This window comes from Colletotrichum fioriniae (assembly GCF_027942845.1).
Source record: "Colletotrichum fioriniae strain IMI 355084 chromosome Unknown scaffold_8, whole genome shotgun sequence".
NCBI lineage: Eukaryota > Fungi > Ascomycota > Sordariomycetes > Glomerellales > Glomerellaceae > Colletotrichum > Colletotrichum fioriniae.
In genome coordinates, this window is record NW_027076844.1 from 1,463,709 (window position 1) to 1,707,501 (window position 243,793).

The 243,793-nt window shown below is 51.2% G+C and overlaps 58 protein-coding genes and 1 non-coding gene across 59 annotated transcripts; 30 read left to right on the forward strand and 29 right to left on the reverse strand.

The window, feature by feature from the left end:
• Positions 1 to 14,100: 14,100 nt before the first annotated feature.
• Positions 14,101 to 14,816, reverse strand: AQY1_1 (Aquaporin-1; the record flags this gene model as incomplete). The annotated part of the gene is made up of 2 exons (XM_053198157.2): positions 14,101 to 14,448; positions 14,508 to 14,816. 2 exons carry the CDS (start codon positions 14,814 to 14,816, stop codon positions 14,101 to 14,103), a joined length of 657 nt encoding a protein of 218 aa, XP_053044355.2.
• Positions 14,817 to 19,368: 4,552 nt separating this feature from the next.
• Positions 19,369 to 20,175, reverse strand: N0V96_007190 (uncharacterized protein; the record flags this gene model as incomplete). Its single annotated transcript, XM_053198159.1, has 2 exons — positions 19,369 to 19,997; positions 20,073 to 20,175. The coding sequence occupies 2 exons, from the start codon at positions 20,173 to 20,175 to the stop codon at positions 19,369 to 19,371; spliced, it is 732 nt and encodes a 243-aa protein (XP_053044357.1).
• Positions 20,176 to 22,730: 2,555 nt separating this feature from the next.
• N0V96_007191 (uncharacterized protein) lies at positions 22,731 to 23,356 on the forward strand (the record flags this gene model as incomplete). Its single annotated transcript, XM_053198160.1, has 2 exons — positions 22,731 to 23,147; positions 23,207 to 23,356. 2 exons carry the CDS (start codon positions 22,731 to 22,733, stop codon positions 23,354 to 23,356), a joined length of 567 nt encoding a protein of 188 aa, XP_053044358.1.
• Positions 23,357 to 26,402: 3,046 nt separating this feature from the next.
• Positions 26,403 to 27,995, forward strand: N0V96_007192 (uncharacterized protein; the record flags this gene model as incomplete). Its single annotated transcript, XM_053198161.1, has 3 exons — positions 26,403 to 26,506; positions 26,564 to 26,871; positions 26,929 to 27,995. The coding sequence occupies 3 exons, from the start codon at positions 26,403 to 26,405 to the stop codon at positions 27,993 to 27,995; spliced, it is 1,479 nt and encodes a 492-aa protein (XP_053044359.1).
• A 4,698-nt stretch (positions 27,996 to 32,693) lies between these two features.
• Positions 32,694 to 33,194, forward strand: N0V96_007193 (uncharacterized protein; the record flags this gene model as incomplete). The annotated part of the gene is made up of 1 exon (XM_053198162.2): positions 32,694 to 33,194. One exon carries the CDS (start codon positions 32,694 to 32,696, stop codon positions 33,192 to 33,194), a length of 501 nt encoding a protein of 166 aa, XP_053044360.1.
• A 602-nt stretch (positions 33,195 to 33,796) lies between these two features.
• N0V96_007194 (uncharacterized protein) lies at positions 33,797 to 35,073 on the reverse strand (the record flags this gene model as incomplete). Its single annotated transcript, XM_065757951.1, has 4 exons — positions 33,797 to 33,963; positions 34,023 to 34,397; positions 34,457 to 34,801; positions 34,863 to 35,073. 4 exons carry the CDS (start codon positions 35,071 to 35,073, stop codon positions 33,797 to 33,799), a joined length of 1,098 nt encoding a protein of 365 aa, XP_065613474.1.
• A 1,716-nt stretch (positions 35,074 to 36,789) lies between these two features.
• N0V96_007195 (uncharacterized protein) lies at positions 36,790 to 37,199 on the forward strand (the record flags this gene model as incomplete). Its single annotated transcript, XM_053198164.2, has 3 exons — positions 36,790 to 36,948; positions 37,008 to 37,063; positions 37,130 to 37,199. The coding sequence occupies 3 exons, from the start codon at positions 36,790 to 36,792 to the stop codon at positions 37,197 to 37,199; spliced, it is 285 nt and encodes a 94-aa protein (XP_053044362.2).
• A 1,248-nt stretch (positions 37,200 to 38,447) lies between these two features.
• N0V96_007196 (uncharacterized protein) lies at positions 38,448 to 39,173 on the forward strand (the record flags this gene model as incomplete). The annotated part of the gene is made up of 4 exons (XM_065757952.1): positions 38,448 to 38,619; positions 38,685 to 38,698; positions 38,784 to 38,898; positions 38,959 to 39,173. The coding sequence occupies 4 exons, from the start codon at positions 38,448 to 38,450 to the stop codon at positions 39,171 to 39,173; spliced, it is 516 nt and encodes a 171-aa protein (XP_065613475.1).
• A 4,520-nt stretch (positions 39,174 to 43,693) lies between these two features.
• On the forward strand, positions 43,694 to 44,397 carry N0V96_007197 (uncharacterized protein; the record flags this gene model as incomplete). The annotated part of the gene is made up of 2 exons (XM_053198165.1): positions 43,694 to 43,766; positions 43,898 to 44,397. 2 exons carry the CDS (start codon positions 43,694 to 43,696, stop codon positions 44,395 to 44,397), a joined length of 573 nt encoding a protein of 190 aa, XP_053044363.1.
• A 2,485-nt stretch (positions 44,398 to 46,882) lies between these two features.
• Positions 46,883 to 49,598, forward strand: N0V96_007198 (uncharacterized protein; the record flags this gene model as incomplete). Its single annotated transcript, XM_053198166.2, has 6 exons — positions 46,883 to 47,174; positions 47,230 to 47,315; positions 47,643 to 47,726; positions 47,785 to 47,940; positions 48,023 to 48,052; positions 48,678 to 49,598. The coding sequence occupies 6 exons, from the start codon at positions 46,883 to 46,885 to the stop codon at positions 49,596 to 49,598; spliced, it is 1,569 nt and encodes a 522-aa protein (XP_053044364.2).
• Positions 49,599 to 53,815: 4,217 nt separating this feature from the next.
• On the forward strand, positions 53,816 to 55,534 carry N0V96_007199 (uncharacterized protein; the record flags this gene model as incomplete). Its single annotated transcript, XM_065757953.1, has 5 exons — positions 53,816 to 53,914; positions 54,072 to 54,500; positions 54,623 to 54,775; positions 54,841 to 55,396; positions 55,485 to 55,534. The coding sequence occupies 5 exons, from the start codon at positions 53,816 to 53,818 to the stop codon at positions 55,532 to 55,534; spliced, it is 1,287 nt and encodes a 428-aa protein (XP_065613476.1).
• Positions 55,535 to 60,108: 4,574 nt separating this feature from the next.
• PSF2 (DNA replication protein psf2) lies at positions 60,109 to 60,941 on the forward strand (the record flags this gene model as incomplete). The annotated part of the gene is made up of 2 exons (XM_053198169.1): positions 60,109 to 60,222; positions 60,306 to 60,941. The coding sequence occupies 2 exons, from the start codon at positions 60,109 to 60,111 to the stop codon at positions 60,939 to 60,941; spliced, it is 750 nt and encodes a 249-aa protein (XP_053044367.1).
• Positions 60,942 to 61,345: 404 nt separating this feature from the next.
• N0V96_007201 (uncharacterized protein) lies at positions 61,346 to 63,044 on the reverse strand (the record flags this gene model as incomplete). Its single annotated transcript, XM_065757954.1, has 2 exons — positions 61,346 to 61,396; positions 61,488 to 63,044. The coding sequence occupies 2 exons, from the start codon at positions 63,042 to 63,044 to the stop codon at positions 61,346 to 61,348; spliced, it is 1,608 nt and encodes a 535-aa protein (XP_065613477.1).
• A 1,058-nt stretch (positions 63,045 to 64,102) lies between these two features.
• On the reverse strand, positions 64,103 to 64,996 carry N0V96_007202 (uncharacterized protein; the record flags this gene model as incomplete). Its single annotated transcript, XM_053198171.1, has 1 exon — positions 64,103 to 64,996. The coding sequence occupies one exon, from the start codon at positions 64,994 to 64,996 to the stop codon at positions 64,103 to 64,105; it is 894 nt and encodes a 297-aa protein (XP_053044369.1).
• Positions 64,997 to 65,563: 567 nt separating this feature from the next.
• On the reverse strand, positions 65,564 to 66,765 carry N0V96_007203 (uncharacterized protein; the record flags this gene model as incomplete). Its single annotated transcript, XM_053198172.1, has 3 exons — positions 65,564 to 66,140; positions 66,234 to 66,587; positions 66,656 to 66,765. The coding sequence occupies 3 exons, from the start codon at positions 66,763 to 66,765 to the stop codon at positions 65,564 to 65,566; spliced, it is 1,041 nt and encodes a 346-aa protein (XP_053044370.1).
• A 1,024-nt stretch (positions 66,766 to 67,789) lies between these two features.
• On the forward strand, positions 67,790 to 68,227 carry N0V96_007204 (uncharacterized protein; the record flags this gene model as incomplete). Its single annotated transcript, XM_053198173.2, has 1 exon — positions 67,790 to 68,227. The coding sequence occupies one exon, from the start codon at positions 67,790 to 67,792 to the stop codon at positions 68,225 to 68,227; it is 438 nt and encodes a 145-aa protein (XP_053044371.2).
• Positions 68,228 to 69,141: 914 nt separating this feature from the next.
• Positions 69,142 to 71,986, reverse strand: IRC5 (putative ATPase; the record flags this gene model as incomplete). Its single annotated transcript, XM_053198174.1, has 4 exons — positions 69,142 to 69,253; positions 69,309 to 71,008; positions 71,065 to 71,378; positions 71,479 to 71,986. 4 exons carry the CDS (start codon positions 71,984 to 71,986, stop codon positions 69,142 to 69,144), a joined length of 2,634 nt encoding a protein of 877 aa, XP_053044372.1.
• Positions 71,987 to 73,120: 1,134 nt separating this feature from the next.
• ARC1 (G4 quadruplex nucleic acid binding protein) lies at positions 73,121 to 75,027 on the forward strand (the record flags this gene model as incomplete). The annotated part of the gene is made up of 2 exons (XM_065757955.1): positions 73,121 to 74,340; positions 74,766 to 75,027. The coding sequence occupies 2 exons, from the start codon at positions 73,121 to 73,123 to the stop codon at positions 75,025 to 75,027; spliced, it is 1,482 nt and encodes a 493-aa protein (XP_065613478.1).
• A 380-nt stretch (positions 75,028 to 75,407) lies between these two features.
• ESF1 (pre-rRNA-processing protein esf1) lies at positions 75,408 to 77,561 on the reverse strand (the record flags this gene model as incomplete). Its single annotated transcript, XM_053198176.1, has 1 exon — positions 75,408 to 77,561. The coding sequence occupies one exon, from the start codon at positions 77,559 to 77,561 to the stop codon at positions 75,408 to 75,410; it is 2,154 nt and encodes a 717-aa protein (XP_053044374.1).
• Positions 77,562 to 78,355: 794 nt separating this feature from the next.
• On the forward strand, positions 78,356 to 81,942 carry N0V96_007208 (uncharacterized protein; the record flags this gene model as incomplete). The annotated part of the gene is made up of 9 exons (XM_065757956.1): positions 78,356 to 79,446; positions 79,498 to 79,688; positions 79,910 to 79,989; positions 80,059 to 80,081; positions 80,158 to 80,265; positions 80,329 to 80,662; positions 80,772 to 81,249; positions 81,326 to 81,477; positions 81,565 to 81,942. The coding sequence occupies 9 exons, from the start codon at positions 78,356 to 78,358 to the stop codon at positions 81,940 to 81,942; spliced, it is 2,835 nt and encodes a 944-aa protein (XP_065613479.1).
• A 10,302-nt stretch (positions 81,943 to 92,244) lies between these two features.
• N0V96_007209 (uncharacterized protein) lies at positions 92,245 to 96,115 on the reverse strand (the record flags this gene model as incomplete). Its single annotated transcript, XM_065757957.1, has 8 exons — positions 92,245 to 92,909; positions 92,973 to 93,279; positions 93,337 to 93,387; positions 93,451 to 94,062; positions 94,479 to 94,558; positions 94,613 to 94,690; positions 94,747 to 94,937; positions 94,992 to 96,115. The coding sequence occupies 8 exons, from the start codon at positions 96,113 to 96,115 to the stop codon at positions 92,245 to 92,247; spliced, it is 3,108 nt and encodes a 1,035-aa protein (XP_065613480.1).
• Positions 96,116 to 97,482: 1,367 nt separating this feature from the next.
• Positions 97,483 to 98,332, reverse strand: N0V96_007210 (uncharacterized protein; the record flags this gene model as incomplete). Its single annotated transcript, XM_053198180.1, has 2 exons — positions 97,483 to 97,770; positions 97,859 to 98,332. The coding sequence occupies 2 exons, from the start codon at positions 98,330 to 98,332 to the stop codon at positions 97,483 to 97,485; spliced, it is 762 nt and encodes a 253-aa protein (XP_053044378.1).
• Positions 98,333 to 98,968: 636 nt separating this feature from the next.
• Positions 98,969 to 100,249, forward strand: PPX1 (Exopolyphosphatase; the record flags this gene model as incomplete). Its single annotated transcript, XM_053198181.2, has 2 exons — positions 98,969 to 99,077; positions 99,159 to 100,249. The coding sequence occupies 2 exons, from the start codon at positions 98,969 to 98,971 to the stop codon at positions 100,247 to 100,249; spliced, it is 1,200 nt and encodes a 399-aa protein (XP_053044379.2).
• A 536-nt stretch (positions 100,250 to 100,785) lies between these two features.
• N0V96_007212 (uncharacterized protein) lies at positions 100,786 to 102,127 on the reverse strand (the record flags this gene model as incomplete). Its single annotated transcript, XM_053198182.2, has 3 exons — positions 100,786 to 100,828; positions 100,882 to 101,720; positions 102,086 to 102,127. 3 exons carry the CDS (start codon positions 102,125 to 102,127, stop codon positions 100,786 to 100,788), a joined length of 924 nt encoding a protein of 307 aa, XP_053044380.2.
• Positions 102,128 to 103,074: 947 nt separating this feature from the next.
• Positions 103,075 to 104,910, reverse strand: ATP25 (ATPase synthesis protein 25 mitochondrial; the record flags this gene model as incomplete). The annotated part of the gene is made up of 1 exon (XM_053198183.2): positions 103,075 to 104,910. The coding sequence occupies one exon, from the start codon at positions 104,908 to 104,910 to the stop codon at positions 103,075 to 103,077; it is 1,836 nt and encodes a 611-aa protein (XP_053044381.2).
• A 1,036-nt stretch (positions 104,911 to 105,946) lies between these two features.
• Positions 105,947 to 110,111, forward strand: RPO41 (DNA-directed RNA polymerase; the record flags this gene model as incomplete). The annotated part of the gene is made up of 2 exons (XM_065757958.1): positions 105,947 to 108,736; positions 108,789 to 110,111. 2 exons carry the CDS (start codon positions 105,947 to 105,949, stop codon positions 110,109 to 110,111), a joined length of 4,113 nt encoding a protein of 1,370 aa, XP_065613481.1.
• Positions 110,112 to 110,950: 839 nt separating this feature from the next.
• On the forward strand, positions 110,951 to 112,455 carry N0V96_007215 (uncharacterized protein; the record flags this gene model as incomplete). The annotated part of the gene is made up of 8 exons (XM_053198185.2): positions 110,951 to 111,130; positions 111,185 to 111,219; positions 111,276 to 111,361; positions 111,423 to 111,445; positions 111,497 to 111,626; positions 111,692 to 111,729; positions 111,786 to 111,823; positions 111,888 to 112,455. 8 exons carry the CDS (start codon positions 110,951 to 110,953, stop codon positions 112,453 to 112,455), a joined length of 1,098 nt encoding a protein of 365 aa, XP_053044383.2.
• Positions 112,456 to 116,429: 3,974 nt separating this feature from the next.
• On the reverse strand, positions 116,430 to 118,300 carry N0V96_007216 (uncharacterized protein; the record flags this gene model as incomplete). The annotated part of the gene is made up of 6 exons (XM_065757959.1): positions 116,430 to 116,567; positions 116,644 to 117,133; positions 117,188 to 117,313; positions 117,413 to 117,759; positions 117,824 to 118,020; positions 118,099 to 118,300. 6 exons carry the CDS (start codon positions 118,298 to 118,300, stop codon positions 116,430 to 116,432), a joined length of 1,500 nt encoding a protein of 499 aa, XP_065613482.1.
• A 2,877-nt stretch (positions 118,301 to 121,177) lies between these two features.
• N0V96_007217 (uncharacterized protein) lies at positions 121,178 to 123,393 on the reverse strand (the record flags this gene model as incomplete). Its single annotated transcript, XM_053198188.2, has 7 exons — positions 121,178 to 121,181; positions 121,244 to 121,266; positions 121,319 to 122,082; positions 122,139 to 122,594; positions 122,647 to 122,773; positions 122,836 to 123,122; positions 123,192 to 123,393. 7 exons carry the CDS (start codon positions 123,391 to 123,393, stop codon positions 121,178 to 121,180), a joined length of 1,863 nt encoding a protein of 620 aa, XP_053044386.2.
• Positions 123,394 to 124,121: 728 nt separating this feature from the next.
• On the reverse strand, positions 124,122 to 125,957 carry SIT1_2 (ferrioxamine B transporter; the record flags this gene model as incomplete). Its single annotated transcript, XM_053198189.1, has 1 exon — positions 124,122 to 125,957. One exon carries the CDS (start codon positions 125,955 to 125,957, stop codon positions 124,122 to 124,124), a length of 1,836 nt encoding a protein of 611 aa, XP_053044387.1.
• Positions 125,958 to 128,588: 2,631 nt separating this feature from the next.
• N0V96_007219 (uncharacterized protein) lies at positions 128,589 to 130,409 on the reverse strand (the record flags this gene model as incomplete). Its single annotated transcript, XM_053198190.1, has 2 exons — positions 128,589 to 129,852; positions 129,982 to 130,409. The coding sequence occupies 2 exons, from the start codon at positions 130,407 to 130,409 to the stop codon at positions 128,589 to 128,591; spliced, it is 1,692 nt and encodes a 563-aa protein (XP_053044388.1).
• Positions 130,410 to 132,117: 1,708 nt separating this feature from the next.
• Positions 132,118 to 132,626, forward strand: N0V96_007220 (uncharacterized protein; the record flags this gene model as incomplete). Its single annotated transcript, XM_053198191.1, has 2 exons — positions 132,118 to 132,159; positions 132,300 to 132,626. The coding sequence occupies 2 exons, from the start codon at positions 132,118 to 132,120 to the stop codon at positions 132,624 to 132,626; spliced, it is 369 nt and encodes a 122-aa protein (XP_053044389.1).
• A 191-nt stretch (positions 132,627 to 132,817) lies between these two features.
• On the reverse strand, positions 132,818 to 134,644 carry N0V96_007221 (uncharacterized protein; the record flags this gene model as incomplete). Its single annotated transcript, XM_053198192.2, has 1 exon — positions 132,818 to 134,644. One exon carries the CDS (start codon positions 134,642 to 134,644, stop codon positions 132,818 to 132,820), a length of 1,827 nt encoding a protein of 608 aa, XP_053044390.2.
• Positions 134,645 to 137,737: 3,093 nt separating this feature from the next.
• Positions 137,738 to 138,841, forward strand: N0V96_007222 (uncharacterized protein; the record flags this gene model as incomplete). The annotated part of the gene is made up of 2 exons (XM_053198193.2): positions 137,738 to 138,499; positions 138,566 to 138,841. 2 exons carry the CDS (start codon positions 137,738 to 137,740, stop codon positions 138,839 to 138,841), a joined length of 1,038 nt encoding a protein of 345 aa, XP_053044391.2.
• A 1,467-nt stretch (positions 138,842 to 140,308) lies between these two features.
• Positions 140,309 to 142,410, forward strand: N0V96_007223 (uncharacterized protein; the record flags this gene model as incomplete). Its single annotated transcript, XM_053198194.1, has 6 exons — positions 140,309 to 140,586; positions 140,643 to 141,007; positions 141,064 to 141,170; positions 141,225 to 141,576; positions 141,631 to 141,951; positions 142,010 to 142,410. 6 exons carry the CDS (start codon positions 140,309 to 140,311, stop codon positions 142,408 to 142,410), a joined length of 1,824 nt encoding a protein of 607 aa, XP_053044392.1.
• Positions 142,411 to 142,605: 195 nt separating this feature from the next.
• N0V96_007224 (uncharacterized protein) lies at positions 142,606 to 144,658 on the forward strand (the record flags this gene model as incomplete). The annotated part of the gene is made up of 2 exons (XM_065757960.1): positions 142,606 to 142,611; positions 143,303 to 144,658. The coding sequence occupies 2 exons, from the start codon at positions 142,606 to 142,608 to the stop codon at positions 144,656 to 144,658; spliced, it is 1,362 nt and encodes a 453-aa protein (XP_065613483.1).
• A 1,182-nt stretch (positions 144,659 to 145,840) lies between these two features.
• N0V96_007225 (uncharacterized protein) lies at positions 145,841 to 146,461 on the forward strand (the record flags this gene model as incomplete). Its single annotated transcript, XM_053198196.1, has 2 exons — positions 145,841 to 146,199; positions 146,341 to 146,461. 2 exons carry the CDS (start codon positions 145,841 to 145,843, stop codon positions 146,459 to 146,461), a joined length of 480 nt encoding a protein of 159 aa, XP_053044394.1.
• A 1,677-nt stretch (positions 146,462 to 148,138) lies between these two features.
• Positions 148,139 to 149,131, forward strand: N0V96_007226 (uncharacterized protein; the record flags this gene model as incomplete). The annotated part of the gene is made up of 2 exons (XM_053198197.2): positions 148,139 to 148,776; positions 148,873 to 149,131. 2 exons carry the CDS (start codon positions 148,139 to 148,141, stop codon positions 149,129 to 149,131), a joined length of 897 nt encoding a protein of 298 aa, XP_053044395.2.
• A 1,311-nt stretch (positions 149,132 to 150,442) lies between these two features.
• On the forward strand, positions 150,443 to 152,302 carry N0V96_007227 (uncharacterized protein; the record flags this gene model as incomplete). Its single annotated transcript, XM_053198198.2, has 4 exons — positions 150,443 to 150,787; positions 150,857 to 151,312; positions 151,371 to 152,132; positions 152,186 to 152,302. The coding sequence occupies 4 exons, from the start codon at positions 150,443 to 150,445 to the stop codon at positions 152,300 to 152,302; spliced, it is 1,680 nt and encodes a 559-aa protein (XP_053044396.2).
• Positions 152,303 to 152,753: 451 nt separating this feature from the next.
• N0V96_007228 (uncharacterized protein) lies at positions 152,754 to 154,631 on the reverse strand (the record flags this gene model as incomplete). The annotated part of the gene is made up of 1 exon (XM_053198199.2): positions 152,754 to 154,631. One exon carries the CDS (start codon positions 154,629 to 154,631, stop codon positions 152,754 to 152,756), a length of 1,878 nt encoding a protein of 625 aa, XP_053044397.2.
• A 4,251-nt stretch (positions 154,632 to 158,882) lies between these two features.
• N0V96_007229 (uncharacterized protein) lies at positions 158,883 to 162,471 on the reverse strand (the record flags this gene model as incomplete). Its single annotated transcript, XM_065757961.1, has 6 exons — positions 158,883 to 159,565; positions 159,709 to 161,272; positions 161,338 to 162,021; positions 162,073 to 162,108; positions 162,163 to 162,281; positions 162,351 to 162,471. 6 exons carry the CDS (start codon positions 162,469 to 162,471, stop codon positions 158,883 to 158,885), a joined length of 3,207 nt encoding a protein of 1,068 aa, XP_065613484.1.
• Positions 162,472 to 164,909: 2,438 nt separating this feature from the next.
• On the forward strand, positions 164,910 to 165,864 carry N0V96_007230 (uncharacterized protein; the record flags this gene model as incomplete). The annotated part of the gene is made up of 3 exons (XM_065757962.1): positions 164,910 to 164,979; positions 165,040 to 165,785; positions 165,832 to 165,864. 3 exons carry the CDS (start codon positions 164,910 to 164,912, stop codon positions 165,862 to 165,864), a joined length of 849 nt encoding a protein of 282 aa, XP_065613485.1.
• Positions 165,865 to 165,924: 60 nt separating this feature from the next.
• Positions 165,925 to 166,908, reverse strand: N0V96_007231 (uncharacterized protein; the record flags this gene model as incomplete). The annotated part of the gene is made up of 5 exons (XM_053198202.2): positions 165,925 to 166,068; positions 166,124 to 166,359; positions 166,422 to 166,468; positions 166,539 to 166,618; positions 166,690 to 166,908. 5 exons carry the CDS (start codon positions 166,906 to 166,908, stop codon positions 165,925 to 165,927), a joined length of 726 nt encoding a protein of 241 aa, XP_053044400.2.
• Positions 166,909 to 168,408: 1,500 nt separating this feature from the next.
• N0V96_007232 (uncharacterized protein) lies at positions 168,409 to 170,482 on the forward strand (the record flags this gene model as incomplete). Its single annotated transcript, XM_065757963.1, has 3 exons — positions 168,409 to 168,596; positions 168,781 to 168,798; positions 168,916 to 170,482. The coding sequence occupies 3 exons, from the start codon at positions 168,409 to 168,411 to the stop codon at positions 170,480 to 170,482; spliced, it is 1,773 nt and encodes a 590-aa protein (XP_065613486.1).
• A 763-nt stretch (positions 170,483 to 171,245) lies between these two features.
• On the reverse strand, positions 171,246 to 172,517 carry N0V96_007233 (uncharacterized protein; the record flags this gene model as incomplete). The annotated part of the gene is made up of 1 exon (XM_053198204.1): positions 171,246 to 172,517. The coding sequence occupies one exon, from the start codon at positions 172,515 to 172,517 to the stop codon at positions 171,246 to 171,248; it is 1,272 nt and encodes a 423-aa protein (XP_053044402.1).
• A 10,839-nt stretch (positions 172,518 to 183,356) lies between these two features.
• N0V96_007234 (uncharacterized protein) lies at positions 183,357 to 184,268 on the reverse strand (the record flags this gene model as incomplete). Its single annotated transcript, XM_053198205.1, has 1 exon — positions 183,357 to 184,268. One exon carries the CDS (start codon positions 184,266 to 184,268, stop codon positions 183,357 to 183,359), a length of 912 nt encoding a protein of 303 aa, XP_053044403.1.
• A 9,173-nt stretch (positions 184,269 to 193,441) lies between these two features.
• Positions 193,442 to 194,566, forward strand: N0V96_007235 (uncharacterized protein; the record flags this gene model as incomplete). Its single annotated transcript, XM_053198206.2, has 2 exons — positions 193,442 to 193,447; positions 193,583 to 194,566. The coding sequence occupies 2 exons, from the start codon at positions 193,442 to 193,444 to the stop codon at positions 194,564 to 194,566; spliced, it is 990 nt and encodes a 329-aa protein (XP_053044404.2).
• A 2,168-nt stretch (positions 194,567 to 196,734) lies between these two features.
• On the reverse strand, positions 196,735 to 199,520 carry NIT4 (Nitrogen assimilation transcription factor nit-4; the record flags this gene model as incomplete). The annotated part of the gene is made up of 2 exons (XM_053198207.1): positions 196,735 to 197,857; positions 197,911 to 199,520. The coding sequence occupies 2 exons, from the start codon at positions 199,518 to 199,520 to the stop codon at positions 196,735 to 196,737; spliced, it is 2,733 nt and encodes a 910-aa protein (XP_053044405.1).
• Positions 199,521 to 201,863: 2,343 nt separating this feature from the next.
• On the forward strand, positions 201,864 to 204,393 carry N0V96_007237 (uncharacterized protein; the record flags this gene model as incomplete). Its single annotated transcript, XM_053198208.2, has 4 exons — positions 201,864 to 202,527; positions 202,586 to 202,610; positions 202,663 to 203,241; positions 203,292 to 204,393. The coding sequence occupies 4 exons, from the start codon at positions 201,864 to 201,866 to the stop codon at positions 204,391 to 204,393; spliced, it is 2,370 nt and encodes a 789-aa protein (XP_053044406.1).
• A 1,443-nt stretch (positions 204,394 to 205,836) lies between these two features.
• On the forward strand, positions 205,837 to 207,617 carry N0V96_007238 (uncharacterized protein; the record flags this gene model as incomplete). The annotated part of the gene is made up of 2 exons (XM_065757964.1): positions 205,837 to 205,896; positions 205,995 to 207,617. The coding sequence occupies 2 exons, from the start codon at positions 205,837 to 205,839 to the stop codon at positions 207,615 to 207,617; spliced, it is 1,683 nt and encodes a 560-aa protein (XP_065613487.1).
• A 900-nt stretch (positions 207,618 to 208,517) lies between these two features.
• Positions 208,518 to 209,287, reverse strand: FIS1 (mitochondrial membrane protein; the record flags this gene model as incomplete). Its single annotated transcript, XM_053198210.1, has 4 exons — positions 208,518 to 208,847; positions 208,957 to 209,050; positions 209,162 to 209,180; positions 209,272 to 209,287. The coding sequence occupies 4 exons, from the start codon at positions 209,285 to 209,287 to the stop codon at positions 208,518 to 208,520; spliced, it is 459 nt and encodes a 152-aa protein (XP_053044408.1).
• Positions 209,288 to 210,056: 769 nt separating this feature from the next.
• Positions 210,057 to 210,953, forward strand: spc24 (putative kinetochore protein spc24; the record flags this gene model as incomplete). Its single annotated transcript, XM_065757965.1, has 3 exons — positions 210,057 to 210,083; positions 210,187 to 210,319; positions 210,496 to 210,953. 3 exons carry the CDS (start codon positions 210,057 to 210,059, stop codon positions 210,951 to 210,953), a joined length of 618 nt encoding a protein of 205 aa, XP_065613488.1.
• A 624-nt stretch (positions 210,954 to 211,577) lies between these two features.
• On the reverse strand, positions 211,578 to 212,306 carry N0V96_007241 (uncharacterized protein; the record flags this gene model as incomplete). Its single annotated transcript, XM_053198212.1, has 1 exon — positions 211,578 to 212,306. The coding sequence occupies one exon, from the start codon at positions 212,304 to 212,306 to the stop codon at positions 211,578 to 211,580; it is 729 nt and encodes a 242-aa protein (XP_053044410.1).
• Positions 212,307 to 216,176: 3,870 nt separating this feature from the next.
• scn1 (Cut9-interacting protein scn1) lies at positions 216,177 to 217,397 on the forward strand (the record flags this gene model as incomplete). The annotated part of the gene is made up of 1 exon (XM_053198213.1): positions 216,177 to 217,397. One exon carries the CDS (start codon positions 216,177 to 216,179, stop codon positions 217,395 to 217,397), a length of 1,221 nt encoding a protein of 406 aa, XP_053044411.1.
• A 663-nt stretch (positions 217,398 to 218,060) lies between these two features.
• N0V96_007243 (uncharacterized protein) lies at positions 218,061 to 219,914 on the reverse strand (the record flags this gene model as incomplete). Its single annotated transcript, XM_065757966.1, has 3 exons — positions 218,061 to 218,856; positions 218,942 to 219,297; positions 219,555 to 219,914. 3 exons carry the CDS (start codon positions 219,912 to 219,914, stop codon positions 218,061 to 218,063), a joined length of 1,512 nt encoding a protein of 503 aa, XP_065613489.1.
• A 38-nt stretch (positions 219,915 to 219,952) lies between these two features.
• Positions 219,953 to 220,570, reverse strand: N0V96_007244 (uncharacterized protein; the record flags this gene model as incomplete). The annotated part of the gene is made up of 3 exons (XM_053191377.2): positions 219,953 to 220,294; positions 220,346 to 220,416; positions 220,486 to 220,570. The coding sequence occupies 3 exons, from the start codon at positions 220,568 to 220,570 to the stop codon at positions 219,953 to 219,955; spliced, it is 498 nt and encodes a 165-aa protein (XP_053050939.2).
• A 2,432-nt stretch (positions 220,571 to 223,002) lies between these two features.
• On the reverse strand, positions 223,003 to 225,766 carry N0V96_007245 (uncharacterized protein; the record flags this gene model as incomplete). The annotated part of the gene is made up of 6 exons (XM_053191378.1): positions 223,003 to 223,106; positions 223,239 to 223,940; positions 223,997 to 224,106; positions 224,179 to 224,796; positions 224,865 to 224,947; positions 225,338 to 225,766. The coding sequence occupies 6 exons, from the start codon at positions 225,764 to 225,766 to the stop codon at positions 223,003 to 223,005; spliced, it is 2,046 nt and encodes a 681-aa protein (XP_053050940.1).
• Positions 225,767 to 228,342: 2,576 nt separating this feature from the next.
• Positions 228,343 to 228,423, forward strand: N0V96_007246. Its single transcript has one exon. It is a non-coding gene; the product is annotated as a tRNA-Gly (tRNA).
• An 857-nt stretch (positions 228,424 to 229,280) lies between these two features.
• Positions 229,281 to 231,925, reverse strand: XLR1 (Xylanolytic transcriptional activator xlnR; the record flags this gene model as incomplete). The annotated part of the gene is made up of 2 exons (XM_053191379.1): positions 229,281 to 229,424; positions 229,499 to 231,925. The coding sequence occupies 2 exons, from the start codon at positions 231,923 to 231,925 to the stop codon at positions 229,281 to 229,283; spliced, it is 2,571 nt and encodes an 856-aa protein (XP_053050941.1).
• Between the last annotated feature and the right edge of the window lie 11,868 nt (positions 231,926 to 243,793).

The following is a 243,793-nucleotide window of genomic DNA, read 5'->3' on the forward strand; positions in this document are numbered from 1 at the left end:
GCTGAGGTCACTGGCATCGATCTCAGCCCTATTCAACCTCCATACGTCCCAGCCAATGTTGCTTTCATCGTTGACGATGCTGAAGCCGAATGGTTGTACCCAGAAGACTCTCTTGATTACGTTCACGTGCGAAACATGGGAGCGGCGATCAAAGACTGGGAGAAGCTCCTTGCGCAAGCTTTCCGGTACGTTAAATCATTATCAAAACTTCATTCTAATATCATCTGACGTTGTTCAGCGTCTTGAAGCCGGGAGGCTGGATTGAACTCCAGGAGATGAAGTGGAACTTCAATTGCGACGATGACACAATGCCCTCGGACTATGCCCTTACCAAAATGATGAAGCTTGTTTGGGAAGGCCTTGGAAAGTTTGGCATCGAAGCAGATGTCGCCGACATCAACCCCAAACGTCTTGATGACGCGGGCTTTATCAATCAAGTTCAAGATGTTCAAAAGGTTCCCGTGGGCGAGTGGCCAAAGAGAGAAGATCTGAAGATGATTGGAGCCTACTGCAAAGCTGTTCTCTACGACGGCATACATGGAGTCACAATGGGTCCGCTCACCCGAGGTCTGGGTTGGTCTGCCCCTGAGGTCGAGATTTTCCTGATTGATGTACGAAAGGATCTACTCAATACCGGTATTCACTCGTATGTGTTCTATCACTCTGTTGCAGGCCAGAAAGCAAAGGAAACTGCCGTTGGAGTTGAGCATGAAGGGCACATTAACAGATTCACTTGGAACCTTGACATAGATGGTACCATAACCAACATCTTACGCTCAGCTAGCGGCGTCTAAACATGATTTGGGAGCAATTGTGAAAAAGAATTTTGATCATGACCTTACTCCCTGAAACCTGTTGTAGAGTTTCTAGTCTCGGCCATCGCGATGCTCTATGGTTCGACCTTAGAGAATATTAATCCACTTGCTTCTGTTCCAAGTCAAGTGCCCTTTAGTAAGGTTTGAGAGCAAGAGCTCTTTAGAACTTCAGTCACTATCTTCAATCATCAATGTCGCCTCCTTTTGGAACCGGGTAGTACAGCGTTGTTTGGCCCAGTCCGAAGATGACGGCTGTGATCAGTGCAAATGATGTAAATATCACAGCAACCTAGTAAGTGTTAGTCTCGTCAAAAAGTACGACGAACCTAATGTTGCTTACCTTGCCGTTGTCATCGAAACCCTTTCCTCTGCCAACATCTTCGGCAACAGCACTCCAAACCAAGAAGATCATCCCTGAGATCATGCAGAGAACCGCGCCTGCCAAGAACAAAATTGACAACTGCCAGGCGTAGACTTGCATTTTGCGAGGGCGGTACTTCCACTCAGTGCCAATCAAAACCCGCTCTCGGGTGCGCAGGGACTGCCTGATGAGAACCAAGCCATCCCTATGCCCGGCCATTCTATGAAGCCGAATGGTCTGGTCTGCTGCTGTCAACACGCTGGCAAGGGCGAAAGCGATGCCGCAGAACCAGCAGGTCCGCACAGGCCAAGGAGTGGTCGTTTCAGGGGCAGCAGATTCGGCCATGAACCGGTCGACGTGAGGACATTTGCGAGTAGAGCGGACTTTCTTTGTATTAGTCCGGCACAGGTTATGTGGCAACAAGTCACAACAGCCAGGGAATATGTAAGGCCGTGGATTGGACTGTGTAGGAGAACTCAACTTACCACCACACCTACGAAGTTGAGCTCTTGAAGCTTGTTGTCCTTCCATTTCTCAGTGAGCCTGTTTCTTTCGTCCTGTTCGTCATGATTCAGCAGCAGGAGTAATGGGTCATATGTCAAGGTCGGTGGGGAGAAGAGACCCCCGCGGAAAATGTGGACGATGAATGATACGGCCTTGCTGCTCTTATCTTTGACACTGCGTGAAGTTGATCGCTTTTGTCATTATCAGCTCAATTGCAATCTGGATAATGACGCTACCCTCGAGCGGGCATGTCAGAGACTATGAAGACGCACTATTCTTGCTGCTGCCTCTGACTGGCTATTATTACCCAATAAAGGGGTTCTTGTCTGGGGAAGCTCGTCTGAAAAAGGCATCGTGGTATCGAAATAGAGTTTGATGCAATATAGCGAGATGGCAGGCTACCTTAATAATGAATAAAGTACTTCGATTCTTTACATGGGCTCAGGAACGCCGTCTATGTGTAGTCAAGTCTGCTGCTTCAACCCCGCAATCGACTTCGAGGTCATGCGACACGCCTTCAGGCAGATCATACGTCATCGTGAACGATTCGTTAATCGGAAAGGGGTTGGATCGGAGTTTGCACTGCTTACATAACACACTTTTGAGCTTTCCACTGTTTGTGACAACATGTTCATCTCATCCTCCTTTCATCCCAAGCTCTCTTTCTTGTTGCTTGCAATATACTGCTACTAAAACAAGACATTATACTCATAGGTATTTCAAGAATTCTAGATATACCGAATGGCTCGTGACTTAGACTCAAGGCACTGATCAAGTAAGTCAATCGCATTCAACTCAATCTCCGGTTCAAGTCCAGACTAGATCAATCATGTTCCTTTTTGGCGATTCTGCAGATTGAATGGGGATTTGAGATGGGCAGATCTATTAAATATTGCAAGTTTGGTCTTGAGCTGTAAGCTTTGTTGACATTGAGCCAACATGGAGAGTACGTCGATCGATGTAAGTCAAATTGCGGTGAGCAGTGTGCGCATAACAAAGTAAGTAAGTAGATCCATTAGCCAGAGACCAATGTCCCTCTCAATTTATTCCATTATTTACAAAAGAAAGAGGCACATAGCGATCTTGGGTAACTAGACTGCCTAGAGGTAACTTGATCTTAAACACAATCATGCCGAGAGAAGTGACGCCCACACACGTCCCCATCACACATGCCAATACAACACCTCTGACACCAGTCGTCATTCTTCGCTGTGGTTTGGTTTCCACACCAGAAACACCAAGTTGGCTTAGATCCTCGTTTCACCAGCATATTTGACAGCTCCTCACGAGACGATCTGCTGCTTCTGCCAATAACTTCATCGAGAACCTCGCTTCTCGTCATATCTTTCTCAAGCCTGGGGAGCCACTTAACCCAAGGTATCCACGTACCAGCCGTCTTCGCGCCCATAACTAACATCTCTCCAGCAATATCCTTCCTTACAAAGATTAGGCTCTCTAGCCCTCCAAGGACGTCCGGGGAAGTCACCTCATGTGTTACGGGCTAGACCCGATTAGTGGATCCGAGCTTTAGCCCGGATACTACTACGGCTCACTACGCCGTTTCTATAGAGGTCCTACTTAAATACTTTTTTTCTATAAAATCCTATTTTAAAAAATCTTTACTCTTTAGTTTAAATTTTATATATTAAAATTACTTTTATATAAACTTATAAAAGCTAAATTCTTAATATATTTAAACTTATTTTTTTATTTATTTTATTATTAATTATATTATATAATAAAAAATAAATATAACTATTAATATATTATTAAGTACTTAATTAATAAAAGCCGTAATATAAATTAAAAAAAACGGATTATTTAAAGTTTATAAAAGTTAATAAAAGCTTAAAAAATAAGTTAAAGTAAGAAAAGTAAAAGATATAGCGGAGTAAAAATATAAATATAAAAAATTTAATAAAATTTTATAATTATTATAAAAATAATTTTAATAAATAAATAGGCCCCACTATGTTTTTTAATAAAAAATTTAATAATTATAAAACTTTTATAAGCTTAGAGGCGCTTTTTAATAATAGAGCCCTTTATAAAAAGCCCTTATTTAATTTAATAAAGTTTTTAAGTAATAAGGATAAATATAATATTTAAAAAGCCTAAATATATAATAAACTCGTTATTAATATACTTTTTTATTATATTAATAAAAAAATAAAAATATTTTATTTTTTTATATTTTACCCCCAGGGTTTAAAAAAATAATAAATTAGTTTTATTATAAAAAAAAATTAAAAAAAAATTTAATAAACTTTTTATATATTTTTTTATAAAGCTTATAATAACCCTTACTAAGTTAAAAACGCCCTTAATAAATTATTAATAATAATTATAAAAAAAAGTAAAAAAGTTTATAACGTTTTTATTTTAATTTAAAAAAACCTTAGTTAATATTAGAGATTAAAAATAGCCCGTGGATATTATAATTTAATATTTTATTTACGTTTTAATTCCGTAACTAAGGGAATATATAATTATTACTTTTTTAAAATAAATTGTTATATATTAATTTTTTTTATAATATTTAAGTAGTAACTAGTAATATAAAAGGTTATAACTTTAATTAGTACTACCCCTAAATCCTAGTATAAAAAAAATATTATATAATAAAAAAAATACGTTAATAATAATAAGAATATAACTATAACTAGTATTATAAGGGCTATAAAACCTAAATAAAAAGTAAAACTGTTAATAAGACTAAAAACTCGTTATTATTTTAATTATAATAAAATTAAATATATTATAAAAAAATTATAAATAAAAGCGGGGAGCTTATATAGTTTAAGTAATATTTATAAAAAAAACGAACTTAGATAATAATAAATATTATTTAAAAAAGAATAACTCTAATATAAAATCGAGTATTAAAAGCTTATAGATAAAGAATGGATAAAATAAGAATTATTTAATTAATAATAAATTATAAATAGGCCCTTAGCGCTACTTATTATAAAAATTAATAAAATATATAAGATTTTAATATTAATAGATTATAATTATAATATATATTTTATAATAAATTCCTAACTAGCCCGTTATTTTCGCTTCTTATATATAAATAAAATAAAATATAAACTTTATAAATTTATAAATAAGTTTACCTAAATTATAATTAAAGGGGTCGTTATTTTTAATTTTAAAATTAGTAATTACGTAAAAAAAAATATATACGTATATTATTAACGGCCTAAATATAAATATATTTTTTAAAAAACTTTAAATAAAATAGAACTACGTTATATATAACGTAGCTAAATAATGAATTTAATATAAAAAAGGTAGTATAAGAGCGTACTTTAATAAATAAATAAAAAGCGTTATAATTTAAGAAATTTATAAAATACGAAGCTTAAGAGCCCCCTTTTTATTACCTTATATTATAAAATTATTATAAAAAAAACGCTAGTTAAGTAAATATATTATAAGGATTTAGGTAATTAGCCTTACTAATATTAATAAAGCTTTAAAACTAAAAAGTAAGATAAATAACTTTTTATAGCTATTATAATAAATAAAAAAGAATACGGCGACTTTTTTTAAACTATTTAAAATATACTCCTTTTTACTACCTTAACTAAGAATTAATTTTATAATTAATTTTAAGTAGTAACTTAATAAATAGAAGCGCCCCTCCCTTAAGGCCCCTTTTATTTTATATTATATAAAGAGCTATTAATATTACGTAATACTTTTTAAAACCCTATTTAATAAGGGCTTTATTTAAATTAATAACTTTTTTATTAAAGCCCCCGTTCTTTTTATTAAAAAAACTAGGGAGTAAATTACGTTTTTATTATAATTATAAAATATTAAATATAATTATATAAAAATATTATTACCTCTTATTGTTAATTAATAAAACTTTTTTAAAAAAGTTAGTTTAGTAAAATAGTTTATAAAGTTAAATATTATTATAATATTTTATAAGATCTAAATAATTAAAAAGTATTAAAAAAAGACTATTTTTTTAAATATAATATAGCTTTTTTAAATAAATAGTTTATTTATTCGGCCTAACTAAAGCCCCTATAATATTTTAAAAAATATATAAACTAAACTTTAAATAAATTCCTTAATAACTTCGTTTTTATTTATATAAATAATATATTAGTATACTTAAATAAATTAAAAAATAGATTATAAAAAAAAGTATAATAAATATTATACGCCCTCTTAATAATAAGACTTAATCTTAACCTAGTTAAGAATAAGTTCTTTATTTAAATTATAAAATATATTAAGTTTATTTTTTAAAGCGAGGTAAAGGATTATATATAATATAAAAAAAATATATACTATTTATAAATAGCTCATATTTAAAATAATAAAAAAGGTTAAAAACTTCTTTAGTTTTATAAACTACTATTATATATTTATATATAACTATTTTACTATTATTAAGCCCCTTAATACTTTAATTAAAAAAGGGGTACTATTTAAATAAATTATTAAATAAAACGCCGCTTTTAAAATATTAAAAAAGCGTTTTATATTTACGCCCCTATTCTAAAGCTTTAACTTTAACTTAATAATAATTATTAAAATTAATTATTTTAGATTTATATTTAAAAGCTCCCTTTTTATAAAAAGATTTATTAAGCGTATACTAACTTATTATTTTTTATTTATAAAAGCTTATACTTATTTAATATAATTACTTAATTTATAATAAAAAAGCTTTTTATTATAATATCCTATTTAAGTATATAAAACGCGGAGTTACGAAGCTCTTATAAATTTAAAATTATTATTAACTATAAAAAAATTAAAATATTTTATAAAAAAAATAAAAACTAATTAAGTATTAAAGCTATTAAACTAAATAACTTTTATAATACTACTTTAAAAATTAAATACTACTTAAGTCGTTTATTAGCTACCCTAAATATGCTCTCTAAATATAAATAAAATACCCTAACTAATTAGGATAATAAAAAAAAATAAGATTATTTAAATAATTCTTAACTTTACTTAATTAATAGCTTATATAATTTAATAAACCGAGGTTATAAATATACCTAAGCTACTTAAGGTTAATGTTTTAATAAATAATATAGAGCTTTAATAATAATAAAATAAAATAAAAATAAAAAAATAAATAATATTTTTAAAATATATAAAGTAATATTTAATAAAACTAGAGCGCTCTTCCCTAAATTAGGCCTTAAGCTATAAATTATAAAATATAATATTAACGTATTTTTAAAACTAACTTAGTAAGAGAGATTAAAGGTCCTAAAATATAAGGACCCGGATTATAATAATAACGTATTTAAAATAGAAATAATTTAATATTATTATAGATCTCTAGTAATAAATTATTTTAATAAAACGTAATTATAGTAGTCCTAGCTAGATAATTTTACTAACTAAATTAATTTAGTATTATAAAGAGATTTATTTAAAATTATAATATTTATAAAAAGAATATAATATAATAATAAGCTAAGCGCGGCTTTTTATAACTTTTTATAATATTAGAATAAATAAAAAGCGACTTTACGATAGACTTTATTACTAACCTCCCTTTATTATTAAAAAGTAGTACTTAATTTTTTATAAATAATAATTAATTACCTCGTAAAGTTAATTATTCTTAAATTAATAATATTTATAAAAGTAAAAACTTATATAAATTACTTTTTTAATTATTATTTTTAATTTTATAAAATACTACGGATTATTATAAATAATTATAATAATAACTAAATTAATAAGTTTTAGTACTAATTTTATATAAAAAATAGGGATAAAATAATACCTAAGTACTACTTTTTATTTATAAACTAATAAAATAACTAAATAATTTAACTAAAAAAATTAAAATAATCTTATAATATATAGTTATATACGTTTAGAATAATTAAAAAAACTAGCTCTTAGCTACCTAACTTAGTTTTAATAATTATATAATTTTAATAATAAAACTCTCCCTTTATTTTATAAAATATAAGTATAATATTAAACCCCTATAAATTTATAATAGTATATTAAAAAATAATAAATAAACGAGAAATAAAAGCTAATTTTATAATACGTAAACTTATAAAAATAATAAAATTTACTTAGGCCGCTATAGCTATTTTATAAAAATAAATAGAGTATATTATTAATAAGTAAAAAGTATTAATAAAACGTTTCGAAGTTAATAATAAAATATAGTTATATATAAGTAATTACTAATCCCCTAAGCTTAATAAAAAGTTAAACTAGTTATATTATAAATATAAAATAATTAAAATTATAAAACTTATAATAATACGGCTCGACGTTCTTAATAATATTTACCCTTATTTTTATATTAATATATTATAATACGTAATAAACGATCTTTTACTAAGCTAATAATAGATTAATAAAAGGCCCCTTTTAATTAAAAAAAGATAATAAAGATTATTAATTAGTTAAAAAAGTATTCGTAATATAATAAAAGCGTATTAATTATAAATAATAAAAAAAAGTACTTATAAAATAAAAAGGTTATTAAGAGCTAATATAAGAGCCCTTATTCTCGCTTTATTTAATAAACGTTTTAAAAGAGTTTAAGTAATATTATAAACTTATTAATAAATTTAATAATAACTTAAATTATTAAAATAAAATTAAAAAAGTATTATAAACCCGTAATAATTATATAAATTATAATAATAAAAAAAAACGAATATTAATTAGAAGGTAAAGAAATAACTAAGTTAAGGCTTATAAATTAAAAAAACTATTTAGCTCCATGAGTATAATATAATAAAATTAATAATAATATTATAAATATAAAAAGGGGCTACTTAAAGTTTAAAAATTAAAAAATTAGCTACCCTTCTTAGCCTAAATAAAAAGAAATAAGCTATTATAAGTTATAACTTAAAAATATATTAATTATAAATATAAAAAAATATATAAAAATTATTTATAATAATAAAAAGGGAAATAAGGGCTTAATAATACTTATTAAGAATATAAGCCTCTTTTATAATAAAAAGAATTATACCCTTAGTAATAATAATAAGCGCGGGGGGTTATATAAATAATAAATAACTTAATAATAAGAGAAATAGTAATAATATAAATATTATAATAAATATAAATTTTTTTATTTTTTAGCCTTAGTTTAAGTAGTAATAATAATATATAAACGGCTAAAAAATATTTAAGAGCTTATTAAATTAATTATAAAAAATAAAATAAGTTAATAATATATAAAAAAACGGACGAGAAGTGGATTTATAATAAATTAAAACTTAGGGATAGTTATAGGGACTAGGGGGAGCTTATAATAATTTTAAGAAACCTAAGTATACTCTATTTAAATAGCTTTAATATAGTTAAAAAAACTATAAATAATAATTAATAATTATAAAATAAATAAGGAATAATAATAATAAACTTATAAAGTTATAATAATAATTAGCTTTAAAATTAATATAAATAGCGTAGTATATAATACTTCTAGTTTTATAATAAATTAATAATTAAAAAAATAAATAAATAATAATAGCTTAATATATAAAAAATAATTATAATAACTAATACTAGCTAGGGTATTATTATTTTTTAACTAGTACTTATAAATAAGGGAGGTAGGGTTCTTTATATAAAGTACTAAGTATAATAAGCTTTTTAAGCTTATACTCTTTTTTTTTCCCCTTTTTTTTTCTTTTTATCTTTTTTTATTAAATATCTCTTAAGCTTAAATTAATAATATTTATAAATAATAAATAAATATATTATAGAGGTTTAATATATTATCTTAATATTTAACTCGTTTTTTAGAAGGGGGCTTAGATAAATTAAAGTTAAAATTAAATTCTAACTCTTTATTATCCTTACCCTCTTTATTATTAAATAGTATAGGGGGCTCAGTAAGCTTAGTAATAGTAATAGGGGGTATAATAATAATAATAATAATAAGAGTAGTAATAGTAATAGGTATATTTATAAGGACGAATTACTAAAATATTAATAATAAAAAAAAAGCTAAAAAAATAATAAAATAATAATATAAAAAAAATATAATAATAGCGGTATATAAAATATTTATTTAATTATTTTTTAAATTAAAAAAGGGTTTTTAAATATATATAAACGCATCGGGTATAAAAAAAAAGTTATATATATAAAAAATAATAATAAAAATAATAAGCTAATTAAAAATTAAACTTTTATAATAAATTAATAAAAAATTAAGTAGTAAAAAAAGTAAAAAAAATAAATAAAATAAAGTATTTATAAATTGTTATATAAAGGGTTAAAAAAGAAGTTTTTAATAAAAGGGGGGTTAATAAAAATTAATAAAAAAAAGTAATAAGAGGCTAAGTTAGTAAATTAAAATAAAATAGTTAATTATTTAAAATATTTATAATTAAAAAAACGGATTAATAATAGATTTATTTTAAAAAATAAAATAAAGGGTATATATTATAAACTAAACTTAATTAGTAAATCTGAGTTTTAACCCGGATATTATTATAGCTTATTATATTATTTTTATAAAAGTCTTATTTAAATACTTTTTTTTTATAAAATCCCCGCTCTAAAAGTCTTTATTCCTTAGTTTAGATTCTATATACTAAAATTACCCCTACGTAAACTTACGAGGGCTGGACTCTTAACATCATGTCCTCGTTCTGCCGCCTGTTCAAGGACAAAGTCGCGAATGGCCTGTCCAATGATTCTACTCAGCATCGCAAAGTTGCCTTGTACTGCGATATCGATTGTGGCCATGGCCTGGATGAGGTCTGCAGTCGGCAGTGGCTTCTGAAAGTTGTTCTGCCACTTACGAACAGCCTGGCCGCGTAGACTCCGTGAGAGCCCAAATCTTTTGACAAATTGCCCGTCAAAGCTAATGGCAATTCCCTGAGAACCAGTAGCCTTACCAAAGAAGACGAGGTCGGGGGATGTAACATCAAAGTACTCTTCGCGCTGAAAACAAAAGGGCGCACCGCAGCGTACGGCAGTCAGAGTCTCATCCACTGCTAACAGTAATTGGTACTCCGCACACATGGCGCTCAGCCGACTAAGCAGACTGGGTTCCAAGACTCTCCCATTGAATTGGGTTTCCACAAGCTCGATAACAATGCCGATGCACCCCGCTTGTTTGGCAATGAATAGTTGATCACTAAGTTCGTCATCAGAGACACCATCGATGTGAAGCAGGATAGGGTTGCTCCCGTAGGGCTTCGGAGAGCCTGGGAATTGGAATGAAGCTTTGTGCTAGGCAACTGCATTAATGATTGAAGGGCAGGTAGGGTTGGATCAGTTCTTACCCCTGACGTTCTATTAGAGGCGGCTGTTTCTGCGGCGTAGTACGTGCCAGACAAAAGTGCCCAGCAAGGCTTCTTTGCATGTGCATCCTCCCAACCCATCCTCTTCAACGTATCGTCCTCATCTGTAAAGGGGCTCTCAGATGACTCTGAAGATTCAGACATTGAATGTTCTGCAACTGTCAGAATTATTCTGACTACAGTTTCAGGATCCATGGTGCTGCTGGTTGAGGTCCCATAGTGAATTGGCATGAAGCCACCGAAATAGTTTCTGCAATGGTTTACGTCAGAGCAACGCAAATTTCTTGACGAGCCACAACTTACGAAAACTTTTCTTCGTACAAGTGCAGAAGCTTCCCATAACGACGCTCAAGGGCTAAACGATTATCGATGAACTCTCGCCAGAGAGGATTTGCCATGGTCAGGCTCCGCATTTGATCAAAAGATAAGACACTGCCTTCGCCATTGTTGAAGTTGTGGTCTAATTTTCGGAGTGGTAGTCCCGCGGGGAAAGCCATATCGTGAATTGGCCCCGAAAGAACCAACTCTATCAGCCAGTGTGGCAGCCAGCAAGAATCTTTATCTGAGCTTGAGATCGGTTTTTGGATGGATCTAAAGGCTAACGAAGTTGGCTAGAATACTTGAGAGCGGGCTGTACTAGCTTGAGTTCCTGCGTATGCTTTGCGGGGACTTACGAAGATGTTCCCTAACACTGGTATATATAGTTATGTGGTGTTTATGTAGTACGGATCGAGAGACGTTGGAAATCAATGGGCTGTTTGATTCGACATTAAATAGTTTGAGATATAGGTGCCTGGCTGATGTGAGCCTGGCTTCAAGTGCACGATTATTATGCGGCTCAAACGGTGGCCTCAAAGCTGGACTTAAAGTGAATATTAGCGCTTGGTCATGAGCCTCCGTATACGCCCGAGGGCTGTCGTCTTCATCTTGGGTGCAGTGAAGTTCTTTGGCGAAGACCGAGGTGCCCTTGAAAGTAGCTGACGGCTTTGGACCAGGGGCTGCATCTCTTTAAACAACCAATGGTGTGTCGGAAGGGTTGCGGCAGAGGCGGCGTGGAATCTGTGATGGATGCCCTCAGCATAGCTTTCAGGTCAAATGGCTACAAGCATCCATTCCTAGAAATGAGAGGACGCCCGACTGGTAGTTGAAGACCTCAGCTTCGGTGCCTAAAGCATGGACCACCAAATGTGATGCAGTCGAGACCCATAATGGCACATGATCGTGTGGTCTAGACAACTAGCTCAAGGTTGAGCAGTGCAAACGACGTTGAATGTCAATGGCAGGTAAACGACTATCGCCTCTCTCTCAGTCTTTCATTCTAACAGCGTACGAGAGGATCGGGCTTGGCCATCTTTCGCCACTGCACCGCTTCGACAGTCCACGATACCGGTATGGTTAAGCGTAATCTAAGTGATGCAGCCATGTATGCTTTGGTAAGACCGTCGCATGTTCAGAATGCAGTGCATCTGGCTCGTGAGATGGCTTAGAAGTCAGGTGCCACAAGACCCCAGCTCTGCGGACTTGACCGACCGAATCAGAGTCAGAACGTTGACCATCCAATGGGGCTGTCAGAAGGAGACGACAAAAGTAAAGCAAGCTACCAAAAGCCAAGCAAAGAAAGGATTTTTGCAGTGAAAGTCGAGAGTAATTTCCTCGATTCGGGATACCACTGACAGTAAGCCTTGTTGACAGCAGCATCGGGGCGAAGGATTCGGCTGACCCCTGTGCTTCAAGACACCATCCCGTTGACCCTGGTATGCCAACCCTATCTGATCGGCATCCTGCAGGGTCGTCCTCCAATCTGCGCCACGGAATCTGACATCGATTTCCCCGATCGCCGTCCGACTCCGCCAATTCCTTCTGGAACAGGACCCTGAGTTGTGGTTTGACACCTGTCTAGGTTCGTGAGTGGCTGCACTCATGTTGCTGCATGACATAGAGCTTCTGAAAACTGTTGAGATCGACAAGACCAGTCGTCTTTCATCGAGTGATTCTGATTTAATCCACTTCAATGCTGATATTCGCCACAGAAATGAGCCTTGCCATGGTCATCGATGGACGATTGGTTCGGGACCGAATTACGCCACAAATTGGGCATAGTTGAGGCATTTGAATAGTGGCTGGTGATGTGGCTTCAGGATCGCTTTCCAGGCGACAGCTTTAATTTGCAGTAGGCTTTCCGAGGCGCACGTCTTGCTGCTTCGGGTCCTGGAGAAGGGTCCGTTCCTCGACTTCTCCCTTTTGTTAATTCTAAGCAGAGTTCTCATCTCGATACACTAGGATATTGTAGGCTACTCGTGACCAGAACCTCGAGCTGTTGATGGTGACACTCTCCTGATAGACTTTTGTCGATGAAGACAGCATGTATCTTGCAATTGAGCCACCGCAGCAGCGTGTATGCAATAGCTTAAAGTTCGGTACCCAGATGTGTTATCTGTTCTGAAGCGCAGTTCCCCTAAGTGCACACCTTTTTTTCGATGGTTCAGAGTATCATGACTTTGGGAAGTATAAATCTAATCCACTGAAGGCATTTCTTCAGCATAAACGTATGCGGGGAAACACTCAGCGAGTTCCTACGAGTTTGTGGCATCATTGCCATTCCGAATCCGGTCATTTCCACTGGACTGAAAACATTAAGAGAAGCTCAGATATCCATATTCTCACCACAAGACTTGAGGCTTGGGTTTTTTGAAACTTCAATGCTGTGGAAACACCTTTTCTTCCATTAAAAACTAAATTCCCCTCAATAACATTAGAGAACGACTAACGCCTAACACCTTTCGCGCCTGTTTTCGATTTGATATCAGCCACTTCTAGCAGATGCGGAGGTCTGTAGCACGTATTTTTCTTTGCTGGAAGTCTTCTTTCTTATCTCAAGGTTTGAAACTGCGCTCACTTCTCGTTTCGTGGCCATCATCGTCCTGGCCGGGGTTGCACTCATAGTATCGGAGGTTGCGCAACAAAAGGTAGAATCCACAAGCAACTAGGGAGCCAGCGACTGGACCAAGCCAGTATATCCAGTGATAGCTGGGAAATACCCCGTTGACAGCAGCGGGTCCAAAGGATCGAGCTGGGTTGAGCGAACCACCAGTGAAGTAGACGCCTGAGGGACGCGATGTTAGTACTACCATTTACCATGCTTAGGCCAAAGACAGGATATGTCGTGCTTACCAGTAAGTTCGGCGAGGAAGAATGACAGACCAATGCCCACGGGGGCAAGGAATGTAGAGCGGTGCTTCTCAACGGCCAGCATCAGAATGACAAACACCAGCTGAGCGGTCAAGATGACCTCGATGAAGAAGCCCTGGGCCGTGTTTGCGCCACCACCAAGTCCTGTGGTCACGGATAGGGGACCAGGAAACATTGCAGAAGCAACACCGGCTGCACATAGTCCGGCTATGATTTGAGTGGGCATGATGAGAAGAGCCCTTAGTGGCGGCAGACCACCACAAATGGTGAGGGCGAGGGTCACCTGTGAAGATCTCGTGTAAGTAACACAAACAAGGCAAGCTGGGACAGCTCAACGCTTACCACAGGGTTGAACATCCCGCCCGTGACTCGGTAGAATGCCCACACATTCGCTGTAAGGGATACTCCGAATGAAAGCGCGATGAAGATAATGGATGGGAGGTTAGGGTCAGACCCTGGGGCTCCAAGAGGCGTATTGGCAACTTGCGTGCCGGCGAATGAGAAGAAGAGGAAGAGGAACGTTCCAACAAACTCCCCGAGCACAGCTACAATGTTGTTCCTCGTAGTGTTGGCAATGTTGAGCATGGGTAACGTACCAGCAGCATTTGAGCTATCGCCTGAAAGCTGACGACCGACATTTGTGTTCGCCATTGTGAGAAGATGATGTGTAAGCCAGGGGAAATGGTTTTCGATAGCGAAATTTGTGATTGCAAGCTTCCAAGCTCAAGGTGAAGAATCTGTTTCTTTAAGACACTCGTGTCCTTATAACGAGAGATGAATGTCGATCTTTTCTGTGACATCCTTTATAAGTTCTCGATTCTCGGAGGCTTCCCTCCTTACAAGAGGGTGTGCAACTGATACATCGCTCTTGGAAGCGTGCCCCATTTGCTACGCAGACACTCAAATCCGCATTCGTCGCATGGGGGTCGCGACAGGAAAGTCCAGCCTAAAGCGGTTATGTCTCCAAGACCTGGTCGTCGCCGGTGACGCCACGCGACCCATGGCGCTGGGTGAGTATGCCAAGCTACGAGGCCTGGACTCCTATCCGGAACGAGGTCGATGGACCTAACGGCAATTAGCGTACACACACCCGCACATGGCTGTTAGTCTTCCCCAGCCACAGAGAGCATCCAGGAGGAACTTGTCTCGGTTGCGGCATCAGTCATGGTCATTGATGGGCATTAGGCTGCGTACTATGAGGTGAGGACGTCACCCTCGACGTAGTTTGAGTAGACGGGACGCTCATTCATGATGAGGTCAAGGAAATAATCGACGACGATCTGATATTGCAGGTCGCAAGCTCCTAGCTAGTTACAATTTTCTTCGTGTGTACACCCGGATTATGGTTGCATTTCAACCCTTGAAAAGCAAAGTCAGATATTATGCCGCATACAGTCTCAAGGTTTCTGATAACCTTCATGGCTGGCCTGACAGCTCCCAAACGGGACGAAACGTTGAGACATTGTGGACATTTTGACACCTGTCACTTCCCCTTGTCATTGGACGGAGTGCGCAGGAGTGTAGTTCGTGAAGGTGAAACCTCTCCGTGGCAGTCCGCAGCCTCGCGCATCGCTCCCGTGCGGTCTGATCTAGAGGCATCCAGCTCTCAAAAGCGTGCGCACCGGGTGAATCTCATCCTCGTGGGCTTAGCGCCGTCACAGGGGCTTACCCTGTTCTCGTCGACATCATCACGGAAGCTAAGGTGTGGAGTCAGCTGGGATGGGAATGCGAACATGGCGTCTGAGACACTCTCTCAGCTGGCAATTTTGTCTTCCACCAACGGGGCTAGTCCATCTTCGAGGAACACCAGTTCGGGGCGTGTGGTGTTGTGGCAATCCGACTACGCAAGGCCTCGATTCCCAAAAGAGTGATTCGTAAGAGAGTCGGAATTTCCTAATCTAACGGTGTTACGTTCGCGATTCCCTGCATTCCTCCCCCAGAAAAACACCGTTAGAAAGCAATAACAAGAAGCTCAAATTTGCGACGGTTGGTCATTGGAGTAAATGAGGTCCCGTCTGGCCTTTCTTCCACATTCATTCACCCCATGTACTTACACCACCTATCTCGACATCGAGCTAACAACGCCTTGTCCCCATTTCTTAAGCTTTCCGGATGTTACCCTCGCTTCAGCCCCAGCCTCTCGGGTTGTCCGCTTTTGTTGATCTCGAACTCACCCCCGCACAGACATGAGACCTGTCACAGTATTATCAACGTTTATCATAAGTGTCTTTTTTATTCAACAAAACATCACAGCCCAAATCTCTGCTGGGCATTTGACCGATCAGCCAGCCATCGGGACGCCGCCATCTGAGAGTATGTCAGCTAAGGGTGCCTTTGAAGGCCGAAAGCATCGCGGCACGATCTCAGATTGCCGATTTCAGATGGTTCCCGCGAGGGTTCAGGAAGGTCAAAGGAGCTGAATCTTTCAGGCAGCCTGAAAAATGTCTGTGTTGTTCAAACCCCCGAAGAATTGTTTCAGCATCTTGTCTCCCACTCGGGATGCGAAAGTACATCTCTGGTAGTTCGAAGTCCGAACCTAAAGCACTGACGTTAATGCGAAGCACGCGTGGCGTCAACGGAGAATCGTGAAGTTTGACAGGCCGAGGTAGCAGATACGACCCGGTACTGTGACGCGGCCGGATAAGACGCACCGCGGGTACGATTGGCGCTGATGCCACTGTTTGCAGCCGTTATGATCACTGACGTGTGGAGGCTCGACAAAGACGTGTTCTTCTGCATTTGAGATAATAAACCATTGTATCGTAAGCGACGTATACGTGTAGTCTTGCTATAGCTGGCGATACTGGGGGCCTTACAAACACACTTTCATGAGCTTGAAGTGATCGGCCCAGTTCTCTGAGAGATACGGTCACGTACGCTTGGTGGGCTAATGGTCAAGTCATCAAATAAAGTATTCAGCGATATTTGCCTTTGTCATTGACGTCGTGATCGACGCCTCCACGCAGAGGCCTTATGTCTCAGCTATCTACATACCCAAACCTGTCACTTTGCAAGAGTCGCACATCCCATCTACGTAGGTAAGTTAAGCACCACTCCAGATGCCATCTTGTACCCACACAAAGCTTCACAGTCTTGTGGAAGAGAAGGTTGATAGTCATCTTGGACCAAGATGTTGACAACACATGTAACAATAAGTAAGCTAAAAGAAGCCTCCTCTCTGTTCCGGTCGCATCATTCGTCCGTCGGCTCATCCCGCCTCATTGGCCCCATTTCGTGAGAATAAGAACCATCGATTACCTTGGTGTAGAAGTTGGGCGGGTCACCGCCGTTCCAAGTACGCATCAGGTATCTCTTGATCAGGTATGGCAAATGCTCTCTGAGCTGGAAACGTACGAAATTCTTCTTTGGAACCGCATAGATGAGGCTCAGCTCTTCAAGGCTTACCTGTTTGGTTTCCTCGACGAGCAAAAAGACCAAAGCAAATGCCACAAGATTGAGGCCAGCGAACAGCGCCAGAGTACCATACAGCTTCAGTGCGTCATTGACAGCTGGAAAAACGATCGTGAGTATGCCCGCAAAGAAAAGATTGACGGAAATGGCGGCAGAACAACCCTGAAATATCGCATGAGTCTCGTGCAGGGCTATGAGGAGGTGAATTTAGCTATAACTTACAGCTTCGCGCTGAGAGAGGGGGAAGCTACATAAGTAAGGTGTCAATAATCATTGATTCAGTGATCTGACTTATATCTGAATATTCAATAAGATAGTTACCTTTCGGAAGCAAGTGTGAAGGGGATGGGCCCTGTAGTTACGAAGTCAGCATATGCTTAAGTCCCTTATCCACTACGCGCGTCACTGACCAAGTCCTGGTGAATACACAGCTGCAAACACTGACACAGCGTTAGTTATCCAACTAAACGATTATGTCCACCTTTGAGTCTCACAAAAGATGAATAACGCAACGATTCCAATTTGAACCGGTCCCTTGGGAATAAGGAATGACATGGCCGCTGCAGCCAGAAGCATGCACATTAATGGGAGTGTGACGAGGAGCCACCGGCGTCTCCCGAAGACATCAATCGATCTGATAGCTTGTTAGAAGGGGCTTGTTCAAAAGGATGGCAAAAACTGAGAAGCTCACCTGATTGCGAGAAGGCCGAACAGGAAATTGATGGCACCTGTTTATCATGTCAGATAAGTGTTTTACTAGCATTTTCCGGTCACGGAGAGAGCTTGAACCCAGACTTACCAAAGCCCAAGCTGTAAAGCATAGCGTTGCGAGGGCTCGGGTCTCCTTTGATGAAGAAGTTGTCTATCGGCGTGGTAAGCATTAGCCGTGAAAGTCCCCAGGCGGCAGATGACTGGCCATACTTGAGTAGAAGGCAAAAACATTGACTGTGAATAAAATTAGTTAGTTCAACACTGGTACACTAACCGACGGACACAGATTCTTACTTCCGCAAAGCTGCTGTGCGAGAGCCACTATGCACGTGCTCCAGACTGCATTCCGCAAACGTGAAGTAGTCAGGAGGTGGCTGTATTGCCGGTAGGCATCTGACAACGCGAACGACATGTGTTTCGCAAATGTTAGGCCTTGTTTTTGGTTCTTCATAGATACGCTTGGTTCATCAGGCGTCTCTGGTAGATCCTGTGCCTCTTCGTATTCAACGTTCTTATGGATGAGGTAAATGTCTCGAAGAGCTTGGAGCTATTTTATTTTGATTTAGTGAATTATAGTGGAGAAGTGCCATGACAAACAGGAACCAACCTCTGTGTTCCGGACTTTAGATAGGATCTCATAGGCGCGCATCGGTCGATAGTTTGGTGTGTTCTTCTGCATATAGAATCGTGGGCTCTCCATGCAATATGCCAGTGCAACGAGCGTAAAAATGGCCGGGACCATGGGAGCAGCTAGGATTAATCGAAGCGCCAAGTCGCCTTTGGCATCCAGAGAGGCAGTACTGTCCTTTGGTTCAAGTGGAAAATCTAGAGCCCCAACTGCACCAGCGAGGATAAGATTGATGGCGTTTCCTATCATGATACCGAAGGCAACCCTACAGTGTGTAGTATCATTAGTACTTCACGTTCTCCCAACACAAAGGTTAATATACCCAGGGAGCGTACCATAGCTGCCACATTAGAATAGAAGAGCCCCTCCATTGATCAATCGCAGTCTCAGATGCCAGGATAGGCGTGCTGACGGCTTTTATGCCCATCCCTTGAAATTTGTCAATACATTGTATCATTCGGGTCTCAAGGCCTTGTGGCGATAGGAGTTGCTCGGGAAGCACTGAATATGACTCTTTGACTCACCAAGGCCGTTGAGGATCCTCACACCAAGAAGCTGCTGCCATGTGTGCACAAATCCAGAAGCCAAAGAGCTGACGAAGATTAGAGCGGCAGCAACAGCGATGGCACCTCGTCTGCCCATCCAGTAGTTGAGCGGAAGTGACATCGGTGCACCTACGAGGGCAGCAGCTAAGAATGGTGCCGAATTCATTGCGCCAAGCTGCCACGCTGGATTATTCCTATCTGCTGTGCCGGAGACTCTGACCTGAAGAATTCTGGCGTAGATACTGGCGGCATTGATCGAAGCTTGAACATGGCCTTGTAGTAGAGCTGCAAGAGCTACAGTGACTACAATGACGGTCATGCCACTCTGAGAGAATGCCTTTTCTCTCTCTGCCTTAAGTGCTGCTCGTTCTTCTGGTTCCAACGTGATGGGTAGAGAATCTTGCAGGCCCTCGTCCGTATATGCCCGGATCTCCTTTGACACTTGAGCTGCTCTCAGAATATGTTGGAAAGGAACACCGGGCAATTTCTCGGCGAATCGTCGCACATCCTCCTCAAGCTCATCATCGTCAAGATGAACTGTGGAAATGTTAGATAGTGAGATCTCACATTCAGCGCCATATGTCTCAAGAGCCACAAAGCTGGTGCGCTTACCTAATGGGGCTTCAATGATAGCTTCCGTATTGATATGTCTGCGAGAAACTTGCGCCCGAAACTTGTCGGCGATGGATGTGGAACTTGCCATTGGTTCGGTCATTTTGACGAGGTAAGCATGCCCAGATGGAGATAGAAGCGGTGGTTAAGCTTGTACTAACGAACTCAATTCCTAAGGAAACAGGGCACTCGTCTAATGGTATCAGGTAGCTTGTTCAAGGTGAGTTACCATCGGTTTTTATTCTGCTTTTAGCCTTATTTGCGCGAGTTCATAGAGAAGGCTGAGGCATACTTGATTTGTCATGACATCTAGGGAGACAGTGAGGCTGTCGAGGAGTCACACGGGATGGCAGCCGGCATGCAAATGCAGAAGCCAAGAAAAGGCAACCATGAGGCATTCTGGGTAGGCAAAATGGCTTACTCTCATGCCAAGCCATTTTCAGCTACCCTTGACCAGCAGTCACAATTCATCGTTCAATCAGATAGATAACACGACACGAAGGTCTGTCAGAGACGAGGGGTGCAGCTCGTAAAAATGTGCATTTGGCTTGCAGGGCAATGATACTCAGAAGGAATTCGCACTTTGCGAAATATCTGGACCTGATGTACGTGAGTCCGAGGTGTGGGAAATCCACCCCAGTGATGTAAGATATGGTGAGTAAGGAGGCAAACGCGGGGAGATCCCGCCCCCCACAAGTTGCCCCGAAACCAGGGGTTTAGTTTTGCGCACCATTGCGTTGGATCACTCGTGCCATTGGGCCATCCAGATGTCAGTCAGCCTGTGAGTACGTCTTGTGCGGTAAGCGGCGAGAGCAATTTGTAATTCTTAGCTAAAACGTAGGCACATCGGTGTGAAAAGTGCAAAGACATGTAGAAACAAACCATGGCATGGAGGGAGAGCCAAAGCCTTATCATCCATCGAGAACCTAGACCGTGGAACCACTAGTGACGCGTACGAGCACATGCCCAGGCTTGCGCCACCTCCATGACAGCCTGAAGTAACCCTATCGATCCGAATGGACCATGTGCCCGCCCTGATCTTGGGTACGGGTGCCTGGGTCCTCCAATGTGGATAGCGTGGGGAAGGTTGGGCGAGGTAGTTTGCCACAGTGAACCGGTTCGGACGGAAATGGTCGAACAGTTGGCCCGAAGTTCAGGCATACTAGGGTTGCAGTTTCTGTAATTTGATGTTTAAATAGAAGTGACAAAACTTGGAGCCTGGCAGAACGTGGCTTGTAAAGTTGGCGCGCCCCGTCTGTTAGGTACGCTGTCGTGTGATGGCTTCGAAGTGGCCAATAAGCGAGGACTGTGACGTGATAGCATTTGATGCATACATGAGTGGGATGAACATAATCACCCTCTCCCTCGGAACCTCCATACTTTCCAGCTCTGAGTGCGAGCCCTACTAGAGTCGATAGTGCCACGAAAGAGAACCCATCGTATCAACATTCATTCACCATGGAGGCAGCAGCAGCAGTGATCGGACTTATCCACCCAACCTGCAAGGCTGCCTTGAAGATACATGAGATCATCAAATCGATCAAAGATTCGCAAAGCAACGTTTCGCGACTTCAAACAAGAATCGAGGCCCTTTCCAGCTGTCTGACGCTGCTTGGAAATGCGTGCAAAGAGCGGATGAAAGCCCACCTCTTGAAATCGGAAGACGAGCATTTCACATGCATCAGAAACATCATAGAAAACTGTCGGACCTCACTCGAAACTCTCGCCGATCGACTGAACAAGATTGAAAGCAAACCATCAGGCTTTTCTCGCAACCTACGGATGGCATGGGACTTGGCATTTAGTCGAGATGATGTTCAGCAAGCGTCGGAAGAAATAAGTCACTACACTTCCGTGTTGAACCTCAGTCTTTCTACCCTGTCACTGTGAGGAAGAATGCCACTACTGATTAAGGGCTATGACTAACATCTCTTTCCATGTAGTGCACAAACATTAGAAGCGAAGCAACCGCATACCGAGATAATAGGGAGGGTGCAATATGTTGCGCGCAGACTCCGTGTCGAAGTCGAAGTATCTCAGTGCATTCCTTCGCTACCTGGCCCTAGTCATGTAGCCATCGGGGGCCAAGAAGTCAATAATCCTATATTCGCAAGGACGATTCAACAATGGAGTAGGTCAGCTGTCACTTTAGCGGAAGAGGTTCTCCTCGAAGGAAACCAGAACTTGAGGATATCCAGACCCCGAGTCCATAGCAGCATCCCTAGAGGATCCATCTCTAGTGAGCGCTCAGAGCCTCATGAGGAGGATCCCCCTTTCAATCCTCAACTACAACTCTACAAATACAAGAGAACCGTCGAAATTGTAGCGCTACTGCGGGTTGGCGAATTATTCGAAAATGCCACTCAACATCTCCAAGATGCGGTGAGCATACGAAAGCTGCTGGCAGAGGCAGGGAGAAAGGACTTCAGTGAACCAGAACAGCAGGATATGGACGAGCAACTCGCAGATCTCAATATTATGTGTGAGACTGAAGTAGGAACCGCAAAGGCAAGAGAGATTCTGGAGGCCTTGAATCATCAATGCGACATGCAACAACCAATCGATCTAGCCCGATCATCCAGACTACATCATAAACTCGGGAAGCTTCTCTTTGATGGCCAATACCTACTCGGGGCTTGCCGGCATCTTCAGACTGCCATGGAGCTTCGACTACGGGAAGATCCTAGGGACAGGGAGAGAATTATAGAGACGTACGAACTTCTGCGCCATGTGCAAGGCCTCCGTGGTAGTCACGCCGAATTTCTGGCTACCAAGGACTGGGTCGAAGAGGAAATTGGACCCGTCGAAGACACGCCTCACAACGAGTTTGACACAGCCTTGTCTTGGGCTCACAAGAAAGGTTTCCACGAAGCGGCGTTGGATGACATGAACTTACCCAAATTTGATGTCTGTGATTCACAACAGCGACCACTTTTATTCGCCGCCGTCGCAGACGACGATATGGAAGTCGGGGTTCTCGAGCAAGTTATTCAATACTACCAGAACCTCGAAGTCACCGACAGCAACGGAGAAACACCCCTGATGGCGGCGGTGACAGCTGGCCACGTAACGGCTGTGCGTATTTTACTGGAAAATGGTGCATGTGCTGATTTCAAAGACAAGCACGGACGTAGCATTCTTCACAAATGCCAGACAGAAGAAGTGGCCGAGGAAATCTTTACCGCGACGTCTTCTCGGAGACCCAGCATCGCCGCGGAAGCCAGCAGACTTCGGCGTGCTTCAACGGCACGCCTGGACATATCACCTGTTCAAAGCAGAGCTAGTGATACATCTCTTTCGTCGATAGATTTCAACTCTCGAGATTTATATGGTAAGACGGCGCTTTATCATGCATGCGAAAAGGGAAACAGGGATGTTGTATCGGTTCTTCTCCAATCCTTCAAGGCAGATACCGAGATCTGTGGTCCGATCAAGTGTACGCCACTCATGGCTGCAATCCAAGCAAAGCCTAACGTCAGAAACGGAGGAACTCCGGGGAACCAAGCTGCTTTTATCAAGAAGAAGGTCGACATTGTTCGAATGTTGATAGCTCATGGTGCTGATCGGAAGGTTCCACCTTCCACGCTCCAAAGTGCCGGTGTGGCACATGCGGAGATAAAGAAGATTCTGGAGAGTAAAGTGGGAGCTCAGGGGAGTGCCAATACTCTTTCTAGTGTAGCAGCATCTGCAAGCAGCGGCATCGTTGAAGAAGGGTGGCACATGGTAGCGAGGAATGATGCGAGGCACACGGGCTAGATTGCACATAGGCGATGTTGAAGGGGAACGAGCTCGCCGATTCGACTGTATACATCAGGCGTAGATTTCCTAGTGTCGTGGATATTTATAGAGGCATGTGGGATATGCGCATCTCCTTAGTATCATACCTTACCTACCGATACCCTAAGTCCTAGAATTGTGAACTACCGACTTCCAGGCTCCAATTGCAACTGCCAGCAGTGACCATACTTGTCCAGAGCCTGTCTTCTTTCTTTTTGAATCAATAATCCTGACAGTGTCTCCCCACTCCCGAGGATCCCCTGCGTATGTAGCGGGCATAGAGGCACGAGGGTTACATTCCATATGCGCCTCAAAGGATGGGTCACCGTCAAGGTCGCTAGACTTATCTACCCGAGGACTGAGTGATCGAGAATCGGCTTGCACTCCACTGCGACCTCGGACAGTACCTCAGGAGGACAGGAACGGCATAATGGACCCGGTTTGATAGTCCTCAGGGCGCGACCATCAAGGTTCTCGAATCCTAAGCCAACACGACCCGAGATCTTGGGCACTAGCAAATGCAAGTCATCGCAGAATCGTTTATAGCCTTCATAAAGCTTATTTTGACTTGAACCTGCGCAATCGTTCTCTTTAGGTCACGGAAGTACGGGACGAGTGGCGTTGCGTAAGGCTCCAAGTCAGCTGAGAGCAGATTGAGTAATGTAGCTTTCCAATAAATGAGACTGCTGATACTTTGGTGATTCAGAATCCTGAGTACAGTGAGATCCCCTACTTAATTAACTTCCCTACATCGATGGATATGAATCAGGACTCTTTCCTTTCTGATTTCGTCACATCAGGTCTTGAAGGAGAGAATATAGAACTAAGCATGATTGTTATTTCGAGCCTCAACTATGAATACTCATGTCGCCATTTACAGAGTTTTGACCAACGAAGGTTGCCGGGCCGGCATCCCACTCACGCGTGACGCTATTTGATTACCTAGCCTGTCGTGGGGCCGATCGCCATCTCCGAAGAGAAACCTTACAGGGAACATGGCAGTCAAGACTCAAGCAATTAAGCAGCACGGCAGAGCACGCCCGGCCATGGATGTTATCGCATCAATCAGCAACTCCCCGCTTCGCCAAGACAATTGATTGCATTGTTCGTTGCCAAGTCTCTGAGCCGGCTTCCAACCATAAGCACATGCCTTTCCCGTCATCTTGGCCCAGCGCCTCATTACTAGGGTCACTCTCATTCTAGACAGAAGGCGAGAAGTTTGTGGTGCACTGGTAGATTGCATTTGTTCGAGAAACTATTCACCTGCGCCAATGGGAAGAAATTGGGTAGCTGAACTTACATCTCATCAGTTGTTTCGATTCTCGAGGCTGCTTCAGTGAAAATCACTGACCTGCCACCTCAAGAATGCACGAGTTTGGAGCTGGGTAAGCACCCAACCTATCCGTGCAGATGCGCGCGATGTTCTCAATCTAGCTGGCCGGGTTCAATTGGCCTCGCTTGCAGTGCACCGCTGTAGCTGCAGCATGCAGGCACACATGCGAGAGGCTTACAAGCGGCAATTCGCGGATGATTGTCGATGTGATCCGTGCAAGACTCACCTTTATACGTCCTTTGAAAGCCGGGGACTAGACGAGTCACGAAGGACCAAATCAGCCTCGAGCGCTTGACGAAAAGACAGACATCGAGGCTTCAAAAGTAACTTTGTGGCTGTCGTGATACTTTCTTGCGGCGTTGGGAGAGAAGAAGACTGAGAGGTATGGTATTCAACGGCCCAAGGTCCGATTAGACTTGTTTCTCTCAACCACTCTCGACAAAAGCCCCTCTCGTAAGGCTTGGCACCTGCCCGATAGAGCAACGATGATCCACAGAGTCTGGAGGGGGAAGATCCGCCGGTAGCCCAGAGCTTGTCGCATTTCCACTTCTTCCGTCCTTCTCTCAAGCTCTACGCCTGCTCCGCGTTGCCCCCCAGTCATTGACCTGCTCTCCGCGTCCTAGTATCGGCATCGGTTGAGGATTGGACTTTAACCTTAGACCAACATTCGCAATTCATTCTAGCAAAAGTACTTGCCAAGAACATCCGACATCGTTCACCTGCCAGAGGTAGCATCGCCCGCGACGCATCAATGCCTCAGTAAACCTGCCGGCCAAGGAGCAGGCCTACCAGACCCTGGGACGCGATTCATCCAAACCGAATTTTGTCCCGCCACTCTGGGCATCTTTACGATGTTGCGAAGCTATCCCACCCTGCCACGCCTAGGTTCCTGCGGCGAGCCAACCGTAACCACGGCAAACGTCTCCCCCTTGCGTAGCTCTGCTACTATGCGCCAGCACAACCCGAGCTCGCAAGCTCCTCCGCTGCCCACGATGCGGTGTCACTGCATGTCGTCTTATCGCGCAATTTTGTTTTTGCCGTATCCATGCGCTTGGCGCGCCGAGAAGGCGTAGACACAGAGCATATAAATGTCCCCCGCCGCGCCGCTGGCAAAAATATCCTGTCTTCTTTAGCGACCAGTCCATTCGTTAGGATTCTCCACGAGCCATTGAAAATCACCTCTCGCCTCAATTTGCGGTTGAGAATAGCTTTCAAACGCGATGAAGACCGCCACCGCCCTCGCCACGGCGCTGTTCGCGCTGCGATCTTTCGCAACCGATCCCCTCACAGCAGACAAGGCAGAGGCTGACATCAAGACCGAGGAGTGAGTCCTCCGTACCTCAATTGGAGTCTATGCAGGCGTCTAACGTGACATTGCCAGACTCGAACGCAACCTCTGGAACTTGAACAAGATTGCCCGCGATAACGGCGGCAACCGAGCCTTCGGTCTGCCTGGTTACAAGGCCTCCTCTGACTACATCCTCGAGCGTGTGCAGGGCCGCTTCTATAAGCAGCTCGACACCAAGGTCCAATACTTCAACCACACCTTCTCCCAAACGCGTGAGATCAGCGTTACCGGCCCGGACGGCGAAGATGTCTACGTCGTTGCTCTTCAATACAACCACCCGACAACTCTCCCCGGCGGTGATACGGCCCCTCTCATTGACACTCCCGTCGATGACACCAGAGGTAGGAGAAATCTATCAACTAGGGCATTACGAAAACAACTGACTCAACCACACATAGGCTCTGGCTGCTTCGCTGATCAGTGGGCTGGCATTGATGCCACTGGCAAGCTTGCTCTCGTGAAGCGTGGTGTCTGCGCCATTGCGGATAAGCTCAAGCTCGCTAAGGCCGCGGGCGCCGTTGGTGTTATTCTGTACAACCAGACCCCGGGCAAGGACATTGGCTCTGCTACCCTCAGCGCTGAGAACCTGGGCCTGCTGGTGCCCGTAGGTCTCATCCCCCTCGAGGATGCCACCGCCTGGAAGGCGCGTCTGGCTGCTGGCGAGACCCTCGAGGTCAACCTTCTCGTTGATGCCATCTGGGATGAGCGCGAGACCTGGAACATCATCTCTGAAACCAAGGAGGGTGACCCTAACAACGTGATTGTTCTTGGTGCTCACCTGGACTCTGTCCAGGCCGGACCCGGTGTCAACGATGACGGCAGCGGTACCACTGCTCTTCTCGAGATTGCTGGATCCTTCAAGAAGTACAGCGGCTTCAAGAACAAGGTTCGCTTCATCTGGTGGGGTGCCGAGGAGTCCGGCCTCGTCGGATCTCTCTACTACACTGCCCAGCTTTCCGAAGCCGAGGCCGATGCCATCCGTTTCTACTGGAACTATGATATGATCGGCTCCATCAACCCCGTCTACAACGTCTACCTTGGCGACAACGAGGGTGACAAGTTCGGCGCCCAGCCTATCCACGACTACATCGCGGCTCAGGGCAAGCCCGCTGCCTTCGGTGGTTTCGGCTCCAGTTCTGACTACGTCGGCTTCCTCCAGCTCGGCATCCCCTCTTCCGGTATCTTCACCGGTGCCGGCGCCCCCACCGACCCATGCTACCACTTGGCCTGTGATACCCTCGACAACATCAACTGGGATGCTCTGACCATCAACGCCAAGGCCGCTGCCCGTGTTGCCGCTGACTTCGCCAACGAACTCCCCGCTGGTCTGCCTCGCCGTGCTACCACCACTCCTGCTCGCCGTAGCCGTGATGCCATCCGCCGCGAGTTCCAAAAGTGGGCTTTGGCTTCTGAGCAGGCCGAGCATGCTAAGAGCTGCTCCCATGGCGAGCACAACGTTTACTGAGCGAGCCAAATAGCAAGTAGTATAACTACATAATATTAATGTCATCATGATAACGTCCAAACAAGCATGATCGAGTGGTTCCAACAATGTTGACCTATACAGAGTAATTGAAACGCCATGTTCCTTGTGGTGAACAACTAGGTATCCTAATTACCATGTCGCCAGTTCCGCTCCCCAGCTACCTTAGGTGGTGGTACACTTGAAAGTGTCTAGTCAAAGGTCTCGACAATCTAGCTTCTAGGTAGCTAAAAGATTCGGCCCATTGGTGGTGCCTCATCCTTTTTTTGTCTCAAAAAAGGGGATCTACCTACTTCATCGGGTATGGAATTTAGGTAAATCATTGTTCACCCTACGTAGCCATAGCGTTTGCAACGAACAGAGTGAACTGTACGGTTCAATATCATTTCTGTTGCTATCTTAATCGTGCGATAGATACTTACTGACCTGAGCTGCCAGTTACGAGATTTTGTATCAGCACCAGAGAAGCGGTTTGGTACTTGACGTGACTTGCTCCCAGGGGTTGAGACTGAAATCAGAAAGTGTTTTAAAACGGCCAGGAATCGACGCGGTCTAACACGGAAGTCTCCTGGCTACCCTCCTCAGTAGATTGGACGTGTTTATACAGCAGTGTCTCTCGCCTGCCTCAACTTGACCATGCAGCCTTCCTAACGAGCAGGGATAGAAGACCGCGTGGAGAACCACTCAGTTGGCCCATCAAATTTATTTTTTTATTTTAATTCCGGCGGTAGAAACACTCCGAGATTCTTATTTCCCGGGAAGCGTCCGGGTGGTTGGCTGAGCTCGTCATCGCCCCCTGCCTCTGTCGCCTTATCATCCCCCGCGATCCAGTCTCAACTACTATTGGCCAAGCTCGTCGGAATGCCCCCGATGGCTCCAGTACGACGCCGGCTTGCTCTGCAAGATGTTCTCAATGAGACGGGAGCATCAGTCTCCCGCCCGAACCGCGGCACTTGAACTTTTCTACTTTTGGCTTACATGTCCGTGTTGATCATTGTTAGTGGCCATTTCGTGCTATCAGTGCATATCTGCACATCTTCGTGCAGAGATATCATTCTGAATGGCCCATCAGTGGAGGGTGAGGAGCACATACTAAAGAGGGTTGCGTCCTGCTGAGTTCTGCGACTGTTAACTTTGATTGTTCCGTAACCCTCAGCTTCGACGTTACTCAAGGGGCCACTTCTATACGTCCACGATGGCAGAAACATCGCCTCAGCCTTCGAATGTGCCCTCGCGATCATTCCGTTCTTTCATCTGGGACACAGATACGCACCTAAAGAGCCATGAAGAGCGCGTATTACTTCGCAAGTTGGACTGGTCAATCTTGACCATTGGTTGCTTGGGCTTCTTCATGAAGTATCTCGATCAAGGCAACCTCGCAAACGCTTATGTCTCGGGAATGCAGGAGGACCTCCAGATGTTTGCCAACGAGTATACGTATGCTCAAATGGTTTACACCTGCGCCTATGCTGTAATGCAAATTCCAAGCACTTTAATTGTTCAGAAGATTAGGCCAAGCATCTGGTTGTCCGCAATGGAAGTCGGATGGGTATGTCTCGCCCTTCTCGAGAGATCTCAAGCGCGGATGCTGACACAGTTATTCTTCAGGGCGTCTTTACATTTGCCCAAGCAGGGACGCAGAACGTCGGCCAGCTCTACGCATTTCGCTTCCTTGTCGGCTTCTTTGAGAGCTCTTTCTTCCCTGTCTTACTTTATGTGCTTGGGAGCTGGTACACCAAGACTGAGCTTGCAAAGAGAGTCGCCATATTCCATATGACCGCCCCTCTAGGCTCGGCTTTTGGTGGGTACCTGCAAGCAGCAGTTTACAAGAGCCTCGACGGTGCCCATGGTCACGCAGGATGGCGATGGTTGTACATCGTTTGTGGGGTGAGATATCTTCAGTTGCCTTCTAAAGTTCGACTTGGACAAAGTTGCTGATCTCATGTCGAAGTGCATGACGATTCCCGTCGGCGTTGCGACCCTTTTCGTCTTACCGGACACACCATACACCACCAAGTCGAAGTTTCTCACCGCCCAAGAATGCGAGTTGGCCATTGACCGAGTGACAAAAGCTGGTAAAGCGGCACCTGCAGGAGTTACATTGGCTACTTTCAAGAGAGTCCTTTTGAAGTGGAGGTGGTATGCTTTTGTCTTAGGCTACGTCGTAAGTAAACCGCTCCGACGTACAAACGGGGCATCATGTGAATCACAGAGACCTAATTTTTCATCAGCTGTACGGTGAATCTTGTCAATCTGGCGGATACTTTGCCATCTGGCTTAAGGCAGAGAAATTTTCGGTTGTAGACAGGAACGTCATCCCGACCGGCTCAAAGCTCATCAGTGCTTTCTGTATCATTCTCTGGGGGTTCCTCTCGGACTACACCGGAAGTCGCTTTGCATTGATCATTTGCCCATTGGTACGCCATTATCCCAGAGATTGAGCGACCAATCTTCAATGTAATCAAGTCTAATAGAATCGCAGGTGCTTGCGTTAATCCCGAACGGTATCTTGGCTGTCTGGCCGCCAAGCGTGCAGCTAAAGCTATTTGCTTTCTGACAAGCAGCGTGCATCTCATGACGGCGGTATTGTGAGTCTTTGCCTTATATACCTAAGTATCATGCGATAGTGCAAATAAGACGCATTTCTTGGTTTGCGGCTGACAGGCCATTTCTCAGCTATACATGGGCGAATGAAATATGTGCTGGCGACAATGAAGAACGCGCCTTGGTTATAAGCAGTATGAACGGAATGCAATATGCCGTCGACGCCTGGCTTCCTCTTGTAATCTTTCCTCAAACTATGGCACCAACCTTTAGTAAGTCTGAACTTTACTTGTGTCTATCAACGACTACCATCAAGTATCAGTAGCAGGAGCTTCCAATTGTTCATCCTCGATTGCTCAATCCGAAAACCATTACTAATGAGTTTTGGCTTTCAGGATACGGGTTTCCTGCAACATTTGGTTTCATCATTGCCGCAATCATTGCAGTGGTTGGCATTCGTCTTCTAGTCTTACGAGAACAGAAACAAGGTATCAAGAATGAGGAGACAACTTTGGAATCTGGGCGAGTGGAATTTCACCCCGAAAGAAATGAAAGCATCGGAGGAAGTGACAAGATCGACAAGAAGTAGAGCGTCTTTACGGCTATCCAACAGATTCCGAAAATATCGCGAGCTCTATAAGAGGGATGTCTAGTCTTGAGGATAGTCGCGGCTAAGAATCGACAGGTTACTATCAATATCTTGTCTCAAGTCGCATATTAGCCACTAACAAGACCTCATCTCCAGGTGTTCTAGATGTGTAAAGTGAGTTGTCAGGAAAGGCCGTCGCCTCATTCATAAACGCTCAAACCAGACCGTTGTCTCTCTGTGCGTGCACAAGCAGCCTTGCGCACCAAGTTCTTGATGGTCTGACACCCCTTACCCACACCAAGTCTCAGGCAAGTGAGTCAATGTTGAAGTGTCAGACCCGAACAAGATTCTCGACCGATATACCCTTTTATTGCGGTCTGAACACGATTGAATCCCAATCATACGTAGAAGGTAGCCAGCAGAATTTCTATGCATTGCTCTACTTCGAAACAAATGAGTGTGGTAAGCTGTCACCTACCATCCAGCTTCTTCCTTTTCAACTTTTTTTTTATTTGGGGGGTTTTTTTCTTCTTCTTAATAATAGATCAACGCAACTAGTTCGCACAGGCCCGTCGCACCCCGCCATCATAATTCTCGCTTTTAGCCAGATCATTTCGGTAGAAATGGTTCGAGTGGGAGCCGAAACCTTCGTGATGGATCCACCTGAACAGTCCATGCGACTGAGACAAGGCCTGGTGGTTCCCTGTCTGCTACCTCGCTGGTGATGCATGACATGAATGAAAACGGCCAACGTCGTTGAATTTTGATGCTTAGGTGCAAGACTACGACGAAAGATATCCTGTACAGGTACTCTGGCAAGTAGCGGTCCGCTCACCCTCCAGATTTGGATGCTTCCACAACTTTAGAACGCACAGGGAACACATAAATCGCACTTCGAAGAATTTGGAGGAGCTTACTTTCTATGACAGTCCCACGCGTGACTTGAGGAAGGCTTCTCCTCCACGCGAGCCGACTTATTTCTCGAGGATACTATTCTTCGGGCCATCCGTCCTTCACATGAGGAGACCGCGTTCCCTTGCATCGCGAAACACGAGAAAGAAGCCGTGATCATCAAGCATTCCAAGCCGTAGCAAGCAACCAACTGTTGGTCTGCGCACTCATGCTGATTTTGCTGTATCCGTATTACGGAGTACTGTACTCCTTAATTCGGTTACTACTGGCCGTGCGTGCTCTTCGGCAGCTTCGTACAAGCCAGGATCACTGGCGTTGCTCGTCTCGGAATCTAGTCACCCCGCAGCCGGCGCATCCGAGTGCGTGTTTCATTGAGCTGGGATAAGCTTTGATCAGTGGTTGATAAAGCTAGTGACCGGCGGGTATTTCTTTCATGTAATCTACTAGAGCTAAAGTTGCGTCTTTCATCGCAATTTTGGCCAATTCTCACCCCAAACTTGCATTTCCCGTCCTGCACGACACTTCAAGTTACCATTGCGACGCGAAATCCTCAGACGCGAAAACACCATCACCACATCTATTTGAAGCGCCACGAGACCTTCTTATCACGAACTAGATTTGACAACTGGAACAGCATGGCCTCTCAACGGGTCACAATCAAGGGCTCCGCCGCAGTCCCAGGCATCTACCGACTCATCATTATGACCCTCGAGCCGGTCTTCGCGCTGCTCGGCGCAGTCATGGTTCTTCACACCCCGAACCAATATCTCGCCGGAATGACGCGCAACGCCTTCGCATACGAACCCAACACGCAGTTCATCTACACGCAGCTTGGCGGCGGCTGGCTGCATTTCGCCTTCACCGAGGGCGTGGTCATGCGCGTCTTCGACGACCTCGCCCTCTGGCGCGTTCTTTGCGCCGGTATGCTTCTGAGCGACGCTGCTTTCTGCCACGGCACTGCGCAAGCCGTGGGAGGATGGGAGATTTGGCTGGACAGGTCCACATGGACTGTCGAGGACTATGTTGCTTTCTTCACGACCGCACCAATGGTTTTGGTTCGAATCCTGATTGTCCTGGGTATTGGCATCAGCACACCGAAGGAGGCAAAGGGCAAGGAAAACGAGAAGCAGCTTTAGAGAGACTTGGACCGGGTACTCTGAAGTCTATGGGGCGATGCCGCTGGGCATACTTTCTGTGGAGTAACTAGAAGGATTGGTATGGATGTCTTCCTTCAAATTGAGCAAATCCTACATCTCAGAACGAAATTTGTAGGACTACTTCCCGCGAATACAATTGACAAGACTAGCAGTTTATTATGCTGGACAATCAAAATCTTTTCCTAGGCGCAAATGTGACAAGTTGAAGGCGAGTGACGTCAGCTGTTCATGCACAATACACGAGATCGGTGCAATTAGCTCATCTCATCGGCTGTCAAGGTCAGTGCTTCTGCCGAACGTGTCGTAGGGATGCGTTGACTAATCCACGCAGACCAAGGTTAGCCGCCGAGTCAAGAGCGCATATGAGAGACGCTTTGATGGCTTATAGACTAGACTATTCTCTATACTTGGGCGCCTCGGATAAGCGGCAGGGATATATATACATGAGGAGTCACGGGAGTGTACATTCCACCCTGTCTATTCAACGGTATCTCCGACGATTGATTCCACTTGTGTGTGCTTCACTTATCATTGAAGGTCCGAAGCATCCTGAAGTACTTGATAATCACTGTAGCTCATGTTCAAGGTCCGGTCACATAAGAAAGTCCCAATGCCTCACGGCGTCCCTTACTGTTGGGGTCCTGATAAGGCGCTTCACCAATACCAACCGCTCGGTTTCCAAATCTCTCTCCTTGGTCATCATAATCGAAGGTTGCTGTGTGAAATGTGCTTCTGTTGTCCCAAATGGCTGCGATCCTCCCTTAGTAACTTGCACAGTCATTTGAGGTCATAGGTGAATTGACTTACCAATATCGTTAGCATTTTGCCACTTGAGACGGACTTGGATATCGTGGTTCTTTTGCAAGATGTCCAGAAACCAATCCAACAGGTGCTTGCTCTCCTCCGCCGTCACGCCGTTGATGTGCTTCACGTGGCCGCCAACAGGGAAGACACTCTTCCAACCCGACACAGGGTTCGTTCGCACAACAGGGTGAACAGCTTTGAGAATACTGCCAATGTTCTTTGGGTTACCGCGCGGCTTGTCGTATAGCTTGAAACCGCCACGCTCGGCAGCGGCTGCAAAGCCAGGCTGTTCAAAAGTGACCGTGAGGCTTTCCAGGAACTTCTGGTAGGGAGTGCTGAGGCGGTCATAAATCTCATATCCAGATGCCCACAGGGTATCTATTTGGTATTAGCTTCGTGCCGGTGACTTCTGGACCCAACAGACGAGCTCTACTTACCGCCGCCAGTCTTGGGGAGCTCAACAAGGCGCAAGGACGAGTAGTCGGCCGGGACAGGCTCAAAAGCAATGTCGCTGTGCCATTGTGCAGTCGACTGCTTCTTGGGGCTCAGCTCTTCGCCCTCCAGAGGCTTGCGGTAGATCTTCTTGTGCTGCACAGAGCTGATTGTGCTGATCTCCGGGTCTGCCCCACCCAGTTCCCGCTCCGAATTGAGGACCGGGTGGATGTGGAGCCCGGAGTCGGAGGGTCGGCCGGTGAGTTCTCCCAATCGGAGGATTAGTTGCTTTTGCAGATCATTGGTCAGGTTGTCCTGAGCACGGAAGAAGACGACACCACGTTGCGAGACTTGACCCCACAGTTAGTTACACCCGTTGGTCAAGACTCATTCCCGAACGCAGCTACTTACTTGTGATGGCAAGGTCTCTAATGAGCTCATCGGCGTTGGGAGCATTGAGCCATTCGACCAGGTTTGCTTTCGGGAATTCGCGACCAATATTCGGGGTTACGTCAAAGGACTCATATTGTTCCAATGAGTTTGATGACTTCAGAGGGGTCGGAAGTGAGGTCTTGGTGCTAGTGTGAAGAGTCACCTCGGTGTCAATAGCCGTAGGAGCCATGATTACAGCCGACGAAATACTTCAGAATCTAGATGTAGATGTTAAATGCGATCGATCATTTGATGTCTTCAAGATTGCCTCTCCTTCTTCCATCATCAGGAGTAATTAATGCCATTTTATAAGTCCACCGGCTCGCTCGTGATGCGGAGTAGTGAGGTGCAAGCTATCGCGACATACTGTCGGCGGTTACGACTTATAATCCCGATAAAGCGACATCCGGTGAAATTCAATCGCTTGCATATTCCCCGCATTCTACAGGTCAAGACTACAGAAGCGCTTTGGGATGGTGAAAGACATCGAGCCCATTCCGTGATTGATCACCCCCTTTACGCAATGGCGTGGATCCGGCAAGAATGATGTGATCAAGGTTTTGTTCCACAGGATTGGCCAATGAGTACTCGCCTATTTCACCACTTGAACAATCGTTCCGATATCGACCTTCAACCCCAGGATGGCAAGGGGAAGTCCTTGCATCAGAGCACCTAGCATCTGCATTAATCTGGGCTGCTGGAGGCTGGCGGTTTTCGTGGGGGCAAGCTGATGCAAGCTCGTGTGAGTGCTTCATCAATCCGAACTTCAATGAGCGGCAAGATTGATATCCACAAGAATTCACAGATATTCCATTAGCATGGCTAAATGATAGAAAATAGTATTTGATGTTGGTTTCGGATGTTGTTTTGCGCATTTGGGATTGAACCTAAGAGCATTAATAAGGATCTGAAGTGGTGTCTTGCGTCAGATCCCTGGCTTATGGCGAGCTCGAAGAACGCAGCCCAACCCAGACTCGGGAACTCTGAATGGTCATTAAACAGCCGTAAAAAGTTGCGATAGCGGCGCTTACTTTGTATCATCGGGTTTGATTCTCTAGTGAGCTGAAAATCCAGACTGAGAGAGTTAAATCTCTGCACGACGACCTCGAATGGCTACCCCCACTCCACCCTTCTCAGACAAGGATGCAGGTAAGCTCAGACTGAAAGGATAACCTGTCGTCCGACGCCCGCGCCAAATGATACGCGTTCAGAAATTTGCAGAAATTTGCACGATTCCCTGCGACCGTCAGTACCTACATGGAGTTCGCCAGAGAGTGTGGACAGCGAAAACGTGAAAGAAGCCAGGGTAGGCATTTTCACAGTCATTTCTACAAGAATATCCATGCAAATGAAGGCAGATGCGTGATTCACTCACTGAAGCTTGTGTACAACCGTTGAAGGCTGGCAACTGTAGGTCAACCACATGAATGTCGCCAAGGTATTCTCAGTGTTCGTTCTGGCATGGCTTATTTCATTGGCTGTTCTCCCGCATATGGAAGTCTATTTTCCCTCCAACAAGCCATATACCCTTTGGACCCCCAAGCACAAGGATAATATGTCTCCCGAGTCTCTTCGGGAGGATTAGAGAATTACCACATGGGTAGTATGGACCCGGACTCCAGACCCCTACAGCCGCAGAAGACGCGGGCGCCTATCTCCCTTGCAACAACGTGATACTGTGGACCGCATTCGCCATCGCAGCATACCCAGTCTAGCATGAAAGTGAAGTCCCGGTGGCGGATGAGTTCCACGATCCCGAAACTTCTGACGAGATCCGCCGACCCGTCTTTTCTTCGTTGCAGTGCTTTATATAGTGTTGGAGTGAAGCTCCGAGGAGACATCGTATCCGGCACTCGTCCCTGAGCCTCAATACCAAGTCGGAAGGACGACATCATCATCAGCAATCATGGCGACCGTTCTGGCAAAGAACACCTTCCAGAAGGGCGAGGCAGACCAATCTACCGTATCTCTCGAAGTCATTCCGGCTCTCGGGGCTCCCATCGAGGAGAAGCGGTTTTGGTTCCAGCGGAACAAGGATTTTGACCCTTTCGCCGTCGCTACTCAAGTATGTAGATAGCCAAGCTTAGGTGCACATTTCGAAAAGGCGCTAACTCTGCGATACAGCCGAGTGTGTTTGACGATCCAGATTCGGCCGAGAAGTATCATCCACGAGAAGACTGGTAAGTCTGGAAATTTTCGAAAAAACATATTCACAAACTGTATTTCTCTAATCCATTCAACGCTAGGGAGAACTACCACCGCTTTGACCCTCTCGCCCGATGGACATGGGCTGAAGAGTATGCTTTGGGTGAGTAAAGTTATCCTCCCTTTTTCCAACGACTTGCGGTGCGCTTCTGCTTTACTGACTTGGGAAAAGTACGAAAGATCGACATACGAATTATGATATGGGCTTGTATCATGTTCATGGCGCTTGAACTTGATCGCGCAAACATCAGCCAAGGTGCGCTCGAATCATTCTAACATCTGCAATTGCAAATCTAACATATGGCTGTTGCAGCAAACACGGACAACATGCTGGGGGATTTGAAGATGAGCACCAATGGTATGTCGCAACCTACTGGCGTAATGTAGGGATGATTCTTGACAAAGCTTATAGACTTTAACCTCGGAAACACCGTGTTCAAGCTCGCGTTTCTTTGTGCGGAGTTGCCATCTCAGCTTGTATCCAAATGGGTTGGCCCAGATCGGTGGATTCCTGCACAGATGATCCTTTGGAGTATCGTAGCCAGCTGTCAGTTCTGGCTCGATGGTAGAGACTCATTCCTTGCCTGCCGCGCATTGTTGGGTCTTCTCCAGGGTGGATTCATCCCCGATGTTAGCTGCCTCTACCCTTTCCAACTGACTTTAATGAACCCCTCTTGACTAACATCCAATAACTAGATCATCCTCTATTTGTCGTACTTCTACAAGCATCACGAGTTATCCCTGAGACTTGGCTTCTTTTGGACTGCCATGAGTATCGCCGATATTCTTTCTGCGATCTTTGCGTATGGACTGCTCCACATGCGTGGCGTTCAAGGACATTCCGGATGGAGGTGGCTATTCCTCATTGAAGGGCTGTTGACACTGGTCATTGGTATTTTCGGCTTTCTTTTGATGCCTGCTGGCCCTTGCCAGACTGCGAGCTGGTTTCGCGGGAAGAAGGGCTGGTTCTCCGAAAGGTGAGTTTGACTTGTGCTTCCCGGGATGCTCTGCTGTCAGAAGAGGTACTAACCAATGACACAGAGAGGAAATTATCCTTGTCAACAGAGTTCTTCGCGAAGACCCAAGCAAGAGCAGCATGCACAATCGCGAGCCAATTACTCCAAGGTTACTCTGGGACAGTCTCAAAGATTATGATCTCTGGCCCTTGTATATCCTGGGTCTCACTTTCCAGATTCCCATGACACCTCCATCGCAGTACCTCACCCTGACATTAAAGAACCTCGGCTTCGATACCTTCCAGGCGAATCTTCTCGCTATTCCATGGACCGTTGGACACAGTAAGGACGTGTTACAATTATTCTCCCCAATGCCAGACTAACACATGAGATAGTGGTTACAATGCTGGCAATCACATACCTGGGCGAAGTCATCGGCGAACTTACCTTTGTCTCGATGTCTGGTCAGGTGTGGGCACTCCCATTCTTGATATACCTCAACGTTGTCGACACATCTGGAGTCAACAGATGGGTTCTTTACTCCGTCATCACTTTACTTCTTATGTACCCGAATCGTAAGTTACTTTATACATGCATCCAAATTTATTGTGCCAGGTACTTGAAACTGACTGGATTACAGCTCACCCCATTCAAGTAAGCTCAAAGAATCACAGACGACACGCAATCATCTGATGTGTGATCGGCTCCGATCTATGCGTACGTGCTAACTCTAGTTTAGGTCGGATGGAACAGTCGCAACTCCAACACAGTTCGGTCAAGGACCGTCTCGGCTGCTTGTTACAACATGTTTGTACAGACGGATGGAATCATTTCTTCTAACATTTATCGATCTGGTAAGTCTTTCAGTTCAATATAGTACAGGCACGAAAAACAAATACTTACTCTACAAATAGACGATGCGCCACTCTACAAACGCGGCAACCGGTCTCTCCTCGGCATCGTCTGCATGAACTTGATTCTTTACCCATTAGTGAAGGCTTACTACGTATACCGGAACAAGAGACGCGACCGGATCTGGGAAGGTATGTCGGAAGAGCAGAGACTTGCATACTTGGAAACAACAAAGGACGAGGGCAATAAGCGATTGGATTTCCGTTTCAGCCATTGAGACGTTCATGGATGCATGCACTCTAAAGATCTTTTTGAGACTCTTATGTCAGAGTTGCTTTGAAGCAGAGTCGTGCAACCGTTTTTGATGCATTTCGGATATGTACAAGAATATTTACACAATGACAAAATGATACACACGACACGCTGAGAGATGCGCCATCGGTGACCACGAGTAACACATGATTATATGAGGGGATACCTTCATACTGGCTTTCTTGGGCGAGCAGAGCTGTTTCTATTCGACATTTAATAATACAGTGGATGTTAAAGGCGGTGCCAGGCCTCAACATCTTCGTTCTATCCCTTCACTGGAATCAGACCAATCTTCTCAAACCAGCGCTGTATATGCCCGTTGACCTGTTCACTTTTCAGTTGGTGGAACCAATGACCAATCCCCTCTACAAGATGTATTTCATCAAAATCACTACTGGAAGATAAATAGCTTCGTTCCGTCGTGACCCAATATTCGCTATTTCCCATAGTCAACCGCGGACACTTGGTCTTGCCGTTGTGCTGAGCCACAGAGACTTCTCGCCTCCCAATTGCTTCTGGGTCAACTTGGGATGCATATGATTGAGCCAAAACGACATTCAGATCTCCGGCCAAACGACGTCTGCCTATCCAGGTCAAGTGCCAAGCAGGGACCGTCGACGGGTACAGAGCGGGACCAAAAAGCATAGCAAGGTTCTGCAAAGTCTGCAGAGGGTCAGTGAGATACGTGTCCACCGTTTCACTTGGGATCGAGTGAAGCAGGTCAAGTATCACCATCACCCGCATGAGATCCGGCCTCACTCTGGCGAAGTGGTACGCCACGGCTGTGCCAAGAGAATGAGCAATGCCGACGACAGACGAGACATTGAGATGCTGCAGAAGGGCGATGAAGTCCAATGCAGCGGACTGTGGGTAGTAGTCGACGATGTCAGGATGGGCGTCCGGCCCGGGGTACGATTTGATGTCTGGGGTAGGTGCCGGGGCGGATGAACGTCCCTGTCCCCGGGGGTCGGGGGTAATTACCCGGAAACCATGCGGGAGAAGGGAGGGTACCTGCCAATCCCAATCGTGGAGGTCACAGGTGATGCCGGGAATGAGAAGCACAGCTTGTGCATCATGCGGGCCTTCATCCAGGTAGTAGATGGAGATGTTATTGTTGTGTTCAAAATAGGGCATGATGTGTGAGGACGAGGACTGGACAGAGAGGTATGAAGTAGTGATTGGCAACAAAAAAAAAAAAAAATACAAGGTCCGAGATGGTTTGAAGTGGGCATCCGCATCATGCCCCCAAGAATTATCACACTTTATACAAGTGAGAAGGTGGATCCGATATGGGCAATTCGTTACTGAAGTCATCTGAGGCCCAATTACTTCCGCTCGGGAGATTGAGGGTCAGATCTAATTGACCTCCTGAGCAGAGTAGGACCGCTGTACCCAATCATACAAAGGCGTTATCACCAATGCGGCATTGGCCAGCTCGTTTCTATCAAGGACGCCTGAAGATTCCTCCGTCCCGAATTATGAGATCGGCGACTGTCGGAAAGATACTCCTACAGCAAAATGGGAGAAGATCAATAATCTACTCCCGTGAGTTGAGACTACATTTCAATGCAGACTATGCATGACGCGCCTTATCAATCTTCCGCTAGATTCTACACAGAGCTGATGGTTGATTTTGTGCCTTTCCTGTCTCCGGATCTCGACTAAAAATAACTCTCACAGGCTCACAATGAGAAAGAAATTTGTGTCGAGATAATATGACGCTACACGGCAATACAGTACACTATTTATGACTAAAACCTGTAGATATATCGGGCCAATCAATTGTTATGAAGGATAAAGTAGGTGGCGATGTTAATCTGTACGAATTCCCAATCCTGCACACAGTTATAGAGTGATTGTGATTGGTGATAACACTCTATCTTGACAAGTAGCGGTTCTTCATTTGAATTACATTGGTCAGGAAAGAATAATTCGATGGAGTTAGGAGTCTACCCTCGCTAAAACTTGGAGGGACTTCTTCATTTGGACAGTGGACAGCTATGCTCTCATCGGATTTCAGGCGGTCTCTATTCCCCAGTGCCGTCTTACAGGCTTGGATGGGGCAGCACATCACGTGTCTGACCATGAGAATCATTCATTCCACTGCACATGGCCATATCAAATGCAATCAGGGATGAGGTAGAAAATCCAGTAAATGAGCAATTCGCCTTGGCCCAAAGACTGAAAAATGAGAGGGCTGTTATTCAAAGACCAGCCCAACAATGGGCTTGTGGGGTTGTAAATCCGTCGGCTGGCTTCGAAGACCGAACTGATGCTCGTGCAAGTTTGGAGAACCACCGAACCGCGAGCATTCATTGAGGCCTCGGAGCGCGAACCCCACGCCCGTGCCATTGAGCGCCTTTTAACAGCTATCACATCGAACCCAAAGGCCCTTGAGGTTGGCGCCTGAACTGGGTGCTAGCCGGGTTTTCTTGTCAATGTGTTGAGTTATTAACCCAAGCACAGGAGAGTTTGAAAACGGAATCTGGGCCTACTGCAGAGACTGGAATGTAACGGACGCATTAGGGTCGGAGAAAGCTCCTTTCGAGGCAGCAGACCGACCGGCAGCTAATTGATGCTTCCCCGCTGCACGCTACGAGGTCTGGGCAACGTGGCAAGCTACATGTCATTTTCGACTATTATTTGTCGACTTTGGCCGTCAGAATCATGATCAGAGGATGGACTTGTCATGTAGTTCCTTTTGTCAATCTCAATACCTACTCGCCCATCGGTGGGTTGGCATGCCGAAAGTCACACAGCATGATAAGCGCAGAAGGATCGGAAATCTTACTGCCGACCGCCGGAGATCGGGGTCTGTGTGGGCTGAGACTGCATAGAGGCCTGAACATTAGTTGCTTTTTTTGCGATCAGCTCCGCTACCCCTTCCCGGTAGAGCGAGATGCAGTTTTCGCGCCGTGCGACTCATCACATATCAAACATGCCAGCAAAAGGCGCAGTGAAGGGTTGTCAGAAGATACTTACCTCGAATGCCGGTCGATGGTTTCGAATATTCGAGGAGAGAAAGCATATAATTGGTCTTTGGTTCTCGGGGGGATTTAGTAACCAGGAAGCACTCGACCAATCTGATAATGACGTTGCTTGCATTTTGAAACGGATTTGATCCACTGAACACGAACGAATCGAAGAGAACAACGATTCGATGACCGCAGGAAAATCGAAAGCAAGAGTCTCAATAACGGGATACGATTGACGGGAACGGGTGATGGAGACTCAGTCAAAGATGAACGTGCTCCCTCAAGGCTCAGGTTCATATCGATCTGTAACTGAGCGGTCAAGAAATGTCAGTCAGCCTGGCTACGGAGGATTGGCAGTCCAGCGCATACGAAGTATTGCCCCGATGGTGGTGGTCTAGCAGGTCTAGAACACTAGCCGGGTCAACCTGATAACCGGGCACCTGGGAATGGATGGTAACGGCTTGAACTGCCCTAACGAGATCCAATAAACGCCACCATTTGTCCCACCAGTACTACTCCGTACAAGGCACGCCTCACAGGCGAACAGAAACTGGTACTCCGTATTCATGGGGGCAATTCCTGCAGGCTCCAGGGTAGAGCTGCAGTTATCAATGGCAGATGTGACGGCAAAAATGACATGATTCCCCTCTCTATATCTCAGTCCGGCAGGTGGACGGTGCCACAACATAATGGTAGCACAAGCGCTGAAGCGGTCCATCGCTTGCCAGAAGAACCCGCAGAAGATGATCGTGCCTTTCCAGTATTCCTATCCCGACGCTGCTTGTCCACACTACCTACTTTGTGGCCCTACTCAGTGCCCTGATCAGTGCCAATGAAAGCCAGGGACATGAAGGAGATCGCTTGCCCGCCCTGGTGTTCGTAAATTTGTTCGAGACACCCTGAGCATTCTGCATGCGTTGTGTCTCAGGCCGACAAATCTCTGGGGGCTCCGTGACAGTCGCCAAAAAGCCATGGGCCCAGTCCGGATAATCCTTCTTCTGAGCTATCTAAACCTGCCACGGCTACTTCTTGTCCGACCTCTTCCTGTTATCTGCGTCAGTCAAGAAGTCTCATGATCTCGTCAGGTCCCTCGAAACCAGCATACGGAGGATAGGAGTAAGAGTACTCCGTCAGACAAACGCATGCCATCACCCAAACCTTAATTCGCACGAGTGGGAAGCCTGGACCTCTGAGTGCACCTGGACGCACCTTTCGTCAACCCCGCCTCCACACTCTTGACTCGGACAGACTTCCCGTTCACTAAGTTGACTGACGGGTGGCCCGATTCATGGGTCATCCGGGCTAGGGTAGCTTGACCTTCGGAGCCAGGGCCGCTAGAGATTACGACGCAGAGTCACAGCCAAAACATTGTCGTTTCCTCATTCACCGTCATTCCAAACAGTTTCACAGAACTTGGCGAGGCTTCAAATTTCACGCGAAATAAGCTCGAAAGATCCGAAGACTGCGGTAGCTTGAGGGCATACAAGAAGCCCCGAGCCGTGCTGTTACGATGGGCACGGCAAGCCATCCTGTGAGCCCTAGCACGGGCCCTTCTGAGGACTCGCGACGCGACGATCTTGATGGTGAGCTCAATTGACTTTTCGATTTCGGGGGTGGTCTTATGAAATGAATGGCCTCGAAACAACATACGACACCACAATCGACGCGTCAAATCGCGTCTAGTCAGAAGGATGTTAGTAACAAAACAAAGCAGCGTCTGCATCTGCGGCACCTACGGCTGGCGGTTCAAGTACGGAGCAAACGACGACAACAGTCTCCGAAACAACGACGACATCAGCCGACCCGGCTCCAGCCGCACCAAGCATTCCCGGCCCTCCTGCAGAAAACTTCGCCGGACCTTCCGCCGATCATGCCCTCGAGGCCGGCGGCACCGACGATGATGACGAATTTACTCCCAGTGTATTTGACGGATCATCGATAGCCGACGACAGGAGTCAAAGGACTGACTCAACCTCACTGAACTCCAGCGTCTATGAGCATAGCTTCCAGCATGGCCGGCGTTACCATAAGTTCCGGCACGGACGGTACCCGATCCCCAACGACGAGACAGAGCAGAACCGCGAGGACATGCTGCATGCGATGATGCTGGAAGCCACGGACGGGAGGCTTTACTTTGCGCCTATCGGGGATAATCCACAGAAGATTATCGATCTCGGCACGGGAACAGGTATCTGGGCGATTGAGAGTGAGTAAAAATATCTGAATCTCTCTCTGAGAAACAACAACACGCGAAAGGGCTTTAGGGCAGCTGACCGAAGAAACAGTGGGAGATTTATTCCCAAGCGCGGAGATCCATGGTCTTGACTTGAGCCCCATTCAGCCCGTTTGGGTACCACCGAATGTCAAGTTCTTAGTAGACGACGTTGAAGATACGTGGTTGAACGGCACAAATTTTGACTTTGTTCACCTACGAAACATGGTGCCAGTTCTCAAGTCACCCGTTGGCCTGCTGCGGAATGCACTTGAGTATGTTCTGTCCTCAAATCTCTGCCGCTGCCATATTCAGGGTTAATCAAGTTTTGTAGGCACATGAAGCCTGGCGGCTGGATCGAGCTTCAGGACGTTGACGGCCAGGTTCACTGTGACGATGGCACAATGCCCTCTGACTGGCCTCTTGTCCGCTTCACGAACCATCTCGTAGAGGCATTCGCAAAGTTTGGGACAAATTCTCATGCGGCTGTGTTTGGAAGGCAGTATTTGGAACAGGCCGGCTTTGTCAACATCCAACATCACACAGTGAAGTTACCGTATGGTACATGGCCCAGGGATAAGTAAGTACCGCCAGAACGTCCACACATATAAGCCGTGGAATTCTAACAATCACTTGTCATAGAATTATGCGACTGATTGGTATGTACTACCGCACCGCTTGCGAAGAGTTCTTTCCGGTAGTAGGTGCAATCCACTTTCAGATGTTGGGATGGAGCAAAATTGAGATGGAAGTTCTCTTCGCCGAATGTCGAAATGCCATGAGAGACCCCAATGTACATGCGTATGGTATGATGCATTTCTGGATTGGACAAAAACCTTTTTGACAATAACACTGAGGGATCGCAAAATGGACGAAAAGTCATGGGCTAGCACGGCGACTGGGAAGGAGAGGGATGGTAACAGAACACGAAGTCGGACTCAGAAAAGCGTCTTTGATTGCACGTATTCCACTGCTTGACCCCAGGATTTCTATTCCTTAACAAATTTTGGAGCTCAATTTGTCATCATGGCGACGCAATTTTTTCCTTGTTCATACACAAAAGTAAGTAGTGCCCCGCCCCTTAAAAGGGTGTTTGAGCAACCCTGTAGTCTTATGAACCCCGTAAAGTACTCTCTTCTGCCTGTCTATAGCAGTAACTCACAAACTGTAAACTCTAGCTTTTCGTCGACCTTGGTAGATGATGGTTTCTAATTATCAAGGTTGGAGAAGATGGCAGTATTTTTGGGGCCTCTAACCCGTCATCGTCAAGAATACGACCGTACTGATCAAGCTCACTTAACACTTGGCGATCTTGATTGGTTTAGAATGCTTTGGCTGCAGGTAAGCCGTTGGGGGTGCCAGTTGCGGGAATACATCCTGCATACACAGACTGGTCAGATGCATACCGCCCCCATTTACTGTAAGGCTCAGGGGCTAGCATCAAGCTGGCATTGTGCCCCGTATTTTTTCAACCATCTTATGTCTCAAGACGGACTGTCTCGTACCGAGCTGTCCCTTCTCATGCTTCCTAGCGTTCTCTCGGCGCCGCATTCTCTGTATGTTCCAGAGGCAGCAGCGGTATTTAAGGACCATGGGATAGTGGTCCTGACTCATTGGTATTTACCTTTCCAATATGCGGCGTACCTCGAACGGAGCGGAATACTCGCACGCAGGACCTCAATTCTGTTACCCGCGCAAACTCCAGCCAGATATCAGGTGGAAATTGGAAATTGCACCGCCACGATCGGTCGCCCGAAATCCCATTTTCGACCCGGACGGTGCTGGGGTTTTGCGGCGGTGCGGAATTCACTCTTTCCAGAAGGGAAACGTGGGGTCCGGAGGCGTTGACTTTCATTGACCAGGTGATTGTCGATAGTTTGCCATCCGAATCCTTCAGCAATCACCTGCATGTTCTTATCGACCAAAGTACATTGCGAATAGCTTGAACTCATGACTTTGCAGTGGCGCTAGGGCTCTCCCTGATTGGTCACTTACTTCTCGATAGTCTATTGCGACACATTGCATCTCGACATCAGAGATGTACAGAATGCCAGTGAGATACTGGCATCACTTACTTATATCACGTTGTAATACGAGATATCCTTAGAATCTAACTGTCCGGCATTGTGCCCCCGCCGATCCACTTGACAGGATTGAGAGACATCATCACAACTAATCCAGGCCTTATGTTGGGTCACATACGACATTCGAGCAGGACGATCATTGGTGCATTCCTCGTCGCTTGGGACAAGATTGCAGGCCCGCGGATACTCCCATCTCGATAATCAGGGTATGGTAAGTTTGTCAAAGTTTTAGCTAAATTCGAGAATCTGGAGAAGTTACGCACCTTGCTGGTTCTGCACTCGTGAGAGGTACGTAACTATGTGCCGACGTCATCTCGCAGTCGACGTAGCCTCGTGGAATTCTTTTCAACGACAGACACATTTGGAATCATCCAGTTTCAAGGAAAAGCAGTCGTCATCCACGATGTCGGTCTCCGAACACCCAGAGATCGATGGAGCCTTGATAGAGGAAAGGCTCACAAGTCTAGGAGACGACTCGGCGGCTCAACTGGGAGTGACAGTAGCACTTGATATTTGCGATGATTACGTCCCGTGCGAAAAGTCTGACGACACCGACCAAGTTCTGAAGGTCTTTCTACGTCGGCTCGAGGGCAACGGCCTCACCACTCTTGCGGCGGAGGTTTATTTGTACCAAAATGAGCCAGACAAACTCCGTGCTCTCAGAAACCATTTAATCGACGCGCTGCTTAAGCCTAGTGAGTACCAAATCATCTATATGATACGTATTCAAATTAATAACTGACCTAACAGTGCTGGCTCGTGGGAGAGGAAAGGGAGTCATCTCCCAGCCGGTGGATGAAGACGCCCAGACTGAGATAGAAAGCTCCTTGCACGAAGTTGACACAGCACAGAGAGACGACCTATTGAGACGGGACTGCCTGGAAAGAGAGGGTGGGAAATGCATCCTCAGCCAATATTGGTCTAGATCATGGGAGGAGCGCCCCTATCAAAATGGGCAATGCAGCACTAAGTGTGCACACTGCATTCCTTTCTCTCTCTCCACTACCAACGGTAGTTATACCCAAGTAGGTGTCCCTGTACAAAACAGGTGACTAGAATGCTTACACTGTCTGCAGACGCTGAATATTGCCACAATTTGGCATGCGTATCATCGATATTTCACCGACCTCAAAGGAACGATTGCTTCTGATAGCATAAACCAGATCTCCAACGCGATGACGTTGATGGACACGCTGCATAAACAGTTTAGAAGGCTGGAGATGGCTTTCAAGTCCACAGACATCCAAGTAAGTCCTTCAATGAGCTGTAGTTTGAAACATCTATGGGTCTAACCTATTTACTTAGAATCAATATGCCATCCAATGGTTCGGTGCCGGCGAACACTTCTTTCTACGATGGAGCCTACCTTCCACAGTTCAGTTTAGTGCGCACAATGGCGATGAGAACCTGCCCAACCCAGCATTTCTTCGCTGTCACTACATCTTGGCTGAGGTTTATAACGTAAGCCCTACAATCTATATCCGTGGAAAGTCTATTCCAAAGAATAGTACTTCAGATATCACAGGATCTCACTAGTCTATAGGACATGAACTTGCAAAACCTTTCCCTAAAGGTACTTCCGACACTCCCACCTGACGAAAAGATGACGCAGAATAACGCACTATCATTCATTAGTGGTGCGGGAGACGAACCCGTAGAAGCGACAGCTCAGGACCTGCAGCTTGAATTGTGAACATCGTTTAAGGGCTAGGCATGGAATACTTGACATTGATATAGACGACAACAAGGGAGTGAACAGCATTACTACGCATACAAAAAGGCGTTTCGTTCTGAGAGGTTCATCGCTCTCTCAAAGAACTACTCCGTTCGTGGGTGCTGACCGAGTGTGCGTTGCAATTTGAGGAAGCTGAGGCTGCGGTCCTGAATTTCTGATAGCTTAAGGTGACGCTGGCATAGCCTTTAATGAATTGTACTCTAACGCTTTGTATGCAGTAGACGATTAGCAAGGCTAGAACTGGGAAGTGGCGGAATACGTCATGAGCTGTGCCTGGTTCCAAATGCTTGACTCCGAATTTGGGAGAGATGGCTGCTGCTTATGCTTGTGGAAAGCTCACACCGAATGAGGCGATTACTGCGACGTGCTATCGTGGAGTTGTCTCATCAGAAGTCACCAAATCGGGTGCTATGGCTGCAGTAGGCATGGGCCGAACTGATGTAACTCCATTCCTGATGTCAAGGGGACGTGGAACCTCCATCACGCCTCCGTCAACGCAGTGCTGGACTTGGATTTCTTTTTGTTCTTCAGCTCCATCTCCGGCATTCATGGACAAAGAGGACAGGCCAACTATGCTGGAGCGAACACGTTCCTTGACGCTCTCGTCCAGTACCTTAACGCTTTCGTCCAGTACCGTCAGAGTTTGGGCCTGAAAGCTAATGTAGTTGACGTTGGCGCTATGATGGACTCGGGGTATCTGGCTGATAATCCCATCTTGATGGAGAGACTGATGGGCCAAGGTATCTACGGTATCAAGATCCCTCAACTCCTGGACGCCCTTGCATTGGTTCTCAGCGCACCCGAATTCAAGGCCTCATACCCAGCATCGTCCTCCTTCGTCAACAGCGCTCAGATTTCCATTGGCCATCGCAGTCTCACGTCCTTGAGTGACCCGGCGAACAGAGTTCCATGGAAAGAAGATCGACGAATGGGATACTACTTCAGCTTGGATAACCGCCAGAAAGCTATTGTAAGAACTTCTTCGGATCAAGGTGCTCTCTCTGTATTCTTGAAATCTGCGACTGCAGATCCATCAATCTTGACTTCGTCAGAAGCCTCGAAGTTCGTTGCAAGACAGATTGCAGTACAGTTATTCCACTTGCTGTTGAAGCCGGTTGAAGCCGAGGATGAGATCGACGTGGCCATGTCACTTCAAGATGCTGGACTCGATAGTCTGGTAACGGTAAAAATGCGCGGGTGGTGGAAAGGGGCATTCGGTTTCGAAGTCAGTGTCTTGGAAATGCTCGGCATGGGCAGCTTACTAGCTCTCGGAGAAAGAGCAGCAAGGGAGGTAAAAGAGCTTATGGGGGAAACGGAGGATGAGCGCCAGGAGCCCAGCGAGAAACATGATACCGAGGGATACTTGAAGCTGAAGATGCCTTGATAGTATAACCCTCCGTCGTTGAGACTACAAACTACACTTTGGTCATATAGTTTGGTATGGACGGTCTACCAGCTGTAATGCTTCAAGTTTTCCTATGTGTGATCAACTTGGCGAGACAGGCGATGGCAACGGCGCCAACTCTACCTTTCCAGATACGTGTCTGCTTTAAGCTGCGATCCAACTTTGCGAGCAGTACGAGCAGTGCAAGCGAGGATATCCGTAGGTGCAACGCGCAAACGCGATGGTCTTCAAGTTGCTTCAAAGGCTAGGCCTTGTCCGTCATCCTTGGGTGCGGAAATTGAAAGCCTTTTTTGATGCGGATTTTGCGACTTGCGAATTCCACGAAATCACTTTCGCTGGACTGGCCTCTCAAATATCAAGGGGCTTGGCAGTTCCTAATAAATCGCCTTTGACCTAAGTTCGAGTACCTTAAGGTACTGAGTTGCGTTGGAAGCTCTGAACCTCTGCCGAGGTTTCTACCGTGCCGCCGTGTTGCTCCCGAACTGAGACCCACATTATACGTGGTCCGCGCATGCGCTCAACCCCGGGAAAGGAATTGAAGACCGTCGGAAACTGTGTATAAGTACGAGAATAAAGCACTGCTTGCAGGAAAGGTTGTAGACTATGTGTGTTAGTATGAACGGGATGATCCGGATTTCCTCAGACTCGGCCCATGTATATCATGAAGTCGAGCTGCGGTTCGCTTTCCCAATCCCTACCCTACCCTACTTACCACGTACTAGGTATGTTACTTACCTAACTTTACTTTATTTCATTATTGAAGTCTTTGCCACGTCGAAGTAATCGATTATATCATGATTTCATGTCATCTAGGGAACCAAGATGTAGGTGAGCGGACTCTCTCTTGACACCGGCCTTTCACTGAGATTGGCAACCGCATTCAGGGAGGACAAGTAGGGGCCATTGCATCCATCTTTTAATGTGGTAACGTACAAGTACTCAGCCTCACAATCAATTGAAGAAGTAGATTTGGACTTCAGCGATACCTGCTTGCCCAAAATACTTTAGGTGTCTTGAATGACGAGGCGCCTAAATCGTCAACCCAGCAGCTTGGGCTGTAAAGTAAAGTCAGGCTGATCAGCAAGCAACAAGAAGTGCAAATATTGCCGTATCCTTTGATGTGTACTACACACCCGCATAGCTGCACCTCACAGACGCAGAGCCCTGCGACGCATCCATCAGATTCGGCCAATTCATCAAGCAGTAGATCGAGCAAACTTGGCAAAAATATAAGATCAGAATTGCAATCGCTGGGCTCCTCAATCTTCCTCGGGAAAAGTCTGTTTGCGTAGTTGGTCAATTGTACCTTGACAATAGACTTCGGATTTTGCAGTTGCCGCTAAGACTGATTGAGATCTTCAAATGTAAAAAGCTTTCCATCATTCATTCATCGGAAATCAACCCCGATTTTTACTACTGATGTTTTATCACACCCCTATGGAAGTAATGTTTGTATGGATGTCTTACGCCCATTGTCAATCATGTCTGTCAACGGGTATCGTACCCTTCAAGATACTGCTCACCACTCTCAAAATGAGGGCCACCGGGGCACTCGCGTCTGAGCACTCCATACTGGAGTGATCAAAATCTCGGACTTGAACCCCTTTTCAACCTTGTCTACTGCCGGGCCCTCTACCGAGGATGTCACCCCTGCCGAAGCCCCAGTCAGGTGCCGAGGTCGGCATTTCACGCCCAAACATTTCATCCCAACATATACGATATGGATGCGCACGTCCAGCTTCACCGGCAGTATCGGTGTGAATGAGATTCGTCTCAAGTTGCCGCTGCCAAGTCGAACTCGGAGAGTGTTGCATTAAAGTTGGTCGGCTCCGGACAAGTTCTGTCGTCGTCGTTTTTTCACATTTCTTCTGAGGCGGAGGTTGTCCGAGCGGCGGCCGCCGGGCTCGTATGTTCCTGATGATGGAAAGGCAGGGATATGCTTTGACTATTGACCACCAGTTTCTGATACTCGCACCAGAGATTCGCCGATAGAGCTATCGCAAAGTCTGAAGGTACTTTGTCGGCGTCCACGCAAAACGTCCGAGGCGGTGAACAATTGGCGAAGCGTGGCGTCTTCGCCACAATCTCACCACCTTTAACGGAAAATCGGATTGGCTTCTTAAGGAATCTGGATAGCAACAAGTGCAGCCTGCATAGGGGGATGTTACAATCGGTGAGCGAGGGTGCTACGTCTACATTTGCGCCTCCGAATAGTCAACTGTCGTCGCGGACCCTTAGTAAAATGCGCATACCTTCAGGGAAGGGATTTCTGGCAGCAAATTTTGACAGTAGTCCGATCCGAAACGCCAGAGGAAGGTCTAGAATTGGTAAACGAGTCAACAATATCTACTTTGGTCTAGACGCATCGATATGGATCATGGACATGGGACGAGCGCTTGGATTTCCAGTCTGGACTGCGAGTGTCAATGGGAACGAAAGGTTCAACCCGGCTATGCTGTAGGCAACGAGGTACTTTAGGTTTGAATCTTTCGGAGCGTTTTTCTTCTTTCGACTATAGTAGCATTCGAACACTAACACAATTCAGAGAGTGTGACCAAGATTCAAGGAATAGAAGAAGATCGGTTCGCTATCAGAAATCAGTCTAAATCTGTACATAATATAGTGATGCTGTGCTGTTCAGAGGCATGACGTTAAGCCAAAGTCGCGCACATGTTACGGTCCCTCCACCGTTATCACCCCGCAGATATTTAACCTTCATACTTTGTAAATGCGCAATAGCCCTATGTGCCACTGTTTTGGCTGGAGACTTGGTGGGAACCACACCATTCACAAAAGGACCCAGGTCAAATCTAACAAGTAATGGCGGGTTCGTACATCACGGCATGTGTTGTTACCCTCCCTTCATAAAGTGTATGTTCCCGACAGACCATGAAAGTCTGCAAAGCATGTTGTGGACTACTCTCAGGGCCATATCATCTTAAAGTTCGAGTTTATTCCTTAGTTTGTCGCTGACTTGAGAAATCCTAAACTTCATGTCCATTCATTCTCATGCTGAGTTGAGATGGGATAGCGGAAATCCTCTAGACAATGGCGTCAGTGTCCTATTATCCGTACACTGTAGTACAAATACCGACTATCCGGTATGAGTGATTAGTGATGTCTTGAACAGCACTAATGCATGGCGCTCAAAATTCAAGCCAAAATGGACCAAGCCTCGACGCTTAGCTGCAGCCACGACTAGAAAGGGAAATAAGGTGCCTATCAACGAGAACAACTTATTGCCGTCATCAGGGCAAAGGAATGGGAGATCCACCATGGAATAACCGACATTGAGCCGCTAACCCCACGATCGGCGACTGAATTTACGCCGCTTGGGACTTTGTGATCCGTGTCCTAGGGTGGTATCCGCCGTGTCGGCGAGTCGGCGAGACCACCGTGAGCAACATTAGACCGCGTGTCGGCAGGGGTTCGGATCCTTCTGGCATGCAGACCTTGGTCAGCGATGGCCTGACGAACCGGCCACTCAGTCGCGGGCACTACGGCATCTCACAGTTTTGAGACAATTTCCCAATTACCGGCTGGTGCCAGAAAGGCAAAAACATCTCAGACGACCCGCTAGAACTTCGCCGTCAGATGTGGAATAGGTAGCGAAGGCGCCAGAGTATCGGGGTTTGGTGCTTGGGGGTTGAGTCATCATTTGTATTCTGTCATCCTGTCTCTCTGTCCCACAGAGGTAGGATAAGTTTGTATCTCAGTTGGCAAGTTGGTAATGTACACTGATTAACAAGTGGCCTCTCATCTTTGTAATACTGCTTGCACAATTCGTGCACCTTATGCAGCCATCAGCGTACTACAAAGCCGCCAGTCGAAAACGGAATGGTCATGGCCAACAATCGGAGTACACATCGGCGTCGCAAGCAGCGCAAGATGCAATGAATTAGGCCGATTTCTCAGCGAACCACCGACCTACGTCTTTGGCGCGCATTATGACGGTAATTACTCAGCACCGAGCGGCTCAACAGTTCATCCTCTCTCGCCGACATTTGTGTTCTTCATGTTTAGAAATGTACGATATTGAAGTGACAACGCCCTATAGAATCTTCCATATAAAGTTTAAAGCTTCATGATCCCCGTCAAGGTTTGTCGTTCACAATAAGCACGGACAGAGAGAATAATATTCGTAAATTCCTACTCCGATCGCAAGGCCAGATATAACATCATCTTCACTCAACAAAATGACCAAAATCGAAGCTCCGCTGGCCGCAGACCAGGCACCAGTCCCCGATGCATTGCAAGTCTCAGACCCCGGCTTGATCAACGAGGGAGCAAAAAATGTAAGACCCCTACCCCCAGCGCAGTGAGAGGCGTTCATCCTGTGGGATGCCGTGCTGCCAGCGCTGAGACGGTGACTGTACCGCGAGAAATCCCCCGCGAGACCACTGTCCAGAGCTCACAAAGTGCCGTACGCATACTGATTAGCCCGGATGAAAGGTTCCGTACTTCACCCCCATCCAGGACCCAGCCGCCGGGACTGCCAGGGACCCTCAGCCAGACGGTACCCTCTTCTCGCAGCTCAAGATCCGCGGCCTGACGCTGCACAATCGCATCATCGTATCGCCCATGTGCCAGTACTCTGCCGACAATGGGCACATGACGGCCTGGCACAAGACGCATCTTCAGAGCTATGCGGTTCGCGGCGCCGGGCTGGTTTTGACGGAGGTCCAGGCCGTTGTGCCTGAGGGCCGCATCTCACCCGAGGACTTGGGAATCTGGGATGACTCGCAGCTGGTCGCCGCTAAGGAGGTCATTGACTTTGTCCACAGCCAGGGAGGGCACATTGGTGCCCAGATTGGCCATGCCGGCCGGAAAGCGAGCACTGTTGCGCCTTGGATTGACCGTAAGGCGGTGGCAGGCGAAAAGGTATTATCTACTCGGCGTCCTTAACACCCGTACCCGTACTTTAGAGAGCCCTGCCTCCTGCATCACATACATGTGTGCGTTGTTCAGTGATGAGCACACAGCTAACACACATTTTTTTACAGGGTCGGGGGTGGCCCAAGGATGTCTACGGACCCTCTGCCGTAGCGTACAGTGATGACACCTACGTTCCTAAAGAAATGACCTTGAAAGACATTGAGACTCTGAAAGCGAGATGGGTTGATGCCGTTAAGCGTGCTGTCAAAGTCGGATACGACGTAAGTTTCACTGCCGGGGGCCCCAGTTATCGCTGTCCCTTTTCAGCTGTTGAATTATTCTGCAGACCATCGAGATCCATGCCGCCCATGGGTACCTGATCAACAACTTTCTCTCGCCCACGTCCAACAAGAGAACCGACCAGTACGGTGGCAGCTTCGAGAACCGTTCTCGCCTGCTCGTGGAGCTGACGGAATTAACACGCGCCAACGTGCCCGACGACTATCCGGTTCTGGTGCGTCTCGCCGGCACCGACTATCTGGAATTCGACCCTTCAATTCCCCAGTGGGACATCCCTCAAGCCCAGAAGCTCGCCAAGATCCTCGCGGGCAAGGGGGCGGATTTCCTTGACATTTCCGCCGGCGGGCAAGATGCGAGGATGAAGGTCATTCCAGGGCCCAAGTACCAGGCGTATATAGCGGAAGCTATCCGGAAAGCCGTTGATGGCACCGGCACCCTGGTAGGGTCCGTCGGCGGCATCGCGACGGGGAAGGACGCCACGGAGGTCTTGGCGGACGGCCAGGCAGACGCCGTCCTCGTGGGCCGGGCGTTCCTCAAAGACCCTAACCTGGTATGGACTTGGGCTGACGAGTTGGACATTGACGTCCATGCTCCTAGTCAATGTGAGTTGAAGAGTCTCTCCATTTTCTCCAATCCCAAAGAGCGTTATTTTCTCCATAAATTAGACTTTGGCTAAACTCATGTTCCCAGACGGTTGGCCTTTTGGACGCACAAGGACCCACAGACCAAGCAAGCATTGAGTTCTGAATTCTTGGAATCATGGCTTGGCCTCATCCACATTTCTGTGCCGTTTCCGAGGATCGAACGGTCTTGGTCTTTTAGAATAGGATCGAACGGCTTCAGGGTGTTGTGTTGTAGTCTTTTTTTCTCTCTATAGAGTCCCATGAGTTGAATCATTGAATGATGATTGAATTTTGTCCCATCCTTGTTTTACGCCGTTCTAGAAGTTTCATTGTTCCCACGGATTGCGTCACCCGCAATTCATATGTCTTCGCTATCATCAGACGGTGGTTGATGCGGATGAGGATGTGGGTGCGGATGCGGTTGGCTTTGACCGTGAGATTCCCCCGTTGGTGACTGGTTCCAGGGAGGGTAACCCAACGGCTCAAGTGCCTGCTGTGCTGCGAAATAACTGTGACCACCCAAGACTGAAGCATCTTGACCAAACATTTGCACATCGCCTAGGATGTCGTCGACTGTCGCATTCTCCAGTGAGAGAGAGGCCTTTCCCTGCGCTGTAGTCAAGGCCTGGACTTGGTCTAGCCTCTGGGCATACCATGCTCCTTCGTGTGATCTCTGCTTGTGGTAAAGCATAGCCTGGTCGCATAGAGCCTCGATGACCCTCCAAGCAGCAAACTTGCGCATGCTTATGTCCTCGTTGTTGTGTCTCCGGAACACAACGTTCATTTGCCGCCATGCTCGGTCCGTGACCGGGTGTTTTGGTTGTTGGGCGAGGCCGATGAGAATATTTGAAATCGTGCAGGGTGTCGTCGGCCATCTGTAGATCCAGCCACAATGGTTTTGGAGAGCCACTGCTTCACCGCGCTCTGCTTCCTCCAGAATTTCTACACACTCTTGATAGAATCTAGCGATTGCAAACGTTAGAAAGTGTCAAAGCCCTTTGACTCCACGTTCCAACTTACCCCGACCGAAATTCGGCATCTTGACCAGCCCCTGTATGTCGAGCAACAACGGTATCGACTAGAAGTCGCATGCTCCTCATACTTGATCTGAAGTATGACACAATTAGTGCGTGGCTCGCAGAGCTACCGTCAACATGGGATATGAACTTGGCCTTGATGAAGTTCTCAGTCTGGTCAATTATCCTATTCAGCTCTTCCGGGCTCGTGTCGTTCCTCCTTCGCGTTACTGATTGCATCGTTTTGAACAGATGTTGCCGTATCAAGACAAAAGACATGTCTGTGATCCCATCTTGATCTGGAGGGGTAGAGCCTGGTTTTGCAAATCGATTCGGTATCCACTGGCTGTCGTTTGCATTCTTTGCGGGCTGGACGTCGGATATTGATGGCAGGCCAGAGTCTGCACCCTCCAAATTGTACACTGGGTTGTCCATGATTTCGAAGTGAGTCCAGACTCGGCGTCTCATATTTGCTATCCAGGGCGAATAGCTATAGTGACTCGGATCTCGGTGTAGTCCAAGTCTTGTACCGAATCGACCAGCCAGCCCGAGAAGAGAAACTGCAATTTCTCCATCACCCGTGATGAATTTTGCTTGCTAAGAAAATTAGCAAACATTATCTTCAGAATCGTGAGTGGATGGTTGTGGAAGTGACCAAACGAACAATATGATATAGCAGAGCAAAGAAAGCCAAAACCTTCCTACTCCGCAAAATGTCTGCTCTCTCAAGAGCTAGTTGGGTAGCTTCCTGCAGGTGTCGAAGGAGATCCTTCTTGGGCTTGCCTAACCTCTCTTGGATAAGGTTTGCCGGCAATGCCGCAACGGTCATGGCCTGGGTTGCAAACATGCCTACCTCCACGTCTATCGGGATTTTGTGGACGCCCACTCGGAAATCCGTGATTTGCTGCCGCCAGTAGGACTCGTGGACTATTCGAACATAGGGCTCAACATGCGCGAGGAAAAGGTCGGTCAAGATGTCTTCTTTTTCGGGTTCAAGGTGTAGATGGGAAAGATCGGCCAGAACGGGTGTTCGACCGATAGGCCACGAAGACGGACTCGCGGGGTTTTTGCCCGTTTTGTCCGAGTCGATACGGAAAAGGCACCTCGGTTCGTAGACAACGTCTTGGAGGTTGAGCCAGTAGTCGGGGCCAAGATAATAGGACACGTTTTCGTCGTAAACCTGCATTCCAGGATCTCCAGCCAGGGACTCATCTCGGTCGTTGTAAAACTCGCCAAAGTGACTTGTTGCTGGACTCGCAGACGGAAACGAGCTGCTGGTTGCCTTGAGTGATTCTCCCCGAACAGACATGCCCTTCATCTCCTCAATCACCCTTTCCAGTCGGTCGACTCTCTCCTGTAACTGCTGTTGACTTTCGGGGCTGGGGACGCCGGGCTCCCTCTGGGGGTCGTAGACACAAGAGATTCCATGACGAACGCAGTTGAGGCACGGCTTGGCCTTATCGCAGCGGACCTTTCGACGTCGACATCCATTGCATGGTTTGTTGAAGTTCAACAAATTGGACGACATAGTTGTAGTTGAAAAAAAAATCCCTAAAACTTGAACAGGCAGACTATCTGCTCGGATAAACCACAAGCGTGCTGACAAAAGTTTGACGATGAGGCTCTCTTGGGCGTCGGTGGGGAAATTTGGGCGGACAAGCAGTCTCTTTCGGGAAGGGATGCGGCGCCGAAGCCCTAGAAGGCTCGTCTGGCGCCGGTCCGGATTTCCCGAACAACAGCAAGCCTCAGCTAGACGATAAAGCAGTCAGGGATTGTCAGGCACCAACAAGAGTGCTTGATAATTGCTTCAGAATTGCCAACATATCCCAACGTAGGCTGGACCCGAGAAGGAGGACGGGCAAGGCCCCTCCCAGCGTGGAGAGTGGTGATGGATTCGTCCGTACCACCGTCCCGGCTCCGAACGTTGATCAAGACGAGGGTCGGTTGCCACGTGTGATGATCGATGTTAAACCTCTGGCGATGGCGAGGACAGGACCAAAAAACTCCACTTCGGTGTGGGAGAAGATGGAAGGTCCAAGAGGAGAAGACCACGTCAGGGCCACCGCCTTTACTGCTGCAGCTGAGGTTCCAAACAAGGCGACTGCGGCCGAACAGGCGGATCTGGGCGGCCCAATCCCGCTACGAGGGGTTTGAAAATCAGAACGAGGGTCGAGGATGACAGTGGGGTACTCCCGTAGGTCTGTACTCGGAGGAAGGGCTAGAGCGGTTGGGCGGCGCCGCGCGGATGCTCACTGCAATACCCTTGCAATTTTGGGCTTGTGTGTCTCTCTTCCTTCTTCCTATTTCTTCGTATTGCGCTTTTGACTCTTCCTGTATGAACCAACGTGCTTCCTTAGCGGCCCTTGAACAGCGAGTCGGAGAATATGCAGTGATTCGTCATCATGACACGAAGATAAATCACTTTGATCGTGGGAATCCGAATGGGCCTATCTGTTGCTCTCGGAGCCCGGTCCCGAGTATCACGGAGGATGAATGTTAAAGCGTGGGCGGCTGCGGCCATGCGGCGGCCGCCACGAATAGGAATCTAGATCGGTTGCTCTGGACGATTGGACAGTTCACTGACATAATCCTCCGGATGGTTGATGGGACTTCCAGGTGACGGAGCGGCAATGCAATAATGAACTCTAGATGGGACGACAGGGCCGGCCCAACCCGCTCGAGACAGCAATTCAGGACTTCAAAGCTCAGTGACCTTTGGCTCGGGTGGTTAGGTTAGGCGACGCGGAGAAAGAAAAGAATAGTGAGGAGAGGTCTGCAGCTGTAGGGTTGCAGCCGTTGAGGAGTAGAAGGTCCCCTTTCCCTAGTAGATGAGGTGACACAGATCTCTCAGGGCCGATTAGCTAAGGTGATGTCTCAGGTGAGAGAGACCGAGGGACGTCAATACCTGTTGGACTGTCGCACTTGTTTGGATGGCCATTTCTTTCACACGCTATTGGCGTGACGGAGCGGATTAAGCGCCGATTGGCGAGAATGAGAATTTTGTTGATTCCCTTGTATTCGTAAGGTATCCGCCCATTTGTAGCTTGGCGCGGTCATGGATATTTGGTAGCACAAAAAGGAAAAACAAACGAGCGCATGTGGAGAGTCCAGATTCATCCAACATTACCGTGCCACATCTTCACATAAGGTACCGTATCATACCGCTGCGGTCCGGATGCGCCTAGAATTGGCCAGCCCGGAACTTTCAGCTGATCAAGGCAAGGAATAACCTCAGCTCTTATGCATCCAGGCCTTTTCACTTATCGCCCAGCCTTACGTAGGGCGCATTACCTTATCTTAATCCCGTCGCGCCCTGGGGGCCTGGACAGCTGGGCTCCTCCATGACCCTGGTAGACGGCTCGGAGGACCCGGGCTGAAAGTGGGTCTTCTTCCGGGGATAAGTGGAGCTCCATGCCTAGCGCTGGGTGGAGCTCTGCCCGGTTCCCCGATCCAGGTGGTACGTACTCTTTCATGCTATCAGCACCTGGCCCATGTCGTCAAAAAGCCCGGGCCTCAAGTTCCCCACCCACCGAAGCGGGCCGGCTGCTTCCGTGCGCAACCCCGCGGCGCCGTCGCACCGCCAAACTGGACGCGTCTTTTGAGTAAGGCGATTTGTAGCTTCAAACCTCAACGGGGGCTTGCTGCAGCGACAGGTGTTGTTTGCGAAAACCAACAATGGCTTTGCCTCTGCCCTCGGGTCTCGTACCCACCGAAGTGGCTTTTCTATGCGAGATGGAGCTCGTCACAATCGTCCCCCGCCAGCGGCTGGAAAGCATCGATCTGCTAAGCGTAAGAACGGAGCAGCCCCTTCCACTTACCCCGCGACGCGTCGCGGATAGATCCTTCTGCTAATGTTCGATGCCTTTTCCCAGGGTGCAACTCCAGCTTTGCGACCCCCGGCACGTGCCAACTTACCTCTTTGGCTGGCACTCCTCCTCAAGAAGCAACGACGAGCAAACATTGTTCCACCCCAGTGGCTCCATCCAACCTCTCTCGCCAAGATTGTACATCAAGAAACGACACTCAACCCCGACGCCTTCTCTGCTCCTCCGCCACCTCCTGCGCGCGGCGACGCAAGAGGCAATGCCCGTCGACTAGGCGCGACCCTCGACGAGACCCTGTCACCGCCGTTCCTGCCCTCATGTACAGCCGACGCGCCCCCAAATGCGCTCCCCTACCACTGGTTCGAGCTCGCCGAGGTCCTGCTGGCACACGCATCCGACGATATACCCTCCACTTCCGAGGTGAGGTCTCTGCTCAAGGACCTTCAGGAGGTACGATCTGCCAAGATGCGCAAGAGTACGCAGGACCTGTCCGACGGTGTAGGCGGTGTCATGAGTTTGCGTGGAGTTGGAGCGATGGAGCTGGCTGAGAGCCGCGGCTTCTTGCTAGGCGTCATAGAAGGCGTACGGAAGATTGGCGCCAGTGCGGAAGCCAGCAGGCGTGAGGAAGAGGAGGAACGAGGTAGTGGGGATGGCGATTATGACGAAGACGAAGATATGCTATGATACCCAGCGTTTTCAACGCCAATACAACAAAGAGAAGCTGCGCTCCTGCGCGGATTGTGTCTACCACTACCATCGGTCGAACTGGGCATGAGGAGGAGTCATGTCGGTCCAAGCTAAGCTGATTACCCAGTGCCTTGAAAAATACGCTCCTGATTCTGTCATCAGCAATCAGAGGACGCCCGTCCGCGAGCATGGCAAGCATTCTTAAAAGACCAGGAATCACCAGGTGGTAAGATACGCTTTCATGGTTCATATTCTTGCTAGCCCCTCGAAGCTTTAATAGGGCAAAATCAATTCGAACAAAATCTACGACTCTGAAAATCATATCATTCAAACATCTCGTCACTTTTCTAAATCCCCTTCACGTTTCCCTTCTAACAGTCTCGTCCTTTTCGCATACTTCTCTACTGCTTCTTCAAGCGAGCTGCTTGGTCTCTTTGTCGTTTCCCGCTTCTCTGAAGTCTGAGGTTGTGACTCTCGGGGGCTTGGATAAGGACATATTTTGCGATATTGGGTCCGGGGAAATCTCTTTCTCGGCTTCGGCACCGCAGTCTTGTCCTCCCTTTGTCGCTTCTGTGGCCTGGCTTCGTCATCTGTGGCAAAATCTTCCAGCCTTCCTCTCTTTCCAGTGGCATTCTTCGTCTTCGTTGCCGCAGAGCCGTTCCCGCCTCCTGTTGCCGAGCTCTTGTTGCTGCCACTGGACTGTCCGTTCTTACTTCCCTGAGCTGTAGAACCTTGCCTGCCGCTCGAGCCTGATGGGTGCTGCTGTCCCCCGGCAGATGGATCCGGAGAGTGGCTGGGCGAACGATTGTTTCGAGGGAAGCCCGGCGAGACTCCGCTCGGCGAAGACTGTCTCGAAAGATCCGACTCGCTGCCTTGTACGCGGCCCATTTCAGGCTGACCCTCGGTTTCATCGGGTTCGAACATCGTGTAGTCGGGGAGATGGACCTCAGAATCATCGTCGTCGTTATCTTTGTCCTCATAGTCACCTCCGGCGTTGCCACTTGGGTCATCATGCTGATTGTCGCCGTCATTCTCGCTTCCATCGTACTCTTCCCTCCAGTCGGGACCTTCGGCAACCGAGCTTGGATAATCCTCCAAGTTGAGAGTATTTTCTCCATTGTCGAAGGTCTGGTCTGGGTCAGGCCTCTCATGAACTAACATTTCTGTTTCGTCATCGCTGCCATAGTGGACGATGGTGCGTTGATGCGGTTCATTCTCTTGTTCAGACTCGTCGCTGCCTATTTGAATCGGATCCTCGTTCTTCGACACCTTTCTTTCTTGAGGTGTCTTTGAAGGGGTGGACGTGTGCTCAGAGTTCCCTCCAACCGACCCGGGAGTTGATCTTCTCGACGGCGTGGCTTCGTCGGGTGTACCTTGGTCGCTATCCTGTGAACCTTCTGGGTCACTGCCTTCGCCGCTGTGAGAGTTGTTGGTGTGTTCTTCACTGTCGTCACGACTGGCGTCATCTGCGGGCTCTGCAGGCTCAGAGCTTTCTTCAGGCACTTCGGGATCCGAGTCGGTGTCTGCCTCGTTGTGTGTTGCATTTTGCTTTCCCTTGTTCTTCCGCTTCTTTGGGCTGTCTTCATCACTGCCGTCGCCGGGTGAATCACTGACGGATTCGCCTGCAGATGGGCCAGCAGGAGAGTCCAAATCAGTACCGTCTTGGCTCTCTGCAGATGGTGCCGTCTGTGTTCTGGTCGTTTTGAACTTGATCGTGATTTTTGTTGGTCTTCCACTCGGAAGGGGCGTTCTCGTGGGGCGTTTTGGCGACGTGGGAGCTGATGAAGGACCTGCGGTATCATCACCAGATTCGTGACCTGATCCAGTCTCAGATTCATCGCCATATTCATCACCAGATTCGTTATCTGATCTAGCCTCAGGTTCATCGCCAGAGTCATCGTCAGACCCGTTATCTGCTTCAGTCTCCCTAGATTCGTCACCAGATTCGTTATTCGGTTCGTCGCCAGATTCACCGCCAGATTCAGGCGCAGTTGTTGTGTTGGGTTCATCATCAGACCCATCATCAGGTCTAATCTCAGGTTTATCACCAGGCTCGTCATCAGATTCATCGCCCGAGTCAGCATTAGGGGGAGAAGGCATCGGTGGCAGGACAGGTGCAGCGGGCGGAGGGGAGGAGGCAGGCGGGCGCGGGCGCCGGTGGGGGAGGTGGTGGTGCAGGGAGGAGGCGCCGCCGACTGCTGTGGCCTTTGACGCTGGCGCACCGGGCGCACTAGAACATGGTTGCCTTGGGCGTCGTATGCCTCTCCTCTATCGGTGAGTCCTTGCCAGAGGCTGGGCTGCTGTTGTTGATTACGAGTCTGTCTACGAGTCTGTCGAGGAGTATATCCTGCCGGGGGGGCCCAGGATCTCGGAGGGGCCTTGCCTTGGCCTTTCTTGGGGGCCATGTTGTTGGGTGCTAATATACGTCAGCGCTGGAGCGTGAGTGATGGATGGAGATCGTACGCGAAAGCGGTAGAAGATGCTATCGAAATGCATTGGAGCTTGAAACTGTTGTTGGAAACTTGGTTGGATATGAAATAAGGTCTGGGTGAACTGTCTGATTTAGGTGGATGGAATATGCTAGTGATAGGTTCTTGTGAGTCGAGTATGCGGCATCTTTTCTAGAATACTAAAGTCATATATATACCAAAGTCCAGGTTCTCGGTCAGTCTTTTCGGCCATTGTGCATATACTTTCTTCCTTTCAGCTTTCATGTTTTTCAGTCTTTGACACAAGTGGTCTGTCTTGCCTTGCTTACAAGGCTCTTTAGGGTTTATGTCTTTCTTGCATTTCTCTGGACTTGGGCCGCATTGTTGCTAGACAAAAGACAGGCAGAATCAAAGGTCTTTCATCAAATGACAATGTGGACAACACATGTTCCCGCAGACGCAATGGTTCTCTGTGTCCCTTCAGTGAGTTCAGCTCAATTGATCTGGTTGCCTCTGAGTCCCTGACGCGTCATGAGATGGGAGAGATAAGTATCAGTCGATTCAATTCGTCCAAGAGAACTAGGTACACATCCCAGCCTTACGACTCAGACTAGATGTTGTAGGTTACTTATCATGTCTTATACCAATTCAATCAGAGTGAAGATTCAATTCGTCTCAACAGGAAGAGTTTCCACAGGCTCGTGATCCTTTGCCAACAGATCTTCATCACTATGAGACGGGAAAGATTTCATCCTCTCTTACATCCATGATGACCATATGCCCAGGCGCGTGTCCCATCACTGTGCCCTTGATATCGGCTCTCATCACAGCCTCTTGTGGCGTGACCCCGCACCCCCAGAAGACTGGCACATACTCCTGGTCGTCACGCCCAAACACAGTTTTTCCGTCCATCTGCAGCGCTGGATCGCCCCAGTGAGGCTTCGTGATATCTGTTACCCCGATCTTCTCCGCTCCATCCCATCCCCACGCGATCGGCTCCCCATGTGTCGCCACAAAAGGCCTGGTGATATCCCTCACTTTCTCAACCTCCGACACCTTGTATGGCCTCATGGAGACTACATATGTCGCCCCCTTGAAGACACCGGCCGCGCAGAGTGGGATATTGGTACGATACATGGGCACGTTGCGGTCATGCGTCATGTGTCGCGGCGTGAGTCCCGACTCGTTAAGAGCCCTCTCAAAGCTGAAGGAGCATCCGATCAAGAAACCCACGTGGTCGCCGTCAAGCCACTTGTCTTCCACGCTTACTGGTTCCCAGACGTCATTGACTGGGACGTGTTTGCTATCCTCGTAGACACGGTATCGTGGTGAGTCGTGGCGTAGATCAATGTGTGTGGCCACGGGCAGGATCTTCTCGCCGTCTGGCGATCTGACGTAGGACTTGAGCTTATTGAAGTCTCCTGGACTTGATGACTCTGCGAGAAGGGGGCATGGCACTGGGTTGCGGTGGCAGAGGAGACGGAAGTCATCCGCGTAGCGTCGTGGAAGAACAATGAGGTTCGCTTGAAGATACGTTGGGGCTTGGCCGGCTGTGGTTGAGGCGAAGGCACCGGAACGGCACGCTAGTCGAGCATCCTCACCCGTCTTGTAGATAGTAGCCATGATTGGTTGGTATTACGAAGTTGTGGACTGTGTCAAGAGGATTGCGGGAGAGTTGGGTTTCACCTCAAGTGCGATATCAAGAGGTCGTTTGATGAGATTTAGTAGCAATCTCATAAAGCAACAGTCTGTTGAAGTCGTGTTCTCAAACTGATAAGACGAACATTGACATCAACTGACGGGCCCAAGCGCGCAAAGGCCGGCCAATTCACTTATCAACCGGCGTGTCGGTGACCCACTCCGATCTCCGAACGCAAGCCGGCATCGGCCATCTTCCCCGAGGGGAACTCACAGCATCTGTATTCACAAATGATTTGCACTCATGATATGAACGAGTTTCAATATAACCAATACTTCATATCCTATATAGATAGTCCAGCTTTATGAGGCTGCAAAAGAGGTTGCTTTATCTCCTTTTTCATCACTGACCTTCATCCTCTTCCCCAGATTTCGGGGCCTCGGAAGCTGGGGCCGGGGACCCACGCCGAGTCCCGAGACATCCCTGCCCCCATTGTCGCCCTCCACTTGCGGCATCACCATTCATCGAAGGTATCGCGGCATTCTCATTCCTTAAAGAGCAGGCGAATCAGAGTAGTTGCCAAACGCCGCACCCCGATCACCCTGCACATCCGCAGCATCAACCAAAGCCCTCAACTCCCTCTCCTCCTCTCTGCCCAACACAACCTTCAACGCCCCCATATTCTCCTCCAAGTACTGAATCTTCTTCGTCCCCGGAATCGGCACCACGTCCTCGCCCTGCGCGAGCAACCAAGCAAGCGTAAGCTGCCCCGCAGAACAGCCGTGCTTCGCGTGCCCGACGGCGGCAAACTCCTCGACGAGCTGCGTATTCTTCTTGAAGTTGTCGCCCGTGTACCGCGGCAGCTGGCGGCGGAAGTCGCCCTCCTCAAAGTCGTCCGCAGACTTGTAACGGCCCGTCATGATGCCCCGGCCGAGCGGCGAATAAGCAAAGGTCGTCACGCCGAGTTCGCGGCACGTCTTGAGGAGGTCTGTGCCGGCGGGGCCTTCGATCTCGAGGGACCAGGGGTTGTATTCTACCTGCACGGCTGAGATGGGGTGGACGGCGTAGGCGCGGCGGAGGGTAGTTGAGGAGCACTCAGAGATGCCAAAGGCCTTGACCTTGCCCTCGCTACACATACCTTGTCAGTAATCTGGGGCCCCCAAAAGTGCAGGACATCATCAAGGGACGTGGCGCCCAGTCCCAGCCCAGTCGCAGACTCACTTCTTCAACTTAACCATCTCCTCAATCGTCTTCTCAATGGGCGTAGTCTCATCCAGGCGGTGGATGTAGTATAAGTCAATACTATCAATGCCCAATCTCTTCAAGCTGCGCTCGCACGCCTCTCGGCAGTATTCGGGCGAGCTGTCGATCCTGATGCTAAAGGTTCCGTCGTTCCTGATCTCCCCGCGCAAGCCAAACTTGGTCGCCAGGAAGATGTCGGCGCGGCGCTCAGGGTGCAGCGCGAACCACTTGCCAATGAGGTCTTCGTTGTCGCCGTAGGCGTCGGCTGTGTCCCAGTTCGTGGTGCCGAGCTCCCAGGCGCGGTCGAGGAATGCGAGACGCTCTTCGTCGGATCTGTGGAAGACATGGGGTTAGTCCGGGGTTGTCTCTTTATAGCAGCTGGCTGATCAGAGGTCACGAACCCAGGCTTGCCGTAGGCCACGCTGAGGCCCATTAATCCTACGCCAAGGGCGGTGATCTCAGGGCCGGTCTTGCCAAGACGGCGGGCGGGGAGGCTTGCTGGAGGTGCCATTTTGAGATCCTCGGTGTTGCTTTTTTGCCGGTAAGATAGTCGAGATTGTATGGTACTCGGTCTGATGAGAGGGTCGAGATTGCTTCAGAACGAGACCTCTTTATCATCGAGAGCGAAGGACCTTTATATAGTGCATGGCTCTCTCGCGAGAATTGCTCGCCTAAGTTATCGTCCTTGGCGTCGAAGCAACAGTCCCTAAACTCGTAGCTGCACGATCCCTGAGGTCGTGAGCTAAACTCCGTAAAGTCGACATCGTTGCTGGCATCACGCACAGACTTCGATCGCACAACGGCATGCACAAGGACCCCGTGTCAAAGGCGACGACTCGTCCTTAGTCAAGCGCAAGCTTTCAACTGCCTCGGCATCCCACCGAACTCGAACGCACTGAGATTAATCAACGAATCAGCGGCCCAAGTAGACCTTGAGGAAGCAGGTTGGGTGGTGCTGGCCCGCGATTGATACTTATATCCGGGCGTGCGGGTGGTGCGGCCGCTTCGGCCGCTGCATTCTCATAACTCCGGTGACATCTTCCTCGGCCAACTTTCTCGTCACTGGCGTCGGTGGGATGCCGTTGGTGGGTATCTTCCGACAGAGATTCTCTGAATGAGGCTTTATTCACGTAATTCCCAAGTCTCGTTTCTCCTTCAGGCTATTGTGAGATACACAACCAACCCTTGATCGAGGGCAGAACAGGGGCCACCTCGGAGAACATGGGTCGTAATGCTTTGTTCAGCTGGCGCTGATACCATGCGCGAACACCAGAAAGATTCAAGAATAAGTCTATTAGCTAGATGCTTTGTCAAGTAAGGCTTCATAAACACGGGTCGGTCTGCAATTCGAGGAGCACATATCCCTGCAGCTTGCTCTCTCCAACGGCCTCATCACATCTATACGCAAATACCAGACTCTTTACCATATCCAAAGTCATCCGTTGAATCCATTAGACCCATCATCTCTAACCAAGTTGTCAGGTAACACAATCATGACAGCCTCAACAAACCCTTTCTATCTAGCTATCCGCACAATGTGGCCCCCAACTCTCCTTGCCGCAACCTTCACCCTCTTCATCACCCCCCTCGAAAAGGTCTTTTACCGCGCAGACCTCTCCATCGCATACCACATCTTCGCCGCGGCCTCAATCCACCTCTCCCTCGTCCTCAACGCCGCCATCGTAATGACGCCCCTCAAGAACAAATTCCAAAACATTAAGAAGAACGAACAAGTCTTCTCGCAGACAGGTATCTTCAACCGCTGGCTCGTCGAGTGCTACCTTCACAGCCTCTTCTTCCTCCCTAACCTCTTCGGCCCCATCATCGTTTGCTGGGTACTCTTTGCTGACAACAGGTACCTCGATAACCTCGCCCATCTCTACGGCTTCGTGGTTGGGATGCTGCATGCGCCGTTGCTGCTGAGTCTGGTTGTTCATCTCATCGTTCACCTTACCTTCTGCATCCTTCGGTAGATTGTCGCAAAGGCATCGTGGCTCGTATGGACGGTCTCGGATTACCTCCCCCAGCACCCCTGTGAATCAACCCAGAAGTTTCTCCTTGCTCTACATATTTGGCTCGAAGAGCTCCCCGAGGAGACTGTGGCTGCGATCGACCGCAAATTGTTCCGCACTGAATGGTTCTTCCTTCAGCTGGTCGCCGGCTTTGCTTGTACTAGTTTGGTCTGTATGCTTTACACCATGATTGTCGACACGTTCCGTCCGTGCTTGCAGCGTCTCATCGTCCATCACACTGCAGAGGTCCTCATATATATCGGAGACTTCATCTTCGAAGTGGGTCGTTGGATTGAGGGCCTCGTGGTGAGGCGACCATTTGGGAGGATATGAGCTTATGAGAGACTGAGGATGCCCGCCGCAGTGCCCACTTCATTCAATTTTGCCCTCTTTCGCGCCCATTATGCTATTAGTAGCTTCTGCCGTGCACACAATTCGTGGGTTCACAGGCCAGGGAGAATGAACAAATGCTGGTGTTATTTCAAGCTATCTTAAGTAATCGTCTGATCAATCCTGGGGTATCAAACGCCAAAGGTACATAGTACAAGAGTCTGAAACGGTAGCCATCCGGAGAATAGACAAACCTGATCCAGAATGCATGACATGTGAGGATGACCCTCTATTCTAGCAAAGTAAGTTGAACCATGGCCTACGGTCGGCCTTTGTGAATAAGTATACACACTTCTTCCCTCCATCTAGAACTTCATCTACTGAAGCTTCTTGTGTACAGTTCTTCATAGGCTGGTGTTGTTCTTCGTAATATTGGGTTCGACGGACGTAGGTGTGGCCTGTGGCAGCTGTGTATCCGCCCTGTCGAGAGTCTTCGTTTCGCCGGTATGGTTTCAAAAGAGAGAAAAGGGGCAGGCTGCACCACATTAAGCGGCCGACTGTCCGGCAATGGTGATGCCGTCGGAGCTAGTCTCGATGACCTTGTAGCCGTCGGCGTTCGCGGTACCCTCAGCCGCCTTGGAGTAGGCCTCGTCGCTTCTGCAGAACATGTTAGAAATAGTTACATCTCGACGAAGACCACTGATGAGCTTACCTGTTGCATAGAACATCGAGATCCTTGTCACTGAGGACCTCGTGGTCACCGGAGTACTTGAAGATCTGACCATCCTTCAGCAGCAGAGACTTGAGCGTCTCGCCGTCAAGGTCTTCCTTCAGGTCAATCTTCTGGCCCATTGTCTTGAAAGATCCCTTCTTGATGATCAGCTTCTCGAGACGACGCTTGGCATCGGCGCTCATAAGAAGCTCCTCCTCAACGGTGCCCTTGGTGGCGAGACGGTAGACAATGACAGGGCGAGTCTGGCCGATTCGGTGGCAGCGATCTTGTGCCTGGAGATCCTGCTGCGGGTTCCAGTCACTGTCGAACAGAATCACAGTGTCGGCACTGGCAAGGTTGATGCCCTGGCCACCGGCACGCGTGGAAAGCAGGAAGATCTTGAACTCGGGATTCTCGTTGAATTCCTTGATCTGGTCGCGACGACTTTCTTGAGAGACTGATCCATCCAATCGGCAGGCCTTCCACTTCCGAAGCTCGCAGTAGTCTTGAAGGATATCAAGTTGAGTCTTGAACTGGGAAAAGATCAAGACCTTGTGGCCCTTGCTGAACAAGGCAGGAAGGAGACGATCAAGCATCAACATCTTGCCGGATGATGTGACAATGCTCTCGTCAACGGGAGGACTACCCTCGTAGCCCCAAGGATCGAAGAAGTTGTGCGGGGAGTTGCACACGAGGCGAAGCTGCATGATGGGGTTTCCAAGCTTCTTGGTTGACATCTCCTTCTTCGCCTGCTCGAGAATGTTGACCTGGTGTTGTTCCTCAGGGGAAAGAACGGGGGCAGAGTCATCGTCATTCTGATCGGCTTCTTCTGCTTCTCGGGCCAGCTTGGCCTCGAACTCATCATCAGAGAGCTTATCCTCGTCGTCAGGATCGGAATCAACATAGCGTCGACGGCCACGGGTGACCCGGCCTCGGGTAGTGGTCGAAGGCGTCGACTGTCTCGATGACTTGGCGCTCTTGGACTGTGGGGTCTCGAGAGAGGGTGCTTCCTTGCGTTTAGAGCCAGCCCGGGAGGATGCTTTTGACGAGGCCTTTGACGTTGCTTTGGTGGCTTCTTGGGGCTTGGAAGATGAGCTTCTAGCCCGGTTCATCATTGCCGAGAACGCATTGGGTTTCTTGGTTTCCGACGCTGCTTCACCTTTAGCCTTTCTAGGACTGCTTCGGATCGGCATTTCGAGCTTCTTGGTAGAGACTTTCTCCTTCTTGACGGGAGGAGTGATGGCACTGAGACGGTCGATGACCATCTTCTCAAGAAAAGCGCGAGTATCGACATCCTTGTCGTTGATGGCGTTGTACATGTCGGTTTGCTCCTTTGTCATTGGCGCAAAGAGGACGTATTCCCGCTTCTTGGGAAGATGCGCGGCAACATCCGCCTTGACGCGACGAAGAAGGAGCGGTTGTAGGATGACGTGAATCTTCTTGATCAGCTCCTGATTCTCACGATCGGCAATGAACTCCTGCGCGCCTTCTTCATCCTGGAGGTCGTCAAAGTCAAACCATGCCTCAAAGGCCTCGTAGCTCTTGAAGATCATAGGGAGCAGGAAGTGAAGAAGAGCCCACAGCTCTTTCAGGTTGTTCTGTAGAGGTGTTCCTGTGATGAGCATGCGAGTCGCGGATGCGAAAGTCTCCAGCTCTTGGAACAGCTTGGATTCGAAGTTCTTCATGCGGTGACCCTCGTCCTAGGAAGTGTGAGCAAGTAAGCTTGATAGCCTATGTGTTGGGGAATAAGACTTACAATGATGATGAAAGCCCAATTGAACTTGCTCAAGGTAGCCCTTTCTCTGAGAACCATCTCGTAAGATGTGCACACCACAGGGAACTTCTTGGTGGGGTTGCCGTTCTTCATATTTGGCGTCAAGTGTTTCCTCTTGATTTCCGCACGCTTTTGGGCGTCTCCATGGAACAGAACGACAGGAAGGGAAGGACACCATTTCTCAAACTCGTCCATCCAATTTGAGAGAGTACTCAAGGGTGCAACGATGAGATGAGGGCCAAGGTAGTTCTCCTCTCTCAAATTGGCAATCAACGAGATCGTCTGAACCGTCTTGCCTGGAAAATGGTCAGTATTCGACTCTACCTCTGAAGTCTTCTCGTACATGAATGGAAGAGTTGAGTTAGTTGTGCAAGACGGTGAGGAAAAAAGACTTACCAAGACCCATCTCATCGGCGAGAATGCCAGATAAGCCCTGAAGGCACACTTCCCGCATCCAAGTAAGTCCTTCCAGCTGGTAGTCTCTCATGGTGCCACCCTTCATGATCTTAGGTTGGGCAGTCAAGGATAGACTGTGGTCACCCAAGGCTTCACCCTCCAGACTGGTGCCAACCCGTCCCATTGCCTGAGTCTTTTCCATGAGCATTTTGCTAAACGCTTGAGATTTCTTGAGTAGTTCATCCAGCTCCTTGGCCAACTTGAGCTTCTCCTCTTTGGAGAGCTCATTCTTGCGCTTCCTGCGGTTCTTCAAATTCTGGGACTTCTGTGCCGCTTTGTCTTTCTTGTTATTGTCTGCCTTGGCCCTTGCCTCTTCCTTCATTATCAGAGCAAACTCAGAGTCCATGGGCTCAACACTCTCATCCCGGGGTGGCGAGGAAGGTGCACTGGTGTCAAGCCGCTGGTTAGCGGACATAACGGACTCCACGTCCGAAGTTGATGAGCTCATATTGATTGCAGCTGAGACCAAATTGAAGAAATAGTAGACAAGTTATTGGGTCGCGACTTTTCGAGAAGTCGATGTCCTCCCAAGGGTCTCGATCTCGTCCTCGGCTTTGTGAGTGAGTGGGAATACTCCGTCCGTGGTGGTGGAATTCGGGAGAGAAAAAAGTGCTCCAAATCGATGATGCAAGGGGAGACGCTAAATTTGGCAGTTGAGGTCTGTGCCTCCAAGGATCAAAAATGTCGAAATAGTGAGATTGAGGTAGAAAGAAATGCTGGAAAAGGAAGCTGGCGATATACTGCTATGGATTATAGGGTGAGGTTTCCTTCCAGTAGAAAAATAGTGAGGTTCCTGAGATAATTGGGTGAGGGTGTGGTGGCAAGGGGAAATAGGGAAGCAGGAACGGCCGGGCCTCAGCTGCCAAAGGGCGCGCGATCGCGGGGCGACAGGGGAAAATGGCAGGGGCACGACGCGAAGAGAAAGCGCTAACACGTGATCTCGTGTCGCTTTCAATTAAAGCCCCGGTTCTTCTTTCCTTTTTCCCTATCTTTTCCTCCAGGCAACCGTCGTCATGAAGTTAGTCGGGGATCGGAAGGAGATCGGGGTCCCAGCGATGCAATTTAGACCCTTGTCTTGCATATCTCTTTTTGCATAAAATAATGCCATTCAAGAGTCAAGGGCAATGAATGCTGTGTGATGAATCGCGGTATGTGTGACTAGGCACAAGTCTCAAGGAAACATTGCATTCTGCAGCCATGCGAGTGAAACAGAGACAGAAATAGGCCGAGGACGGAAATGAAATGATGGAATAGGATGAACGGTATTTCCTAGACAGAAAGCTATATGCATTAACTACCTTGAATGCAGGTGGTAAATCGGTCTCAAGAGAACGCTCACCTACCTACACCGAAAAGTCGCTCGGTCAACTCTCACCGGTCACCGAGAGCTTGAGCCTGAGGCATCCAATCAGAGGTGAACGGCGTGGAGGGGCAATCCTCCCACCACACCGTTTGCTGCCGCCTACCCCGCAGAGCCACACAGGTAAAAATTCCACCTCAGACTCACTCACACCTGATGCTTTCTTCACTACGCGCTATCCGACCCAGCTCACGCAGCATCTCCCCGTTCCGTTTCGCAAGAATGGCCTCCAACACCACCTACACTCCCAACGAGGAGACCGAGATCCAGCAATGGCTCACCACTGCCACTCGTCTCCAGCAGTCTAAGCCCGACGAGGCCTCCCCTATCCTCGATACCCTCAACTCCCACCTGAGCACCCGCACCACCCTTCTCGGCACCAAGCCCAGCAAGGCCGACACCGCTCTCTACTCCGCCGTCCGTCCCCTCGTCGCCTCCTGGTCCCCTGAGCAGCGTACCGGCGAGAAGGGCTACCCCAACATCGTTCGCCACCTCGACTTCGTTCAGAACTTCCCCGCCTTCGCCGCCGATGTCAAGGCCGACGATAAGGTCAAGGTTGACCTCGACGAGGTCCTCTACGTGAAGCCCCCCGTCGACGCCAAGGCCGAGAAGGAGCGTCTCAAGAAGGAGAAGGCCGCTGCCGCCGCCGCCGGTGGTGCTGCTGCTGGTGACAAGGCCCTGCCCGACCGCACCAAGGAGCCCAAGAAGGATAAGAGCGCTGGAGAGAAGGTCAAGGAGGTTGTCGTCGAGGCCAAGGACAAGGTCAAGGCCGCTGTCGGTGCCGGCGAGGGCCAGCCCAAGAAGGAGAAGAAGGCCAAGGCTCCCAAGCCTCAGAAGGCTGCTCCCGCTGCCGCTCCTCTCTCCCCTGCCCTCATCGATCTCCGTGTCGGCCACATCCTCAAGGCCATCAAACACCCCGAGGCTGACTCCCTCTACGTCTCCACCATTGCCGTCGGCGACGAGCCCAACGATGACACTACCGAGTACGAGGGACAGGTCTGCCGCACCGTCTGCTCTGGCCTCAACGGCCTCGTACCCCTCGAGTCCATGCAGGGCCGCAAGGTCGTCGTCGTCTGCAACCTGAAGCCCGTCAAGATGCGCGGCATCAAGTCATGCGCCATGGTTCTGGCCGCTTCTCCCAAGCTTAAGGAGGGCGAGGTCGACGACCACAAGGGACCCGTCGAGCTCGTCACTCCCCCCGCCGATGCCAAGGCAGGTGAGCGTATCAACTTTGAGGGCTGGGAAGGTGAACCCGAGGGTGTCCTGAACCCCAAGAAGAAGATCTGGGAGACCTTCCAGCCCGGATTCACCACCACCGACGACTTGGCCGTTGCCTTTGACGCTGGTGTTGTTGAGGCGCTTGGAAAGCAGGGTCTTGGCAAGCTGAAGACCAAGTCTGGCGGTCTTTGCACCGTCCCCAGCTTGAAGGATGCCGTTGTCCGGTAAATTTCTATAATTGTTGTTCAAGTTATGATAAACAAAAGTCCTCGCAGCCATGTTCTGCTGAATCATCCAAAACAGAACAAGATTCCATGATGCACCTATGTTGTTCTCGCAACACCTATGCAGCCTATTCGCCTACGTCGTTTGCTATGTGACGCTGCCTAAATACTGTGATCCCGATTCCCCCTGTAGAATCTGCCGGCTGACTACATAAAGACCTGAGGTATTCGTCACAGGCCACATCATGAGACCTCTTTTCTTTCTGGCTCCTTCCTGCCCCTTCCTTGACGACCTTGGTCGCATCTCAATCCTTCAACCCTTCCAACTCAACATTTGACTTCTACCAGGATATAATTCAGCCCCCATAACTACACCCCAAACAGACTATGCCGCCCACCTACTCACATAACGAAGCTACCTTGAGAGGCGTTCTTCTCACCCTTATACTCGCCAACCTCATCTGGATCGCAAGCATGCTCGGCTCCATCTACGAACAAGACATGGAGTGGGATCCCTACACCGGCCTCCCTATGCCCAACAACGACGACGATGCCCAAAGCCAGACGGATACATCTGTTGCCACACGAGCTCGCCCGAAACCCACGCTAGACAACTTCCTCATCTCTTGCAAGATTGGCACGCCTCGCCTCGTCAAATTTGCCGTCCGCGCCTTCTTTGGCTCTTGAGCTACGAGGGTACAGGGATAGCATAAAGAGACCAGCAGAAAGAGACCGCAGACCCAGGAATACGGCGATCGAGGAGGATGAGGGCAGGGCCATTAGCAAAATAATACCGGACCGAACATCTTCGATAAAATAGCAAGTGTGGCTCGAAGGGGCGTTAGATGGTTCTTTCCACGAGCTTGAGATATCCAAGAAAGCAACTCATAAGTCAGCATCACAAAATCAAAAGATCAACTGCTTTGTCACATAGTGCTGAATATCCATCCTTATGAACATGTGCTTTGTACATTGCAGTAACTTTTGTATGACATCTATTCTAGGGTATGACCACAAACACGCCTCGAATCAAACACCAATGCGCGAGAACAAAGAAATACCCGCAATCATCTCTTGCCGGCCTTGCTCGCAGCCTTCTTCTTCACCGACGCAACAAGCCTGCTCAACTCCTCGTCGTCGTCATCGCCGCCGCCGCCGCCAATCTTCTTGGCCTTCTTTGCCTTCTTGCCTTCCCTCTCCATAGGCACATCCTCCAAATCCCCACCAGCCTTTCTCTTCTTGCGGCCCTCCTCCAGCAACTTCTGCATCGCCTCCGTGCCCTTGAACTTGGGGTTGCTGGGATCAATAGCGTACTCGTGGCTATCAAAGACAGCCTTGAATCGATCGTCGCCGACATCCATCTTGAAGTCCTCCTGCAGACCGAGCTTCTCGCCATCGGCAGCCGCCTTCTTGGCCAACCGCTTCGCCGCCTTGCCCTTCTTCTTCTTGGCCTTCTCCGCCTTCATAATCTCATTCATGTCAAAGTGATCCAGGTGCTCCGCCGCATCCGCGTTGTCAACTGCCATCAGAAGCTCCAGCTGCTTCTTGTGCTCCGCCTTCTCCTTCTCCTCCGCCTCGCGCGCCGCGCGCTTCGCGAGACGCTCCTCCTTGCGGACGGAAGTCTTGGTCTTGACCGGCTCGTCGGTCGTGAAGAAGGGGTCGTCGAAGCCGAGGTCCTCCGCGCTGTCGTCCGCGTCGGCCTCGACCTCTTCGGCCTCCTCGGCGACGGGGGCGCCGCTCTTGCCCTCGCGTCTGGCGCGAGCGGCAATACGCTTCGCCTCCTTGCGCTCGCGTTCCTTGCGCTGGTACTTTTCAATCGTCGTCTCCTCCTCCTCGGGCTTCTTGTTCTTCTTGCTCTCCGTCAGAGCGGGCGTGAACGTGATCTCCATCTCACCGACGGGGGCGTTCTTGGATGACTTCTTCTCCTCCTCGGCGCCGAGGCCAAGAGCTTCTCGCATCTTCTGACGGGCGAGCTCCTTCTTGGATAGCTTGGGTTTCTCGGCAGCTTCCTCCTCATCCTCCGCCTCCTCCTCATCATCGAACCCCGCAAACTCCTCGCCAGAGTCTTCGCTATCGCTGGCCAGGTAGGCCTTCAGGTCGTTCTCCTCAATCTGCGAGCGGCTTCCGGTAAAGGCACGGTTGATAGAAGCCTTGCGAGCGGCGTCGTCAGGGTTGACGTCCCAGGTGAGCTTGACCTTGGAGTGCTGCAGGGCGTCGGTAGTGAATTCGACAGGCTTGTATCCCTCCGGCAACTTGTCGCACTCGTCTCTAGGCTCGTCGTCGAATGTGGTATCGTCGGGTACGAATCGCAGGTCGAGAAAGTTTGATGAAGACGCGTATTCCGTGCCGTCGGTCGCCTCGTAGAGCTTCTGTGCTGTCGCCTTGTCAGAGACGGTCATGACGGCGTAGAAGTACCGCAGCCGATCCAGCTGGTATTTTCGCAGCGCATCGTGGTCGAAGTCGTCGGCGTCGCCCTCCTCTAACAGCTCCTTCTTAATCGCCTCGTCTTCCTCCTCGCTGTCCTCGCTCTCCTCTTCGGAGTCATCCTTCTTGAAAATGTCCTTCGGGGGTCCCTCCAGCTCCTCGCGCTGCATGCGCTCCTTGCCGAATTCACTTGGGTAGACTGCAACCTTTTCAATGCGCCCGCCAGTTGAAGGCAGGAAGCTGTGGAAAAGAGCAAACAGATCGGCCGACTTGATGTTGTCCCAGTCCAGGTTGACGATTGCTATCCGGTTCGTGACCTCACCCTCCTCGACCTGAGCCTCTTCGTCGCGCAGGCGCGACACGGAAGCCTTGGGGTCAGCGACAGCCGTCTCTTCCTCGTCGGACTCGTCATCTTCAGATTCAGACTCGGATTCGGACTCGGAGAAGCCGCCACCGCGAGCAGGGTCGTACTTGGCATCCGCCTTTGCCAGCTCGCGCTGGACAACATCATCGGCCTCGACCTCGATGCCCTCGCCCTCGTCTGAGTCTTCTTCGTCGTCCTCCGCCTCGTATAGGTTCTTCAGCGCCTTCTTCTTGTTGTCGGACTTGACTTTGCGGCCGTATCGGTCAACTTTTGGGCCGGATGTGAAGGATTCGTCCTTTAGTGCATGTGCGAAACGCTTGTCGATCTTGGTTTTGGTGTGCTTCTTGGAGGGAAGTCGAAACCGAGGATCGGTCTCGAAATTTGCGAAACGGGAGTCGGCGACCTTGCCGTTTTTGCCAGATTTTGAAGACATGGCGGTGGTGTTGAATTGGCTGTGGTGAAAAAGGCGTAAATTTGCTGTCGCAAGTGCTTTGAGAAATGCCATTGGGGCGTGGGGTCGATGAAAATTTAGTGGGGCGATTATTCTGCCGACCGGGCGGTAAAAGGTCGTTTCGGTGAAGCTCACCGAGGTCTGGTCCTTGCATAGGCCCGACACCGAGGTAAGCAACTCAGCATTTTGAGGTTATTCCCAAATTTGGAAATAGTGAGGTTGATCTCCATGGCATCGGTTCTTTCCCCAGGAGAAACATTCACTTCAAAAGAACCAACTCCTTCCTTCAGTAGGTCCTGAGCTCTTTCCTGATGCCAGGCTGAGGCTGATCTGCTGCCGGCCTCTCGACCCTTCCAAGTCTATATAATGTACTCCTCTCCACCACCCAACCTCGCCTCTCGCTTCTCTCCTTCACACCACCACGCCGGTCTCATATCCCGGGCTCCTTTGAGATCAATTCAAATTCCATGCCTTACCTTATCAACGCACATCTATAATTACAACACACCCAGTTTGCTAGAAGCCTCCAGTTTGTTGAGTGAATTCAAGCAACTCTTACTCGACCCAACTCCAACAACGCATCCTGGAGCATCGTATCCCATCCCTCTTTCCCTGGCCTCAACGAGGATCAATTCTGATACTTGGGCTTTTCTCCTTTGCGCTTCAACGACGCTCTCGTGTTTTTCCGTCAATGACCTAGCCTGGTCACACAATTTGACAAGGAATGAGTCTCTTCATTCAAGAGTCTCAGAAAAGTATTGCAAACCTAGGTCATCATGGATCCTTCTGAAGAGAGTTACCGGGCCACTGCAAAAAGAGACAGAGAAATTTCTCCGTCATCACACACTACCACAGCCTCTGATCAGCATTGCGAAGATCTATTCGTGGAACAAGAGGGATACACGGACAGATTCCTACTCGATGCACCACATTCAGACAGCGAGTCAGGCTACGATTCACTTAGCGATGACGAGTACTCCGATGATGGCTCTGAGCCGGAGATGAGAGAAGAAGGTCATCAGGTCACACTGAAGCCAACGGTGAACCCCAAATCCCAGCAGAGGAAGAGGGCTCCAAGACGAAAGAATGCCAGAGATTACGTCGAGAGGGTGGTGAACGATAAGATTCTGAGAAGCCTGAGAAATCAGATACGAAAGGAACTCGCCAAGAAGAGGCCGATCAGTTATGAAGCTTTAGACATTGTCCCCCCGAAGGCCAAAAAACCAAGACGAACGCGGGAGATGGACTCGAAAGTAATGTCGACAACCAGCCACCCCCCTGAAGGGTCCCATTATGCTAGCGAGACTCCTTCAATTCGTCTACCTCTTAGTGAGATGACAAAGGTTTCGAATGCAGCGAGGCAGAAGGACATTTCTCTTAGGAGGAATACTGGAAGCGACATCCGCCGGAGTGGCACCCAGAGCCGAGACATCGCGGAGGCTATCAAGGTCTTCGGGCATGGGAAGATTGAGTGCTACACAGATTTGGTGAACAATAGCCGCCGCTACGGCCTCAAGGGCATGGCCAAGAGCACAAAGCTTATTGAGTGGCAATTGACGCCAGCTGCTTGGATGGTAAAAAGAGAGAATGGTCTCGCACCGCCGTACGGCGGTGTTCTGGCCGACCAGATGGGCATGGGAAAGACGATGGTGTCCTTGGCCTGCATCGTTGGCAACCCTCCTCAGGATGCCTCGCCAGACGGCTTCTCTGGGGCGACGCTGATAATTGCGCCCAAAGAGGTAGTTGCCAGGCAGTGGCAGCAAGAGATTTCCGCTCATGTGGAATGCATCGGCCCCAAGGAGGTTTACTTTTACAAGCGCAACAATCATGCGACTTCTGGCGGCGATATTTCGCGTTACAAGATCGTGTAAGTCACAACTTCCCTACCTTTTCAGCCTTGCTGACACTTAGCCTCCAGCATCACAACCTACCAGGAGTTGGTGCTCAGCCTCCCTTCTGATCAAGTCATGGCAGATCTCAAAAAAGACTATGAAGAAGATGAAGATTTTGGCAAGGCTTTCAGAGAAGTAGCTGGCGAAGTATTCCAGGTCAGGTGGTACAGGGTCATCTTAGACGAGGCCCATGAAATCAAAAACACGAACACAAAGGGTATGACCCATCTTCCACGACTCGTCATAAAAAGTTTGGAAACTAATGATAAAATACATACTAGTCTTCAGCGCTTGCAACTTTCTAACGACCAAAAACATATGGCTTCTCAGCGCCACGCCTTTGATTGACAAAGCAGATAAAGGTACCTATGAGGCGATCGCAACTCTACTGTTCCAGATATGCCCAGAAAATGACGATCCCGCTGACGCATAGCGCAGAAACATTTTCCATCGTCAAGACGCTCAGAGTTGAGAACATGAAGACGAAGGAAAACTTCAAAGGCGCATTTCCGGAATCGGTGAGTAATCATATTATCTATTTAATTGGTAAATCATCCAGAGGTACTAACTTGTGGTGCTACCTATAGTCAATTCAACTTGACGCCCTGATGTACGTCTGCACCTATAGACGGTGAGTAATTTGCAGCATTCTGAGCGGCACAGATATCAGATAATAACTTTCGCAGGACTGAAGAAGACGAGTTCCTCGGCGAGCCGATCCTTAAGAACATGATGCCCTTCGAAACTGAAGTCAGATGGGTTCAATTATCCAAGCAAGAGAGGTTGACCTACGAGTAAGTCAGAAGCCTGCCCTGGAGGAACAAAATTCTCGGGTTTAAAACACCTAACACTGCTAGCAGTCTGATGACGGAAGCGTACGGCAAGTCTGAGGATAAGAAAATCAGAAAGAAACTCAAAAGCATTCGTACGACTCGCCAGAGACAGTTCATCTCACACCCCTATGGCATCGAGAAAGGCCTCAGGACGGAGCTCGCACCTGACCTGCTAGAACATATGTTCAACAGTCTGGGAGTCGTGAACGATGGCATGGCCGGGGATGACGTTCCAACAGGACAAGAACTTTCCTTGCAATCTCTAGTTCGTTACACACATAATGAGGCTATGATGAGCGTCAACACGTGTGGCATTTGTGGAACAAAGAGCATTCAAGAACCACACATCATCGACACGGTGAGTCGCGTCACCATTGGCTCTCTGTATGAAAACTGTGATGTACTAATAAGTTATTCCTTAGTGCGACCATGTTTTCTGTCGCGACTGTCTTCGAGCCACATGGCAGTTTAAAGCAAAGGAAGGCGTCTGCCAACAGAAGGGCTGCAAAAGCGCCTACGAAAAAGAGATTGATGTCAGAAGAGTCATGACTCTCGCCACTAAGGAGGCTGAATGCGACAGACTGGATGAGACCGAGGCCGCAGCACATGCATCGTCGTCAGTCCAGACTCCGTCTTCTGGTAGAGGATTGAAGAGGAAGAAGACTGTGGGCAAGCCTTCACAGGCGGCAAGAGAAAAGCAGAAGAGGGCATTCATCAACAAGAAGTACGGGGCTGATTTCAATGGCGCGCTCCCAAAACTTTCAGATGAAGGCTTGTCCTTCATCAAGCAGGGAATGCGAGAAAACGACGGTGCGATGCCCCTCGGCACCAAGCTCAATGTGGCAATCAACCTGATCGTTCAGTACCAGCAAGAGCGAATCAAAGTCTGGGACAAGGATGATATCACCCAGAGAAAATACGAAATCCAGAGCCCAAAGACTATCGGTAGGTCCCTACTGCGCCACTCCCTGAGTTTAGTTGCTCTCTATTGATGGGGTTTGACAAGCTGACATCATGACAGTCTTCCACGAGTTCACCAAGACTGCCGTAGCTTTGGGTATAGCTTTGAACGCCCTAGGTATTACGTTTGTCTACCTCAATGGGGGCTTGACAGAGACCCAGAAAAAGAAAGCCATCGAGGCATTTCAGGAGAACAAAGATATCAAAGTCTTGGTAAGCCCTCTGCGATTCGATCTGCTCAAACTGCCCGTAACATCATACATGTTAGTACTGACTTGATTGTGCTAACTCACTTTCCAGATCGCATCCTTCAGAATCGGCGGTCAGGCATTGAATCTTACTTGCGCAAGCAAGATAATCCGCATCGACTCGTGGTGGAACGAGTCGGCTGAAAAGCAGGCCGACGGCCGAGTCCACCGAGTCGGTCAGATGCAAGTTGCGTCGTCGGTCGACATAAAGGTCAAGGATACCATCGATGATCGTATCCGCGAAATACAAGCCGGAAAGTCCGAAAAGATTGACCATTGCCTCCAAGACGACGGTCACAGCATCCCGCTCTTTAGCGAGCTTGAACTCATCAAGTTGACAGCTCCACAACGATACAAGGAGTTGGTCCAGTTGCAGCTTGACATCATCAAAGAAGAAGATGTTGCAGAGAGAATCGGGGTCCAAAGCTGAGACTGGGCCGTAGAGGGGGCTGGCCACAGTGCTTTCATCTTTGGCTCGTTGACGAAACGGGCTCACACATCATTAGCATTACGGAGTTTTTGATTTCATTACCTTACACTAATTCCCGATATCTTTATACATTTCATAGAGCCATCCCCATAGACACAGCATTACATACATCATATTAGATTGAAACTTCAGACTGGTCTCCCGTTACCAAAAGGTTTACATTTCTGATGAAAATCATGTGAATTATGCCGAAGATTGAGATCCAACTTCTAAAATAAGGCCAATTACATACACAAGCTATGCCGGGACCAATCTGTCCCACGGGGACAAAGAAATTCGAAGACTCGGCATCTTGATAGCTAGCGTGCAACAGGCATCAATAATTTTCCCGTTCGGACTCGACTCCGTCGGACATGCTCTCCGGCCTCGGTTAATTCGGGTAACGGACACAGCTGTGACAAGGGGTGACATCACGAACGACAGGTCTGTGACTCATTCCGTCCTCGAAAGTAGTCGTGGACACAGGGATGTCCCTGTTCCGTTCCAAAGGACTCCATTCATAGGGCTGGGGGTTGGCCCCAGCCTGGGTCTCCGGAAAGCCGTTCGCAAAAAGGCGTTGTTCCCAGAGGGACCCATCCCAGAACTCACTGCATTTCTCCGTGGGGGGGCATAACAACGACCGGAAAGGCAAAAAGAGGCAGTGACTGGTCATCTGATAGTCTCCATGGTCATGAGTGTGGCCATGGCGTTGCCATAGCTTCCCCCCCACAATGAGCCCAGTCATAAGATGATTTGAGTGCTGGGTTCTTTGTGAAACGATAGATGTCCCGGGTAGTATTGGATGCATAGTTTCGACTCGGCAAATGAGGGTGGCGAGTTGAAGTTCGTCTGATGAATACGCGGGTAACGATAGGCGCGCGACTGGTCATGGTACGTGACTGAGTCCATGCCAAGAACAAACAACGTTCGCGCCAAATACTCTTTGACGGCAGAGAGGCATCTCGTCCTCCGGGTGTTGTATTAACATTACCTCTTGAGGAATGTCTAACGAGGCTTTCAAGATCAGATATCTGTCTCCCGCGCAGTAGCAAGAACTCAAAATTTCTCGCTGCTCGTAGATGACGGCACGGTACGAGTTTGAGTTGTGACAACGAAAATATCGGCGATCACCTACATACAAAGATAGCAATACCCGAGTCGACAAGATCGTGAAGGTTCAATGAACCACCCGAGGGAAATTCTCTCTTGTTGGCAAATTTTTAAGTTAGTCAAATCTACATACATTATCTTTCAGGGGCTAAACGGAAGAAACAAGTAAAGCTTGGACTCCCAAGACCCAGAACTGTGCTGCTTGAGAAGAGATGGCGCATGATCTTGGGCGTTGGCCAGACTGTGACTATTGATCTTCGAGTTTTCGTCACACGTTTCCGAGCCTCGACGTTGAACGCGGAAAGCAAAGTCACCTCGGTTCCACGGGATAACTCAGGTTGCTCAAGTGTTGCAGAAAGTCCTGCCAAACCCTTCAAGGTGTGAATAGGGCCGTCATCTGAAAGTTTAGATGGTTGCGAGAAGGTAACGGCTTTCTCAAACGAAGTCAGAGGGTTTGAAGGTTGCAACAGGTCAAAGACCCGACTTGCTTGCTAGCTTGCTCTCTGAGTGGCTGAACTGCAAACGTGAATTAGGCATTCGGAGCTACCCCGAAAAGGAGCTACCCATATTGTCCGTTCGCAAAAGAATTCACCGTGTAGGATATCGGGTTCGGTCTTGAGTGACGCTAAGCCTGGGGGGGCGTCGAGCACGGCCAGCGAAGATGGAAATAGAGGAAGAGTAATTATCCGCGTTGGTGAATGGAGTGATGACAGCATTGGATTCGGACAAATCGTCCCCCACAGAACCGATAGGAGCGCCAGGACAAAGTAGTCTGGCGCCACGTCGACTATAAACATGTTAGGGGTCAGGTCTAAGATGGTTGTAGGATGATTGGTACAGTTTCCCCAACCTCCGCAGGCTTATAAGACCTCAAGGTCGGGAGATAGCCGACGTGGATAATTAGGAAGCGCATGAATGATGAACAGTGTCGTGCTGGGCAGTAAGTTGGTTCAAGGGAGTCTAAACCTGTGCGCCTGACTGCTTAGAGCGGGTTGTGTGTTGGTTGACTGGCAAGGACAGCCCAACCTGGCTCACCGACAACAATGGTCCAAGTCCCGGAATGAAGGTTAAGCTTTCCATCGCCGACCAGGATGGCACGGTTCGAGTGGGAGTAATAGATGTAGTCAGCCAATCATAGGAATATCAGGCAAGCAAGATCTGGGCGATGCTCGGCAGATGGCGATTGCAGCGTTAGACAAGGGTCGGTGGGTAACCAAATTACCCCGTTTGAGCAAGGATGGCGGGACGAATGAGGCCGGTCCAGGTGCTTGCGTGGTTGTAGACGCCCAAATTTGGCACCGGCTGAATCGGGATTGGGAATAGGCTCAGGGCCAGGGCGAAGGTCTGCCACGAAGCTGTGGGGTGGCGGAGAGCGGCACATAAGGGGTGTCTGTTCCTTTTCCCGCGGCTTTATGACGCGCGTTGCGCAACTGACAATTGACACCTCAAGGACAGACACAAAAGGCTTTGTTTTTCGTCTAAAGGATTCCAACAGTCAGACCTAGAGCCAAAAGAGGGTAAATTTGTCTTCGTATTCCCGGGCACATACCGCAGGCGGGTTAAAGAGGTAAAGGTTAACAGACGGGATCAGAGCTTTTTTTTTTCGGATCGTTGGCCCACAGGGTGACCGACGCGAGCGCGGGTAGTGCCCGGCTCTGCATTTCTTCGGCGATGGTGTGCGGGTGACGAAAGTATACCGAGTAGCGTTGCATGTAATGACCCTACCGGAGCACGATTTCCAGATGGGCGCCGAACATATCCGTCCCATGGTGCGGTTTGCTGAGATTCAATCTCGATAGCGCCAAGCCATCATGTGACTGTATAGCCTGGTCCCGATTGTGTTAGGATGCACACTGCGAGAAGCTTGAAAGTAGGTAGGTAGGGAGGATGTGTCAGCGTGAAGAGGACCAAGATACCCCCCAATGGCGCCGAGACCTGTCTCGCGCTTGTGTCCTCGGCTCACCAGGCCGTCTGCATCTGCAACTCACAAGAGATTGCGAGATGGGCTGGAAGGACGAACCAGCCCACATTCGATCCAATGGGCGACGGAAATAGGGGTCATGTCTCTGTCGCTGTCGGTTACAGAGTTTAGAGAGGGAGGAATGTGGTGCCGGATGTCCCATCGAAAAAGAAAAATACGGACGTAGACCTGTTCCCAAAACACAAGAACCCAGAAGGGAACTCAGAAGGGAAACACAGAGAATGGTGCCTAGCGTCCCGGATCGGTAGCCATACCAACGACCAGGATGGGGTGGACGGGTAGTCAATACCCTACCCAGCTTGCTAGGTTGCGAGGTATGAGAATGTGCACTTTGAATCGACGCTCCCGATACATATTTCTCGCTCGAGATAGGTACGCCGGCCAAGTTGCCGATAGAGGTCCCGATGGTCGTCGGCGCCGTCCTTGGTCAGTTGTTGCTGCTGGCAGCGAAGCGCGGAAACGGCGGTGTTTCACCGCTCCTGGAGATCGCGAAGTGCTTCAAGATGACTCGAATCAGCGAGATCAGGTGCCTCGAAGGGATTTTGGATATGCCACCGAGGGTCCAAAACTGGAGCTGATTAGTTGGCTGCAAGGTGGTGAGGCAGAAAGAGACAACAGTCCCTTGAATGAAGCTTGGAGACGGTGAGCTCAGGAACGTACCTTGGCTGACTCATGAGGTTCATCGAGGTACGTAGTCAAGGGACCCCCGTCAATTGAGTGGATGGATCCGCATCCGTCATAGTTCATTGGATAGACAGGGGGCCTATTTCTTCCCGTGGCTCGTGCTTCACATGGGGGCATCGGATGCGACGCTCGGGCCAGCCTACTGCCAGGCAAAGTACCTTACCTAGGTACCTTACCTCAAGTTGACAAGGACAGGGCAAGAGCTCGAGCAGGGCAGGACGGGAAAGCTGTGTAGGTAATAAGGCTCTGCTTCTTGTTCTTGTTAGCCATGCATGTTGCTGTCTCCCTGATCTTTGAGAGGTATGCTCAGTACATGATATGATGTATCAATGAAAGCCACGAAGAGGAACTGGCCATGGTGATACCTTAGTAATGGTGGTTACGATGCTCAAACATCAAAATGCTGGGTGATGGCGGCAGATCATTGCAGGGAAGGAGGGCATGGGAACCCCGAGAACGGTAGGCAAGTGCGTCCAATGCAAGCGGCTGCCCCGTGCAACAAGCAAGAAGCAACTGCCGGCACATCTCGTCTCCTCGGGGCTGGGTTTTTCTTCATCATCAGGTGAAGCAGTTCAGCATCCAGGATGGAAGCCTGACAAGCCGATTACCAATACGATCCCGAGATGTTGCTGATGGGCGGGAGACTGAGCGCTATGCGAGCCAGCCTACCTTACCAAAAGTATGAAGAAGTTGGTGTTCAAAGCGTTGAAGGCCGGCTCTGGTGTAAGGTAAGGCACCTCACGAAATATTGCCCTTTTCTCTTCTAACGTAATTGTGCCCATTCGTACCTGCCTCATATCTATTCGTTCCTTCTGTACGGAGTACGCTATACGAAGTACGTACTAAGGTAAGGTAGAGTCGGTGCTGCCTCTTGGACAGACGGCAAAAGGAAAGGGAAGCGCATCCCGTGCCCTGTGCACCGTGCCCTGTGCCTGCCTGCACCCGCATCTCTACTACGTACACAGGTACGGATTCACACAACCACCTTAGAAGGCAAGAACCTACCGTAGGCAGGCTGTGTCTCTCCTTCCTGCTCACGCAGCTGCAACCTCAGCTCCTGCCCGTCGCGATCAGCTCAGCTCTAAGGTATCCGTACTTCGTACCTACGTATACCTACCTTACATTGACTGCGCCAGCTCCTGCCTCATTTCTCGGTTTGCTTGGTTCTTGCCGATCATGAGCTGTTCCCGCCCGTGCTCCTTGCCTCGGTCATGTGCCCATCGTGCCTTCCAATTATCCCACTTTAGAATCCCGTGCCACCTACGCATTCTCTCCATCCGTGGCCAGCGCATCTCATCGTCGTCCAGTCCAACTCACCATGGACCTTACGATGTATCGAGACGGCATTCCATCTTTCCATTACGATGCAACTGCGCATCTCCACCATCCGTCATGAGCACTCAGTTGTTGCCATGATATTGCCGCGGCTCTCGGGGCCTTTTCGATACATGCTTTGCACACGTCAGCACCAGCGCTGGCTTTTACCGAACCAGGCGCTCATGGCCCCTCCCGTCTCAACCTGAAGCTCCTCTATCCAATTCCCTCCATACAACACCAATCAGCGCATCTGTTGCCCGTTTTCGGCTTCAACCTGAAGGGATGGTCGAAAAATACAACGTCCCGTCCACGTCACCTGGCAAACCGCAAGTTCGGGAAACGCACCGCTAGAGAGTCCCTGCGCACCCGTCAAAGCCACAGCTCCTATCTTGGCTATTCCTGCGTTCCTCTACATCTCTGCCGAGCTCAACCACCACTACTGTCACGGTCAAACTGGCTTGGTTCTGCACAAATTGCTTTATTATGCACCACGCATACAGACTCTGCCTTTGCGCCCAGCACATACACAGCAATGTCGCCTCGGCCACCAGCTGGACTGTTCTCTTCATAGCGAAGCCAAGGAGTGGACGGCCCCCCCCAGCTCCCCCATCCCCCACCATTATGCCGGCATTTCTACCTCTACCCACAGATTCTCAGGCGTCCAGTGCCGTTCCCGGGCACACGGCATCGAGGGCCAAAGTCGCTCAGCGACGGCCATTCCGCATCCGTGGATCAACTTAGATCTGGTTGTGGCCATCCCGTCACCGTCCCATCAACCACTCAGTGACATTCATGTTTTGGAATGTTTCCAATTCGACGTGACTTTAGCCGACGGCGGCTGGCGGGCGAGATTTCCGCCAAAATACCTCCGGGCTACAACAGCATCGGTTGGCCGGGCTTCTTCTCCCTTTTGCCTCACCGCATCCAGGCCCGATTTCGCAAACGAAACTCTTGTTAAACCAAAAACTACTCGCTAGGTGGCGCTTGTGGTTTCCGCCATTCGTCACTTGTCTCGGTTCGCTAAAGCTAGTCACGGGCTTGCTCAGAGCTCTGCTGATGGGCAAACTCGGCCAAAACCACCGGCAGGGCACTTGCATACTGCCCGGCTGTCTGCTGCCACGCTGCATAGCTCGAGGTTGTCGGCACCTCTCTAACCATACGCATCGAATCGTGAGAAATTCATGACTGGCCTGGGGATCACACGGAATGGACGAATGCACATTGTCATCACTGATCGTCACTCTGTTGTTCCGCCATCCGCCCACATCACTGCTTACCTCAGTTTGGTACCATCACCCCAGCTGCATAACCGCCCTTTGGGAACCAAATATACTTTTTGCTTTTTGTTCAACAAGCGCCCGGCGAACCAGACGAGAAAGCAAGTCCATTAGACCCAGACTGCTAACCAGCCATCCGACCCAACCCAGCCGCTGCGCTGTGCTCGTTACCCCTGTGCCGCCGACTGTGCCGCCGACTATACGGAGTACCAGGCTACCAGCAAGTGACTTGTCTCTTTCATGTCTCTCGCTCTGCTGAGGTCGCCGACCCCCAACACCATAGAGTATTATAGGTAGCAAACGCCCCCTACTGTCTACCCCCCCCCTCGGCTCACCAGTCTCGACCGCTAAACTCTCTCGTACTCTGCCACACACCACCGACGCCCACGAGCCGTCAGACAAAGTCAAGCTCGACGTATGCTGGCTCGCTCGACAGACGCCCTCACCGCTCTCCACGCCCCCAATCACACGATCGACGCACAAACACACAGACACCACCACACCGCACCGGATGCCTATTCCCTTGGCCGCCTGTTTATTGGCTAAGCTGACATCCGCCCAAAAGCCTCAAATCACGACGCTAATAGCCTGTCTTGCTTTTTTGAGCGCCTCCGACTCCCGTCTCCCCTATTCGCGTTCAAATGTCTCGCCTGCGTCCGTCCCTTTTTAAGCTTCTGTCGCCCTTTCCTGAGCGGCAATCCGATACCAGGCGGAGGACGGACCTCATATTCCACAGACCCTGCTCATTGAAGGCTGAAGGCTTACCAAAATAGGACTTACGTACCATCACCTTTTCCCTATAACCATCAACCCACCCACTCCCACAACCTCTGGCCATTTTACGAGAAGAAGGAATTTTGTATCTCCCAGCCAATTCAATATTCATCTTCCATCCTGGTCCATACACGACCGGAAACTTCCCTCGCAAGACCGTGATTTGGGTAACCGCCGTAACCAAAGTTATAACTGTTTTCGGTCATCGAGCCAAACAAAGCACCACGGAAACAAAGTCTCGCGCACTGGTATACGAATACCCGACTTTCAAGAAGGCTAGCCGATCACAGGGGGGATCTGCGGACATCGAAGCGGGCATTGCACATTGCAGGGAAGCTGAATGACGGGTCAAAACACGAGCACATCGAGAAATCCGCAGTTGGGCAAGGACAAAAATCGAGGGGCATACAAGCAGATTCGCAGCTTCATCGCCGACTTTCCAAACGCCAACATCAAACACGAGGGTCGTCTAAGTGGTCACGATCATATCATCATGAGGAATCCGAAGCCTCCCACGTAGAACAAATCATCCTGCCGACTCCAAGATTACGTCCGGTGTCCAGGAAACCACAGCCGTCATGGCACCGTGGCCCCGCGCACTGGACAACATTGGTGCATCACAATCGCCAGCTGCGTCGCCGCCCGAAATTATCAGCAGCCGTATAGATACGGCTTATACCCGCATTCCCGATGGGTTGACCGATCACCAGTGGACGATTATTCAATCCACATCACTTGCTGCCGCTGCATTGAGTTTTGCGTCTGTGACTTTCGCCTTCTACTGGTTTTCTCGGAGGAGGCGAAGCTTTAGACATGAGTGAGTAACGGTCACTCGGGGGTGCATTGCCTTCGCTGGAGAAGGCTATTCGCACCAAGACGGAAAACGGGCATTTTACTAACAACTTGACAGTCTCATTATGCTGCTCATGTCGAGCGACATGCTGAAATCGCTATGGTTCATCATATTCCCAATTGTCGACTTCAAGAGCGGTCCAGTTGCCTCGAGCTCATCATTCTGCCAAGCCAGCGGCTTCTTTCTCGCAGTCGGCATAGAGGCATCGGATATTGCTGTTGTGCTCATCGCTTTGCACACAGCCATTTATATCTTCCGACCGCGGCATTCCGGGCGACAGAGTGGATTGTATCCCCACCGTCGTCTTGCCTTTAGCGCTTTTGCATTCTTCCCACTTTTGATGGCTTCATTAGCATTTATCAACTGGCCCGGCTACGTCAATAACGGGGAGTATTGTTACCTACCCGCCCGCCCTGAATGGACAAGACTCGCCCTGAGCTGGGTTCCCCGCTACATGATTTTGCTCACTATTGTTGCGCTTTACGCCTACATCTATATCTACGTCACTCTTCGCATGAGGCGTTTCGGTCGCCTCAGTGCCATGCGGCGTGCGAGCGCAACGCACATGTTAGACGATGGGCAGTGGGCTCATATCCCTTCGGTGCCAGCCACCCCAACATCACGACGCGGGTCGGAAACCTCGATGGAAGACTCGGATCGGCAACATACCTCTTCCACAAATACTACCATGACAGCCGAGATTGAGCTTCTCCACAGCCGGCAGAAGATTCAATGGAACTGGCCGAGCTATGGAAACGAAGACGATGGCCGCATCCCGGAACCCAATGACAATGTCTCCCCGCATGCATTCGAGGCTAGCACAAGTCCACTCTCTACCAACTTTGAACCGATTTCTCCTCCTCCGCAAAGTTACATACGCCGCGATACGGTTGACTTGAACCCGCCCCAGGCACATTACAATCACGGGAGCTTCAGTACTCAGTGGCAACCACCCAGCAGCCCTACAAGCGCTCGGGCCAAGTCGCTCGCCAACATCTGGTCAATCCTTCGTCGAGGCACCTCCCTCGACTCTGACATAGACCACAACAATACTCCCTTTCTTTACCATCCTACCATTGACGGTACAGGAATGGCAAAGACCCGCGACAAGATTCGTCGCCAACTGCGACTGCTTTTTGTTTACCCACTTGTATACATACTCATCTGGGCTGTTCCTTTTGTCGCCCACGTCATGCGCTGGGACAACCCAGAGCAAGCTGGCCCGTTCGTGGTTGTGCTTTTATCGCTAGTGAGCCTGTCAATACAGGGTCTCGTTAACGCATGTCTGTTTTGCGCCGTAGAGAAGCCGTGGATTGACACGCAAGCCAGACATCGAAGGACGCCGTCAAAGTTACGGCGGGATAAAGACGAAGCTCGGCAACGGGCAGGAAGGAGAACATCATTAGCGTAGTCATTTTCGCCTTGATACCACATGAATTGAATGAACAAATATTACTACCACATCACATCAATAGTCACTCGTTTTCCATCATACTCTGGGCATTCAATGCTGTGCTCGGCGGTGAGAGGTTCATCTGTCGGCAGCATCCGGGATGCGGACCCACATCCTCCGGCACAGGAGGCCTGCGTGCGCGGCAAGATCGGTCCTTCGGCCCCACTAGCGGCGTGGGAGCTAAGGGCCGAAGCGTGCAATGATGCCGACATGTTTGCGACAGTGGTGAGACGTCCACCAAGACTGCATATGTCGGCACAAGAAAATGCCAAGTTAGTATTAAAGTGTTCGATCTGAGGAACCGGCGAAGGATTGGAATAGGATTGTATACGAGAAGTCTATTTCGAAAAGCAGTCTATGTGTTATGTGCGTTGTGAGACGATGGCTGAAGCTATCCTCCATATCTCCTGAGCTTGTTGTTGAAGATTCTCCCTGATCGCCCCTTCAACTTCTCCATTTCCTCATGAAAAGCTCTCTGTGCCTCTATCAACGGCATCGAGCTGTCCTTTCCAAACGCACTCTTTGCCCATCCAGGGTGTGTAAGATTCCATCGCCTTGCCAGCATAGACCAATCTCTCTACGCCTCAAAAGCTCGGTGTCCCAGGATGTCCAAGTTTGGCCGGATATGTTTCTAGGATATGTAGCACGTTCTCGTAGTGCTGTGAACGATGTAAGTTGTAAGAATCAAAAATGTGTGTCGCAAAAATGAAAAGAAAACGAGATGCTGCTTGCACCATGTCGCGCCATGTTTCTTGAGGGCGAACCCAAGCTCTGACCTCGGTCCAAGTATGCGGGAATGGCAGGTTGTGGAGCTTCATTCCTCTTCCGACTCCTCAGAAAGCGAGCCCATCTGCTCCCGAATCGCCGACCTGCGACTCTCCAACTCCTCATCTTCGTCATCGGGGACAACGAAACCTTCAAGGTCTCCCTCATCTTCCTTATCAGAGTCGCTGTCGTCCTCATCTTCTTTGTCGCTATCATTTTCATCGTAGTCGGCCGAGACGTGGTGGATGACTCCGTTTCGCATCGTGACCTTGCCGAGGAGACTAGCTATATCCTGAACGCTAATCTTGGGCGCTCTGGTCGTGTCATCCTGAAGAGCAGCGTCAATAGAAAGAATTTTGTCAGCCTGCAACTGCAGCATGCGCTGCTCAATCGGCGTATCGACGATGAAGCGCACGAAATGGGTTTCTTTGATCTGGCCGATGCGAAAAACGCGGGCAAAAGCCTGTTGCTCCACGGCGTGGTTCCACCAGAGCTCAATGAGGATGACGCGGTTTGCCCATGTGAGGTTCAGACACTGGCCGCCTGCACGGAGCGACACAATGAGCACCTTGATCTTGTCGCCGTTCTGGAACTCGTCGACAGCCTTGTTGCGCTGCTCGGTGGTCTGGCTCCCGCTCAGGTAGGCAAAGTCGATTCCTTCTGCTTCGAGCATGCTGCCGACGATCTTCATGGCAACGTTGAACTGGCTGAAGACTAAAAGGGATCTGGTCAGGCATCTAGGAAACATAAGATAGTGAGATGTGAGAGAGTACATACTAATAATCTTGTCGTCTGAGGCTTCGGCCTGCCATCTCAAGACTGTCTCCTTCAATGCCGTTAACTTAGCACTGGAAGTAAGAGGCAGATGAGGATTTCTGTCTGCCACCTGCAGGAATCTGACTGCATGTTTATCATCCTTGTCATCCTCGGTATGCTGGAATCCGGTGCAGTCGAACCCCTTGGCGTACTCCTTATCATTGGGGGCCTTCGTGGCAGGCTCTGCATCTCCATCATCGTTGTCGTCGAACGGCGTGAGTGGTTTCGGAAGGCTGATAATCCTGCGACACTTGGGACAACTTCTGCTCTTTTATCAACCTGAGTTAGCAATGGAAAGAATTCTGGGAGTGTAGAATCTGCATACCTTTAATGCGAGGTGAGCCACTACGCAACTAGAGCAGAAGATGCAGCCGCACTTTGAATCATGTTAGCTATGCAGACTCTGCAGAAGAACATGTCGGTATATTCAAGTACTCACTCCTCCCTTGACAGGATTCACCGGGGGCTTTTTGCGACAAACGACGCATTGGGCTTTCTTCATCTCCATGACCTTTTCGAGGTACGTAAGTTGCTTAGACATGTCAAATGCCAGACCGAAATCGCTGCGGCCAAAAGGCCGGAGCCGGTCTTCCTCCGCCTCGACGTCCAAGGACGCTGTGTTCTCTGGCTCTGCTCTGGGAGGGAGAAACCTCTCCGGTACCAGGCCATCCTCATCCTCTTCTGCCTCGTCTTGGCTGTCGACTTCGTCGCTGTTGTCGGCTATCGTGACAATACCCTCGCCGGCCTTGGGCTGGGGATGACTTCTGCCAGCGACATTGCGGTGATCTGGCTCTATAGTCTGGCTATCATGAGCGTCGAGTAGCTCTTTGCTGTCATCTAAAATCTGCTGCTGGCTGCGCCGGTATGTTTCCTCAATGACTTCTCTGATGCGCTCGCTGGCAATATGGTGCCTCTGAGTCCAAGAGCCGATCTGGTTGTAGACGGTGCTACCGCCTTTGAGGTCCTTCAGTTGTTTCCGAGTTGCTTCCAAGTCATGCTGAGTAAAATACTCTGCCATCATTCCTTCGAGCAAGAAGGGGTGAATAGAAGCCTGGCGCAACCGAAGTAGCATGACGAGATAGCACCTCACCTGCTTCGAAGCCACCCCGGTCTCGATGTCGTGATTGATTTTCCGACGGAAGCATTCCTCCATCATTCTGGCCACTATCAACAACTGAATCGTGCCTGAGGAGAGATTGTTCACTCACCTGAATATGACCATTTCTTCCTTCGAGAGTGTGAGATACTGATGAGTGGGATTGGTAGTAGGCAGGTTCAGGATTGGTTGACCCATGAAGTAATCGCCTTGAGTTCTGGTGGATTGAATGAGCCTACAGTTATTGCAGTTTCATGATAGGGGTGCTACCTTCTGTACATAACCTCATGGATGAGTTTGTTATGCTTCACTCGGCTTTGAGTCTGATAGAAGTCAGTATCTCCTTATACTTCTTCAGCGGAAATACCTACCCCTGGGCGATACTCGCTCTCATAGTCGCTGAACTCCTCGATTCCGTCGCATCGAATGAACTTCAGGTAGGAGAAGAACTCTGTGAGATATGAGAAGTCTCTCCTATCATCTGACGACGTTATTTCAGACTCACCAGTCGCTGCATTGATGAGCGGTGTTCCGCTAACTGCCCAGCGGTGCTTTGCTTTGAGTTCGAAGCACGCGAATGCAGCTGCAAATTCCGGAAGTTAGCAAGTGAACTTGGACAATTAGTCGCCGGCTTCTTACAGTGAGTGAGGTGATTTTTGATCGCATGAGCTTCATCAAGCACCACGCGGTGCCACTCAATTTGATGCAAGACACCGGTGGATTCTTGCAGCCACTCCTGGTATTTCTCTGGGTCGACAATCTTCTTCAGCATTTCAAGCCTCTCCTTGGAATGAGGAATGCTGTCCCGGATTTGATGGTAGCTAGCGAACCTAGGAACAATCATCAGTTTACAAGGAGCACACACGTTTCTGCACCGTACTCACACCATGTTGAAGGAAGATAACTGCTCAATATCCATCTTGTTACCGATTTTGAAATGAATGATGTTCTTGGAGAACTTTTTGTCGCAGTGCTTCTTGACCTCGGACATCCATTGACTGATCATCTGTCCTGAAGGAACAACCACCAGTGTTGCCCCCTTCCCGTCTTCTTGGAGCATCTCCGACGCCTGGTTGCCCACAATGCAGGAAAGGGTCTCGATGGTCTTTCCTAAGCCCATGGGGTCAGCAAGAATGCCTCCTCTGGGCATTTTGGGCGTTGCCTTGAGCTCACAACCCATCATCCAAGCGCCAACAATGAGTTGATGGTGGTGCATCAGAGACTGCAGGCCTTTGACCTCCCAGAAGCCGTCTTTGGCGCGGACAGCGCGCGGTCCCCAAGCCTTGGTTGCTTCCAGAAGCTCTCTTTTCTGACGATCTAAAAACTTGGGCTCAAAGTACTCAGGTGCAGCTTCTCTCATCTTCTTCAGTTGGTCTGCTCTCGTGGTCGCGATGATGATTGGCGCAGCTGTCAAGTCACCTGCTTGCGCTCGTTCCTGGATCGCATCTGTTGGACGAAGCAACGCTTCGATCTGGCGCTCAATTCTTTTGTTCTCTCTCTCATCTCCAGCAATACTTGAATTGTTCGAAGTCCTCGCGCTTTTGGTAGCGCGTGAACTGCGTTGAGATGCTCCGGATCTCTTCTGTCCTTTCGCATCGCGGTTGCGGTCCTTCTCTTCTTGTCGAGCCCAGTACTCCGCCGCACTTTTGATGCGAGAGTTCGATTTCTTCTTCGATTTCTTCTCGTTGCCTTCAACTGATTCTTGATCCAGATTAGCGGGAGGAGATGGTACCGCCACTGGCGCGTTGTTGCTGATTTTGACTTCTCCTTGAACCTGGCTGAGCTGAGCGATGATCTGGCACATCTCTGAGAAGTCTTCCGTGCTCAGAGCACCTTTGAGTGCTTTCGACTGTAACTCTTCCTTCCTCTCCTCTAGTTGCTTGACGAAAGATCTGCTAGCGTGAAAAGCGGTGTTTTCACCGGTGAAAGCTTCTGCGTCGGGCTCTTGCTTGATACCCTTGTCTATGGAACTGTGATCAATGTTCTCGACTGGCTCTGTCTTGACCATTGACGATGGAGTAAGATCAATTTTCCATGGGCCTCTTGGCTTGGATCATTCCTCTCGCGCTTTTGATGATGCTTCACCCTGGTCGATGATCATCAGATCAAAGTCATCGTCAGACTCCTCAGACTTGATGAGTACATCGGTGTCATGAGATAGCTCAGCGTTCTGAACTCGCTCCTCTCTGGAAACAAAGAGATCGTCCATCTCGTTGTTGCCATGGTATGACGAAGTTGGAGCCTTACCACTGCCATGAACGTCGCGACGACTTTCCTCAATCATGTCCTCTATAGACTCATCGAAAATGTCGGGCTCTGCTTGTGGGGCACTTGCTAGGCGAACTCCGCCATTCGCCGGACCATCGTCGTCGTCGTCGTCGAAACAGAAAGGTGTTTCTGGCGCTTGGCGCCCTTTGTCTCTGTATTTACAGATTTGAAGCAGCTCATCATGAAGAGCTTCGAAGTACCGTAAGTGCAAGATGTAGGCGAAACTCGGAAATTTGAGGCTTAGAATAGTGACTGAGTAACGGCGGAGGAAAAGTAGCCGATGAACGATGAAGTAGAGCTGCTTGACGCTGAGAACTTGGAACTCTCGAAAGGCCTTACTGGGGGGACAGTAGCTACCCAAGACTCTAAGGTCAGCTAGGTAGGGTAGAGAAAAGGTGTGTGAGAGAAAAGGTGTGTGAGGGAAAGGGTGTGTGAGGGAAAGGATTTATGAGAGAGAAAGGATGTATGAGAGAAAGGTTATGTGGAGGAAAAGATGTATGCGAGAATTATAAATCGAGGGAGTAGGAAGGTGCTGTAAAAATCGTTCGACTAGGAAGGCGCGCCCGAGATGGCAACTGGTACGAACCGGCTCAAAGGTTTCTGAAATTTGGATGTGATTTGATGAAGACGTACTGAGAAAATTGTAATGAGTTGAAGAAATTGTGTCGGGGACTGCAAGATGAAAATAAGAAGCTCAAGATGTTGGAGGAAGAAGGATTGGTTCTCGAGGTTGGCAGTGACGGAGAGAAGTTGAAGAAGATAAGAGTCTTGAAAGGTGAGGTTGTAAAAGAGAAGGAAGAAGTCTACAATAGAGAGAGTAGATGAGGTAGGTATATGTGGATGGTATTTGAGGAAGGAAGTAAGGGAGGAAGGAAGGAAGAGCGCGTAGTCCGTAACTCTGAAGTACCAGCCATCCATCCCAGACGGAGGCAGTTGCGATGCTGGCTTCCTCTTGCGCCAAGGAACTGGAAGCGGTAGGAGCTCTAAGCACGTTCAAGAAGGATTGCGGGATGGTTGAGGTCAAAGACATGGCAACTTGGGGGAGCGAGATTGGTATCCAAAACAGTCGCTGATCTATTGAGGTAAAGAACTATAAACGCTGATGTATCATTCTCTAAGGAAACGCAGGAAACCGCGAGCGATATTGACACCATCATGCTCAATGTTTGCGCGATTGATGGCATCAGTAAACATTGCCTCGTCAAAGATGCCAGCCTTGTGGCGAACATTGAGGATCTCACTGACGATGGGGCCAGTGAACTCGGGGTGGCCCTGGACAGTGATGAATTTCTTTGGTGAGTAGAATCCCTGAACAGGGCACAACTCCGTGTATGCCAAAGACTCGGCGCCCGCTGGGTTCTCTGTTACGACATCGCGGTGCATTTGGTGGATGCGCTGTGACATGTGAGTATTTGTCCCCGAAAAAGAGGCCGCCTTCACTCGCGCCGAGTCGAGGAGCCGAAAGTCTGGGTTGAAAGCTTACCATCTTCTCAAGCTGGAAGATCTCCTTGCCCTTGGGCGTGAGATTGACGTCCACAACAGCCACCTCCCAGCCGAGATCGCTCCTCTTGACCTCGACACCTAGTGACCGTCCGACGATCTGGTGGCCAAAGCATACTCCAATGACTCTCACCCGCCCGCTGTCGATGCACTTTTTGGTGAACTCGACCAACTTCAAGATCCATGGGTCGTTATCGAATGAGTTGTGCTTGCTTCCGGAAATGAGGATGGCGTCGATAGAGTCTAGATCTGGGTAGACAGCATCATCGCCAACGGCGTGGTATACTGAGAGGTCGACGATGCTGTCGAGCGGCGCAGGCGGTTCGTTGGCCAAGGCGGCGGTGCGCAGGAGTGCCGTGAAGACACCGCCATATCCGCCGTATTCGGCGTTGGTCTGCGGCTGCGGTGTATCGGCCTCGAGGATGGCTAGGCGGATGCGGGGTGGTTGAGAGCCCATGTTGGTCAAGTTTGATCGAAAGAGTATATGTACAAGATAAGGATGAAGATGTTGTGAGAATGTAAATCAAGTTGTTGTAGCAGAGTGAGAACTGTGTTGTGAATAAAGACGGAAATATAATGAAGCCGGGGGACAAAGCAGAAGATGAAGGAATCGTGAGAACAAAGCACGGAAGCAAGTGACAGGTGGTGGCTGCTCAGATGCCGGCGCCCCGACCGCGGTCCCGCGGCGATGGTGGGGTTCTCGCGGGTCGCGGTTGAGTCAAGTGAAAGGCGTGGCCACCCCCCAGCGTACCTTCGTACCTGAGTGCCCCGCGATCCGATAGCGGGGGATTCTCAGCGATAAGGGACCGCGCTATGGATAAGATAGCGATAAGACATAAGGTACACCGTTGAAATCCACTAAAGTCAATTGGACCGCCAGTCCCCCCCAGATTTGCCTTACCTTACCTGAAGGGGACCTAAAGCTGTGCAACGTTCCGACGTCATCCCCACCACCATCACCAACAGCTCCGAGCTGCGAGGACCGCGCCTCTTGATACTCTCCGCGGCAACCTGCATATGCATTTCCCCATGCGTTAATACTACCAACGCTCGAAGCCTTGTTTCAATAAACCTACCTAATTCCTCTGTTTCAATGCCTCCAAGGGTCTCCCTCGGCGCTTTCCTCGCCAACGCGAGATCAGCCCTGACGGCTCCGCAACGGGCCAGTCCCTTGACGTTGGTCGTCGGCAACGAATCTGCAGGTACGAGACACCCAAGGCTTGGCATTCCTCTATTCGTATGTAAACAAACTGATTATTTGATTATTCGCACCCAATAATTAGACCTCGACTCTCTCTGCTCTGCCGTCGTATACGCCTACCTTCGCAGCCACGCTGCGCCTCACACGCTCCACATCCCCATCTCGAATCTGCCCCGCGATGACCTCAAACTCCGTCCCGAGATGACGGCTGCCCTGGCGCATGCCAAGCTTAAGCCGAGCGACTTACTCACTCTCGACGAGCTACCGCAAGACCTCGCCGCGAAGGATTCCAGGTGGGTTCTCATTGATCACAATGCCCTAACGGGAGACCTCGCCAAGAAGTACAGCAGCAGTGTCGTCGGCTGCGTAGACCATCACGCCGATGATCACAAGGTTCCTCAAGACACGGGCGACGAGCCCCGCGTCGTTGAGAAGTGCGGAAGCTGCGCGAGCTTGGTGGTGGAATACTGCCGTTCAGCATGGGAGGACCTCACAAAATCAGAGACCGGAGCGAGCGACGTGGACGAGCACCTCGCCAGGCTATCGCTCGCAGCAATTCTGATTGATACCACAAACCTCAAGTCCAAGGATAAGACGACCGAAAAGGACACCAGCGCAGTCTCCTTTCTTGAAAAGTTTACGAGCGGACGCGACGCCTTCTTTGACGAGATATCCGCCGTTAAGGAAGACATATCCTCGCTGGGATTCCGCGACGTATTCCGGAAGGATTACAAGCAGTGGGAGGATCTAGGCGAAGGCTTCGAAGCAAGCAGCCGCCACCAGGTCATGGGCGTGTCGGCCATTGTCCAAAACCTGGACTACCTACTCGACAAGGCTGGCGGCGATGATACTGTCCTGCTGGGCGAGTTCAAGCAATGGGCTGAGGGGAAGAAGATGGATGTTGGAGTTATCATGACAACTTCGCATCCCGGCGGGAAGTTTCAGAGAGAGCTTCTCTTGTGGGCTTTTAATCAGAATGCTGTTGACTACTGCAAGAAATTCTACCAAGCATACAAGGATGACTTGGGGTTGGAGAGCTGGGGCGAGGGCAGACTCGATCACGTTGGTGAAGGAGAGTGGAGGATGGCCTGGCACCAGAAGAGTCTGTCCAGCTCTCGCAAGCAGGTTGCGCCCATGCTCCGGCAGACAATCAAGGGCGGTACCAAGCTTTGAGATGAAGGAGATACGTCAAGTGGTGCGGTACTCAAACATGAGGCATGGAGTTATCATTCGGTGGACTGCATTAGCTTGCGATACGTTACGCTGGAATGCAGACTGGGAATTCTCAAATAACGCAAACGGAGACATTGGCCAGTAGTGAATGGCCAGCAGCGAAGTGTCTGTAGACAATGGCACTATCCATTTGGAGACTTTTTCCCTTTAATTGAAACAAAGCATACTCGCACATGTTGGGGCTCCGAGGGAGACAGTGGCGGAGTCAACCAGCAGTGAAACTCACATTTGCTGCTTCATAGCTCAGTATTCAAATCGAAACAGTTGATATATTATCGCAATCACTGCCTTTTCCAGAACACGAAGCTCATTGTGTGGGTCTAAAAACAGACCAGTGACCATCATCATATTATGGATTATCTTGTTTGGTCTGGAACCGCTACATCATCATCATTCATCATCTCGAATTCCACTGACTTTTGTCATATCCTTGGTATATTCAAAAGTACCCCATCTTATCCCAGCCCGTGCTGCATTTAAGCCAGCTGAGCAACGATGGCATCCAGCCACTTTGCGAGTCTGTACAACGTCAGTTTCTCAACGTCGCAAAAAGACTCAAATCAGGAGCTTACCTGTAACCCTGCTTGGCGACTTGCATGCTAACAGTAGGCTGCGCGTTAGTCGTGTACGCGCCGCTGATATCCTTGCCCTCCACAGCCTCACGACCATCCGGCAAAACGACAGAGCACACAAACTTGTTGCTCTCCGTCGCCCACGCGAGCGCCTGCGACTCGGGGTCCTCGAGACTCAGACCGCCAATCCAGCACTTGGACGCCGTCTTGAAGTCGCCAGAGCTAATCTCGGTGCTGAGCTTGGAGGCCCACGACTTGGCGACGGCCAGCACGCTGCTTCCCGTGCCCGTGATGGACTGCGGGATGTTGGTGTCCCACGCGGCGTGCAGGTTCGTGCTGGACCCGTTGAACTCGACGGCGATGCCGTTGCCGCCGAGCTCGAGGTTCTCGCAGTGGAGGGGCTGGCCGATGTCGCCGGTGAAGTGAATCACCATCTTGGCGGCGATCTGGCGCTGCTCGAGGGACAGGGCGGGCTGCTGGAGCAGGCGGTTGGTGTAGTTTGCGTGGGCGGAGACGATGCAGCCCGTGGGGCCGCAGTCGCGGTCGAGGTCGATGCCGCACGAGTGCGGGGGGTCGTCGAGGGCGTCGATGTAGTGGAAGGTGGAGGTGAAGGCGCCTTCGGTGGTGTAGCGGTACGAGTCGGCCCAGCTGGCGACGTTGGCGAGGTAGTCGTCCGTGGTGTCGGCCAGGAGCTGCTGGAAGTAGGTCTTTGTCTCGGGGGCGACGAAGTTTGTGGCAATGTAGGCGATTGTCGCATGGCCCATGGAGCCCCAGGCGAGGGCGGCCTTGGGGAGGGCGGCGGCTGCCAGGAGGGTGAGGGGGTTGAGGGCGAGCCATGGCTTTTTTTTGGCAATGGGATTGCTACCTTGTGACAAGAGGGAGGAAACGAGGAGAGGAGGAGGAGGAGGAGGGCAAGGAGGATGGATATTGAAGGGCGGGAGATGTGTCCTTGGCGAGCGGGAAGAGAGGAGAAGAATGTCACGGTGAGGGAGCGGTGCGGGTTATATGTAGCATTCTGGTGACCCGAGATCCCTTCCGGCCCACGTGTGGCCAAGACCGGCGCGCATTAGTCCACTTCCATGATCGATGTATGTTCCATGGAGGCGGTAAAGGAAGTGGGATAGGCTGTGTTGGCACGGCAAGACGGGCGAGGCGCGGGAAGCAGGCCTTGGAGGCTGGGTTGGCGATGCAGCATTTCGCAGACCAGGACCCCATCGGGTGTTGGTCCTCCTGCTTGTTCGGGCATCGCGAGCTTCACATAAGTACCGGGCTAAGGTCAACCTGGAGCGTCGATCTAGACTGCGGAGGGCGTTTTCTAGACGCTCATTGGTCGACAAGATCCGAGTTGCACAGCTTTGCAATCAGACATTACCATGCTATGCCGATATCCGGGCGCGAAAGAGAAAGAGAAAGCAAGATTCAGAGAGTGGGAAATATCTGCGTGTGATGGACCAGGGGTCGGGATACAATCTGCATGTTCAGACGAACACATGTTGACCGACGAATGCCATCTACTCATTACTCACCCGTGTCACCACGACTCGGCTGATTGTTCAGATGCTTCTCTCCAACAAGTTGAGGCGGAAACGCTGGCGCATTGAAGTTGGATTACACCTGCATTAGTGCCGAGGTGAGGTGGGAAATCAGAAAGAAAAATTGTGTCAATGTCAAATGATAATAAGGTAGACTCCGATCCTCCCCCGCAATCCTGCCGGGCTCACCCAGAGATAAGACGGAGCACTTCCCGAATAGGAAGGTCTGGGATTAGAGCTTGGGCTGAAAAGAATTTCATCGTCACCAACGCCGCAGGAGGCGAGTTGCCGAGTCGCATTACACATTCGTTCAGGTCTTTAGACGAGTGAGATATTTTGTAACATGGCCGTCTATCAGTAGTTGGCGTTGGTATTACAGTATGGTACATTTGTAGTTTGCTTTTGTGTTGAGTGTTGTACATGTCGAGGTGAAACCTCCATTGCTGCCGCGTCTTCCGCAGCTTCATTGCTGAATTGACATCACAATCGGTCAACATCGGTGAGCGCCGAGTTCCGCCTTCGGACCAGAGACGCCCTTCTTTGCGGGCGCGCTATCTCGCCAAGGACATTTCCCCTGCCGTCACCCGTCCCGTCGACGTATTCCGCTTCGGAGCTTTAAATCTTGGGTTGGAAATCGATTCCAGCTTCCACCTGAAAGGTCTCAAGCGTTCCTTCGCAACGCCTCGAGCTCCTTAAACATCCTGACAAACTCCGACTCGATAGTCTTTTTGCCGTCGCTGGCCACTTTACCACCAGATACCATGTGAGCGCTGATGTGTTCCGCGTTAGGGTCGGCGACATGGATGCAAGCCTTGATGTCGGGCCAGATCGTATCGTCTGGCAGCACCGGGGGCTGCTCAAGCACCATCTCGGGTACACACCTCCGGAGGGCGTTGATGCTCAGAGACCTCCTGTTGATGCGCGCAAAAATGTGAAACACTTCTCGGTATAATGCTGGCCCTCTGCGTTCGCTGTATCGTGGGGGAAGACTCCAAATCTCCCAAAATTGATCCATGTTCCGTTGAATGGCATACGCTCTGAGAAGACGTACGAGTTGCGCTTCCGAGGGACAAGATTGCATGCCCTTGAGCATCACAAATTCCAAGTTACTTTGAATGCCCCGCAACTTTCCTTGCTCAGGTCCGCCTCGAGAAGGTGATGTTGCTATCGCCTCGATAATTGTCGTAAGCATTTCGTGGTCCATGACTGGCATTTGCCGTTGATGCATCGTCTCAATGACCTTGGTGGCGAGATCCGCCTGATCCTGGCCCTGATCCTCCTCCGCCGTAGGCGCCTGGAAGATGCCCCTCAAGAGCCCCAAACAGTCCTCGACCTTCACTTGCTCCCCCTCCGACCGTATTTTCTCAATTCGCTGGCGATATTTGTTCAGCGGGTCTGTGACAGGGCTCGAAGTTGCTGAAGGAGTAATACCTGCGTCTTTTGCGCCCACACCCGCCTGCTCGGTGTCTGTCGAAGGCCGAGAGAGACTTGTGGAGAAATTTCTCCTCTGCGACGTGTTTGCGTAGTTGGGTTTCCGCGCTCGGATCGTGGTCGTCGGCAGATCACCGTATCGGTTGTGATAGGAAGAGTCTTCGTCGGCCAGTTTACGTTCTTGAGCCTCGCTTCGTACGAGCTGCTGGCTCCACAGCCGTTCGAGGTCTAGTTCGTTACGTCGAGACTCGGTCATGACCTGGACAACAATGGTAGATCCAGTGGCTGGTCCACCGAAGCCAGACATCTTGCCTTGCGAATCGAACCGTTCGCTTTCGCTGTACGTGGACCCACTGGTACCGAGGTTGACACAGATCCATCCAGTCGAGATTCCATCGTCGCCACCCTTTGCAGCCATGGCACTCGAGCCAAGTAGCTTTGCTTTCCTCCTCATTCTTCGTAGCTTTGTCTTGAGTTCGCCCGGACCAATCAGGCCATCCGCGTTTGCCTCGATTTGGTGGTGGAAACGGAGCCACTTCACTAGCCGGGACGCCGAGACGTGCAGATGCCGCTCGCTTCGCGACGTTGCAAAGAGCATGAGAAGGTTGGGTCCCAGAGCAGGTGGCGGGTCGAGGGCACGCAGGTCGAGTAGAGAAAGGTCATCGAGTCCCATTTCTTCATAGACATACTTTAATAGAGGCTCGAGGATGGGAGGTGGGTTGCTCGGCAGTTCGGGTAGAGGTGACACTTCTTCTTTCGGTGGATGTATAGGCGCCTCAACCTCGAGGAACCATGGCGTGTCTTCTTTTTCGCTGACAAGGTGGTCGTCGGTGCGGTCCTCAATCTTTTGTTCAGCTTCGGGTGTCTGGGCGGAAACTTCGCCTGGCGTCTTGGGTGCCTCGGGCAGGCTCGAGAAAGCTCTTTGCAGGTTCCGAGGTCGCAGGCTTGCGGTAGTTGTGATGGCGGGAGCTCGAAGAAAGGTAGCTGAGCTGGAAGTAACGGCGCGTAATACAGTGTTGCGACACTGGAGACAGCCCAAAGCTGCGAACGCAGGTCGGGAAGCCATCTTCACGTCAGTCTGCTGCACTCCTCGGAGATTGTGGTTAAGCTTGGGAGCTTGCTGTCGACAAGAATTGTTGGCGGCCAAAATTCTCGTCCTTCCAAAGCTTGGACCGTGTCTTGGGAGCGCGACAGTAATTTTCTGGAGTATTACCTAATCACCCGGTAAAGGGCCCCATAATTCCGGCCTGTCGCTTCCTGAGCCGCGAACTTTGGTTGAAGGTACTTTCAACGGCGTGAACCTACCTTAAGTTGCCACTGCAATGGCCGTGATTGAAGGTATCAGCTCCCAATCAAAATGGCCGTTGATACATGGCTCACAACGATCTGTCCCAATTTGCCTTATTGAAGCATATTGCAAGTAACTTGGATCGTTTCACCTTGGGTATCGGCAAGCACTATGCTTGATGTCTTGCAGTTCTAGGTAAGATACTCCGTACAAGATTGCGTGCCTACCTTCGGTACCTAAGCACGTGCTAAGGTAAGGTAGGTAAGGTAGGTAGGTAATGGAGAATAAGTCACTACGTGCTTACCTAAGGCACATCAACTGGAGTGGAACATATCTGCATGTGCTGAGGGGGTCAACCTGACGAATCAAAAGCTCAAGAATCAATGGACAATTTGATTGGCTGCAGGCTCCGCCGTCTCCTTTTTTGAGTGGACAGAAAATTCCATCCAACGACGTTGGTCATTCCACCCCGGCGGATGGAGTGGGACGACCCCCGATTGCCCGAGTCAAAGGCCAGGAAAAAAAGGACGGCAAAATTTTGATAGCTCGCGCCTCCTATCGACAAGCTCCCGTCCGCCTTCCCCCCCAAGACTTCTCCCTCCACCCAAAATCTGTTGCATCCGCCTTACTGTGTATGCGCCCCAGCATCGCAACGCATTAGGTTCATTCTCTGTACTTTGTAATATAGCCACATTCTTTTTATACTCCTTTATACTTAATGCACCGATACCTCTCCTAGACATTCAACAGATTTCCTGTTGTTGAAACGACGTCACTTACCCCGGTCTGTTCTTTCGTCGCGTGAGCTTCCAAGATGCTCCTCAGGAACAGCCGGAGAAGTCTTTCTCTCCACCATGCAACTGTCTTCCGACCCTCTCGACCGACACCAAGATACCCATTGACGACAAGCAACGCAAGCGAAAGAAGCAGACGTCTTTTTGGCACACAGCATGATGGACGGCCCACGGCGAGAAGAAGTAGCCTCAGCGGAGGGCGGAATCTTGCCACCGCCGTAGACGATCACCAATCCATCGCGAGCTCCAACTTCGACAGACTGGACAGCTCTGTTCTGTCAGCGTACCAGAACGTCTCGGCTCGCCCAAGATATCACGAGTTGCGCGCCTTCGACCCCGCCTCGCCACTGGTTCTCCAGGAGAGCAACGCACCGCAACAGCCCCGAGGGAAAATAAACAATTTCGGCGTTCCTGGCGATGTGGACGAACTGTTGCCGATTTTCGATGCCTGCATTCGCGTTGGCAAAGTCGATCGTGCACAAATGGTTCTCAAGCGCTTGGCTGCTGTCCCAAGCTTCCCTGGCGAAGACTTGATTTTCCTCCACAACCGATTCATCCGAGCCTCTCTCGAGCAGCTGCGCCTCCATCCCGACCGAAAACAAGCCGAGAGCCTTCATAAATGGTACGAGTTGCACATCAACACCAGGGGCCTCCCCCAAACTGCCGAGACTATCGCTTGCATGCTCAAGGCCTCTCTCATCTCCGAACGCGACGACAACAGGCGTCACCGGTTGGTTACTCGTTACATGAGACTGGCACCCGGCGAGGCGGGCTTGCAAGTCTTATCGATGGCCGAGATCCTTAGCGATCAAGACCTCGCAGTCATCACGGAAATCTGCCCCATATACAACCTCGCGCCTGAAGAAGAGACTCCAGCCGCTGAAGCCGAAGATGAGCACATTGCCGTTAACGAAGGCGAAGCTTTGAAGTCCGCTTCTACAAAGCTTATGCCAGAAGTCAAGGCCACACCTCAGAAAGGTTTCGGACTCAAGAGTTTGAAGCAGACTTTGAGCCTTTTCGACGAAATCCCCCAGGAATGCGACATCTCTACACTTCCGATTCGCGAACGAAGGGAGATTCAAGCCCGTCTCGAGCGCGACTGCGTTGACGCAGCCGTAGAGCGTTGGCGCGAGGAGAACGAATCTCTGCAGAAAATGGGTCTCAATACTTCGGTAGCACATGCGTCACTCAATTCCCGCTTGTACGACTGGCAACTTGCACTGGAGGCACGACTCAAGGAGGAAATGGTCAAAATCGAGAAGTCCGAGGCTGTCGCGAAGAAGACGCCTGAAGACTACGACCGATGCGTGTACGGACCCTTCTTCAGACTTTCTACTCCTAGTCGTCTGGCCGCTGTCACCATTCTCAGCACCTTGAGTTCTACTGCCATCACCGGCGTCGACCGTGGCATGGGTCTTGCTACCGCCATTAGCGGCCTCGCAAAACTCACCGAAGAGGATATCCGAAGTCAGCTCGCGAGCCAGAAGGTGAAAAGGGCCGACAAGAGCAGAAAGGTCGTCATGGCCAAACCTGCGGAGGTCACAGACAAAAATCCATCAAAAGAGATGGCCAGCAATGAATTGTTTAGCGATGAACAAGCCAGGGACGCTGTGCTAGCCGATGCGGCCTGGCCCCCTGCGGTGAAGGCCAAGGTCGGCGCGGCCCTAATGTCTGCTCTTATCGAGACCGCCAAGATCAAAGTTGTGAGGGAACACCCCGAAACGAAGACCCTTGTCAGTCAATTCCAGCCCGCGTTCTCGCACGCCACTCAGCTCAGGAGGGGCAAGAAGATCGGTATGATCTTGCTCAACAAGGAGCTCGTCAACATCATGAAGCGAGAACCTCAGGGCGACTTCCTGGCTAAACATTTACCTATGGTTGTGGAGCCGGAGCCGTGGCAGGCCTTCGACAAGGGTGGCTTTCTAGAAAGCAAAGCGAGTCTTGTTCGTATCAAGCAGGGTGACAAGGACCAGAGGCTGTACAGCGAAGCAGCTATCGCCCGCGGAGACATGGACCAAGTGTTCAAGGGGTTGGATGTTCTGGGCAGAACCGCTTGGCGGATTAACAATCCAGTTCTCAGTGTTATGCTCGAGGTTTGGAACAGTGGCGAGGAGTTGGCAAACATCCCGGCGTTGAATCCCGATATACCCACGCCGCCCGAGCCGGCGCCTTCCGAGGATCCCTCTGAACGCATTCTCTGGATCAGAGCCGTCAAGGCCGCCGAGAACGAGAGGGGTGGCTTGCATTCCGTTCGCTGCTTCATGAACTTCCAGTTGGAAATCGCCCGTGCTTTCAGGAACCAAACTTTTTACTTCCCTCATAACATTGACTTCCGGGGTCGTGCCTATCCACTACCGACATACCTCAACCATATGGGTGCCGACCATGTCCGCGGCATTCTTCGCTTTGCTAAGGGCAAGGAGCTCGGCGAGCAGGGTCTCAAGTGGCTCAAGGTCCACTTGTCCAACGTCTTCGGTTTCGACAAGGCCAGTCTCAACGACAGAGCAGCATTCACTATGGACAACTTGGCCAATGTCATGGACTCGGCCAACAACCCGCTCAATGGTACCCGCTGGTGGCTCAAGGCCGAGGACCCTTGGCAATGTCTTGCAGCTTGTTTCGAGCTCAAGGCAGCGCTTGAATCCCCGGAACCAGAGAAATACGTCTCTAGCCTTCCAGTGCACCAGGATGGCACCTGTAACGGTCTTCAGCACTATGCCGCCCTCGGTGGTGACATTTGGGGTGCTCGCCAGGTCAACCTCGTGCCCGGTGATAAGCCTGCTGACGTCTACTCTGCCGTTGCCAACATTGTCAAAGAGCACATTGCCAAGGACGCGGAGGGAGGCAACCCTTTTTGCCAAGGCCATGGACGGAAAAATCACGAGAAAGGTGGTCAAGCAGACCGTCATGACCAACGTTTATGGCGTCACATTTGCTGGTGCCAAGAAACAGGTCTGCAAGCAGCTTGACTCGTTGTATCCCAACTTGCCAAAGGAGTGCGGCTTCGAGAACATCGTAACTGCATCTTATGTGGCCACTCTCGTCTTCAAGGCTCTGTCGTCCATGTTCCGCGGTGCTCACGATATTCAGTACTGGCTCGGTGAGATTGGCGGCCGGGTTTGTAGGGCTTTGTCCGCTGAGCAGTTGGAGCGGATCGCGAATGATGGAATCGTGCCCGTACTATCCAAGACCAAGGCTGTCGAGAATAGGACCTCGACTGACGAGCTCCTGGCACAATTCCGCGCCACTATTGTCTGGACCACACCGCTACGCATGCCCATCGCCCAGCCGTACCGCAAGAGCGGAACCCGAATCATCAAGACGTCCCTGCAGGACCTCTCCCTGACAATTCCCGAGCGCTCCGACCCCGTACACCGCAAGAAGCAGCTGCAAGCATTCCCTCCCAACTTCATTCACTCCCTCGACGCAACGCACATGCTGCTGTCCGCACTCGAGTGCTCTGAGCTTGGACTGGACTTTGCTGCTGTTCATGACTCTTTCTGGACACATGCCGCTGACGTCAACACGATGAACCGTGTTCTTCGTGACGCCTTCGTCAGAATTCACGAGGAGGATGTTGTTGGCCGTCTCGCTGCCGAGTTTGAGGCCCGGTACCGTGGCTCCATCTACATGGCAAAGATCAACGTCGGAACCGATGTTGAGAAGAAGATTGCCGCCTTGAGAAAGAAGAAGAAGGTGTCGTTCAAGGATGAGCTCCTGGCTGAGCACAAAAGACAGACGCTCCTCCGCTCCGGGAACCCCGAGCTGATTGCGGAGGCCAAAGAGATGGTGACACCCGCTAGCATTTTTGAAGAGATGGCGGCTACCGAAGCCTTGGTGAAGGGCGAGGACCTGAAGGCCATCGGCCTCGGTGAGATTTCGGAGGATGCGGACGAGACCGACGTCAAGATGGAGTCAGGTGCTGGCGATGAAGCCAACGATGCCGAGACATCTCATGCCGTCGATGAAGAGCTCCTTAGCGGAGCCAGCTCCCGATTCGCTACAAAGATGCTGAAGAACATGGAAGAATCGCACTTCAAGCAACATTTACTCGCTAAACCCGGGAAGTCGACCTCACGTCCTAAGACGATCCAGGTCTGGCTTCCTTTGACCTTCCCCCCGATTCCCGAGAAGGGCGATTTCGACGTTCAAAGACTCAAGGAGAGTGAGTACTTCTTCTCATGATTGCGTCTCTGGTCTTTGCATCAGAGCTGAAGCGGGGCATGCTCGTCATGCATGAAGTGGATGTTTTGTTGAAGAGGTGTTGATTGCATATTTTGATTGATTGCATTCGCGATGGCGTTGATGATTGTACAAAAAGGGGGCGTTTCTTTGGTGGTCCTTACGGCGGCGTTTAAAAGACGAAGAATCAGGACAACTCCCAAGAAGGTGTTTTGGGCATGTGTACGATGTTTGATAACTAGACAATTGTATAAATATGGTGGATGGGACGAAAGAGCTCTTGGCTTCAGATGTTGATGCCAGGCGTACCTCCCATCACACAAATAAAGATTCGTAAAACAGACGTTTGAATCGCTTAGATAAGGGTGAGTTCCCAACTCACGATCGAATCGTCAAACGTAACTTATGAGGTAGTTGTGTGTGACTGGATGTCTGCTAAACTTGCCAAACTCGAAGCGAAACTGGTTCTCGGTTTTGACGATACCTACCTACCTTATCTTGCCTGATGCTGGAGTTTTACTTCCCACACCGAAGAAAACGCGAGGGTAGACGATGAAAGGATCATCATGCTGTTCTCGGTAACAGCACCCTCGCAAACCGAGTCAATTGTGATTGGATCGCAATAGCAGAGCCTGCTCCAACACCTTGCGCCAACAGCGCTTCCTTTATCCATGTTTTTTTTGCCTGCACACCCACCCCCCCTCCGTTTGGTGCGTTGGTTGGCGGTATGGATTGTTTCCCCCCTCCTCTCCTTCTTTCTTCTCTCTTTCTTCATCGTTCTCGCAAAAGGTAACCAAACTTAGTTCCAGCGACCAGGTTTCAGTCGACTGTTTTTGCAAAAGATGGTCAACACGCCAGAGGCCCAGCCGGCTTCCCCTCCTGCCGCGACCTCACCCCCGGTGCCGGCCGCGGAGCCCGCGACAACGGCCTCACCCCAGAGCCCACAGCGTAGCTCACCACCGACCAACCCTCCCGCTGCAGTTGCGGAGTCGGACGCATTGGAGGCGGAGGACCCGGTGACTGTTCGTCACCGATTGAGTCTCAAAATGACCATGTCCGCTGATTATAGGACCTAGGAAACGGATGAGGGCGCTTCCATCGATGACCAAATGTAAATTTTCCTTAGTCTCTAGCGGAGACGTGTTCAGATAGGTTGACGGCCGACAGCTCCTCGTACACGGCTTCGCTGGCATCGAGCGCCGTGGACTATCCCATTGAGTTCGGTCGTCGCTACCATGCCTTCCGACCCGGAGGTAAGGAGTCTTATGCTTAAATTAAGAACATACGGGTATTCTGACCATACTCGTTCCTTAGCTTACTTCCTGCCAAACGACGATGTAAGAAAAAGCGCTTCCCATGACGGCAAGGGTGAGAGCTGACGTTTGCAGACTGAGATGGACCGCCTGGATATGTCTCATGACCTTACACTGAGGATGCTGGGATACAAGCTATACTTGGCGCCGATTGAGAAAGAGAAAGTCAACAGGATCCTTGACATTGGAACTGGTACCGGAATTTGTGAGTCGCTGAGGGACTCGATCCTGTTTCCCGCCCCAGTCAGGATGACACTGACAAGATCTTAGGGGCCATGGAGATGGGTGACCTCTTTCCTAATGCGGAGGTATACAAATCCTTCGTTGTCAAGCAACTCATAGAAGCTAAATCAGGCATTCTTAGGTTTATGGAAACGATTTGAGTGCTATCCAGCCGGAATGGTGAATTTTTCCAATCATTAGAGGAACGAGACCCATGATTACCAGCTAATGTCCGTGTCCATAGGGTTCCTCCAAACGTCAAGTTTGAGATCGACGACGTCGAGAGCGACTGGATCGGTGATAGGAAGTACGACTTTATCTTCTGCCGCTACATGATCGGCTCGATCGCCGACTACCCGAAACTGATCAAGAATGTCTACGACAACCTCAACCCCGGAGGTTGGGCAGAGTTCTCAGACATGAGCGGCAAGTACTACTCGCCAGATGGCACTCTCAAGAAAGAACACGCCACCTTCAAATGGAACGATATGCTCATGGACACCATCGCGTCCATGGGCCGCGAGGCCCGTCCGGGTCCCCAGCTGGAGGGATGGGTCCGCGAAGCCGCGAATTTCCAAAACATTACTCACAGAAAGTTCATCCTTCCCATCGGCCCTTGGCCAAAGGACCCGCACTACCGGGAGTTGGGGCTGGTCAACTTGACCCAGATTTTGGAAGGACTTGACGGTTTCTCCATGAGGGCGTTTTGTGGCGTGCTAGGCTGGACAAAGGTTGAGGCTGAGGTCCTGCTTGCCCAGGTACGGAAGGAGTTGAAGGCGGTCCACACCTTCCATGCTCAATTTGACATGTAAGTCTGGTTGGAAATTTCAGTTTGTGGGCCTTGCAGCTAACCGGATATGTAGCCATAATGTGGTGGCTCAGAAGCCTTTTGAGGAAGATTCTTGAGATATTCGGTTTGGAAGACTCCTGTCCTATGTGTATTACCCGGAGGGGGCCATCTCAGTCCCAATCATGTATTTCCTTGTGATGATAAGCATGAACGTCAATGGGGCTCAGGGACTTAGGAATAAACTCCAGTGTCGATAGCTATACACATACATTAATAAAGTACACAGTAGCAAGTTTGCTTGAGCACTAGTGCTCTACGAATATGTGAGAACGGTGGCTTCATTTCCGTATGACTCTGTAAATTAGAACGAGAAAAGTTCTTGCGTTTGTGAGGGCTACCAAGCAATACATACCTTTATTGAAGGGCATTCCTGATGCAAGGTGGCCATGGTTGCTCCAAGGTCACCTCACCTTTGGGTCTTTGCATCTTCATGGAACCAAAAGGATAAACTTTTCAAAGGGTGTGTGACAATAGCACTATGGATTGAAGACGGGTCTCTTGATCACAGACCACAGATAGTCCCAACTTTGCTCAAAGTAAAGTCACCAGCCACCCAGGTACCGCTTATTCCACTGTTTGAGTCTTATTGACTAATTATATAAGAAACTCACCCTCAGCTCTGGAAAAAGCATTTTTTACAATCATTGCTCCTGCACTTCTCCCACCATTTGCGCTGGGCAACATCAATTTCTCAAACAACCTACCTTACCTTCAGAGTAACCCACCCAGAACAGAATACTCGGCACACTTCACTCGAAAGAGCCTTATCATACCGACTGGCTAGTCTCAAAATGATAAACAATGCCTCGAAAGGCGCCACAAGTCAGCCTTCGCCTGTGTCCAAAGTCACGCAACTTGCGTATATGCCCGATGTAGTGGTCCTCAACGTCGCTGACATGCTGCTCAACGATGACGACATTGCTGGGTATTTTGAGAGCGACGAAGAATGCTCCGATGTAAGTACCGCCGCCAACCCGGAGGGCAGGCGCAGCTGGGGAGTGCAGAACGCCACCAACTTGGCGAAAGTTTGCATGCGTTTCTACAATATCGTTAGTCCAGCAGTCTTCAGACACGACATTCAACATCGTTGCGCATCCTCCTTGCTACTATCAGCCAAAAGAAACAACCTCGACGGTGTTTCAGCTTCACTTCGCCACGGCGCCAATATCAATCAGACTGATCAATCGTTGCTGCATATCGAAGAAACGGCAATCATGGAGGAATATCGATCCAGATGCTTGTTACTTCCGGTAAAAACATTCCTCACCGCACTGCACTGGGCTTCATTGTACGGATACAAAGATCTGGTACGTCACCTCCTCAAAATTGGTGCCGATGTCCAACACAGGGCCGACCTGGGCTTCTATCACTACTCCGTCCGCAGTCCTTGGGAACATGAAAGCCGCTTGAGGGAGTATGAAACCGACATGGAAGACCCTCATCGAGCTTTATTCTGCGCGACGAAGGCAGAATACCTGAGCTCGATGTATCGGAGCCCCGCCCAAAGCCAAGAACCATTACCTTTGCCAATGGGCGCCAACCCATTGTTCTTCGCCTTGAGAGGCAGTTTTGACAGCGAGAATCGCGCGTTGTGGGAGGCAACTTCCACAACACACCTCGCATTGGGTATCAAACCCTTTATAGCCGACGACACAAGTGGCTCCCGTCTCGAGATTGTCAAGGCTTTGATCGAGGCTGGATCATCCCTGGTTACTCGCGAGAAAGGCAAGGTCCATGCCCTACACCAAGCCTGTGCCTATCGGGACGTTGGCGTGGCTCGCTTTCTCCTGGAAGAAGTGGGGGTCGATCCAAACACTCGAGACTCCAAGGGCGACACCGCTTTCCACTACGTGGCTTCTAACCAGAGCTATGCTTTCAATACTAACACGGCCTCCAATCGCCACGATCTCCTGCGACGCACACCGGAAATTGTAAACCTCCTCATCGAAAAAGGGTCAAACATCAATGCCCAGAACGTAAATGGACAAAGCTCCGCTGACATCGGCTTGTACGCGTTATCTGATAGGAAATTCTGGGTATCAGAAGGCTCCTATGGTCCATTCAAGTTGTCCGTTTGACGAAGGCAGACGAAGATACGCAGGTTTTTGGAAGCAATCATTATGTATTGACAGACTCCCTTATATATCATGTTAAGGTGCTCTCTCATTATCTCATAATACCTTGTTCTCTTCTGTTCGTATCTTTGATTTACGTCTTTCCCTATCTTTCACTAACATCGTTTGATAAGAGGTGGAAAAGCCCGCAAAGTCGCGCAATCTCGAGATGCGTGCCTCAAAGTGAGACAAAGGCAAGGATATCAAATGAATCATAGCATGGTTTGCCGCTTCCAAAGCTCATTTTCATGGAACAATTTGTCGAATTCTCTGTAGTTCTCGTCGTTTCAAGGGATCTTGTCCCAATTGCGATGTGATGGTTGAAGAGAGTCACTAGACAGAGAAACAGGCCGGTATGCGAAATATTTGTCTCGACCACCATTCAGATTTGTTCAGCACTGCTTTGCCCCCACGGCTACTCAAGCAGGATTGTGAGAAACAAGGAATCAGAGACATGGTTTCGTGAAGAGATCACGAACCAACCTCAAGAGCTGTTCCATATTACAAACATGCTCGATAATATGGAGACTAGTGTACCTGTATAAAGTAGGTAAAACTAATCGTAGTAATGGTAGACGCCGTAGGAGTCGTAGGAGTCGTACCAGGTACACTTTAGCCAGGACACACCAGGAGGACCAAGTTTCCCCAGACGCGAACAAGGGCACGTTGTTCTGCGAATTCCTCTAATTGATCCAACTTCCGAATGCTGTAAACTCCTGCGCGCCATTGATTTGTGTTGGTATGCACGTCAGCAGAGCAGCCGTATATGTGGGACGAAGTGCAATAATCCGTCGATTGGTACTGCGTGTGTGTGTGGAAGGAGGAGGGATTGGGCAGAACCGACGATTCCTCGAGAAGTGGTAGGTAAGTGGAAGAGCCGTTTTTATAGCCCTGAACGCCTTCTCACTACACCTTTTCTATCGACTGCTCAGAGATCCAACAGTTTAGGCATTTTTCCTTATCAAAGGTCTGTCATTGCAAGATATTGGTCCTCTGAAATACAATAAGTACTCAATGCGCTAACCTGGGTTATCTATCCTCTGCTCCAATATAAGACCCTCGTAACGTTTCCACGGCTGATATGTAATGATCTAAGATCCTATGATACAGAGAAGAATAGCAGTAAAGCTATGTCCACGCAAGCCTGCTGGTATCACTTTGCCTCGACAAAGCGATTAGATCATGTGCTGTTCATACAGAAAGAGGCGCACATTTAAGCAGAAGTAAGCCGCTAAATACGGGCAAGTCGTCTAGACAAGTTCCGTTGGGGCCCAGAAAGCATCACAGAGACACGTAAAAAGCAGTCGAAGACTCGAAGATGATAAAGCCTCGTATAGTTTTTGTAAAATTCTCAGAGCCCCCAAAAAGAGCACCTGCTCTACACAGACTCAAAGTGAACATGCTAGGGCATAGATATCCAGCTCTTTGAGATACCTCTTTCATAAGATTTCCAGGTGGTAGGGATTAATCATATAGCCAGGAAGATATCGAATTCGTCATCCCAATGATAAGACTACAGCCATCGATAGGATGTACGGTTCGATAGCGTAGAGTCATCGTACAGAAGCGTCATAAAGTAGAGATTTTCTGACTTTGGAAACAGCATCATAGGAAAGTTAGTCACTTTGTAACAAGTGTACGTTTCATATCCTACGATGAATATCACAAGGAGGTTCAAATGGATTCGAGCGCAGGTGTGGAGGTCATTACGTGAATCAGGTGTGATATCAAATCGCATAACAAATTTGAAGCCGCAAGCCGGTTTTCTAGACTCTGTTAAACTTTTTGTGCGACTGGCTCATAGCAATCATGAAGTTACGAATCAGAATGCTTTGTCCTGACTCGATGTTTGCCTTAGGTATCCTCGTATCCAATATTGGGATTGCAAGAAGACCCCGGTGCACACTGAATGCCACGGATTTGTCGGGTCGACGAGAACAAGATCAAACTTTCTTAGGAGCTATTGAAGGAACAGTTCGTCAGCATGCGGCGTCGCGAAGTGATAAGTACGAAAGACGCAGGTTTGAATGACTCACCTCCACGAAGACCTTGTTCAGCTCCATTAAAGCTACGTTTCGTCCCAAGCACTGCCACCGACCATACCCGAAGACGATCTCTAGCGTACCCTCCATCAAGCGCAGACTTTCTGTGTCGGACTCGAGCCATCTTTCTGGCCTGAAAACGTGGGAGTCCCGACCCCAGATGTCCTGCCTGCGAAAGATACCCCATGCACAATATCCAATACGGGTACCTTCTGGAAGATGAACACCCTTGAAGTCATCGCCGGCTCCTCCATTCGAGACTTCCTTTGACATTTGACCGACTACTGGTGGAAATATACGAAGACCCTCCTTGATGACGGCCTGCAAGTAAGGCATCTCGCGTGCTTCGGCGTCGGAGACGATGGGCCATGACAGCTTGGCAGCGTCGATTTCGGCTCGGAGGGTGGCGGTTACCTGAGGATTTGTGATTATGTGAAGGATAGTAGCCCGAATGGCGGTCGCGGTAGTATCAGAACCAGCTAGTCTTTTCAAAGTCAGAGAGTTTTGCCACGATCGCTGCGTGGGTGTTGGATCTTACAACTGCATAAGAATCTCCGACTCGGCTTCAGCTTGTGTAAGTCCCCGCGCGACAAACGATCCAAGCATGTCTTTTTGGACCTTCTTGTTTGGACCGAAACGCTCTGATGCAACTTTCTTGGCAATGCTAGACCCGGCGAAGAATGCCAAATGTGAGCAGAGGCGACGCGTAAAGGTGGCTGCGTAGGCAGCAAGTTTTGCGGAAGAGCATGCAGCTTGAACTTACCCCATCGTCTTTCCCACGCCGATTGCATCTTTTTCGGAAGGCATCATGCTCCTGAAAATAGGCGAAGAGAGGAGTGCGAGAAGCCATGGCAGAACACTCGTCACGAGAATCGTTGGCATGTTTTGCTCCATGGTCTTGATGTACTCGTGGACATCCGAATCAGTTGCCAAGTCTCCAAAGGGCTCACCGAAAGCCAGGTCAGAGATGACATCGAGGGTGAAGTATTGTGCCTTGGCTCCAAAGTCAAAAGCTTCGTCGCGAGAAGCATACCTTTCAATCAAGTCGAGGAGTCGGAGGACGTTTTGATCAATTTTGGCTTCGAGACCTTCGACTTCCTTACCAGAGTACTATCTATCATCTTAGTTCACTGTGCCTTTCTCTTATACATCAAGTATTTATGCAATTGCTTACACCTGCGGCCATTTTTGACCGGAGTTTATTATGCAGCTCATCATCTCGGGTGGATAAGACATTGTCTTGGCCAGGCTTGAGTCGCATTCCATCATACCAATTAGATCGCTTGTAAGTCGTCCGCACATTAAGCATACGCTTCATGAGATCCGGATCGCTCGTGATGAGATCATTCGGCCCGACACGAACTATTGACCCTATTCGGCAAAGATGGAAAACGGTTATTTTTCACAAGCGCTTTAGCGCAAGCTAAGGGGTTGAAGTATAAAACGCACCATATTTCTCGCACGCCTCATAAAAGTCGAGGTGTGTCCTACCGCCGCCGACGGCGCGAACGAGCCACCATTTCGAAAATCCGGCGCTCGGTGGCCCCTTGATGTGCTGAAGCCGTAGGTATTGGCGAGCGATGGATACGACGCTGTACGCGATGAAGGCCGAGACTGCGATGCTGGCGTATGCGAGGTATTCCCGACTCATGGTCGCACTCGAGCCCGCGAGGAACCGATTCGTGTACGAAAAGGTTGGATCATGGGATTGTGAGTGTGGATAAAAGGAGGAAACAGTGTCTCGGGCCACACATGGGAAGGGGGAAAAAGAAAGTCTGAGAAATTCTGAGACGAACTGCCTTCTCGGTCAAGGATGCCGCGGCACGGTGGATGGCACGGGGAGCCTGGGAGGAGCTGGGGAATATCTTGACCGAGAGACTGCATCGATACGACGGTCAAATCCTTCAATGGCTCTGCGATAGCATGCAATAGCAGCGAACATGACGCCGAAATGTTACCAAAGTTTCTGACGAGCGGACGACCCATGGCGATATCATCGTCGGTTCGGGGTCTCTGCCCAATAGCGTCTACACTTGCGACGGGTCTGGACCCCCTAGTCTTCAGGCGGCTTAGATGATTGACACGGCAGACTCGGGAATGCAACCCTTCCCGCACGGAGCAGGGGCCGGCGTGACGGGGTTTCGATCCAATGAGATTGTTGCCGTGTTTTGCAATGCCCTGCTACCTTTCTCCTCCTCCTCAATCGCATCGGCAATGACCAATGCCAACGGATGCGTCTAGCGGGGGTATGATGCAACGTTTAACGGGCACGGCTTTGCCCGGGGGGCATTGCCAGAAGGAGGAGAAAGGAGCAGAGAGGGGGCAAGCGGTGAGATCGCATCTCCTGATCTGCACCTTTTGATGCCATCTGCTGGTTCATTACGAGAGGCACCGCCCAACTGTCCAATTAGACTCTGCCTAATCTTCGATCTGGCGGTTAAGGAATCTTGGGGCTTTTGTTCTTTTTTCTGGAGATTCTTCTGCCCTTCACATTTTTTCGTGTTGCACAACTTTTCTTCAATTGCACATGTTCACTGATCACCGTTGAGTTTGAATCAACACCCCATTAAAAGGGTCTCGTCGTTCGGCCACTTCTTGAGCCTCGACCCTCCGAGGCCCCGATAGGTTTAAACATGGCGGATCCAGCACCGGCGGAAGCCGGCCCGCTCGAAGCAGACGTCAGTTCGGCAACCTTTCAACATATCTGCTTGCACTCGACGGACCTTGATGCTGATTCTTTTGATAGAATGGAGAGGAGAACGATACCAATGATGACAGCGACTCGGCCATGGGAGTGGTGAGTAGTGGTACCTCGGTCTAGCGGTGCAATGTTACGCGTAAAATTAACCCGTGTTGCAGTCTGTGCTCGGGTCATCTGCATCCATGACAAGCAGTATCATGCGTTACCGCGAAGAAAATGGAAGAACATACCACGCATATCGAGAAGGCAGTGAGTGATTCAAAGCTCTCCATCTTGATAAAAACTCGCATAATCTATTGTGCTGACTATGGATTTTGCTTAGGATATGTTTTGCCGAATGACGCGGTAGGTGGTCTTCAGCAGTTTAACCGCCCTTCCAACCTCAATTGGGAACTAACGCGTTTCCCATCTGGAATCGCAGGTTGAAAACGACAGGCTCGGTAAGTTACATAACCTTTGTTCTCTCATCAAAGAGATGCTCATGCCTGCGCAATAGATCTTCAACATCATTTATACACACTTACCTTTGATGGAAAGCTATTTGTATCGCCAGCTGGCCGAGACAAGCCTTTGAAAAGAGTATTAGATGCCGGGACCGGAACTGGAATTTGGGCAATGGACTTTGGTAAGATAGCCGCATCCGCGAATCCAATGAGTCAATATAGCTAATGGCCTGTTCCTAACAGCCGACGATCATCAAGAGACACTGGTAAGGCTCCTTCAAAACTCCCTAACTCCTCACCAGGTAGCTAAAAATTGGCAGATAACTGGTGTTGATCTCAGCCCAATACAACCGCCATTGTAAGTACCACTAGAATAATGATTCTGCGAATGAAAGTGTTTCAACCCGCTGATTTACTAACCGATGTCCAGTGTACCTCCCAACGTCACATTCTACATCGACGATCTAGAAGATGACTGGACATACTCCTACAAGTTCGACTTCATCTTTGGCCGAATGCTCACAGGTTCCATAGCCGACTGGCCAAGGTTTATCCGCCAAAGCTACGAGTAAGTTCTTACTCGCTGCACGCTGGGCTTTTATACCCAATCTACTCGCCTCCGCCTTCTTGCCTGACATTCTATAATAGAAACCTCGAACCCGGAGGCTGGATAGAGTTGTCCGACATCCTCCTAGATCTCCAAAGCGACGACGGAACAGTCAGCCCCGAATGCGCAACTCAAAAGTGGGCAGAACATATGCTCGAAGCGGCGGCGATATGGAAACGACCGCTGGACAGCTGCAAATTCTACAAAGAGCAGCTCGCAGAAGCGGGGTTCACCAATATTGAGGAAAAGATTTACAAGTGGCCGTCGAACCCCTGGCCAAAGGATCCAAAGTACAAAGAGCTAGGTAAATCGGCTGCGTGTTCAACCCGTACTCGTAAAGATCTACATGCTGACTGAACGTCTTGTGTCGAAGGCGTGTGGACGTACGAGAACCTAGGAAATGGCTTGTCCGGACTTAGTTTGGCTCTTTTCACTAGGGCACTAGGTTGGTCGGCGGAGCAGCTCGAAGTCTTTTTGGTGGATGCTAGGAAAGACATGCGAGACAGGTCCATACACGGATGGTGGCCAGTGTAAGTAACCACCCTTCTCCTCGTTGGGAAATCGAAGCCCGGCTGACGGTATCACAGATACGTGGTTTACGCACAAAAACCGGAATGAAGTCAAAAGCAACCGAGTCGAGAACGCATCGAATGGAACGACACTACACATGCACAACGAATATAGTTAACACGCGCCGGCACTCAGGCATGGTTTTTTGTGCTTGAAAACAAGCAAGTTTTCAATAGATTCAGCTAATTCATCCAATGACCAGGATTATCATCTGGAACACGAGACTGCTATTGAAGTTCCCTCATTGCTATTCAGAGTGAGGCAATATCATACCTTTTCTTGATGATATCCGCAATCTGCAATGAAGTTAGTAATCTGGTGCGAAACCACTTCAGAGGCCCTTCTTACCTTTTCTCCCGATGCGTAAGTTGTTGCCGTCGGCGCAGCAGTCAACACCATGGGCCAATAACTAACATCGATAACCCTCAACCCCTCGACCCCATAAACCTGCATCTCCGTATCCACCACACCGCCTTTGTCCTTGGGCACCATAGCCGCAGTACAACACGAATGTGCATTTGAAGGTGACATGTTAGCAGCCAATAATGTCTTCATCTCTTCCTTGGAAGCGGTATCATACGGCGCCGCCATCTTGGGCCCAAGAACCTTCATCGCCGGCGCAGACATGATCTTCCCCTTCTCAAACAACGCCACAGCGAGGTCGAAGTCAGTGGGATCAGAAGCAGTGCGAAAGTCAATGACGGGTTGTTGCAGCGGATCCGTGGAGTTAATCTTCACCGACCCGCGGCTCAGCGCACGGAGGAAGTAAAGCGTGATACTGTTGCCGGTGCCCCAGTGGACCATGCCGAGGGGCACGTCTTGGCCTGCGAGCTGATCTAAAACGACTTCCCGCTGCTTCTTGTAGCCTTCTTGAACGGATGAAGGGGTACCTGGAGCAAGAAACTCGGTGGGGTGGTGGGACTTTGCAGTGGCGAGGATGTCGCGCCAGGATGAGGTTGTGTTGGCTAGCGGCGGTACGGCTAGGTTTGTGCTCAAGGTTCTGACGATGGTGTACGCTCCCTGCTTATTGGCGTCATAAAGGGCGCGCTGTTCAGCATCGTATGTTGCGTTGGTATCTAGGGCTCCAGAGTTGGGAAATACGTTGTTCTCAACTGCGTGGTTTTCTTCAGTCACTGTACTTTTGCTTTCGAATTGGAATGGTACTGACATGTGAAGGGGACCTTGAGTTCACCCTGATCCATAAAGTTCTCGCCGACCCCAGGCAGATCAGCAACGGTATCAATCCCAAGGGTCTTCAAGAACTTCTTTGACCCAATGCCAGAAAGTTGTAAAATTTGTGGCGTATGAAGCGCCCCAGCAGCCAGAAGGACCTCCTTCTTTGCGTAGACCTCGAGGCGCTCACCACCAGTTGAAGGTAGATACTCGAGACCAACAGCCCGCTTTCCTTTGAATAGGACCTTGGATACAGTGTGTTCAGCCAAGATGTGGTAGTTGGGACGAGAATCTTTCACGCGTTGGTAATGGTTGATTCGTGCGTGGCTCCGGGTCCGGGTTGTTGCGTCGGCGAGGGTGGGGAAGTTAAAGAGACCGACGGCCCGGTCGCCGCCATTGGGATCCGGGGAAGGGGTAAGGCCGCTTTGCAAAGCGGCTTGCCAGAAGTTTTCTACGTGATTTCAGTGGAAGTGTTCTTGCTCCTCTTAGTTTGAACTGCATACCAGCACCGGGGAAGTAATAATTGGGATACGAGGCACGGACAGGTCCACTGTGGCCGTGAGCCGACTCTACCCACGAGATGTTGGCAGCGTCAGCAAAATCCCTAGACGGGGTCGAGAAGTTCTCGCTCTAGCAAATGGTTAATCGGCATTCTCAGGTCCATGCTGATTGTATGTTCGGATCGAATTTACTTTCCGAAAGTAAGGCAACAGGTCATCCCATCCCCAGCCTCTGGCACCCAGCTCCTCCCAGGCCGCATACTCTGACTTTCCACCGCGCACAAAGACCATGCCGTTGACGACCGAACCGCCGCCGACCACTCGGCCGGCAGGCACTGAGAAGATGCGGTCGTTCAGCGCAGACTGTGGCGCGCTGTTCAAGTTGGGCCAAAGGTACGGGACAGGGAAGAAGGCACCCGGGACGAGAACGCTGTCTTCGTCCTTGTCGAAAGGTCCGGTCTCGATGACCAGGACTTTGACTAAATCACATGCATTAGGTGGAGGATTCACATCTGAGGTAGTTGAAGTATGACACTGTCTCTACTTACTGCTTGGGTCTTCAGTCAGCCGATCGGCAACGGTAAGACCCGAGACGCCTCCACCGGCAATGACAAAGTCATAATCAGTCGCGGCAACCGCATCTCGCGAGGCAATTGTCGCGTAGCGAAGAATCTGTAGTGCTAGTGAAGATGAGCTGTACGCCAGCAGTGCCAGAATGGCCTTCGTGGGGGTCGTGAGAACTCTAGGCATCTGGACTACAAAACTAAGACAAGACTGAACAGGCTTCTTGAGGAGGTAAAGCGACAACAAGAGAGAAGAGTCAACGTAGAAGCATCGCGCCGCAGACTCACTTTAAAGACGAGTTTCTGTCAACGCGAGAATGACAACGGTCTCGCCATTGTCGCGATGCAGAGGCCCTGTACGTGCATATGCCAGTAAGCTGAAGTCTAAACGACGTTGCATTGGAGTAACTCAAGCCGGGAAAAGTCGCAGGAACGCCAATCGAAATGTGCTGAGTGAGCTCGTTCCCAAGAACGATGGAGAATCTTAGACATAGAGAAGCGCATGTTTGCTTTATGCTGTAGATTTAGCGAATTAGAATCGAGTCCTAGACGACTATGAAGGGGACAACAGCATTCAAGTCGGGTCGTTTCGTGCGGGGAAGGGCTTAGAGTGCGGTATCGACGGGGGCTGGCACAGATGCAAGTAAGCAGTTGCTACGTCAAGTTAGTCTTGGCACAGTCTGCGTGTTAGAGAAATGGCGGCGATGGCTACTCAGGTAATCAGACAGTGTGAAGGTCGATTGTGAATTAGGAAGAAAATTAAATTACGACTATATCTTTCTGTGAATGGTATCTCTAACCACAATCTCTAAATGGAGACTCGAATCATCGTGCCTCGTACAGGGTTCTGGATATCCATAAATCAATTACGTGAAATCATTACAGCAGGAGTCTTGGTGCATCCAAATTCGATCCTTAGATCTTGTTCTGCAGGTTGTCATTGTCCTCCACAGGACGGATCTGGACGTCGTCAACGGCAAGCGTCTGCTGGTCGTTCAACTTGGGGTTCCTCAGGAGGAAGGCGAACGCGATAAGAGGTACCGTCAAGCAGATACCGGTAATGGTAAGAAGACGCTGGACGTGCTGGTACGAGTCGATGATGGCCGCGCGCTCGGGAGTTCCAACGGGGTACTCGGCGATGGCAACAAAAGGCTGCGCGTAGGTTACGGTAGCCAGAGAGTCATTGCCAAAGGGTGCAAGGTTCTCTTGAAGGACGGAGGGCAGAACCTGAGTCCAAATAGCGCCAGATACTGTGTTACCGAAGGCAGATCCAATGTTATAAGTGGCGAGGTAAAGACCGGTCATGATTGCAAGGTGCTCGTGCTTCAGAGTAGTCTGGAGCGAGGCTTGCGCAGGATAGGGGAACATGCCACCTGCGATACCGAGAAGGACCTGGGCACCGATGACACCGCTTTGTCCGGCGGAGGTAGGGGAACCACGGTAATGGATCAACAGACCGAAAGCGACCATGAAGAGCATGGTGCCAGCGATGATGAAGTATTTGAGGCGGCGGACCTTGAAGACGATGAAGCCCAGGATGAAGCCGGTGATGACACTGCAGAAGGAATACAGCGACGTGATCCGGGTAGCGGACGCAATGCTGAAGTCGAAAGCAACAATACAGACAGTGTAGAGGTAGTCTCCCTGCATGTACCAAGCCCAGTTGAGACCCAAGGCAATGCCAAGAGGGGCCAGGATGCCACGGTCGCGCATCAACATGAAGGGAACGAGAGGGTGCTTGGCCTTCATCTCCCACACAGCAAAGACTGGGATGCAAAGGATACCGATAACGAGGGGGGCGATGACGTGAGCCTCGCGCCACGTTGTTGAGAAGCCACCGGCAATGGTAAGAGGAACCAAAATCAGGGCGAAGATGGCGATAACCAGGATGATACCGATGACATCGAGCTGCCAGAACAGCTCAATGAGGAACTTCTTGGGGCCGAGCATGCGGAAAGGAGACGAGTAAGAGTCGAGCAGTCCCTGCTTCCTAGCGCGGCGGCCGACAATAGACAGGCTGATGATAAGGGGGAGGGCACAGACAGGGTAGATGATACACCACATGCCGATGCCCCACTGCCAGGTGCTTTCGCCGAGAACCAGGGCGGAGATGTTACCGCTGACCCAGGTGTTGATGATGAAAGGAAGCGCAGGAATGTAACTGAACAACAGACGGGCGCGGGTCGAGGTAATATCGGCGATGATGACCTCGACAAGCAGCATGATCATGGTGTAGCCAACCTGGTAGACAACGGCACCAGCGGCGAAGGCCTTAACCTCGGTGGCGCATGCCTCGACGATGGTACCAACGACGTAGAAGACAACGGAGACGCAGATGAGCTCGACACGACCAAAGACATCAGCAATCTTGGCGGATGTGGGTTGGGCAGCCGCGGCGATGACAGAGCGGAGGACGTTAACGGTGGCCAGAAGAGAGTGCGTGGCGTAGCTGCTCGTGGCGGTGGGTTGGTAAGCGTAGCGAAGGGTTCCATCGAGACCGTAGGCGTAGGCGACTAGGAAGACGCCGAAGAAGATGAAGTACCGGTCGGTAGTGGTGATGGCGGCAGACAGGGCCTCGATTCTCGCAACACCAGGCGACTTTTCGCCAAAGATGTTGTTGGACTCATACGTGGGAGGCGGAGGAGTGTTTTGGGAGAGAGGAGCATTCTTCTCCGTTGAGGTGACATCGGCGGTGGGCGAGACGATATCCGAAGGAGACTCAGTCTCCTTCTTACGACCAAAGAGACCCATTTTGAATGACTGAAGTACCCAGACGAGACTGGATGATGAGAGAGTCTGGGGGGGGAAGGTCAGTGTCAGGACAGAGGGAGGTCGCAAAACAAGAATCGTAGTTGAAGCTGAACTTCGCAAGATCCCCGGATGATGTCGGCGAAACTCCACTTCCGCGCCGGCAACCTTGAGAGTCGTGACGGAAGGTGACGTTGAAAGACGGCGGCACTTACTCGGGAAAGAGTCGGGGCTCCGGTGACGTCTTGCGGTATGTGGCAGGAGCTGCGACACACCGAAGGTCAATGCGCCGAGGTAAGCGTTGACCGAGAAGGTGAGGAACTCGGGGCCAGGTGAAGGTAGCGTCTCTTGAGTTGCGTGTCTGCTCAATTGCACAGAGAACACTGCGCAACTATTTGTTTATAGGCAAGAAAAGCAACAAAGGAGATCAAATTGATGACCCGACCGGGGATGGAATGAATTAAAGAGGGAGAAAATTCAGAGAGAGGATCCGCCTGCAGGGACGACAGGGAGGACAAGGTGGTGAGGTTACATCCAGGGCCCTTTTTAACTTTCCAGACATGGCGAATAGAGCTTTATCAATGTCTCTCAGGCTCGCAGGCAGCCTGCGCGCTGCCCAATCAAGGCCACTCCATCCATCTTTGCCCATCGGAGCCATTTCGGTCGGCAGCCAGACACTGGGAACCTACGGGGAGGGGGGGCGAACCACTGAGCCAGTCGATCCAGCCTGACGCAGCCTGCGCTAGCCGTGATGATTTTTTCGCATCTTGTTAGTTAATAGACTAGCGCCCCTTTGATCCCTGGTCTCGGGTCTTCAAGCCTCGGAGTTGAAGTCCTTGAGTGTAGCCAGCACTCAAGTTGGTGGTGTGAAACTTTGTGGTGTCGGAATCAAGGACTCAAGCCATCAGAGAATTTTTTATCAGATCCATCTTATCTGATTTAGCGTGCGCCTTTCGCACCACGAACCGCTGCGATCGATACCGCAAACGGTTACGTCCTCCAAGCCGTCGTGGCGCATTCCATAATCCTGCCACCCATTCCTCGGCACGAAGATTGCCAAGGCACGGTTTGAGTTGGTCTTTCTCTTTTGTCTCATACTCACTCATCCTCTTCTCTCACTTGCGATGAAGTACCGGGGGTAAAGAAAGGACGTCAGCAGATGTTCTACTTGACTCAATCAGGCTACCCGCAGCCACCACCAACGACCTCGGCGCACTTTTGTTGCAAGAAATCTCCTAACTCCAGCTTCCCAGCCCATCTGACGGCTACCGCGTTGTTACCTCGTTCTGCGTGATATTTTGACGAGCAATTATTGCAACGAGCATCGGGATCCTATTCCCAGTCTGCTAGCTCGTAAAAGACCACAATTCCAACTCAGTTCAACCCAAAGTCGCCCACAAAGATAACCCACGAGTCCACGACCCTGTGTCTCTAAATCCGGCCCCCACTCTATGACCAATCTCCGCATGCCCCCGACTGGCTCAGGAACGGGGTGGCCAAGTGATCAGAACATCGGTCAACCCGGTCGCTTTTGACAAATGGATTCGCACCCGCGCGAGCCTCGAGGCCGCATTTGCGCCTGTCAGCACCACCGAAGAAGGGTCCCCTCCAAAGAAAAGACAGCACCGGCCTCGGCGACTAGAGGTGGTTGGTTTCTCCGTGTGGGCAAAATCGGCTCATGTTCACGTCCTGAGTCTAGGTCTCTTGGCCTGTTCAGAGAATACACCCACCATACGATCCTCTGTCATCGCTCCACTTGATTCTTCTGTTGCGGAACGCTGTCCACAAACCATCGATAATCCGAGTAGTCTGGAACTTCTCTGCATTTAGGCTAGGATGAGGATATTACTTACTCTAGGCTTCCCCCACATGACGCCTGCGATCATGTCGGCCGGTGGGTAGAGCTGAATTATGACCGGGCATGCCACCAACACTACAAAAACGCCACAAGTGATGCGTCTGACTGCCGTCTTTCTACTAGGCTACCGCTACTAGTCTGCGGCACTAACACAAGTGCCGTCTGCATCAGTGCATCATGATCTTTGCAAAATACCTCGTTGTCAAGTACCTTTTAGGCTTTTTCCTGGAATTCTCCCTACAGCGCTAAGTGAGGATCTAATCTCTTCCCAAGGTATGAGGGTCAAGAGACACATGGAAAGATTGTGGAAAACAAGAGGGTTGGCGGGACTCTGCAGTAGCATTGGCGTATCGGAGCTTGGGTCCCAGGCGGCGCCCGAGCTCCCCGGCCACCGGTCTGTGGATATTGACCAGAGTGTCGGGTGCGCCAGGAATCTGGCTATTGATCAAAGATTTTCACTCGTGAGAAACTAGTTGCTCACCGCTGGGTCTGGGGTCATGAGAATTGATGTTACCGCCGGTCTGGAACCTAAGAGGGAGTACTCCAAAGGTCGTAGCTTCAGGGAGTAGTCATTTGCCGCGGCAAGTTTCTGGTCTAGATCCAACTCCCACCTCACTCACCTCTTTTCAGCCCAACTCTCGCCCAACTCTCACGAAATTTTGTTGCCGAAGGAAGTACTAGCAACGACGAAGAAGATCAAGTGATCCATGCTTACTATATGTACTGTTTGTACTGTCGAACAGCCTGCCACATCGCCGACAGCGGTGTGCCGCGCTTCACGCGATCCAAAACCAAATCCGTTCCAACCAGTTGCGAGGCTTCACCACCGGCCACGTCGGCTCAAGTCGATCAATCTCCGCCTTGCCTGACCAGATATCCATCTCGGAAACCTTTACAAACTTGGTCTTCTTGACAAACTTGTAGCCTAAAAACAGTGACAAGAAGATTGGAATATCGATATACGGCGGCAAAAACGTCTTGGCACTGAACCGCCCCGGGAAAAATGCATCAAACCCATTGAACAACGCAACGACGAGACAGAAGACAATGGCAAAGTACGCGAGAAACGGCTGCATTGGGGCCTTGTACGGCAACGTATCGCGATCGATACCGTTATGTCGCAGGCACTGGTAGAACCGTAGGTAGGTGTAGCACACGCTGGCCCAGACAACCAGCGTGCTCACGGCGCTGAGGTTGCTGATCCAGAAAAACACCTCGGCGGCGCGGTTGTTCACGTTGAGATAGACCAAGCACCCCAGCGCCGACGTAGCAGCGACGCAGGCGTACGGCACGCCGAAGTGCTCCCACTTAAGGATCGCGGGCGCCTTGCCGTCGAGTGCAGCAGCGTAGAGGACCCGCGTGGAGGCGTAGAAGAAGCTGTTGCCGGCGCTCCACGCACTGCTGAGGATCACGCCGTTGATGATGGAGGGCAGCGTCCCGATGCCGGCGTTGCTGATAGCGATGACAAAGGGGCTTTGCGCGGCGCCAGGACTGCTGCTGCTGATTGCATTGAGCAGATTAGGGTCCTCCGAAGAGACACACAGCCCGACGAGGAAGATGGCAAGGACATAGAATATCGCAATGCGCCAAAAGACGCGGCGGATTGCCTTTGGGATATTGCGCCGCGGGTTCTCAGTCTCGCCGGACGCAACGACGACCATTTCGCTGCCACCGTAGGAGAAAGTAGCTTGGATGAAGACTTTCCAGAAGGCAAGGAAGCGGCCAAGGGCGCCGGACCGGAGGTATTCGTTCATCGGCCCGGGGTCATGCCAGTACCGGAAGCCGATGGCGTCTCCACTTGGCCCGCCACCCACGGTGATGATGAACATTAGGATGATGAGGCCGACAATTGTTGTGAGCTTGATGGCGCCAAAGAAGAACTCTGCTTCACCGTATATACGGACCGGGAGGCAGTTTACAAGGACCATTGCTACAAAGAAGATGGTGATGAGGGCGGCTTGTGGGATGGCGTGGTCCCAATAGTCAAGGATGACCACCGAGACGGTGACTTCGATCGGGACACCGATGGCGAATTGGTACCTGTCTTATAATTAGCGCCCGCTCGTTCCTATCTTCTTGGATCTAGAATTTAGATTCCCTGTCTCTTGACAATCATAATTATGTCTCCATCTTCGTACCCCGTGAAGCCTTCAAAAATGAATCGCTTACCAGTAGTTCCATCCCAAAGTGAACCCCAACGCAGGATCAACGAACCGCGCAGCAAAGATTGGCACAGCTCCCGGGATCGGAAGCCACGCAGCCATCTCACCGAGGCAGTTGATCACGCAGTAAAGGTTGAACCCGGTCACGGCGTAGCAGATGAAGGCGGACAACGGCCCAGCCAGCGACAGAACTTGGCCGCTACCGACGAAAAGCCCCGTGCCTATGGCTCCCGATAGAGCCAGAAACTGAACATGTCGCGACTTCAGTTTCCGGTCAAGTGTTCCGATGTGTTGTAGCTCTTGCTGTTGCTTGAGGTCCGCGACTGTGCCGCTTTTTGTCGCCGTTGCCGGCTCGATGTCGTTGTCGATGGCGATGCCAGCGGGGTCTCCTGCTCTTTCTGTTCTCCTTTCCAGCTTCTCTTTGGTAGTTTCCATCGGTTTTCTGCGTCGATAGCACTGGCTGTCGATGTCTAAAGCTTGTAGACGTGTAAATAATTGTACTTCTCAAATTGAGGCGGCATTCAACAGCATTTGTCCTATTTCTTTAAAGGACAAACAGGATACACTAAAGAGGGCGCATCAAACAGCAAGGAACATTTGAAGTAGCAGCAATAAGCGTCACAAGATTCCCGTTTATCGCTTACTCCGTTTCCCCAATCGTCTCCCTCCTACCTCTATGGATCAGGCGCTTGGCTTGCAGATCTCTGCATTCTGATCCTGCACAAGCGGCACATGCGCAATTGAAAGTGCGGGGTTTCCTCCCGATGGGCAAACAACGGCAAAAGAAGACAGGATAACAGTGACCGTCATACTGAAAGAGCACTGCGACACAAATATCCAGCCGCCGTGAAGTCATTAGAGCATCTACAGTCGCGGAGGTGATTAGCTTATAAGACCGCATCACATTCCATCCTAAGGTAATGATCCCACGAGGTTCAACAATGCCTGGCACCTTTGACATGATACTACTTTGTGGCTGAATATGGTTCCATAATTCGAACTATTTTATTACCTGTGCACATCTGTGCTTCTCAACATATAACAGAATTAATTATTGGTACATCATATTCTGATCTAATCTTTCTAGCTTCTGATCATGCCCTAACTCATTAGCTGCCTTTCTTATACACTTGGCCCCATTAAAGAGAAGCGTGCTCATAGTGGGTAATACCAGAAGTTTGGACGCCGGGCGAGGTTTTGGAGCATCGAACCGTCACAAGACCCCAAAATACATCACCCACCACAATGAGATAAACCCCACCCTGTTTTGGGTCCCTTTAATATCTTTTTTCGAGTATACCAACTTCGGGGAGAGCAAAATTATAACTACATCCTCATTGAAGGCCTGGAGAGCTTCTTCACTCTAGTAGACAGGATCCGTCACGACTCACCTGGATGTTTTACCTAGACTTTCACCCACCTAGTCTATCCACTCGACAAAAGTATTTCTACTTGCATTGTCAAGGCCGTAGATATTCTACATGAAGCTTTTCTGGAGAAGACTTGTGTGGAATCCACTTCCCTGGAATTTCGTGGTTACGCGTGGTGTTGAGAACTAAGAATAAATGTTCTCACATAGACCATTCCGAATAGACCTCCTGGGCCCAACTAGAAGGGATTGGAGTTGATAGTCCCCCTGACACGAATTCGCAGTACTGCTGGAGGTGCAGAACCAAGACCAGACTCCATGTATTTCGTGTATTCCATCAACATATTCCACCCAATCTTCCTTTATCAGATCAAGCTCAATCTGCCCAGAAACGATTCGAGGGAGGAACGAACGATATGTCTATGTACCTTCTGCTTTGGATTTGGCAGGCAGTCTCTGAAGTCGACCGAAGAAAACCCCTCCGCACAAACTTTTGTTCGATATATTCGGTATAAATTCCTGCTCAGACACACCACACAATCAACGAGGCGGCCTTCTACAAAGAAGGTGCCTTGGATTGTTTATTCCTGAACACCTTTCCTTTTGCAATCAGCTCAATTATCACCGATGCCCAGTCAGTCTACATCCAATTGGTGAGATACTGTGAATCTCCTTGGGAAGTTTCCATCTGACCTCTTACCAGGGCCCTACCATCACAGACACTCTAGAAATTCTCCGCCGTCAACACCAGCGAAAACGCTGTACTGAGACAAGATGGGCCATAGGCTTTTCAACGCCAACGCCAGCGCCGGCACCGTAAGACGAGCCTCAATTTCCTTTCTTCCTTTGAGTTCCTTTTCACCAGTGCCTCCATTCCCCCCACATCCCATCACATCAGCTCGGGGAAATAGACCACATGACCGTACAAACATCCGAAGCTAACAATAGATTAATAGAACGAAGAGAGCGACAAAGATCTCGGCAACAGGGAGCTATCAGATGACTCTTGCACACAAGACAAGTGCGAACTTTGCGAGCTGGCTGACGAATCTATCACTGTGATCGACGCTGATCTCTATATGACTTTGCACTCCGTTAACCAAAGCATTGGTCGTCGTGAAAAGATGCAAATGGACAAGGAAGCTCTTGCAGAGAACCAGAGTCGTGTGCATTTTCTCAAGTACGAAAGAGGATACTTTGAGGGAGACCAGTCGGAAATCGAATGCAGAGAGTCTGACTGCAAGGCTCTGCAAGAGTTCATCGAACACATGGACAAACACTGAGACATGTCACTGAGCTCTTACTTGGCTACCGTCTGGGCAATGTTGCATGAGCAGCGTTACTGGCCACATCAGTCTGGCTTGGACATAGGGAAAAGCGGCGTGCTATTTTAAGCATTGAGAGCCATCGGAGAGTATCACAGGTTCATAGTCACCATAGCCAATTTAACACAGTATCGATGAATATGATTTGTTCAACGACCAGCAATTATATCCTCCGCAATCTTTTCTGCCAACGCGTACACAGCAGACTGAGGGTGTCCCGGCAGAGCAAATGGAAAAGTGCTCGCATCAGCGACTCTCAACCTTTGGACACCAAACACACGCCCGCGGCTGTCGACCACCGCCTTGCCTGATGTGACATCTTCCTCTTTGCCCATAGCAACAGTGGACACAGGATGCCATACTTGTCCCACGTTAGCCCTGACATACTCCAGTATCTCCTCTTCGGTCTGCACCGAAGCGCCAGGAAGCATCTCAGGGCCAGTCTTGAAACCCGGCGTATTGGCGACTGGCGAGACCCAGGCCGTACGAAGCCGCTTGACGGCTGCAATAGCCATTTCCACATCGGCGGGGTCGGACAGCCAATTCAAGTTGATGACCGGCTTCGCGTTGATGGAGGCTGACGATATAGTGACGTTGCCGCGGGAGAAGACGAGAGGGAGGTAAGCAGCAAGAGTCCCGCTCGTTTGTCCTGGCCCAGTTGAGAATGACCCTACGATGAAGGAAAGCTGAGGCCAGTCAGAAGGAAATGAAGCAAGCTTATCACGAGTTGTTTGCGTAAGGTTGGTAAGAGTAGGGTTGGGAAGCCGCTCGTGAGCCAGAAAGCCTGCAGCGGAACTGTAGGGACCAGTGCCAGATTTCAGATACTCTTCAACGAAGCCTGGGTTGAGAGCCGGGTCATTGGTCAGAGATTGTGCAGAAGGTGTGCTGACGGGGTACGCGACGAAAATCTGAATTGGATCTTGCAGGTTCTGTCCCACGCCGGGGACGTCGGCGATGACTGGGATCGAGAGAGCTTCCAGTCTCTCGCGCGGGCCAATTCCAGAGACTTGAAGAAGTTGCGGAGAGTGAAACGTGCCAGCGGTGAGGATGACCTCTTTATTAGCGAACAGGGTGTACTCGACCCCTTGGGAATTGACGCTCACACCCACGGCCTTATTGCCGTCGAACAGGATCTTGGTTGCCAAAGTGTGAGTGTAGACAGTGATTTCAGTGTCTTTGATAGCCTGTCGCAAGAAGCTGCTCTCGCTCGTAGATCGCTGCGCCTTTCCCGGCTCGATCGTCGAAGGCACCCACGCGCCGTATCCCGCCAGCTCGCCACTGCCGAATCCCTTGGGGCTGATGCTCAGTCCGAGGCTCAGAACTATTTGAGCAAGCCACGTCAGCGTCGGATCGACCCAGTTGTTCCAAGAAACCTGCAGTGGGCCTCCCTGCTCGTCGTAGTCGCGGGGATCAAACCGCACAGTCGCATTCGTGTTCTGCCTCTTCTCCTCGTTCGGCGGCGTGAGATCGACAGAGCGCTTGAAATACCTGAGCATGCTCTCCCACCGAAACGTCTCATCGCCAACCGACTCGGCCCAGAGGTCATAGGAGCCCTTTGTCCCGCGGATATACGACATCGTGTTGATCGCCGAAGACCCTCCAAGCGTTTTGCCCTGCGCGTAGTGCACCCGTCGGCCTCCGGCGCCCGCGATCGGTTCCGAGACCAGGGACCAGTCCATCAGGGGCTGCGGGGTGAAATTTGGCGACGGGTCGATGAAGGCGATGCCAGTAAGCGAGAGAAGGGGAACAACGCTGTTGTTGCCATTTTCGACCTCGTAGAAACCACCGGCTTCGACCACGGCAACGGAGGCAGAGGTTGCGGCGAGGCGCGACGCGATGGTTAGGCCGGCGGTGCCGCCGCCGATGACGATGTAATCGTAGCTTGCATTGCGGCCAGGGTATGCAAAGCCCGAGGAAAAGAGGCGGTCTTGCGCTGCCGCGAGGCTCACGAGCGACAAGATGAAAGCCCGCAGCATTATGTTGTGGAAGGTGGGTTTGTCGCTTGATACTTCAATCGACGAGCGCGGTTTGCTAGAAGGGTCTCACTTGAAGACGTGAGCCTAGCTCAACTCCCTAGAGAAGTCCATGATGAAGGTCAATGGTGTGGGCTCATACTTAAGTATGCCCTCTGAATCACATCATCGTACGCCAGGAGGCATATCAGCAGCATGGATTTTTGTCACCGGAACGCTGGTTCCATGCGCCACTCCCATAGATTTAGGCGAGCATGCTTAAATGTCGCTAAATATGTGTTCTCCGGGCGCGCCGGGCTAATTCAAAGATGCTGTAAGGTCGGATCGGATTCTGTTGTTACATTAAACCAGCTGTCAGATTCGATAGTCTCTGGTGCCCCAGCAAGACGTCAGCACGGCGTAGGATTTTGTCTCGGTCGTGGTGACAGATTGAGGTATGTCTGTTGGAGGCATTTAAGGGGAAGACGGGCCGTCGCTTAGTGGATGGGATGCGTTACATTGCATGCTGACAGATCCCACACCACGCTGCTTCTCGGTTACGGGTAGCTGTGGTATGTCGAGCTACACAATGTGCTCCAGGACACGGATCAATGCTTGTTGATCTATGACAATTTGAAGAAAACTATTTTCGTTGTCGACAAACTAAAGGTGGCTTCAGAACCAGTAGGTAGTCAGTAAGGGATTGGATAAGAAGAGAGAAACAAAGACAGAAAAAAGAAAGATCATTCTCACTGCCTTGAGCAATAATCAAAACCAATCCCTTCTGATAACAATGGACGTAACTGACCTTGTCTTACCTTACCCTTTCAGCCAACCGTTCATTGAGCCACTTATGCAGGTTGGCCATTCCTTAGCCTAAGGCTTCTCTCCAGTGAGAGGCACAGCAATTACTTACTAAGTGAGGTAGTTTAGGTAAGCCGCATCTCACCTGCACCTCGTAATCCCATGGCGCCAGGCTTCCTTGTTGTCTTCAACCATATTGATGCCATCACCTTCACATAACGATTTCCTTGCGCGGCGGACGGGAGCTGACCTTGGACCTCGCCCAAGCCAAATCATCCGTGGAAGAGCTGCAACAGAGTTGATGGAGCCACTCGTCAACGACATGGACCCGGAGCTCCGAGGTACCCGGAACGACCGGCCGGAACGAGACCAAGAGCACGACGGGATGGCGGCGCGACTAAATCCGGACCATCGAGACCATGAGCATATTCCGATGGCACCGGAACAGCATATGCAGCCGGATAGGATGAGCACTCCTGTATACTTGGTACTTTTCTCACTGGCAGTAATAGGCCTCGTCATGGCAAAAGTCGCCATGGATGCTTTTCTTCCCCCAATCAGCTTGTGGATCCCATTCCCATCTCTAGAGTCTATATTGGGCGGTGGTGGCACCGAAGCTTCTGTAGCCCAGTCATCGCCATCCTCGGAGTCATGGTTCAAAGGAGCCACCGAGACCGTCGCCATTATTTTCAAAACCATCATAGCCACTCTTGGTGGCAAGCACATGATCACCAACGGATCTCAATGCCTCGTCGACTTCTTTCCTGTAGGATCTGTGCTGCGGTCCGTTTTGGAAAACAACACTTTTAGACAGACCTTTATGCTTCTCAGCTACTTCATTCTTCCCACCGCAACGTCGGCTACGGTCTCCTCGGCTGTTCCAGGTGGCTTCTGCGATCCAAAGGCCAATATTCTCCGCTTCTGGCCGCCTCGAACACGGGATGATATCAGGGCAATACTAGACGGATGGAGCGGCCTCGCAAGTCTTTATTTGAAAACAGGCGGCAGCATGACGCAGATGTCCAAGTGGAATTGGACTTTTGGAAGAGCGTTCATGTGGTTGTTAGGGGTCGGCACATGGACGACGGTCGAGATTTACTTTGGTCCGTGCTGGTATTATCCTCTGGCATGGAGATTCTGGTTTTCGATATTGTCGGTCTCCTTGGTTTCGTGGTTTCTCGGCAACGCTGAGAAGTTGATTGTGACCAAATGGGCGTCTATGGGGCTTGTGCACCTGGAGTTGATGGCGTATCTGGCGGTCTTCCACTTGGTTAGGCACGCAGACTTGGATGGATTTTGCTCTAAAGCGAACTGTTGGTAGAATAACTGGTCTCGAAGAGATCAACATTCACATTGTATTCGAGATATTGAACTGAGCGCGACAGACAGGGAACCAAGAAATGCGTTCAAGCTACACGTCGCGGCCGGGATGAGCATCGCTGCATGTCTCGTGATTGCCTTTAACCTCATTCTTGCACCGGCTGGACGGTTCGAGTTACCAGTACAAGTACATATCATGAATCGGGACATCCACCTTAAGCAGCAACTAGGTAAGTAAGCTTGAAAGCTTGAGCATCAACCTCAGACTTGAAAGATAACAGTATGTGGCGACATCAATGTATCAGGGAGCTGGAGGTCTTCAAAGGTCAATTTCCACTGTACAGGAATGGAATTACAGAAGCCTTGTTTTAAACACTCTTCTGATGAATCTATGATCCAGAAAACCTCTAAACAATCGAGAATACAAATGCGTTGATAAGCTGTCAGAACTCGGCAGAGATGCGAACTGAGCCGGCAGGGAATGATCTTAGAGTGCTGACATGACATGTCAACCAGCCAAGCAAACGAACCACAGTCAGCTCCAATTCGCAGAATTTTTAGTCAGTCAGCTGGTTTGTGAATAGCTTCATTCGTCCCGAAGACCAGTCTGTGGCGACTTGCCATGTATTATCAATATAGTCGTCGTCGTACGATAGTTTAATTGATGATTAAGCAACAGCACGTCATATTTACTGCACCTTACTCGTGTGTAGCTGTCCAAAGCATCGTAGTTGAGGAAAGGCGGGGTGTGGCGTGGAACGCGCGGGGTTGGTTCTCTTTATCGGCGTTAATATCCTTACAAATCATACCTATCATACCTCGGCACAACTTCTGCCCACAACTACGTCAAAGCAGCTTAATTGAAAGACTATTTCTTGACGTCCGGTCTTCCAATTGTCTGACACTACTTACTAGCTTTAGGACCATTTTGAAGCTCATAATACAAGAGCACTCAAATCATCTAAGAAGCTCGTCCAAACCACACCATTCATCATGACCCAAAACAAGACTCTCATCTTCAAGAAGATCCCCACCGGTCTCCCGGTAGCTGGCGAGCACCTCACCATCGAGGACCGCCCCATTGACCTCAACGATGCTCCTGAGGGCGGCCTGGTCATTGAGGTCCTCTACGCCTCCTTCGACCCCTACCAGCGCGGTCGCATGCGCGAAGCCGGCACAAAGTCCTACTCCCCCGCCTTCGAGCTGGACGGGCCTATCACCAACAGCACCGTCGGCAAGGTCCTCAAGAGCAACAGCCCAGACTTTGCCGAGGGCGACCTCGTCTACTCCCACACGCCCATCGCTCAGTACGCTCGCGTCACACCTCAGATCCTGCAGCAAGCCCGCAAGGTGCGGAACCCCCATAACCTGGACCTCGGGCTCTTCCTCGGACCTCTGGGAATGCCGGGCTTGACCGCCTGGTCCGGCCTGCACAAGATTGGACAGCCGAAGAAGGGCGAGACCATCTTTGTTAGTTCGGCTGCAGGTGCTGTTGGCCAGCTCGTTGGTCAGATTGCGAAGCGTGAGGGTCTGACCGTGATCGGCTCCGTTGGTTCAGATGAGAAGCTTGACTTCATCACCAAGGAGCTTGGTTTCGATGCCGGATTTAACTATAAGAAGGAGAAGCCTGCTGAGGCTCTCCCCAAGTTGGCCCCCAACGGAATCGACATTTACTTTGAGAACGTCGGTGGAGACCACCTCGAGGCTGCTCTCACCAGTATGAACACCGAGGGTCGCGTCGCTGTCTGTGGCATGGTAAGTGATTAAATTGAGAGCTCGGTACCTACATGAACTTGAATGGGACGCTGATGCACAGAACAGATCTCAAACCACAACACCCCCGCCGGTCAGCAAAAGGGCATCAACGGCTTGATGCAGGTCGTTACCAAGCAGATCACCCTCCAGGGTTTCCTCGTTGGCAACCCCAAGTTCGGCCCCGCTTACTTCAAGGATCACCAGGAGAACTTGCAGAAGTGGTTGTCTGAGGGAAGCGTCAAGTCCAAGTTGGCGGTGACTGAGGGCATTGACAACGCTGCTGATGGTTTGATCGGCATGCTTACCGGAAAGAACTTCGGCAAGGCTATTCTGAAGCTTTGATGGGTCATAACATAAGTAACGTTCAAATGAAACGAAAGAATTATGACTGATGACAAATCTCTTGCCACTTTTCTTGCACTGAAAGTTGAGTCATTCCAAGCAACATCGGCTGCGTGACTCGCCCTGCCCAGACTATATTATGTCGTAGAAGCGGTACTTACTCAAGTTACTTTTCACTACTTCACGAATGGCAGTCTAGGCCTGCCGCCACAAACTGAGGATTCGGAAGCCGAGTCCATCGTGAGCAGAGAGTTGATAGTGGTTTACTTTCTTCAGTCAGATTGAGGAAAAGTTCTCGCTCATACGAGACACGAGAGATAGAATCGCTAGAGAGTCGATATGAGTTCGGCTACGCAACACTGAGTCGCCCACATACAACGCCTATGCCGAACGAACAACGCCTTCCTTATTTCTCGCAGATCGCGCCGTTCATGTTCACCCTCGGAAACAAAGCCGCCCATACATGTTGGCTCAAGGCCCGCCAAGATGCAGGTTCCGCAGCTGCTGACATGGAAGTGGAGGGACTCAAGAACCCCGTAGGCATCAAAAAGTCCGACAGCAGCCAACTAATAGCGATTTAAGCTTAAAACTTGGCCAACGTCATTTCCGCAAGCGAACCCTTGCCCGCCGAGAAACACCAAGCGACGACCAAGACAACACCAAGACTAAAAAAGGGTCTTAATCTTCCCATAAACCTTTCAGCTTACCGGATTTTTTATTCAGGCCAAAGAGAAAAACACAAAAGTCTTGGACCGCCCAGCCTCGGCTTACTCTGTTGGGCAACCCGTGCGGGAGCATGTTGGCTCTTCGGGCTCGGCGATTGTTCTCGCGATCCACTGCCGGAAGTCAGCCTGGCTAACGACTGGTATCTTGAAGACATGTTTTCTAGCATTCGAGCCATTTTACGTGCTGTATTCTAGAGGTTGACTGGAGCTAAATGTTGGCGAAAAGCTACCCATACAGACCTATTTCAAAGCACAGCTAGCTGCCTCTCTGATAGATGACGAGAATAAAAGAAATTGAATTGGAACATCAGGGTTCGCGATCATTGAAACTAAAGTAACATGGTGAAAGCTATTTGACCAGTCAACCTACAAAATGGATTCGGGCCGTTCTCTGCTGTTGATTGGAGAAACCAACCAACACCCAAGACATCCTTCCGGAGAAAAAGTGTGGGTAGCGCTGGCCCGTCCAAAACGCAAAGTCTCCATATCGACATCGCCAGGCCGTCTGTCAGCTCCCCAAACTACCATATGACCTCAGCCAAGTCATCCTTCAACAATTACCCTCTCATTGGAGGCCCACGATATTGATCAAGACATAAGTGGAGGGTGAGAAGTGAGCGAGTACAAAGCCGGACGCACATCCTGCAGCCACGCTTTCCCCAAGACCTCCCAAGCTTCGAGTGATCGTCCGCCACTACATGCAATCTCATACTTCTCGACTTGGGTCGGTATCTGGATAAACATGGCCGAACACAGCACGGCTGATGAGCCCAATATGACCGAGAAGCAGGAGAAGCGCGAACAACCCAGCGACGGCGGCAGCCGAACGCCGTCTTCGGTCGACAGCAGCCGCGCCGTCGACCAAAAACCAAAGTCGCCTGGAGGCTTGATGGGATTCTTTGCCAAGATGGGCGATCTGCCAGAGTGGGGCTTCCGTGGGAAACGTCTCGAAGGCAAGCTGCTCAACTGGAGTATCGGATTCATCGCGTCTTGCGGATTCCTGATGTTTGGTTATGATCAGTACGTATCAGTCGCTCCAACTTTCTAGCAAGCCCGGTCTAACATCAGTCCCCCAGAGGTGTTCTGAGTTCGCTTCTGACTCTCGACGACTTTCAGAGGAGCATTACCTTGATGACGCCCTTGGATCAGTCAAACGCTCTGTGTTGGCTTGACTACCCCGAGAATACTCAGCGAGACTATAGTCAGTGCACCGGTGATCCGAACACGCAGGCCGCGGCCGTTGCCGTCTATCAGATTGGTTGCTTTCTGGGAGCTTTCTTGATCCTCTTCTACGGGGAAACATGGGGGCGCAAGTCGTCCACGTTCTGGGGTAGCGCCATCATGATCTTTGGAACGATTCTGCAGGCTGGAGCCCACGAATACGGGTTGTTCTCCGCCGGCAGAATTATTGGCGGTGTTGGTAATGGCATGGTCACATCAAGTAAGACCACTCAGTCCTTTTCTTTTGTCAAGGTCAAGAATCTAACCAAAGTGCAGCTATTCCAACGTGGCAATCCGAATGCGCCCGACCTCATCAACGCGGTTTCCTCATTACGCTCTCTGGTGCTCTGATTTCTGGTGGCATCATGATTGCATACTGGGTGGTAAGTTCTTTGACCTCACAGCTGCTTCATTTCTGCGGCCTAACGTTGTGTTAGGATTACGGATTCTACTTCCTCGAAGGCACCATCCGCTGGCGGTTCCCCGTAGCTTTCCAGTCATTCTTCACCATCATCGTCATGATTGGCCTGCTCTACCTTCCAGACTCGCCTCGTTGGCTGGCAATGAAAGGCCGCATGGAGGAAGCTCGTGAAGTGACGTCTCGTCTTCTTGGCAAGCCCATCGACGACGAGGAAGTCACCCTCGAAGTCAAGGCCATCCAGGAAGCTCTCGAGGTCCAAAGCCAAGGTGGAGGTTTCAAGTATAAAGAGCTCCTGACCAATGGTCCTTCGCAAAACTTGAGGAGAACTTTGCTCGGCATTGCCGCACAATTCTTCCAGCAGATCTGCGGTAAGTCGGGACGAACGGCCATCGTGAAGCATTTTGACTAACGCATCTTCACAGGTATCAATTTGATTACTTACTACGCGGGCTTTTTGTTCGAAAACTCTCTTGGTTTCGGTCCCGAGCTCTCTCGCCTTCTCGCCGCTCTCAACGGTACCGAGTACTTTCTGGCTTCACTAGTTGCTCTGCCGCTGATCGAGAGAACCGGCCGACGCAAGCTGATGCTTTTCGGCGCATCTGGAATGATGGCATCAATGGCGATCCTAGCTGGCACTGTCTCAACTGGTACAGTTGCCGACAATGGAGCCCCCAATCTCGAGACACGCTATGGAGTCACCGCAACAGTCTTCCTATTTGTCTTCAATTCATTCTTCGCCATAGGTAAGCCACTCTTTCCACTACCAAGGCCTCTTTTAATTCAATACTAATTTCCAAATAGGCTGGCTTGGAATGACCTGGCTCTACCCTGCCGAAATCACGAACCTCCGAATCCGCATCCAAGCCAACGCCCTCTCAACCTGCTCCAATTGGCTCTCAAATTTCCTCATTGTTATGATCACGCCCCCCGCCTTTGCCAACTTGGGATATCAGACATACGTTATGTTCGCAGTCTTCAACGCCGCCATCATCCCCTGCGTGTATCTCTTCTTTCCTGAGCCCAAAGGACGAAGCTTGGAAGAGCTTGATGTCATCTTCGCCAGCGCTCACGCTGACAAAGTCAACCCTGTCAAACGGGCCAAGGAGATGCGTCACGTCGAGGGTAGAGAGCTTGAGAATGAGCTGGAAAAGTATTTTGGCGGAAGTGAGATGGTAGAGGATGCTCGTCCTATGATGCACTGAGATGGGCGAGAGTCATAGTAGGCTCTTGGAGTGCACTATGTTTCACTTCCCTTATTCACACCCGAGATAGCTAATCATAATCGATTATTCAATGAAATGTATCGTTGAGAAAAACTTCCATATGGTCGATAACAACTCATACGACCTCACCTTGGGCTTCCACAGCTTAGATATAAACTTGCTTCCCCGAAAGGTATGAAGGTGATGTCCTTTTGCCTACTCGAATCGATGTAGTCCAATAATAGTCGCAACGTTCGGGACTTTGACGCCTCCAATCATTTAACGAGAAAATAGCCTAGTTCCGAAGACAAGTCATAGGCTATCGGCTTTGAGAACAGAGAATAGCCCTTGGGTTTCCTGCCCTGTCTTTTTTGCCAATTCATTTGCCCCTTGACAAAGACTCTTGTTTTGTTTCCCTTTCATCCAATGTAAGCATTGTTTTAACATTCCTTCCGTAGAGAACGGGGGAGAATTGATCGCTAACAAAGACTGGATACGAAGGTTAATGGCATTGTTTCGAATGTCTAACAACGCGACAGACTTATTCAATCTCTGTCACATCATGCTACACGTGTCATATAACTAGGCTCAACGTCGTTGATCTGAGACATTCGGAATTGTGAATAGTCAACACATTCCTCAGCATCCTCATCCCAATTATACGATACCAGTAGCACGAAACAAAATGTCTTACACAGACGACTACACGGATAGTTCTGACACAGAAGGTTCTGTATCATCAGTTCACTCGACGCAGCATGCTTCTGGCAGTCAAGTCCGTCCCGCAGCACAACTCAACCCCAGTTCACTTCTGACTACGATACTAGACTTCCCTCGAAATAATCCAAAGCAATTTATTTTCTTCATCTTCGCCACATTTCTATCTTGGCAGTTAGATATTTACAGCAAACTAGCAACGCCGTTTTATGACTACACTGCAGGGGACTGGGCCACAATCTTTCAATACACCTTCGTCCTTCGCTACACCCGCCTATTCTGCAACATTTGGGGAAGCTGGCGATACGAGCCGTCCCCTGTCCAAGCCTGGCCCAAATGGACCAACAGAGACGTCACCGTGATTCTTCCCACGATTGACCCAGGTAACGAAAAGTTTGTAAAATGTATCCTCTCCGTACTCGAGAACAGGCCAGCTGCCATTCTCATCGTCACCGTCGGCGCCAGGATGCGCCGCCGCTGCGAGAAAGTCGCCAGACGCTACAAGAAACAGTACCCCTCGACGAGAATCGGCGTGAGCGCCATCCTCCGCCCCTCGAAGCGCCGTCAGGTGGCCCACGCCGTACCGCACGTCGACACCGAAATCACGATTCTTGCAGACGACCACGTCTACTGGCCCAGCACCGAATTCATAACTTCGGTCCTGGCCCCCTTCGAGGACAACAACATGGGAGTGGTGGCGACATACAAGCGTGTACTTCGCACGACACCTGGTAAGTGGTCTGTAATCTCTATTGTGAACCTGATCGGGTGCTTCTACCTCCTTCGCCATAACTGGGAGCTGCGCGCCTCCAATGCCATTGACGGAGGCGTCTTTGTCGTCTCTGGCCGCACCGCCGTCTACCGAACTAAGCTCCTCAAGTCGACGGGGTTCATGGACAGGTTCTGCAGGGAGCGTTTCTTCTTTGGTCTTTTTGGCGGCAAGGGCCTTGGCCCCGACGACGACAATTTTCTCACCCGCGAAGCGTACCGACATGGTTGGAAAGTCAAGTTCCAGCAGACCGAAGACAGCGTAGTCGAGACGTCGCTGGGCGACGAGAACGCCGTCAAGTTCCGGGGCCAGCTGGTCCGCTGGGCGAGAACGACATTCCGGAGCAACCCTTGCATGTTGAGGCGCGTCAGCGACGTTTACACCTGGCGCATGCCATACACCTACTTGGCGGTATACGCAGCGACCCTCCTCAACTTTGCTTTCTTCTGGGACGCAACTCTTTTTGTGTCTTTGTATCTTTCATGGCATACTAGGGGAGTATTCACGAGCGAAATGGGCCTGCTTGCGCTTTGGGTCCTGTGGACCAAGACCATCAAGCTCTGGCCGCACATCCTTCACCACCCGTCCGATATCCCCTTGATACCATGCCAGATTCTCTTTGCTTACGCTCACTCTCTCATCAAGGTTTGGGCACTCTTTACATTCTGGGATTGTGCCTGGTTGGGCAGGAACTTGGATGCTGTCGACGCGGAGTCCAAGGAGTTGAGGAAGGAACTGGATAAGCACTTTACCTTTGCTTAAATGGTAGAGTTTCCGCACTGGGCCCGGCAATTCACTGATTTTGGAGAGCGGTTTTCGGTTGGTTTGATTTCTCTAGTGTTGCATTTTCTGGTCAAGTAAGTAAGTAAGGTGACATAGGTAGGTTTGGATTTTAACTTGAGATACTTTACCCAGTTGCAAAGTTTTCGTATCATTCAATGGAAGTAAGTTGATTTCATTGACTTGCCAGAAGGTCGATCTCCAGTGACATGTTGAATAATGTAATTACCCTTATAATTCTCTTTTCAGCATTGCAAGTTTACATACACACAACAATTCAGGCTTCCTAAGTACTAATACTGTCCATATAGATTAGGTAATCGAATTCACGCATCTCGCGCGCATTTGCTTGCGTCTTAGTCTAGATCAAAGTACTCGACACGTGTCTTGAACTGAGCGTAGCTTGTAGAGAGCTGTTGCATAATGAAAGTGCGTTCTCGAAGCTGCAAGGGGAAAACAACACGGTGTCCGTGATGCCAAAAGGCTACCTCAAATGGAGCCAGCCAAGTGCAAAACCCTCTCCACATATGCGAATGGAGTCCAACACATGCGCCCGTGGCTAGTAAACACCTCATACTAGCGCAGGCCAAAGTCATCACCAAAGTCCCTTTCTAACGGCGGGCACAGCACTCGAGTCTGCCTGACACCTTGACGCAGCCACAATCTGTATTCCAGCAAAATGTCAGCTAATCACCAGTGACAAATTTTCCCAATTGGCTAGTTTTGGTAGAATGGCACCCCGGAGTACGGATGTGTGCCTAGGAAGGATTCGGACCCATGCAGATCGGCACTTCAGGCATACCATCTTCCCTTTTTTAGGATCCTGGGACGTTTTTCAGCCCTGTGGCTTGACGCTTTTCTGGGCCCTGGACCTATGAGATTTACTTGTACTACACAATCATTCCCATTCCAGACCGTTGGTTGTGTGTGGCTTTGCACTTGGCTTGATACGTGCATGTAACACCTGTACTTACACTCTGTTACTCCAAATGAGGACAGGTTTTAGGCACCACCTTAAGGATCTAATCTTGATATAATAAGTCTTCTTCAATCCCCGAGAACCGAGTCCTCACATGTTGGTCTAGTATCTTCATCCCGTGAAACGTTCAAAGCAACCAAAGGTAATCAAAGTTACCAAAAGAAAAATTCATCATCAAAGCCAAGATGTCCTCAGCAGCCAGAACCGTCACCCTCCGGCGTCTCGAAGTAATCGCCTTCCCACCAGCCTTAATCCTCCTCATCGCCCACGGGATAGCATCCGAGCGCGCCTTCCCGGCCCTAGGTCTCCTCCCGCTCGCCGCCTCGGCCGTCCTCGCCCTCTTCGTCCTAAACCGCGATGCCGTCGCCGCCCTCGGCTCACCGATCCAAGCCCTCTCCGAGTCCAACATCTTCTGGGCCGACTGCCTCCTCGCGATCTTCCACCTGGCATTCCTGATCCCGAGTTGGATCCTCCTGACTGATCCGTGGCACGAGCCACTGATTGTGCTGGGGACGTATTGCACTGTGTTCATGATGTTTGACTTGTAAGCATTCCTCTTGCCCTGGGCTTGACTGGACGTTTCACAGCTAATATTATTCTTTAGGGGTGTCCATCTGTTCATTGTTCTACCTCAGGCTCTTCATTTCCTCCTCAGTCGCAGCTGCGACTGCCCTCACTGCCGTAGTGTCGCCAAGACGGGCTTTTTCTCGTCTACCGTTTCCGAGTATACACCACTTAGCGACGGCGATGAACCAGAGATGGCAGCTCGGGATATTGAAGAAGGAAATGTAGCCAATCGTCTTTGAGGGATTCAAAAAGCATAGTGTAGTCTTGACCTTGGGCATACACGGCATCGTGGCAGATGTAACCGTGAAGTCGCTACTTAATGGCAGACCTGGACAAACTTAATGGCACTCCCTTGAGACACCAGACTTGCATCACATCTTTTGTTACATAGACATTATGATCAGCACTAGATTTCTTCTTGTCCACTATACATATTTGGCTGCACGTATATCTGGACAACAGTACTGCGCTCCTATCACCTAGCTTTATTGGGCATGACTTCGCACCCGGTATCAGTCGGATTTGGTGACGAAGACTGTATGATTAGCCAGTATTTTCGTTTGCGTGATGAGAGTTATATTGCAAATACCAACAAGTCAACTACTGCCCACCTTCCTAACTTCAGTATCCAGACCAATCTTCAATGTTCGGAGGCAATTAAGTTGAAGATGACTTGATTAGTGATATTTGCGTATCATTGAGTACCCCAGAGTAATACCTTCAATTCAAATATTGAGCTCCTAGCAGCAGATTGGATGATGACGGCAGAGTTCAAACCTTGAATGATATCCCGCTTTCTTACGTGCTTTATGCTTTTCCTAAGATCGGACTGTGAGGGGAAAGCGACTTCAACACCGCATTATTTTTTCCCTTTTCTCCTCTTTAGGCAAATTCCGGCAGAACGTTGAGCGAGAACGATAGCGAAAGAAGTCAAAACTTGGGAAGGGCCGCGTTGAAAAGCCCTCTAATCGCGCTCTTATCTCCTGTCATGTAATGGGATGACACTGAAGTGCGAGCCCAATCTTTGCCCTCTACCTTAGTCGCCATCACCTCAACTCCATGTGTCTAAGTTGCTCAAGTTCTGGGCAGCTACGCAGACCATCAAGATGCTATCCACAGACCTCACGAACCATGTTGGAATGGGTTATGCTGCCATGTTTCTAGTCCTACTCATAATTACCCATGTAAGTATCGTTAAACAACAGCGGGAAAATGCCTCTTCGCTCAGAGAAACTGCTATCCTGCGGCCATGTCGCAGGGAAAGTCGTGTTGCCTTCATCCAGTGACCAACAACTAAATCTCCCAGAAAATCCACACAGCGCTTTGTAACCCCCTCCGACACATTCCAGGCCCATGGCATACCCTCCTCACCCACCTTCCTCTCAAGTACCACGTCTTGACCGGCCGGAGAATGTACTACGTCCACGCGCTGCACGTCAGTCACGGCCCCATTGTTCGCATCTCTCCCCACGAAGTAGCTGTCGCAGACCCAGCAGGCTTCACCGCAATTCACCGCATCGGGGGCGGTTTTCTCAAGGCGCCGTGGTACGAGGAGTCTAACGCGCCTGACGGGGGTGAGCCGAGTATCTTTGCGATGCGGGATCCGAGAAAGCATGCTATTCGCAGGAGACTTCTTGGTAGGGTCTTTACAAAGGTTTTGCTCAGGAGAGAGTGGGAGGGCGTCGTTAGAGGTAAGGTTGAAGTGGCTGTAGGTAAGATACATGCAGAGGCTGAGAGGGGTGGGTGCTCGGATGTGTTAAAGTGGTTTACCATGATGGCGACTGATGTCGTCGCTCACTTGTGCTTCGGGGAGTCTTTCAATATGCTCGAATTGGGCGAGGTATGATTTTACTCAATTCTCTTCTACGCTTCCCTAGGCCAGTATACTAATGACAAGGCGAAAGAAAAACGACTATATGCAGATGCTGGAGCTCATCTCGGTGCAAAACATCACACGCTACGAGCTTCCCTGGCTGCACTTCATCCGCTCTCGTATGCCGCTCCTCAAATCCTCGACCGACCTCGTCGACGCGCAGGCCGTCCTCGATAGCTACGGCAATCGCGCGCTTGAGAACCTCCGCCAGAATAGCGATCGCAACAGGACCCTGTTCGCGACCTTGCTGAATGCCCTCGACGCGGACGATATCAACGACAAAGAAGAAGAAGAGAAGGGCGCTAATGCGAAGCTTACAGAAGAAATGGTGCAGAGAGAAAGCCGGAGCATGATCATCGGCGGCTCGGACACAACGTCCATCACGCTGGCGTACCTAGTCTGGGCGGTAGTAAGGCGACCTGATTTGAGAATCAAATTGGAAGACGAGGTCACGGCATTGAACCCCAGTTTCGACGATGATGTACTGGAAAAGCTCTCGCTGCTCAACGCCGTGATTGACGAGACGTTGAGGCTGTACGGCGCTGTCCCGGGACAGCTGTCGCGGTCGGTGCCGGCGAGCGGCGCCACGCTCGGAGGGTACTTTGTCCCCGGCGGAACAACGGTGGAGACGCAGGCGTACACACTTCACCGGAATCCGGCGGTGTGGCCGGATCCCCTACGGTAAGGATCTCTCACCAGTTACATTGTCATCACGGATGCGGTGGTGCGCTGGTCAAATGGCGTCGCAAAGAATCCCCCCGACTGACGTGACAAAAGCTTCGACGAGACGCGATTCATGGACCAAAGCAAGCTCACACCGAACCAGAGAGTCCTCTTCTCGCCATGGGGCGCCGGCTCGCGGATCTGCCTGGGCGTAGAGCTCGCGAGAATGGAACTCAGATTAGCCGTGGCCGTGCTCTTTAGAGAGTGCAGGGGTCTGAGGATGGCGCCCGGGATGACGGATGAGATGATGGAGATGGAGAACTTCTTCATGATCAGCCCTGTTGGGCACAAGTGCGAGGTGACTTTACTCTGAAGCGCCAGTGACCAAGAAAAAAAGAATCAGTGGCGGTTCGTGGTTGCGTTCGCAGTAGAACTCAGTAGAATGTGGCTCGGGGTTTCCGGATCGCGCAATTTGAGGCGGTCATTGAGCAGCGGGCAGAATTTTGGGGGATTTGACTCACAGCGGTTATGTTTTCAGAATGTCATACCACAATCAACTGCCACGACGCGGTGTTTGGCAAATTTCCAAACGTTTGGTAGATCTTCAAGATGTTGATCCATATGGACCCCCCACTGACATCGATCTGTGTGACGCAGAGGGACGCCAGGGCTTCCTATCAACTTTGCTATCAGTTCCCATCATTAACAAGAACCCCTCGTTCCTCTACCGGTCTTGGAAGTAAAGATCCCGTCTTGGCCAGGTCCTTCGGGAGGGAGCACGTGGGGATGGACCCTTCCAAGTGCTCTTTGTCACGGACATCACTGGCTCGGCGCAAGTTTCTTTTTCCTGCCATTCTTCCAGAAGATTTTTAGAAGATTTTCAGATGAACGACTCATGCGTTCGCCTCCCTGTTCGCAGATTGCAACCGGCGCTTCTAGCCACTCACAAGTCTGATTGGTCTTGGAATAGGTGGGAATCGGACCCGCCGCATACCGCGCTACCGCGCTTTGTACCTCCGTACCGCCGGCGCAAATGGGATGGGACCCACAGCACCCCGTCCTCCGCGACCCCGGACCCGCCCGCCTCGGCCAACTTGAGAAGATTTTTTACGTACCTGGAATTGCCATCGCTCCATTTCTCAAAGCTTTTTCAGCGAAACCGGAGATGGGGTGGCTTGTAAAGCTTTGCAGCTGTGTGTCTTGCTGCGTTGTATCAAATGCGACACGTCTGAGATGCCATCAAGACCCTCACTGCAGGATATACTCAAGTCACCGTGGCGGAAGGCTATATCCAGACCGAAAGCAGACCGAGGTGAAGAGGTGAAGCGCGGCCAAGCTCGGTGAAGGCGACCAGCTTCACGATCTGCTGCAAGCTCTCATCCTCGCCCCTCATGACCCCACACTACCCAGGAACGCCCCGCGAACTAGCCCGATGATGCCATTGTCTAGTGCCCAGTCCTCCGGTCTCGCCCTAGGGATGCGAAAAAATCTTGCAGATGGGATTGACTGCCGGTAGGTATTTCATATAATCTCGATATGGGCCCCTCCAGGTCCTAAAGCCGTTCCCCTTTGAACACCCTTTTGATTGTTCAATCCTCCAAGTTTCGAACAAACATAGGCAACTAGCCCAAAGGGAACACTCGCCGGCTTCAGTCACTGTCCTTGAGAAACAGGATATTCAGCCATGACGGCGTACGATTCCTCCCGGCCCCGGTCCATCGGGCTCGCCGCCGACGACGATGCGGTCCGAGACATTGAAAAGTCCGGCGTTGACGATCACCACCACGACGACAAGGCCGCCATCCTGGAGCCCCAGCTCAACGTTGGCGGCCACGGCCGCACCCAGCGCCGCCTGCGTGACTACCAAGTCACCATGATTGGTTTCTGCAGTGGTATCGGAACCGGTCTCTTCATCGGAACGGGCTCGGCCTACGCCAAGGCCGGTCCGGCTGGTCTTCTTCTCGCCTATATCATCGTCGGTGCCGTTCTGTGGTGTGTGATGCAGAGTATCGGAGAGCTTGCGACGCTGGTATGTGACAAGAATAGACTCTCTTTCACAGTTATGACGCGCATCGGCAAACTGACTCTTCGAATGCAGATTCCCACCGCCGGTTCATTCCCCCACTGGGCAACCCGCTTCATCGACCCAGCCGTCGGCTTCTCCCTCGCAATCTCATACGGTTACTGCTACACGATCTCCATCGGCGCCGAGGCCTCGGCGGCCGCGATCCTGGTGTCGTACTGGACAGATATAACACCCGCCGTTGTCATCACGATATCCCTCGCCCTCATCCTCTTTTGCAACCTGCTTAGCGTGCGCTGGTACGGCGAGACCGAGGTCGTGGGCGGCTCCATCAAGGTTCTTTGCTTCATTGGCCTCGTCTTCACCTCCATCATCATCACCGCCGGAGGTGGTCCCAACCACGAGGCCATCGGCTTCCGGTACTGGAATAACCCGGGCGCGTGGGTTGATTACAACGGTATCACTGGTTCGACTGGTCACTTCCTGGGCTTCCTCGCTGCCTTTGTGAACGCGTCCTTCTCCTTCATTGGTGTACGTTCTCCCGGCTTCTGCTCTCCCCTTCACATCTAGAAACTGACACAAAAAACAGGTCGAGACAGTCGTCATCAGCGCCGCAGAATCAATCAACCCCCACAAAGCCATCCCCAACGCCGCTCGCCGCGTAACATGGCGCATCGGCTTCTTCTACGTCCTCGGTGCACTCCTCATCTCCCTCATCGTCGATCCCCGCGAAGAGGGCCTCGTCTCCGATTCCGGCAACGCAAACTCCTCCCCTTGGGTCATCGCCATCCGCCAGGCCGGCATCAATATCCTCCCCTCCATCGTCAACGCCTGTATCCTCGTCAGCGCCTGGAGCGCCGGTAACTCGTACTGCTGGGTAGGCTCCCGCATGATCGTCGCCATGACGACGGACCGCCAGCTGCCGCAGTTTTTTGGCCGCACGACCAAGCACGGTGTGCCGTACGTTGCTGTTATTACCTCGTGGCTGTTTGGCCCGTTGGCGTATCTGAGTCTCGGGTCTGGCGGTGCCGCTGATGCGTTTAACTGGTTGCTGAGTTTGAGTACCGTTGCTGGGTTGATTGCGTGGGCGACGTTGTGTTTCTGCTACATCCGCTTCCACAAGGCGATGAAGGTGCAAGGTGTCAGCCGTGATACTTTACCCTGGAAGGCACCTTTCCAGCCGTTCGCGGCTTGGTTCGGCTTCATTGGATCGACAATCATCGTCTTCGTTGCTGGGTTCTCCGTCTTCCTTGCGGGAAACTGGTCCACCTCGGACTTTGTCTCGTCGTATATCGGCATCCCCATCTTCATCGTGCCCATCATCGTCTGGAAGATTGTTCACAAGACCAAGGTACGTTTACTCCTTAGTCCCAAGGGACGAGAACATCTTACTGACTGTCTTAGTTCGTTCGCGCTCACGAGATTGATCTCTGGTCTGGCCGTCTTCACGAGTCAGAGTGGGCACCCGGGAAGGCCAAGCCGACGACGTTTGGCGGGAAGGTCAAGGACTGGTTCTCATGATCAACACAGACATTGGAGTCGGGTGTACCTCCACAGTGCCGTCATTCGCGCATGGAGATGGAGGTTGTATATCACGAGTCTTCTTAATGGAACTACGGAAATGTTTCCGAAGTCTTAAAATCATTGAGCTCCACATGCGTGTGAAATTAATCAAGGCAGACAAGCCAGTCGATACAGTATCATTTAGCCCAGGGTAGACCTGCCATGCTGTAATCAAGGGTACCTAGGAAGCATCTTCCATTGCAGTCCAACTCATTCTCGTCCAAGTATCCAAATCATACCAGGTCGCCCAAGATTCCAGCAACCCAAAAGACATCAGGTCTCGGAGACTGCCGCACGAGGACTGACACACTCGCCGTGTGCAAGAAAAGTCACAAACATCCTCGGTCCTGACGAAAGGGGGTGAGCAAAAGAGCCAGCCTCCACCCCCTCGAGAAATGTAAACCCAAGTTCAATCAAACAGAAATCGCCTCACATTATCCTCCCCCAAATCCCACGTCCCCGTCAACGGATTCTTATCCATCGCCTTGGCAATTAACGCCCCCTGCTCATCAACACACGCAGACCGATGCTGCAACCGCCACCACTGCTCCTCCGGCGTCCCCTCCCTCGAATTCGAAATCTCCAACATCTTGTTCCTCATCATCAGCGCATAAAAGAACCGGCTATCCCACAGTCCGTCCCGTCGCGGGTTCTCCCGCAGCAGCCGGATCGCCTCGTTGCGCAGCTCGGGAACCCGACATCGCGTCCCCGCGAGGAAGAGCGGCCACGTGGGACCCATGTCCATGGTGAAGATCTCGCCGGGCAGGGAAGAGCGCTTCTGGTAGTCGAGCAGACCGGCGGAGAGCTGGATCACCTCACGGAAGCGCGGGGTCAGGCGGGCCACGCGCTCGTAGCTGCAGCCGAGAGGGGACTCGAGGCAATTGGAGAGGGTGAGGTATTGCGCACGGAGGTGCGCTGCTTGGCTGTAGGACCTCTCGTCTGACGTCTTGGTCTTGCGGGCGGCGGTCCAGAGGGGCGCGAAGCCGGTTTCCCATCGCGCTAGGGCGTCTCTGAAGTCTTGCCAGCGCGAGGCGGTGTCCTCGGCCCCTGCAGCCGCGAACGATGATGAGGACGTGGACGTGGACGCGGACGCGGACGCTTTGTTGACGGCACCGGTTCTTAAGCGCTCGCTTTCTTCTAGTTGCCTGCGGATGCGCTCGTTGCACTCGGAGAGAAAGTCTTCGCTCAAACCTAGCTGGGTCACGCGGCAGACAATGTCGGAGGAGTGCGTCACGTAGTGCTGCGTCACATCCCACCACCGACGAGCTTCCTGGAGGCTACTAAAGATGGAGGGCATCTTGTGAATCGCGCACTTCCTCCCCGGCCCTCCCTGGCAGCACCACGACTCAGACGAGTACGAGTCCCTCTTCTCTTCCGCGAGAAGATTGCCCTCCCTCTCCAAGGGGCGCCTCTCCCGCCGTCGGAGCACACCGCAAGACCAAGACTGCTGGATAAGCCGCTGAAACACATGCAGCGCCTCCGTCTCGACGACCTCGGCGCCAATGATGCTCTTATCCCGGCTCTTGTCTTCCTCGCACCGGCGCAGCAGCTCGTCCATCATCGTCTGCCCACTGTTGATGAGCGCAAAGGCAGCCTTGCGATCGCCGTGGAGCACCTCGAAGCAGACAAAGAGCAGGCAGCAGACGATGGCGGCCCGGAGACTGCTGCTGCTGTTGGTCTCTTCGCGAGGCGCGGAGGCGGCTTTGTGGACCTCGCGGATGGCGCGGCCGTAATACGAGAGGGCGAGGCCGTAGTGCGGCCCGTTTGCACCGAGCTGGGCGGGTGTGGTCGGCTTCAGGCTGTGGTGGAGGGCTTTACCGATGCCGCCGACGGCCATGGCGGCGTACCGGACTGAGGCGTGCTGGTGGCTCATTTGCGGGATGGTCTCGGCCCATAGCTGCTCGTCGAAGAAGCCGCCGCCGAGGCGGTAGCGGCGAGAGAGCCAGTAGTCAAAGTACTGGCGTTCAAAGTCATTTACAAAGAGGTTCTCGGTGGGTTCGAACGGCAGGCTAATGTCGATTAGTTGAGGTTGTGACCTAGGGCGGGCGTTTGCGACGAGCGACTTCTTCTTGGATACGCGGACGACGGATGATGATGATGATGTTGTTGCCTTATTGGTGTTGTCTGCGTCGTCTGAGCTAGGGGGTGAGCCCGAAGAGCTATTGGGAGAGTCGTATCCCTCACAGAACCCTTGCCACTTCACGCATCGCTTGCATGATGGCTTCACTTCATCGCACTTTACGTGTCGGCGCCTGGGACCACAAGGCGTGAGAAGCCATTCCTTCATTTTTCTCTCACTCTATCACTCCGAGGAGGAATACTCACTTGCCTATGATGATGTTCTGATTAGCTACAATTAAAACATAACACAGAAGTCTCAGAATGCGGACCGTGACGGAACCGGCTTACAAGTAATGCATCCCGTCCGAACCTTGTTGGCACTCGCCCGAGTCGCCCGTGGTCTTTTCTGTAAAGCAAACGTGAGAATCTGCGGCCTGTCATTGTTGCCTCCGTTCCTGCTACGAATCAAAAAATGTCAGCGGCCGATGTCCTGTCCTCTCCCGTTTGCCACCAACCAGATCTGTGTGTTCGCCGCCCTGCATGTCGGGATGGGGGTGGGATCATACTTGGGGGCCGTTGGGTGTCCCGCTGGTTCGGTCCATGCCACACCAGGTGTCCGGGGCATCAGGAAGTTGATTTGGCTTCCGCCGTAGGTGCACGCAGACGAAGTCATTGTATCGTTTTGTTCCTACTTTCGAGAGTAGAGAAGAAGAGGTTTGCGAATCTTGGAAATTTTGCTTTTAGTAGGGCGAAACTCCCGTCTTTATGAGTGAAGTCCATACTAATAACAAGAACTTTCCAAGAGAAAGGAAGAAAGTTTGGGGGCCGGAAATGGCCCCCAACACATATTACAACAAGGTTGAATATTGTCCCTCCTCTTCATGTACCACAAGGACTCTACCACCACCACCACCACCACCCCATTCCTTCGCGTCTTTGGGTTTGATCAGCCTTCTCGGAGTCAGATTCCCAAACAAGAGAAGCGCCCGTTAAGGCGGCACGATCAGAGACCTTGGATTGGGTGCAGCCGGCGCTACTTCTGACGCCAGGGGATAGCAAAGGTACCACCAAGGGGTGAAGAGGGGGGGGCACCGCAGCCGAGTTACTGGCACACGGGACACACCCGGGATCCCGTCCAGAAGCCAACAGCCAGCCTTACCCGCCCTGCCTAATCCATACATACCCACTTAGTCCGAGGTCCTAGTGACGTGCCTGTCCAACGTCGTCCGAGAAGTGCGAGCACTGGACCGGGGGAAAGAAACATTGTATGCAACTTGCATAGCAAGTGTGTGTCTGCCTGGGAGACGTGTGTCTCTGGGGATCAGTCGTGGACCCTTTCACTGGTTCGCCTGTCAGCAATGGAGGTGTGTCTGGACGCCACACCCTCCCTGCGTTGAGCCAAAGATTGATGGCGAGTCTACCACGATCTTGGGTGGTCGATGACGACGGTGAGGCCTCTGGAGATGTCGATGTGCCACGATGATTCACCCTCAGCCCTAAAGAGCGGACTCGTTGATGTCCGCTGCGGGCGGTGCAGCGTCTCTTATGCAGGAGTTCAGGAGAAGACGCTGCCGTTGCGAACCAATCTCGAAATCGCATCATAGCTTTCATCATGTGAGGTGCCCGCTACGCCTTCATTCTTCGTAACATCTAGGTAGCGTTGTCATCGCGACTACCAATAGACGTTTCAGAAAGACATAGATGAGTCGGGGTGACGAAGGCTCATGATACCCTTCTGCCTTGTTAGTCATGAGCATGTACTTTACGGCCGAAGAAGATTGGTTAGAAAGAGAGTCTCGTTATTGATTCCAAAGAAATAAGCCGATGTCATTTCATACGTCTCAGCCACTCATGATCTTCACCAGCGGGACTTTTTGGGCGAAAACAAGAGCGTTCCAGGGACCCTGCCTGGCCTGCCACGCATTCGTGATCTTGGCGACGCCGTTCGCAGAGTCCTTGTGCGACACCAGCCTAGGTGTACCCTGAGAACCCGGCACCTTGGCGACTGATCTACAAGGCGACTATCGATTGAAGACGGATACCTATCTCAACGGCTGCCCGTCGCTCGATGAGGATATTCTTCCAACCTCGCCTGGCAGATCATACCCTCCAGCATCCCAATCAATAGCGATCCAAAAGCGCCTGGCAGCTAAACACACATATATGAATGCAGCCCAGATAGTAGGATCGGGTAACACATCCAACATTTCAATGCAAAGCCTTCTTGGCCTCAACCACAAAGTTCCCAGAATCTCAAGACCAACATGGCGAGCCAGGGTATCTTCGAAACCGCGACCCATGTTGCAATCCCACTATGCGTGTGGTAAGGTAAGTCAAAAAGTCGCTACCACCAAAACACGACCGGAACGATAATAAGCTCTAGCAGGGGGAGAGGGGGTTTAACGTATGGGCAAAAAAAAAAAAAAAGCAAATCAGCAACAGCGCAAAAGTGCGTTGTACCGGAACGACCGAGACTCGTGCAGGAAGAGACCAAACCTCTTTGAGCCAGCCGATCTGCCGTCCTACGGGCCTGCTTACGCCAAGCCCCTCAATCCCACGACCTTCTCAAACCCAACCAAAGAATCGAGAAGACTTTTGCAGCTTTTGCAGCTTTCCGTAGAGTATCCATAGAGCGGGTTGAGCTGTCCATCTTGACAACAGCGTTTCCGGGCCTGGTTTTTGGAGTCTCGTGCTGACAATGCAGCGGGAAGCGAGTGTGTTGGGCTCTATCATGCATGCCTTTGCTGCCAGTGATTTGGAGGCGTCTATTGCTACTTTCATGCTGGCACGATATTGACGACGACTTTGAACTTGATGTGTATGTAAGGTAAGCATGGTCCGGAACGACGGGTCCCATTTCCGCGCTCTTTGAAATCGTGAGCCCCGAAGACTTGTTCCGTTGTCCTTTCGCTACTATCAAGCCAAAAACCCTACATAGCTGAACCCCATGTCGCAAAGACACTGTGGATTGCAAATGCATGAGCGGATTGCGGCGTAGCACAGCGGCGACTCCGTTATCGGTACGTGGACACGAAAAAACGCGGGGGATAAGGGCTGTGTATGTATACTACTTTATGTAGGCGTATGGGATATGCGCGGGAGTCAGGTGTGTGTGTGTGTGTGGATGTGCGGTGTATGGTGTGACGTCTGACTACACACTTTACCGACGTACGGCTGACAAGCCTCACTTCCCGGCTGACCAACATCGTGTATGGTGGATACACTTGCGTCCAGGAGGGACCCAACGAGGGCCAACGACACAAGTTACTGAGCGAGACTGCACTTAGTCAAGCAAAGTCAAAATTGGCAACGATCTTGGTCATGGTCTGTCTGGTCGGAACCTGAGGTTCGAACCCGCCGGGGTAGCGATAACGGCGAGGAGGGTGGGATCGACTGCTTGAGACCACCTCCTGTACTGTTAGTCAGGTGGTCAGCTTCGCGAAAATCTGAAAGTCTTTGCCTTGACGTCGGTCAAAGTTCAGGCTAGCATGAGGGGAGGTGGTCACCTCGGAATGATGTTCTTACATCGGGCCCGACCTTCCGAGATAGAAATCATGAGGACATCACCTGATGTACCGTGTCGTCTCTGTCGAGCAAATATGAGATGCCACCAGTATTGCAGCCGTGATGAGCGTCGAGTCGAGAGGGCCTCGCACGAATGGATGAGTACACCTCTCCTATTGATGCGTGGCTGGATGCTCTATAACGACACGAATCAACATACTTAACGTCCGGCCTCTCAAGTACTTGCTCTTCATAGCATGAAGTGATGATACCCAGCGCTGTTTTTCTCAAGTAGATAGGTAAGTCTCTTTCGAGATGCTGTCGTGTGACCGGCATGACGAACACCAAATCGGAAAGCCCTCGCATAGAAGGGGCGCCGAACGAGTTCTCAAGGTACCGGACAGCGTCAAGTTCAAGAACATCGTATGGTGAAAAGCAAGAATCTTGAGCCGAACTCTACCTTATGCGAAGCACATCAAAGAACCCATCTGCATATCTGATTAAACCTCGTGCTCTGGTCAAACTTTTTTTGAGGCTCGATGAGAAAACTGCTACTTAAGTAGTTGCCTGCCCGTTCGTATCTTGGCTACTTACTCTTCATCACCCTCAGAGATGAAATCTCATCACCGTTTCCCTAGAGAAGGTGAGCTGGGTCTCATGGTCGTCTCATCTGGTAATCGAGGATCCAAGAGCGCCTATGAAGATAACCTCGTAGGAAGACGGGGTATAGATGATCCAATATCGCTTTCTCGCCGCAAGTTCGTCAACATGCTCTCCATAGCGCAGAATACATGTAGACAAACTTCACCAAGCGGATCAAGGCTTCAGATATCTCCGTCCAGATAGCCTCAACCTCATAATCCATCGAATTCAAATGAGTCATGCTTTCTATACGCAGAGGGGGGAGTATCTTCTTCTTCTTCACCCAAAATCCAAAGCTCAAATCCAAAAAGTCAAACGCAAACACCCCATTTCAATCAAAGACATCCGTAGCATACCTCTCATTCCGAATCCCCTCAAACCACTTCTTCGCCCCCTCATAATCCAAATCCCTCAACTCAGCAAGCCCCTCCCCCTTACCCTCCTTCGCGGACTCCAGAATCACCCTCACACAAGCCTCCTCAACCGCCTTCCCCACGCTCCTCGACCCGCACACAAACAACTTGGCCCCGCGAGCCCACAGTTCCGACACGTCCTTCTTATCGCGGTACATCCTGTCCTGCACATACCGACACCCTCCATTCTCCCCTTCCCCTTCCCCTTCCCCTTGAGCAGCAGCGCGAGAATACGCCCTCCTAACAGAAACAGCACCCATCTTCTCCCAGGCATCAAACTCCCGGCGATACAAATCATCCGCGCCCGGTCTCCGGCATCCGTAGAATAGCAAGGCAGGCGCAAGCGTACGTCCCGCAGCCAACATCGCCGCGCGCTCTTGTACGAAACCACGGAAGGGCGCGATGCCGGATCCAGCGGCGACGAGGATTAGCGGGGTATTTTCCGGGTCGCGGGGCAGGTGGAATGCGGCGTGTGAGGGCCGGACGGCGACGTGCAGCTTGTCGCCCTTCTTGAGGGCGGCGAGGTAACTTGTTGCTACGCCGACGTGGCGGCCTTGGCCCGAGAAAGAGGGCGAGTCGAGGATGGAGTAGGTTAGAGTTGCTTGAGAGGGGTTGCGGAGGGGAGAGGATGAGATTGAGCTAAAGGGAACATAAAGTTAGCTGACAAGTGTTTCGGAAGACAGAAGTAGAGAGGAACTTACTATTGCCGAACGCGCATGGGAGAGAGCATGGCGAGAAAGGCACCAATGGGAAGCGCGATGGACGGGAATCTCTCCAGGAGATCCAGGACAGTGACCCGCTTCTGGGTGATTTCTTCCTGATAATCGTCGCCGGCGAGCTGCTCTAGCTTCTTGATGGTGTCATCATCTTGGGTCGCTTCCATCAGGGACAGAATATTCCGCTTCGTCGCCGGTTGCGCAAGCTCCACGTACGCGCTGAGAAGATCCAGGGCAGAGATCGTTTGGTTGACTGGCAGGGCAGTCCTCTTATCGCCAGAGATGGTCAGGCACGCATCCCACGCCAGCTGGAACCTCCTAAACACTCTCTCGACATTGCTGCGTGGGTTTAGGGGCAACACCGCGAGATAGTCTCCTGATCTGTACGTCATGTTTGACGGGAGCTGGATATCCATGTGTCTCTTCTCTGGTTCACCAGGCGAAGTCAGCATCTTTTCCTCCAAGATGACGGCCTCCTGGACGTCAGATCGCAACGCAGACGTGCGCGGATTGGAGATCTGCACAGCGAGACCGGATTGTAAGCCACTGCCGTCTTGTGCCTCGTCCACTTCGTACTTCTCAGCAAGAGCCGGCCACAGGATCTCGTCTTCCCAGACTTCAAAGTCGGAAAACATGTCTCGTTCGGCAGCGTCTGTAAGACCCATGGGAACGAGTCTGCTGCCTCCATGCTCCTCCATGGTGGTATCAACCAAATTTGGGATGCGGTGGAAGGTTTGTACCCAGTCATGGTGACCACAGCCAAAGACGGCATACGGGACATCTTGCAGCTCCTGGCCCTTCAGACTCTCGAGCCAGGCGACAAAATGGGCTGCGTTATCTGGTGGCTGGCCCTCGTATGAAGCAGTGATGATGACCACGGGCCGGTTTTTAACGAGGTTTTCTCGGGCGGTATCAAGAGGCTCGACGACCGTGGCGTCGAATCCGTGGGAACTCGCGTCGGTGGCAAGACGTTGGGCGAGGGCCTCGCAGGTACCACTATTGGAGCCGTAGTAGATGCTAATGGGTTTTCCGCTACGCCCATTGGTCTTGTTCCCGTTGGTTTGTACACCGTTCGCCTGAGCTGACGGCGAAGGCCGATGAGCCAGCTTGGTCTTATTCGGTCCCCTGCCCGCGAGCTTGTGCTCCAGCTCTGTGGGACTCATGCCGTGTCGCAGCATTGCGCGCATATAGAAGTCTTTGGGTTTGATCGTGAGAGACTCGGAAATCTTGAGCTGATAGTTCGGGTCGTCCATGGTAAAGTTGAAGTTTTGCAGTAGCATGGCTGTGGCGAGCAGAGCCTCTTGCCAGGCGAATGGCCGGCCGATACAAGCGCGCATACCGTTGCCAAAGGGTTTCCACGAATTCGGGAATTCCTTCTGGGTTCGCTCAAAGTTTTCGTCTAGCATTCTCTCGGGCTTGAATTCGCCGGCATCGTCGCCGTAGACGATGGGGTCAAGTTGGGATTTTCCGAGCAGGCAGGCAATGGATTCGCCCTTCTTCACTGGGTATTTGCCGCCGATGAGGGTGTCTTCTTTAGCTTCAACGGCGAAAGCTGGAATCGTGGCGCAAAGGCGAAGAGTCTCGCGGAGGACCTAGAACGTCTGAATATCAGTGCGATTGTTCTTCAACCCTCGTCTGTAGAGCTGACGAGACTTACGGCATTCAGATAAGGCAGCTTTGAAAGGTGGTCTATCGTGATGGGAGCTTGCCCAATGACATCGTCAACTTCCTGCTGGGCCTTTCGGTAGGCCGCTGGCTGGCGCAGAAGCTCGAAGAATGCAAAAGACAGCATACCGGAGGTTGTCTCATGGCCGGCAATAAGGAACGTAATCAGGTTATCAATGATGCTGGCATCGGTCATCTTCTGGCCCGTCTTGGGGTCCACGCCGTTCAGCATTGCAGACAACAGGTCCTTCCTGTCCGATGGGTGTGCCTTGCGTGATTCAAGAACTTCTCTGGCAGTTTTGCGCAACAGCTCAATGTCAGCAAAGAACTTTTGCTCCGTGCTCCGGAAAAAGTAGTTGGCAAAGGCTGGTCTCTTGTCCCTATTGCCGCATTCTGTGAGAGCGTCGCCCATGGCATTGATGAAAGGGTGGAGTTCCTCGCGGTAGTACGAGTTGAAGCGGAAGTCCATTGAGCAGAGGGCAATGGTGTCGAGGGTCAGCCGAGTGAAGTCGTCGGTGACGCGAATCGGGGTCTGGCTTCCGTGGCGAGCCCATTTCATGGCCATTTGTGAGGCGACGTCAGCCATCTCGTCAAACATGCCGCGGATGGTGACGGGGCCGAAGGCCGGGATAAGGATTCTGTGTGCGATGCCCCAATTGGGTTCCTCTGGTTTGGCCTGGAAATTTGTTAGCTAGAATATTCCTGTAGGTGCAAAGGGGCTTCTTACGGTGAAGAGGCCATCGTTGGCGATGTGTCTGACCTCCTGTGAGAATGATTAGCCATGCTTGACGTCTGAGAGACTCTTGAGCTATCTTACGCGAAGGACATTGTTCAAGGACTTTTGGAAGCGAGTCTCATCGCACACTTCGTTGACGAGGGCGTTTGTGGAAACGAAGACCACAGTCATCCCTGGCATGCGTAGCCGGTAGACCTCGCCTGGGAGAATGGTTTCAGCAAATTTAACTCGGGGTAATGTAGACACGATTTAAAAGTCGATGGGCTTACCATATGTATCAGCCAGACGATGTAGGTCGTTCAATGGGTTCTCGGGATTGAACTCGGCAATGTGTCCCAAGAAGGGAAGACCTCGTGGTTCGGGGATTGGGACCTCCTCTTTGGCCGCCATGTTGACAGTGGTTGACATCGTATGATGATGACTCTGGGTAGGTGGGACGAGAACGAGGGGATAGCGTTCAATTTGTACTTTGACAGGATGTCCAAGACTCAAGTCAAGTCTAGTACGATTCCGTGTCAAAGGTAGAATAATGTCCCGGGGTTGTCGCAGGGTGGAGAGGTAGACAGGTGAGTGGAACTGTGGAACAGCTCGGTGAATTCCCACCTTCTCTAATGATCCCTAGTGATGATCTCAGAAGCTAATGGCCGACGGCCTTTCGACTTTTAGTAGTATCGCGGCGCCTTCTTTTCAACCCAGGACGCTGGGCATGTGGGAACGCTAGCAGCAAGGGGGAGCAGGGGGTACGAGAGAATGAAGTGGACAAAAAGATGATCAAAAGCTGGCTTTCAAGAGGAGGATTACGATGGGAGGCGGTTGGGCGGGTCGACATGTATGTTGGTCCGGATACAGTGCCAGGGGTGTTGGACAGAAGTGCGCGATATACTCGTAACTTTAGAGGACGAGTCCAACCAAAGTATTCGTACTTAGAGCCACTCAATCTTTGGCCAGCTATCGATGCTATTCGGTGTATTTTGCCCCAGTTTTGGAGTACATTAGTTGGTACGGATAGCGGCACGAAACGAAGGATCTTTGCCTGCAGCGCTTGGTTGAAAATGCCCATCCTACATGAAACTGTTGGCTGGGACGCACTTCTACGGCCCAGAGCGCATAGCTACCTACCCTTATAGGCAGCGACTGTAGCAAGGACTTAACAGAGACAAAAACGCTGAGACGACAGGCCTAGCTTCTTTGTGAGGCGCTCAGTGTCTCCCAGCTACACTAGGGCTGATGGCGCCTGGGAAGTGGTTGACATATGAGTACACCCTGTGGCTAAGTTGTGAGACAACATATTTGGCCGCCGCAATAATGTCTCTCGCTCGCATTGTGCTGCCTGCCTGTGGTATCATTCAACTCTTGCGGGGGTGCTTGTTATTACTCTCGGGCGCCTTTCCAAGCCGCGACGCACTTTTGAACTATCCCCCGAAGCCGATGCATATTGAGTGAGGAGACTTGTCGTTTAATCGACAATGCCTCGACCTGGGAGCCAAAGTGTTTGAGTCGTGAACCAGAGGCCCGGGAGTTGCAACCGGAGCGGGCGAATAGAGTTCGGCGGGTTTGCAACGCCGACCCTCCGGTCGATAGACTCTCATGATGCAGCGATTGGCGGCGGACAGGCCCGCGCTGAAGTGGATTACTCCGCTAATGACTCTGGTCTTTCGGCCCTGAAACTCTGTTCTTGCAGGTATCGGTAGTCTCAGTGCTGCGGTACTGCTCCCGCTGTGGAGATAATTCGATGCATCATCACTACCATCGGTGAACGCAATAATGTCGCTCGTTGCGCGAATATTGCCGGGTTACACAGCGCCAAACCGCCAAGCAGTGTATCTTCAATAGTGTGGGAGGTTGACAAGCCAGCGAGCGGTTTGTGCTGTTTCTTCGCGCTGCGCCGCCGCCGGCGAGAACAAGGTGCGAATTTCCCGAGGCGAAAACCCCGAAACCGCGGAGATGTGGCTTGCCCTGCTCTCCTCTCTCGGTCGCAATTTGTTCGTGTTCATCGAGCGGAATACTCCGTGATCAGTGCAAAATGGTATCCTAAAGTACTCGAATGTCTCCGCCTGATAATTGAAATCGATGTGTTGTCTCCACCACTGTCCACGGCTGTGTTGAAATTAGGCCCGGGACCGGGACTTGGGAGAGGAGTCGGATAGACTTGAGCTCCGGAGCGGCTTAGGACGGGCCGTGCTTCGATCTTCGATTCCGGGGTTGAGCAGGCAGCGGCGCCTGGTGGATTTACACGTAAGCTTTGATACTAACATCTCAGATGGTAATTGAGTATCTGGAGCAAGAGAACGAAACGTCACGCACCATGAATCGATGCATTCTCCCAGTTTAAGTCAGGCAGTATGATTTTCATAGCTTGTATGGATATGTGTAAGTCGTTGGTTGATAGAATGCCAATCAAGAGGCTGAATGTAGCAAACTTAGTATATCGAAAGGATGAAGTGATCATGGGATGATGGGATGACTGGAAAGATTTGAGTCGACATCACCAAAGCCATCAGGGTACGGATATTCTGCACCTTGCTCCCGAATTCTCGACACTCGAGGCAGGTACGGCGGACGACGAGCATCGGCGGCAATGGCAGGAACTGGTGCCCCACCGCGGGGTAATCCGTGGCGGGGTTAGGAAGGTGGTGCGGTGTACTCCTGCCACTCGGTCACATCAACCCGGGCGCCGATCCCGCCAGGTTTTTTCCATCGTCAACTCCCATCCCGTCCAGCCGGCTGCGTAAACTCCCTCACCTTACGATAAGGTACAATCCAATCTCTAAGACTCCGCCCACATTCTACAAGTCTTCAATCTCCCGGTCACAATACAATTCGACACCATGGCAGACGTCAAGGCAAAGGCCGAGGCCCTCATCCCAAAATTCAAGCTTGATCGCGTCCTCAACCAAGGTACAGTCTAGCTACACCACCACCAACCCACGGAATCAGCCCTGACGATACCCTCACCAGACCAAGCAGGCCGCCGCACCTCCCTCCTAGGAACTATCGACTCCAACCCAGCCCTCCTGATCCTCGAACGCGCCCCCTTCCCAACCGACCCCTCCTACCTAGCCGCAACCCCAACAACCCTCTCCTCCATTACGAACCTAGGCGCAAACGATATCTACCACTGGTACCTCGCCAACAGCGGCACCTCCCCTTCCTCTTCCGACACCTCCCTCGCCGACCTCAAGATAAACCTTATCTACCCCTGCACCGCCACCCACATCAAGAAATACAGCAAACAAGGCGTCCGCTTCGTCACAGAGACACCAGAGCTCTACGCCTCCCACATCCGCCCTTACATGCAACGCAAGCGCGGCGACGGCCGGCTAGACTGGGTCTTCAACATCATCGAGGGCCGCACCGAAGTCGAAGACGTAATCTACCGCACCGAGCTCGGCACCCAGGGCGACGAGGGGTTCTTGCTCATCCCGGACCTCAACTGGGACCGCAAGACGATCGAGGGCCTGCACCTGTTGGCTCTCGTCGAGCGCCGCGATATCTGGTCCCTGCGCGACCTCCGCAAGAGGCACATCCCCTGGCTGCAGCACATGAAGGCCAAGCTACTGGCTGCGACGGTGAAGCAGTACCCCGATATCGAAATCGACCAGCTCAAGCTCTACGTCCACTACCAGCCGACGTACTACCACTTCCACATTCACATTGTGCACGTGCAGCTGGAGGCAGGCGCGACGCAGGCGGTCGGCAAGGCGGTCGGTCTCGACAGCATTGTGGAGACGCTCGTGATCATGAAGGGAGACGAGGAGGCGGGTATGGAAGGTATTGCACTAAGTTACACACTGGGCGAAGCCAGCGAGCTATGGACAGAGGTGTACGGGCCCCTCAAGAACTCTAAGCAGAACGGTACAGCTTCTCAATAGCGATGACAAGATCGTTGGGGCTGGCACCGTGCGGGCAGTCCTTCCACTCGCCGCCGTCCCGGATGCAGTAAATCTCCTCGTTGAGTCTGACGGTGCAGCTCTTGGTGACGCCGGCCTAGACAGTGGATTAGATATAGACCAGATCGGAGGGAAATGTGGGTTAGACTGACATCCTTACTCCGGCGGACGCTGTCGCGCAGCATACCAACGCCGAAGCCTCCGTCATCCTGGGTAGCGCAGTCATCGAGGGCCTTGATGTCAATGGCATGTTCCAGAGCGCAGTCCTCGACCAGAGTGCGGTCGGGGATCGCGCTATATTCGCGGGTGAGACACATGGTGAAGCCGAGGTTGATCTTGGGATCGGGATAGAGGTGGATGGCACAAAGCTCAATAATGTTACCCATGCCTGTCAACGGTGTTAGCATTCGCATGCAGCATCGAGTGCAATGTATGTTGGAGGAAACGTACACTCGGCAGGGCCGTGCTTGCAGTCTACGCCGTCATTTTCGGTCGGTCTGGATAGTGGTATCGTCAGTCATAGTCTGGTCGAGCACCGGAGAGCTCCGAATAAGATTGGTTACTTACGTGCCGATATATGACAGGGTAAAGTTGACCTTGTCCAGTGACTTGACCATGGTAGGCAGAACCAGATCTCTCAAGCAGTCCTGAACATGGATAGTATCAGCATCCTCTTCTCAATCATAACTATCCTATACCGACATGGATTGTTGCGTACCCTCGCATCCGGACACTTGCTCATAATGTGTGCCTCCAAAGGCACCAGGCTCTTGGCAACCTCGACCGGCGGCTCCTGGGGCACGATGCGAGAAGTGCTGCTGTTGCTGCTGCTGCTGTTCAAAGGGTGACGCAGGTAATTCCACAGAGAGTAGGCAAACAAGACAGCCATAGCAAGGGCGGGCAAGATGCCCTTTCTCCGGGTCATCCGTGCAGACATGGCCGGGTAGGGAGGAGGTGTCGATGTGCGGTATCCGTAGTAGTCTCGCTTTCGTCCATGACAACGGGGTATCTGGGCTCGGGGTGTCGGTGCGAAGAAAGAGTTTTGAATGCGGGAGCAGACGTAGTCGTAGTCGTCGGATCGATAGTCGTAGATTGGGGTCGAGCTTCTGCTTGGCGCTGTTGACGATAGACGGAGCGGTGTTCTGAACAGCCTCGATGCGCCCCCATTTGGAGAGGAGGAGCTGCAGGGCGATTGTGAGGTTCCCCCCGAAGCAAAGTTTAGTAATGACGGGATCACGTCGCGAGGGGTGGTGGTGGTGGTGGTGGTGGTGCACTGGCACTGGTATGTGTGTGTGTGTCTGTGTCTGTGAGATTGCGACAGAGACGCAGGATGCGCGCAATGCACAATGCACTCTTGAGCCAATGGGAGTCTGGTATCCGTAGGTACAGAGGGAACCTGAGCAACGTCGACAGAGCGGACGTTGGAGGAACGTCGACGCTAGCTGAATGAGGTAAGGCATTCTGGGATTATCGAAGTACATGAGTTGGCAGCAGGTTTCGGGGATGAACTCAAGTACCCTTTTAATTCCACCTTGGAAGCTCCGCGTCCGGCGGCACGCCATAAGCATCAACGGGCAACAGCGGGGGGGGCTTCCTGTTCCTGGCGAACCTCCCGTCCCGTCAGCTCCTCACTGCCTTATCTTATCAGCTGTTGCATTCATCGGGCAGGTGCGGGAGGGTCCATTGGTGCTGATGTAACAGTGCGAGGTACTTCTTGTCCCCGACTGTACAGCCATCTGACCTCGTCAGACCTTATTTGTGTCGACTGGACAGGAAAACTTCTTGTGTCAGGTAATATGGATAGGGGCTAAAGTGAGAGTTTTTGAATTCATAAAATATACCTATCGAGCAAGTATGATTACCTTAGAGTATGAAATACCAGTGCTGCAGCTTCAAGTTAAGTGTATCTGGAGGAACCTGGAAGCGACTTGGTGACCCGCTCTTGCTTTCCACACTGAGGAGAGGAGCTCCCCTTCCTGTTCTGGGCTGAGCTACGAACAGCAAGGACATCAGGTGTGGACGATGGAGCAGGCGCATCTCAGCTGAGTGTAACGTGCCCTGCTCCATACTCGATGCTCCATATTGTCATTCTTCCAAGTCCCATCTCCTTTTCCACACATTGCGCAACTTCAAACGTCAGATTCAACTCTTAGATTTCTTTATTCCCGACAACCAGGCCAATTTCGAGTCTTTACCCGTAGAGCTTTGTTTCAACCATCTGAGCGAGCATACCCAATCTGTAAACGAACACCCGTCCAACAAAACAACCGGCCTTGGATCCGGCGAAGCAACGCAAGGGTAGCAGAGTGACATACACAGTAGACAAACCTACAGATCATTATACAGACGCAGAAACGTAGGAAACAGCCTCATCGCCTTGTCGCCTCACGCCTCACGCCTCACACATCAACACCCCCGCGCCTGAGCACAAACGAACATGGATCCCGGTTCTGCCCTGCAGCACTTCCTGCAGCCCCTCCAGGTCGACGCCCACAAGATTCATACACTGTCCGGCCTTTTCTTGTCCAATTTCAAAGACCTCGCTCTTCACGCCCAAGATCAGTTCCTCTCCACGCCCATCTCAGAGTCCATCTTACGAAATGTCAGCCAGGAAGGTCGTGGAAGGTATGATGGTTCCCTCCTTTTACCTCCTTGATTGTTTCTCGACTCGACATAGCTTCCTGAGATGTCAACTCATCTCTTATAAAGTACCCGTTCGAGTCATCCGATAGCAAGGGCAGTGGAAAGTGGCGATGGAATCGGGGTGTCGCTTGCCATGTTTGATACTAAAGCTAACGACGCATTATAGGCACCTGGCCATTGACATGTATGTCGCCTGAGCCCCTCCCCCACCAGTCTCTTCCAACCCTCTCCTTCCATGCGCATCTCGCCATGCTGTAGGTCCTTTCTGAACAATTGATCAGATCACTAACCTCATCGTCAGCGGCGGAACGAATCTGAGGGTAGGCCTGGTCGAGCTCGGGCGCAAATACGCCACAAACGCCAACAAGACAACCTCATCCTCGCCCAAGCCCAATGGAACCTCATCCTCATCAACCCTCAAACTCAAAGAGGAAGCATGGCCCATTGACGATCGCGTCAAAGCAGATGCCAAAGGAGATCCCCAGCTTCTTTTCGACTGGATTGGCGCCCGCATCGCATCCGTCGTCCGCAATGCTCGCAAAGAGTCCCTGCTGCCAGACGATGATGAGTCCATTCCAATGGGCATTACTTTCAGCTTCCCCATGATCCAGCGTTCTATCGCCGACGCACACATCATGACAATGGGCAAAGGTTTCAGTATCAAAGGCTACGCAATGCTAGGTCCTTTGCTCATCAGCGGCTACGACAAAGCTCGGAATGCCCAATCCAACGGAATCCACAGCAGCCCTCTGCCCCCCATTCATGCCGCCGCCATATCAAACGACTCCGTTTCAACACTAATTACCTTCATCTATCTCTTTGACGAGTTCAAGTCTAAGCCTAACTCAAAGTCAAAGTCCGAATCCGAGTCACCGTCCCTCATTATCAAAAAGGCAAGCATGGGCCTCATCGTCGGCACAGGTTGTAACGCCACCATTTCACTCCCTCTCACCGCCCTCGGCCCTGGAAAATGGCCCGAAGCTGTGAGTACCCTCCCCGGCGAACCTGCCGGCCACATCCGCATCGCTGTGAACACGGAATGGAGCATCCGCGGTACGGCTCCACCCCTACGCGAACTAGGCTTCATCACAGCATGGGACACAGCCCTTGACGAAGCCCTCGTCGGACCAGGCGAAATTGCTGGCTTCCAGCCCCTGGAGTACATGACGGCCGGCCGCTATCTCGGCGAGCTGGGCCGTCTCGTTCTGGTCGACTACCTGCGTACCGTTCTTGGCTTCGACGAATCCTCATTGCCAGAAGGCTTACTCACGAGGTACGCGCTGACGACGACATTCCTGAGTCACTTTAAACCTGCCGACGACAATCCTTCCGACCCATCCCCTCTGCAGTCCAAGCTGGAAAAGCAGTTCCCAGTAGGAGAAGTAGAAGCAGGAACGGGTCCATCACCCCCCTTCCAATGGACACCAACAATCGCAGCAGCCCTCTACCACATCGCGAAAGCAATCGAGATCCGTGCGGCAGGTATCGTCGCAGCCGCCACCTTCGCCCTCTTGAAATTCGCAGAAGACATACCACCTCCGGTCCCAAAGGGCCACCACCATCACCATCTACACGAAAACCACCAACACGAAAACCACCACCACCACCAGCAGAAGCAAGGCATCCCTCCTAGCATGGAGCTGGGTGTCGGCTACACGGGTGGCTGCATCTCCCATTTCCAAGATTACCTCGCCGACACGCAAGACTTTTTAGACAAGATCGTGAAGCTAGAATACTGCGCGGGTGGGTTAGAATCACAGTCGCCTTTACCGGTGAGGATTGTTCTGAGTCCCTGCCATGACGGCGGGATCAAAGGCGCCGGAATCCTCGTGGCCGCCACGAGGAAAACTTTGAGGCAAGAAACATAGTATGTTGAGAAGGAAAATGTCATCAAGACTTGGCTCCAGTCATGTGAATGAGAGGTCTCCGTCCGCCTCAATTACCTACTATACCATGGGGTAGAATCATCTCGAGAAGGGACGGGAGAATGGGGAGATTGGGGGGGAGATTGGGAGTCCTTATCACGTATAAACGACGAAGCAGCATTAAACTTGCATAGAGAGCACATGCGCGATAGGCAGAGACAATGATGATGCAAGACATCTTTCAATTGACTCAGCAGGTCAACTAGACACCTTGCTTCTGAGCAAGCCAGCCTCTGCTGCTGCTGCTGCTGTACTCGAGACGAGTGACTCGCGCCCCGCGCCCACTTCTTCGAACTATTAAAGACAGTAAAAAAATGCAGATCCCTCGCCTTGTACTTCACAGTAAGCCCAATTCTCGCCTTCTCTCTGTCTCTCTTTCTTTCCAAAACACACCTTCCTCAGTGCAAATATATACGACGCAAGCGACCTCCTATGCAATTCGAGCGATGGTGAAGAAGCAGACGCTATGCTATGCATGTTGTTTTTTTGATATCATCGGCGGCAAAGCTTTTGACCCTCTCCTGTCCACATGCCTACCCACCCACCAACCACCCCCGGCCCCCCGGTTTTGATTTTCTTCGGTCCCGATCCATGCTCCTCTCTCTCATCCCCAGGTGAGGCCGTTTCATTCATTAAAATAAGAAAATGAAAATAAGAAAAAAAAAATATGCCTTTGTAAATGGGTTGCAAAATTTAGTGGTGGCGTCTAGCCACGCATCGCCCTCGTAGATCGATAGTTCAACCGAGGCGGCAGAGTAATTTCCATGTCGTCAATACCCTCGTCGTTGTCGGCCTCGATAGGGGCATCATCTGCCTCGAGAGGCTTCGACATGTCCACCTCAATCGTCTTGGAGACTGGAGTCTTGGTATCGGCCTCGATCTTTGCATCCACCTCAAGCTTCCTGGGTGTGATGGGTGGGTTGCTGTCCTTGGCGGCCGTGAGCTCCCGCCGCATGCTCGTTGGTCGAAGAGTCCGCACCTTGTTCGCCTCGCTGGCCGCCTTCAGCAGCTCGGGCTCTTCTTTCTGGACTCGCTCCATCTCCTTCAGGGCCAGCTCCTTTGTCTCCGCCAACCGACGTTGAATGTTGCCAACCTCTTCAGAACACTCTCCGTCACGCAGGAACTGGTGTGCCGCGTGCTCGCACTGATTTTGCACGTATTCAAGGCACTTGTCCAGGTCGTCATAGGCATCCGGGCCCCCATCGCCCATCATGGCGCCACCACCGCCGGCCTGTCCGGCTCTCGTATATGAAGGACCCCTCCGACCGCCGGGTCCCATCCGTCTTGTGCTCATGTACCGCAAGGATGGCAGCGCGTCGGATGCATTGGCATTGGTATCTGGCTGGAGGTCGCCAGCCTTATCGCCATCGTCCTCTTCGGGTAGTTCTTGTTCCGCCAAGCGACGAATCTGTGCCACCTTTGCTGCCATCTTCGCCTTCCGCATCAGGTTGCGGCTTGCCGACACAAATTTCACCAGCTCCTCAAAGAAGAGTTGTACATAGCTGTCGTAGTAGACCATGACCAGCTTTCGTGATCGGTACTTGATAGGCGCGCCTTCCTCGACTGAAAGGACGGAATTCGGTCGGGGTCTCTTCTCTACGACAGCACGGGCTCGAGCTTGTGCCAGGGCCATTGCTTGCTCGGTCTGTTTCTTGAGGGCAGATGGCGTGCCACTGCTTGGGCTAGAGGGTTGATCGTTGGTTTTCGGTTCGTCTTGGGGAGGCGTCTTGGCGCCAGTGGCTCGTTGGGCATCGGCCTTTTCAGCTTTCAACTCGTCGTCGGTTGGGGGGATGGCATTGGCGGGTTCGTCCTTTGGCTTGAGTGATTCGGTAGAGCCGCGGTTCTTGATTGATCGCGACGAGCTGTCCGCACCAAGGGCAGCAAGCTCAACTTGGCGTTGGTCAATTTGGTCCCCGAGTTCGTCCAGACGATTGAGCCAATCGGGGACATTGTTGGCGATGTTCTTGAGGGCATCCATGACCAAGTCTTGGTCTTCGTTCTTTCGTAAGCTAGCCGTGGTTGCTACAGCGAATATTAGGCGTTGAGTGTTTGGGGACCCTCAACGTCTAGTTGTAGAAAGTGCGGCAGATTTGAATCAGGATGCTGTTCAGCAATGGAACGTAGCAGCGAATGCAGCAGGTTTTGAGGGGATTGTTTGGTGGATTCTGGGGCGATGATCGGCGTTGCAGAGTCGTCGACAGGGAAAGGTGGGAAGAGAGGAAGAGATCGACACGCTTATGGGTGAAGCATGGTCCGCCAGCAAGCGTTGGCGTATCTGCAGCTCTCTCTCGCGCGCGATTGGGTTGGTGCGACGGTCTCCTCCAAGCCGGTAGATGCTCGATAGTCGATGGTTCCTACGGCAGACGGTGCCAGAGCGAAGAGTACAAAAGAAGCCTTGCGCTTGGACTTGGGCGGCAATCAGAATCGAGGCTAGCGGCGGTCTCGTGCCGGCAAAGACGTAGCAGAAGTGAGTCGGGCAGAAAGCGACAGACAGTAAAATAGGTGAAGATTGCTGTGCTAGAGGCGTCGGTAGAAAAGGAGCCGTAATTGGACGAGTGTGATCGGCAGCTAGAAGCAGAGGCGAGATCTGCACGGGAAGTGTTCAAGCCTCGGATTGATAGAAATGTGGACGAGGGTGGAAAAGGGTAGGTGAGATATAAAGTAAGGTATGTGGATGATGAAGGATGATGGATCGGTGGATGGATAGGCAGGCAAATAATAGGTAAGCGTGGGTAAGGAAGATAGTTTGGGGGGGGGAGGGCAGAGGCTAAGGTTCTACAAGCCTACGAGGATCAGAAGAGAGTTAGGTCGGTGTTGCTCATGTGTGAAATGCGGCCAAGTGGATGGATGTACCGTTTCTATGCCTTCGTATGCTTGGCGTCCAGGTTGGGGGTCAAGGACTCGAGGGCACTAACAGAAGCCGCTAGCGCTGGGAGGGAAAGGTGAAGAGGAGAATTTCGGCGGCGGCTTGTTTGTCGAGGTGAGGCGGCTTGATGCTACTCTGGAGTCTGAGGGGGGAGTCGGCAGGGGGGGTAGACTCGTAGTGTTTTCGATTTCAACGGCTGGATCGAGGGTCTCAAACAAAGACTACCGTGTATATGTGAGGTATGGCGCGGATGTTGTGCCGTATAGAGGTTTATGGCGAGGTCTGAAGACGATTCTGCAAGAAGACAGAGGCGCAGACGTGTATCTGCTTCGGAAGACGATGGAGAAGGGGGGGCAACCGACGGCTACCTTGCGATGCACAAAGAGTAGAGAGGACGAGACGAGATGGAAGAGGGAGCATCAATTATGAGGAAGAGAGGGGAACTCCGAGTTGTGCGATGTGAATGAAGGACGGTGGGGTGGCAGGGCGGGCAACGGGGGAACCCAGGGACTTTGTTCAACAGCTCAGGAGGAGATTGGAGAGGGGAGAGAAAGGGCGGTAGAGGAGGAGTAGCAATGTAAGGCAGCCGTCAAATAGAAAGGGACGATTATTCGTCTCTTCCTCCCACTCTCTCTGTCTACCTTATTGTGTGTACTGTACTTGTTATGTGTGCCAGTATGCGTGTGTTTATTATGTGTGTGTGTGTGTGTACGAAGTATGCGAGAGCGATGCAGAGAGGATGCAGAGCAAATGCAGCCAGTGCAAAAAAGCAGGAGAGAAGGAGGAGAAGAGATGGAACCTGAGTCTGAAGGTACGTACTGCCAGCATGGAGTCCGTCATTACCTAGAGAGCAGGGAGGTGGGGGGAGGGGGTGGAAGGTGTGTGGATGAGGAGAAGGGACGGACGAGGGACTACGCTGCATCGCATCGGGCTGGAGACTGGAGACGGGAGAGAGCGAGTGAGGGAGGTGGCCGGCCGGGCAGGGGCCAAGGGTACGCACACGGAAAAGCCACGCCCCCGGTGTGGTGTCAGCAAGGCAGCGGTACGTACCTACACCTTCTTTCCGCAAAAGACGGGGGCACCATACGGGGTTATTGTTGTCACTGTGAGGAAGAAGGAGCCATGGATGGAGGATGATGGATATGGAAGGGGACAACGGACGGGAAGGAAGAGGAGAAGGGAAGGAAGGGGTGGAAGGATGGATGGAAGGAAAGAAGCGCACACCTCAGGGAAAGAACCGGACGGTACGTACTCCGTGAGTCTGTACTGCGTACTGCGTACCAGCGTACCGCAGAACGACGAAACACCTCACCTCCACCTCAGCTCACCCACCACCACCACCTTCCTCAACATCTCAAAATCAAGATGGAAGGAACGGACACGGAGTATCCTGCAGTACGTATCTGCGAACGGCGTAAGGTACGTACGGAGTAAGGTAATGTATTCCATCTTCATCTCGTCTCATTGGATTCGTCAACGTCAACGTCAACGTCCACTCTCCTCTTTGCCTCGCTTTCGAATAATCGGACTACCTTACAATACGACCTACAAAGTTGAAGGCACTCACTCGGCTTCGGCTTCGAACACACAGGTGCCGGGGCTCGGATGTACCTTCCAAGTTCTCGACTCTGATAACTCGCACTCTGATGATCGTTTCGAAGACTGCACACACCCAATCAGTCACCCACACATGCAAGGGAGAATCGGAAATCTCCATCTTCGGTCACGACAAGAAAGCAGCACCCTAGACATCCATGTCCATTTTCTTCTCCATATCTGACAGCGGACACTGAACGGCGACTTGACACGGGGAATGGCGGCTCATCGTCTTTTGAAGCCCGCCTCGTCTCCATAGCACATGGCACTATGGAAACCGGCGACTCCATCCACCTGCAGGCCGCACGCCGCACGCGGCGCGAAGATCTTGAGCTTTGCTTTTCTGACGGGGCCTGGCGCCCCTCACTGGCCCTTACCCAATACACTAGTGTAGGCTTCAACCCTCCAAGTCGAACCCTTGAAGTCGAGAATGTCGATGCAAAGCAACATCTGCTTCACTGCCTCCTACCACCCGCCGCACCCTCACTGCGAAGACCAACCGGGCATCACTGGAAGCATATTGAGCTATCGTCCAATGACTGGACGTCAGTGCTTCAGGAACAGGACGCCCTGCGTGGACATCACCTTGATGTGGTGTTTTGCATCGTTTGCTATGTACGTTCCACATAGCTTCAACGCGGCGGAAGCGATGGGCACGCCCGCACGCCGCACGGTACGAATTCACGATCACAATAGCTGCAGATCCCAACCCCAGCAGCCAGTTCTTCTTTACGGCCTAAGGAGTAATATCTGCCTGGAACGTGGAGAAATATAGAGGTCGGTTATGAGGCGGTGGGCTCAACGGTCGACGTTCAGTATAATGTCTCGCCTCCAGGGACTACCTATGACAGTGGGTGGGGCTAGAAGTACGCACACACGCACACAACAACAAGTCTATCAAAAGTCCAACTAGGCACGGTCAATTACGCCGTTAGCAGAAGCCAGAATGTTTCTCTACAAGACCACCGTAGACTTTGGCAACACGGAATTGAAACCTATCCATCAACGGCGCGGATGAACTGCACATTCGGCCACAGCGACGAGGGAGTCTCGTCACTATGAGTCAGACATTCTCATTGCAGCCATCCATTGGCCAAAATCACAACAAGAGATCAAGCTCCAAGTCAATTGCTTGTTGAGAACGATGTCCATGAACGCTTCTTCTCATATCACACAGCGACTCTCCACAGACTGGCTGACACAACGTTACGTACTTGACCTTATCTCGACCATTCCGATTTGGATCGAGGCGTTGGTGTGCGGCCACGGATGGCCAAGCCCCGGCGGCCTAGCACTGACATGCAGCTGCACCGTCTTGCGGCAACATGCAAAGTGCGGCACGGAAGTGGCAGAGTCAGAAAAAGCGCCTCCTCCGGCCGCCCATGTACCTGACCGACCACCCGGCCATCACCCACACGATACCTACCATGTAGCACCCCCGGCGTCGAGAAGGTTTTACGGCCGTTGCTTGCACTACCTACACGGTACACCAGACGCCTAGGTTCCGCGTCCTGTTCCCTCACCGAGTCGCAGCTTTTTCAAATAAGGAGAGCAATGCCATCAAACCTCTCTGGGTAGAACACAGAGGCGTCGGCTCTGGCACATGACACCTTTGCCTTGCCTTGCTGCTCAAGTAGTCTTCACAAAAGCCTCAGGGCTCCTCCCCAAGCTTCTCGATTGGAATGATGGATGCCCGACATCCCCAAGCAGCGCTAATCAGAGACATACTAGTGGCCTACCCCGAGACCTAGTCTTATAAGAAAATGACGAGTCGTCAATCTTCTTGTGCTCCTAATACGTTTCCACCTAGCGGTGCCTTCTTAGCCCTATCACGATACGAATTCAGCACATCGACCAAACCTTCTTGGGCAGCAGCCGTCACCGCCCCAGCCTTCATACAGATTCTAAGTTTCTCACATCGGACGTGGCTCCGACATGCGGTGCCGTCTCCGCCGTAACTTTGCACGGGCGCCAGTGGACCATCGACCGCCCTTACCATGTCCGTGCTTGAGGTCATATTAACAGCGCCAATAATAAAGGATTAGATACAACCTAACATGAAAGCCTGCGACTGGCTGGCGTACGATCGGCGCTGTTGAATTGCAAAACTGCAAAACCCTCGCGCGGCCGTGCCATTTTAACTGTCTATCACGGGAAGAATACCGCCTGCCGGACAATGCGAGCTACCGTGTCGGCTGCCGGCCGAGAAGATCGGCGGCGACAGATACGACAACACAAAACTGCCTGCGAAAGCAGGCCCGAAAGGACCAAAGGGCGAGAATGGTTGATGCTAAGGGCATGGATCACACCATATGAGGCCTCAGTCCGCTGCTGGCTATGCTTCGAAACCAAACCAAACGTACTATACATTGGGGCAATCCTCAGCGCTCAACTTTTGATTACTCAAAGCGGTTTCGAACCTCACAGCCTGCTGTAACCCTCTTGTTCTTCCCCTCCCTGGTAACAAGTTGCTTGACCACGGGGAACGTAGCTTACGAACTGCCATACCACGGGCAACAAAGTATGCGGATAGGGGACCAAACACAGTGTCTTCTAGGCCTTCTCGAACAAATCATTTAGCGGAGACGAGCAAGGATGAAACATCTCAAAGCAACGGGCCCCCTTCGATCGCCACTACTAGCCCTATTCCTTCTCGACAGGCCTTTCCGCAGGTATTCTTGCCGTCGTCCGGACGCTCATTCTGGCGTTGGCGGCTGGCCCGCGACTTCAATTTCGCACCTTACCACGACTGGGGAGATTACCCGACCATATTCGTACCAATATTTCTGATTACCACCATTACGAGGCAAAAAGGAGACGCTGTAGTGTAGAGTTCAATCTCGCAGCTCGAGTCTTTTCCGCCGGCCGTGACCTTGCACTGCAGACCTATCCATACATGCCTGGCTCGTACCTTGAGTTATTAACAGCAACAATTGGAAGGCAAAGGTTCAGGGTCCAGTGCGAACGCTGGTGGCAGTTGAATGCGACGACGGCACTTTCTTCGAATGGCAGCTGCTGCTCCGAACCGAATTATCCATCACCGCTGCTATCATTCACCGCGGATGACGCCCAGAGCCTTTGAAAGAGAATTCTCTCCATCACAAAACGCACGCGTCTTCAATGCTCTCGTTGGTGAGATTCGCATCCACGCCAGTAGCCGGGCCTCAGACTTCCAATGAACGAGGCCAGCGCAGCCTCCCTCAGTCGTCAATCAAAGCGGGGAGACAACGCTGTTTCTGCATCTCATGCATATAACGGACACCTGTCCGTCCACTCCATGCCTGCAGCGTGCAATCCTCTCTTACGGCCTCCTCGCTCTCTCGCTTGCTCATGCATGCCGCTGCAGATCAAGCGGCCTGCCCGCCTCTAATCCCAACCATCTGACCCATCATTCTGCCAATTGGTTTTATTTTGATGCGTTGGCGGTTTTGCCAGACCGCAAGCATCTGGTTCAGTGTTTTTTATTTCCTTCTGGCTCTCGGCCCCTGCGCATCCTACGCCACCCGAAATGGGCTCTCCAAAGAAGTCAACGGAGTACGGAGTACATTAAATGGATTGCAGGTGTTCTTAGCTGACAATGCCAATGTCCGTCAAGGCCACTCGCCTACGCACTGCGGATACCTAACTGGAATACTCCTCACAGTGCGCGAGGCAGAGTGAACGCAGGTGGCTGGTAACACTCACCTTGTCAACCGGTAAGAGCTTATTCACGCGTACTCGTAAGTGAGGGTTCACGATACAAGCCACAATTGCCTGGCTAACTGTCCAAGAACCCCACGTTGTCCGGGTTTACACGGGGTTTGTCAACGAAGGGTTTGAGAAAAGGGACTGGGATGGCCGTACTTTGTATCCGTACCTACAAGCAACCCTCCCTAGGGTGTGTCTAGCCATTATGGTGATACTCGGTGAGCGCATCAGTTAACTCTGCTGAACACATTATTACCCCGCGAACTTGTTGGTTACACCCAACTGAAATTTCGGCGCAGCAGAAGCCCAGTCAGTCTCCAATCGGACCGTCTAACTAGAAACGGTCAAATGAGAACACAGCAAGACAGGCAGCCTGTCAATTGTTACGAATGAACTGTCCGGCTCCCTCCGCCCGGAGCAACCGGGGCAGAGTCAGGCAACTCATTGAGACGATTAGTAGAAGTGCCCGCGAAACAGTCGATAACGGTGCTAGGAAGACCCCCGCAAAACTCTCAAGTTGCGCCAGTCCACCCTGATCAAAGCAGCCTGTACAGCTATTTTTCCGATTCCTACGAGATAGAGGTACAGCCTATAAGTCGTCATGAAGTCTGCAATTTGCCAACGAGAGAGCATGCGTCAGCCCTGTATCGCCATGAAAGCGGCAGCGCCGTTGAGTCATCCTTTGAATGCTGAACCCTTCTTCAGTGGCGACAAGCTTTCTGTGCGGGCAGCTGAGGGTTTATGATGCCGGTCAAAGTCGGCCATGTCTTCCAATATCATCACGACCGCGAGCACAACGGGCGGAAACTGCTTTGCCGCGCCCCAAGAAGATGTATTCCGGCGGGGCCTCTCTTGCAAACTCGGTCCCATATTGCGGCAAGTAGAACAGGGCAGCTGTGCCCTTGTTCATGTTGGGAGTTCACGAGTTGAACACGCAATGCAGCTCATCGGCAGGGTGGCAGGGCGAGAACGGGGTACCAGACCCGAAAACTACGGTGAAGCATCTTCAGCCATACAAAGACGCCGCCAGCACCCACACGCCCAAGTTTGTTCAGAGAGCGGCGACATGCATATTGGCCGCTGCGCGGTTTGCGATATACCATGACGAGCGGCAGGTTTTTCCGAGTTCGATGCGGCGCCTGGTCCGATCTGAGAGAGACACAATTCCACTTGCAGTGGTGGGCAAGAGTGGCTGTGTGTATCGGAGCAGTCATTAATCTGACGTTTGACATTGCATGCTGTTGCTCGTAGCCTTACACCGTACGCCTTGCCGCATGCAACTTACATCCGTGTTGGGACTAACTTGCGAATTCAAAACGGCTCATTGCACCCAGCAAGCAGCATAGGTGCCGATGCGCATAATCTTTAATAGTAGGAAGAAGCATCTTCTTGCTCGTGTGGCTAACCTGCGGTAGGTAACTCTGCTCTTTCTTCGGAACTCGTTCTGAACAGCACTCGGTCCTCAGATCGATCCGCGGGACGAAGCGACTACGCGTACGTGTTCGAGATGGCCCAGGAGGAACCTTGGCCGAATCGCAGCGTCGACAAATTAAAGTGTCTGAGGACGACGCACGAGCGCTGTTTTACTCCCAACTAGGCTTTTCCTCGCAAGCTCACCATGACGGGGCAGAGGCCACTTTGAAGCTCTGATCGATCTGAAGTTCTCTTCACAGTGTGGCAGTTGTTCTACAAAATCATCTCTCATCTGCATGTAAACCCTTCCGGGGGCTACCCATCCATAGCAACAGTCTCCGTAGCTGCCCCGTTTACATGAGCGGCGGCGTCCCCTTTTTAGAGATGAGATACGGGATATTTTTGGGATGGAGAAGGGCCTGCAACAGGGCGGATCCCCAATAGAATCGTTTTACAGCCTACGAGCTGTCGAGAGTCGACAAACAACGGGACACGCTGGAGTAGGAGACAACGAATCAAAACAAGCGAGCTCCATTGATTTACGGCACCTGATCTCGTGATGCTGCCTCGGCGGTTAGGCGAGCAATGCATGTGCCGGATCGTCTTTCCCTGGGACTATCGGCTTGGACGATGCGGAGATGATCGGTGACCGACCGCTGATGGAACACCGCGTCCTTTTGCATCCGGCATTGTCAACAGCCTCACACGCACGTGGGAGACAACTGATGAAGCGCGCGCGGGGATGCTTCCACCGCGGATGAAGAGCTGAAAGCTCAGTGAGCTGCGTCGCTCTTTTTTTTTTTTTTTTCTTTTCTTTTTTTTTACTACGAAAACAACTTGACTCCGTCGCGCGATTTAGAGTTTGGAAACCCCGGCCATTGACGAATCCAGAGTCAGAACAGGGCCTGTCTTGTTCACGCAGTGCGTGCACACACACGATGTTGCAAGAAACTCCGCGCGCTTCCGCCAACGCCCATCAATCACATACTTGGGACGGAACAGTCTAGTGGCAGTTGGCACCGAGTCACACCAACAGCACGCAGGGGATATCGATCGCTAGCTGCAGCTCGAACTCTAGACGGATGCTGCATTTTTGCCCTGCCATACCCACGCGTTCAGACAGCATGCCGTATTGCCTCTAACGCGAGATCAAAAACGGCGAAATGTTGAATACCTACGCCGTTGCCGTCGCGATTCACAACGAAGGGAAGGGGGCCCGGGGCCAAACGGGGGCGTATCCTCGAAGTACAGACGTACTTCCGCATCTTGTCATCGCACATGGGGCTGCATATCCTCTTCGTGGAGATGGCCTGATATCTGCTGCCCTTCCTCGAGTCTCGTGTCTCGTGTCCTGGAAGACCCGCCGGAGCAAGAAGAAAGGCTGAAAGCAGACTGCTAGAGTCCTGGACAGTGAGTGAAAACAAGAGAGAGAGGGAGAGATGCCCCTGCCCTTTTCCATCGCCTAAACCCCTCTTCGACTCCTTTCTCCCTGTAATCACGCTACGCGCAAAAAGACGGCCGCCCGCCCGCCAAGTATTCGCGGAAGCAGCGTTGCCAGATCCGGAGTGGAGAGCGCTCTCCTTTGTGGTTTAGGGCTATCATGGCTGCCATGTGGAATTGACTGACTAGCAACGGGGACAGGCTTGAAAGCCGTGGCTTTACGATTTTTTTTCTTGCTCTCGAGGGGTTGGTGTTTATCATCTGCTAGCGTCCGCCCACTCAGAGCTTCCATTTGGACTGGGGATGTTCATCCGCTCATCGGCGCGATCGCCCTATTCGGGATGCAAAACCCGTTGATTTCGTTACAGTAGCAACGAGCAAAAGAACAAGCTTGGTGGATGGGGAAAGAAGAGACGTGGTCAACCGTCAATGAGTGTTCTTCATCTCGTTTCAACCCCGTCAAGTCGCTTCAGAGAGCGCCCCTCCATTCTCTGAAGCTTGCCTAGGATCGGCTGACTTGCAAAAAAGAAAAAAGTTGGAGTGCGAGCTTGGCTGTTCTGATCGGAAGTGCCATGTGGTTCGTGGCAGGGCTATCCATGAGCGGTCGTCTTCGAGACGATTCTCTGTCGATATTGCTCTCCCTCACTCAATTTACCCTTTTTCTCCCTCTCGAGTTTCTCCTCTCCCCCACCGGGCCAGAATTACTGTGGATACAAAACTACCGACCCGACCGTATCCGACCTTCCAGAGGCCGCGTTGACGAAGATTAAAGACCAAAACTAAGATTGAACCTAAGCTTCCGACACGGACGGGAAGCAGCAATGCCCGCGTCGTTCGGCATCCTTCTTCACCCATGATTCGGGAACTTGTTACCATACTTGGTACGTAAGCGCCGCATCGCGATCACGCAAGCCCGCGCGTCCAGCAGCGGCTCTATCGTGGAAACATGCATGCATAAGGTAAGGTGGTGATGGTTACTCCATAGGCCGCCGACATTTCGACCAACAGGCCCCAACACGTTACAACAATAACAAGGTCCTATCCGCATGGGTCCCAATTCGCCAACTCGGACTTCATGGGGAACTTTTCTTTCTCTCCTTCCTCTCACATGCGTGAGAACATCTCCCATCCCGCGCAGTCATGCAGATCCCATCGGACGTACCATTTTCCTAAAACGGGAGCCGGTCATTGGGGCCCGCTGAGTACCACTCCTTGCCCAGCTTACTCACGGGGACTTGGGTGTTGGAACACTTGTTCAGAGTCTCTTTCTCTCTTACACCCCTGTTCCAACATCGCCAGCAAAGGGAACAAGGCCTGCTTCGGGCGAGGAGTCGCAATGTGGATGATGTGTCCGGTCTTTTTTTTTTTTCTTCTGATCGACCGGTGAACCTTTGAAGAGGGGGTGTAAGCACGGCACGGCTCGGCCTGGTAGCTTGACCTTTTTTTCCCCCCTCGACATACGCCATGCAGCATGGTACCTACTAGTACTTCGCAATCAGCCATCTGCATTTCTTGTGACGAGTCTGACCAAGTTTTGGGAGGGTCTTTGATGGGTATGGAGACTTGGTGTTCGGTCTTTCGGTCTGCCGCTTGAGGCTAGCGCTTCGTTGGCACATAATCCACGTTTTGAGGCGCAAACAATTGTACGATCATGATGTGAAGGGGCGTGTGAAATGGGCTCAGAATGATGATGTTTCTTTGGGCAGCTTGCGACGCCTCCTGTTGGACCGTAGAGTCTATAGCCAGTGATGTCTTAATTCTACCTTGGGTACGTAGTAGGAAGGATCTATCCCAACCATGCTTACCGAACGTCCTTTACGGCCACAGCTCAATCTTGTCCCACCCATTCACCCTCTCTGCACCATCCTCCGCCTTCCCCTCGGCCTCGGCCCCGACAAATCGGTACAGATACCGTCTCGGGTCCTCCGAGGCGCTCAAATCCGTCTGATCCACCTCGGTCGGCACAATCACCACGACCCGGAAATTCTCCCTCGCGACTTTGTCGTCCAGGTCGTCGACCTTTTGCCCCAGCTTCAGCGTGTCCGATGGCGGGTTCGCGGCGCGGGACGTCCCCGGCTCCGGGTTCCGGAACGTGCCGCGCATCATGGGAGATAAGTTTCCAAAGTGCGCGGTGACTTCGCGGGCGAAAGACCAGTCCTGTTCCGAGTCGCCGATGATGGTTTTGCCGGAGGGAATGTCTTCTCCGCGGCGGCGTTTGGCGTCTGCTGGCGTCACGCTGCGCATACGCGCGAGGAGGTGCTTGCGGAGCGCTGTGGTGCCGGAGGTGGTGCCGTCAATGTCCGGGCCGAGGAGGAAAGCTTCGCCGCGGATGCGCCATTGAACTTTTGCGTCGGTCCAGAAGCAGGCTTCTACGGGGCCGCCGCCGCCTGATTTTTTAGTGTCGTCTTTTCCCCCGTCGGAAGTCAAGAAGTCGGGAACCTTTGCCATGCGGGCGTCGGTTGTTAGGGTGAGGAGGTCGGATTCGTAGAGGGGCGGGTTGAGGTCTGCTGTGTTTTTAGGGTTTACTGGGAGGGAGGCCCAGAGGCCGCGGAAGATTACGGTGCGGAGGCGCGGGGTGAAGGAGGATGAGGCAGAGGAAGAAGAGGAGGAGTGGATTGTTGCGAGGTTGAATTCCGGTGAGGCCATGTCGGTCACGTTTTTGAGGAAGGGGGCGCGCCAGGGCGCTGGGCCTGGTGAGGCTTTTGCTGTTGATGGGGAGGAGGACATGTTGCGCGGTGAACTGGGTGAAGGTTGGAGGTGATGGGTTAGTTGGGATATGCGGCGGGTTGAGAGAGTTCGGATGGTCATGAGCTTATCGATGGCGATGAATGGACGTGAAGGTTGATGGATGTGGATTGAGGTAGGTTTGTTTTATGAGTGAAGTTGAGAGGTGAGGAATGTCGTGTGAGGTTTTTTGAGGTTAGGTGGTTTTTTTTGGTCTATGATTCATCATTGGACCACATGGTGAGTCGCGCCGGTCTTCACAACTGTATAGAAAATTGGTATTTTCACTTATTAAGGCACTTTTATAAGACTGTATTCATTACCTTTTCATATCATATGTGTAACTAATTTGAATTCTGATGCTGACAGCAACGAGATTCATGGGCCGGTTGTGAACTTTGGCGGGGTCGTCGTCGAGAGATACCCCACTGTCGTCATGACCTGGGTGAGGGCGTGATTGAGGCGCAAGTAGAGGGCCATGATATGTCCATTCGTTTGCTTTCTAGTTTGTCTGATCTTTCTGATCTGACGATAAATCCATGAAGGAGTCCATGTGGTTTGCCCTCCTCATAGCCATTATACATGCGATCCAACCCACCGAACATGGGCTAAACGACGTGTCGTACTCGTCAGGATGCAGTCCAGTTTCCTTCCACACTTCGAATGACTTCTCCGACATCATGCACGCTCGTTGAAATTCAAGATTGACGATGTGAATTTCTAGGGCCGGTAATAAAGGTGTTTAGTCAAGTAGAGACAGCTGGGAGAGGTAAACCGTAAATTCAAACGTACTCGACGGGTGTGACGTCTTCAACCAATCTGTCATGTGCCCCTCAAAGACATCCGTCAACTCCAGGGTTGCAATATCCCTCATGCTGTAACGTCATCAGATGTATGGTGTCTGCTGTTAAATCCCTCGCGATGGGCCAGATATGGTTCTTGCCATCGTCGGAGGCAGCCAACGGGGCCGTAAGAAGGTGATGCATCGCAATATCTCCGCCTCCGGCTTCTGTCACCTCGATAAATTGACACACTGCTTGAAGGCGGGGAAGTGGTTTCTCTGTCCAAAGTCCCCGGAGCCGCGAGCCCTACACACGTGGATAGACGATTAGCTTCCATCAAAGTCACAAGGGGAACTTGCTATACTCCCATGGGAGCCCTTTTCACTTACTCGAGATAAGAGTACCGGAGATGCGAAACAAAGTGGTGCCCTTCTCAGATTGCCACTTACTCTCTACCTTCGGATACGTGTTAGAGCCCTCGTCCTCGTCCGCGCTGTCGTCGGAATCCTTAGCGGGAATGATGTGCCCTTCCTGGCATTTCTGAAGTCTGCAGAGGCTCCTGTTCAGGCTGCCAAATCCCTGCTCCAACTCTTTGCTTCCTTGGAGATCGCGTGCCAACATCATCATGGCAAGTTCAAAGATGAAGGTTGTCGTTCTTGTAAGGCTGGCTAAGAAAGTTTTTTATCAATATATGTCTTTTGGGTATCCGGTTCCAAGATTGGGGGCTCGTTGTTCTGTTGGTCAACATTATTGCTATCGTTTGATAACTCCATCCTTGCAAGGTAACGTGGGAAGGTGGCGAACATAGAATAGATCTAGATAGACAGACATGGAAATGACGAGCAAAAGAAGATTAAATATCCATACGGAGGTTCACTGTTCGCTATTCTTTGTGAAGAGTCTGAACATCCTTGGTCCATGAATTTTCAGATCACAATAACGTTGTTCATGCCTTTGTTGAATACATCACCTGACATGGCCCACCTTGCTAGCCCCGACGGTTACCAGAGATTCTTTTCTACGTGTCATCAAACTAGACGCTCCGATAGCGGTCTGACTTGTAGCTGGATTATGAGCTATGGCGGGGTCGTCGGGGATATACCTCGCTGGCGTTATGATGTCGGTGAGGGCTCGACAGAGGCTCAGATAATAGCTGGCCCTCTTGTCGGTTGATGACAGGAATTGACGGAGAAATCTGGCTCTAGTAATTGCAATCATGTATGCTCATGACATTGCTTTCTAAACTATAGGTAGTTTAGTCTCGCCGCCTAATACAAGACTTAGTTATTTGTTGGAAAGAGTTCAGATGTTGTAAGGCCTCAAACGCGATTAGACGAAGATGGCGCGTGACTGCTTGGCCCTTGAATACAGTAGGTGACTGATCTCACTGAATCATAAATGTAGATATCTTAGTACTCTATCAATCGGGTCCTCTAGTCACTGCATGCCACAAGCTCGGGTTCGAATAAGTCTAACCCTACCGCGGCGAAGATTTTGCCTACTCTCCCAAAGATATCCCTAAACGTCCGATCATGAATTTGCCTTGACTTCTTTGAAATCTCATCAATGATCTTTGAGCCCTTTTCGTCCAGAAAATCGACCCAAGCCGGGGCCGCAGCCCACGCGCCGTACACTATAGCCGACTCGTGTTTCCCTAGGTGTCCCACATCTTCCCATGCAAACCTGTGAGAGTGTCAGCCAAGTGAAAACATATTTAGCGGCAGGAGACAGATTATAGAGAAATGTCAACATACTTTCCCTCACGAAGCTCATTTAGCATGCGGCCGAGGACCTCTTCAGACTTTTCATCGTGACCTCGTTTGAACTGCAGAAATTCCAGGGAGATGGTATATGCTGCTAAGTTTGTCACCCTTATATTGAAATCTTCGTCGGCAGCATCGGACTCTCTAGCCAAAAACCTGTGATTATATCCGCACTTGCGTGCATCTCGCATCAGTCCATATATTGTGCTGTCTCCGCCGTGGGTCTCTGCCTCCCGCATCAGCTCGAACGTCTCGTTGTCTCCTTCGGCTTCAGCTTTCTGGGTAAGTGGATCCTTTACGCTCTCAACGAGGCCCTTTCTGTGCCTTTCGAGAAATCGCACCAGTAGCTTAACTCGTTCAAGTAACCCCTGTCCTTGGTTGAGCCCTATGCACGGGGTAAGATGATTAACTTCCATCAATCTTCAAGAAAATCCGTTCAAAGTTCAATGGGGCCCTGGTACGTACAGCACACAAGCTCGTATGCAATACCGCTCAAGATATTGAACCTAGCCTCTTGCCACACAAGCGGCGGCTCCAAATGCCCGTCGGAGCATTCTATGGGAGTTTGATAATTATTGTGGCATTTCTTAAGTCTCTCAAGGCTCCCTTTCAGACTGTTTAGCTCCAGCTCGAAGTCGAGGTCGTATTCTGAATCGAGCTCGCGTGCCAACGTCTTGGTGGTGAGTTCAAAAATGACGATCAGCGTTCTCACTACGCGGGATAAAGGACTGATGTGTGTGAGAGATGTTTCTTGAACTGTCGCTTCCTTGAGTAAGATTAAGCGGTCACGCAGTTCCTCGGCATGGCGGATGAGATGCGACTCCATTCCTGGTAATGCGAGTCAGTAACGAAATCAAAATGAGGAGCTAACGAAACATGAAATCAGGACGGCGTGGGAAAATAGGTTATTTACTTTTGGGGGCTCATTATTCTTCTTTGTTGCAGAGTTTAGATGTTCTTTGGACGATTTATCAAACCACAGCAGTGCTGTTCTTACGTCTTTGTTGATCTATGTTCCTCTTCAAATTACAGTGACGCTGTTCGTGTATCTTTGTTGATCTACGTTGCCTGACGTGGCCAACCATTCCAACCCCGGCGGCAAACAAAAGTACTTTCCACCTGCAATCAGCTTGGATTTGGATTCCGACGGCAATGCCACTTGCGGCTAGTTTGTGAGCTTTGGCGAGAGTAGCCGGGGAGATACCCCGCTGGCATCAAGACGCTGGCGATGACGTGAGGCTCAAACAATACACGACTTCCCATGTCCCGACTGGAGATCTCAACCGCGCAGTCCGGCTCCCTTGACCAAAAACTGTCGTGTTTGCCGCAGTATTTGGAAGTCCGGTACCGACACCTTCATACGAGACCCTTTCAGAAAATATCAGCAGTATTTGGTTTGCCTCGACTGTGGTTTCAAACTGGGGATCTGATTGCTTCGCCTCAGATGCGCTAGGCACCCTACTTATATAATGCTATAATATCTGCTCTCTCAATTGACTTGTCAAGTCACCGAGGATTCTTAGTCTCGTACTTCATCATCGGTTCCGCCAGTCCTCTGTGCGCCATTCTAGCCAGTGCCAAGTCTTGCTTACTCGGACCAATCCTGGGTGCGATGAAGTCAGCTCGCCTCAGTGGCATATCCATTGAATCTGAATCACTCGGATTGTTCTCTCTCTTGCGGAGAGCAGAGAGTTCTCTAAATCTACCCAGCTGTTCCGGTGTCATAAAGAGAGCCTCTGCGTCTTCTTCTTCCTCCTCTTCATGGCCAGAGAACCTGGAGGGTTGTCAGACAAGTGTGAACACATGTAATAACGAGGTACGGAAGATGTGGAGGTGGAAAATTACCCGGTTTCATGAATATGTGTGAAAGCTGCGTCGATCAGAGCGTTATGATATTTGGATTTGATACATTCTCGCGATAGCATTAGATACTTTTGTTGCCTCTTTCCTGTATTGATGAGGGTGGCATCGGCGGCCCATTTTGTGGATTGGGGGTGCAGCTCCATCAGAGAGATTGCGTTGTCGCCCAAGCTTCGGATGATTTGATCGACTTCTTCTTCCACATCTTTGGGCGGAATAGCCAAGTATTCACTATCTCGGTCGTCACTGTCACCTTTTGGCTCCTGAATCCGTTCATTCAAATTCTCGATCTTGATCTTAAGAGAGCCTGAAAGTGATTCCTGTACCCAGAGCGCCCAAATAGGAGGAGCTAAGAGCCCTATATGCACATAAGATGAAGCGGTTAGCTTTGGTTGAACTGCAAGAATACCGTACGAAGTTCCATCGACGCGTGCTTGCTTACTCAGGAAAATAGCTATGATCCTTCTTAAGATTTTGAACGTTTTGCCTCTCAACTCACTAGATTTCTCTAAGATATCACAGAATTCCCTACTGCCATCGTCATAAAGAGAATACCAGAGCTCGAGTGCGTTGCAAATATGCCGAAAATCATGCTTCTGAGTATATGATCCTGGCCTTGACCCAAAAGGTAAAGTCTTGATATTTGTAAATTTAGCGATCGTATCTTGCGTTAGCAGTTCCAGTAACATTGGTTTTGCGACATCTGGCCCTGAGTACATGAGGTTGCCAAAGCCAGACGTCTCGCAACTGTTTGGTAGCTCCATGATGGATAAGGCGAGAGGATGAGACTGGCAGGAAAGAGACTGAAAGGTAATAACTGTGAGAATAACGAGGTAGGTCGATTAAAATATGAATAGTCCCGCATATAACAATCTCGCCAGGATTCTTTGTTTAAGTGTGTTGATGAGTCGAATTGATATCCTAGAAACGTTGTTCATGCATCTTTATTGGTCTAAACACCCTGTCACCACTAACCTTGTCAACCCGATGAACATCATCCTGACCGCCACCCTCCGAAACAGAGGACAAAGGAGAGATCTTTGCCCTTGATCACGCAAACTTGTCGTGGCTTAGAAAGCAATATGGGATTGACACGTGAGCAAGGGAGGGCTCGAATCGAATGTTCAAGCGACCCTAAAGAAGCAGATACCGGCATCGTCTGTGTAAAGCTTCAGGATTAGAATCGTGATATTGAATTAGGAGGACTTGGTATCAACTGCGCTAATATCATCAAGTCAAAGAAGTTGTTTCAAGCAATGTAATAAAACGGGAGTGTCAGATGTATGGTAACTTGAAACTTACATTGTGTGAGATGGTTTGTTCTCATCGTTCTAGTATCTCATAAAAACTGAATGATGTTACAAGTCACGGGTCAAACATCTGTACAAGTGCCATACAATGATGCAAAAGTAGCGGATGTCAATTCTCGTCTACACACGTCCTACCCCACGAATAACCCCAACTTCCTTGCAGGCATCGTCTGTTCCGTACTTCGGAGTGCGACGGTAAGTAGAGAGCATGGGTGATTTTCTCGTATGCCTTGCGCGTAAGGCAAGCTGTCACTTTAATTCTAGTCACTAGACTTCACTTTCATGTTACTCAACAAGGTTCCTTCCACTGCGTAGCAGAAATCGTTTGCTTGTTTCTCTTCCCTTCTTCACGCTAGATGCTCAATCCTTGACCCCTGAGTCCTGGAAAACAGCCGGAAAATCGGCAACCGCTACATGTCTCAATCCAAATCATCTATATGCCCGCTTCCTTTGCTACATCAAATTTTCCGGCTCGTGTATCTTGGGGGTAAACCCAGTATTGATGGACTGTTCGGTGTCGTGCGAAAAAGATGAATCCCGAATGGTGAACGAGTTCGAGCCCAACTTCAATGTCAATTTCAGCCGATTCTGAGAAAGATTTCTTCGAACCTTTGATCATCTCTGAGTCCTGGAGCCTTGGAGAAGACGTCGGCCAATTTGACGCTGAATTCTCCGATTGAAATCCTGCGGAAACGTTAATCGAGTAAACAAAAGTGTGATGACAGTGAACAAACTATGCTATACTTTTGATGATGAACTTTCAGTAGCAGTGACATGAAACTGTCGTAAAGCTCAGGGCTTTCACGTCTCACTTGCTTAATATAGTGCATTGCTTCTTTATAGGTAACAGGTTCTCCTTGTCGCATATTTCGACTTTGGCTATCATCTGCAGTATTGGGTAAGTCTGTACCACGGAGCTCTGCCGCCGTATTGGTTTCCTCGGCTTCACCGCTAATCACTTCGTCTCGCTGACTGGTATCTGATGACAGACTTTCTGTATCCGAATCATGCTTTAACGGGAGAGCTGCAAGAGAAATCTCCTCAAGATGACCTTCGAAGTGATTGAGAATAACAATCTTGCCACAACCAGTTTTCTTTCGGCACAGCGGGCATTCGGAATCTTTCCATTCGGGTCCGAAGTGGTCGAGACTGAGGTGGGAGACCCAATTCACACGAGTGCTGAAGCCGCCCTTCTGCCCACACGAGGGTTCCAGGCATTGCCAAGGCCTCAAGTCGTTGTACAGATGCCGTCTCCATGCAGATTTATCCTGCGCGATAATCGATTCGCCGCATGCTATACAGCGGAAACCGGAACCCTTCCTGGCCGACTTGGGCAGGGGCGGCAAGCGTACTGAATGCCCTTCACCGCTACGGTATGACATGATTGTCTCAGCGTATGATGAAGGAATGGATGATCCTAGGCCCGAATCGTTGAACTTAGAACTTGCAGCGTCCGTATCCCTGGCCAGACTCGGAGGTAACGTGATAGGATCATTCGGATCCTCCCACGGCTCCGAGATATTACTGTCTCTCTGCTTTTGTCCTCTCAAGAATCGCTCGTAATTGGCTTTCCCGAGGACAGTAATGAGTTCCTCATTCGCTTTGGGAAATTGCTTGCTGATTATCTGGCTGTAAGGTTCGTGCGGTTCCCAGTTGTGAAAAGATGATGCAAGGGGTTGCCTCATGTCTCCAGCATTCAGGATGGGTTCAGAGAACAGGCCGTCGAGGTCCATCAAACTTCTTGTGTCTGTTTCGAGATCTGCCATGATTTGTATGATATCGTCATCGTCATATTCGGATGATCCAGTTGAGAATTCACTCTTTGAGTGGTCGTCTTCGGCCTCTTGGATAAGTTGCCGCAGCTGTTCTACTTTATTCGTGAAACTCTCTGACAGTTGCGACTTTTCTAAAAGGCCTATTATCCAAGTTGATGCCACAAGCCCTAAAGATAGACCGCGATGATCAGCTTCGACGCAACTACGAAGAGTTTCTTGAAAGATGCATAGTGATTTCCGAACTTACTCTCGGTAAGAGTTGACCCTATACTACATAAGACCTCAAGCGTTGCACCTCGCAATCGGCTAGATCGCTCGAAGATATCATCGAGTGTTCCGCTCGAAATTCCATATCCGTCTGACCATAGACGAAGCCTGTCGGAGCTCCTTCCAAGACTAAAAGAATATGACTGTGATTCAGAGCTTTCCTTGACTCTGTCAATCAGACTTTTGTTGATGTCCTGAAATACAGCGATCGTTCCATCAGTCAGGCGTGCAACGAGACTAGCATCCACGTGAGGTGTTTCCCCGGTCGCCGCGTCAAGGAAAAACCGAATAAGGTAGTTTGGATCAACGGTTCCTTCATCCTTCAGAGAATTCATCTTCCTGATGAAACCAAATAACTGCAAGATATGGCAGTGAGTGAGTTTGAGAAGGGCAGGCGAGAGCGGGGTAGGTATTTCCAACAAAATCGCCAGCCTGCCTCCTTGAGGCGCACCTATGCTTCAACCAATGAGCCGACGCCTTTTGCCGCCTGCCATGCCAGCCCTGCGACCAACAGCCTTCCAGGTTATTCTTGCATTTTGTGGTAAGAGAACAGAAGTCATACACAAGAGGATCATGGTCTGAAAGCTCTGAACGATCGTGCCAATGGATCCATTCTCTCTGACTTTGGGCCTGTTGCCGTTGGTCGGCGGAGCAATGAAGGCATGCTCCGTTGTCCGCAAGAGATTCAAGACATTTCGCCACTACTCGCGAGAGATCCGGCGCATTCAAAAACAAGTCGACCGCCAATTGAACTTCTTTACGAATGAGATACACCTGCTGCTAAGACGAACGGTTGAGGATGAAGAGACGATCGCATTGATGCTCGGGAATGAGAACACTCAACAATGGCACAGCAACCAGATTGAGGAAGAGATGAGAAAAGCACTAGAAAAGGACTACGATGTTTGCCAGGGTGTGATTGAAGACATTGTCGGCGCGGCGCAAAGCTTCCAGGACGACTTCCGCTGCTTCGATGGGCTCGCGGCAGAATGCCGACAGACAAGTGGAAGATGACATAAGAGGACGGTAGAAGAGTGAACTGACATGTCATTACAAATCCAGGGCGAAAGTCTCAAAGATGCTGTGCGCAGGCTTCGCGGACGGATGAAAATCTCACTGGACGAATCCAGGTTCGAGAAGCATGTCCAAGATCTCCGGGCGTCCATCGACGACCTCAAACGTATCCGAGAGCAGAGGAGTGAGCTGAGGCGAAATAACAATGAGCTCATAGCCACGAAATCACCACGTGGGAAACTGAGCCAAGAATATGGGCATATCGGTCAAGTCAGGAGGGCATCGAAAGCCTTTCACGAAGCCCTTGCAGAGGCCTGGTCGACCTCGAGTACTTCTACAGACGTACTCGGCATGCGCCACACTGTTCGACTGTTTCTGGATACCACGGTCAAAGAAGATGTTCAGATGCATGTTGCTATATCCTGCATGGGTCATGAGCTTACCGATAGGTGAGCTTTCCTCATGCCCTTACCGTCGGAGTATCATGCTGAAGACTTTAGGACTGTGGCACAGGAAAGGCTCGCTAGAATTCTAGTGCGATCACAGATACGGACCTGGATCGCTGAAGCCGACAACTCTACGTCGACTGCGCCTGGTCCAGACGAAAGACCCCGACAGAAACGAAGAAAAGTTCGCTTTTCGCAAGATGTACTAGAAGAGACCGGCAAAGAAGATGATGAGTTTGACGCAGCGAGAGGTGCTCGTCATCACCAAGGCTCATCAGTCAACTTGTGCTCAAAGGGCCTATGCCCAGCCTTGAATAGCGTCTTCAACTTTGCATCGGAAGGAGTCTATAGCGACCAATGTCTGGGGTACATTGACAGCTCATCGCAAGATCCATTCCGGCATTCGATTTACCCGGGATCCGTGGACAGTCAAAACCATATCATGACCACGTCTCAAGCTCTGATGTCAATGAACGACGTGTTGATGACTCCCGCCGAGACCTCACTTTCCATCATTGATCAACTCAAACTGGCTCGTGATATGGTGAGCGCGGTTCTCAAGTTCTACTCGACACCGTGGCTGAGGGAGTACTTCACGCTTCGAGACCTCTCTTTCTTCCAGATGAGCGGGGACTTTTCCAGGTGCCTTCGGACCCTCCATCTAGGCTTTGACTTTGTCCAGTCATCGGCCGCAAGCTTACCACGGAGCATGGAGGGGATAGAGGTGACGGCCATGCCGGACAACAGTGACGGCGGCCGTAACGAAGTAGAGACCGCCGCCGAGCGCGCAAAGTTGGAGTATGGAATACGCAGCCTGACGCTTTGGAGTCTCGGTATTACTCTGCTTCAGATCGGACGGTGGTCAAGCCTAGAAGCCCCGGAAGACGTCCTCAGCGTTCGGAGGCTATCGCGGCAGGTCCCGACTTTGGGCCCGAAGTATAGGGACCTTACCAGGAAGTGTCTGGAGTGTGACTTCGGGTTCGGCGACGACTTGTTGAAGCCGCGCTTGCAGCAGGCTGTGTACGAGAGCGTGGTTTGCGAGTTGAGCGACATGATCAAGACCCTCAATGTCAGCGATGATTGAAGATGTTGGATAGCTTCCTGAGGTAATTGGCATTTGGGCTGCGACCAGGTAGGACAAGTCATGCTCGCCGTACACGACCTTGAAAACCACGGCAATATCTCATTAGATTGTTTCACAGTATTGTTTTCTTCCTCAAGAAATGCTTAGAAATTTGGTTGATGACGCCGTGCCCTCCCTTCCCATGAAGCTGCTTTGCAAGAGACCACCCGTTCCGGTGATGAAGACCTTCGAGCCAATGTGGAAGTTGTAACTTGACAAGCTGTCCTCTCAAGGACCTCTGAGGTATCCAGCGGAGACTCAAGGACGACTACGCTTGTTTCGAGTTGAGACCCTCCCAATAAGCCGGTCCTCGAAGGTGGCCCTATTTCGCGCAACATACCATTCGCTCGCACCGTGAGCGGCCCACCCCCGGGAGACCTCTCTTCTTTGCTGACATGGCTCAAGGTCCCAGCGATTCTGGACTGACAAGACACAGACCCATCCTCAAGCGCATCGTGATACATCCTCTTTTCATTCTCCACATAGGCTATGCGACAATTTTTCCGAGACGGGAGCTTACGAGAGTGTCCGTCAAGTAAACAACTACGTGGCCGTAGTAGGCATATTCTGATGTGAGAACAAAACGCAAACATACCAAGAGTTACTGCCATGAACTCTGCTACCTTCAGTCCTTTGCGAGAAGTCTTTACTTTCGGCGTCCGAAGCACCTCCGAGAGAATGACACCGGACGCTGCTTTTCCCCGGCCGCGTCGGCGGGCAGGATCTTAATCAACGCACGCAACCCCTCCAAACAGTCAATGTCCCTGACTATGCTCTCATAGATTTGACCGGACTCATTCAGTAACGCCCTGACCCGGGTGTCCTTCCACTCGCTGTCTTGCTCGTCTATCAAGTCTGCAATAACATGGTTGACACTGTCATCCAGTGCAGTGTACTTTAGTGCAATCCAATGCTTAACGGCTGGGTCGTCTGCAAGTTCGGTAATCGTAGGACGGACATCTTCATTCGTCACAGTCCGGTATAGTGGCACCAAAGATTCGCAGTCTGGATCGCAGTATGCACCTTTGGTCCTCTCCATCTCCTCACGCAGTTCCCTGACCTTGGTCATGAGATATTCAAAAGGCCCAAAATGTGCCCACACAGCCCAAAGTGACGGATCTGCGAGTCCTATGCATGAAAATGAGATGGTAAGCTGTAATGTTCCTTCCAAAGTCAAGTGGCAACTCTTCGAGGCTCCCTCAACTGCCTGTCCACTTACTCGAACTAAGGACTGTTGCAATGCTGTTCAATTTCCGAAGTGTAAAGCATCGCAACTTCTTAGATTTCTCTAAATGCCTATCCAGGTCTCCAATAGGAACCATGTAGTCGTTCGACCACCTTTTGAATCGTGCATAAGCTTGTCCTAAATCGTACTCCTCGTGGACAAAGTCCAGGGTTGGACCGCGAAAATGATATTCAATTGTTTCGAAGACAATGATCATTTTATCCACCAAGGGTGCCATATGAACCGGTTCCATTACATTTTCCGTCGTCGTTGCTGCACACTTGGTGTCGTTTGAAGCAAGCGCATTGCTAGTACGTGGTGGCGCCATCTTTGGCAGCGCGAGAAGTTGATGAGGGCAAGGAAAATGGGTGAGGATTGCGGACCTGACCGGAATATATGTTTTGTAATTGAACAGGTCTGCCGGCATTCTTTATCTAAGCAGCTCGAAACTTTGTTCACCTCGATGAGTCCTGAAATCAGAATAACGCCGTTCATGGGTCTTTGTTGGTCTACACAACCTGCCATGGTTAACCCTGTCCACCTGAGTCCATGAGTGAACAGCCCTGCCGCCTCATTCCGTGAGAGGACAAAGAGGCGATAAACACACTAAGTACCGTGTCACGATTTACTGTTCCATATCGTCGTCGAATGCTACTCAGAATAGGGCATCGATCAGGCAGATGTCTGGAGAATAGGAGACAACTCCGCCAAGTCCTGATCAAGGGCTGGTTTCAGGACCAATCAAGTCTATAATTACAAGTCGCGGGGAATTCGAGTCTGGGAGCACCAAGACAAGTTGACAGACGCAGCATTGGTTATACATTCACTCATCTATTCTCGATTCATATGACCACACGTGAAGCCTGTTGCTGGGGAATGTAGATTTTCAATGGAAGCCCGAGTCCTAATCCAGTCCCGGCAACCACCCATGGGTATCCAACGAACTCAACCCCTCAAAATTAGGACTCGCCGTATCCTCAGACGACTGCCTCGGCGGCTGCGTCTGCGGCTGCGGTGGCGGCGGCTGCATACCTCCATTCCCGCTCGAGAACATAAACATCTGATCGCTAGCCGGCATCCCGCCGCCGCCTCCGGCGCCGGGCTGTGACGCTGCCATATTCCACGCTTCAAAGTTCTGGTGCCACTTGGCGCCGTCGTTGAGGAACCAGTCCTGGTCTAGGCCCTGGAAGACTTGACCGGGGGATAGTTGCTGCTGCCGCGCGCTGCCGGATCCGGCGCGGGAAGTCTGTGATGGGGCGAGGTTGTTGTTCATTGGGGTGAAGCGTTGTTGTTGCTGTTGGTATATTGGTATTGACTGGGCGAGGCCGGCTTGGGACCAGCCACCTAAGGAGTTTGGTCCCATGCCCATTCCGGTATGAGAATGGTGAGACGGTGGTCTTGCACCGCTGATTTGTGCCAGAGACGCGCTCGCCATTAGAAGATCCGTAGGGCTAGGTGCCACATCCTGATCGCTAGTCTGCGGTTGCGCAAACTGATTGAGCGGGCTATACTGATCCGGCTTCCCCATCACCGGCGAAACAGGACCCTGCGTAGGCGAAGGCGACGACGCAACAGTGAGATTCGACCTCGGCGACGGCACGTCCGACGTACTAAATGTGCCGTACGTCTCGTCTGTCCTCCTCAACACGGCCTCCGCCTCCTCGGGCAACTCGACGTTCCACTTCCGCGCCAGCACGCTGATGATGCTTAGGGTACGGCGCGCGCAGAGCCAGTCTTCGGCGATTTCCTCGAGGTGCTTCACGCCGTGGATGATGTCGCGCTTGGCTGTCTTTTCGGGGAGGTTGAGCATGTGGATTGTGCAGGCGCTGTGGACCATGTAGACGGCGATGTTGCAGATTTGTCGAAGGTTCCAGTTTTTCTTGTAGAGGCGCATGAGTTTGGATATGGCCCCGGCATTGGCTGTGCAGATGCGTCGTGGTGAGACGTGGGATGGGAGGGGAGAAGCTGCGGGTGTGTATTTCAGGAAGGGGCGGAAGAGGTGGATGTATTGGAGGTGGAAGAACATGCTGGGACGATGTTAGTATTGTGCGAATGATGTAGGGAGTGGTGCTGGACTCACTGGACGAGAATCACGTTGGGGAGTTGTCCTTCCTTTGGTTCCAACTCGTTTGGCAATTCCTTTCGCCAGTCCTCCAGCCTCCGGTGAAGCTCGCTCAGCTTCTTGAGTTCCACCGACTTCCCACTCGAGCGGCCAATATGATTTGGATGATAAAAGAACAAGAGCAAGTCGCTACTTATCTCACACAGCTTAGAGAGCTGTAACCCCACGGCTCGCGTCCTCGACGGCTGACTGCATGTCTGATCGAACCCCGTATCTGTATAAGGCGCCCACAATTCGGCATCCTCAGAGGGAAAGACGTCGTACTTGGGCACGTTGTACGAGTTCTTTGGTATCTGCGGCAGGCGGCCCAGATAGTTCGACCACGCCTTATCAAAGAGGAAGCACCCCCAAAACGTCATCCGCCTCGCGTCGACGGCGTGTTCTCCGAGATTCTCCTTATCATTGGACATGCCGCCGTCGTCAAAATTGAGACCGATATCCTGGGCCATGCGGAAAGCCATGCCCGAGTACACCCAGCCTTTCGCCTCCCGCCCGCAACCGGCCTCCCTGACGGACATGAGCGCCAGGGCCTGGACGGTCGTGAGCTTGGGTCGCTCGTACTCGTCATTCTCGACAATAAGGCGCTTCGCCTCGGCAAAGAAGTGGTCGCCCTTTGTACGGCTGTCCCCCGGCGTCCCGTACGCTCCCGGCACACAGGTGAAGTGGCACCCGAGGGATAGCATGGCGTTGACTAGGAGTGGTGAGCAGTAGATGGTGCCTTTGTAGTTGAGTGCGTGCTTCCCCTTGAAGAAGTCACGGTAGAATAGTGTTTTTGATAATGTCGTGAAATATGTGTAGTGCCAGTTGAAGTACATGTTCATGAGGTGGGCGATGAGTTCCTTATCTTGCGTAACTCTCGTCCAGCTGGTGACGGGGTCCTCATTGGCGAGGTTCGTGTCGGACTCGGGTTCGTTTGTGTCGGCGTCGCCTGAGTCGCCTAGGTAGATGAGATGTGATGTGCCTCCGATGAAGCGTACTGAGCCGTTCTCGAGGCGTAACTCACCCATCTTGCGAGCGAGTTCCCTCTCACCCTCGATGGGCATGTCGATCGTGTACCCGTCGTCTCCATTGTCGTTATCCTCGGCTTCCTGAAGCATGGTCTCATGTTTCAAGATCTGCTCAGCGACAGTATCAAGGCTGTCGCAGGTCCTGATCCTCTTCACAATGTCGGGAACCTCATCCTCGTTTGCGTTGAGAATGGCCTCGATGAGAATCTGTAGTGTCGAGTTGCGCGCCTTCATGCTATCGACCTTTTCCTTGTAGACGCCCTTGCGGCGGTGGTCCGAGTTTGGGTCATAGACGCACTCGGTTCCGTAGACGCTGGCGCACGCAGCGCAGCTGGGCACGGCTCCATCGCATTTCGATTTCCTCCGGCGGCAGGCGATACATGCTGTGCTCACGCAGCGCCGCTTCTGTGACGCCGAGTCGCCTCCTCTGCGCGACGACTTCTTCTTGGCCGCCGGTGCTGGTTGTGGTGCGGACGATGATGATGATGAAGAGGGCTGTTCCGGGGGGTTGGTCAGGGAGCCGCCGGATGTGGACGTCAAAAGGAGATCTGAATCGTCCATCTTTCTTCCAAGGCACGTCTCTGGCTGCCGAGTTCCGAACTAATGAGATGACCTTGACGCACCGGAAGGGGTGAAGCGAGCGACCGGAGATGCTGAGTCCAACTTTGATGCGGTGCGCGGAGATATGGAAATCAGATGGGGACAGCAAGTCCCCGGGAGACGGGGTGGATGCGACGGCGGCAGCAAGGTGAAATGACAGCCCAGAGCCCCCACCGGAGCAATAGGATTCAAGAGCTGCAAGACAGCGATACCCGATGCCGATAAAGGGGGTACCGCAGGGACGGGAGCGAGAACCGTGGAGAGAGAGAGAGAAAGAGAGGGGGGTGTGGAGGGGTTCTGCGGGCTGCGGGCGTCTCACCTCTCCGTCGATGTTGAAGGTACCCTGTCGTTGAGATAAAGACGCGGCAGGCGATTGGGCGTGCAGAGCATGCGGGTTGGCGCGACGGCTGATAACGAGCCAAGGGAGTTGAGTATCGCGGCTTGGCTATTGATGACGATATACTTAAAGACTGGTGGGCTGCCGATAACTCATCAATATCGAGGAAGCTGTGCGTTATTCGCGATATTGCAGCCTCGTTTCAGCCTCGGTTTGGTTATTGTATGAATGCTTATGGGTTGTCTGGTACACGATCATCAGAAATGTGAGAGTTCTCTCATTGAAAGTAGGACTAAGAATAACGGTCGGGCAAAGAAAGTAGCACATGTCTTGGAGTAAAGGTGACTCTGGCGCATCTCAGTCGCGGGCGGTTCGGATCAATGGCAGTATTGCATAGGTGCATTGGTTACTTGCATATTACGTACCAGAAAAGAAGTATGGCTCGAGGCGGCTTATGCGTGAGGCGAGGGATTGCCTAAAAGCCGCAAAGCATTGAGAAACGCTGAGAAGGCGGGAGGCGCAAATGGACGGCTCGCGAGGGGCCGAAGCGGATAAGTAAGGTAAGTTTGCGCCGGCGCCGGTGGGAGAAGTACTGCAGCTTCTATCGTTGTTCCGGGTCTCTGGAAAGCGTGATGAGAAATCCAAAGTGTTTGACTTGACGGCTATGGCCGGAATGCACAGAGGCTGGGATTAACTCGGGGTGCGGCAAGCCGACAGGCGATTGCGGTGGTGGAGAGGTAGATCCGGCCTAGGCACCTTTGTTCCGGCGCAATGTGGAATCAGATGCCGGGCTGCTGCGTGAGGCCGCCGGCGGAGTCTAAGGTTGTCGAAGAGTAAATGCCTGCTTTTTTTTTCATTCGACTGTGGCATTGCTGGATAGTCTCAACAGGGGCCAGCTGACAGCTCTCTTCTATCCGTACGTGGCCGTGACTACGAATTGGTCACAAGAAAATGAGTAAGTAGAAAAAAAACCTTGGAAAAGAGTTTTGCTGACAATTCACCTTCAGAGTTCTGGCTGCTGGGGACGACTTGAATACCTCCGCGGCCCGCAGCTCCACGAATTGGGAGCCGAGCCGGGATGAAAGGGATACCCTAGTCATCATGTAATGCGACTGGCGTAGTGGGGTTTCCACTGTAGTCTGTACGCAGTATTCTGTAGTGGTTCCATAGCAGCAACATTGCGAGGAACCTAATCTGTAGATGGACAAAGACGTGTTGCGAGATGGAATGGACTATCCTAGTTATATGTTGACATGAGCTTTGCAATAAAAACATATTGTAGGTGTCGAAACGTCCGTCTTGAAGTGTCAAGAACTCGATACTATCCTTCACTATTCTATCTTTATATTATTTGGAATTTATTTCTCAAATCAACAACGAGACGAGCACTTACGATAATGGGATTATCTAATTCAGGAAAATCTCGACAGTAACAACAGACTCGGACATATTCATGGCAAGTTGTTTGATGATATCATTCCCGACGAAGCAGTACGGTAGAGAGCCTGAGAGACAACGATGCTCGCTCTTCTCCCTGCAGAGATCCGCTAGCGCATGACATTTAAGGTCTCGCTAAACCCGCGCACGTGCCATAACCCCACCAGCCCTCTTCCCCCACCTTCAGTCTGATCCGTGCGCGCGGGGCTTCCCCGGCCACGGAACGGCCCTCCAAATGTTGAAGACCTCCCGTTACTTTGGACACCCGCTACTTTGATCCGAATGCCCACCTGGCTTCCGGTTCTGACGTCTGTCGATCGACCCTGGGCTCTAAAGCTTTTCAGTTTTACTTTTATTTTCGAGGTACATTGTTGGAAAAAAGCCCAGACGTCATCTCCATCAGCCACAAGTTGTCACAGACTTGCGGTTCTTTGCGCACTTGAGAAACCTTACCCTGGAGCTATGGCCACTACCCGCAAACACGATACCTGAGTCGTAGCTTATATCAAAGTGCTAAATGCGGCAACCCAATGGCCGAAGCCCTGACCGTAATAGAGGTCGCCCTCTGCATCACCGAGGTAGTCGAACGCCTCTGCAAATACGTCTCCGCAGTCAAATCCGCCAAAGATGACATACGCAAGCTCACACAGGAGCTCCTCGCCCTCAAAGGCGCAATGGACCACTTCCACGTCCAAAACGAGCGTAGCATGGATAATCCGCTACAGGAGCAGGCCCGCGCCATGCTCAAGATGACCCAGGAGACTCTCGACTCCATACGAAAGAAGCTCGGCACGCCAAAGACGTCGTCTCTGAGCCGTGCCGCCCAGAGTCTGGCCTGGCCGTTTCGGCAGGGTGATATTGAGACGTATTTTGCTACCGTTGAGAGAGCCAAGACGTGGTTCATCATGGTCCTCATGCGGGATTCACTCGATACCACCGCGTCTGTGTTGTCAGAGATGCAGAAGCTGACGGCGCTTGTGCATGAGGACATCGTGGCGCGCAAGACGGATCGGATGCTTGAGGAGACGGCTGATCTACTAAAGTGGCTTTCGCCCGTCGACAGCGAGGACAAGCTTGTCAGTTCTAGGCACGATCGCGCACCGGGTACTGGTAAATGGATAGTGGATAAGACGTTTCTGGAATGGCAAGGGAGCACTCCCACTGATCAGCCCGTATTCTGGATCACTGGAAGGTGTAAGTCATTTCACCCATATTTGTAGCCTATGCAGCATCCTATTGACACAGAAAACAGCAGGATCCGGCAAGACGGTGCTTTTGTAAGAACAAACAAGACTCTGGCGTTGCTCACGCAGTACTGACTGATACAAGCTCGCAACTCGTTGAGGACCTCGGAGCACATCCCAGCGATGAGGCCTCGGAAGAGAACGGCAACATAGGCGTCGGTTTCCATTGTTGTTCGCTAGACGATGCGGCATCTCAAGCCGTCCCGAACGTCTTTGGCTCTATCCTGGCTCAGATAGGAGCGACGAACCCCAGTATCCTCGATCATGTCCGGCCGCTGAGGAAGTCTGGGAACACTTTGATTCCGCAGAACAACCTCTCCGTCGAACAGATCTATGACGTGATGGGTCAAGCACTCGAGTTGTTTGATGTGTTTTATCTCATGATCGACGCCCTCAACGAGACGAGCCAGGAATCTGTCATTGTCAAGGCCCTTTTACACCTCTGCTCAAAGCACTCTAACCTACGGGTCTTGGTTACGTGTACGCGCGAGCCGGCGCAGGCTGACCCCAGCATATGTGTCCGACATATGAGCACAAGGTCCATAGATTGTGATATCGAGATGTATGTGGAGGAAAGGCTTTCGAGCGAACAGAGTTTCCAGTCCTTGAGTGTGAAAATACGAACCGAGATCAAGGACAAGGTCATGTCAGAAGCGGATGGGACGTGAGTGTTCTGGCACGACTCCGTTGTGGTCAAGACTTACAATGCTGCAGATTTCGATGGGCCAAATTGTGCATGGATAGACTCAGCACCCTTCGCACTGGGAGAGACGTACGACGAGCTCTGGTCGATATCCCGTCCACACTCAACGGGTTTTACGCCGGTATCCTCACCCGTGTACCCCAACAAGACCGGGCTATGGCTCGCGAGGCTCTTGCCTGGCTCTGCTTCTCTCTCCGACCGCTTCATCTCAATGAGCTCGCCGAAGCTATCGTCCTCGAAGGTGACGAAGTCAACATTGACGATGACGACCGACTCACCGACCCCTCTGCCATAATCGAGATCTGTCAAGGCCTAGCCCACGTAAGCGACCACTACGTCACCCTCGCCCACGACTCCATCCGCACATTCTTACAATCAGAATGGATACGGACTTCTTCTGCCTCGGAATACGCGCTGGACGCAGCCGCCTGTCACCAAAGGATCATGCGCAAGTGCCTCGCCTACCTCAGACTCGAGCCCTTCACCACAGGCCCCTTGGACAAGCTCCGGCACGTAAAGGCCAGATTTGCAGCCTACCCGCTGCTGAATTACGCTACAAACATGTGGCCCATCCACTCTGAGCGCTTCCCCCTCTCAGACGAAGACGAGAAGCTCATTCTCGACTTCTTCGACACCAAGAAGCTCTCGCACGGCGGCGCCTTTGAGGCGTGGGTGCAGTTCGTCCTGCGCTCGGCGGACCTGGACGTCATCCGGCACACGGAACCGCTCTACTACGCCGCGTCGTTCAACATGACGTCCGTCCTGCAGTTGATACTGAGACCAGAGTACAAGATCGACGTCAATAAGAGAGGCGGACGGTTCTCTTCGCCCCCGTTGTTTGTGGCGCTCTGGAGGGACAACGTCGAGGCGGCCATGTTGCTGCTCAGGGCCGGGGCGGATCCGGATTCTCGGGATACGAGTGGGCAGAGTAGTCGGCGCCTAGCCACGAGTCGAAAGCATCACGATGTTGTCAAGCTCATGAAGGAGATGAGTCCGGCTGGGGCAAAGAGGTCGCCGACTTGGAATTGGGATAGGGGGGCTCAGGATGAGTGGGCTATAGAAGATGCTCTTGCACAATCGAGACTGAGAAACTATATGGAGGAGGATTCCTGAATCGATACCAACGCGAAGCAGCCTCCTACAAGTAGGGGTCACTACAGTTGAACAAAGACATCCTGAGCATTAGGTAGCATCAAGGACACAAAAGTCGGCTGAGATCTATCCCGAGGTACTGAACGATTACGAACAGTCTGTCCAAGCCACATGCTTTCAGCTGGAACAGTGTCCATATAGTAGATGGCGTAAGTACTGGACAAGGATATCCGCCTATGATCAGGGGCCATAATTTGGGGCAATGTCAGAAGACTCAGCGTAAGGTGGTGATGCAATGCGCTGGGTGGTGAAAGACGCACTGCCACACCGAAGCTGGTGGAAGGTGAGAGGTGCTTAAAAGTGGAGACACAAATCAATGCGGTTGTGGCTCGAGGCGGTGTTCTCTATGTACAATGCAAGATTACTAAGCCGGAAAGTAACCCCCACTACAAGCATCACGTCACGTCTTGCCGGTGAAGAGGTACCTCCCCCCAGCCTACCTAGCAGCACAGCGCTAAGGGACCGACGTGACGGGTGCGCTTGCACTCTCTTTCTTTCTCCCGTCCACTGTCCACTCTACTGCATCATCCCGAGCTTGAGCAGTGCCGCGGGCCTCTTTTTTTGTGATCCCAACAACCTTATCCAATACCCTCACACCTCTCTACTACCACCCTTCCTTTTGGCCTTTCCTTTTCCCCCTCCTACCTTGCTCCGCAGAAGTAGCAATCGGTCTTTTTCTGTTCACTTTCGTGACTATTGGAGATATGCCTATGTTTTATTATTTGGCTTAGCTCAGGTACGTCTTTCTGATTCCTTCAGCTCCATCACCACCACCCACCCCTAAAGCGGCAGCCGGTCATAGACCCAAATTACATGCCAAAAACAGAACCCACAACACGCACCTCTCACATGTGCTCTTCACCGGTTATCCCTCTTGGATTTTCCGTAAATTCAAGCAGGCTGTGGTACTGACCTTGTTCACACCAGGCTTTCCACTCTCAGCGCTGCTCTCACCTTCCAGAGGTACCTGCCGACCTAAGAATACAACGCTGTCCTACCGCACCTTCCGTTCTCCACCGATAACGACCCCAACATCACTTCGGCTGACATTCTGCGCTTTACTCCGTACACCAATACCAACTTTGGATTGCGCCTGCCCCAGCTTTGGACATTTCTCAAGAGCCTTCTTTTCCACTCTGGCCCAGACGTCGGGCTATCATCAACAAGCAGTTGACTTTGCGCAAGAGCTTCAGCGCCAGTCACCCTACGACAGCGCAACTCTTGCACACACCTAAGCTTCCCCCACCCCGAATCGACTCCCTAAATCTGTCAGTCTGGCGTTCCGAGCTCTTCGCGCTGCCGGCCTCGTTGTAGGTCTTGGTCTTACAGCCCTCGCCGCCTACAATAGCAACCAGGCCGAGATGGACTCCCATGCCTCAAGAGGCGGGCACCTGGTTGCCACGGATGGCCGAGAGGTGGTTTACTGTCACGCCTGCTCCCATGAGTGGTGGCAAGATGAGCATGGTCTGCAGTGCCCTCGCTGCGAAAGCGAGATTACGGAGATTGTACGATATATTACTACTACCCCTTCCCTCCTGCCACATTTGCTGACGTACACCCAGGTTTCTCCCGAGAATGACCCTAGAGAGATCGAGGATGGTCCCCCGCTGCACGATTCCCCGAGACTCAGACGTCACATCTACGATGACGATTCGGATCCTGAAGAGGCCGATATAGAGGAGCATCTGCATCGCGGCCCAGGCGGGTTCGTCGTACACCGAGCGATATGGGACAATTCTCAGCGCCCGGGACAGAGCCCAAACCCAAACGCGCGCCAACCCCCCGATGTGAACGACGGCGACCAGATCATTCGACGCTTTATTGATATGGTGAATGATTTCGGCATGGGCATGCCTCCGCGACCTCCCGATGAGACCCGCCCTCCTGGCTTTGGCGTTGGTGGGAACATTTTTGGCGGTCAGGGCAATGTTCGCACATTCCAGAGAACAGGTCCCGGAGGCACCACGAGCTTCACGATCGCCACCGGACCCATCCACGTTCACCAAGGAGGAGCCAACTCGCCTGCTGGACCTGGAGGCGACCCCTTCCAGTCGTACGTCAGCCTTGAACCTCGTGGCCAGCCACCACCTGGACCTCGAATCACAGTCGTTTCCATTAGAGCGAATGCTGACCAACTTCCTAGTATCTTCAGCAGCGTCCTAGCTGGAGCAGGACCTCCTCAACCGACCGGAATGGGTCCAGGCCAGGGACAGCGCGGGCCTAATCAAGCGCCTACACTTCTCCATGAGATTCTCAACATGCTCAACCCAGCCAACGCCTCACACGGCGATGCTGTGTATACCCAGGAGGCCCTGGACCGGATCATTTCTCAGTTGATGGAGCAGAATCCTGCATCGAATGCGGCACCCCCGGCGACTGAGGATGCGCTCAGCAAGCTCAAGCGGAAAAAGGTCGACAAGGAGATGCTTGGCCCCGAGGGCAAGACCGAGTGCACCATCTGCATTGACGATTTCAACGAGGGTGACGATGCTACAGTGCTGCCCTGTAAGCATTGGTTCCACGACCAGTGCGTCGTCATGTGGTTGAAGGAGCACAATACTTGCCCGATATGCCGTACGCCGATTGAGGAACCTAGCGGCGGCAGTAGCAACAATGATAACAACAACAGTAACGATGCCAATGCGAGCGGTTCAAACAACGGCGGCAACGACAACAACCCTTCGCAAGCCCGCTCTGGAGCCGAGTCTGGCTCGTCAGACACCCATCAAGACTCGTTCTGGCCCGGCAATGATCCGGGACACTGGGCAAACTCGATGAGAGGAATTCCCCCTCGATCTAGTTATATGGACGCGACCCCTCCGGTACCTGCCGACTCCACGAGACCCCAGCCGACATTTGTTGACGAACTCTACGGACGCTATGGGGCCTCCAGCACCGGCCGCAGCGATCCGCAACGTCCCCAGGAAACAAGTCGAATGCCCAGCTTCCGATCGGCTAGACGGGACTCCCATTCGCCTCCGAGCCTCCGCCGACACCAGTCCGATGTGTTTCGAGCTAGGCAGCGGAGCCCCTCGTCTGGAAATTGGGACAGAGGTCAGGACAGCAACCAGGACAACAACCAGGACGCCGGATCCAACCACGGCCCGCTTAATTGGCTGAGAAACCAGTTTTCTCGAGGATCAGGTTCGGGAGACAGCAACCCGCGTGAGAGACGGAGACAGTGAGCTTGTGGGATTGATTAATGGAATGGAATGGATCTGGGTGGTTTGCCAATGAAAGATTTGAGCGAGCCACGCGGCTCTAACGCGGCCGATAGGCATATCACGAATTACGACGAGGGTCGACGGCGTTTAGCATTGGTCGTTGAGACCGTTATTTTTCTCTTGAGCTCGACCGCGCCGCCGTGGGTCAGATTTTGATGACCCGCAGGGCCTCTTCTGTACATACTTGGGACCTTGTCACATGAAAACAGACAGGCATCCTCCATTTGGTGGCGAGGGTTAGGCAGGATTAAATTTCCGTACTGCAGTCAGCATGATAATAGGAAGTCTTCGTCCCAACGTGAAATGCATGAGCATATTGCTGGATTGTGGAACGGGCGGCTAGTAGCGAAGTCAAGAGATCCAAGCAGGTTCAAGTCATCATCGGGAATCAGTCTCACCTCCAGATCTTACTCCATCTTGATGAAAGGCACTCTTGTGTGACCCCTTCCGTTTCTTAATGTCCCATCGTATCACTGTTAAACACATAATAACAGTCGCCCTCAAACAGAAGAGAGTTGCCTGCGTTTCTGCTGCAAATATATTGCTCGCAAGGTAGAATAGAGATGTGTATACGCCCCGTACACCGGTTCAAACAAATAGCCGTCGTTACTTCCATACAAATACACATTACCAGATACTTTGAAAGGGGGAAGCACAGTGTAGTAAAGATTTGGACACACACGATACGCGATGCAACCGTGGCAACACTTGCACATGTGTCATCCTTTACATCCCCTCGCCCCCCTTCGAATGCAATCGCTCCTTTTCATCATCGCCTTCATCTCAGGTGTCTCCGTCCCTTCACCCCCGACACCCTCTACAGTTCGTTCCCACAAACACAGGCACGGTGTGTCGCATCTCCTATCTCCTCTTAACATTCCTCACCAAAAACGCACCCACCACGCCCGCTGCGACCGCAACGCCGCTGATGATGGCGACGCCCATGAGCCCTTCCTTGGCGACCTTGTCGTCGACGAGCTGGCGCAGGTTGGAGGCCTGGAGGTTAGCGGGTTCCTTTTCCAGCAAGAGATCGTTGTAGCGGCGGGCCTCGCCGTAGTTTCCGAGCTTGTAGTTGCCGAGGGCGAGGTAGAAGAGGCACTCGCGGCGGCGCTCGGGGGAGACGCGGAAGATTTCGGAGAGGAGGCGGACGCCTAGTTGTTGGTCGTTGCGGGAGTCTGATTTTACGAGGCCCTGTTTTGTTTTTGCGTAGTGATCAGGAGATGTTTGGAAAAAGAATAAAAGAGGGCGGATGTGATGTCGGCGACTATGAGGGAGGAAGAGGGGGGGAAGGTTATCGTACCCATGCGTAGTTGAACTTGGTTTGGACGCCGACCATGTCGCCTTCCTTTTCATACTGGGCGCGGAGGACCTGGAGCTCGGATGCCTTGAGGGGCCTGCGGTGCGAGGAGGAGGTTTGTTAGTTCACGATGATGTCGCATGATCGGATGTCGCGGGGGTGGGATGGAAGGTCGGCCTTGCAGATTAGAAGGAAAGTTTTGACATACGTTTCCGCGTCCAGGGCGTCTGCGAAGAGTTGTCAGTCATGGACTCCTTCGTGGCGACGTGGTTTCGCTCCAGGCGGGGAGGAGGAGGGGAAGCAGAAGGGTGGACTTACAAGGTAGATCAACCATGGCTGCGATGATGCGGTTGACTCGTTGGCTATGGAAATGTCGTGGGTAAAGGTTATTTTTCTTTTGTTTTGACGGATCGTACGAGTGTGTACAACTTCGCAGTAGTGTCGTGGAGTTGAGAAGGTTCGATCGTGTGGAAGTTCGAAAAGTAGCTGTCACAGTTGCAAGGTATGACAGGGCTGAAGATACCAAAGCGTTGAAAGATGCTGAATGCAGCAGAATCGAGAAAAAGGTGCAGGCTACAGCTGGGAAGAACAGGATCGGGAAGAGTGGCTGAAGCTCTGACATTTGAAGATCCGTGGGGACTCTTCCAGGCGGGTCACCCTGGGGGCCCAGCCAGCAGCAGCAGCAGCGGCGGCGACGGCGGGCGGCGTCATGTGTGGCGGATGACGAGTGTTGGAGACAAGCTGAGGTGGGGCGGTTGAGTCTGTGACAGGGGTCACTTACTGTAAGAAACTTAGTCATCACTGATTGTCGTCCGGGTGATGCCGTGCGATAAGGTAAGCCGGGGGCAGACGAGCAGCGACAGTTTTTTTTGTTTGGGGGATTCCTGCATTGGGTTTAGGCTGGTTCGTTCTGCCGTGCTTTATCCCACCTGCACGATTTCTAGTCGCATGCTTCCATCAGCCCAAGTCAATCAATTAACGACACCAAACACCACCACGAAAACAACGCGACATCACGACTCTACCTCTCCGCGCATACACACAGCAAGACAGCGATACAATAAAACACATTCACCAAATCAAAGACAGAACAATCAACCAAGATGCTTTTAGCAGAGGAGCCCGCGACGGTAGGTTCCCCTCCATTCCCCGTCTTCCCGTACTGTTGACGGCATCTACTTTCTATTCATAGAAGCCATCCGCTGACAAGAGATAACTTTTCCGCGCCAACAGCTCATCTCGCACACAATCGACAACTTCAACATCCAACCAGACAAACAAGCCATCGCCCGCATCAATGAATCCCTCTCCACCCTCCAGCAGGCCCGCGAGCTGCGTCTCCGCGAGGCAGAGAATGCCCTCAAGAGTACGTCCCCCGGTCACCCATCCTCCATCTCCTCCAGAACACAAGCCAGCCCAGCTTTCCTCCCTCCAACGATCACGACAAACCCCCTTCCCTCAAAGACCACAACCCGCATCTCCAACCCGCATCTCCGACCCGCATCTTCAAACCCGCGACCCCAAACTAACCTTCCTACACAGAACTCTCCCGCCAACTCAACACAATGACATCCCAACACGCAGAACTAACCTCAACCCACTCCTCCACCGCCCACGCCTCCGAAATAGCCCGCCTCGACACCACAAAATTCCGTACGGCAAAGGCAGCATCCGACGCAGAAATGGAAGCAGAGCGCCTCGCCCAGCAGGCCGCCGACCTCAACGCCCGCCTGCAGGAGCTCGAGATCCAGGGGCTCGACGGCTCCGCCGACGAACAGGCGCGCCGCCGCGACCCCGTCGACGACGAGGTGCTGCTGCGGCTGAAAGTGTACCGCAGCTTGGGTATCGAGATTGAGCGCGATGGCAAGGACGGTAGCGGCACGGGCGAGTTCACGCGCGCGGTTGTGAGGAATGATCGCAAGGGGGATGTGCATGTCGTGAATATGGACAAGAAGTTTTCAAAGTTTTTTTATGCCAATTACTTTTGGCAGACTTTGTAGAAAAGGGCTTGTTTAGGTCAGGGAGATTGGTTCTGTTTGGGATTAATGACGGCGTTTGGAGGACTTATGATCGGATACCACGTCTTGAATAGACACTTTTCTTCACGACTGCACAAAAGCTGATCAATAATCGTGTCTCCACGAATGTTGATAATACGATTTGTCAATCACATGAAATATGAACATTGAACACATTTTCTTGAGCGGCGAACAAAAGCCTTGAAATTGATGATTTCTTAATTGTTGTCCGTCTGGACTGATGTTGAGATGTGATACAGCCAAACGCCTATTGACTCCCAGTTCCAGTCCATAATCCTGTCCGTAAGTAGCCTCGCCGGGCCAATATTTCCATCCCTTGCCTGAGACTGTCCGTCATAGGGGATATCTATCCCGATTCTACCTGACCTTCCTCCCATTGCCCGATCCAGAGACTTATTTCATGCCCTGTATCCCGGCTTTATACAAAGGAAAATGATTCCCACAACTCTCTTACACCGCCCACTTCCACGGGCATACTTTTCTCGTCATCATCGTGGCAAGAGAGTCGATTGAGAACCATGATTTTCTCTTTCCGCATCCATTAATGATAACTTTTTGGTCACCCAACAACAGGAACATATCCTCTCACGCCACGGCAACCTTTCTTACAGACTTGGTTGATAATGATGGAAAGTAGTCACCATCGACACCGTCGAGTGCTGTGAAGGCTATGTGCGTGTTGGTCGGTGTTCGTGCTCTTGAGCTGTTGGGCGACACAATAGCAGTGTATCCGCCTCGGTTGCTCTCTGGACTCCGGTTGCGGCCACCCTTCATCATGAGGTAGCCCTCGCCGCCGCCTGGAGTGGTAGGTCCACCGCTGGGACTCCTGTGGTGATGGCGTTGATACTGACGATCGGGCAACTCGAGACGGGAGTTAATGGTCATCCACAACTCATCGTCGTTTCCGTTTCCTAGACGCCAGCCACCAAGACCCTCATAGTCCCGATCAATACCGACAGAGGGGAACAGGCCGATGCCGCCTGACTCCGAGATGGGTGTTATTGTGCCAACGGAGACGGCGGAGGCAGAAGACGGTCGCCTTGCACGACGCGAGGCGGAACGCCGTGTGGGCGTTAGCGACGGTGACGGACTACCGGACACCGGTACCTTGGAGGCATAAGAAAGATACCTAGGACGACCGGTAATGTACGACGGGAGCAGAGATATCGCGAGATCAAAGTAGACGAGAATGACTCGGAATATGAGAACAGTAAAGGCGAGTGTTGTTGTAATCCCGGCAAATATCGCTAGCGGTATGGTGAAAAGGAAGAGGAAGGGGACGATGATGGCGTATACGGGGTTGATGAGAGCCATGGCTGCGGTTGATTGACGTAAAAGCCGTCTGATTGAGGGTCGTGGTTATCGATGTCTCGAGGAATCGCTCCTTCACAACATCTCCTCAGCTTCCTCGAAATTTGGCCGATGCGTGGTTTATCTCTCGGCGAAGCAAAAGGGTGGTTCCGAGTGTGACCAGTAAGTCCCGATGACTGAGTCGTACGATCCGGTCACTGTCGTTCGGTCGGCGGTCCGATCGTTCGATAACGTTGTAATACCCAGCCCACTGTCGACGATTCCCACTCCTTCAACACTTGGAAACAGAAACGAATGTGGACGATCAGGAAAAGCTGTGTGGACGGAAACCCAGCGGTTTTGTATGATGCGGCAACGGAATGTCAGGTATTGTGTAGGAAGATTTGGTGCACACCTAAAGTCAAAACTTCAGAGACATGGCGGACGGGAGAGGTATGCTCGAGAGAATTGGGATGAGACGAAGGGGAGCCGGGAGCGAGCCTTCAAACCTAGAGGTTGGTGGCTCCCTGGCGTGTGGCAGCACGGAGGGGGGTCTGAACCACATCGGAGAGAAAGCGTAAAGAGACGCAGTACGGAGTAGGGGTGCAGTTGCTGTCGGATCGAGACTTTGTTTGGTCTCTTTCACATGCCGGAAGCTAGCGGCAAAGCACTAGCACCGCCCTTGTCTTCTTCTGCCCTTGTCCTTGGTCTCCTTGCCCTTCTTGTATGAGGGGGGGCGTTCGATGCAGTGTAACGCTACCTTATCAGAAAGAAAGGAAAAACTGGAGAAGCCGAGAGTTGGACTATCACAAGCTACAGGGTCTCGATGGGAGACTACACCCGTTGCCAGCGGCTTGGCTGATGATGGAATGCGAGTAGATTTTGTGGTGACTGGCCCATCTTGACTGTGCGCTCTAGCTTTCGAATGCCAGGAGAGTTTTTCTGCCCGCCACGTATGGGGGCTCCGGCAAGAAGAGGATTTGAGTAACACCTACTTCGTTGCCGTAAGGCCTGTGAGCTCTCTTTCGTATTCCACAGGGCCATCGGTTTCCGAGCCTGGATAGTTCAGGCCGTCCAATATTGAACGTTGTTCAAATCAAATCCCGCTGGGACGGTGGATGAGGGAAACAGAGTTTGCAGTTCCTGGACGGTGTCTTTTTTTTCTTCTTTTTTTCCATGTGAAGAGCGACGTGTTTCTGACAGACAGAAACGGCTGTGGGGAGGAAGCGGAAAACAGAGTTTGCCGGGTGAATCAGCGTCTTGACTTATGCGCCTCCGGGAGTCGGAATCCTCTGCCTGCGAGCCACTGTCCAAGTAATGCGCCCTGGTGTTCATGGAAGAGTGACGAAAGACAGCAAACGTGCGTTCCGGACTTGGGATGGGCGGACATTGTGTGTGTGTTTGTCTACGAATAGGTATTTTGCCGCTATCAGCATTTCCAAACAAGACATCGGTTGGTGATGATGAATGCAAGCCCGCCATGCGGTTGGTGGGCAGAAAGATAAGAGGCCCGTTTCGGTGAGATGAGTCCGCTTGTTGTCCGAAACCGATCGCCGCGTCTCCGCATCTCCAGACTCAAGGCGTGCCAGGGTCAGGGTCAGCGTTGTACGGAAGGTCTGGGGAAAAGTGCAGGGAAGAGTATCTCGAACTGTAGACCCCGCAAGTCCAGAACACAAGGACGTTGCCAGTCAGAGCTCGCCAGCGACGAGCAACGGACAAACAGGGGCAGAATGGCTCGAAAGATGCAGCTTTTGCGTGCCTTCGAGGTAACGTTAATCATGTGTGTAATGATTTAGCGTTCTCCAGGCGGCCAGGCCGTCCCCAGATATGGCAAGCTTGCATCCAGGCGTGCCGGGGTAGCAAACGTGTATGCAGCAGACCACGGTGGTGTATGAGCCGCAAAGATTGGACCGATCTTGTCAACGGCAAGCCAACACAGCGAAGATCCCTAGCAAGGGCGAAACGCTCGGCATGGCGAACTTTGGGAGACGAGCCATGGCCATGACTGCCGTCTGCCATACCGGGTTGGCCCTGGACAGGCGGGTAAGATGCGCTTGGTTTCCCCGCGATATCAATATCGAGCAAGTGGCTTCTCCAGTCACAGCCTGGATAGCTGGATGAAAATCCCGGGGTGCATGTGGGATGTCTTGGTTGCGCAGCTGGTGTCAACTCCATCTACCCCAGACCAGACCAGCACGACCATTAACGGTTGTCTGGGGGGAAGAAAGTGTCAGTGTGCTCCGTAGGCAGCTCGTAGCATTCTTTGCAAAGTTCCCATGGCCCATGCTTCCCTTGTGTGGTTGTTAGGCAGCGCCATTGGTATAAAGGCAGACGCCACAGCAAAAACAGGCATGGCGATCGTCAGAAGCCAAAGCTCCCCGAACAAGCTTGCGACAGCCAACGAGCGCAGACCGCGGAGGGGTCGAGGCACGGCGATGCAACCGGTAGAGTTCTCATTGTCCTAGACGCAGACCTAGACGCAGCCCTAGACCCGATAGACTGACAAGCGGACGATGGGACATTGGGGTCTCTCTGGCAATAGGAAGCCGTGGAGGTGCATGGGAGGGTGCTTCTTGGAGTGGTGGTCATGTATGTATTGGTTCTATGTGATTCGCCAGCTTGGGATTCGCCGGTGAGGATTCGACGGGCATCGAGGGTGTCGTCGTTGTAGGGTGGCTGTGTCTGTGTTGTGCGTTTCTGCAGCTGGTGCATGCACTAAACGCCGACGATACCGACCGACGTGGTGTTTGGCTGCGGCATGACATTCGAGAGACGACACAGAGACTGGGGTCTATTTCTCATGGTAGGCCATCTTCGCAAGATGTCACGGTCGCAGTGACGCTCTTCTTCTGATTTAGAGAAAGTTTGGACGAGGCGACGAAGAGGATGAAGAGGATGATGGTGAGGCGCCTTGAGACTTTGGGAAGCTCGATGCAGCAAGGGTCTCGAGTGTCTCCTTCCTGCCTTACCAAGCTCCTTCATGTCCATCCGCGCGCTCTTTCCGTGTCAAACATGAAGGTACTTGCTAGTCCCGCTCCCTCCCGGTCCCCTCCTTCCCCGGCCGTCCCCGCCCGTTTCCCGTCGTTCCTTCCAAAACTTCAAGTGATCCAATGAAAATGGAAAAGGAAAAGGAAGTCACAGAGTCCATGTTCCATCGGGTCGCTCCTGCCCTTGACATCATTCCACAGTGGCCCCACTAATTACCCGTTCCAGATCTGCCTGCTCTCAGATGCCCAGAGGCTCAGAGGCTCTCAAAGCTGCCCCGCGTTTCTCCTTGTCACTGCCACAGCATCATCGCGCCCTTTCATGGCGATAACATCGAGATGCTCCACTCCAAAAAAAATATCACATCACCACACATTATCACCTTTGCGCCGGTGTGGCAGCCTTTCTGCGACTCTTTGCACTTCTCAGTTGACGGGTATCCATCTCCGGCACACCGGGCACCACACCGGGCACCATTCTCTTTCACCACCGCTGTCTCTCCATCTACACATTGGACGTGCCTCGAGGTACTTGTCCACGCTTAGAGACCCCGTCGTATTCGCAACCCCTCCGCCGCCGTCCAAGACCGTCCCAGCGCACCGCAGTCCCTGCTTGCAACCGTTACCCAATCCCATAGTTCTAGCCGTCCCGTTCCTGGCCACTCATTTGCGTTTGCAAGACGGCCAAAGATATTGGAAGGTTCCGGGGTGCAGTCACCGGTTGGAGATAGCGATAGTCAAACTATCTACCTATCGTGTTATACCTCTCCTTTGAGCCACAACCGTCTCCTCTGTTTGAGGCCAGGCGATCACCGTCTTTCCCGCTTCCCCGTAAAGCTCAACCCAGTACGGATACACAACCAGCTCCAGGCCAGGTCAAGTACCGACAATTCGCCAGTCAGACAGCACCATGTGTGGCCAACACGATGGTGAGGAGCCTACTCGCTCCACTACCGTCACATCTGTCTCGACTTCATCGGACCCCTTCCCCTGGGAATCTGGCATCTACGATGCTCATTGCCACCCCACGGACACCATGTCCACCATCGAGGCTATACCCGGTATGCGCGCCTCGACCCTAACCGTCATGGCCACCCGGAGCCAAGACCAGGCCCTCGTTGCTGAGGTTGCTGCGTCCCACGGCGTGCGCTCAAAGTACGGGCTGTCTCAGGGCCATCTGATTCCCTCCTTTGGCTGGCATCCGTGGTTCTCTTACCAGCTGTCCGATGACACCGTGCCCGAGGCTGAGAGGACGTACCACGAGGGCCAGCCCGATGCAAAGAAGCGCCACTACCAGGCCGTGCTAGCCCCCGCCCCTGAAGACCCCGACTTTCTCGACGCCCTGCCCACCCCGCGTTCTTTGTCGACCTTTTTAGCCGATACCCGGGCCCGCCTCCAACAACATCCCCTGGCTCTAGTCGGTGAGGTTGGTCTCGACAAGGCCTTCCGCCTACCCCAAGGACGAACGGACGCCGACGAGTCCTCCCGTGACCAGGCCCTTACCCCAGGTGGTCGCGAGGGGCGTCGTTTGGCGCCTCAACATGTCAAGATGCCCCACCAGGTTGCCGTGCTGAAAGCTCAGCTGGCTCTTGCGGGTGAGCTTGGCCGTCCTGTGAGTGTTCACGGCGTCCAAGCCCACGGTGTTCTCCATGATACCCTCTCTTCGTTGTGGAAGGGTCACGAGAAGGAGGTTGTCAGCAGGAAGAAGCGTCGTCTCGTTGCCGAGGGAGCCGAGGACTTTGATTCCGAGGACGAGCTTGAGGAGGATGAGTTTGGCAGGAAAGACGTCCCGTCGAGGCCGTACCCGCCGCGGATATGCCTCCATTCGTACTCTGGACCCGCTGAGATGCTGAAGCAGTATACTCATCCAGCAATACCAGCGCGCATGTTCTTTTCCTTTTCTTCAGCCATTAACCTGGGTACCAAAGCTGGTGCTGACAAGATTGCTGAAGTTCTCCAGGCGTGTCCCGACAATAGCATCCTGGTCGAGAGCGACCTGCATATCGCCGGTGAGGAGATGGATGCTAGACTGGAGGAGATGTACAGAAAGGTGTGCGAGATTAAGAAGTGGACATTACAAGAGGGGGTGGAACGCATAGGGAAGAATTATCGGGAGTTCATCTTTGGTTGACATGGGTACAAGACGTAGAAATACTACCAAGATGCCAAATACCTCTCCGTGATGGACAGTAAGAGATGTTCATAATGTGCCTATAATAGACGTCGAACAAGGCAGAACAAACATCGCAGTCACGACAACTTCTACACGCGCCCGCAGATTGCGAATCCTACGCATTTACATCCAATAACCACACACGCGAAACCTCTCATTTCCTTTCTCCCTCTTTATCACAAAGCGATTTTCAACGGCCATGGGACTTTGGGATGATGGCATGAATTTCACTCAATGATCATTGGTTTACTTTGCACCATTAGTCGGATACGTGATGTGTTGGGATCAGTTCTTTTCATTCGTGATTATCTCTTCATCTCTTAATGGCCTTGAGTATCTATATCGACACCCGAACAACCCACGACACTGCTCCTGTTTAGCCCACGGGCCAACAAACGCCGACCACCTAGATAGTATATATATACATAGCAAAAAAACAAACACACCAGCAAAATGCGTAAGAGAGGAAAAAAAAATAGATGTGATATAGATGCGGGATATCTCTACTGAATATCAATGTGTTATACTCAAAAAAACCGACTCTCTTTTCACTACACTCCATATACATCCCCTCTCCTTCTCTACATGTCCAGATGAAAGATAAGACTACTTTATAGGACTCTAGTTCTTGGTCTCTCCCAGGACATCATCAATGTTGGACGCCGTATCCGAGCCCGCGCTGGGGGTGTAGTCGCTCGAACCGGGCGTGTAGCTGCTGAACCCGTCCGAGACGATCACGGAGGGGGCGGCGTGCTCGTCGTAGGCGGGCAGGACGTCGTCGCCCATGTACTCTGCGAACGCTGTGGTCGGGCTGGGCGGGGTGATGATGGCGGGGCGCTGGAAGTGGGAGGGCATGAGGTGGTGCTGGCACGGCATCTGCTGTTGCTGTTGTTGTGCCATCTGCTGCTGCTGCTGCTGCTCCTGCTCCCTCATCCTCTGCCTACGCTCCTCAGCGGCGACCATCTCCGATACGAGAGTAGCAGCGTTGCGGAACTCGGTAATCTCATCCGTCATGCTCTCCATCGTCTCAAAGTCCCTCTCGCTCTCCGAGAGGGAAGGGCGGCCGTGGGAGGAGCTCATGAACGCCTGCTTCTCCTCGTCTTCTGCCGTGCTGCCGCCGGCGGTGGTGAACATGCGGGACCAGAAGTCTGTGAGGGTGGCCTTGAAGGCTTCCTTGCGGGCTTCGCGGTAGTCGCGGCGGAGGGCGCGGCGGGAGTTCTTGCGCTCGCGGCGCTCTGCGCGGGATTCGCTGTGGCGGGAGGATCTAGAGGAGGAGGAGCGGGAGACGATGCCGGCGCGGAGGAGGGCTAAGATTCCGATGAAGAGGAGGACTGCGACGGAGATCTTGGCGGGGAGGAAGGTGAGGGGGCCCGTGGGGCGGTCCATGAGGGCCTCCGTGTGGGCCACCGTGAGGGGCCTGGGGAGGAGGGGAAACCCAGGGGGCTGTTGATTGTGTTAGTAATCTTGGATGCTTGAGAAAGGGGAATAAGAGGTAGACTTACGCCGTGATGGCCGTGAGGGCCGCGGTGCTCGCCTTCATGGTCAAGGGGTGCTCATGCTCAAAGTCGGGAGGGGGTCCCAGGGGGCGGAGGACCGGGGGACCGGGAGGACCGCCGTGGTGAGGACCGTCGAAGGGAGGAGGAGGGCCATGGTGACCATGAGAGCCAGGTCCGTCATGGGGAGGCGGGGGAGGAGGAGGAGGAGGAGGACCGCCGTGGTGTCCGTGAGGTCCGTCAAAGGGAGGAGGGAGGAGGCGGCGGCGGACCGTGGTGGTCGTGAGGAGGTCCATGAGGAGGCTCGTCAAACGGCGGGGAGGAGGGCCGTGGTGAGGTCCTCTCGGGGGGCGGCTCAGGGGCATCTTCAGGGGTCCGTCAGGGAGGACCCTCGGGAGGGGGCGGCAGGCAGTGGCAGAAGCCCGGAGGAGGAGGACCAGGCGGCGGGGGCTCGGTGTGGTTCCCCTTGGTGTGGTTGCCGCCATGCCCGGGGAAGGGAAGCCTGGGCACGAGGGGGAGGACCGTGGGGACGACGGCCGTGGTGGTGGCCTTCTCTTCTGCCTCCGGGGCCTCCGGGGTAACGGCCCTTGCCGTGGAAACCTGGGCCGCCACCGCCGCGGACGCGGTGCATGAGAGTGTCGATTACGCACTTCAAGGAGTCACAGGAGCGGAAGCCGCGGTGGCTGGGAGGGAAGATGCCGTGATCTTGTGCGAGGCGAGACTCCTTCTCGTGGATGGCGTGCTTCAAGGCATGGAGCTGGTGGCGCATGCACTCGAGGTCGTCAAGCTCCGCCAGGACCTTCTCGTCGAGCTCAGGGGTGGTTCTCGGGGCGGTCCTCGGGGTGGTGAGGGCGGCGGTGATCGTCGTCGTGGCCGGGGCGGTGGTGAGGAGGGCGCTGTCCTGCTCGCCGGGGTGGTTATCCGGGTGGTTACCAACATGGTGGTGAGGCGGCGGGGGAATGGAGGATCCTCGAGAGTCCATCCTCGTCGTCACCCGGGCAGGGAGGGTGTCCCTCGAACTCAGGGGAGCGTCTGGGAGGGCGGAGGTGGGTGGACGTCCGAAGTGCGAACGTTGCCGGCGACTTCGATGATGGCTGCCGGGGCGGTCTGGCGGAAGCGGGCGACGAAGGCGAGGTCGGAGGCGAGGGTGCGGCCGGAGAGGGACTCGAGGGTGAAGCGGAGGAGCTGCTCGTCGCCAGCGCAGGTTGCGGACCAGGAGGCGATGAAGGTTGATCCGTCGTGGTCACCGGCAAAGGTACCGCGGCCGAGAGTGTGACCGCCCTGGGAGAGGGCATTGTCGTTTACTTTGATGTTAGGGTAGGCACATGGGGAGGGAGCCTCGAGGACTTCCAAGTGGAGGGTCTATGAAGGATTAGGTTTGAGGTACTTTGGATGATCAGAGGATGAACTTACGTAGGGCTTGGTCTGGTCCTCGTTGAAGCCCGGTGGGATGTCAAAGGTGACAAAGGTGGATGGGGAGGCATCTGGGAAATGTTAGTCATGATGAAATGGCGACGAGACTGCGGAATGGGGGATGAGAGTAGAAAACATACCGGTGGCCTTTTCCATACCAATCTTGGACGGGGCAGCGCCGACGAGGGCCGGCGCGAGCAGGAGAGCCTGCGCCAAGCCACGCATGATGGGCGGTTTGGGGGATGTTTGGTTGTTGGATGGGATTTGAGGTTTACCCTCGTTGAGACTCGACGGGTCGTCAACCCCTGGCTTTGTCGAGGCGTTTACGAATCACCAAATGTTCGTATTTGAGGAATCCCTCTGCCTAGAGAAAATGGGTCCTTGTCGTCCGTCGTCCTTTTGTTGTGATGAGTTGAGTTGAGTTGAGTTAAGTTAGGTAAGGTCGGGATGACGAGGAGTGAAGGGTGAAGGAATGATGGAGAGTGGACGGCAGGGTAAGGTGATAAATGGCTGCCTAGGTAGGTGTACGTAGTAGATATGTATGTCGTTGAGTCGTGTATTGGCCGATGGTGTGGGTTGGTTCGGTGTGCCAACTTGTTGCTAGTCCAGTCGTCTTACACCGTCGATGGTGTCTCACACTCACACACACTCACACACACTTACAAAAACCCGCCCCCTTAGTGGAAACGAAACAAGTATGAAAGATGAACGAGTGGAAGGTATTCACACTTTCCACTGAGAATGAAAAGTGATGAACTGTGAGATTGGTGAAGGAGGAATGAGAAAGAGAGAAAAAGTGAAATGAAACTTGGAGGATGGCAAAAAGATGGAAACCAAACACACCCAGGGAAGGAGAGAGGCAGTGTCGAGGGACGCGCAGTCCCTTCCTTCTCTACCTTGAGGTACCTTAAGGTGAGGACCTAAGGTACGGGAGTACTTCGTACACGCAAGTGCACACTGAGAGCAGAGGAGGCAAGTGGGCACCATTCTATTCAATTCAGGGACATTCGCACTTGCCAACCTGCGCTGCGTAGATTGGGGCTGCGTGAGCTGCGCAATCCTCTCGGCGCCGCTGGACCGGTCGTGGCCAATCAGCGTCGATGAGCTGACGAGTCCCTCGATTTTCGTCCGGTACGTACCTGTTTCTTGGCTCGTGCACTCCGAGCTGCCAGTTCCGCGCCGGGACCCACCTTCTATCGTATAACCAATAGGAACCAGCGCATGGTAGCTAAGCATCGGACTGGTGGGGTTGATGCGACGGCCCTGGGAAATATTTCTGCTCCTGTTTCTTCTCGACCGAGGACAACACTAGTACCAAGTGAGGTAGTATATGGGCGTTGCCGCCCTGCTGACTATGGATACACTGCAGCTAGACTCATAGACTTATCAGAGTATGCAGAGACTGCTGCAGTGTCCCATTTGTTTCGAGACTGGCCACTGTTGTTGGTCGCTGGTGTTCTTCTCACTGTTGGGCAAACCGCAGCGTCGGGTGGATCCCGAACCACGGGCTACCGTACCTAAGCACCGGAACGTGGGGGGGCGGCGCTAGTCTTCCGAGGCGATGGGGTCTCCACCGTCGAGGCGATGAAGTGATGAACTCATGGGAATTCGGCACTGGCACATTGCTGCACTCACTGATGGACGCGCATTTTTGCTCCCGACTTCATGGACTGCCACGCCGCTTCTGGTCCTTTGCCTTGGGGCTTGTTTGATTATTTTCGGTCCCTCGGTCCACGATCGGGGTGGAGCCATTTGCATCCATGCCACCCAGAATGAATAGAAATGGGTGGCCATGCGCATACACTACAGCCGACCCATACCCATACCTCCACGGACCACATTTTGGCATGTCACAGACTCACAGTCCTCGTTGCCGCCGTGGGCGCGCGGGTCCTGCTCGATCAATAGCCGAATAAATGGCCACGAGGCCATCCACCTTCAAACGACGACGGCGTGGAACGTGTGGTACGATGAGAAGGTTCGGAGGGGTCAAAGACGAGACCAGACCCAATGCAGAGAGAGAAGGGAGGGGGAGAAGAGCCTGATGAAGAAGAAAGAAGGCTCGTTCGCCTATGATTAAGCAATACACTAAGGTAGTCTCCTTCCAACGTAGACATACAAGCATGTCCCGTGAGAACGCCTGAATGTGGGAATACCCGTCCGTACCTTGTAAAATAAAGACACAAACAGACGGATAAACGCCCCCTTTTCCTCCCTTCTCCCCGGCTGCCCTGCCCCTTCTCGCCCCGCCGTAGACTGCCAAACGGTTTAACCTACGGATACGCATACAGGGCCGGCAGGGGGAGATGTACGAGACGAAGCAACAAACAAAACAAAACAAGCATGGACAAAGACCACGCAACTCCTCGAGGCTCAAGCTTTACACCACTGACCACCCAAGAAACAAATAATTGTAGTCAAGACTCCCACCCGTCCACGCGTCAACTACTACGTAGTCATAGTTGCTCATGCATGTAACATGGCTCTCGGACTCTCTCTCTCTCTCTCTCTCTCTCCCACCCCACCAGGGAAACAAGAGATCTGCGAAACAATCGCAACTCTACGGTTCTGCCCCCTGGATTGACAGGTAGAACCGTGGAACAAACCCCGCCATAACCAAGAGAGCATGAACAAGCAATAACACCGGCAACGACATCCTACAAGGGTGGCAGGAGGTCTTTCAACACCTGCACACGGGCTCGCGCGACATCGGACCCTTGCTCGCCTTCGCCCATCAGCACCATGATCTTGATCATTTTTGCTGCATCGCGTTTGTTAGCACACAGTGGACATGAAGCCAGAGAGTGAGAAAATAGAAAGCCCAGAATGATGGAAAAGAAAAAAAAAAAAAAAAGAGAGAAAAGAGAGAGAACAAGGGAAGGCGAAAACTCACCAATATCACTCCTAGCCCTCTGGAACAACGGATCCCGATCCGCCTCCTCCGCCGCAACAGGGTCCTTGCCCATCTCCCTCAGCACGCTCCCAATACACAGCGCCTCGAGGAACGCGCGGTGGTTGAAAACCCACCACACCCTCGCCTCGAGCTCAAAGATGTCAAACAACAAGAAAAACGACGTAATCGCCTCGTGCGCCGCTTCCAGCGTGCCCCGCGTATTGGAAGGACACTCTGCGCTCTCGGACGCGTACACGAGCATAATGTTGTGGTGATAATTGCTCGTCAAAAACAGCGTCTGCCTCACGACGCGCTTATTCGTCCGCGCGAGGCTCGCGAGGCTCTCTGCGTCCCAGGACCGAAAGACGTCTGGAAACGAACGGTAGACGCAGCGGAAGTCGGCGATGAGTTTGGACTTGTGGCGGACGGTGGCGCAGATGGGCAGATCTAGAGAGCGCGGGGAGCAGATTGTTTCTTGGACGAGGTTGGCGAGGGTCCAGGAGCCGCGGATGTAGGCGATGTCTGTCGGGTCCGAGGAGGCGATGGCGGAGCCGTCGTCGACGAGGTCTTCGACGCTGACGTCGGTGTGGGTTGCGGATGGGGGGAGGGAGAGGAGGACTGTGAGGAAGGTGTCTTGCAGGAGGACGGCTTGCCAGAGTTTACGGCGTTGTTGCTTTTCAAAGATGGGGGCGTCGGGGGTTACTGTTGGTGATGTTTAGTTTATGTTGCTCTTCAGGAGATGATTTGAGTATTCGTACCAATGTTGGGGTCACGATGTAGACCCATGGCGTAGGCTTGGCGGATAAGTATTCCGGCAAACGCCCATCCGTCCGAGGCGTGGTTGTCGTTGATCAAAAAGTATGTCAACCTAATCAGGTCAGCATCCACGGTCCCAAGGTTGCTATATGCATACTTCACATGAAGAAGGGGGTTCGCTTACAACACCATGGACTGAATGGAGCGCAACGAAGCAGCACTCAGGTAAGAAAACATGCGCAGCGCCTGGTTACTCGCCGACGCGTAAAACTCGGCCGTCTGCTTCGCATCGCTCGGCGAATTCGACGTGACGAACTGCGTGCCCAGGGCCAGCATCACAAAGATGAGCCCCACAAACGCCGCATCGACACGGTTCTTCTCCTCTGCGCTGAGGCTCCAAAAGTGCTCATAGTCGGCGTAGAAGGTCTGCCGGTGAATCATGGGGTAGACCGGGTCGACGCACTCAAAGTACTGCGCCAGCAGGATGTCGGCCTGGACTTTTTCGGGAAGGACGGAGATGACCTCGGGTAGGCCGCCCTCGCAGGTCCAGTAGTTGGCAAAGGGGTGCTCGGAGCCGATGCCAAAGACGTTGCTGGCCGTGGGCAGGGAGTAAGGGACGTTGGAGAGGAGGCCCGTGGAGGAGGAGAAGGCTACGGAGCCGACGGTGCCGCGGGAGGTGAAGCCGCGGCCTTCGATAAGGCCTCTGTCTGCTACGTTTGGGATGGTGGAGATGTCGCCTGGTCCCTTTGGTTTGGGCGGTTTTGTCATGCGGCGGCCGTTGGCGAGTGATCTTGTTGTTTCTCTGCTTTTTTGTTAATCATGTTCTGACAGTCTCGACAATAGTCGCGAGAGCTGTGTGAGTGAACTTACTCGAGTATCGTGGCCACGGCTGCATATTGGCATTCCGTCTGACGCTTGATACATGCTAGGCAGTTGGGTCGACCTCGGTCACACTGCGCGCGTGTCAGTATGAATGTTGCTATGACTTAGTAGACTTCAATGACCTGCAGCTTTCACTTCTAAAGCAACGTCGAGGAGACAAGACAAACAAGGTATAGGAGGTTTGCCTGCCAATTGCCAAGCGCAAGAGCATCGAACCTCGTATTCAAGCGTCATGCAAGTAGCATCATCATGTGTCCAGAGATCAAAACGACCACTTAGGACATGACGTTGAACTTTAATCGTGTTGGTACGCTCGAACCAACAGCACAGTTCAGTGTGGGGGCAACAAGCACGCAATGATGAGAAATTAGATGAGATGAAAACACGGAACAAGAAAAACATGGCATGAAGCACAGGTAGCAAGAAGGCAGACAGTAAGATGAAAAAATAATCAAACGAACCTTTGTCTTGCGCTCAACGCACTCAAAGCACGACAACGTAGGCTTATTCCGCTTCTGCTTCTTCCTCGCAGGGCCCTTGTCGCCGCCGTCATCGGGGCTAGCCGAGTTGCCGTCGACGCTCTCATCCGGGTGTTGGTGATGGGTTCCGTTGCCGTTGCCGTTGCCATAGCTTTTCGGCGTCGCCGTTTGCTGCCGCGCGACGGGCGTCGAGTACGACGGTCCCGACGCCGCTGATGTCGTCGGTGAGAGCGCTGCGGCTCCTGCTGCTGCTGCTGCTGCTGCTGCTGCTCCTCCTCCGTTTTGTGAATGAGGATGAGTGAGTGATGGTAGACGCCCGTGTTCTGGTACTGGCGATGCGTAGGCTGTTGAGGCCGAGCTCGGCGTGAAGGGCTGCTGTTGGGGGTGCGGGAGATGGTTTTTGGGCGCCATTGTGGGCGGGTTGAAACGTTGCGCGCGCCTCAATTGAATGAGTCGAAGGTGTGAATCAACGACTGAGTTACGTTGTTAGACGAGCGGCCGGTGCCAAGACCAAATTGATGGCGATTGTCAATGGCGTCGCGATGATGAGTGTACGGGCAGTCGATTCAATTCCTGCTTGTCCCCGCTTGCGATACGCCCACGGCGATGCTTCACCGAAAGAATCGCAATTGGGCAGGCGGCCGGCTGTCCGGGCGGAGCGTCGTAAGAGATTTTACGGAATACTTAGACACTGTGACCGATTCGAACAATTAGATCGCCCGGACGTCGCAACCGGCCGGGTTGGGTTGACAACTTTCCAAAGCGGTGCCTCCGTTGCCGCCGGGAATAAAGGCCAAGATTTCGAGAAGCGGAGGACGGAGCAGCGCGGCGCGGCGCGGGGGCGGGCGGGCTCTTGCGCAGAAAAAGCTTCCGGAAAGTAAATTGATCGGTGTCGGTGTCGCCCGGTGCTCAAAAAGCCGGAGGGAGGCCGTCGGTGGGAGTGTGCGTGTTTGCGCAGTGTTGCGCTGGGAATAAACAGGTGATAGAGGCAGTGTGAATTGCGGTGCGGCGGCGGCGTCACACACACACAACGAAGAGGGGAGATTGCGATGGGAATAAGGAGGGAAACAAAAGGGAAAGGGAGAGAACGTGCGGAACGCGGCGGGAATTGGGGATGGGGGGGAAACTCTCTGGGACTCTCAAGCCTGGCCGGCGACTGGGGGACTTGGCCGGGAGCGACACGGCGGAACGTCTCGCTCTCTTTCTCTCTCCAACAAATTTAACAAGGGCACTCGAAGAAAAGAGGGGAAAGGGAAACGCTTGTCTCTCTCTCTCTGTGACTTGTTCACTACTAATCCGACAAGCTAATTCAGGTCATGAGATTGAGCAACCAAAGTTCCTATTAGAATCAACAGCTTCATCAACGTAAAGCCTACCAGGTAATGTTGAACCAGCATGATGACTTGGTACTGGTTCCCAATGATCATGATTCAACATGATGGATGACCAAGCATTCACTCACGGAGGGAAATCCGCGATCGATGGGGGCAAAGAACGAATACGCGCAGCATCAACGCGCCCGCCAGCCCTTGATCATTACATGCCCAGTAGCAACGGGCAATACAACCCCCAGCCGTCCCATCTTCCAGGTTACGTCTGTGCCTTTGCCTCGCTATCACCCGCGTAGCATCGGATCTGATAAAAACGTTGAGCGGGAAGACACCGAGGTGAGGATCCGGATCCGCATGCTCACATTCCTTACACTAGTACTCCACGGTTCATGACCATAGAGCAAGACCTGTGTATGAATACAGCAAACCCTCCTCTTGGAAGCCCATCCATACACTGGGTCAAGTCCCCGAAACCAACTGCCGGCCGGTCAACGGCGCAAGGCTTGCTGCTGCTTTGCCTGCTTTGATCATTGATGGCTGGGGGTTTCTTTCGATCCAGTCAAGCAAACTCAACCACTCAATCCATCCTTGGCCCCTACACCCACCGCCTCGTGGGCTCCCCCCATGAACCATGGCATGCTACAGTGGTGGGCAGATCAGCACTAAACCACACCGGGGGCAAAAAGGCTTGTCTTGTCTCGGGCCCCAGAAACCCAGGTTAGAATCGCCGGGAAGGTCTCCCCGAGTGCCGCCATTCCGCCATTCCGCTATGCACACAATCAGTTCCAGGACCTGGTTCACTCGAACCCTTGACATTTCAGAAATATCCTGTATATCCGTAGATCCGTTCGTTGAAAACAGGCACAAGAGCCTCGCCCTTGAAGAACTTGAACCCTCTTCACTTGCTTCTTCGTGAGAGAAAGAGAGAACTGGTCAGACGCAGGCACTGCGTAACTAGACGAAAACACCATTCGCGGCATAGAGCAGGCTCATCATCCAAGAATACAGATGACTGTATTTCACACTAATTGGGATACCGCGATGTCTATCTTATCCAATATAACAATATTATTGACCGAATGGATCAAGGTGAGCGAGAACGAAATGCAGCATCCAATAGACCCGTTCTCATGCATCCTCTTTCAGCTCTCAGTCCCTCACAACTGTACGGATACGCTGCGGTGCTTCTTTTGCCTGCCGCGAACTCCCCTGCCTCCGGTGGAGTTTTCCTCTCCGCCATCTGCATCTGCGCGTTCGCACTTCTACCCGAACATCGACGTCACCAATGTAACCAGGAAGCGCCCCCAACTGTCAACCAGAAACCCTTTTACAACAATGACCTCGTCTCGGGGGGCACAAAGCTTCAATATGAGCCCCCTTCTTCGCAGCCTTTCTGCTTCCCAGACTTTTCTGTCACATAAACTTGGCAAAAGACTACGCTGAGGGTCTTCAGACGACATTCCACCTCGGCTCTTTTGCGAATTGCGCCATGGCCCCAGGGGACCGCCGATATCGCCTGCCGGCTTTTCGGGTACGTCACCCCCCTGCCGGTCAGACAGCCCACAGAGGGGCGGGCACTCGATTCCGCGGCCGCCCTCTCAAACCGGGGGCTCTATGAGCTGCCGGCGAAAGCAACCCATCATTCAATCATAAGCCGCGTCGATGGTTTAGTGGTAAAATTCTCCGTTGCCATCCAGCAGCGTCGGGGAGCCGGGGGTTCGATTCCCCCTCGACGCATTTCTTTTGCGATTGTGACCGTTTTGATGCCATAACCTTACTCTGTCGCCTTTGGTGTCTCGATTTTTGTGTTTTCTTTATTTCTCATGCCGTACTGAGCGATTGGTGGGAGTATCGTCACCTTGTGTGGGTGTCGATTTCAGGGGCCCGAGTGTAGGCTTCAATTGCTTATTTCTGTCTTTTCTATAAGTACGTGTTTGATTGGCAGATATGTTAATACTGCCAACTAACGGCAAGGGGTTCTAACCATAGATAAACATTCAATATTCTTTATTCACTAATGTTTACTGACATTGGCTAGAATAGCACATTCTGGGAGGTTGGGCTTGAGACGTCAACGAATAATTGAGACTCACAAAGATGGCAGTCATCATCCAAGAGACAGCAGATTTTCTTTTTACTCAACTCTCCTCAATCAAGTCTTTATCCGCTCCCCAGGCCTAGAAGAAGCCTCGAGTGAAGCATGTCTGGTACATTGTTTATCCTCAATTCCGCTGTCCTTCCACCAAAACACCACCAAACCAACATAGCAAAGCCCAAGAATCAACTCAAGGTATAAAAACAACTGAAGCCGCAGCACACCTTTTTCAGAACAAAAAAACTTGCAACAAATGGCGGGATTTCCGTCCCTGGTTCCCGTACCTGTCCCTTCGCTCCAGGCCCTTTGAAACAATGGAATCTCTTTTCCAGCAACCCGTAGTCCATTCCAGCACACCGTCCATCCGTCGGTCGTCCTCCATTATTTTTTTGACATTCCATAGGCCGTATTCTCATCTACCATAAACCCTTCCGATATGCTCCCATACTCCTCAAATGCCACGTGTGCCGTGGCGCGCTGGCCAAGATCCAACCGAAACTCAGAGCGCAAGCCCCGTTCCATCGCCGGTCCACCGGTACAAAGCAAGCAGTTCCCGTCGACGCTGGTGCTGCTCGTGGAGATCCTCCGGCACCCGTCCCCTGACCTGCGCCAGAGCACTTCGCATAACCTTGCTAAAGTTGCGCTGCAAAAGAAGAATAGTCAGCAACTAGGTCTTTTGAGATGAGAGAAGACACAGGAAAATAGACAAAGGCTCACCTGGTACTCTGTGTTCAACGTCACAACGCAGGCCTCATGCGCGCGCACAATCGTCTCGCACGCCTTGACAACACTAGGCGACGCCTCAAGCTGCAACTTATCCGCGATAAGGAGCAACAAAAACGACCCCTGGAGCAAGTAGATACCGAAGAAGAACGGCATAAACTCCAAGCCTGGATCGAACTCAAGAATGTGGCTGATAGCCTCGGCCGCCGAGACAGCATGGCCAGTCGCGGTGATGAACCCCTGCGACGAGATCCAGAGGTCGTTGTCGTCGATGAGGTTGATGGGGTCCCATTTGCCCGCGAGTAGGATGTGCAGCACATGCATAACGTGCGTACCGTACGCCATGACGATCTTAGTCTGAATGTCGCTCTCCGTCATGCGATTTAGTGAGGAGGAAGCGGTTGTGTGAACTGAGTGGACAGAGGGTGTGCCTATATCGACAATCGGACCGTGGTCTACGCTACCGCCCTCAGGGTTGGCTACTATCACGTCGCCGTTATCATCGAGGTTGAGGTTGTTATTGACCCGCGTGAGGTGAAGCTGCTCGAATCGACCGAGGCTCTTCTCGTACGCCTCAAGGTGACGGGTGATCTCGCTGGCTTGATCATCCCACTCGCGAGCCGAGCGGAATCCCACACCGAACCGCGGGTGGTTCCTGGCGTGATGGAGGTCCACGATCTCGCCCAGAATCGTCATCAGCGGGAGGAAGTAGCCGAAGATGCTGTGTCCAGTACACTCAAAGTGCGGACCACGCACACGGCCGCTCGATACGCCGCCGGCACCGATTGAGGCGTCTCCTCCTAGGCTAGGGTCTGTGGTGACGTGCGCGGGTCTGAACTCGCCATTCTGCCACGCCGTGTCGTCCATTGGCTGCAGCAGGCCGGCACACTCAAGGTCGAGGAGGAACAGGGGTCTGTTATAGCACAGGGCCAGATGGCGGTCGACGATGTACGTGAGCCACCATATCCTACGGCGCTCCTCACGCTCCTCCTCTGTGATGACGCCCGGGTGTCCGCTGCCTGCTAATTCATCTTCAACCTCGCCGTCTGCGCCGTCCCCGTCGTGTCCGTTGCTTTGGTTCATGGAAAGAGGGGTTGGCGGCAGTTCACGGCCGAGCTTCAGCTCTCGAGCCAACGACCAGGCCGCGTTCCACCACCGCAGGCTCGCGCCCTTATACTCGCTCGCGGAGACTACTGTGGCGAGGTGGATGTAGGTAATAACATCGTCGAGGGTGCCGGCGGCTCCGAATGGGCCAGATTCGCCCGTCAGCGCGTCCATGCTGATGGATCCGGGAAGCGCAACACCGAGCCCGCCGAGTGCCACGCCATCGATGGCGGGGCTGGTCACCGGTGATGTGTCTCCTGAAGGTGTGTGGATGAGCGGCTTGAGCAGGCTGACGGTGAGCTCCAGCAGCCTCTGGCAGATCTTGCCCCGTGCTGAGGGGACGCTGGTCAGGAAGGGTGCATCGCTCGTCTGGGCTGCCACCCAGAGTATGCTGGCTAACAGAGCAGGCTGGCAGCGTCTCGGTTTGCTTGGGTGGAGGAAAGACCTCTTGCGGAAGACGAAGCCTAGGACGTATGGTGACATTGGGTGCATCTGTGCCGAGGACGAGGATGCGAAGTAGAGGTCGATCAGGTCGCATGCCAGAGCCGCCGGGATGAGGTTTCCAAGATGGGGCATCAGAGGATGCAGGACCGGGTATCGCAGTTGCTGTTGACCGGGGTGACCGTAGCTGCTCGGAGGCATGTGAGACTGGTATTGCGCCGCCGGCGGAGAGGACATGGATATCCAGCCAGGAGACGTCGGCTCACCACCCAGGGGGTATGCACTGATCGGGCTGGCTGCGATGCGGAATGGCGCGCCATTGGTATATGCCGTTGGGCTCTGCGTCTGCATGGGATATGCTATGTCGGGATATGCTGATATGCCGCCCTGAGTTGGGCCGTACGCTGCGTGGGCCGGTCCCGGCATTATGTGTGCGCCCAGGCCTTGCCTGTCGTATCCTCCGTGGACGCTCCCGTAGCCGTTGAGATCCATAGTTGTCGGGCTTTCGAGTTGATCTCTATCCATCCCGTGATGAGCTGCCATGTGGGCTTCGTGGCTAACCATGTCTCCTATGCTATCTAGCGAACCAGTCCTTTGACTTTGGTGCATGGCGTCCTCGCTGAGCTCGTCCATGGCCTTGCTGATGTGGCCGTGTTGAGATGTCGTCGTGCCTAGTGATGGCGCTGCCTTGGCATTATTGGGCTCAGATTGCTCCGAAGGCTGCCCATTGTCGTCGGAAGGCGATTTTGGGCCTTGTTCTGCGCCTGTTGTCCCTGCTTGTGCGGCAGCTTGCGCGGCAAGGTCTTTTCGTGACGCTTTGCCTCTCTTCTTCCTCTCGCGGATGTACTCGCAGCCCAATCCGAACTCTGAAAGCATGTCAGTCAATCTAGCCCAGCCCGGCTCCGCCGCGTCACGACGATCATCTTTCCACCAGTCTCTTACCTACGCAGTGGGCACAGGGATGTTGCCCATCGCACTTTGTACGCAGCTGGTTGCACTGATCACAGGCCCGGCTAATTCTCCTGCGAACGGGACCGGATGTGCTAGCAGAACGACCCGCGGGTCCGCCGCCGTATGGATGTTGGCGGTGTTTCGTTGACTGAGGACCTGCTCGCGCGAGGTGAGGGCTGTGTACTCCCCCCACCTGCTGCTGGATCTGTTGCAGCGCATAGTGTGAGCTCGGCGCGAGGGGGTCGAGACCATTCGCGTGGGCATGGCCGTTTGGAACATGGTGGGCGTTAGAGAAGAGGGTGCTGGACTGCATGCCATGATATGGCGAAAAGCGGTGGAGCGGGTTGGATAGCATCTTGTCTTCTTCGTGCTGGGACCAAGCCCGCTGTTGGCGATGTAGTGGCTGAATGGTGATGGTGCTACTCGAACAACGAGCAACTATCTGCCTTCTCTCATGCAGATAGGGACAAGAATAAGAGTGCGAGGTGGTTCGAAGAGGTCGGATGGGTTATGTCAACCAGTTTTGGCGATGCTGCTCACTTAGGCTGGGGGCAAACAGTAAATGATATGCGAGCCTTCTAACACAATGTGACTTCTGCTTCACTCGGTCAGCGCCGCTGTAGGCCGTTTAGGATACTTGGGGGCGTAAAAGGGGGCGGAATGGAGAGGAAGGATGGGCATGGGGTATAGTAATATGAGCTAAACTGAGAACAAGTGGTGGGCGTAAGATCTGCAACGTCGTTGGAGAACGGCGCAGCAATGAGCAGCGACAATCATGGCGGGGTTGGTGTGCAGACGGCTTGGGTGACAGGGTAAGGAAGACGGGACAAGCGCCAGGGTATTTGAAGGAGTGCGGCGCAGAAGATAATTGAGCGAAGGAGAGCTTTCAGTGAAAGTGAAATATTGGGACCGAGACCCAAGTTAACTCACCCCTTGAATATCAGCCCGTAAGGTTTATGAATGTCGGTCGTTGCCGTTATGGATAGGTTCCAAATAGTTGAATCGTTTGGTTGCGTTCCGTGTCTCCCGTGTTGCGCTGCGGCGTGGAGGGTATCTTGAACAAATTGGTTGATATATCCAAATGCGAGGAGGTAGTATCAAGGCAATCCGGAAGCTCGAAAATGGTGGTTGTTCCGAATCTGTATCGACGGCGTTGTATTCGACGTTGATTTTCGTTTCGATGGTCTGGCTCGGAGCCCTCCTCCCTCACAGTTCTCGACGTACACTTGGGCTTACTCCGAAAGATGGTCTGCACCCGAAGCTTGGCATGTACGTAGAGATTGCTCGATTGAATGTGAATGCTGTTCAAGCCGTTGAGTTACTGCTCAGTTTAGCTGGTCTGCTTGCTGGATGATAACGTGGACCATGGCATTTACATTGGTAGGATACTGCAAACGGCGGGATAAAAGGGCGAAAGATGTGGAGGAGGATGGCTGGTGACAGACAAGGCGGCCGCAGCGGCAGCGAGAGGATGGATGTATGTACGGGACACGCGCGAATGATTTGAGAAGAAAATTAAACCTGAGAATAGGATGCTCATCGGCAACGCATGCGCATGTACAGACAGACGTACATACGTACCAACGGCGCGTCAGGTAAGGTTCTCGAAGGGGGGAAGAAGCGAAATGGTGACTTTGTGGTTCCTCGGGCTTAGCTATATTATATGGGACGCTTGTACATAATAGCATGCGAGGACGGGGCAGGGTTGCAATGAGGGGAACAGGGGTGATGGCTCGACGATGGGCGACGGTAAGGTGAGGAGCAACGAACGGCATCGAGAGGAAAACTGGCGACGGGCGGCCATTTACGGGTGTCAATGTGGAGAATCAACGAGCATCTTTGGGTGAGGAATAGGGCCACATGCCCCAAAGATGCTGCGCCGGTCTAGAACGACGGGCTCATCCCATCCATGGACCATCCTCCTTCTTTCCAGGATGGATCATCTCGTCCTGGTTTGGAGCGACGGGATTGTATGAGTGTGTGTGCGTGTGTGCGTGTGTGGCTCAGCATTGGGTTGGCTTGTTTGATCAACAATAGGAAAAGAAGGTGAAGGTTAGAGCCAGCCCGGTGAGGGTGATGAACGCGTTTCCGGTCTATTCCTCTGGAAGGATCAAGGCCTGACATGGCGGTGACAAGACGGCATGGACTGTCATCAAACCTTTTCCTCCCCACCGGAATAGGATCTCCACTGCTTCCATGGTCTTGCTCGGCTTTGTTTCTGGCCTGCCTCGGGACAACTACCTAGTCACAACATGGCAGTCGCTGTTGCTTGGGTTGGGACGTCGGCCGAAGATAGCGTGGTGTGGCAGCTGTACGAAGTAGCGAAGAGGGCGGGGGTGTTGGCGCGGCACATTTGGGGCCCTGGGGGTAAACGAGGAGGTGGGAGAAGAAGATGGGGAATCGTCTCTTGGAAGCCTGAGTCTCGCTCGCTTTCTCCAGTCTTCAGGCTCGTCTCCAGACCTCCACCGGCGCGGCCCCAAAGTGGATTGGGAGCAACAAGCTTGGTTCGCTGGACTGTGCCATCCCGGCCAATAATGCCATTCGGCTTGGCGGAACGCTTTTCTTGCTTGTTCAGGTTCTCTCGTTCGGTCTGAGTGCAGCCGAGTAGCAGACGCACCGCCGTTGTTGGAATCGCAACCTTCTTCCGTCCGCTGCCCGGTCTCGTTGGTCCGGCATAGCGACGTCAACGCAGCCTCTCTCTCTGGCGTGACTTGTAGGGCTTTGGCTTGCCCGCCGCCCGCCAGTCTTAGCGGCTTGCTTTCTGATCCCTATGTATAGCGAAATGCCGATATATGTACATAATTGTGTGGCGTTGTTCGCTGCTACGACGAAAACGGCAGACGTGAAGAAGGTCCGGCCATTTCGGAGCTACTCGTCGGTCGTCCAGCTTTGAGGCGCTATATATGCCTTTCATTATGCTTTCTATGGACGAAGTGACGGAGTCGAGCTTCCATTTCAATATCTAATCCAAGCGTATATAGACTTTTGTTGCTTTTCGCTTGTCGTATCATCCCAAATGGCGACGCTGCAAGGTGCCCAGCGTCGAGCCGCAAGTCATAGAGTGGACATGCCCTTATGTGGTGGAAGGGTCAACCAACGGCATTATCGTGCTCGCCATCCTGTTCCAAGCTTGCGATGGGATCAAGACAAAATCCTTCGCTCGAAAGAGCGCGCGCAGGCCAAGGGGAGGACGTCCCTGGCGAAAGCCCCGGATTCTCGTTGGGTACGGTACTTTGATGGAAATTGCCCAAACGGGAGCCAAGGACATGGGGGCAAAGACCCTTTCGGTTGGCGTCTAGAGTGAATCTTTTGCCGTGATGACAATGGCGCACGGATTGGGGCCAACACTAGGCGGAAGCGGACCTCTGGAAGGGTGGCGTTTACGGGTGGTTCTACGGCATCTCGCCGTTTCTTCTGTCCGGGACGACATCTCTATCCGTCATCTGTCGAGCCGCGCCACAAATGCAACCTCTACCTCTAGATGAGTTGTCTCGTTTCCCCAGTCTGCACATCTCCAGGTTTCTGATGCAGGTGCTCGGTGCTGGTGGGTAGTGCTGGAGCTGTCGGTACATGACAGTACAAACCCCGTTCAGACGAAGGACGCACAGCAGGGGTCTATGCTGGAGGAGAAGAGTTGGGAGAAGAAGAGCCCGTCAAAGAGGTGTGCAAGGAACATGGAAGGGCGTGGATTGAGGAGAGATGGACGTTCGTTGGGGGATGAGGAGAGGTTGATGTTGCTCTGAGTACGTACTTGGATGACACCGAGTCAATTTGAGTGCTGCCAGTCACGCGGAGGGCCCGCTCCGAGAGCTCGTCCAGTCTCTTCTTTCCTACCTACATTCGAGCTCAAGTTGTCGCTGTTGAACATGTCACTTTGTATTTGTACTATAGTCTTCGGGATGATCCTCCAACACTCTTCAGATGAAGTCTTCTCTTTGCATGTTGCATGTAGAGACTCAAGGACTTTATCAAGCTTCATTAAAGACGGAGATTGCCTTCTGCCCCTTGGGCCTTGATGCTTATGCTCTCTGGCGCCGCGTGTGTGTGAAGTGAAGAACAACATGTGGCAGTATTTCCCCTGACAGCATCTTTGGGCAAACTCTCTTGTCAGCCCCCTTCCATCAAGCCTTCCTTCTAAGAAGCTTCTTTCTAGACACGCGTTGACAAACTCTGGGGATTGGAAAGGAAGGTGCATCCCTCAGCTAGCTAGCATGTCCCCTCCAAGTCAAACTAAGTCCATCTGTGCCGCTAGGTACCACTGCCACAGCCACAACTTACCCTTAACAACCCCATCCCTCCGGCAAGATCACCAAAACCAGCGCCACATTCATCGCCAAGCTGCTGTTGGTAGTTTTGGTCTCTTTGCATCAAGTCCATCGGCTTGCCTTGCTCTACCGTAGAGAGACACCGTTACTCTATACACTCTGGTTCTCTACGCAAGTGCGACGTTCACCACTGCCTGTCAGAGCCTTCTCAGTCATAGGCTCGTGACAACAATGCCCCGTTTCTTCCACACACACAATGTCGTGGAAAGTCCCGAACGAAGACGCTTGAAAACCTTCAGCTCCGGTCCCGCAGGTCGAGTGCCGGTAAACCCAAGGGCATCCCTACCAGCTTCTCCGGGCCCAACGACAACGGTAGCCAGCCCCATCGTCCCCAGCACAGCAGGAGAACCCTTGGGGTTGCCAGAGTCAGCACCCTGTTGTTCGGTGATGGTGTTGACTTAATTTCAGCTAAGGCAGCTGTAAGGGGCATGCTGCGGCCTGCTTCAAGGGCTGCGCAATCGTGCCCAAACCCAAGAAAGGGTTTTAGGTTTTCCCAAATCAATTTCCATCCGTAGCGGCGTCACCAGCAACTTGTCAGTCACAGCTGAGTAATGGGCAGAAGTCTTGCTTGATCTCAGTGGATCAAGTCGATAGCAACAAGACTTCTTCTCCCTCACAACAAACTATGTGATGCACAGGGAGGACCAGCATTAGACTCATCGAAAATGGGCTCTCGCATACCGTCACAGTACCAAAAGGAACATCCAGCTTGGCCTTCCGTCATCCATCTCAACTGGCTCGCGTCCGCTTCAGATGCCTTCTGCAGGCTGCCACACCAATCTCACCTCCTGTACAGAATAGGTGCCCAGTGACACCCTCGCGCTTGAGATGAGCATGGAGAAACGGTCAATCTGATCCGGTCCACTAAAACGCCTCCCACCGCTTCTCCGCACATGCGGAGCAAAGGATGTTTCTTTCTCCTCACCTCCTACACCCCGTTGCAGTCATCCCGCCTCCTCCCCACACCACGCACACCCATTGCTACCCACCACCACCACCACCACCACCACACCAGAGATTCCATTCGGTCCTGCCCGAGGGATACGCCGGGTGCGGGACCGTGCCGAATCTCTCGCAAGACTGGTCTTCGAGGTGCCATCTTCACTGTATCTCATTCTTGAGCTTCCTCGGCCCTTTCAATGAGGCACACCTGCTCGTCTTGCCGACCCGAGTGCCTCGGGTTTCAAGTGCCTCGGAGCAGGTTGAGTGAGCGTCACTTTCGCAACCTCTTCCCCAACCATGTTGACCTTTGTTGGCTTTTGGATCTAGAAGGCCCGAGGTGAGCATCAGCTACGAGCCCTGAGACTAGGTATAGGCATCCTCCTGGACTGGCACGAGTTGAAGAACTGTAGAAATTGGAGGAGCTAGCTGACGGCGACAGTCTGAGTGCGTGTGGGGCCTTTGGAGAACTTTTGATGGAGGGTCGGCCCTTGGTCCACCACCACCAGCCATGAACCCAGCACCTATGATGACGGCCCTCTCTCACAGCCTCTCAAAGCTGGCGGACCTCCTTTCATTTTCATCAAGCCGGTCTTGGAGTCACTACTACGACAGTCACCGACAGATGAGAAAACCTCTCCATCCTGGTCGACGTGGTCGAATTCTCGGTCGCCGCACAAAGCTAGGTGGCGGGATGCCATCCTGTGCCGTGTGTGTCTGGCGAACACCTCGCTACCAAACTTCGCGTTCGAGTTTTGCAGAGCTGCCCAGGCAATCCATGACTGGAAGAGCGAGTGACCACAACCACCTGCGTAATCATCTCATCGTTCAACAATTCCTTCTCAAAAGATGTCACCTCCAGTGTACGGGCACGTCATGTTCTAGATGACTTCTCGAACGAACACACTTACCAGCGTTAAGCTTCCCTTCCCCTCGGAAAACAACCAGCAACGGAGGGAATCCGTCTCTCTACTATGACGGATGAACGAGAATCCGGCCACAAAAGAATGGCGCCACCAAATTAGGTTGCTCAAGTGTGCCACGAGGTATTTAGCCTGAATACGGCACGGCGGTCGCGCGTGGCGCCATACCATAACGGTCGTCGGTCCGAAATTCCCCAAGATGCGAAAAGATCGGACGCTCCCCTTGTCACCTCTTATTCGTGGCTTTTAGATAGAGGCCCTTCTTTTCCTCCGCGAACCAATCGAGGCCCCCTGTTCTACCCCGAATCATCCACACTGCTCATATTGCTCCAAACCCCAACATCACCAATCGCTCTTCAGATGTTCATGCTGTACAGAATACAGTGCTTGCAAACGTCAAGCGCCTTGTTCTTTACTTCCAAAGTCACAAGGCAGGCTTCTGTCAGCTTCGTGGGCTGCGCCAACGCGCTACGATACAATAAGTGGTGTGTGTCGTGCTCAGTAACTTGTTTACCCCAGGTCTCTCTAATTTAAATATGGTTACCGTACTACGACTCCTCTAGAGTATTCACGGCAGGTATGCTCTACAACCCTCGTCTTGTCTCATTCCGTCCCCGACTATGTCGTACCTCTCGGATGACGGTGTCATCGTTTCCTTAGCTCATTTCCGTCAGCTAAACGAGGCTTCTTCCGTTCGCCCTTCACAACCACGTGGCAACGACACATGCCGTCAAGGCTTTCCGGTCATCTGGGGACATTGGCCGGTGAGCTAGTGTACCGGCAGATCGCCCTCATACCGGGCACTCTACCTCGACACAGTAACTGGTCTCTTACTTACACCTTTGCCATCGCCGAAACTGAAGAATCCGAGCCCCGCATAGAGCTTCAAATGGTATCTACCTATTTGAGACACGAGCTCAGTTTTGGTTTTCCAATTTTGGTACGCGGCGGAGGCAAGTGCCCTGTCATCCGCTGGTTTTCAAATCTCATGCCGTCTTGGCTCAGCTAGGCTACCAAGAAATCCTCTCAACCAACAAATCTACATCAAGGGATCCGACTACCATTGGCCACTGCTACTGTGATCGGTCTGAGCCAGAACGCCGCAACCCCACACATGTTGTTACGCTGCTTTGGGGCAAAATCAAGTGACAGCGAGTTGCCAACAGGATCTCGCGTAGCCCTGCCTTCAGGTCGCCACATCTCTGCAACTTGATGGAAGGCTGAGGACTTTTCTAGTGGAAGCAAGCTGTTCCACAGGTCCACAGATGTTTTCTGAAATTCTCGTATCCATGCTCGTTTGGGCCAATACTCGCTGGAGCCTTCGGCAGCTGGACCGCCCTTCCATCCAACGAGGATAACGTTCCAGATTCTCTCCTGAGGCCCCTTTCTTACCATGTTAGGGCCGGACTGTCTAGCGCTTGCTTGTCTTCTCCTATTCTCCCGAGATTTTCATAGAACGAAGCACCAATGAGGCTCCGATCTCGCTGGATCGATAAAAGTTCCAGAGAGAAACAAACAACCTGGCCGCAGGTCCACTCCCGGCTTCCCGGGACCGGCACGATTCTCGGCCTTCTTAGTGGACTCTCGGGGAGTTTCCCCGGCCCTTGCTGCATGTCGCGTGAGACTGCAGGCGTAAAGTAGACTTTCGGGACGAAAGGCCCTCCCGTGACCCGTCGATCCAGTCTTTGCTGATCTTGAGGTTCTTTACCTGTTGGCCCAGCTTCAGTCCAGGCCATGGCAGGGACAGCCTTTCTTGATGAGAGATTGAGAAACTTGACCAAAGGGTGGCACACGCACCCAAAAGAAAGAAACACCATGATTCTACGGGCCGCTCATGAGCCGCTCAATAAAGGAGGAAGCGGCATGCGACGGTGCCTGGCCAATATGGGCAATGATGTGCTCCTCTCGGGCATCTAGGCCCGATGACACCTAATCGCTGCAACCTCCAGATAATCGGGTTGACCCTGCCCAGATGATCATCCCAATGAGTCGCATTCGCTGAAACCGTGCCGTTATCTGCTAATCCAACCGTCCCGCGCTCAGTACTGAGTAGAAACCTGTTGCAATGCCACCACACGGCTCATCCGGGCCTGCTAACAGGATCCCTCACTAGGGGTTCTTGCTGCCAGGCACATTCCATGGAAGTCTCCAGATGACCATGAGCTAGGCCCAAGCAAGCTTCCGGCATTTGGACCTCATGACCTGACACCTGCACTTGAAATCCGGGGTCGGGGGAAAGGAGAAATTTCACTGCGTGCAGTGGGTGGCATGCTGTCTTTCCCCCACCCACGTGCCGGCTAAAGTCGAATGTTGAGGCAACTCGGAGCTGAAACTATGCAGTCTACTCTATTTAGACAACGATGAAAGCTCGAAACGTCATTAGCGGGGGAGGTGTCTCGCAAATGTTGCGGTGGCCTGTGGATGCTCCATCTCAAAGTTCATGAGCTCCAACTACTTTAGGTATACAGATTAGGACGGTACTCTGGCATGAGAGAGGCATTACGACGTCGGTTTTGTCACCTATTCTGTCAGCTGTTGGTATCTCTCCAGAGGACTGGACCTGGGCTTCGCCTGGGTCGACTTATACCTTCAACATTTCACCCAAGTGATTCTGGTGAATCATTCTTCGTACGAAATAGGTGCATGGCTACGTATGGCTGAGAATTCAGTAAACCGGTTCAGAGATACAACCAGCTCAGAAACTTTGCTCGTGTACAAAAAAGTCCAGTCACTGAATTGATCAACATATCAATCAGCTGCTCTGATCGGCAAGGCAGACCAACCCCGCAGGCTTCTAGGAACGACTCCTTCCGTGCACTGTAGATATGGCAAGAGATATTAACACGCAGAGAAAGACTGCTACTAACGAGCTGAGGTTCTCAAGGTGCATGAGAATACACCCTACCTTCTCAAACAGTCTTAGGCTATCAGCCTCGCCTGGTCTCCCATGGTATTCTCAAGTTTGGATCGGGTTCATGACGATGGGACACCCCGCATTCTTAACTCTACTACGGAGTCGTCGCTAAGCCGCTAGAGATGGACAAAAGAAAGTCACTTCAGCATGCAATAAAATAGTCAGGTGGTTCAGGGAAGGAAGTCCCATATGATCTCCTCCGTTGGGAGGCAAATATAATTGGCTTCCGTGTGTTAGAGTCGATAAACGGGACTTTGATAGCTCGGCAGTAACACGGTCAGGCTTTCTGCTGCTTCCAGTGATGTGTACGATGGGCAAGAGTTGAGGGACTGGGGCTGGATGTAACAACACTTTCGGGACATCGTCGTCGAAAGGCTCAACAAGTTATGAGCGGGTAATGGGTCCGAGATGAGTTTAGTAGATGAAAGTATGATTAATAGTAGACTATGAAGAGGGACCAGTAACATGACTAGATGCAAAGGGCATATCTAATATATATCAACTTAATATTCATGCCACAGATGTCGAATGATCCGTGGAATAGAGCCACTCTCTAAGAGTACGGGGTTGGCTCTTACCGGCCGCTTATTTCTCAGTAATCAATGTGTCGTGACGCGAACGATACTTTCGCATTTGCCCCACGAGCTAGCTGTCTAACGTTGGAAGGCTCTTGACTTGCAGCCACATGCTTGATATGAATATCAAGAACCATAATGTGGAGAATCGCGAGCGGAATACATATTGCGATCTTTGCATAAATACCCGAGGCCTATCGGATGTTATCGTACTCGTTCTTATCAATGGTCTGCAGCTGCAATGCTAGTGTTGGTCATGGGTCGTCCTGAGGAATTCAAATTCCGCCGCGTTGGTCCCGTCACAATTTCGACCAAAGCTTGGTCCAGGCGATTGAGCATCGAATAGGGGAATCGATAGAGCGATGTTCATCTTTGGGAACTTTGATGAGACTTGATCTCTTACTATTCGATCAAATCAAAGACTTGAATATCTTTGGCAAACCTGCTATCTTCATTCTTGTCATGTATTGGGCTAGGTTTCAATCTCCTCAATAAATGCTTGCAAAAATGGTGGTCGATTCCCACGGAGGAAGATTCAAATCTTCGGAAAACTCGTTGCCAGACCGTGGCCCGTCACCCTTACATGTCGATCTGCGAGAGTTTTTTCCATTGTCGCCGGCTCCTTACACCTTGGGCGACGTCAGTTTACCAGCCTTTCAAACGGCAATTGTAACACCAAAACTAGGCCCAAAGCTCAATCAAGAGGTCCAGCTAGTTCCCGTGCAACACCCAGGGCCTGGTGAAGTTGTGGTGAAAATAGCTAACACAGGAATTTGCGGTAGCGTAAGCGTTTCCCAACAATAATAACTCTAAACAGTTTGTACTCATAACCTTTACTTACAAGATGTTGTCTTCTCTCTCGGCCCTGAGGACGGCCTCCGTGGAGTCAACCACATCGCGGGCCACGAAGGTATCGGGCACATCGTCACGAGCAATGATCAATCGCTTCTCGGAAAACCAGTCGCGGCAAGATATCTAGCATCCTACTGCCGAAGTTGCCATTATTGTACCCGCGGCGTCCCAGAATCCTGCCCAAAGCAGACAACATTTCCTCGACACCACAACGGCACATTTCAGCAGTACATGACCGCACCTTATACCTCCCTCATGCCTCTGCCAGATTTCATCTTTGATGAAACGGCAGGTCTGGGAATCGGTGTGTATACTACGGCACTGTGCTCCGGTGCCGCGGCACTGAGGGCCTTGAAAGCGGCGAATCCTGTCCCCGGTGACGTGGTCATTGTCAGCGGGGTGTGCGGCGGGATAGGACATCTGGCCGGTATGATGGCCCGTAACGTGTTTGGGGCAAAGGTCGTTGGTATCGACTTAGCGTGGAAGGATAAAGCTTTGGGGTCAAGGGCTGCTGACGTCTTTGACGAATTCATCGCTGCCCCTGTCAGTGTTTCGGAGAGGATGGAGGTTGTTGAGAGAATATCAGACGCCTGTGGTAGATTGCGCACTGCAGGAGAGACTCGCCGCGGTGCTGACTCTCTTCTTGTCACATCGGGTGACGAAAGTGCGTTTGAAGGGTTGATTGATTACGTTTGCGACGGCGGCTTGGTGATTTGCGTAGGGTAAGTCTACTTCCGGGCTGTTTGTGAGGGAAACTGCTAACATCACTTAGTGTAACCAAATCGCGAGGCAACTTGACAATACCCTTGGCTTCGATGGTCGAGCGCTCTATCAGGTTTCAAGGTCTGTTGATGGGTGGATGGGACGAGAGTTATGAGGTCATGGAGTACATCAGAGACGGCAAAGTGAAGCCTATAGTTACGGAAGTCTGTCTTGAGGAGATACCATCCCGGATGGAAGCTTTTGGGAATCATATAAACACGGGGAAATTGGTTGTTAGGATGGATTAGGACAAATGCTCACTTGATTTCAAAACTGTCTGCAACAACACTCGCGTTGTTGAATCGAGACCCTCGTTAGTGTTTGCAAGGCCCGATCAAAGTTCCTGGCTTGTGAGAAAAACACGAGCCGATTACTCGTCAACAAAAACGTGACACTCCGAATAGGCCCTGCTGAAAGTTACTTATCGCGCCATCCCTCATACCGAGTGAGATACCGAGCTGCGAAGGCTTCAAGTGGTGTGACGTGATCGCTATACTATTACT